Raw genomic sequence first — 282841 nt, 5'->3', positions numbered from 1 at the left:
CTGGGATTAGATATGGTGAAGAGGACAAGGGATGGATGGGATATGATGGTGGGAGGTGCTACTTTGAATTCAAAGGTGTTGCCTTTTGACTGTGTTTCCTGAAAGTTGAGTGGGATATTGACAACAGGTTCTGTATGTCCTCTCAGGACCAATTTTGATTCTCATTATGTTGCTATCTCATTCAATGTAATGGAACATAAGGTTGAATTTTTGGTCTATTTTGTGGGACCAGAGTGTATTCCACTGCTCAGAGACTAGTACTACATTCATGGACCTCATGGTATACCACCAACCTCCGTGCGATGAGCCGCCTCACCATGGTTGGGCGCTTGGGTTACATTTTTATTGTTTTCAAGCCAACCTTTAATTACCATCGAAGATTATTGTTTGAGATATATGAACCGGCATGTATAAATTTATTATGATTCAATGGTTGCATCAGATGTGGCAGTCATGGCCACCATTATTTGAATATAAAGGGGGTTGAAAATATGATATAAAGAATAGCAGCCAGGAGGAAGAAAGTTAAACACCCAGGACCCACTTCATGGGCAAATTGCCTTTTTTTGACTGAGGGGGAAGCCGTATCCAGTTGCTGGAGAAAGGCAAGCCAAGTCTGTCTTGAGGCTTAAAAGCAAGGGCCTCCTCCCCTATGTCCATAGAACCTGGTTATGCCTTTGGGAGAAAGAAAAAAAAGAAAGTGGAATTCTTAGGGTTGCTTCTTTATTATGCCTTTGCCAAGAGAAGCTGAATCCAAAGGCTGCTCTGGAAAAGCTAGCGGTCTTCTAAAAGTTCATGCATGATGATTAAACCCCAAAATCTCCCCCACTAACTTTTCTCAGACAAGGAAAAACAACCCAAAGATGAGAAAGAAAACTTGTTGAGATTTTAGTCCTGTTCGTCAACTCATGTTCATTTCATTTTTGCTCAGTCTCCGAATGAAATTTGTATTTGATTCCCCTTTCAAGCAAATTCCAAAATCTCCATCTGTTGAAGAAGGCATAAATGGCATCTCAAGATAACGTTTGATGGGGCAGTAGGTGCCACTGCCACACCTTTTGACCTTTTACACTCCACTAGAAAAGACATTCCCAGAAAAGTTTTATTCATTTGATCTTTAATAAAAAAAAGATGGCCTATAGCTGGCAAACCTCATTAATCTAATCTAATCTGAGAAGCAAACAAAATGGTGAAGAGGTCAATGCATTCGTCTTTCAAACATTGCTTTCTTTTTTTCTTGTGATAAATTAAAATAATTCATTTTTGTCCGGACAACACAGCAAAACCCCATCAACCAATGATCAACCCAAGGCACTATCATTAATTTTTGGAGCTCTTGGACTGTTTCTCGACGAGGATTCTCTATTCATTTGCATTAAAAAGATGGATTTCGATTTCCCCATTTTAAATATCTGTTCCCCTACTTGGCTTTGTTTATGGTTAAATTCATTTTCTAATGGAGCCCTTTGCCCCTCCTGGGCCTCCTTCCCCACCCCTAGTCCTAATCAAGCGGTCATCAGTGATGGAAACGAGGCTCACATGTGTCATCCCACACCTTAAACCATAAATTAATGAAATCCAATTTTGAATGATAATATCTTATTGATTTTCATTTTGAATCATGTTTACCTCAAGCCCATGTCATAATCGGAGCTGCCCAAGGCTTTTTCGCCCAGTGTCGCCCAATCATAGTTAAAATAAGATCACAAGCAAAAGCAACTGATGAGACACATGAGCTTTCATACTACAGTGCGTTTGAAAATTAAGAGGAGTTTTTAAAGAAGCCTGGATCAGGATTAACATCAAGTCACTTTAAAGCGCTGGTACGATAATGACCATAAAAATCAAAGGCTTTCACAATGGGCATGAGCCTTGAACATATTCAAATTTTAAAAGCCTAAAACCAGAATCATATGTACTACTCAGCAATTAAAAGGCAGGAAATGTAGGAATAAATAAAGAAAGAAACATGCATGCAGCATGCCTGCTTTGAAGTTTGATTCTTGAAAAGATGATGGGGTTCCCTACTTTCCATGACATTTATTTTCTGAATGGGTGCAGTTAACTGTACTAACACATACATCACTTCCCAAAAAGAAATGCACAAAGGAAACTTTTACCATGTACTGTCAAAAAAAAGGGCTTCCAAGTTCCATCAAAAGAACAACTCTCATAACTCCCCCCACAAACTCAGTCTAAATCTGAATCTTCAGCCCATCCACCACACCTTACCCTTCAAATCTTTCTGATTCTACTCACAGTCAGCATCAGTAGTACACGACTCTTTCTTCTGTCTTGTTTTCATCGAAGGAAAAGTTGTTACAGAGATTAGCGCTAATAAGCTGCTTAAACTCCTCAAGACCTAAGTCTAATGGAGGTTCTCCCAACATCCCATTTGGCCTCTGATCAGTCCACCCATGACTACCACTACCACCGCCACCTCCACTACTATTTGAAATCATGAACCTCTGGTTTTGATCATCAAGCCCAGTGTAGACATAATTCTGAAAACCCAGTTGCTCGTATCTACCACCAACAGCACCATACTGATCATACTCCGGCTCTTTGCCTTGACTGATTTGGTTGCTTCCGCTCCCATCATCAGAACTAGAACTAGCTTCAATGAGAAGATTGTCTTTCACTTGGTAATGATGTACAGGACTCGCAAAGCCCTCCTGGGGATGAATAGCAGCAGCAGCTGTGGAACCAGTGTTGATGTTCAAAAGGCTTGATGGGATTGATGAAATGGGTTCAAGACGTGCGAATGACGTTGGGGTCGGAGCTGCTGGAGTGTAATAAGGGTTGCTGCTGTTGCTTTCATATGATGATGAAGTTGCTGTTGTTGTTACCGCATGTGAAGGTGATGATAACGATGAATAGGTTTGAAGATGATGAGAGAAGGTAGCTTGATGGGGTTTTCTCTGAGATACAGGCACCATCCCCATGAGTTTCTTCTTCAGCTTGGTGTTCCAGTAGTTCTTGATATCGTTATCAGTCCTCCCCGGCAAGTAATTTGCTATTACTGACCACCTGCAGTTTTTTGGGAATAAGTTCCATTAGAAGAAACATGACTGGGATTCTTGGTGAAATTCTTACTCAGTATTACGGGAGATCTAAACTCGGCATGCATGCACTGCAACAAAAACTAATTAATATTGTCTGAAACTAGCAGAACTCTCAATACTTTCCTTCAAGAATCCTCTTCTTTTCTTTTTTGGTTCTCAAAGTGCTTGTGATAAACTTCATGGTGTGTGTAAAAGAAAGAATGATTGAAGAAAACCCAGAACAATTTGGGCAAGGAATGATGAAAAATATGAACCAGAAACAGAAAAGCCATGGAAAAAAAAAGGGGGGAAATGATGGAAAAGAAAGATGACCGTACTTGCTTCCAATGCTAGCAAAGACGCTGCAGATGATCCTATCTTCATCATCAGAGAATTCTCCATGTTTAATGTTGGGTCTGAGATAGTTCAACCATCTCAATCTGCAGCTTTTCCCACATCTCTTAAGACCTGATCATACAAACCAACAGTACCACTCAAGATCACAAACAAAACAGGAAAAAGGCAAGAAGAAACGCTACAAATCAAAGCCATTCTCATGGACAGAATGTTATTTTTCTGGAGAAGAACTTACCAGCTTTTTGTGGGAGAGCAATCCAATTTCCCCCAGTCCCATATTTCTCAATATACTCCTTAAGCTTTGAGTCTTCTTCAGGTGACCATGGGCCTTTCTTCACATTTGCCTTGTCACAGCAAGGAGCTCTTCCCATTTCTCTCCCTCCTCAGATCTTCAGTGCTCCCCTCCAAGATGGACTTGATGATTTGTTGATGGTGCCTTTGCTTGCTTGCATAGAAGACATTTGGGGTTTGGACACTTCTAAGGGTATATATATATATATATTCATAGAAGAAATATATTAGCAGAAAGAGATGCAGAAGTCAAAAGGACAGCCCCTAATTTCAATCATGAGTTTTCCAACTCCTCTGATTATTAAAAGGAACTTTCCATCGCAAACAAATGGGTAGAATAGGTAGCCCCACCAAGGTTTGCTTTAGTCACACAGATTAGTTTTATGATTTTAAAAGTTGCACCCATCTCTCTTATCATAATCTGTCTCTAACAGTATGAAGCAAAAAAAAAAAAAGACAACACCACCATTCACTTACTTGCATCTTCCATCTCATGGAATTAATCTCTCATCAAACCATTTAAAGGCAAAAAAAAAAAAAAAGAAGATGAATCTAAATGAAAGACAGAAGGAGAAAGTTTGGCTGATTTGAAATTAATTTGGGATGAGTTAACATTTGATGTGAGGATTAGGATTAATTGGAGTCCAAGATTTGATAAACAAATAAAAAAAATTGAATTAGGGTTTTTAATATGATATGGTGGGTGTGGTTAAAGCTACATCTGCAATTTTTTTAATGTAAGAATGATAAGATTTTCCCTAAATAAATCTACCCGACTCTTTCATTATCATACAAAGTTCCTTTCCCTTCTCTTTCCCTTCTTCTACAAAGAGACCAAGGTCTGCTCAGCTCATAAGATTCAATATCCAAGTTAGAAGGATGAACTATGGGATTTATTAACGTGGATTTTAGCATTCAATTATAATATTTATGCTATCTTTCTAGCATCTGTGTACAGACAGCCACAATTTGTCCTGTTAATCATGTGATTGACTTTTGATATCTCAACCCTTTTTTTCAAAAAAAAAAAAGAAAAAAAAAAGAAAAAACAAAAAGAAAAAACGAATTTCATCAATATCTCCAAAGGAATTACCCCACACTTTCCATGAAATGACTTGGATAGATTATATAAACAGCAGTCAACCCAAAAATTCATAGGATGATGGGTGATCATTTTCTCCGATACACAATTAATATTCTATTTGTGGGCGGTGTATAAGTCATAGTTAGGTGACCATTTCAATTTGTGAAAATTTTGAGGTACTGGTACAGGCTAAGAGACTTTAAGTCCCTCCATTGGAGTCATTGCCTTTCTACCGGCCACATATCAAAAGATAAGCCAGGCAGGATGATGGCCAAGCTGTTGAAATCCAATTAAGGAAAAAAAAAAAAAAAAAAGGATGTAACATCCTAACCATCCAATCATTTGACTTCTAAAGACTGTCAATTGTGATCTAAAATTGGGATGGTGATGGACCCTTTGAGCTTCTGATGGAATATGATCGATCCACAGAAACGTCTTCTAATTGGCCTCCTCTTGCTGTCTTTGGTCAAACTAATTTAAACCCGGTAGAAACCGACCCCCCGTCACCACTTTTCAATCTTGAATGTGTCAACTTGTTTAACGGTCATGATATGATCACTCGGTCAAGCCTGTGTTAATATCAAATGTACGGATGCTTGTTTTGATCAATTGTAGCCGTCAAGGGTATGAAATATTCTAACATTTATGGTTTGATCCAGCCCCGTTTCGTACAGAATTTCAACCAAAAATGCAATGTCCACCGACAAACCAACGATCAGTTATTGATGATCTTATGAAGCATCATGGGCTCATGCTTCCAATAAAATTTAATTAACAAGGGTCAATCAGAAAATAATTCTGATACTTGAAATCCAAATAGTACAATACGATCATGCCGTCACAGTTGTTTTGGTCAGAGGTGATTAACTTATGATCAGTGTGAAGCAGCCATAGTCTCCCTTTCATTCACTAAATGATTCTATTACCAAGTTAGACAAAACGCATTGCATTATTGATGTCTCATAAGATATGTTTATAAAAAGCAAAACATCATCAAGCTAATGCAGACGTGAGGGAGCTGCCATAGATGGGACTTGTAGCTCTACTAGGGTCTATCTGTTCTTTCAATTGTTTTTCTTTGCGATGCCTTCTGTGTGTAACCTTAACGTTACCCCTTTTTTCCCATCTACTGCGCCTTGGGGAAGGAGTTGTTGAAAGTATGCGCATACATATGGGCATTCATTACGAAGGCATCGTCTTGATTGTGGAAGAATTAAATGGAAGCATCCGGTCAAGTTCGTTTACTTGAGCCAATGAGAAAGATAGAAGATGAAGAAGAAGAAGAACACATCCTCATCAGTGAACACCATTAACTAGAATAGAACAGGACGTCCTTGACTTTCATAACACAAGCTTCCAATTTCAACAATTATCCGAAGAGGACCTGCTTCTGGAAACAAACCACAAAATCCCCAAGTCTAGTATGAAAAGAAAGCTCAAGGTTTGCGTGTATGCTTGTAGTGTTGTTATCTTACCTAACGACATGCATTGGCGAACCATTTCTCAGCCTTTGGTTACATCTCTAATCATTGTTTGCATTAAAAAATAAATAAATTTAATTAATATTTTCGGACGCCCTCTACTTTATAATTGTTTTTAATAAATTTCTTTTCACAATTCTAACTACCGAATCTTTTCTCCATGCATGCAAGTCAAAGCTCCTACCCCATGAATGTTTGTCATCAATCAATGAATGGATGCATGTAACAATCCCGGAGTGTGTCGCACCTAATTAGTATCTGCTAATCATTCATATACCATATACCGTAAACACTTGGATGACTGGGACAAACCCAGATGTACAAGTACCACTTCCTTTTTCTTTTTCTCCATAAAGTCTGTCAGAAATTACAGATATATACTTCACGCACCATTCGAAGGTACATTATTGCACAGCCGTTGGGTTATATTATATAGTTTTATTGCATAGCTAGTTAGGAATGATAATACTTAAAAAAAGCTCATGCATATACGTAAAGAATAAGGGTTCTACAGATGTACCTACGTGGGGAGCGTGGGAGGGATATTGTAGATAAATTGGACTTACAAAAAAAAATAAAGAGGGGGAGAATCAACAATTGACCCGCAACCACAACTTCTCAAGCACTGAGGCCATGTTATTATAAGGTTCTACGAATCAAACTCTCTTTCTGAGTTTTTCTTTTTTAATCTTTGCCGGCAGAATCTTAATTTGAAAAACCAGTACGGTAACATTTTTCTAGGGTTTTTATTAAAATTGAAAAAGAAAAGGGAAGAGGGGAGCCATGTTCACTGCATCAGCTACACAGAATCTGTCTATAATTTTCTCCGTTTTGTCTCCGTAGTTACTGTACAATCTCATCAATCAGTGTGGTGTTTGTCTAGTTTGAATGGGACATATGATGATGATGATGATCAGTAGGGTCGGGCAGTAATCAAATGGTCAGGATGACTCTGACTCGGACAAGCCACATGATTCCAAAAGTCAACGAAACGGGTGATTCAGATCCGTGGCCCCATCATTTGGCGTTACGTGATCATGACTGATCACATCATTAACCCTTCTGTGCAGTGCAGTGGCATTCTCGTTATTTACCCTCAAAACGAGCCCGTTTATCCAATAACTGAGATACGAAATGGACAAAAGATCTCGGCTGTCATGGTGACGTCACGCGATGCGTAGGCCACTCCACACCACGTGAGATACAATGCCGTGAAAAAAAAAATGATTGTGAGGACACGTGTGAGGCGTTTGTGGACGAAACGTGGCAAACTGAGTATGGGCTGATTTGATCTTAACTGTGGGGCATGATGAAGGCTTTGTGTTTGTTGACTCAATCAATCAATCATTTCGATGTACGGCCTTGATCTTGTCTTCGCAGGGACGTTGGCCCCACGATCGTCACAAGGGCCTCTCGCGGTTACTGCTTAGCGAGTGAGCCTCACGTACCAAAAGGAGTGTGTCCACACCATTTCCCCTTGACACGTGGGTGTGGCTCGTGTGGGGGGAAGTCATTCGTCGGGACTCACGCGTGGAACCTGCAGATCCCTATGAGACACTCAAACCCGGGTCTCCACCTCATGACGTACGGAAACAAATATTTGTAAATTATCATATATACCCATCCAGCTGGATGGATAAAAATTAAAAACCTAATATAAATCTTTCGGATTTTGGAAAATAAAAAAGGGTATGAATAAGATATTGACATGACTGTTTCCTGGTATGATATGTGAAATATTTTCGTAATGCATGAAGCCTTTTAAGGCAAGGCACAGTCCCCTAGCAGGGATGATGACATCATAGGATATGGGGAAAGGGCCCTTGTCCAAGGTCTCTGTGTGCGTGTTAAAGTATGGGCTTTCTAACCTGAATCTTATTTGGGCCAAATTCAGCCCAACAAGCCTATTTCCACAACCACCAAGGAGACGTAAAAGAAGGTTTTTATAATTAATTTGGATTTAGGAATAATTTAAGTAATTTGAAAAAGGTAATGTAAGGAGTATAAATATAAAAATACAATCAAAATTTTTAATCACTTTTAGTTGAAGTAGAAAACAAGAGGTTGGTCTTTTGGTCTTTTCGGGAAACTTTTGTTTGGAAATCATACGACAGAGAGCATCCTCAAATGATTTACATAACTAAGATGATGCGTAAAAAGGGGTTTGCTCACTTTTTCATCCTCACCTAACCACTCTGCTAAACCCAGTCTGCTAAAAATGGGTTTGCTCCACTTCTCTTCCATGGCAACCCACTCCCTCTACCCGCCCTTAACTTCATTCTCTCCCCCCAAGCCCTTCATTTTCCCTTGCCTCCCCCTTATCCGATACCCACTTCAAAGACGCTTCCCACTTTGTGCTTCTTCTATCAAGAAACCCAGGTTTTTTGTTTTTGTTTTTTTGTTTTTTGTTTTTGTTTTTGTTTTCTCAATGAAAGTTCTGTTTGGTTGCTGAAAAAATGGAGGAGGAAAGTAAGATAGGGTTAGATAGGGTTTTTTTTTCTTTCCTGCCAACGTATTTCTCGGCCACTAAAGGGTGCTTGTTCTCATTGGTGGTGGTGACTTCTTTTGGTAATGTAGGGCTAGGAGAAAGGTGAAGAGCGACCAAGAACTATGCAATGACATTCGGGAGTTCGTATCTGCTGTCGGCCTACCAGAGGGGCATCTCCCGTCGATGAAGGAGCTTTCGCAGCATGGGAGGTTTTTAATTATTACTCAGCTTTTTGTTGTGATTTAGTGTAACTTGGTTTGGATTGCATTGTTAGGGCTTCATTTGAGACTGCGGATTGTTCACAACTCGAAAAATTATAAATTTTGATGTAGATTAGAACATCAATGATGGTTTCTAATGTTATAGTGTTACTGAATTACAGTACCCAATTCAGAATGCAGGGTGCAAATCTTATGAGAAAATATGAAAAATGAAAATTCCATTGAGGGAGATAAAATGAAACAGAATCTAATAAAGTGTGGACCGGAATCTATTAAATCCAGGCTTGGATAGGAATGGTGGGAATTTCAAGACGGAGTATAAAGACTTGTTGCAATAATTTTGGTTATATTGTCTTGAGTTGGAGGTGTGTTTTTTCTGAAGAAAAATGCTACTATCACCACCCCTCTTACACCTAATTTTACCACCTTGTCAGGTGGCAGATGGTGACCGAGTGTCAAAATACTCTTTCATTTTCACATCCAATCGATACATATTGTAGTGGTAAAAATGGTAGTGCATGTAACACCGTGCATTTTTCTTAAATGTACACCATGCATTTTGCTTAAGTGTATACGTGAAATTACCACTAATCCTTACCTATTCGGGTGGGTGAACTAGTGTATTAATTGTTGCCATCTTGGACTTAGTGTATTTGTGAGTTCTTTATGCAAGTTATGGATTCTAGCCAATTGAAAGGATCTTCTTGTCAAACTAGAGATTTGATTCTATTAGTACCAAGGATTTGAAATATCTCATATTAATCAATCAAAGAGAGATTCTACAACTAAAAGAAGGTTTGATAAGTTAGGATCCTTCCTTTCTTCAAACGGAACAAACAGAGTTAGAATTAGCTGATTCCTGAAATAGCTTTCTGGATATTCTCCAATGTCTTGACTATTATGCTTCTGGTAGGCCCATGATTCTCTTACTCTCTTTTTCTTTTCTATAAAGTTCATAAATTTTTCTTGTCCATTTGAAAGAAGTAAATAATTAAATTTATATAAAATTAATAAATATATATAAAGCTAATATAACAAAAATATCTACAAGGCCAGGCTTTTGTTAGTTATGGTTATTAACCTGGTATGCATTGTGGGTCCATTTTCGGACAACTTAAGCTTGTAGATCAGTTGATGCTTGAACAATGATGTTAGAACTCTAGCTTCAAATTTCTCTTGCTGTCAACAACTAATGCAAATTGAAATTCTTACTTGCATACGGATAATATACTAATCCCCAATACAGGATTGCTTTCACTTATGTATAATATATAGAAAACATTAATTCATTTGTTATTATTTCTTTAACTTTTTCAGACAAACCTGATCGATCAACCAGGAACTGATCTATATCTAACCTCCTCCTTACATTATGTGGATTAGCTAGTTGTCTTATTTATTGAACATGTCTCCCTCAACCTATCAAATAGGCTAGTTTCAGTCAGTGACTTAAAACTCTCAAGTCATTTTAATGTTAGTAATCATCTTCACTTCCTAAAAACCATACAGATGAACATTGTAGAGTTGGGTGGTGATTGGAACAGAACTACTAACTTGTACACTAGTTATACATGTGACTCCTCGAATCTTTCAAGGAAGGTGGGGCAAAGTTTACTAACTAATAGATTAAGTTTGTGAACCACTTTGGAAAAGTGAGGGAAATCAATATTATAACCACCTAAGAAATGGGAGGATCACTCAACTTTATCATACTGTAGCTTATTATGCTAAAGTTTTTTTATGTAACTTTTCTTTTATAAGAAGCTTACTCAAAATGCTTGTTTTCCTTTCGATATCAACTTTCTTACCATGTATACTATGCTTTACCACCCTCCCTTGTGTGCAGCCCCTACAATGTGCAGAAAGAAATCACTAACTTCTATGATTGCAAATAAATGGGTGAATAAATGATAAACTTGAGACTTTCAAGCAATCAGAGCTCTAATACCACATTGAATTATCATCATTTCTAAAAGCTTAAGCTGTTAGGATTTAGGTCCACGGTGTGTACAATGTTCTAACACCTTTGATTAAAGAGTTTCATAAAGAGTGATCTTTTTATGCTAAAATGTAGCAAATGTTTTATTGAGCTGTAAAAATTTGTGGAATAGTTTCCTTGTCTGTAAATGATTTGCAAATTTGATCTTTGTAGTTACTTGCCTAAAAAAATTCTATAGGACAGATCTCGCAAATATTGTCAGGCGGAGAGGATATAAACACATTAAAGATCTTCTCTCAAGTGCAACAAAAACAGACACCAATGAATTTGATGTAGGGGAAAGCTTAACTGAAAATCAGGATGCAACCAGTGATTATGAAGATGAATCAACAGGTCAATATATGTTTCTTTGTAGTTATGCATGTATTTTCATTCTGAGATGATTCCAACTTCTATTGATAACCTCATGCACCTTTAAAAAGGTCAGGATGAGAAAGCGAAAGATCTGGTGGAAGATGTTCCATTGTCAAGCAAAGGTTCCATCATGGAAAGCGGTGTCACTAATGCAAATATCGATCCATCTTTCAACAATGATGAGCAAAGTTGCATTAGAGAATCTTCAACTCATTCATCCTTCCAGGAAAAGGTGGCAAAATTTATTCAGAATGGAGAATTGGATACAATTGAAGGTAAGTTTATGGATAAACAATGGTTGTGTTTTAAGAGAGATGGTTTCTGAGATAGTAATGAGGCTTAGCAACCATTTGAAAAGCAACATAACTTTGGTACAGTCATGAATTTTGAGTATTCAATCTGGATTATTGTGTGACACTGACAGAAACTACTACAACAACATAAATCCTCTTTTATTTACTGCTCCTGCATCTTCATCATGTTTCTTGTTTATGCCTTTAACCAATTAAATAGTTAGGGGCAATTAAAAGGTTGATTTTCTTCTGTGATTTTGTCATGATTTTCTTCAGCTGGTAATTAGATGGACTCACTATAGATATAAGAAATACCTTCCAGTTTTTTAAATTGAAAATCTGAAATATTCAACCATCTATCTACCGTCTTCATGTTCATCATTTGTATAATTAAGGTGATAGAGAACTCCTAGCTTCATTAAGTCACCATAGTAATGCATGCTTCTGTTGTATGGTCATATTATTTGTCATGGATAGTATAACAATCTTTTTTTCCATCTTTGCAAGCGCTTACTATCCTTAGGCCGAAAGCATTGACATAAAACTGCAAAGATTGACATTTTCGTATTCAATTAATTTGAAATTATAAGTTGAATGTTTGCAACTGCTTGATGCCAGATAATGACTATGGCATTCTAAGTGGGGCTGCTGCTGAAGAAGGCAAGGGAGTTATTGACTCAGAAAACACAATAGAACTTGAATCAAGGCCCCTTGCTGAGCTGCACGTTGAACATGCTTCTAGTGGAAGTAATGCGGCTAAAATATTGAATGGGAGTACATTGTTCTCTGATCAGATTGTCCCTCCTGTAACAAGAAACGACCCTCTTGGGTTAGTATTAGAACATTTGCTTATGGTGCCAATTGGTCTTTGATTTAAGCCATGGTTCTACTTGTTTTCCATTCAGAGAAATGTCAACATAATATCTGAACCATTGCATGGTGTATATGGAGAGAGACAATTCTGGAACTAGAGATTTGTTTCAAATTGCTTTTCCTCTCTCGTCAAAAGCATGTCTTTTGTTTAATCACCTAGAAGATAAAAACAAGGGAGAAGAAACATGTTTTTTCCTCCCTTTGTCTTTCTTGGCAGCCAATGACACATTGGTTGTGCGTTTGAGGAAAATAGGAGAATGTGTTTTATTCCTTTGTTATCTTTTTCTTTCTTTAACAGGTTAAGTTTCTATCCTTCATTTCATTTCTTTTGTTATTTGATAATTTGTAGGGATGACCGGTTCTCAAGTGAAGGACTTATTAGTGCTGATTTTGACAATTTGGGCATTGAGGTTGTCATTGTATTATGCATTATAGAAGTTCAACTTTTATTTGGCTTTTTGTTTTTGGCTTCTATATCTCAACGTCATTAAATTTTGCATTCAATCTATAAAAGAATTATTATATTCTGTATTATAAAAGTTCAACTTTCATTGGGCACTTGTTTTGACATCTATATATATTTTTCGTTGCTATGTGCCTCTTCTGATACAGACCAATGAAGGGGAGAATCAAGTTGAAGTTAATCATCTCAAATTGATGCTGGTATTTTTTGTTTTTTTGTTTTTTTGTTTTTAAAGTTTTGCAGCCCAATTTTCTTCAAGACTATCATATATATATATATATATATTTATAAACATTTGTTATATATAACTGTAGACTATTATAAACCAAATAATTGATTTTTTTTTCATTGTATCTTTGATGTGCTTAGCATCAGAAGGAATTGGAATTGTCTCAGTTGAAGAAGCAGATCGAGAAGGAAAAGGTATTCAAGCTATTGTTTTTCTGCTGCAAACATCATTTATGACTTCCCACTAGCAAAAATGCAAACCTGTTCCTTTTTATGGAGGAATTCTTACTAAAGACATTAGAATCATATGATGACTGACTCTCATATGAACTAAAATTCAAGTGTCTCACAATACTCTAATGGAATCATTTTGGGTCATCTTTGTGTTGCATGCAACTGATTGAAGTTGTTTGGTGGGTGATTGAAGGTGGTGGATTGTTATTTTCCATATAAGAGATTTTGGTGAGGGCAGTGGGATTTCTTTTCTAATGGTTTCTGATGAAAAATGATCAAAATAATAACACTGCTAAAAAAGAGAAAGTTAAAAAAGGATGAAACATGTCCCCATTATGCTACTTATAATGTCTCAAATAAGACTATTTGATGGGGGAAAGCCTTTTAAAGTTTATTCAAGGAAGAAAGGGAAGACCTAAGTAAACTTTAAGTAGGATTAATATAATTAGAATTTGAGTCATGATAGGTTATTAGAGTCCTAGTAGAATAGGTTATTAGAGTCCTAGTAGAATAGGTTATTAGAGTCCTAGTAGAATAGGTTATTAGAGTCCTAGTAGACTTTGGATTTCTTAGAGAAGCCTATAAATAGGCTAATCAATGTAAATCAAAGGAATGAATTTTTTATGAATAATATTATACTTTCTTTCATTGCAAGGTTGCAACCCTCAATGGTGAGACTCCCTTGATTTTCTTCTAGGTGAGACTCCCTTGATTTTCTTCTAGGTGAGACTCCTAGAAGGCCTTAGTGAGACTCTAAGGTTTTCCATCTTTTCTTTATTGTTTCTTCTTTCTCTCTATTTCTTATCTTATAATTTTCTCTACCATAAAGTTTATTCCTTGTTCCTCTCCTTACACCCTAAAAATAAAACCCTAGCCCACCTACCCTTGAGTGTAGGCAACCATCCTAGGGTTGTCCTACATCAATTTTGGTATCAGAACCAAAATTCTTGGCTTGAAGGCATATGCAATTAAGGAGCGGAGCAACTTATGCAAGCATGAGTTCCAAAAAAACTTCTAGCAATCAAGATGCCGATACAATACGCTTGGAGGAAATTTCAGCCACACAACAATCCCATCAAGGTGCTATAATACAACTAAATAGCAAACTTGATGAGATCATGAAGTTATTAGAAAAGAGCTAAGAAAAACGACCAATTGAAGAGGAGATCACAAGTCATCAATTTAGACAATCGCCAAATCGATCACGCGAAGAACAAGACAATTTTATGATGGGGAATCAAAGAAGGGCCAAACTTTTTGAGCTAGATGATGATGTGACAAAAAAGGTACGTCTTGAAGTTGCTGAATTTTATGGAAAACTAAATCCAACAACTTTTCTTGATTGGATTATGTTAATGGAAGATTACTTTGATTGGTATGCAATGCCTGAAAATAGAAAAGTTCGTTTTGTGAAGGCAAAGTTGAAAGGAGCAGCACGTCTATGGTGGCATAATATCGAGAATCAAGCTCATAGAACTGGCCAACCGCCTATTGACACATGAGACGAGATGAAGTTGAAGATGAAGGAGCACTTTCTCCCAACTGATTATGAACAACTTATGTATACAAAATTGTTTTCCCTTAAACAAGGTACCAAGTCCGTTGAAGAATATACAGAAGAATTCCATGAATTGAGCATTCGAAATCAAGTGCGGGAAAGTGATGCTCAACTTGCAGCCCGCTACAAAGCTGGACTTCGAATGGAGATTCAACTTGAGATGATAGCTGCACACACTTATACCGTAGATGACGTTTATCAACTAGCCCTCAAAATAGAAGAAGGCCTCAAATTCCGGGTTTCCAGGCGTCCAAGTTCACAAATTGAGAGCACTTTCTCCAACAGGACAGCAAGCAAACCTTTAAGCACGTCAAACTTCAGAACTCCTAATCATGTGAATGGTGGGGGCAACACTCAACAAACTTCGAATGTGGCTTACAAGAATGGTAATAAGGGTAAAAATTCAATGAGTAATGGAGATAGAAAAGTAGACGTGACTCCTTTATGCTTTAAGTGTGGTGGGCATGGTCATTATGCTGTTGTATGCCCAACCAAAAGTTTACACTTTTGTGTTGAAGAACCAGAATCTGAATTGGAAAGTTACCCAAAGGAAGAAGAGACCTACAATGAAGATGAAGTTAGTGAAGAATGTGACTACTATGATGGTATGACAGAAGGATATAGTCTTGTAGTACGACCTTTATTAACCGTTCCAAAAGTAAAAGGAGAAGAAGATTGGCGACGTACTAGCATTTTCCAAACACGTATTTCTTGCCAAGGGAGATTATGCACCATGATCATTGATGGAGGTAGCAGTTTGAACATAGCTTCACAAGAACTTGTTGAGAAGCTAAACCTTAAAACAGAGAGACATCCAAATCCATTCAGAGTAGCATGGGTTAATGACACCTCTATCCTGGTAAGTTTTTGTTGTTTAGTAACATTCCTTTTTGGTAAGGACTTTGAAGAGTCTGTATGGTGTGAGGTCTTACCCATTAAAGTAAGTCATATTTTACTTGGAAGACCTTAGCTCTTTGATAGAAAAGTTCAACATGACGGCTATGAAAATACATATGCTCTCATGCACAACGGACGTAAGAAGATCCTTTGTCCAATGAAAGAAGTCCCTCCAATTAATAAGTCGGATGAGAATGCACAACCAAAAAAGGTACTTACTATGTGTCAATTTGAAAATGAGAGCAAGGAAACTAAAGTTATTTTTGCTTTAATGGCTCGGAAAGTGGAAGAATTTAAAGAACAAGATAAGGAATATCCAGCAAACGCACGTAAAATCCTTGATGACTTTTCTGACTTGTGGCTTGCAGAGTTACCTAATGAACTCCCTCCTATGCGTGACATACAACATGCCATTGATTTGATTCCCGGTGCATCATTACCAAATTTACCAGCTTACAGAATGAATCCAACAGAGCATGCTGAATTGAAAAGGCAAGTTGATGAATTACTTACTAAAGGCTTTATTCGTGAAAGCCTAAGTCCTTGTGGAGTTCCTGCCCTACTAACACCAAAGAAGGATGGATCATGGCGGATGTGTGGATAGTCGTGCAATCAACAAAATCACAATCAAGTATCGATTTCCAATTCCAAGACTTGATGACATGCTAGATATGATGGTTGGATCAATAATCTTCTCAAAGATTGATCTAAGAAGTGGATATCATCAAATATGTATTAGACCAGGGGATGAATGGAAGACATCTTTCAAAACTAAGGATGGATTGTATGAGTGGTTAGTCATGCCGTTTGGACTAACCAATGCTCCAAGTACCTTCATGCGGATTATGACGCAGGTATTAAAACCTTTTATTAGACGGTTTGTTGTTGTCTATTTTGATGATATTCTTATCTATAGTCGATCTTGTGAAGATCATGAGGAACACTTGAAGCAAGTAATGCGCACTCTTAGGGCTGAAAAGTTTTACATTAATTTGAAAAAATGTACTTTCATGAGCCCTAGTGTTGTATTTCTTGGCTTTGTTGTGTCTTCTAAGGGTGTTGAAACAGATCCGGAGAAGATCAAAGCTATTGTTGATTGGCCAGTACCAACAAATATCCATGAGGTGTGAAGCTTCCATGGAATGGCTACATTCAATCAACGATTTATTCGAAATTTCAGCTCTATTATGGCCCCAATTACTGAATGCATGAAACCTGGTTTATTTATTTGGACCAAGGCGGCCAACAAGGCATTTGAAGAAATCAAATCCAAGATGGTGAACCCTCCTATCCTACGCCTACCAGACTTTGAGAAAGTATTTGAGGTGGCCTGTGATGCTTCCCATGTGGGAATTGGAGCAGTCCTTAGCCAAGAGGGACGTCCTGTGGCTTTCTTTAGTGAGAAGCTCAATGGGGCAAAGAAAAAATACTCCACGTATGATCTTGAATTCTATGCAGTGGTGCAAGCAATTAGGCATTGACAACATTATCTTAGTTACAAGGAATTTATTTTGTATTCAGATCATGAAGCCTTGCGATATCTTAATTCTCAAAAGAAGCTTAACTCTCGACATGCAAAATTGAGTAGTTTTCTTCAATTGTTTACCTTTAATTTAAAGCATTGTGCAGGAATTGAAAATAAAGTAGCTGATGCCCTTAGTAGGAAGACCCTTCTCTTAGTAAACATGTCAACCACTACAATTGGATTTGAAGAATTAAAGCATTGCTATGACAATGATGCTGATTTTGGAGATGTTTATTCCTCTCTTTTGAGTGGTTCAAAAGCAACATGTATTGATTTCCAGATTTTAGAAGGGTACTTGTTTTATAAAAATCATTTATGCTTACCAAGGACTTCTCTACGTGATCATGTCATATGGGAACTTCATGGAGGCGGAATGGGCAGACATTTTGGACGAGATAAGACCGTTGCTTTGGTGGAAGATCGCTTCTTTTGGCCTAGTTTAAAGAAGGATGTTTGGAAGGTTATCAAACAATGTCGAGCATGTCAAGTAGGAAAAGGTTCAAAGCAAAATATGGGGTTATATACGCCATTACCAGTTCCTTCCAAACCTTGGGAAGACTTGAGCATGGATTTTGTACTTGGATTACCAAGGACACAACGGGGCTTTGATTCTATATTTGTTGTGGTTGATAGATTTTCCAAAATGACACATTTTATCCCATGTAAGAAGGCTTCGAATGCTTCTTATGTTGCTGCCTTATTCTTTAAAGAAGTAGTTCGATTGCATGGATTACCACAATCCATTGTTTCTGATCGCGATGTCAAGTTTATGAGCTATTTTTGGAAAACCTTGTGGGCCAAGCTAGGTACTCAATTAAAATTTTCAAGTTCTTTCCATCCTCAAACTGATGGACAAATAGAAGTTGTCAATCGCAGTCTTGGTAATCTGTTGAGATGCATTGTGAGAGATCAGTTGAGAAAGTGGGATAATGTCTTACCACAAGCCGAATTTGCTTTCAATAGCTCCACTAATCGTACTACTGGGTACTCACCTTTTGAAGTGGCATATGGGCTAAAACCTAAGCAACCTGTTGATCTTATACCATTACCTACTTCTGTCCGCACCAGCCAAGATGGTGATGCATTTGCACGTCATATACGAGATATACATGAAAAGGTACGAGAAAAAATCAAAATCAGCAATGAAAACTATAAAGAGGCAGCAGATGCACATCGAAGATATATTCAGTTTCAAGAAAGTGATCTAGTGATGGTTCGTTTACGACCAGAAAGATTTCATCCGAGCACATATCAAAAGCTTCAAACTAAGAAAGCGGGTCCATTTCGGGTACTAAAGCGGTTGGGTGAGAATGCTTATTTGTTAGAGCTCCCTTCAAACTTGCATTTTAGTCCAATATTTAATGTGGAAGATTTACATATCTACCATGGCCATCACAACGATGTAAGTGAAGAGTTGGATCTTCAATTACCACCTACTCTTGGCCCACGTTCTGAGATCGAGTATGTTCTTGATGATCAACTTGTGTCTACTCGACAAGGTGGATACCAAAATTTTTTAGTGAAATGGCGAGGCAAACCACATTCTGAGAATACATGGATTACGACAACGAATTTTCAGAAGATTAACCCCGATCTCTATAAATTGTATCAAGCATCTAACTCGTCGGAGCCGAGTTCTTTCAAGCCGGGGAGAATTGATGGGGGAAAGCCTTTTAAAGTTTATTCAAGGAAGAAAGGGAAGACCTAAGTAAGCTTTAAGTAGGATTAATATAATTAGAATTTGAGTCATGATAGGTTATTAGAGTCCTAGTAGAATAGGTTATTAGAGTCCTAGTAGACTTTGGATTTCTTAAAGAAGCCTATAAATAGGCTAATCAATGTAAATCAAAGGAATGAATTTTTTATGAATAATATTATACTTTCTTTCATTGCAAGGTTGCAACCCTCAATGGTGAGACTCCCTTGATTTTCTTCTAGGTGAGACTCCCTTGATTTTCTTCTAGGTGAGACTCCTAGAAGGCCTTAGTGAGACTCTAAGGTTTTCCATCTTTTCTTCATTGTTTCTTCTTTCTCTCTATTTCTTATCTTATAATTTTCTCTACCATAAAGTTTATCCCTTGTTCCTTTCCTTACACCCTAAAAATAAAACCCTAGCCCACCTACCCTTGAGTGTAGGCAACCATCCTAGGGTTGTCCTACATCACTATTTTTTCTACCTGAATCATTTATAGGTGTAAAATTTTTCAATTTATTGGAAAACAATAAATAACTTACACTGATTATGTTTGGATTTTCCCATATCTTAGTGTTCTAATTTTTATGGAAACAAAGCAACACCTTGAATATATGATCCACACACAAAAAATATCAGTTAATAAATTTCTCCACATTTGCCTGGTCATGTTTATTTTGCAGTTATTTCATTTAAATATTTTCTAAATCATTATTTAAATAAATCAAAGAGCATTTTTTGCTTGTTATCAGATTGGGTTATAGGAGTCAGTTTATTTTATTCACTATTTTTTCTTTCTGCCTCCTGGCTTCAGCTTGCTTTGACTATTTTGCAAACTAAGGCAGAAACAGAAATCAGCAAAGCTCAAAAAATTGTCTTGGAAAAAGATGCAGAGCTAAATGCTGCTGAAGAAAGTCTTTCTGGACTGAAGGAGGTAATGCATATAGTCTTTCTGGACTAAAGGAGGTAATGCGTATGCATTTTTGTTTGGAACTTCTTGATGTTTGTGTTTAATCGGTGCTTTATAAGCATTTTGGAAGTTCCTAAAGGCTTACTTAATCAACTTTACCATTTGTTGCATACCTTTAACTGGAATCGAAGGGTGAACTGGTAAAGGTATTAAGTGAGATGTGATATTCAGAAGATCAATTCTCCAGAGTTGGTGGAAAACACTGGAATGTTGATTCTTTCCTTCCTTTTTGTGGGGGAGGGGGTTTACTGAAAGGATAACCAGAAGAAGGAAACTAGCATCTGTATGGATTTTGTGGTAGGGATGAATATGTGATATACCTTTTTTTATAAGCAAAGAATGCATATATATATTAAAAAGTGCCAAAAAGATGCACCAAAGTACACGGGATGTATACAAATAACACCTAAAAGCAATATTTGATATTACTTACTGATCAGCACAAATTTTGCCTGATTTTTTCAGGTTCAGATCCAGTACTCAGGAGATGGTGAAATCGTGGAGGTGGCAGGTAGTTTCAATGGTTGGCATCATCGAATTAAAATGGATCCACAGCCATCATCTAGTAGCAAAGAGCCTGTTGGATCAAGGTTTTAATATTCTCTCTTTACCAAACCAATGCCTGTGTATGGGCAATGTCATCATCTGGTTAAACATAGTGTGCATAGGTTCCAAACCCCATTCTTTTCTGGTATCAATAGGAGAAAATTGTATCTCTTATGAGTTTGTGACTCCCAAGTTTCCTTCTGGCATTTTAGAAAATGGACTAATTTTAACAAGGAATCTTTTGCAAGGTTTTCATTTTTTCATATTAATTGATTGCATCCATTTCTGAAGGCATTAAAGGAATTTGTACTGTAGGCAAGGTTTTTCATCTTTGTCAGATATTTATGTTCCATTCAACACTTCCTGTTTGGTTTCTCAATGCTTTCCAAGGGTTTTCTCAATTCACTTTTTCCCAAACCACTTTTTATACTTGTTGCACATTGATGGCAAGGAAATTAACTATTCACTTTCATGACATGTTTTCCCAGGAAATCCAGGCTTTGGTCGACAGTGCTTTGGCTTTATCCTGGGCTATATGAGGTGTGAGTCTTTCCAACTAATGGTCAATACTTACCAATTTCTTTATATTCATAAATTAACTCATTATCATTATCGTTATTATTGATAAAAGAAGAATATTATTAGTAAAGGCATCTAACAAAAGTGGGCTGCCACCCAAGTACATGAAAGGCATACAAAGGTGCCAAAAGGATAGACAAGAAAATGCAACATCACAAAAGCACTAACCCACTAACAAGACCCTAACCAATTTGTGAAATCTAGCAAAGACACAAGATCTACAATTATATTCTTTGCCAAACAGTCCATAACAAGCACAAAGGGGCAATTTTCTAAGCTATTACATGCATTTTCCCTGCAAAACACTGGTGGCATCATATAGAATTAAGGTGCACCTAAGAAATACCAAACGGAGAAAACAGTAGATTCCTGTTTCCTAGCTATAATCCATAGGATTATGATTGGGTGACTCATCTTCATGCATTTGCAAAGGCAGCAGCAGTTTGCCAGACCCACTCTTTTCTTTTGAGTTGATCCATAAGGTAAACCTTTATTGGAGCCCAAGAACACCAAACTTCCTTTGTAGGAAACGCATCTTCACTTGGCACTTACCAACTCCAAAACCAAATGGTAAGATTCAACTCAGAATTTCCTGTTCTCTACCCTCCACACCAACATATGATCTTCCTTTCTAAGCCTTGTCCTCTAATGAAAGCCTTCTTTGCAAATTTTCCACACTGTACATTTCCCACTATTGGAAATGTCTAATGAGGCTTGTGGTTCCAGCCCCCACCTTCAAAGGTGATTCCTTTCTGAAGCAAATCTATAACACCATTTTCCCTCCAAGGCTATGATACCAGGACTAGTTCTATAGTACCGGAACTCTACAATTCGCCCTCAGTGTACATGTATTAACATGACATGGTAAGGGTATGTGTGTGATCATTGTTGGATACTCCTATTTCGATTAGATGTTGACTATTTTGATAATTTGTTTTTAAATAGGGATAAAAGGGAAAGGAAGGGGAAAGGAGAGGTTTCTTATGAAGGACATGGTTTTTTCCTTGTAATTTACTTCTAATTGATTTTTTTCTTTTAAATGCCAGATTCTTTGCTAGTGGAGTCCTTGTATCCCAAAATTTGAAATATGAAGGATAGCACAGCCATGGTCTTCCCAAGTTCAGGTCTAAGCCCAGTATCTGGGCCAGTTGGCTCAGATACGCACCACCTAACATGGGAACCCATGTAACATAGCTGCAGCCCTTTATTAAAGGAAGATAAGACTAATACCAAGGTCCCCCTTGCTTCTCATCCAAATAGATGGTCAAGCATTTCACCAAATGGACATTATTCACTAAACATTACACCACTAGGGATTACACCCCTCACCTCTCTCGTCAGCCATTTCACCAAATGACGAGGGTGCAACAAATAGAACTCAAGGCTCCATTACAAGCCCATTTTGTTTTAACAATTAAATGCCCTGCTTACAATAATAATTTGTTATGATGGCAGATAAAATTCGTCATTGATGGCCAGTGGAGAATTGATCCTCAAAGTGAGACTGTTACCAGGGGTACCATAGATAACAACATTCTCCGAGTTGATAGATGACATGGCTTTTACCAGAAAGAATTTCTGATACCACTGAGGTAAATTGATTATTCATTCCCCACCTTTTTGCTAGTCTCAAAATGTCTCGGAACTCAAACATGGCCAGCTATTATACTTTCCTGAATATAGTAACGAGTCTCATATCCAAAATGTGGGATTGGAGGACTATAAAAATGACAGGAGAAGGTGGCTCCTCTACCTTCACCGGCAAAAATGTCAAGGGGGGAGCTTTGTGGGATGTCTACTATCTGGACTTACTCCTATAGTTTGGCTGAGCTATTTTATTAGCACAGTTTAATCTATAAAGTGTTAACTTGTACTCCATCTCTCTCTCTCTCTCTCACACACACACACACACATGTGCTCATGCTCACAAACAAAAAATAAAAGGTTGATGACTGTACATTGACATTATTTAGTGGAGGATTTTTATAATCTCTCCAACATATTTATTTCTCTATATCATCCGCATGGTTATTTTATCACCGTAATATCCAATCTGGGAAAACATAATGAGGTAACCATCCTCTTTTTATCATGATAGGTGAATTGCCCAGAGAGAGTCAAAGAGGCAAAGGATAATCAATTGGGTAACAAGCCTGTGCCATCTAATGGAGATGATGAAATTCCTTTACTGGTTAGGGATGAAGAGGGCACACTGATGGAAAAAGATCATGCAGATTTGAGTTAATGCAGGTATAGTCCATATTTTGAATCGGTTCTGGAATTGTGCAGTTGTAAATCCTGTAAATAGGGCCTTTATCCTTTCTCATTTCCTTTGGATGATTATTTTGTTTTTAAACTTGTACGTTAAATGTAACCATTCTATGATGGAGATGTGGATATGAAGTAATATAGCTATAGCCTATAACAATGTTTTTAGATCTCACCTATCTGTCTTTATCACCAGACACCAGTTACAGGTAAAAGATTGGCTAAAAACTTCGTTCCCAAAATATAAAGATCGTGAGCCCCTGTATTCAAATGCCTAGTAAGCAGGTCGTGACTCGGGGCATTTTAATTTGATGGGCAGGGTTTTGAATAGGCAATAGGAACTTTATTAAAACCCACTTGGTAATATTCATATCACATCTAGATTAGATGCTTCATCCTCGCGGCAAATTGGAGAGGATGACTATGGCTGACCATGGCGCCAGTGTTCCAAATTAACTTGCTATTATATGGTTGAGAGAGTTTAGTTCCAATGATGTTTTTGTATTTCTTTTGAGTAGAAATTAAGAGATAGAATTACGAATTCTTAGTTATAATAATATTACTTAAATATACATTTCCTATCATTTTCAGGAAATTATATTTACTTCAATTAAATTTCTCTTTATATTCATTTTATTTACATAATTTTAAAATAACAATTTTATTAATATATTCACCTATAATTTAAAAAATGCTTATTACACTCTTCTCGTATTCTTCTTTTTCTTACTTTTTCTTTCAATTTATTTTTTCTCAATTACACTCCCCTCTAATTACAAGTGCTCTTATTATTATTGTTAAGTGTTTGTCTTAAGGGGTGTTTTTTTTTTATTATTAAAGAAAAAAATTAAAATATTTGATTTTTTTTATTCAATTAAAAATAGTCTATTAATATTAATCAATTGGAATTAATGATAAATTTATTTTTATTATTTTTATTTAATATAAAAAATGAAATACTTTAACTTTTTTTTATTAAAACACACACGCGAAGGAACGGAGTACGCGCACAGTGTCTATATATTTTTATATAAGAAAAAGCCAAAAGCTGACTAGGGAGGACTTAGTAGAGAGTGGCGAGCACGTGGAAAGGTTGCAGCTTCCGATTATTGGAGAGGCGGCGTGTCTCTTTCCTCGCCTTTCCCACTCGTTCTACCTCTATCTCGAGACACCCATACGCCCATACCCACCGCTCCACCATTTTGTTGTCGAGTTTGTTCCTCTGCTTCTTGGTTTTTGGCTAATGGCAATGGTGAGTGCTTCTGCTACTCTTCCTCCAAAAACCTATCCTCTTCCGCCATTTTTCTCTTCATTTCCCAACTCCTCCAGTTTCTTCAAAATTCCCACTCACTCATTGGTGGCTACAAGTACAACATTGACAAGGCCTCTCTTCACTCCCTCTTTTGTGCTCAAGGACGATCATTGCGAAGTTATTGCGACATTCGACCAAGATAAAGTTGAAGATGAAGAAGAAGATATGAGAGAGGGCAGAGAGACTCTTTTGTACTCTTTCACTCCTTTGCCTTTACTCTTGGTGGCTGCTCTTCCTGGAGGTAATAGCATTCACTCACAAAATACATAAATACATATGTGGCTTGGATTTTCTGTTTTCTCCGTTTTTAATGGTAGGGTCAGAACTCAGAAGCCAGTTTTTCTGTGTCCGTCCAGTAAAAAACTTAGTGTTGGGTTTTCTCTGTTGTCGTATCTCTAGGATCAGAACCCTACTTTGACTTTTCTCCAATTGCTCAAATGGTGACTCAAATTCGAGAGATTTTGGTTTTTCTCCTTCCTCATAATTCTACACAGTACATTTGCAGCTTTGGGATTGTACCATTTGTGGGTCTCCAGCATTATTGTGTTTTCTCCATTCCTATGTGCTAGGATTGTAAACTCTCTTCATTTTCTTATCTCTATCATCAAATCCAGCATTTTTGTGGTTTTCCAGAAGCAGACAATTCTCTGTTTTTGTCTGTCAAAAGCCCAGACGTACTTCTCCACTTGGGCTGCTGCTTTGCTCCGAAGTGGGTTGTTTGGGAATACAAGTCACCATTCCTGGGCCAAATGAGCGCTTGGTTTTGCAATTAGTTTAGAAATGGGCTTTCCTCATTGGAGCCATCTTACTCATGCGTGGAGTTAGTTTCTAGGAACGCATTGTGTGTTTCTAGCATCCATGAATTCAAGTGGGACTCTCTTGTCAAGCAGCATTAGCTTTCCAATCGGGGCTTCCATGTTATAGGCAGGAGCTTTTCTGTGTTCTCAAGTTTCTTCTCCTTCAAATTTGATTTTAAATCTTTAGTTTCCATTTGTAAATGTCCATGGAAATGGCCCTATTTGAAACTATCAATGAAATTCTTATATTGTAACTTTATTTCCATTGTGTTTTTATTTCTTCTTGGTGCTTGCATGAGCTGCTTTTTCATGCATTTTTCCATATTGCTGTACGAATTACAAACTTTAGAAGGACAAAGTTTCTTTCTGAATGCATATATGCAGACATTATATGAGCCCTGGACATACTCCAACTTCATAGGAAGACTGCTTAGGACAATAATTTGAGCCAGTACTTGAATTCGAGCGACTTCATTATATTATCACTCATTTACAATGGATAAGTAGGAGTAGACATTTTTTTCCCTTTTCCCCATGGAAGTGATGATAAAGAGTGCAAGTTTCACGTTTTCTTCCTCACTACAACAACACTGAGGATACAGAGCCTCTCCCTCCAGAAAGTGCTTCAGTGCAAATGGGAATATTATAATCTTCATACCAAAACTCCAAAGATAAAAGCTATTTGACTCTCCATGGTTCTTCGAAAGCTGGTGTCCATACAACTTCTAGGTTACTTGAATTAGCACCTTGCATTGTTGGACCTGAATGAATTCTTTTCCATTTTAGCAACCTAAGTTTTGATTGTGCTAAAGTATTTACGGGCTCACTGCATGGAGCATGGATTGACCTCACATTGCATTAACCAAGACTCTACCTACTTATCCTCCAGCTTCACTATACATTGGCTCCTTACCCTTTTTTTCTTCTTCTTCATATTCATAACAAATTTGATATTTGATTAACAGCTGGGGCTGTGAGGTCGCTGTTTGGACCTTTTGTTGAGCTTGTGAAGTCATGGAATCTGCCGGACTGGCTTGTGCATTGGGGTCACCCTGGCAATATGGTGGGATTCATTCATGCTGCGTCCTTTCCCATTACATAAGCATGCAAATGTACCCATCAAGTTTCTCAATATAGCAGGCATTGCTGATTCCTTATAATTTTCCCACCTTGTAATCTTGTAGGCTGTTGTGCTCTTTGCCATGGGTGGTTATGGAACATACCTGGGTTTCCGAATACGTTTTTCTGAGGATGTGGTAAGAAAACAACTACAAAATATGTTATTGTAATTCAACAATGATGCCATTGCTCATTTCTCAAAATTAAGTTGATATTGTTATGAACATGTCAGGAGGAGAAGGCCAAGGCCAAAGACTTGCATCCAAAGCTTTTAGCTGGAATGTTTTTTTTCTTTGCACTTGGAGCAACCGGTGGAGTAACATCTCTGCTCACTTCTGATAGACCCATCTTTGAAAGGTCTTCTTCTGATATGTTTCTTTTGATTATTTTCCATTTTCCAGCTAATAGGTTGAGGATTGTATATGATTCTACAAAACCTTTCATAGGCTATGCTGTATTTCTCCTACAGTTGCAAGTTCCACAGCAGCAGTTTTTACTTGTATGTTGGCTGAGTCTCATGTATTTGTTTGCAGTCCTCATGCTGTTACAGGTTTCATTGGGCTCGCTCTCTTGACTATACAAACCATTTTACCATCTTTGTTTGAGGTAATATGGAAGTACTGATTCTTGAAAATTTTATAACTTAATTAATTTTTGTTGTTCTTTGCACCATACTTTACTCCTTCACTGTTAATCATATGTAGGGAAATCCTGGACTGCGAAACGTTCATGGGATATTGGGCAGTGGGATCATGACACTGTTTCTCTTCCACGCAGCCCTTGGGCTTCAACTCGGTCTTAGTTACTGATGGATACTTCGTGGAGTTCGTTTTTCTACCTATATTTACATTCTTTGTGGCACTGGAAGTTGCACCCAATCAGCTAAAAGATTGCAGCAGAACTTGAAGAGCTTGATCAATAGTATTTTCTAAAATTGTGTATGGCTCTATTTATAGGAATCAGACCATAGCTGGAAATTTTGTTTCAAACCTAGGGTAAAGGTATGCTCCAAATGACAGTGCCAATGTTTGAAATGTAAACCAATGTGCATCAACTAAAAGAAGTGCTCTGCTTTCCGATAATGTGTGACTGATGATAAGAGAATTGGTAGAGAGTTTACGCATTAATCTGTTTCTCTGTTTTTTTCTACATCTGGAGAAATAAAAGGAAGGAAGTTGAAGACTAGGTTTCTTATTCTTAACGAGGGGGTAGATGGATTGTAGGTAAACATCTCAGAACAAACCTACTTGGTTATAAACTATTGAGATGTTTTTGTTCGTGGAAATAGAAATGAGTCCTGATTTTCCTTACCAAACATCACCTAAGTCTACCTGCATTTAAGCATCTGATCATATCTAAAAACAGGAACTTTCTCTCTTTGGTTTCTATGGCACTGCAATTCCTGTTTTGATGAAATCCAATGGCCATTGTCAGTACCCAAAATTTTCAACTTGTTCAAGTAGGAAATTCATTTGGATCGCATGCTACTCTGATATGACACCCAACTTCCGTTTGGTTGTTGGCAAAATACGTGTTGAGAAAATATAATCGGAGGACACCCTTTTTCATTGACTGGAAAATTGAAAGGCAAGACAAAAACCTAACTCACCTAAGCTAAACACATTCACGCAAGCCTTTCGTTTGACACGACAGAGACACGTTTTCTCAGCAACCAAATACGATGACGATCCCCTTCGACATCCACACGGTTGGTGAAACCCAGGCCAGTATCCTCTGCAGTGAGCACAGGGAGTTGCATATGGCTTGCGTCGTGGATGAAGTGGGTCCCCCGAAATGGAGGAGGGAGATGAGAGGATGATTATAGGTTAGAGAAAGGTGAGAAAGGAGGCACCAGAAAGGTGGTTGGGGACAGAGACAGGAGAGGATGCGAAATGAGCGGGGAATCGGAGAGAGAGCGAGTCAGACTGGATATCGCCTATAAATACTCATTTCTGTCTTTCCATCCCCTGTATCTCTTCCTATTTTTCTTCTTTGTCTCAATCTCTCGCCTTCTTCCTCTTCTTCTTCACACCACATTTGTCACAGGTTTGATTTTTTTTTTTTCCTTTTCCTCGTTGATTTCAATGCTTCTCATTCTTCATTTCTTTAATCATATTAAATTAGAGAAACATCTTTGTTTGGCATGTGCCATCCTCTCATAACTAGTTGTTTCAACTTTCAAATCTAGCCTTTATTTTCAGGAAGCAGATCTGATAGAATTGGATCAGGATCTGTGTCCATACCCAAATATCTATTCAATTTCATCAATGTATGGATAAGGATCTGTGTCCATACATTATTCACAACATTTTATTTCTCTGTTTATTTTGTATTTGTTCATAAGAAACATACCTCATTCATCAAAAGAATACGTGTACTGCCTGCATTTGCATTTCCGGGACAATACTTAATATGAACACTGATATGCATTGGCACTTTGAAATCATGAAAAATGGATTGAGTACTTGTATATTACATGCTTCTCTTGCTGGGTCCTCTGAATTAATTGTTTAAATTTCAAAGTCTTGTTTAATGGAGGAAGACTAACAGAGTTTTCAATCATTTGCACTGGTATGTAGATGGACACCTTCCTTTTCACCTCAGAATCAGTGAATGAAGGCCACCCCGACAAGCTCTGCGACCAAGTCTCAGATGCCATCCTTGATGCTTGCCTAGAACAAGATCCAGAAAGCAAAGTTGCATGCGAGACTTGTTCTAAAACTAACATGGTCATGGTCTTTGGTGAGATCACGACCAAGGCTAAAGTAGACTACGAGAAAATTGTTCGAGACACTTGCAGAGGCATTGGGTTTGTTTCAGCTGACGTTGGTCTTGACGCTGATAACTGCAAGGTCCTAGTCAACATTGAGCAACAGAGCCCTGATATTGCTCAAGGAGTTCACGGCCACCTCTCCAAGAAGCCTGAGGAAATCGGAGCTGGTGATCAAGGCCACATGTTTGGCTATGCCACGGATGAGACACCCGAGCTCATGCCGCTAACTCATGTCCTAGCCACTAAGCTCGGCGCCAAGCTCACTGAGGTGAGAAAGAATAAAACATGCCCTTGGCTGAGACCTGATGGTAAGACCCAAGTGACTGTAGAGTACCGAAATGAAGGTGGAGCGATGGTTCCTATTAGGGTCCACACTGTTCTCATCTCAACCCAACATGATGAGACAGTCACGAACGATCAGATTGCCAAGGAGTTGAGAGAGCATGTGATCAAACCTGTTATCCCATCCAAGTTCATGGATGACAAGACCATTTTCCATCTCAACCCATCTGGTCGGTTCGTCATTGGGGGGCCTCACGGGGATGCAGGACTCACTGGCCGGAAGATCATTATTGACACCTACGGTGGGTGGGGTGCTCACGGTGGAGGTGCATTCTCAGGTAAGGACCCAACTAAGGTGGACAGAAGCGGCGCCTATATTGTTAGGCAGGCTGCAAAGAGTGTGGTAGCTTCAGGGCTTGCTAGGCGCTGCCTTGTGCAGGTTTCTTATGCAATCGGTGTTCCGGAACCACTGTCAGTTTTTGTGGACACGTACAAGACGGGGAAGATCCCGGACAAGGATATATTGGATTTGATAAAGGAGAATTTCGACTTCAGGCCAGGAATGATTGCTATTAATCTCGACCTGAAAAGAGGTGGCAACTTCAGGTTCCAGAAGACTGCTGCTTATGGCCATTTTGGTCGTGATGACCCAGACTTCACTTGGGAGACTGTTAAGCTCCTCAAGAAGGCTTAAGTCGGTGGGGAGCCGGACATTTCCTCTGCAGACGCCTTTATACAACCCATCACTTTGGTTGGGGAGAAAAATAAAAAAGCTTCAATGCATACATCTCATATTGAGGTTTACTTTTGGGACCCACGTATAAGGTGGGACCACAGGATGTGTGCGTATATTTTAGGAGATAAGTATTCACTGAATGTCAAGCGCCATTTTTGTTGTTTCTTTTTAGGGTTCCTATTTCTATCAATTAATGGGACTCTGTTATTACAATTTTCAAAATATGAATTGCTTTATTTGAAATGAATGATCGTGAATATTATAGTTAAACTTCTCACACGTCCGAGGGTCGGTCCCATGCAGTGGTCAGAAGAAAAGCAAGTTTAACACGCAGAATATTTAATCAGCAATATGAGCCAGGTATACATGCAAAGCATAGTCCTTACAGAAGGCAAATTGAGGAGAGGATGAAGGTCTTCAGGAGTGCAACCACAGGCGATCATGAAGCCGCTCTTCTCCAGCGCCAAGCATCTCATCTACCCTCTCACCATCGCGGTAGAAATGAAATGTGGGTGTGTAGCGAATGTGTTGGGTTGTTTCTGGGCATTCATCAATGTCTGCATATATGAAAGAAAGCTTTGGAAAATTGTTGCTCAGCTGGCAGAATGCAGGGAGGATCTGGTTACACACCCGACACCTGAAAATTACACACCAATTGCTTGGGAGTATGAAAATAAACAGAATTTAAAGCAGAAGAAGAAAACACCATAATAGAAAAGGCCCTTTGAGATACAAATGTTGGGAACTAATCCAGAAAGGGAATTCTAGTGCGATCCGCCTGCAGTTTTTCAAATCTATTTCTCAATATAATTGGGGACATTTATCAAACAGTTTGTGTTCATGTGTGTGTATATCTCCATATCAAAAGGAGGCCATACCAAGTTGACCCATAATTTATAACAGCCTGCAAAAAAATATAAAAAGGCGTCCGTTAATGAAATGATACAAAATCTTAAACCAGTTCAGAAAAAGAGAAAGAAAACCCAAATCCAAATTTTAGAAGGAAAAAACTGAAACACTTAAAATTTTAGATATCTGGGCATTTGGGAGCTGAGAAGAAGAGAGGCCTACACTCAACAAAGGCCAACAAGAAACAAATTTATTTTTATCGTCTTTTCCTTTCTTTAAAGTAACATCATCCAAGAAGAGAAAAAACAAGGAGGACAACAAGAAGCGGCTTACAGGGGATTTAGACGACTTGATTTGGTGAAGAACGTTAGTAAGGTCTTGATCGTTTGAAGCGCTTGTTAAGTTTCCATGGCGATTCACAGCGAGATTCAGACCTGTGCCCTCCAAGTCCGTCTCTGACATCTCTTGGTTAACGTTCGGCTTGTGCCCGCCTCCTGCTGCTTCTCTTTTTCTCCTCTTAAAAGGGAAAATTAAGGGTATAAAAAAGTGACGTAACTATTTACACCCAGTCCCTCGTCGTCTTTCCACCTTTCTGGATAGAAGTAGAACCAGCAATATTTTTGTTAATGGTAAGGGATATTCCCTTTTTATTAAATAAATAAAATATTTATTATTAATATTATATTAAATAATAGAAATTACCCATGAAAAATTACTCCAAAATATCAAGCATGTTGAAGTTGTTATACTTTTCTGTGCAAAATCGCATATAAGTTACACTAACAGAAAGACAGACCCGAAACTTTTTCAGCAGCTTCAGGAGTAAGGAGTAATAGGATTAAACAATACTCTAATTACATAGGGCACCGATCCAGCAGTTCAAACAATTCAAACGCAGCACTATCATCCATTGGATTCCATATCATGTAGAGTCAGAACACGAAGGATGATACTAATTCGGAAAGCTCATGTACAAGTACAATACATAAGTGAAGACCGATTTCTTAATTGAGGAATGATATAATTTGAGCAAATTAGCAACTGAAATGAGAGAATGCCAGGGGTTACAGCTCTTGCTATATTGAGTTAGTAACATAAAGCTAATGGTTCAAATATGAACCCAAAGAGGCCTTTCAAGTATTTAAAAAGACTAAAATTACTATTTTTTTTTTTTCTTCTTATACCAGCCTGTTCGTCAGGACTACATAAATAAGAGCTGCCCAATTATGGGCCATTTATACTTTCTTTATTTTCTTTTCTGACTCCTTTATTTTTCCCTTCCCAATTGCAATTCCATTTAACACTTCATACTGTCTCAACTCTGAATAGGAGGTCCTCACACCATAGATTCAGGAGCCAAAGTAGTCAAATGCAGCTATCTTATAAGCTGTTCGGGTTCCTGAAGCTTTGCAGACAATCCTTCAATGATCCCATCAGTCTTCATTCAGTTTGCCTCAGAGATTTGCCCTGCTGGGAACTTCTTGGACAATGCTTCCACGGCTGATTCTAGTCTTGTTTGGTCCTGCAATAAGATTGAATATTTATTTTCATTGATGCAACTTATTTTAGGTTTAATAAACCGTGCCATAACTTAGTGGTATCTTTCTTATACCTTTCCTTCAAAGCTAATTATGAGAGGTGCGAGTCTGGATTTGCGATAACACCCTTGATGTTGCCAAAAAAAAAAAAAATCACAATTACATGTTGCAAAAAACCATATCACAATTAGAAGATATAAAATATGATCTTTTTTTTTTTTTTCTTTTTACTGCAGTTCAAACTAGTTTTAAGAGCTACTACCAATGTAAAGATCTGGGAACTCAAAGCACAATTTAGATAGCGCTTGAGCAGCTTCCACCTGCATAAATGGAATACTGATAACAATGAGACAGTGCCACAAACATCATAATCACTCACATGCATATCAAAGCCAACTCCCATTCTAGCATTACTTTAAAGATAATCCTAATAAAAAATATTTTCCAGATTTCTAAAATATGTTCTGTTGGTATTGTTCAAACATATTCTTCTCTACGGCATATCTTATAGAAAATAAGTTGAAGTTATGGTCAACCTTCTCAAAATGCCTAGTCCTAAAATCCCAGGTCCAACGTTTTGTTGTTTCTTCTCCAGATAAAAGTTTGACCACATACAGGGATAGAGAGCAAAAGGTACATGCAGGGATAGAATGTGAAAAGGAATTTGAACAAAGCAACTGCATGTTTCCCACTTCCCTACATGGAGGCTCACTCCATTACCACTATGATACCAGACTTTTAGTCATCATATCTACAGGTTATCCCATTTAACTTTTCAACACTGTCTCTAACTTCCTTGATTTTCTCCTATCCAGGCACTCATAAATGATACCTATGAATGGGCCAGTAAATTTTGCAGACATACATGGCCATAAAACAACTCATATAACCAAACCTAACTCAATCCCGGATGGTATGAGTTGAGACAGAAAACAAATGACTCTTTAACTTCATACATGCCTAAAATTTTATGTGCAGAGGAGTAGAAAGAATTCTCTCCAAATGAAGTAGAGAAGAAACTAAAAGAAAAATGGAAAAAGGAAAAGCTTCCATAAATTCATGTTAGGTGTACCTAAGCACACATGAGGTAGGTTGAATATTAAATATATGGTCAAACAAAAAGATTTTTATTTTTAGCAGAATAGTAGTAAAATCACATATCACAAATTAAAAGAGGTAATGCATGACAGCAGTATGAAATGGTAAGGTTGGTGCATACGTCTGAAAGATTTGTTGTCATGCGCTTCGATAGGAATGGTTCCATCAATACCAGCAGGCCACTAGACCTTGTTAATTCAATCAGACAGTCCCACTCCTTGTCCAGTTCAGTAACATTTGTTGCGGTAAGAATGAATACGTTTTGACACTTGATCTACAAGAGACAACCATTGCATAGATAGTGATTCTAATTATCACTTAATGAATCACATCATAACCAAAGATACTATAGATTACATATGATAATGAAAGTAAATTGATATCCTAAGATTACCCTTGAAATGGACATACAAAGGGCAGCAACTTGAGTTGAAAGTTGTGAAAAAACAAAAAAGATTACAAAAATAAAAATAAATAAAAGAACCACACAATGTTGTTCATTATTGCAGTTGCTGCCTCAGTATGTTGCAGAAAGCTCAAGGGAACCTAACAAATTCACCAAAAAATTGAAAAGGTTATATGTGGCAGCTTCTAACACATACCAAAGGCACAGACAGCTTTTCATGATGCAGTAATTCAGTAATACCCTCAGGCAATTGAGCCATCTGCAAAGGAAATGCTAAAGGATCATATCAACTTCCTGCTGCAAGATTCTAACAATGTGCATTGCGAGGATAAATTAAAAAATTTAAGCTTTGTAGATTTCAATCAAACAAGCAACTTAAGTGGCAATCCACTAGAAATTGTGTCATAAGGAAGAAGTGCTTTTTTTACTTAAAGATTGTTTCAGCAAGATAATTATAAGTTATCCCTTGCATTATAATGGATGCAGTAAAAATAACAATAAGATGTGGTTCCATGAGAACAAATTACCTCATTCCGGTCACCAGTGCAATGGTCACCTATAAGATGCCTAAGATATTCTTCAAATTCTTCATCAGGGGCCTAAATTTAAGACAATTGACCAAATCAAACATAGTTAGTGCATCCAATTGATATGCCTATGTAGCAAAGCAGAAGCTTGACTAGTTTTGAATCTCTTTTTTCAAGAAAAAACCTAGTAAGGTTTGCCAGAAAACTAGAAATGCAATACATGTAGCTAAGTCCAAGGCCATGATTTGCATTAGAAAATTTTGTGCTTAAATAATCTGACGTACCAGACGAACACCAAAAGCCTTTGCTACACCAGCTAATGTAACATCTGAATGCAATGGACCAACCCCTCCATAGATAAATAGCTGCAAGGATCAACTCAGACATAGGAAAATAAGACCCTTATTCATTCCATCACAAAGGAAACTATCGGTGCACATTAAAGTAAATTTAAGCCTTTACCACATCATTAGTGGACTTCCATCGTTCTACTTCTTCAGCTACAGAGTCTACCTGAATTAAAAAGAACATGACAAGAACAATTTGTAAAATGAGACCAATAAACACAAATTTTAGAGTTCAAAGAAAGTATTCCAACAAAAATAAAGCTTATAAATAGTGGGCAGGAAATTTTGGCCCCATTTTTGAAACAAATGCAGATGAATGTTCACACCTTTATATGTTGAAACTTTCAAATGATCGATGGTTTCAGTAAAAGGAATTTCACTAACATAACAAATTGATCTGGCGAGAAGGAATAGAGAAATATGCTGAATTATAACAAAAAATCAACTTAACAGACTCATCCCAATTCACACCTATAGGAATCACATGAATTCAGTTTTGCCATCCTCCCCAATAGTATCTATGTTTAACTACTATTCCAAAACAAAATTCACAATCACAAAAGCTGGTTTGATGCTCTTAATCATGCTGCAGTAACTTACATCATTTCGAAGGACAGCAGTTTGTGACACTGACCAACCTATAGAATGGAGCTTTCTACACAATGAAGGTCCCAATTCATCCTCAACAGTGCCAAACCTGAGCTATGGAATAGATAGAAAAATATCAGAAATTTCACTAATAAAAATTCTCAAAAAGAATTTTTTTGAAACACACAAATGATGGTAAAATTGAACAGACTGCATTTCATTTTCTCATTTTTTTTAGGTCACCATGTCAAAGACTCAAATACCTTATCTATGATGTGCATTGGCACCTACTTCTGCATCCTAGTTACAAAAGTGAAATGGTGAATGACATAAACTAAAGAGCACTTCACCCCAACACTTTAAAATGGATCCAAAAGTCCCCACAGAGAAGAGAGAGGTATCATTGTAACAGAAAAATGCAAAGCAGTCACATCTGTAGCACATTACCAAAATTGGGGCAGACTAGTCAAAAAAGAAAATACAAGGAGTCGTGTTGGTATCACAGGAACCCATCCTATCAATTTTTCATACAGCATGTCAACACAAGGGATATTAGTGACATAGGTAAACATTTAGGGAGGTATTGGGCACTTTTAAAGTTCAAAGGAGCAGGTTGAAAGCAAGCAATAATTAAGGAGACAAAAATGTCATTTTCTCTAACTGAAAACATTTGAAGAAAACCACCATAACGAACTTACTAAAAAAGCTAGTATGCAAATGTCATTAAGAGACAAAATTAGCAAATGGTAGGTTGAGGGCTAGCATAAAAAAATGCAAGATAGAAAAATGATGGCTTATGGTAATTGTGTATTCAGGTCCACTATTGCTAAGTATTATGATACCACACAAAAACAAGAATATATTGATAATAGCAAACAAGAGAAGGCAAAGTTAAAACAGCAGAAAAAAAAAAATGCATGTACTCATTTAATCAGAGGTGCCCATAGCATAACCCAAACAATATCAAGAGAACAATAAAAGAACCTCAGAAATATGTATGGGCATAAAGGACATCTCTAATAAAACCCCTATAATATGAACAAGGGACTTACAAGATCTCATCCCCCACACCAATGACAGTGGCAGTAAGCGTGCTGTTTTTATTTGAATCCACACTGATCATGCCATTGCTAACAGCAGGATATGCAGGTCTACAAACTGGCAAAGAAAACTTTTTTGCTCTCCCTGCTCTTTCTAATCTACCATCTGAAAGCAGATATGCAGGTCTAAACTTTTCTTTGCTACTGGAAGAATTGTTGACGCACAACAAGGCATTTGGAACCGTGTCATGTATGCTCCCAATTGAAGTATAACTATAAAATAAAGAAATATTAACAATAAAAAAATATTTTAATACGAATGCAAAAGTAGAAATCCAGTTTTATTTCTAAAGGAACATGTCATATATTTGCATCATACACCAAACTAATAAAACTAAAAACCATTGCTGGTACCAACAAAATTTGAGTAATAAATTCCAAGCCAGACAGAAAGGATTACCCTCGATCATAAAGACTGCAGTATGGAATCTTGCAAGCTAAAAGAAAGGCCCACACATCCCTGGAAAAGAAATGTTAGCCAGTCAAACCCTCAAGTTTATCTAAAGCTGAAACCAGGTAGAATGAAATCACAAATTCCAAAAAAAGAATTAAAGGAAAGAAAAACCATCACAGATACACATCTTTGTGCAATTTAAATCTCCATTTAACATGCCTACTGTAAATATTAGTCATTTTTCCTTTTATTCCTCAGCTTCTTAGGCAACCAACATGCAACTTTGCTCTCAGACAGCCTTTCATTTGCTAAGAAGAACTAGTTTGATATATATGTTAGTATAAGCAGCCTTTATAACCTGTAAGACCAATCCAAGATTGGGTTCACTCTCATAAAAGGTGGCCATCCAGGTGAACTAGGAGAGAATTGTTCTTGACCTACCTGCAAGATAATGTTAAAAATATAAATATACTAACACTTATCACTTTGAATCTTCTAATGCAATCTTACAGAAATCTGGAAGATAATCTAGTATGAGGCAAAATATGTAGCAGACATATAGCTTTTTGAGGTAGAGCATCAAATATACCGCAGTAGGATCGCCGATTCGGACACCAAGAAAAATAGCTCTGATTGGTTTAGCCTCTAATAGGGCCTCCAAACCAGACTTGAAATCTAGACGAATGATGTCCATTTGCAAACCATAGCTGCTCAACAAGGAATAAGTCAAATCATAACCAGATGCCTGGAGATATGGCAGGCCTAGAAGCCAAGACTTATTTATCATCTTGCGTTAAAGAAAAATCTGCAGATCAAAAAATAATATCTGAAAAAGGAAAGGGGACTTTTCTCACGTAGTGGCTGTTTCATAAGTAAATGAATTGATTTCAGGGAAAGCAGAAGGGCTCTCAAAATATATTGTTCGAATTGGAAATGCAACTTCATGATCTGTTAAAACCCCATTTGAATGACTTTGTTCCCTTTTATGCAAAAAATAGCCAGCCCTAAGTAGGTGCAGCAAGACCTGCAAAACCCCAGTTCATTGGCAGAAAAACAATCAATAAGGCAAAAGATAAGCATTGAGAGATATGCAATGAGATATTGAAGAAAACAAATATAAGAACTCACAGTTGAATCCTTTCCTCCATTGAAGCTTAAGGCAACCTCTTCAACACTGTTGAGGAAGCCAAATGGTTGCTCAGTAAACACACTTTTCCCAATAGATAACAATAAAACCATCATTATTGCATCTCAAAAGAGCAAGAATCCAAACAGAATACATCTTTTGCATTTTTTTCTCTTATTTGTGTAGTATGATGTTGAAACCAATATGAAACATGTACTATGATAAGAAATTAGAATTGTAAATACTATACCACACTTGCTAACTTGGATAAGGTAAAAGCTCATTTTCTGTGGCTGCCTAAGGAGCAATAAGTGCTCCACATAGACAGAGAGAGCACGGTCAAGAAAAGATCCCCACACTGACATCTATCCACTTAATCATTTAAAAAATTGAGTTCTCACCAATACCTTCTTAACTAAAATACTGTTATGCCTTCATAAAGGAAAATTTTTTACCCTTCATACTAAAATAATGACCTACTGGCCTACTTTAGACAGAAGATAGAGAACATAGAACATGCATTATGTGTCTTGATGGAAATATTTTCCTTATCAATTCTAGACAGTCTGTAGAAAGGGAGGTCACAACACAGAGATTGGAGCTCCAAAACTTGTAGAGTGGAAGCTAGGAGATCTAGATTATAGACTATTTAATTGGTATAGAAGGTGAGTCCACTAGTTTTATTGAGTTTGTGAAGGTGCACCAGGCCAGCTGGTTTAGGGAAATCGTGGAGATTTTGCATCACGACAGAATGTTGTCTTGCTTCGAGTTCAAGATATGACAAATCCAAAGAAAGATTCACACTGCTCAGACGCTCAGACACTCAGACATTAGAGATTTTCTTGGAGGATGAAAAGCATAGCTGGAGCCCTAACCCTTGTAATCTTGTTGCATCCTTTACTTTTCCTTTTATCTTTCCTTTTCCTCTGGAGGACAACAAACACATGAAAACTTTTGAAAATTAAATGTGTCATTCTAAGTTCAATGAGGGATGATAACCTAAATCTCAATTTCTAAGGACAGTGCTAAGTTCATGATACTAAGTATACAATGATGCTCTTAGGCCCCACCCAGTGTATATAATTTCTAACATCAAAAAGTTTTATAAAATTTCTACTGCATCTTCAGTATCAAGTTGATGAAAATTATTAAAAACATAGTCCAGAAGTAATTAGTATATTGTCCCTTCTATTAAATCCCATCGTAATTCTTCCCAAAAAACTTAACCCATTTGATTATGCTGGGAGATTCTATTCCATAAGAGCAAGCTACAGATCTTAAAAAAACCCTTCATTGCTAATTGGAGCCATTTCATTAAACTGCCAAGACCACTTATACTAATTCTAGAACAGAACATACACAACCCGATCTACTTTCCAATGCCTTAACCCCAACAACACAAAATGATCTGTTTTCTGTTAAATAACATGCCAAATCACCACCTGTTCAGATTAATAACAAACATTTGAAATACTTCCCAATCTCCTTTTTTGCCTTTTTTTTTTCAATGATATCAAGCGATTAAACCACCAGCAGACAAGAAATCATTTGTGAAAAATGAACAAAATCTCGGACAAAAGAGTTTACATGTTTTTGAATAATAATACACGGTAAACAAAACCTAAACAAGAACTATAAAACGAAATCGAATCAATCGTAATCAACCAAAGGGAATTGCGTTGACACAGTAAACCTGCGAGCATTCATTTGAAGTCAAAACCCATCCCTTTTACCCGCCAAGAAAAAACATAATTGACAATAAATTAAAACTCAAGATTCTTCAATTGAGCTGAGAAAACAACCCTAGTATAAAACCAAAATTTCATCCCTTTTTTCAGTCCTAAACTCAGCGACGGAGTAATGAAATAAGACAAATCAGGAACTTACGAGTACAAAGCGAGAGCTCTCCGAACAACATAGATGGCGTTGTTGTACTTGGTCTTCAGCCTTCGATCATCGCTCTCTCTGATTGCTTCATCGATCTCCATTTTCTGCAAATCAAAAAAACTAAATGAAGCTTCCTCAACTCCAAATGTTCAGCAGCTTTCGGCGAATTAGAACACGCAACTCACCCCGTTCTCAAAATGTATCAGAAATTTGATTTCAAATCGATCGTTAATTGAAGAAGAAAAGAAGGTGTGGCGTATATGCCACAGATTCTTTATCTCGGAAAAGCCAGAATTAGTTTTATTCTATGACTCTATTCCTCAGACGCAACATCGAAGCTGTTAAAATAGAGAGTTAGAGGGACCCAAACGGATGAATCCGGGTCGGATTCTCGTGGACGAACCAGAAACAAAATATAACGTACTTGACCCGGTAGCCGGTAGGTTTTTTGGATAACAATTTAATTAAATATGTCTTCACTTTTAGGCTTTAGAATTTGGAAAGGGAGAGGGTCAGATGGGAAATAAATGGTTACATAATTGGTGACTTTTGAATTCCATGAATGAATCCTACAATTACGCTACCATTCCTCGAATTTCTGAAATAAGCTAATCATAATCATTTCAAATATGAGGCCTATGATTTTCACGTTCAACACAGTCATCAACCTTCCTTTAAGAAAACATTTTTTTCTAAGAACCGTCGTTTGGATATATTTTTCAATGCGTCTTAATTTGACTGAAAAAATTAAAATAAAAGACTTACGACTTAAAAGTCACAGAAAAAGGTGAATTTGAGGCATAAATGATAAATATGACAACTGGACATTCCAGGTCGTCAGTGAGAATAAGAAAATGAAAGAGACAAAGATGCTAAGAAAATTCAAAGACTACGACCGGCAGCTTTCTCTCGTAGTCGTTATGTTCTCAGGTCAAGTCATGTTTTCCGTGATGATGTTTCTCTCAACACGTTCGTAGAAAAAAGACCCAGGGAAAAAACTTTCTGAATTTTGCTGCCTTTGTCTTTCACGGCTCTGCACTTCTTTTTTTTTTTTTTCACCAAAAATCCATACAAGAGCAAGATCCATTCCTAAAATGGTGGAATCTCATGGTATCCCTCACTGTTATCTCTCTTCCGTATATCTCAGACACAAGTTTAAATGCTTTGTGGCAGTCTGCACAGATTCTAAGGTTCTTCACTATTCTTATGGTATCTGTAGGACTGCAGTACATCAACCCAAATGCCAAAGCCAATTTCTCACTGTGATAAGATACAACCGATTCCTTCTCTTCCTCATCTATATCAAACATTACTTGTGCTGTATTGGGAACATAGCCAGCAGATTTTAGTCTCATGGCCATGTCTTTGAGCATCAGCTCAATTTCCTTGCCTTGGGGGTGTGACTTGTCGCTTGCTACAAACCGATGAATAGCTCCTCCCAGCTCTATATAGCTCCATCCTGGTGGCTTTCGGATGCCATGATCTTCCATCACTTTCCTCACTTGTCTAGCTTCTTCCCATTGGTTTGCATCAGCAAGTATGTTAGATAATAGAACGTAACGAGCTCCATGCTGGGCCTCCATTTCAAGAAGCTTCTGCCCTGCAATCTCGCCTATTTTGACATTTCCATGGGTTCTGCAAGCACTCAGTAGAGCCCTCCATATCACAGAGTTGGCCTCAAACGGCATTTTCTGAACCAAGTCATAAGCCTCCTCCAAACATCCATACCGTCCAAGAAGATCAACCATGCAACCGTAATGTTCCATCTGTGGTTTGATTCCATACGCATTAAACATGGACTCAAATAGCTTCTTACCCTCTTCGATGAGCCCACTGTGACCGCAGGCACACAAAACCCCCACAAATGTTACTTCATCTGGCTTTAATCCTGTTGATATCAGTTCTCTGAAAACCGTTATAGCGGTTTCACCAAGCCCATGCTGGGCCAGACCAGCGATCATGGAATTGAAGACAAACCCGGTCTTCATATTCTTCCCAACTCTACGAAAAATTTCCAGAGCAGAATCTATGCTTCCGCATTTTGCATACATATCCATAACAGCTGCTGTAAGAATCGTATTTTGATTAAAAACCCCATTTTCTATGTACTGATGATAAAGCCTTTTGCCAAGATCAAAAGCACCAAGCCTAGCACAAGCTGAGAGAACAGCCACCAGTGTTACTTCATCTGGTTTTATGCCCAATGCCTCCATCTCTTTGAAAAGCTCCAAAGCTTCACTGCACTGCCCTGCTTGAGAGTAGCCACTAATCATGGCTGTCCAAGAAATTACATCTCTTTCATGCATATGATTAAACAATTTCCTTGCAACATTGATTTCTCCACATCGAGCATAACCACACACCATAGAACTCCAAGCTGCAGCACTTTTGCTAGTTCCCATTGTACTAAATACTCGCTCAGCTATGTTTATCAACCCACATTTTGCATACATATCAACAATAGCACTCTTGAGCAATATATTAGAATCAATGGACCTCAAGTTCTTATAAACCTGGGCATGTATCTGCTTTCCTACATTGGGTTCATTTAGAACAGAACAAACAGAAAATAAAGCAACAAAAGTAAACTCATCAGGCAGAATACCCGAATTCTGCATTTCTCCAAAGAGGCACAGAGCAGATTCAGGTTGATTTACTTCGGCATACCCTTTTATCATGGTATTGTATGAAACAAGATCTCTAACAAGGCTTTCATCAAATAGAGTGCGTGCAAGGTTTAAATTTCCAAAAACAGAATAAAGATGAATTAGGGCATTCCTAACGAATAGATCTGATTCAAAACCATGTTTTATTATGTGAGAATGAACCTCGTGCCCTGGCTCTAGGCTGGACAACCTTGCACAAGAATTGAGTAGGAATGGGAAGGTGAAATTATTGGGTGGTGCAATACCTTTAGCTATCATAGACATGTACAGGACAATTGCTTCTCGAGGGTTATCACTGCGTGAGTAGCCCCGGATCATGGTATTCCACATGAACAAATTTGGACAATCAATTTGTGAGAAAAGAAGGCGAGAATGATCGAGACCATCTTTGGAACCCAAAAGGGAAAAGAACGAAATGAGTCTGCTTATGGAGAAGATTTGGTGGTGGAGACCATTAACAATGGTTTGAGCATGAATCTGGAGTCCTTGCTTGAAGGATTTGCATGATTCTAAGAGGCATAATGATGATGGGTTTTCCAAAAGAAACCTTTTCCACATCATGCGAACCACTCATGAAGGAGACACAGAGCCATCAAATTGCCCCAGGATAATAAAATCAAATCCACCCATAGAGGGATACCTTAAGTTTCACAGCACTTATCTCCAAGGGGGCAAGAGGATAGAGATTGAACATTCAAACTCTGTCAAAGTTTGACAGCACATCTAAATTGATGCTCTCAGCTCCACCATTCAAATTGATATTAATGACTGAGCTGTCCCAGTACTGCTTGCTCTTTCTGTTGTTGTCCTATCTGATCCTCAAGAGCGTGAGCACTTCTGCTGCAACCAAACACAACCCAAAATGTAGCTTCATTAATTTGAATTCAATACATGTTTTCATCTGTTTGAAGAGATCAATCAACTATCAAACTAGAGTTTAGCTTCAATTGCTCCCAAAGAGAAGAACACAAATTACAAGATGTGGACTCCTTACAAATTTCAGAATCATTTATAACAAGTTTTAGGAAAGCAATCTCCAGATGCTAAATTAGCAATACATCCTTACTTCAGAAAATGATGAGTAAAAACACATAAGTAAGTAGGTGTCAGGTGGAACTGTGCTAACCATATGAACCACCCTAAACTCTAAACCAAGTTTTCTGTTAAATATCTCAGACAGAAACAACTGTATCATTCATTCAGTATGAGGCGTAATAGGGTGTATAATATATGAGTTTGCTACTTTGCTTCATCTTCACTAATTTTCATAAACAAAACTTTGCAACACTCTTCACTGTCCACTAAAGAAAACCTCCCCTCTTGTCTAGTCATAGAGACCTTCCTCATGCCATATATCAACTAAAAAATCCACCATTTCCTGCAGCATCCAACAAATAACAATGTGCACATCAACAATGTGCCAAAGTTGAGTACACAGAAAAGAAGGCGATCGACAAAACTTACAGCTAATGGGATTGGCTGATGAAAACGATCAGTGGATAAGAGCAGGTCCTCATAGGTTGTGGTCCAGCTGCAAAAGAAATCATGGTGAATTGTTTGCAACTTTCATTTCAACTCAATAGGTAACTAAAAGATGCACATCCATGGTAAGGGTAAATATTCTGATCTCTTCCAATGGTATCAGTGACCTCCCTGAAATTATGATGTAAGCATCCATGGTCTCAATTCTACCAAAGAAAATAAAATAAAATAAAAGACCACTTCAAGTAAATTAAGCAACGTTCAATTTAAGGAAAACAACAAAGTAGGAGGTTAGTAATATTGTCAGAACCTCAGGTGTGATTTAGGATAACCAATATTTAGCACAAAAAATGTGCAATAGCACACTTTTTTTAACACAACTCCTTGAAAAGAAACCAAGAATCCATAAATTAGTTCAAATCATTGACCAAAGGAAACGTAGACATGCAAAACAAGATCACAAGACAGCTCTGATATGAGGTAGAGAGCATCTATGGGCGCTTGAAATTCATCTTTAGGAAATGCTACCATGATAGTACATGACAATAAATTTTTTTGTCCATAACAAAAATTTACTGGCATAGTTTTTAGCCATCTTTTATTCCAACAAGGCTATAAGTTCTTTGACAAGACAATTAGAACATTTAATAACGTAAAAATAGAGTTCAATGCAAGAAGAAAATCTGAAGTAGACTAATTTTTGTCATGGCTGATTGAAGGTATTATAAGTGATCATTTAGCTTCAGCTAGAGGGAGTGACCAACCAATTTCATCTCACATCATGATGCCAATCATAATATCAGGTTTGAATTTGCTTCAAGCAACCATATCCATCTCAAAAAAAACCTACATAAACAAATTCACAGTTACTGCAATGGTTTTGTATGCACACAAGCATGCATACAAAAACACATACTTCGGTTTCCTGCTAGATATTTGATTATACACAAATATAGGGAAGCACAAAATAAAAAATGAATATTTTAGCTTTTAGTTATGTAGTTCTTCGATTATAATAAAGAGAAGTGAGATTTTGACCATGGGCCAAGAGAACTAATGGCAATCAATATCAAAACCAAAAGGCTAAAAGGACAAATTCTGAAAACTTAATAAGAAAGAGTATACCTCATAACTGGTTCTTTATGCACTCTCTTTGGCTTCTGGGATTCATCACCAACCCACTCTTTTCTTCTTTGATGCCAAGCTATCTCAGCTGCATAGTAATATCATCGACATTATTCTCAAGAGCAAGACCCTTTTTCAAATATAAAAAAAATTGAAAAATTCGATAACAGAGGGCAAGAAAAGATTCTTATGAAGAATGTAGCATTATGGAAAGTAGGTCCAAGAAGCTGGTTTCAGAAAATTCAGCCATCTGAGAGCATAATCTTGACACTCCATTGAAGTTATGACACTCGACAAATCAAGGAAAATAATTTATTTTATTTTTTGGGGAATATTTTGCACATCTCAGATAATGCAAGACATCACAAAAGTCTAATAAGCGACTACGTTATAACACATAAACCTCCCACTACAACTTATATTACCCCATCTCCTTTCCTAATTACATTTTCAGCCACAAAATGAATGGATACTGACACAGGTGGAACCCAAGATCTAACAAGAAAGCTATAGAAAAAATTAAGCATGATCACATAACGAACACGAGATTTATCTAATTTGGCAAGCATGATCAAATTAATTATCAAACAATGACTTCAGGTTACAAACTCCATCTTCCAACTCCCAATCTGTAACAACCAAGAATATATTGCAACCCCAATCTCGTTTTAAGAGAGATTTTGTTTCTTTATTTTTGACAGGCTGCTTCAAGAGAGCATTTGCACCCAGGCCAATGGCAAGAATTCCCAAAATTCACCTTCAGGCACTTGCTCCACAACCCCAAATAGCTATAAAAAAACTGAGTACCATACCTCTAACCCAGCAGATACTTAACCTACACTTCATGAAACTAAAGAATTAGTTTCAATGCCTTATTGGCTTTGAATTACTTTCCTGCCCAAAAAAATTTTTGCCCACAGATCAGTTTCAGTATTTTATAGGCTCTAGAACACTTGCAATGGCCATTGCCGCATATATAGGAGGGAAAGTTTCAAAAATAACATTTGACACTATTTGAGTGAACAAAAAACGTTTGGGAATAGCCAAATCTAAGTGTTGGCTATGCATTCCGGTACTCCAGAAGAGTGGTTATGAACCCTATGGATCATTTTTTTTTGATAGGAATGAACCCTATGGATCATTCCCATGGGGTTGCTGAGGAGAAGGCCTCAATTGGTAGAAGAAAACCCTGACCCCTTGGGTTGATCCATACTCAAAGTTTCCAAACTGGCCTAAAATCTTTCAAGCATGATTCTTAGTTTATCAATGTTCATGTGATTCAAGCATTGGTTATAACAAAGATAGATTTGGTGGGTTTCAGTGCAATTTCATGAACATCACCAGATGAATTTCCTATGGGAACTAAATTAAAGCTCCTACAAAGGACATACCATGGTTGATAAAGACAGAATCACAAACTTCTTTCTCGATGGAATTTCTTTCCTCATTAACATTCTTCGAACCCTCTGAGGGCAACTTTTCATTGGAACAAGGATTACCACCATTAATTTCCATATTCTCCATACTGAATAACCATCGCCCTCGCCTGCAGTGAAGCTACCTCTGCACATGAATGAAAATATAGAGTTAATTCATCTGCAACATAAAAACAGTATTATTATCTCAGCATCAAGATGGCAGGAAAGATAGAAATCTTTCTTAATAGATTTACTCATGGGTCAAAACTAAATTCTAAACAACAAAACATAAAATCAATAATGTTCTCAAACATGAAACACATAGTTTCTAGAATTTCTGGTGGTAAGCAACAGAACTTTAGTCAACTCCTAACCCTATTACGGATTTTCTGCCTTTCTATCACTTAAAAAGTCCCCTACATTTTCCTAGAATCAAGATATCATATTCTACATAAGTCCAATCTCTTGGTCTTGGAAGATCCTCTGCTCAGAAGAACGACTAGGAAAGCTGACTTTTCTCTATTGCTATTAACTCGTATTTATTTGTTCTTTTTGTTAATCCGTATACAACCTACATCACCCAGACTCGATAAGAATCAACACACCAGTAGAACATGAGATATGAAATATATGAGCTATATCACCATTAACACCAAACAAAACCCACACCCATCTCTTTAAAGATATACCCAAACAAAATCTAAGAACACACCATCGTTCTTTTCCATCAAGCACTCAAAACTGTCACTGAAATCGAAACGCAGATAACAAATATATATATATATATATATTTATCACAGAAGAACAAATCGTATGGAAGTAAAGCTAAAAGGGGGGTGTGGGTTTGAAGTCAGACCTTCGTTTACGCTTTCGACAGTGTTGAATGTGAAAGAGGCCTCAGTCCACAGGACACGGAGATTTCTTTCTAAGACTCGAGATTTTGGGAGGAATAGAGATATAATCTAGGCATGGAAGGAGAAGGGGAGTATTTACGATTCTTCACGTGGAATGGAATCTTCTTTTGTTGACCCTCTGCCGCCAGATTTTGGACACGTCTCTCGGACTTTTCTGATTGAGAAACCAGGGCAGAAGGGGGTCCTAGATCTTCTCTGATATTCATAGATCATACGATGATCAGGCGACACGTGTCCAGTGGATATGCTCTGAGATATGAGGATCATATGAAAGTTATTTCCCATCTTTCTGCTTCAATATGGTTGGCGGATAAAACTGTCTTTTTCCCGTGCCTTCATTGCTGGAATTTCTCTGCTTGGGGGATTTTCCCTTTCAAGTGCTCACGCGCGTGCTTATCACGCTGCTTTCAGAATATTAATATATTTTTCATCCCTTTTTTAAGCATCTTTTATTTTAAAAAATAAAATAACAAAAATAGATATCATTTATTATTCTTATTCTAACCTATCTTAATAAAATATGCTATGTTATATTTATATTTAATTTATAAAATAAAAAATAAAAAAATATATTATTTGATGTTTGTTTAAAATAAAAATTATATTATATTTTAATATTTACTATTTAAAAAAATATAAAAAATTATTCAATAATATTTATTATTAAAATATTAAAAATATATAAATAAAATTTTTTATATTATGTTATTCAATATATAAAAATAATTTATATACTAATATTATTTTACAATATATTTTATAAATATTTTTTACTTGCTTTTAAAATTTAAACCACAAATTTAATTTTTTAAATCAAAATTTTTAATTTTTTAAAATAAAAATTATAAACAAAAAAAAATTAAATTTATGATAGATAAGCAATATTAAAGTAATATTAACAACATAATGTATTATTATTTTATTTTTTCTGAAATTTTTCAGGGTTGGAGAATGAATCATTGACGCATGACAAGTAGACAAGTGCTGCTCTAATGGGCTGTAGTAAGTCAGCCCACGGATTTCTGGTCTGTACTGGTTATGGACCATAGGCAAGGTGATTGGGCCTCCATTTTGACATCCAGAAACTTGGACCAAGCCCAATGGGTTGAATTCATTAATACCAAACTAGCCTAGAATGCCCTCCAATTAAGACCAAAAGTGCTCTCCTGCCCCCTTCAAACCGTGAATATGAATTTACGCAACATGCTCTGATCCGTCTCAGAAGATACGGCCTGTGGAACAGTGCCAACCGCTCGTTGTTAAAAGATAAAAGGGAAATCGGAAGTATGAGATTCTTTGCCAAAATTTTCTTAGATTTAACCATCTTCTTTCCCGAATAGATTTGAGCCGACTATAGAAGGTACAAAATCCAATACGGTACACCAACAGACCAGTTGGCATCAGCCAAGACCTGCCACGGGACACGGCACAAAGCCTCTTAGTCCGAGTGCCCAATGAGGGGCTTGGGGAAAACAAAGTCTGAAAATGGACCCACCAGTGATTAATTTCAACATACGGATTCCTTCACAATGTTTTTCCCTTCAAAACAGTTCATTTGTATCCCATTTAGTGTCGGCAGAGCAACTCTGTTTTGGAGCAGGAGGGATTAGTCTCCCTTTTTTTTTTTTTTTTTCTTTCATACTTTCCATTCAATCATTTCCATCCAAGTCTTAAGTCGTACAGAGCATCCGAAGTGTTTTCTAATCATATCTTAACGCCCACTACAGACAAATTACCCATATTTTAACTTGATCCAATCAAAAAACATCAAATATGAGTAGTACAATTTGGACGATTTTCTCTACGACAAAATTAAATTTTGTATGTAGCATTTAGTAATCTTAATAATATTTTGTCTATCCGTCAATCAATCGAATCACCTACTATACTTCGCAAAATAATAAATGTAAGTGGAGGCTCTGATTCGCGTCTTGCACCATAAGTTGTCCATCTCTAGCGTCTCATTAGTCATTGGAAGTCATTGTCACCTTTTTAATCAAAGTTACGATACGATAATGATATATTTTTAGGCTATTAGGCTCTATATAGATTGGCTGGGAACAATAGTCAATGACAGTATTAAGGGGTTGGCAATTTTTCTTTTCATTGTAAAGGGAGGTAGAAACATCATGATTTGGGAGAAGATCTTGGAGCATAACATATCACAAGGGCACATGATTTGAGGCATGGGATTATGACTGGTAAATCTGCCTCCTTTGATGCAAATAATGAAGTACCCCTTCTGTACTCCTAATGAGTTAATGTCTTGGAAGCCCAGAAAAGATGGGGCTCACAATGCAAAATAATCGCATCACTTCTTCTATCTGCATCTTAGTCATCTTCCAAGGTTACTGTTTTATTAGTATTTTCTGTGCTCCCAAACACTTTTTGTGTTACAATTGAAAAAACAAAAAAGTTCATCTATTGAAAAGGATATCCGTGATTTTCATTGTCATTCCTCTAGATCCCTATGACCTGCATATACGTTGAAGAGTTTAGCTATGTTTTTTTTCAATTATAAGGGCGCCGGTTGGAGTCGCTTTTCTTGTCCCCGTCTTTCGAGCTTTTCCTGGTATTGGAACATCATATAGAATATGAACTGAGCCCAAAAGAATTGCTTATTATTTTAAACAGTGCTATATATTTTACGAAAAAGATAATGGTAGGTGTTGGGAAAATAAAAATGAATGGTTTGGAGACGTGACACGAGTATATGTTTGATGATGTGGGGGGACAGGAAGAAAAATGGGACGCTGAAATTGAGTATGGCCTTTCAGAGCAAACCTTATTATGAAGAGCGATGATGAAATTGATGTCACATTTGAGGGCTCAAGGATATAAAACATTATGGAGGAATCAAGCAATCATAGCAAAGCCATTAGCTTATCATTGTTAAGGGTTAGGGACACTGTAATGAATATGATGGATTTCTACCTTTGTTTTCTTCTTTTCTTCTCTGAATATGGGGACATTTTTTCAGACAGTGAAATGGAAAGCTAAGGACAAAGTTTTATTGGAGAACAGCGGAGGCCAGCCAGTCTGGAGATTTTTAGTTACCAAGTGTCCTGTGATTTTCTCTGATTTGTCGGCCAAACATGACTCAATTCCACCCCCATCTCTCCCTGTCAAAAGCTTTGAAACTATGGCCGACACTAAAGTTCCAACCCCCATCTGGCATGCTCCCCATTTTCCATTCTACACTGAGCATATTGATTACTGTACACTATTGGCCACACACATGGGGGCGGAAAAACTTGCAGTGAAGTCAAGAAAAATCAAATGGTCCTGAGTCCTGACTCCTCTAAATTGTCCAAATGAGCCTAAAGTCAAAAAATGATGACACATTTGGGATGATTTGATTCTCAAAATGTCAAGGTTTTCAGTCCAAAATGCGTTGCTTGTAGATTTCAGGCATGTGTAGGGGGATTGTAGGTGGGGAACCCCTGGTTTTAGTTGTGCGTTAATGCACATTGAAGAGCCTTAATCAGTATCATTGTGCTTGTGCAGGGGAGGCAGGACCCTCTGTCTAATGAGATGGCCCTCTTCTGTCTCACTGCCCTTCAGTAAAAGTGATTCCATCCAACCATGAAATGATGCAATGAACCAAAACAAAAACAAAATGTTTGAAATCAATTTTTTGATATTAGCATAATTCTGCAGACCCATCTTTGCTTGGTAGCAGAAAATGGAGTGGCATGCATGTGAGAGAAGAAGCTCTAATTGGAAAACAACACTAAAGTTACAATGATCACAGAATTGAATTACATGGAAAGCCGCCCAAAAACAATGATTTATGACCCCTCTTGGGTACAAACCATCCACGTGCATATGGCAGCACATCCAGAATAGGCCAATAAGAGTCAGTTGAAAGTTTCACCTTTCTCAATGAACCCAACCTAGGTTATCCATGTACAGTACTTCTGGCCATTCATCTTTCATCTATATTTTAAACTTTACCTATTCATGTTAGAAGTTAACTGAATTCTAATAGTGAAGCAGTTGGGTGTGGCGGCCAGTCGGCCACTGGCCACACACCAACAACGGTAGAAATGGGAAAGGGTGAGGGGGCAGCAAATCTTAAACATGTCCTCAAATCAATGTATGTACAGTAGCATTTAAAGTTAGGTCCATACATAGAAATATTCATGTCATATAATTTTGTAATGTTTATTAATAAAATTTATCAAAATTTGTTTTATTTTATTTTATTTTTCCTGTCATATGTAAACAATAAAAACAAAATTGAGTGTAAAAGACCTGTTGTTGATTAGATTTCTGGAGAGGAAAAGCCTAAATATAAGCCTTTTGCTTTATGCCTTTTCAAAGCAACTCTGGAAGTTTTGGAAGGGGGAGTGTAATTTGATTGGGTGGAAACTTAATCACCAAAAAAAAAAAAAAATTGTTGTAATCAAGGCAATGGTCCATTTCATGATGTCAATCAATCAGACGTATGCCCTTCAGATAAAATCAAATATGGGGTCCATTGAGGATACCTATTGACCCACCCCATTAATGAACTTCACAGGTTCAAATATAACATTGCTCGTAATTTGATTCTATGAAATTGAGTCTTCAGGATGTGGCCCATAATGACGTCCTATGGGGACTGGTTAAATGGAAATTGAATATTGGATACGCACACAATTAGGCTAAATTCCAATAATTGTTTGGCTTTAAAGGCTTGAAAGCCTAGCTAGGTAGGCAGAAATATATATTGATCTCAATGGAGATAAAGTGGGGATGATGTGGCACTAGCCAGAAGCTGGTGAGGGGTGAGGGGTGAGGGGTGAGGGATGAGGGATGAGGGGTGAAGACTTACAGTACATTTAAGAGAGACCCATCTAAGCAGTACCACTCCTCTGCTGCACCTCTACCTTCCCTGGCTTTTTTTTTTTTTTCTTTTCTGGCCTTTTCCTCCTGTGCAACCATAGCAAACTGGTATTTATAAAAGGGGAAAGAAAGTAGTTGGCCGAAAGGAAAAATTAAAAGAAAAAAAATTATAGTACTTTCTATTTCTTACTTTTGTCTACAATTATGTTACCAAGACCCTAGATCCTCCCATATTTATCACCAATTTGTTTGGTTATGGCTGCTCATTGCCTTCCTATTTTGTAGGACCCATTAATCTTCTTATTTATATCGACACTACTGCCATTGGCTTTCTTTCACCGAGTCTTCAACTCTTTCTCTCCCTCTCTCCCTAGCTCTCTCTCTGTCTCATCTCTGCATTTCTTGCACTCACAACAATCATTCTGCCTTCTCTACACACTCACCCTCTCCTCTCTCCTCCCTCCTCAGCTTTCTTCCACCCTTGATCATGGCTTTCTTTATCTTCCTGGTTCTCGTCCTCATGGTTCCTTCAAGTAATGCCCAGTGGCCACCTTCACCTGGCTACTACCCCAGCAGAAAATTTAGGTCTATGAGCTTTTATCAAGGGTTTAGAAATCTCTGGGGTCCTCAGCACCAAAGAGTAGACCAAAATGCATTGACAATATGGCTTGACAGTACCTCAGGTCTCACTGACTTTCAACTTGATTTTCATTTCTCTTCAAATTCATTGGTGGGTGTTTGAGATTTTTACCTTTTCCTCACTTTCATAACAGGTAGCGGATTCAAGTCCGTTCGCCCCTTCCGATCGGGCTACTTTGGTGCGTCCATCAAGCTCCAACCTGGTTACACTGCAGGCGTGATCACAGCTTTTTATGTGAGAATTGGACTAGTCTATAATCGTAGTACTATTTTTATTACTGCACTTTCTGCATTTTTATGCTTTTAAAACACTTTACTCCCTCTTCCATATATAGTACGAAATTTAGAGTTACTATGGAGATCAGTAACTGGGGCATGTTTGCAGTATTGCAAATATTTTAATCAATACAAACAATCTTTATTCATGGATGCTTGATGGATTGGATTTGGATGATGGCAGCTCTCCAACAACGAAGCCCATCCGGGGTTTCATGATGAAGTGGATATCGAGTTCCTTGGAACCACATTCGGGAAGCCTTATACCTTACAAACCAATGTTTACATCAGAGGAAGTGGTGATGGCCGCATCATAGGCAGAGAGATGAAATTTCATCTATGGTTTGATCCCACCAAAGATTTCCATCACTATGCTATTCTCTGGAGTCCAAAGGATATCATGTAAGTTCCATCTTCTCCCCACAAATTCCCTAGTCAAATATTCATAATTTATAATCACGTCGATACATTTTTCTTTTCCTTTCTTTTTTTTTTTACCCCTTTTCTGCTTCAGATTTTTCGTGGATGATGTGCCCGTAAGGAGGTACCCGAGGAAGAGCGCCACCACATTTCCCCTAAGGCCAATGTGGCTGTATGGTTCCATATGGGACGCCTCATCATGGGCCACCGAAGATGGAAAATACAAAGCCGATTACCGGTACCAGCCCTTTGTTGGGCAGTACAGTAACTTCAAAGCCAGCGGGTGCTCTGCCTATTCTCCGGCGTCGTGCCGACCGGTATCGGCGTCTCCGTACCGGTCGGGGCGGCTGACCGGGCAACAGTACAGAGCTATGCAATGGGTCCAAAGTCGCCACATGGTCTACAACTACTGCTCGGACAACAAGAGGGACCATTCCCTCACACCTGAGTGTTGGGGTTAAATGCCGTACTGCCCACAATAATTACATCGCATACCCTATAGGATCTCACTCAAATTTGCTTCTCTTATCAACTCTTTGATTCTTCTTTTTTGGGGTGTCTTGAGATGGGTCCTACTCCCCATACCTATATTTATGCAAAGAGTAATTGAGCGTCCAAGACTCCGTGAAAAAGGGAAAAAAACCCCCAAAAAATTATAAATGAAAAAAAAAATGGTTTGAAAGTCGGTGTGGTTTTCATTTTTTGGGCGTGGGTATTTTTGTTGTACATTATTGATTTAAACAAATACAATATTGTATGAAAATGAGAGAGGAATAAAGAAAGAGAAGGAAGATGGGGATGGAGAAGCTAAAGGAGATGGGGTTATGGGGAATGAGTGAGACTTTCAGATTTCAGATGTCATTTCTAAATAAAGCAAAGTGTTCATTATATATATATATTTATAATTATAATAATGTGTTATTATTTTTTTTGATATATTGAATGGTGGGTGTGTATGGGGTGATGGCATAGAAGTTGGTGCAATTGTATGATTGGTCATGGTTTGAAGTTCATATGGCATGGATTTCTTTCTAAATTAAATTTTTTCTTTTGGGGTGTTGTGAATCTCGAGGACTATCCAAAGGATTGTGTCATCTAAAACCTACACGATATTTTTTCAGAACAATAATTTCATATTGGGAAGGTATTAAAAGCTTGTGAATGAACAGTGAGGAGTTATGATTTCCAGTACAATTATATGGAATATGTCTCATCATTTATTTCTCCCCACTTGCACTTGGCCATTCCCACTTTTCTCTTCAAAATTGTCCTCACCCCATTAGCCCAAAAGCATTTTTTCCTATTCCATCTTTTGTGTCCCCTACCATCTTTTCCTTTTATTTTAAAATTTAAATATTTTTTTTAATATCAAGGGCTTATTTATACCTTCATTATTATTAATGCTAATTTTATCAAAAAAATAGTTTTAGAAATAATCACTTTTTTTTTAGATATCAAATAGCATTAATAATATAATTAATTAGATAAAATGGATGAAATAATAATCCCTCAATTTCCAAATCTAATCTTTTTTGTGTGTTTTATTTGAAAAATAACTCATTTTGGATATAAATACTCTTTACCTTTTCAAGTATTTATATATAGATTTAAAAAATATATATTTTTATAAAAGAATAATAAAAATATTTTTGTCCAAATAAGATGGAAATAGGATGAAGGGTTAAATTTCAAATTTTGGGTTTTTAATTAACCCTTTTAATCAAATGACCCGAAGCTTCTTGATTTGAAATTTTGTGTATGGATCATAATCAACTTTTAGTCACTGACAGAATTTCAAAATAAATCCCTATTGCCCCCTAATTCCTATAATTATATAGGAAAAAAAGTATATATTCTAGTTACTATACAGGTGATAACCAAAATCAAAAAGGTAAATGGACTTGAAATCAGCATTTAATTCAATTCAACAAAAGTCTCCATCCCAACTTATATCTGTACTAAGGGTTTAAGACAGTGAATAGGTTAAGCAGTCAACATTAGTTAGAACAACTCTAATCAAGATTCAGAGGCTGCATTGGCTTCTGGACCCATGTGTTGATCCATAATCACAGAGTGGGCCAACCCACTTAGCAAAGAATTGGAAACAATAAGTGAGGAGAAGAGGATGTTTCGCTCTACCTATCAAAAAGATTTTTGGATGTGAATAGAGATGCTTCGGCAATCAATAATGCAAAGCTTAAAGGCTGCAATGCACAAATACAACAAATGGGGTCGTTGGTGGGGGGCTTTTGGGCTTTTAATGAACTGAAAGATAGAATGTTTCCAAACAAATGGATGTGGCTTTGCTCAATCTCACTTCTTCTGGCAGTCTCTTCACTTTTTCTTCTCTTGGCACTTTATGATGGTGTTTATTAATCAAAAAAATATTTTATTTGAACAGTTTGACGGGGGATTTTTTTTAATAACAGAATGTTACGTAGAGCAACTTCAAATGCCTATATAAGAATCTTAATTTTATTTCAGATGCAATTATTATTGCAAATTTTTTTCCGTCTTTCGGTTTTTTATTCTCAAGCTTAGCTTCAATGGAAGATGAAACAATATGATGATTCCGATCTTGTTGTGCAGTATATGTATATGAGATTAGGAGCCAAGTTTTTGGATGTTGGCATAGGATATCGATAACCTTTTAAATTCAGTTGATAAGCAGAAGGGATGGCAAAAACAAATGAGAATGATAAGAAGCTGCTGCATTAACAATGACGGGGCAGCAGGAAGATCACCCCTCCATCGTCACTCTGCCATGTCATGTCGAGATTGAGTTGTTACATCCATTGCATGGGTGACCCATCTCTCAAGGACCCAGACAAGCCAGTAAGAAGAACAAGAGTGCCAATGCCATGGATAGCTCCAACTTATGCATGTGGTCTGCTTTCTGTTGTTTTGTGTTAATAATTCAGACTATCTTGAAAGAAGCCAAATAATTATGGGGAAAATATAATAATAGGAGAAAGAAAGAAGGAAAGAAAACAACCTTTTTTGTAAATTAAGGCATACCTTAAGGGCACGTATTTCTTTTTCTAGTATTGCAGGGCCAAACGTCTAAGCATATCCAGCCCGTCATATAAACCAATTGTCTTCTCAAGAAGGTGACTAACCTAGATTGGTAGCAAACACAACACATCCTAAGTATGTATCCAAGGAATATGAGTTTTGCTAAAAGTTAGACCTTGTCTTAGATAACTTCTTATTTTTGGTTTTAGTTAGAAGGTGAAATTACAACCAAAATCATAATTTTTGAACAACAATATTGACATTGCATAAGCCAAAATAAAGCTTTTATATAAGTGATATTTTTTTAACTTTCATATTAAACTCTTTTTTAAGTCATCAGTTTTTTAATTAAAATTAATCCAACAAAGATGGAAGTTTATATTGAGCTTTAAAAAAGAGTTTTTACATTTCTGAAGTTGATCTAAAACACAATAGGTTAACCTAGATTCACACATTTGTTCTTCAATAAAACCAATTTATTAAGAAATGGCTCCTCTCTTTCTCTACTCTCTCACCAGCTCTTGAAGGCAGTTGCTAAGAGGACGCCTTTAGGATTACTCTCTCTCTCTCTCTCTCTTCCTTTAGGATTACTCTCTCTTGCTCTCTTTTTTGCTTTAGGACTACAATCTCTCCATCTCTCTCTTGGACTACTCTCTTTCTCTTTAGGCTATAATCTCTCTCTCTCTCTCTAAGACTTCTTTATCTCTAAGATTATTCTCTCTTTCTTGGAGGCAGTTACCAAGAAAACCTCTAAGACTACCTTCTCTCTCTCTCTCTCTTTGTGGTAGTTGCCAAGGAAAAACCTTTAGGACTATTGTTATTGCATGGTTAGCAAGAAAAAGCTTACTAGGATCAAGTAGAGTCAAATTTTGACACCGTTTGCGAGAATTTAATGGAAAAGTAATTGCACTTATATCACACCTTTGGCCCTAAACTTTCAATCCTATCAACATGGGAGATTCATAACTCTTCTCTCTCTCTCTCTATCTCTCCATCTATCTAGGAATACTCACTTTTTCTCTCTCTTTAGGACCATTCTCTCTTTCTCTCTCTTTTTGGCTCTTTCTATCTCTCACAAAGGCAATTGTCGAGAGGAAGCCTTTACGAGTATTATTATTGCAAGGTTAGCAAAAAAAACTTACTAAGATCAAGTAAAGTCATAAATTTTGGCACCATTTGTGGGAAAGGAATAGAATAGTCTAGCGCATTTTGTTATTTCATTTTGCACTTATTTTACCCCTTTGCTACCAACCTTTCAATCCCATTAATTTGAGAGATTCACAACTTTGCCTCTCTCAAAGGCAATTGCCAAAAGGAAACCTTAAGGACTATTGTTATACTACTTTTGACACCATTTGTGGGAATGAAATAGAAAAACCTAGCATTTTGTTTTGCTACCAACCTTTCAATCCCATCAACATTGGAGATTCACAACTAAACACGATCAATTGTAAGTGCAATAAGTTGAGCATCATTGACAAATAGAGGTTTTAATGGAAGCCTTTACGCAACTTTGGAGGAAAAACAAATAACTTTGTGTTGTTGTCGCTACTTATACAACACAATACACATGAATGCCTAATCAACCTGTTGAACCTCAACTGTGTTATGTTCGACACCAATAGCACCTCGAGCCCTAGCCTTATTTATTGCTTGCATGTCACTTCTCTAACACTCTCGACTAATAATTTTCTATCAATCATGTTTTATCTTTGTATGATATTAATCTTGGTTAAGCATGGTTTCTATCCTATATATATATATATATATATGAGCAATGCCTCATGGTGAGCACAAGGCACCCATAACCCAATCATAAAGTAATGATAGACTCCAAACCTAAAGAATCACCTGTCCACACCTCCCTAACACAACACATGATACCGTCTCCACCCATGAATCTTTTAAATATATCCATTGTTTTTTCCCCCTACCCATGGCTCTTATGCTTTTGAGCCAGTGAATGAAAAAAGTGGAGATGTAGGGCCCAACCATCTATGCATATCGAGTTCTTCATATAAACTAGTTATACTCTTAGAAATGCAACTAACCATGATTGGTGGTGAACACGACACATCCCAAGTACATAGTGAACACATATTATCCCAAATGGTCAACAAATATGGTGTGTGCCTTATTCATCAAAGATAAGGCATGACATTAGCCACAATGATCCTCTAAACTAAGTTTAACCTAGATTCACACTTGTATCCCCCATTGTATAAAGTAAAGATGAAGTCAATAAGAAGAGAAACTACTATTGTTGTAGGGTTTGCAAGAAAAAGCCTAGTAGTATAAGGCAGAGCCACAACATGGTGCATTCATCATAGAGCCCATGACACTCTCTTCTTCCATTTCCATCCCTACATAGAATGGCCATGGTCCCACCCCACTCTTCTCCTTTTCTTAAAAATTTCCATTTGTTCTTCTTTTGGGAGATTACAAAACCTAGTTGGAATATCTCTCATCTCACCAACAAAATAATCAAAAGCTAAACCCCTTAAGCAACCTCATAAAAATTAATGTGAAAAATCCAGCCAATCAATCTTTAGCTCAAAAAGGCTAATGGCGCACAGTATGCAACAGACCCCGAAAGTTTTCACTTGACAAGTCAAGAATTAAATAGTAAAACCCTGCTTATAGTGTTTCACCAGGCCACACAAGGTTAGAACTTAGGTGGGGCAGCCAAATGACTTCGGGTCTCCCTCAGCTGAAAAGAACAAAAAGAAAAAAACAAGACTAAAGTTTGGATAAAATCTGTAACTCCTGGCTGCCCCAAAGAACTCTATTAACAGTTGAAGTCGACCTGCTAATTTAAAATAACTAAAATGAATAGGCTGGTCGAAATCCGTCTGATAAGCATGTTGGAATTTAAAGTAGCGCCCTAGGGTATCTAAGATCCAAAGGCAGATAACATCCAGACGGTATGCCTTCCATTCATCAGGCAAGATATCCTCGCAGATGTTGGAACTGGCAATCCGCCACCAAGGTGGACCCACCCAATATATCCATTTAGACCCGTTGCAGTGAGACTTTTTTGCAAAAAACATCCTTCGGGTGAATTGACAACATCCATTCCATTTTCTTCCAAAACCCCAAAGCCTCCACGCTCAAATGCCTTTCGAACAAACTTGTTTTCCTTCATTTCTTAATGAAACTCACGGTCCCATCTCTTCATCCTCCAAGCTTGCTTTCTAATGAAATTATAAAAAATTTAATGCCAAAATAAACCTTAAATCACTTATCAGTTATCAGTGATTTATAAAAAATATCTAAATGTCCGCAAAAATATGACAGAAGAGAGAAAATATCTGAAAGGGAATGACGGAAATGAGAGAAAAATAATGTGTTTCAGATAAGAAAGATGGGAAGAGAAGTTGGGTTCTATGGGTATTTCAAAAAATGAAGTTGTATATAAAGATGATGTCTGAGTTTGGTGGGATGGATAAAAAGATTGGGGTGTAAATGGATAAATCAATGATGCAAGAATACCCCTGTTTTACTCTCATGCTCTATTCACATGCCGAGGTCACCTTGTGGTGTGATCCCATTGAATTTTATTTTAGTTGGGAGAATGCATTCACTTCTGAAGTAGCTCAACTCTTTCCCACTTTGACTAACAACAATCTGGCCTCCCCTCATTACAAATTTATCACAGACATCTGACTTCCAGCAATCCAATTCATCCTCAAATATTAACTTTAAAAAAGGGAAAAAAAATGCCAAAAACTATCTAGTTACACTAACAGAAAGAAATATAGGAGAGCAATTATGTACCTGGGTTAGCTCAGATGATGCTCAACACCCATCTGTGCAGTACTTTTACTGTTCTGGAACATTAGGAAGTTTGTGCAGAGGTGATGGGTAATATCCGAAAGTAAGGTAAAATGCACGAGCATATATAATAGATATGAACCTTCTTAATTTCACAAATTTAGCTAGGAATATGTCATATGAATCTCCACTGCACCTCGTATTATCACCTCTGACATATTTAAAGATAAGGATTCGATACCTTGGATCGTGGAGCAAGAAGAAGGCATCTCCTACATTGCTACCTGCCATTGCACTGCACAACACACAGGGCTCCCCTGGCATGGCCAAAGATGAGCTATAATTTCTTTAAAGCTGGGGATGCTGATTCGTGAAAAATCTTCCATAGACATCATCACCATGCCATGTGTTCATAAAACATGCAGTAAAAAAATCAGAATACTAGTGTTCATAAAACAAATGCTAAATAAGTATCCGGGAGCATCATTTCATCATCAAAAAAAGTTAGGGAACCTTCTCATCATATCTATATCACAATACAACAACCAATGTCAAGTCATGAAATGCCAATTAATCTTGAATTGAACAACAAAGTAAGTATAATGCAAAATTTCCAGCATGTTATTCGAAAAAGGAACCTTCAGAAATAAATCCTAAAAAAATATCAAAAATGTGAATTTAATTACAAAAAAAATTCAGGGGACATCTACTATGTGTCTAATTTATCATCCAAGTGGTCAAACAATCATTCAGGACTCAAATTAAATCCAGATTAATTCCAAAAGGTCCAGATCAGGTTAGAATGCAAAGGCATGCATAAAACGATTTTTAAAACTAACTCAAAGGCATCATAAAATCACACAAGTTATTCAGAGTGTCTAGTTTACATAAAAAATAATAAGAAAACCAGAGAACACACAAATCAAATTTTAAATCATACAAACATATCTTCTGTCTAGAATTAGACAAGCATAGTGAATGCATCTTAGAAAAAATATATATTTCCCATATCTCAGTATTTTATATGACAAAACTCAAGTTTAGGAAGTCTAGGATTTAGAAAAAATATCAAATTAAATTAAACAGGCCAAAAAATAATTTTTATTTGCAAAACACACTCAATTATACAATATTAAATGAATGCAAAACCTACTGAAAGAAATAACCACAACTCTCAACAAAAAAAAAAAACTTTTTAATTCAAACAAAATCCCAAAATCAATTTCAAGAACTTAATAATATCATACTACCATTAGAAAAAATTTTAAGACACTCCAAAATGCTCAAATCGAATTTTATTTCTACGGATACGGTAGCTGGGCTAATGGGGCAGCAGAGAAGTTTTGAAATTCTTTTTATGTTGGGATTCCACTAAGTCCCCATTCAATTTACATAAGTTGAACTTGTACATCCACAACCTCAAATGAATGTTTGCTAATTCAATAAGGCCAAGAAATTTTCCATTAACTTGGGATCACAAGTTTAAACTCAAGTGCTAAAAATAAAAATTTTTAGAAAACCAAAGAAGAATGCATTCTAAGTAAAAAAATGAATCACATACCTTTTAAAGAAAATGAAATTTTTACCCATAGGACCTAGAATGAATTTTCAAGAGACATTTGTGATTTAAACTCTCCTTTAGAAAATGGTTTTTTTAAAAAAAAGAACAAGAGACAACTGGTTTTCAAGCAATAAACATACCAAGCAACCCTAAATACTAGAAAGACACAAGACAAGAGATTTTCAACTAACAACCAAGTACTAACTAAAAGAATAAAATCAAATACAAAGAAAATACTAATTAGATATCCCTAGGTAACCTCTCATTTGTTCAAGAAATCATGCCTTAAGCGAAAACATCCCCACAAGGAAAGAGGTTAGCTTTAATCTTTTTGAAAGGAACCAACATGTGATTGTCAAAAGCTAACATCCCATGATTTTCTAGAGAAATAATTAACACCAATATTTATCAAAACTAACATCCAAAGAATTTAAGAAAAAATAAATAACATCAATTTTCATCCAAAATAGAAACTAAAGAATTTTCTAAAAATACCTAACTTAAATATTTATCCAAAGCTGCATCCAAAGATTTTTTAAAAAAACCAAACATCAATATTTATCCAAACTAGAAACTAAAGAATTTTTAAAAAAACCTAACATCGATATTTATACAATCTTGTACCTAAAGAAATTTTAAAAAAAATCTAAGATCATTTTTTATTAAAACTAACATCCAAAGAATTTTAGTAAATAATTAACATTAATTTTCATCAAAACATCCAAAGAATTCTAAAAAATAACTAACATCAATTTTTATTAAAACATCCAAAGAATTTAATAAATATATATATATATATATATATATATACCATCAATTTTTATTAAAACTAGCATCCAAAATTTTTTTTTAAATAATTAAGATCAAATTTCATCAAAATTAACATCCAAATAATTTTTAAAAGAATCCTAACATCAATCTATATCAAAATAACATCTAAAGAATTTTTAAGAAAATGACTAACATTGAGTTTTATCAAAAAAAAACATCTAAGGAATTAAAAAAAAAAAAAAAAACTAACATCAGTCTTTATCAAAATAACATTCAAAAAAATTTTAAGACAATGACTAAAATTGATTTTTATTGAAAAACATCCAAAGAATTTAAAAAAAAAAAACCTAACATCAATCTTCATCAAAATAACATTCAAAGAATTTTTAAGAAACTAACTAACATTGATTTTTATCGAAATAACATTCAAACAATTTTTAAAAGAAACTTAACATCAACTTTTATCATAATAACATCCAAAGAATTTTTAAAAGAAACCTAACATCAATATTTACCAAAATGACATCCAAAGAATTTTTAAGAAAATGACTAACATTAATCTTTATCAAAATAACATCTGAAGAATTATTTAAAAGAAACCTAACATCAATCTTTATGAAAATAACATCCAAAGAATTTTAAAAGAAACCTAACATCAACCTTTATCAAAATAACATCCAAAGAATTTTTGAAAAGAAACCTAACATCAATGTTCATCAAAATAAAACTAATGACTTCAGAAAAATGACAAACTAACATGGATTATCAAGTATCAAAAACTAAAAAAACTTAAAGAAAGTGATGAACTAACATAGATTATCAAAGAATAAAGAAAAACCAAAGACTTCAAGAAGACTATATATGTATATAAATGAACCATTAAGGATTATAAATGATAAGAAAGATCAAGATAGAATTAATGGAAATCCAAAAAACGAAGCTTACCTTCAATCCCTTTTGTTCAGAATAGTGAAACAGGATAGAAAATTCACTTGTATATTCCATAGGTTACATCCTAGCTGATATATATGTGTACAAGAGTCCTATATTAGGAAGTTAACTATACAAAGATAATTACTATAAATCAGCTTATAAAGTAGGCACTAATACTGCAATCCTAACTTATCCTAATATAGAATTAGTTAAGCTCTAGAATACATTACTAATACTCCCCTCAAGCCGGAGCATAAATGTCCATCATGTGAAGCCACTCAATCTAGTGAAGTCATCTTTCTTAAGGGCTTTGGCAAACATATCAGCAACCTGGTCCTTTGATGGTGTAAATGGTGTACAAATCTTTTTACTGGTGACAACATTTCTCACAAAGTGACAATCAACTTCAACATGCTTTGTTCATTCGTGGAAGACAGGATTGCTTGCAATATGAATTGTTACTTTATTATCACAATGCATAGGAATAGGATTTGTACATGTGATACCGAAACCTTCAAGAAGTAACTTGCTCTTCCAAGTTACTAGATTACCTCTTACAAAAGTACAATAACCTGATGTGGATTTTCTATCCTATTTGTCACCAGCGTAATTGGCATTTGAAAAACCAACTAATTCATATGTTTGTTCTTTTTAAGACACAGGCCTTTTCCTGGAGATTTTTTAATATATCTCAAAATATTACAAGCAGTTTCCCACTGACACTTCTTATGTTTTTCCATAAACTGGCTAATTAGTCCCACGGCATGCATAATACCTGGTCTAGTCACTGTTAGATAAATAAGCTTCCCAACAAGCCGTCTATACTGTGCACTGTCCTCAAAGTCTTCATCCTCCTTCCACAAGTCTAGGTTAGGTTCCATCAGAACATCTGTTGGTTTTACCCCTAATAGGCTTATTTCTTGTAGAAGATCAGTTGCTTACTTTCTTTGAGATAGCACTATACCTTGTTTACCATGAGCAACCTCAATACCAAGAACATACCTCAAATTACCAAGGTCTTTTGTAACAAATTGTTGCTGCAAGTATTTCTTAGTTTCTTCAATAACAGTCGCATCACTATCTGACAAGAGTATATCATCAACATATACAATAAGTACCACAATGCCAAATGAACTATGTCACACAAAGACTGAATGATCAACTTGACTTCACCAAAATCCTGCAGCAAAAACTACTTGGCTGAATTTGTCAAACCAAGCTCTAGGACTCTGCTTCAAACCATAAATAGCCTTCTTTAGTTTACACACCAAATGAGTCTCTGTCTTAGCAACAAATCCAAGTGGTTGCTCCATACAAACCTCCTCAGTCAGATCTCCATAAAGAAATGCATTTTTTATATCTAGTTGATACATCAGCCAATCTTTATTGACCACTACAAATAATAAGTACACAAATAGAATTAGCCGAGTACAGGCGAGAGTTTCAAAAAAAGTCAATACCTTGTGTTTTTGTGTACCCTTTGGCAACTAGTCGTGCTTTACACCTCTCTCAATAGAACCATTGAGACGATACTTTACAGTAAAAACTCATCTACATGCAACTGGACGAACCCTCTCAGGTAACAATACCAAATCCCATGTACCTCTAGTAAGAAGAGCTAACGTCTCCTCATCCATAGCCTTTTTCCAATTATAATAGCTTCTTGGTAATCCTTAGGAATAGATACAGATAACAAAGACAAAGCAAAACGATAGAAAAAAAAAAAACCAAGATGATCAAAAGAAACAACACTAACAATGGAATGTTACAAGAACGTTTACCTTTTCAGAGAGCAGTTGGCAAATTACTAGAATCACCAGCAGAATCCATTGGAGTAGGAAATGGCTCTGGAGCACAAGGGGTTTGCAAAGCTTTTAGCCCAGTGTAAACCTGCAAGGGTTTTGAAGGTGGAATAGATGTATACACGGAGTAGGAAGAGGAACAGACAGTTTGTCAGTAGAAACTTTGAAAAACGATTTAGACTCAAAAAAGGTGACATTTGCATAAACAAATTTCTTTTAGCCACCGGATCATAACACTTGTACCCTTTTTTGAGTTCGAGAATATCCCAAGAAAATACAACGAACAGCTCTAAGAGAAAGCTTATCCATTCCGGCGTCAAAAAGATGAACAAAGCACACACACCAAAAAATACTAGATAGAGGAAAAAACGGAGAGTCAGGAAAAAGACATTTAAAATGAATGTCACCTCCAAAAGCAGAAGATGGTATCCTATTAATAAGAAATCCTACGGTAAGTACAACATCATGCCAAAAAGATTTTGGCACAGTCATTTGAAGCATAATGGTGTGAGCAACCTCAAGAAAATGTTTGTTTTTATGCTCTACCACACCATTCTGCTGTAGGGTATAAGCACAGAATGTTTGATGAATAATTCCATTAGAAGAACAAAAATTGGAAAAATCAAATTTCATATATTTTAAAGCATTATTAGATCTTAACACATGAATATTAGAAGAAAATAGTCTTTATTTCACTATGAAAGGTTTGAAATACATCAAGAACAGATGATCTATCTTTTAATAAGTAAATCCATGTCATCCTAAAATGATCATCCACAAAGGTTATAAAATGCCTATAACCTGACACAATAGAATAACGATAAGGACCCCACACATCTAATTGCACTAAATCAAAAGGACGTAAACTTTGACTTTCTTTAGAAAGAAAATACACTCTGTGATGTTTTCCTAATTGACACGCATCACAATTTATTTCAAAAACAGACTCACTAAAAGATGCAACTTTTTTTAATTGAGAAAGGTTAGGATGACCTAACCGACAATGCCAATAATAAGGAGACACACCTCCAGCAATAGCAACAAACGAAGAATCATGAGTAAGATAGTAGACTCCTTGTTGAAAAAAATAGGATCGGCTAAGATAATTAGCAAGATATTAGGAGATTTATTTTTTTGTAATCTATTAGATAGTTGTATATTGTTAGGTTGTTAAGTTGTTTCCTATTTTTATGTTGAGAAAAATCCTCTATAAAGAGGATGCCATGTATACAGTTTTAAATATAGAATAGAATTAAAAAAATATATTCATTTCATATTTTGTTTAAATGGTATCAGGCCACCCTAATTCACCCAAAAAACCATTGCGATTTTTTTTTTCTTATACATATTTCTTTTCCTAACCAGTAGCCATGTCTGACGTTTCTTCTAAGTCAAACCCACTTGTTTCCTCTTCCAGCCTAGCAACTAAACCCATAATACTTGTTGAATATAATGTATGTATAGTATACTATCTTTCCTTGTTAATATAGGTCACATGTATGGTAGTTAGGACTCCTAGCCTTGTATATATATATCTCTCAATTGTAAGTAGAGATTACAATAAATGTGAATAAGGTTTTTCTCCTTTCTCTCTCTCTCTCTCAACATGATATCAGAGCCAAGGAAGAAAACCAGACCTCAGATTCATCTCCTGCAGTTTGCATTTCCACTGATGCTCCTCTCCTCATTCACAATCGTCTGGGCCACCCTAGTCTCTCCAAGTTCCAGAAGATGGTTCCTCGTTTTTCCACTTTGTCGTCGCTTCCGTGTGAGTCATGTCAGCTTGGGAAACATACTCGTGTCTCGTTCCCAAAGCGTTTGAATAATCGGGCAAAGTCTCCTTTTGAGCTTGTCCACATTGATGTTTGGGGTCCTTGTCGGACTGCGTCTACTTTAGGATTTCAGTATTTTGTCACTTTCATTGATGACTATTCTCGATGTACTTGGTTATTCTTAATGAAAAATCGAGCTGAGTTATTCTCTATTTTCCAGAAATTTTATACTGAAATCCAAACCCAGTTCAATATTTCTATTCGTGTGTTACGCAGTGACAATGCCAGAGAATATTTTTCAGCCCAATTTACTTCGTTTATGTCTCATCATGGGATTCTTCATCAGTCTTCTTGTGCTCATACTCCTCAACAAAATGGGGTAGCTGAACGCAAGAATCGACATCTTGTTGAGACAGCTCGTACTCTCCTCCTCCATAATCATGTTCCTTTTCGTTTTTGGGGGGACGTTGTTCTTACCGCTTGTTATTTGATTAATCGTATGCCCTCCTCTGTCTTACACGATCAGATTCCTCACTCCCTTCTTTTCCCTGACCAACCACTTTATTTCCTTCCTCCTCGTGTCTTTGGTTGTACTTGCTTTGTTCATATTCTCACTCCTGGACAGGACAAGCTTTCCGCCAAAGCCATGAAGTGCCTCTTCTTGGGATATTCCAGACTTCAAAAGGGTTATCGTTGTTATTCCCTTGAGACTCATCGGTACTTTATCTCCGCTGATGTCACCTTCTTTGAGGACTCACCATTCTTTTCCACCACTTCTGAGTCTCTTCCTGTTTCTGAAGTCTTGCCCATTCCCATTGTCTCCCCACCTGATGCTATGCCCCCTCGACCACTTCAGGTTTATCATCGTCGCCCTCGTGTCGTTGCTCCTCTCCCTTTTCCTGAGGCACCTGCTGACTCACTTCCTATCCCTTCGGCTTCACCTGCCCCGGCTCTGCCTTCTCCTAATGACTTACCCATTGCTGTTCGGAAAGGTACTCGCTCTACTCGTAATCCTCATCCTATTTACAATTTTTTGAGTTATCATCGATTATCTTCACCCTATTCTGCTTTTGTTTCTGCTATATCCTCTGTTTCTCTTCCAAAGAGCACCCATGAAGCTCTTTCCCATCCAGGCTGGCGACAGGCAATGGTGGATGAAATGGCTGCTCTGCACTCTAATGGCACTTGGGATCTTGTTGTTTTACCCTCTGGTAAATCTACAGTTGGTTGTCGTTGGGTCTATGCAGTTAAGGTTGGTCCTGATGGTCAGGTTGATCGCCTTAAGGCTCGCTTAGTTGCTAAAGGCTATACTCAAGTTTATGGTTCTGATTATGGTGACACATTCTCCCCTGTTGCCAAGATTGCTTCTGTCCGCTTGCTTCTGTCCATGGCTGCTATGTGTTCTTGGCCTCTTTATCAGTTGGATATTAAAAATGTCTTCCTTCATGGTGATCTTGCTGAGGAAGTTTATATGGAGCAACCTCCTGGTTTTGTTGCTCAGGGGGAGTCTGGTTTAGTGTGCAGGTTACGCTGCTCTCTATATGGCTTGAAACAATCTCCTCGAGCATGGTTTAGCCGTTTTAGTTCTGTTGTTCAAGAGCTTGGCATGCTTCGCAGTACAGCAGACCATTCAGTTTTTTATCATCATAACTCCTTGGGGCAGTGTATTTATCTGGTTGTTTATGTGGACGACATCGTCATTACAGGCAGTGATCAGGATGGTATTCAGAAACTAAAGCAACATCTTTTTACCCACTTTCAGACCAAAGACTTGGGGAAACTCAAGTATTTCTTGGGAATTGAGATAGCTCAATCCAGTTCTGGTGTGGTCCTTTCCCAAAGGAAGTATGCTTTAGATATCCTGGAAGAAACCGGTATGTTAGACTGTAAACCGGTAGACACACCTATGGATCCGAATGTCAAACTTGTACCAGGACAGGGGGAGCCTTTAGGAGACCCCGGGAGATATCGACGGCTCGTAGGTAAATTGAACTATCTCACCATTACTCGTCCAGACATTTCTTTTCCTGTGAGTGTTGTTAGTCAATTCCTACAGTCACCATGTGATAGCCATTGGGATGCCGTAATCCATATTCTTCGATATATCAAAAGTACACCAGGCCAAGGTGTATTGTACGAGAACAGAGGTCATACTCAAGTTGTTGGTTACACAGATGCAGATTGGGCTGGCTCACCCACAGATAGACGTTCCACTTCAGGGTACTGTGTTTTTATTGGAGGTAATCTAATATCTTGGAAGAGTAAGAAACAAGATGTAGTGGCCAGATCTAGCGCTGAAGCCGAGTATCGAGCTATGGCTTTGGCAACATGTGAACTCATATGGTTGAGACATCTTCTTCAGGAGTTGAGATTTGGAAAGGATGAACAGATGAAACTCATCTGTGATAACCAGGCCGCATTACATATTGTATCCAATCCAGTCTTTCATGAAAGGACCAAGCATATTGAAGTTGACTGTCATTTCATTAGAGAGAAGATCGCATCAGGATGTGTTGCTACAAGTTTTGTCAATTCAAATGATCAACTAGCAGACATCTTCACTAAATCTCTCAGAGGTCCTAGGATTAAATATATTTGTAACAAGCTTGGTGCATATGACGTATATGCTCCAGCTTGAGGGGGAGTGTTGAATATAATGTATGTATAGTATACTATCTTTCCTTGTTAATATAGGTCACATGTATGGTAGTTAGGACTCCTAGCCTTGTATATATATATCTCTCAATTGTAAGTAGAGATTACAATAAATGTGAATAAGGTTTTTCTCCTTTCTCTCTCTCTCTCTCAACAATACTGAATCCCATCCTGTTCAGATTACCACCATTCGCCTCAATGGTGACAATTTTTTAAGATGATCTCAATCAGTTCACATGTATCTTAGAGGGAGAGGGAAGATCAGGTACTTGACTGGAGACAAGGTGGCACCGGCATCGGAGGATCCTCTATACACAACCTAGGATGCAGAAAATTCAATGGTGATGACATGGCTCATGAACTCCATGAATGAGGAGATTGGCTCCAATTATATGTGTTACTCCACAGCCAAAGAATTGTGGGACAATGTGAATCAGATGTACTCTGATTTGGGTAATCAATCCCAAGTGTATGAACTGACCCTTAAACTTGATGAGATTCGGCAGAAAGAAGAATCTATCACCAAGTACTTCAGTTCGTTGGAGCTTCTTTGGCAGGATTTGGATTTGTTCAACGACTACGAATAAAAGTCCACTGATGATACTAATCATTACAAACAGACTGTGGAGGCTCATAGGATTTATAAGTTTCTTATTGGACTCAATGTAGAGTTTGATGAGGTTAGAGGAGGAATTATTGGCAGAGTTCCTCTTCCTAAAATCAGCGAAGTCTTTGTTGAAGTTCGAAGGGAAGAAAGTCGCCGACATGTAATGTTGGGAAAGAAATCTAATAGCGGAGCTGTTGAAAGTTCTGCTCTTAGTGTTGCTGAAGGTTCTGCCAATAAAACAGCCAGTTTTCAGCAAGGGCCTGGAGAAAGGCCACGGGTCTAGTGCGATTATTGTAACAAACCGCGCCACACTCGAGAAACCTAATGAAAAATCCATGGAAAACTAGCAAATTGGCATAACAACAAGCCCGAAGAGAGAAGCAATCGTTCAAATCCCAAGGCCAATGCTACTGTCAATGAATCAGAGTCAAGTCCCTTCAGTAAGGAGCAGATGGATCACCTTTTGAAACTGCTAAAATCCAATTCTCCATCGAGTATTCCTAGTGTTTCTCTAGCACAAACAGGTAGTGCACCTAATGCCTTTTCATGTTGTTTCAATTCTACTACATAAATAATTGATTCTGGAGCTTCGGACCATATGACTAGTTTTTCAAATTTGTTCAACACTTATTCACCATGTTTTGACAGTGAAAAAATTAGGATTGCAGATGGTAGTTTCTCACCTATAGCCAAAAAAGGCTTGGTAAAATTATCCGAGAATATAGATCTTAAATCTATTCTCCATGTTCCAAAACAAGCATGTAATCTTTTGTCTGTGAGTAAACTTACCAAAAACTCTAATTGACGTGTTTTTTTCTATGATTCTCACTGTGAATTTCAGGACTAGAACTCAGGGAAGAAGATTGGCAGTGCTAAGTTGATAGATGGCCTTTACTACTTTGATGGTGTTTTCTCCAATAAACGGGCTCAAGGCCTTAGTAGTGTTAGTTCTCTTTCTGTTTATGAACAAATAATGTTTTGGCACTTAAGACTAGGATACCCTGATTTTCTATATCTTAAACATTTGTTTCCTACTTTGTTTAAAGGATTGGATTGTTCATCTTTTTATTGTGAAAGTTGCTATTTATCTAAGAGTCATCGTACTACTTATTATCCAAAACCTTATGTTCCCTCAAAACCATTTAATTTAATACATAGTGATGTGTGGGGACCTTCAAAAATTACAACTATTTTTGGAAAACAATGGTTTGTTACCTTCGTAGATGATCATACACGTTTATGTTGGGTTTATTTGATGAAAGAAAAATCAGAAATTGGAAAACTTTTCCAAACATTTTATAACATGATTGAAACTCAGTTCCAAGTAAAAATTGTCATTTTTCACACTGATAACGGAATTGAATATTTTAATGAATTTTTGGGTAGTTTTTTGAAAGAAAAAGGTATCCACCATCAATCTACTTGTGTAAATATCCCTCAACAAAATGGAATTGCTGAAAGAAAAAATAAACATTTACTTGAAGTGGCTCGTGCTATTATGTTTTCCATGAATGTTCCAAGATACTTTTGGGGGAAAGCTGTTTTGACAGCCTCCTATCTCATTAACCAAATGTCTACCAAAATTCTTAAGTATAGCACATTACTAGAATGTTTTCAAAAAATATTTCCTTTATCTAGAATGTACTCGACTTACCCCTAAAAGTTTTTGACTGCATTGTTTTCGTTCACCTACCTAATCATGATCGGTCTAAACTTGATCCAAGGGCAGAAAAATGTGTTTTCATTGGGTATGCCTCTAATAAAAAAGGGTATAAATGCTATAATCCCCAAACCAAAAAAATGTATGTGAGTATGGATGTCTCTTTCATTGAAGATAAATATTTTTTTAACAAAAATTCTCTTCAGGGAAAGAATAATGTAATGGAAGAAAATTTTTGGGATTTATCTCCCACTCCATTACCAAATACAATTTTAACTACTCCTCCACCTCTTATTTATAATCCTAAGGAACAATGTGATAAGACTGACAAAAATTCTAGTCATATAGTGCCAAACATTACTGTATCTGAAACAAAGAGAGAATCAGTACAACCAAATACTGAGCGTCTGGTTTATACTCGGAGAAAGACTCATCAAAAAAGTCAAAGTCAACCTGTTCCTCTTGGTAATGACCAATCTCGATCTTCGGGAACTAAAGTTCCCAATATCACAGGTAGTCCTACTCCTAACTTACCTTCAATTCCTTTCATTTCTTCTTTAGACCTTGATATTCCTATAGCCCTTAGAAAAGGTACACGAACCTGCACTAAATATCCCATTGCCAAATATCTATCCTATAAAAAACTCTCTGAAACTCATAAAGCCTTTACCTCAAAAATCTCACACATGTTGGTTCCAAGAAACATTCATGAAGCCCTTGATGATCCAAATTGGAAAGTAGCAGTGATGGAGGAGATGAATGCTCTTAAAAGAAGTGGTACTTGGGAGTTAGTGGATTTACCTAAAGAGAAAAGAACTATAGGTTGTAAGTGGGTCTTTATTGTGAAATGTAAAACTGGTGGGAGCATAAAAAGATACAAGGCGAGACTAGTAGCAAAAGGATTTACTCAAACCTATGGTATTGATTACCAGGAAACTTTTGCTCCTGTAGCCAAGATAAATTCAATCAAAATTTTGTTATCTTTGGCTGTAAATTTCAACTGGCCTTTACACCGATTAGACGTAAAAAAATGTCTTCCTAAATGGAAATCTGGAGAATGAAGTATTTATGAACCTACCACCTGGATTCGAGGAGAAGCTTGGATCAAATAAAGTTTGCAAATTAAAAAAATCCCTATATGGTCTCAAACAATCTCTTAAAGCTTGGTTTGAGAGATTTTGAAAAGTTGTAAAGAATTGTTGCTATAGTTAGAGCCAAGTTGACCATACTATGTTCTACAAACACAGTAAAGATGGTAAGATTGCTATTCTGATTGTTTATGTGGATGATATAGTTTTGATTGGCAGTGACAAAGAAGAGTTGGAGCGATTGAAAAGAAAACTTGCAGTAGAATTTGAAATCAAGGATTTGGAAGCCTCAAAGTACTGCCTTGGAATGGAGTTTGCTAGATCCAAAGAAGGTATATTTGTAAACCAATGTAAATATGTCCTTGATTTACTTGGTGAAACAGGACAACTAGGTTGTAAACCAGCCAAGACACCTATTAAACCCAACATAAAATTGCTGCCCTCCAAAGATGATGAAGTGGAGGATAAAGAACAGTATCAAAGGCTAGTTGGGAGGCTGATTTACTTGTCACATACGCGTCCGGATATTGCTTTTGCAATAAGCATGGAAAGCTAGTTCATGCATGCACCTGGATAACAACACTTTGATGTTGTTTATAGAATCCTCAGATATCTAAAAGGGTCAACTAAAAGGGGTTTTGATATAGGACAACCCTAGGATGGTTGTCTACACTCAAAGGTAGGTGGGCTAGGATTTTATTTTTAGCGTGTAAGGAGAGGAACAAGAAATAAATTTTATGGTAGAGAAAATTATAAGATAAGAAATAGAGAGAAAGAAAAAACAAAGAAGAAAAGATGGAAAACCTTAGAGTCTCACTAACGCCTTCTAGGAGTCTCACCTAGAAGAAAATCAATGAAATCTCACCATTGAGGGTTGCAACCTTGCACTGAAAGAAAATATAATATTATTCATCAATTCATTCCTTTCATTTACATTGATTAGCCTATTTATAGGTTTCTCTAAGAAATCCAAAGTCTACTAGGACTCTAATAACCTATTATGATTTTAATTTTAATTATAACATTCAAAGTCTACTAAGACTCTAATAGCCTATCATGACTCAAATTCTAATTATATTATAACTCAACTAACTAATCCTAATTAGAATCCAACAAATACCAATCCCAATTCAATTCTAATTAATATTAATCTTACTTAAAGTTTACTTAGGTCTTCACTTTCTTCCTTGAGTAAACTTTAAAAGGCTTTCCTCCATCAATTCTCCCCGGCTTGAAAGAACTCAGCTTCGACGAGTTAGATGTTTGATACAATTCATAGAGATCAGGGTTAAGCTTCTAAAAATCCGTTGTCGTAATCCATGTATTTTTAGAGTGTGGTTTGCCTCGCCATTTCACCAAAAAAATTTGGTATCCATCTTGTCGAGTAGACACAAGTTGATCATCAAAAACATACTCGATCTCAGGACGTGGGCTAAGAGTAGGTGGTAATTGAAGATCCAACTTTTCACTTGCATCGTTGTGATAGCCATGATAGATATACAAATCTTCCACATTAAATATTGGACTAAAATGCACATTTGAAGGGAGCTCTAGCAAATAAGCATTCTCACCCAACCGCTTTAGTACCCGAAAGGACCCGCTTTCTTAGCTTGAAGCTTTTGATATGTGATCAGATGAAATCTTTCTGGTCGTAGACGAACCATCACTAGATCACCTTCTTGAAACTGAATATATCTTCGATGTGCATCTACTGCCTCTTTATAGTTCTCATTGCTGATTTTGATTTTTTTCTCGTATTTTTTCATGTATATCTCATATACGATGTGCAAATGCATCACTATCTTGGCTGGTGCGGACAGAAGTAGGTAATGGTATAAGATCAATAGGTTGCTTAGGTTTCAGCCCATATGCCACTTCAAAAGGTGAGTACCCAGTAGTACGATTAGTAGAGCTATTGAAAGCAAATTCGACTTGTGATAAGACATTATCCCAATTTTTCAACTGATCTCTCACAATGCATCTCAAAAGATTACCAAGGTTGCGATTGACAACTTCTATTTGTTCATCAGTTTAAGAAAGAAAAGAACTTGAAAATTTTAATTGAGGACCTAGCTTGGCCCACAAGGTTTTCAAAAAATAGCTCATAAACTTGACATCGCGATCAGAAACAATGGATTGTGGTAATCCATGCAATCGAACTACTTCTTTAAAGAACAAGGTAGAAACATAAGAAACATTCAAAGCCTTCTTACATGGGATAAAATGCGTCATTTTGGAAAATCTGTCAACCACAACAAATATAGAATGAAAGCCCTGTTGTGTCCTTGGTAATCCAAGTACAAAATCCATGCTTAAGTCTTCCCAAGGTTTGGATGGAATTGGTAATGACGTATATAACCCTATATTTTGCTTTGAACCTTTTCCTACTTGACATGCTCGACATTGTTTGATAACCTTCCAAACGTCCTTCTTTAAACTAGGCCAAAAGAAGTGATCTCCCACCAAAGCAATGGTCTTATCTCGTCCAAAATGTCCACCCATTCCACCTCCATGAAGTTCCCATATGACATGATCACGTAGGGAAGTCCTTGGTAAGCATAAACGATTTTTATAAAACAAGTACCCTTCTAAAATTTGAAAATCAATATGTGTTGCTTTTGAACCACTCAAAAGAGATGAATAAACATCTCCAAAATCAACATCATTGTCATAACAATGCTTTAATTCTTCAAATCCAATTGTAGTGGCTGACATGTTTACTAAGAGAAGGGTCTTCCTACTAAGGGCATCAACTACTTTATTTTCAATTCCTGCACAATGCTTTAAATTAAAGGTAAACAGCTGAAGAAAACTACTCCATTTTGCATGTCGAGAGTTAAGCTTCTTTTGAGAATTAAGATATCGCAAGGCTTCATGATCCGAATACAAAACAAATTCCTTCTAACTGAGATAATGTTGTCAATGTCTAATTGCTTGCACCACAGCATTGAATTCAAGATCATATGTGGAGTATTTTTTCTTTGCCCCATTGAGCTTCTCACTAAAGAAAGTCACAGGATGTCCCTCTTGGCTAAGAACTGCTCCAATTCCCACATGGGAAGCATCATAGGCCACCTCAAATACTTTCTCAAAGTCTGGTAGATGTAGGATAAAAGGGTTCAACATCTTGGATTTGATTTCTTCAAATACCTTGTTGGCCACCTTGGTCCAAATAAATAAACCAGGTTTCATGCATTCAGTAATTAGGGCCATAATAGAGCTGAAATTTCGAATAAATCGTCGATAGAATGTAGCCATTCCATGGAAGCTTCACACCTCATGGATATTTGTTGGTACTGGTCAATCAACAATAGCTTTGATCTTCTCTAAATCTGTTTCAACACCCTTAGAAGACACAACAAAGCCAAGAAATACAACACTAGGGATCATGAAAGAACATTTTTTCAAATTAATGTAAAATTTTTCAGCCTTAACAGTGCGCATTACTTGCTTCAAGTGTTCCTCATGATCTTCACAAGATCGACTATAGATAAGAATATCATCAAAATAGACAACAACAAACCGTCCAATAAAAGGTTTCAATACCTGCATCATAACCCGCATGAAGGTACTTGGAGCATTGGTTAGTCCAAACGGCATGACTAACCACTCATACAATCCATCCTTAGTTTTGAAAGATGTCTTCCATTCATCCCCTGGTCTAATACGTATTTGATGATATCCACTTCTTAGATCAATCTTTGAGAAGATTACTGATCCAACCATCATATCTAGCATGTCATCAAGTCTTGGAATTGGAAATCGATACTTGATTGTGATTTTGTTGATTGCACGACTATCCACACACATCCGCCATGATCCATCCTTCTTTGGTGTTAGTAGGGCAGGAACTCCTCAAGGACTTAGGCTTTCATAAATAAAGTATTTAGTAAGTAATTCATCAACTTGCCTTTTCAATTCAATATGCTCTGTTGGATTCATTCTGTAGGCTGGTAAATTTGGTAATGATACACCGGGAATCAAATCAATGGCATGTTGTACATCACGCAGAGGAGGGAGTTGATTAGGTAACTCAGTAGGCCACAAGTCAGAAAAGTCATCAAGGATTTTACGTACATTTGCTAGATATTCCTTATCTTGTTCTTTAAATTCTTCCACTTTCCGAGCCATTAAAGCAAAAATAACTTTAGTTTCCTTGCTCTCATTTTCAAATTGACACATAGTAAGTACCTTTTTGGTTGTGTCTCCTCCTATGACTTCTTAATTGGAGGGACTTCTTTCATCGGACGGAGGATCTTCTTACGTCCGTTGTGTATGAGAGCATATGTATTTTCATAGCCATCATGTTGAACTCTTCTATCAAAGAGTCAAGGTCTTCCAAGTAAAATATGACTTACTTTTATGGGTAAGACCTCACACCATACAGACTCTTCAAAGTCCTTACCAAAAAGGAATGTTACTAAGCAGCGAAAACTTACCGGGATAGAGGTGTCATTAACCCATGCTACTCTAAATGGATTTAGATGTTTCCCCGTTTTAAGGTTTAGTTTCTCAATAAGTTCTTGCGAAGCTATGTTCAAACTGCTACCTCCATCAATGATCATGGTGTATAATCTCCCTTGGCAAGAAATACGTGTCAAGAAAATGATAGTACGTCATTAATCTTCTTCTTCTTTTACCTTTGGGACAGCTAATAAAGGTCGTACTACCAGACTATGTCCTTCCATCATACAATCATAGTAGTCACATTCTTCACTAACTTCATCTTCATTGTAGGTATTTTCTTCCTTTGGGTAACTCTCCAATTCAGATTTTGGTTCTTCAACACAAAAGTGTAAACCTTTGGTTGGGCACACAACAGCATAATGACCAAGCCCACCACACTTAAAGCATAAAGGAGTCACGTCTACTTTTCTACTTCCAATACTCATTGAAGTTTTACCCTTATTACCATTCTTATGAGCCACATTCGAAGTCTGTTGAGTGTTGCCCCCACCATTCACATGATTAGAAGTTCTCAAGCTTGATGTGCTTAAAGGTTTGCTTGTTGTCCTGTTGGAGAAAGTGCTCCCAAATTGTGAACTTGGACGCCTGGAAACCCAAAATTTGAGGCCTTCTTCTATTTTGAGGGCTAGTTGATAAATATCATCTACGGTATAAGTGTGTGCAGCTATCACTCAAGTTGAATCTTCATTCGAAGTCCAACTTTGTAGCAGGCTACAAGTTGAGCATCACTTTCCCACACTTGATTTCGAATGCTCAACTCATGGAATTCTTCTATATATTCTTCAACGGACTTGGTACCTTGTTTAAGAGAAAACAATTTTGTATACATAAGTTGTTCATAATCAGTTGGGAGAAAGTGCTCCTTCATCTTCAACTTTATCTCGTCTCATGTGTTAATAGGTGGTTGGCCAATTCTATGAACTTGATTCTTAATATTGTGACACCATAGACGTGTTGCTCCTTTCAACTTTGCCTTCACAAAACGAACTTTTCTATTTTCGAGCATTGCATACCAATCAAAGTAATCTTCCATTGATATAATCCAATCAAGAAAAGTTGTTGGATTTAGTTTTCCATAAAATTCAGCAACTTCAAGATGTACCTTTTTAGTCACATCATCATCTAGCTCAAAAAGTCTGGCCCTTCTTTGAGTCCCCATCATAAAATTGTCTTGTTCTTCGCGTGATTGACTTGGCGATTGTCTAAATTGATGACTTGCAATCTCCTCTTCAATTGGTCGTTTTTCTTGACTCTTTTCTAATAACTTCATGATCTCATCAAGTTTGCTATTTAGTTGTATTATAGCATCTTGATGGGATTGTTGTGTGGCTGAAATTTCCTTCAAGCGTATTGTAATGGCATCTTGATTGTTAGAAGTGTTTTTGGAACTCATGCTTGCATAAGTTACTCCGCTCCTTAATTGCATATGCCTTCAAGCCAAGAACTACTCTGATACCAAAATTGATGTAGGACAACCCTAGGATGGTTGCCTACACTCAAGAGTAAGTGGGATAGGGTTTTATTTTTAGGGCGTAAGGAGAGGAACAAGGAATAAATTTTATAGTAGAGAAAATTATAAGATAAGAAACAGAGAGAAAGAAGAAACAATGAAGAAAAGATGGAAAACCTTAGAGTCTCACTAAGGCCTTCTAGGAGTCTCACCTAGAAGAAAATCAATAGAGTCTCATCAATGAAAGAAAATTTAATATTATTCATCAATTCATTCCTTTGATTTACATTGATTAGCCTATTTATAGGCTTCTCTAAGAAATCCAAAGTCCACTAGGACTCTAATAACCTATTATGATTCTAATTCTAATTATAACATCCAAAATCTACTAGGACTCTAATAACCTATCATGACTCAAATTCTAATTATATTATAACTCAACTAGCTAATCCTAATTAGACTCCAACAAATATCAATCCCAATTCAATTCTAATTAATATTAATCCTACTTAAAGTTTACTTAGGTCTTCCCTTTCTTCCTTGAATAAACTTTAAAAGGCTTTCCCTCATCAGGTTTACTATTTAAAGGTTGTGGGCACCTACAGGTTGAAGCATTTACTAATGCAGATTGAGCTACCTCTAGTTACTGCACCTTTGTTGGAGGTAACCTTGTCACTTGGTGAAGCAAAAAACCATATGTGGTGGCTAGGAGTAGTGTAGAGGTTGAGTTCAGATCAGTTGCTCTTGGAATTTGTGAGGTGTTGTGGATTAGACGACTATTGGAAGAATTGAAGATCTCAAGTACCCTACCAGTGAAACTGTACTGTGACAACAAAGCAGCTATTTTAATAGCTCATAATCCAGTACTTCACGATCGAATAAAGCATGTGGAGGTAGACAAGTACTTTATTAAGGAAAAACTCGAGAATGGACTTATATGTATGCTGTATATTCCTACTACTAAGCAAGTGGCTGATGTGCTTACAAAAGGAATTCCTACAAAGCAATTTGATAGACTAATTGGCAAGTTGGCTATGAAAGATATCTTTAAGTAAGCTTGAGGGAGAGTGTTGAAAAAGATAGGATCGGCTGAGATAATTAGCAAGATATTAGGAGATTTAAATGTACAAGATATTAGGAGATTTATTTTTTTGTAATCTGTTAGACAGTTGTATATTGTTAGGTTGTTAAGTTGTTTCCTATTTTTGTGTTGAGAAAAATCCTCTATAAAGAGGATGCCGTGTATACAGTTTTAAATATAGAATAGAATAAAAAATATATATTCATTTCCTATTCTATTTGCACTCCTCCTAACTCAAAGTCGGATCCACTCACTGTATTGGTTTGGAAATCATGAAAAATACAATGAGTAGGAAAGAAAGTCACAGAACAATTCAAAGATTTTGTAATTTGATTAACAGAAAAAAAGATTAAATGACAATTTTGGGACATGTAAGACTGGGTTGAGCTCAAGAGAGGAAGTATGAATAGTATCAAAACCACACACATTAGAAACAAAACCATCAGCAACAGTAATAAGTTAAAGAGACTGACAAGGTGTGAAGTTGTTCAATTGATGCTGGTCACCAGTCATATGATTTGATGCACCTAAATCTATTAACCAAGAATTACAAGATAAGGCACCAAGTGCCCCAGTACCTGACTAGAGGGCATGGGAGGCAATAGAACTTGGTTAAGAATGAAGCAACCTACCATACTCCTCCTTAGAGATCTGAATAACATCCTTAGGAACAGTTGAAAAAGAAGTAGATCCATTAAAAGCAAGTGTAACATTTGCTACTTTAGGGATGTTGGAAATTGGACAACTTAGCACCTTTGGTAGCCCAATCGGGCTTACCATGCTTATCCCAACATCAATCCACAATGTGCCCTCGTTTACCACAAAACTCACATAACCCATCATGATTTTTGCTCTTTCTAGTGTCACGCACACAGCCACATGCAACCATGGCAAAATACTTAAGATCCACACCAAGGGAGGACAAGGTTAGAAAAGCAAATTGTAGGCGAGAGAAAGCAGACTAAAGCGTAGGCATGGCACTGTCCCCAAGCAATTGACTCCTAAGAGTGTTATACTATTCATTTAGATTCATTAAAAAACCACATACAAATAGGTTTTCCCCTTGACACTTCTGAGTCTAAATCTGTAGAAAGGGGTAGAAGCTCACGTAATTCATTGATAATCCCTCTATAGGCAGCAAAGAATTCTGGAAGGGACCTTTCACCTTCTTTATTATCTACCAGTTGTTGAAACAAAGAGAATATACGAGAATTATTACCATCATTAGAAAACATCTCTTTGATGTCATCCCACATCTTTTTAGCAGTTGATGTCAGACCAACAGAAGCAGCAATCTCAGGTTCCAAGGAATTCAACATCCATGTCTTCACTAGACCATCATACTGACACCATGCTGCATACTCGGAATCCTTAGGATCCAACATTTTATCAGCTAAGATAATGGTCACAACCTTGTGAACCCAGGAAAGTACAAAAACTTGGGACCAAAGAGTATAATTTCTTCCATTAAACTTCACTGTTGTACCAACAGAAACACGTAGATCTGAAGTAAAAATGTTATCCCTCATCTTGAATCACAAATACAATTACCACAAGGCACACATCCTCAAACACAAAGGCACAAAGTGATCAATCACACAAGAGGGGATTGATCTACCCTCACAACAAACAAACTAGGACTGAAAAAGGAAAAAAAAGGATCACCAAGACTAAAAGGTGGCTAGGGTTAGAGTTGAACCTGCTCTGATACCATGTTCAGAATAGTGAAACAAGACATAAAATTCATTCATATATTCTGTAGGTTATTTTTTTAGGGTTACATCCTAGCTGATATATATATATATATATATATATATATATAGAGTCTTATATTAGGAAGTTAACTATACAAAGATAATTACTATAAATCAGCCTATAAAGTAGGCACTAATAGTGCAATCCTAACTTATCCTAATATAGAATTAATTAAGCTCTAGAATACATTACTAAACACCTTTCAAGATGCAGCCATGGTATTCTCAGATGCTTCGAAGATTTGCAGCAAGTCTTCTCAAAAATCTGGTGAAGCTCTCTTCAAAAAGTAAAAACACTTAAAGAAAGCGATGAACTAGCATGGATTATCAAAGAACAAAGTAAAACTTGATAGACCACACCTGCACTAGCAACAGAAGGTTGTTGCAACAACAGAACTGAATAGAACCAAGATCACTCAAGAACTATGCAAGTAGTTAAGAATCTGGTAGTGTAGTTTGTTACTGCTGAAACTATAAATTGCAGAGTAGAGAACGTCTCCTGTGCATGTAATTTTTTCTCAATATACAGAAACTAAATTTGCATTCTCCTGATACAAACTTTCAAAACCAAATATTTCAAGAAGACTATATATATATATATATATATATAAATGAACCATCAAGGATTATAAACGATAAGAAAGATCGAGATAGAATTAATGGAAATCCAAAAAAACAAAACTTACCTTCAATCCCTTTCAAGATGCAGCCATGATATTCTCTGATTTTTCTTCAGCCATGATGCTTTGAAGATCCGCTGTGAGTCCTCTCAAAAATCTGGTGAAGCTCCTCTTCAAAAAGCTGTGTTGCCCCCCACAAAAATCTGGTCATGCTTCTCTTCAAAAAGTCATGTAGCCTCCCCTCAAAAATCTGGCCAAGCTCCTCTTCAAAAAACCATGTTTCCTCTCCTCAAAAATCTGGTCATACTCCTTTTCAAAAAGCCGCATTGCCCCCTTTTTAAAAAAAATAAAAATCTCCTTTCCTCTTACCTTCAGCCGTGATCTGCCCACCCCCTATATGCAGCCCGGATTCCTTCTTAAAGCCATGATCTTACCTCCCTTAATGAGGACTCTTCCCAAAACAAGATTCCTCTTGCCATGGACTCCCAATGCCTCTTCCATGTGCGTGAAAAAAATTTCCCATGATCTCTATCCTTCCCTTAGGTTTCCTGGGTCAAATTTCCTTATTAAGATTTTCTCTCAAAATAAATCCCCTTTTTTCCATCCAAGTCTGTCTCATGTGTGTAAATCCTTTTTTCAAACTAAACCTTGTCGTGTAGGTCTCCTTCCCATATCCAAACATCAATGCCACACCTTCCATAAGACTCCACTCAACTTCAAATTCCTTTTCATATCCAAAAGTCAATATAACAGTGTATTCTTCTTTTTTTACCATGGTAGCCGCACCACTCATGGGGAGTCCTTTCTAATATTTCCACTTAAATCTGAACCTCCCATATTGAGTGAATGATACCTCCTCCTACCTTATGGGCAGCCATGGACTTCCCAAAAGATCCTCATGTGCGTGTGAATCCTCAAAAGATGTGGCAGCCAGTGTATATCCATAAATGGGTCCCTTTGATTTTCAAAATCTCTAATTTCCCTATCAAAACAAAATTCACCATGTGGCCGTGGACTCTCAAGTCCACCTTTTCCTTATCTCTTTGCCGTCCATCACCATGAGAGCCTTTTTTTTCTACAAATTCCTTGCATGTCATGAATCTTCTGTTTTCCATATGGCAATGCTGCAAGTCCACTCTTTCCTTATTCAAAAACTCTCCATGTAGCTATGTAATACATCCAAATGTGGCCCCTTCATTTTAAAAAAACAAACTCAATCTCCAGGAAAAATCCAAACAAGGTAAATGCAATGTTGTCTTAAAACATACCTAAAAGGAATCCTAAAAAGTGACTAGATAAAATACCTAAACAAGAACTAGAAAAACTAACTTAGTGTCCTTAAATGGAATGAACTAATGTGAAACTAAGATGAACCTATCCTAAAGTGCATCTAAACTAAAGTGAACTAAATATGCATCTAAATTAACTACCCCAAAATGCACATAAACTAAAGTGAACTAGAAAAAATCCTAAAATGCAACTAAGTGAACTAAATCAAGTGAGATAAGCTAATGTGCAACTCAATGAGCTGAAATGAGCTAAACTAACTTAGAGTGTCCCTAAATGGAATGAACTAATGTGCAACTAAGATGAACTATCCTAAAGTGCATCTAAATTAGAGTGAACTAAATATGCATCTAAATTAACTATTATAAAGTGCACCTAAACTAAAGTGAACTAGAAAAAATCGTAAAATGCAACTATGTGAACTAAATCAAGTGAGTTAAGCTAATGTGCAACTCAATGAGTTGAGATGAGCTAAGGTGCCACCTAGTGAGCTGAACATGAACTCAAGTACTAAGTAATTTGATGTTAGCTCGAGTGAGCTTAGGTGAGCTTAGGTGAGCTTAAGTGAGCTTAGGTGGTCTAGGGAGTGCCTGGTTGAGCTAAGATGTGCCTAGATGAACTAGAATGTACCTAAGTAGCCTAAAAGGTGTCTAGGTGTGTTAGGATGTGCCCAAGTGGCCTAAAAAGTGTCTAGGTAAGCCTAGGTGAGCCAGGGTGTGCCTGGGTGAAGTGTCCTAAAATGTGATTCAATGGCGTGTTTCCTAAATGGGCTATCCTTAAAATAAAAAAATAAAAATAAATAAAAATAAAAATAAAAATCCTAAATCTAACTAGGAGCTACTAAGGTCACAATAAGGGATCAAATTAATCCTTCAACAAAAGTCTCCAAGGTGGCTTGGAAAAGGTAGGCATGCAGTAGCAATGGGCCACCAGGGGAAGACTACAGGATAGAGGAGAACTTGGAGAGCACCTAAAAGGGAATGTGCTAGGGGAGAAAATGGAGGGTCTACAATAGCTTTATGCTCCTCCACTCTCCTTTGGGTCATGGAAACACCAAGACTTCTTAGCTTGCTAGACAGGATTTTCCATCCCCCTACAAATCCCCTTCCTTCAAGAAACACCAATGAAAACCACTTTCCTTCCACATCCTAAACAGAACAAAGCAAGAACCGCCCTGTTCTATTGCTACGCAAATCCAGCAAGTAACGTCTTCCCTCCTCCACCTAACTTTCTAAAAAACTCCCCATCTTTGAGAGCATTGCAGGTCTCAGCCTCTTCTACCAACCCCATCTTTAGGATCTCATTCCCTTCTACTCCTCCTTTTAGGTCTCTTACTCCACAACATTTAAGGGCATTCCTCTCAATATGATCCAAATTGATTATTAATTGGTGTGTAATCAAATATTATTTTTTTATTATTATTTGGTGTGTGGATTGAAAGGTTTGAGGTAGCAAGAGAGGAGCATTCCTCTCATTGAGTTATTTTTTGTATATTCCCAGGTGGTACTATACTAATGTATAGGTGTCTATTTAGCATTTTAGAGGTTTTAAACATACTATTTTATTAGTTCATTGTATCATGGGAGGATTCTTCATCCTTCTTTCATATTTCTTTATCCATATTTTTAATACATGTTTTTTTTCTAATGAAAATAAATAAATAAAAGTGTATCACACAATCAATATTCAAAGGTAATGCATGATGCTACCAACAACTAAATACTATGTAAACATATATAAATTCGTATGTAAACATCCAATGACAATTCTTCACCAAAAAAATATACCGACCTTCCCAAGGCTAGCACATTAAGCTTCAAGGAAATTTTCTGCAAAAAAAAAAAAAAAAAAGGAAATAGGCACACTCAACTATGTTTCAATATTTCTTTTAAACACCATCTACAATTAGACTATACACAACCTTTTTGTAGATCTTCATTGACAGCAACTTGCATGAAGTGTTCTAACATGCCTCAACATAAATTTCATCTTACATAGTGTACACCAAAAAGGAAAAAGGAAATAATTGTGAACTGGAATGGAGAAATGGGTCTCTTGATCTTGCTGCCAACTACAACATAATAACACGCAAGCATAGGAGACAGAAAAAGATGTATGTAGAAAGAAGAGAGGTTAAATGGAAAAGGGTCCTGACACAATTGCTCTTTTTATTTAGCAATTCTTGGATGAATTGCAATGCTAAAGAAGAGATAATGTCAAAAGGTGCCATCACAGATTTGTAAGTGATATCATTAGGACACTATAGCTACTTACAGTAATAGGCTTGTTGGATTGAATCAAGAAATCTGAAATTTGTTGATCTAGAGAGAGGTTCATCGATTTCCCAGGTAATTAGAAGGTACGCATCATGCCCATGTTTTTGTTCTCTTCCATCCAATATGGAAATTAACTTTTGTCTGATTACCTGTGAATGTAGCTGTATTGTGCCTATGAAGAAAGGCTGCATTCAGTTTACACCTGGCACAAAGTACCTTGCTTTTTCCCATGTCACCAAAATCAAGAAGCTAGGTTAGTTACACATGATTTCAGCAGCCAGAATCAACTCACAGCACCATTTCATCCCAAGTAGCAACACAATCCATGCATGTAATGCTAAAAAGAACATTTCAAACATAATACAAGGCAAAGATCATGCTTTCACACACAAACACATCAAGAAACTACTGAAACCAACAATAACACAGATAGAAAAAGTAACTATTTGTACCACAAATCATGCTCACCTCTGCTGGTTCAAGTTCACACAAACAGGACAAAACAAACCATCAATTTCACTCTGAACCCACATTTGATGGCAAGCAAACCATTAGCAAAGGCGCTTCACCTCCATCTTCTCTGCTCCTCTCATCTCCCCAATCTCAACACCATCCAAGGAAACCTGATGAACCAATGCCTCCCCTTTAACAACCAGATATTGAAGCACCTTCTGTTTCCTTCTTCCTCTATGATTCATTACCCAGAGAATTTGTTATCAGGTTAGGTTTTTGATAGATATGAAAGATCTCCTGAATAAAACCGCTCTTTTGATCACCCCAGAAATTCCTCAAGGAGATACACAAGCCTCTGGCCTTGGGTTTTCCTGAGATCTCAGCAGCAATTATGATTTCATCTCAGACAGCAATTGGTTGTTCAATTTAGATGATCTTCAATGCTACAGTGAATATACCAGAATTTCATAACACCTTTATTGCAGTTGCACACTATTTCATTGGCATTTATGGAGGCCCAGGAAATCTTCACCTGTAACTTTTTGTGTTTAAGTGCATCTTGTACACAGAAACACTATTAAGTTCTATTGCCATAGAACATTTTATCCTAGTAATTTCTCAAAAGAAAAAACAAAATGCACTTCTTACCAAATAAGGAGTAAACTTTACATTCATCACCTCTACAAATAATTTCAAAATGTAACTGGTCCCCTATTGAAACTATTACAATATGCCATAATCTACAAAATTTGTAAATATGTGAACATTCTAGATGATTGGTAACATGACCCATTTGATGAAAAGAATGAACCAAAGCAAGTGAGGCAAGGATATCACCACCGAAACGAAGTTACCTTTTTCATGAAAATTTGGCAGAAAAAAACTGCAAGGTGTCCTCACTTAAACAACAAAGCAAGCTTGGGCTTAGATCATGTGAGTACTTAACATCACGGAGAGGATGTTTCTGAGACTTGAGGCGTTGAGAAACTCTTAAAGATGGCAATTCTTGCAATACTAATTCATGTGTTATTTCATCCCCAGATACAAACAGTGGGTGGTGGCTCTGTAAATCTATAATTGCAGATCTCTGCAGGCGAATATCATTTACATTTGCACATGAAGATCCCAACTTTTGATAGCAATTGCCACCCACTCTCTTGAGAAGAACATGGGAACCCTGCATCCCTTGCCCCATAACAGATGGAGTAAGTGAATATTGAGAAACAGCAATCTCATTAGACATCTCAACTTTGGGACGAAAAGTAGAAACAATGTTATCACTGCTCGGACAATGAGCAAGGGATATGCAAACTCCGTGATTCTTAGTTTCAGGAACCAGAAATGGCCTGCAATGCACATTAATTAGAAATTGGTCAAAGCAAGGCCTCATAAAGAAATAAATAGAATTGCATGAGAATTTTCCAAGTAATTGCTTTCCAGGTACGCAAGGAATTTTTTTTTGATAGATAAGCGCTGAATATATTGAAAAGAGGCCAAAAAGCCACAAAGTATACAGGGAGTATACAAACTAGCTAAGCCTCACAACCAAAAGGAAAGCAAAAAAAAACCCCACCAGCCCTTATCTGGAGGCTATCCACTCCAAGAAGCCTATAAGAGACAACTCTCTCCACTATACAATCTCGCCCAACACCATAAATTACAGACAAAAGAATTTTTTAATTTCTGAATTGCTAATCACTTAAAACAAGCTACACTGGAATAGGATGACCATTTAAATTCGGTGAATTTCTATCCTCACGAAAAACAAAATATTATAAGAATTCCAATCCAGTATCACCATTGATTTCCCTAAGAATGCCAAAATAAATACAAGGAGAGAAAAATTATTAGTGAAGGTGAAACACTTGCGCTTGTTTGCGTCAGTAACATTACAATTACTAGATGGACATAGAAACACAAAATGAGACTTCCAAACAAATGAATAATTTTTCAATGCATCATTAAGTTACCAAATTATCTAAATTGATGAAAAATTCAAAGAACAAGAAAAAGTCAAACAAGGAACGAGAATTTGGAAGGAAATCTCATTCTTCTAGTGGCTGTAAAAGCATGTGATCAATTCCTTTTTCTTTGCAACGCATTACTGGTTCCCCAAGAAAATTTTGGTGAAAGCCTACCTCTCTTCACTTCCACCAAAGTTCCACTGGCACAAACCAACTGAAGAAGCAGATAGAAGGGTGCTAACACCTGATGGGAGGGTTGAGTTGTGTAGAACAGATTGTATAGTATGAATGGGATTGCTTGTGGGCCCACTAATTTCTGCCATTGGCCTTGCAGTTTGGCGCATATCAAACACCATAAGCATGCCATTCTGCACAAGTTTAAAATGGGGGGTGGAAAAACAACAAACAAACAAAAAAAAGACCACTGAATTCAATTGTCTCATGAAGCTAAATAAAACACAGTTAAGTACCTGTAATCCAGCATACATATAATGCGAACTGTTCAGATCCCATGAACATGACCAAGCAGCCGTCTGGAAGACATTGTTAATTATGAGAATATTCATCTCAATGAAAAACGTCAAACCCTTCCCTACACACACAACAACTAAAAAAAAATCCTTTGCCACCTGAGCCGGGCCTCAAGGTCCAACACAATCTATGAAATATTTCACTGTTTTATCAAAATTGGTACTAATTAAAGAAATTGAAAAGAAGATGTTTCTTTTAAAAAAAAATATTTTTCCAGAAGCAGGAAAATGGAGAAAGCAAGCAAACATCCACCTCTTTGATTTATAACCAACATCACAACAAATCAGAGGGGATAAAAAACTGACTTACTGGCAAATCATATGTGAGAATAACATTGTTGCTTTCCATACTGGAAAAAAAATAGAAATAAAAAACAGGAACAACAAAGTAAGATACTTTCACAGAAAATCATGGTGTACAAAGTAGAAGCCTCAACATTGGAAACAAAGATTAAATAGCAAAAAGTAGCTTCACCTAAGAACTGATAATTTCTTCCCCAGTGAAGCCAAAAGTGCAAGTCTACACTTAGCAGGGGAAACACGCAAGTCCTTAACAGCTTTTGTACCAGAAGGAAGTAGAATATCTTCAATTTCATGTGGAGATATCAAGCTCATCTGCAAAAACCACGTTTAAAAGAAACTTGAGGAGGAGTTTTAAAGTGTGCATGCAGTTGGTAGGAAAGTGTTGAATTTATTTTTTTTTTATTTTTTTTTTTGGATTTGAAACGATACATATACATATATTGATAATAATAAAGTTCAAGAGAAGAATGAGAGGTCCTTCCCACAAAATATAAAACCTGAAACTAAAGTGTTGATTACTAATGTGAATTTTCATTTCCAGACCAAACAACCATACTTTGGTAAGTACATGTGTTCCTCCCGTCCCAGAAAGCCTTCTAGCGATCACCAAAATTTCACCAGAAGCATCTATATCAAAATATCGCGCACCATCTACCTGCAACTCTTTCTACAAAGATTCTGACTGTTAAGCACAATTAACATTATAAAGGTGAGAGTGAACAGCAATTACAATCAAATAAGAATAGCTAAGAGAAGCTAATCTAGAATAAGCTGTCATAAAAAAGGAAAAGAAGAAAACTAATTTTAGACCAGGAAGCACCAACACTATGCCATTTGATGATTAACATTCACCAAACAGAGAATTTAGAAAAGGGCCCAAAGCCTACAAGCACCATAAAGGGATTACAAGGCTATGATAATGAAATCACTACCATCAATGGTGATCATTGATGAAAATATCAGTAATCATGGATATATCGGTACTTTGATTTTACTAATATATTGACGGATATTTTGGAAAAAAAAAAATTTGGTAGCCTAAAATTAATAAAAAATTATGAAATTGAGAAAAACTCTAAAAATAACATAATAAACAATAATAGATATTTTAAAGTTATTTTATAAAAAAAAATAATATATGTATATGATATAATCAATCATATTTGATAATAATATCGTATGCATCTATAAAAAGATATAAATTTATTAAATCACATCAAATGTCATTCGATAATAATATTGTGATATTTGATTACAATATATCTTATTTTAAAATTATAATTCATTTAACTTTAATTGTATTAAATGATAAAAAATAAATGATGATATATGTATAAATTTTTTTAATATTTACATTTTTTTATATTTAATTAACATATAAATGATATAAAAAACTGTTAAGAAAATTATAATGATAGGTTTCATATTTTTAGTGATTAATTATATGAAATTTAAAAATAAAATAATTAGAATTAATTTGTTTATTAAAATTATTTTTTAACATTTTGTTTTGTGATAGTTTTACTATATATATATTTGGTGCCTATTGTTTAACAAGTGGGCAAGCAGCCCAGTGGCGGGCCAAGGTAAGGACACACGATTGTTTTGGGTTTGGGCGGGGGTTCGAGTCCAGGAACCCACGTGCACAATTTCATATTTTTGAGGGTTTTACCGCACATTGACCGGACCAAAAAATTGCCAACATTGCCGATAAATAAGTAAAAAATCAATTTTTCGGTGAAATTAGCCGAAATTTTCCGAAAAATCGCCTCACCGATTTTTCGCCTACCTATTTCGTATCGCCGATCATCGATACATGAAATTTCAGCGAAATTTTCATCCATGATGGTGATAAACTTAGCTATTTTTCTCCCCATTTTGTCCATAGTATTCAGCTCAAACAATCTCCTGCACTCAACTCGATATTCCATTAACGCATATGTAATTGACCCCACCCACCTTTCTCCTAATCAGCAACATCTTAAAAGACATCCAAAAACCTTATTGACATTGGCAGTTTAACACTTACACCATAAACAAAGACATAGTTGACCCAACCACCTTTCCCCTACCCAGCTACATCCTACAAGTCAACCAAAAACCATATCGACATTGACAGTTACTCTATGTTCCTAATCCTTCGCAAGAATCTACCTTAAACAAACACCATGTAAACACAAAGCAACCACCCATGAAAGCCAATCCATAACTTCATCTGGGTCCAATTGAATTGAGTTTCATGCATTCAGTTTTTATCTAAAAAAATGGATTGCTGAATTGAAATTTTCTGGCGAAACTAGCAAGTATGCTAACCATTGGCCAAACCTATCTTAGAATAGCAAGAACACAGTTGACCAAGTTAGTGATGATTGTGATGAGGGGTATGAAATTGGAATTTTTGGCATTACATAGGTACTTTTTTCTTTGGTTTCATGGAAGTCAATGAAGAGGTGTAGGTGGAAGTGGAGGGAGATTTGTAGATGGAGATTTTGTGCAGTGGAATAACAGTGCAAGGGTTTGTGCTCATGATGTGGCACACAGGATGACAATGATTATAGTGTGATGGCAGAAACGATTATTTCCTAGCATTGGTTAGGTGGTAATGGGGTTGTGTAGTGGTAGTGTGGGAGCCCAAGGTGGCAGTAGTGGTTCAGTGACAGTAATGAGTTGGTGCCAAAAAATGGAAGTGATATGGAGATGGTGGAGTTAACTCAATGATATGGATTCTGCTTCCTAACTCATTATAAATGCTTAATGACTACCTCAGGCCCCATAATCATCACAAGGATCCCTCCCTCAAGGATATCCTTCTACTATTAAATTGATATGCTAGTGCTCTCAGTTTCCTTCTCAATCCTGCAGTACAATATTTATGAACCACTAGAGGTCACACAGCACATGAAACACGTGAGAAAGATGTTCAGAACTGACCATCATTCATACATGAAGGTCAACAAAAACTTTAAACTGGTTTTACACATAATCTTTAAAAAGAGTTCTAATCCACCTGAGTGTTATAGGAGGCATGACGAGTGTGTAAAAAAACTTGAGAGACAAAAGAGACGAATTTTAAGAATTCTTGTTTGACCTCTTCTTACTCAGATAAGTTCCATAAGGAGACTTTTATATACTTCATGTCTACTAGAGGAAACACTTTTAATAATAATTCTCATTTATCTATAAAAATATAATTAAAAAAATTTAAGAATTCCAATTTATATTTTCCATTTTTTTTTTAACAAAACTACCCTATCATTTCTAACTTATTTGTAAACTTGGAATGGGCTAAAGAAAAACCAAATTATATAAACAAGGAGTTTGGTACACTTTAATAATGTATAGATTAGTCATGCAATAAGGATTCATTATTTACTGATTTCCTCATAGTGAAATGGATGGTGTGGAACAATAGTGGACAAGCTATGTCTAACATGATTATATTCCCTACTTTCTAAAGTTCCATTTTTTTCATTTATATTTGTTTTTTCTTCACATGCCCCAGTTCAATCTTCATTTTTGCTTGTCAAGAATAGAAGATTTTGGTGCAATCTTATCCAACACTCGAAGGGACTGAATAAAAAGGAAAATTGAGGACATTAGAGCAGCCCTATCATCCAATGATCACTCTCCAGGCACCAAACACTTCTTCTCAGGCATTTATTAAAAACAGAAAAAAAAAAACAAACAAACAAAAAGAGCCAAAAAAGCAAAATCCAAAAAACAAACAAACAAAAAAAATATAACTTTCCTCGTAATTGGGTGTTTCCACCCAGAAAGGAAAACCCTGCCATAAGAAAAACCAAGTGCCACACCTGTAATACAAAGTTGCAAGAGGAACCCCGTCTGCCAAAATTTTCAGCAAAGTTATGTCCTACAAGAATAGTTAAAAATAAATAAATTGTTCTAAATCAAAATAGAAGGGATAACATGATCTTGACACCTGATGCTATAGTAAATTTGGTTTTTTTTCTCAGGAAATCATAAAATGATGGGCAAAATGAGCAAAATGTGTAAAATATTAAAAGAAAAAGAAAAAGAAATCTTTCACAAAGAAAGAATGAAGACAACCCCTTGCAGCAACTAATCCTGACCCTCTGCCATGCATTTCACTTGACAAGCGCTCCAAATAAGTTGTCCTCTACAAAGCCAAAGTTTAAACCCAACGTAAGAAAAAGAAGATCAAAAATAAATTTAAACAAAGATGTTTTCTTCTACCAACATAATCTAATCTAGTGAGTTTAACAAGAACTTAGAACTTTTTCTCACTAGAGAAAGACTAAAGAAAGCTAAACAAACTTCCCCAAGTTAAGATCTTTTTATACCAAGGCCTAAGCCAGTGAGTTTAACAAACTTCTACCACACAAATATCCCCATAAATGAATGCTGCCAGAAAGTGTGGAAAAAATATTGTACACATGCCTACCATCAATTCAAAGCAAACAGGAGATACATCATTTGCTACGCAAGAAATGTCTACCAAATGTGTGCTACCACCAGTGATAAGGATAAAGGAAATCTTTATAGGATTTTTGATACATAGCATCCAAATTTCCTTGATCTATTTTCCCTTGCCTGGCTTCCCTAATGATTTGTTTCTATGCCCTCACCTTGTTTCAGCCTTTTGGCACCATTGTATACATCGTGTATGCTTCTGTGCACCTTTTAGTTAACCACTATTATTATATTTGATCTTTGCATATCAAAAAAAGAAAAGAAAAGATTTGTCTCCATATCATTCTTTCCTGGATGAGAGGCATTGGGCATTGGGATCTAGCAGTCTCTTTATTTTAAATTCCTTTTTCGTGCATTTTCAAATGTTAATACTTTTGTCTCTTTCTCCAAGAAATTTTATTTGGAAAATTGAAGTTGCTTTAAAACCTTAAAGCTTTTGAATGGTTGATGTGCCATTTTATGAGCTTAATGTACAAATAATTTTCTTCAACTCAATAGGCTTGATGATCCTGATTACTGTGTTTTGTTCTAAAGAAGTGCGGAATCGCTGAACCATCTTCTCCATTTTTGTTCCAAAGCCATAGCAAAAACTATTTTCTATAGCTGGGATTCCATAGGCCTCCCAGCATTGCTGACACATAGTTCATTATTCATCTCCTTTCAGGTGTAGGAGGTACTGAATCATCCTAGCTCTCATGTGGGTTGTTTGGTTGAGGAGGAATGCAAGGATATTTGAGGACATAACAATTTGTGGTTAACATGTGGAACTGTAGAAGAATATTATGCTATAGCCTGATTGTCAGTGCTAGTGATCAAGAAGTTTTATGGGGTCTGCTTTAGTATATTAGATTCAAGTTCAATATGTTATTCATGTTGGAGTGTTGTGGCTGTAAATGTTGATTGGGTTCTTCACCTAATGATAGACTGAAGCTCAATTTTGATGGTTTCCCTTTACGTAGGTCAGACAAGGTTTGAAGGTCTTTATGGAATCATAAGAGGTAGATTCATGAGGGCCCTTCCCAAAAACAGTTCAATTTTGGCTGGCTATCAAGACAAAAATGTTGTCCTTAACAGAAGGTATAGTAAAGATGAAAGAATATGGGGGCCTAGATATTATGGTGGCAGGAGTTTTAGTTACAGGACAGTCCTAGAGATATGATCATTGGATGTGCAGCATTGCAGACCTGTCTATAGATGGATGTTTTCTTGGAAGTCTGGATTGACAAATTAAAGACTTCTTGGTATGGCTAAAAGAAGTGTCATATCCTCTTCAAACTTTTTCAGTGACTTTAAGGCCCCTTGAGTTATTTGGATTCAATCCCCTCCCATAGAAAATCTGGATTAGTATGGGTGTTTGCTGTGTTCATTCTTGATATGAATCATATTTGAAGGATTCCTCATCCTTCCTTGTGAATTTCCCTTCCATAACACATGCTCATAGAAATAGGAATGAGTATTAGTCTTTGTTAAATTTCATTGATGAATAGGGTAAGAAGTCAATAAACCTGTTTTTACATCAAAAAGGAAAGATCTCCTCAAGAACAAAAACAAAAAAATAAAAATAAAAATAAAATGTATATGTCCATCACAAGGTTATACCTCTATAAGTTGTTGTACTTGTAAATGTAAATCAGCCTCTCTCTTGTGCCAGTCAGATTCTTTCATACACCAATCAGCATTCTGCAATTACAAATATCAAGATATCACATTTGCTCCCCTAGCTAATAATAGTCCCCAGAAAGTATGATACCACTGAAGTGAGGAAAAGGCATCATCAACTGTACATGTTATATACAACTCTGCTTTGTGAAACCCTTTTCATAAACAGAAAACATCAAAATGCAAGGAGTGCAACAGAAATGGAACACTTCAACAGAATGACTACTTAAATGCTAGAGAAAATTTCTGACCATGTATGGGTTTCAAATAATGTAAACTAGGGCTACATATCATGAAAAAAGAACAACATTGATGTGATTCTTAAGGCAGCTAATAGGATAGGAAAAAATCCTATAGTTTGTGTCATCTTTGTAGAGAAGTGTTAAATTTTCCTAGTAGGGGCGGCTATTCATTGTATCCTGACAAATGGCATCTCAATAGTAGATACCTACAGCTAAGAAGGACGCTTTTGCCTTCATTACCCTTTTTAGGCCTCTCTTTTTCTTTTGCTGCGCCGTCTTAATTTTCTTCTTCTGTAAGGAAAACTCCTCATTTCATGGATTATCAAGTATCAAAAACTAAAAAAACTTAAAGAAAGTGATGAACTAACATAGATTATCAAAGAATAAAGAAAAACCAAAGACTTCAAGAAGACTATATATGTATATAAATGAACCATTAAGGATTATAAATGATAAGAAAGATCAAGATAGAATTAATGGAAATCCAAAAAACGAAGCTTACCTTCAATCCCTTTTGTTCAGAATAGTGAAACAGGATAGAAAATTCACTTGTATATTCCATAGGTTACATCCTAGCTGATATATATGTGTACAAGAGTCCTATATTAGGAAGTTAACTATACAAAGATAATTACTATAAATCAGCTTATAAAGTAGGCACTAATACTGCAATCCTAACTTATCCTAATATAGAATTAGTTAAGCTCTAGAATACATTACTAATACTCCCCTCAAGCCGGAGCATAAATGTCCATCATGTGAAGCCACTCAATCTAGTGAAGTCATCTTTCTTAAGGGCTTTGGCAAACATATCAGCAACCTGGTCCTTTGATGGTGTAAATGGTGTACAAATCTTTTTACTGGTGACAACATTTCTCACAAAGTGACAATCAACTTCAACATGCTTTGTTCATTCGTGGAAGACAGGATTGCTTGCAATATGAATTGTTACTTTATTATCACAATGCATAGGAATAGGATTTGTACATGTGATACCGAAACCTTCAAGAAGTAACTTGCTCTTCCAAGTTACTAGATTACCTCTTACAAAAGTACAATAACCTGATGTGGATTTTCTATCCTATTTGTCACCAGCGTAATTGGCATTTGAAAAACCAACTAATTCATATGTTTGTTCTTTTTAAGACACAGGCCTTTTCCTGGAGATTTTTTAATATATCTCAAAATATTACAAGCAGTTTCCCACTGACACTTCTTATGTTTTTCCATAAACTGGCTAATTAGTCCCACGGCATGCATAATACCTGGTCTAGTCACTGTTAGATAAATAAGCTTCCCAACAAGCCGTCTATACTGTGCACTGTCCTCAAAGTCTTCATCCTCCTTCCACAAGTCTAGGTTAGGTTCCATCAGAACATCTGTTGGTTTTACCCCTAATAGGCTTATTTCTTGTAGAAGATCAGTTGCTTACTTTCTTTGAGATAGCACTATACCTTGTTTACCATGAGCAACCTCAATACCAAGAACATACCTCAAATTACCAAGGTCTTTTGTAACAAATTGTTGCTGCAAGTATTTCTTAGTTTCTTCAATAACAGTCGCATCACTATCTGACAAGAGTATATCATCAACATATACAATAAGTACCACAATGCCAAATGAACTATGTCACACAAAGACTGAATGATCAACTTGACTTCACCAAAATCCTGCAGCAAAAACTACTTGGCTGAATTTGTCAAACCAAGCTCTAGGACTCTGCTTCAAACCATAAATAGCCTTCTTTAGTTTACACACCAAATGAGTCTCTGTCTTAGCAACAAATCCAAGTGGTTGCTCCATACAAACCTCCTCAGTCAGATCTCCATAAAGAAATGCATTTTTTATATCTAGTTGATACATCAGCCAATCTTTATTGACCACTACAAATAATAAGTACACAAATAGAATTAGCCGAGTACAGGCGAGAGTTTCAAAAAAAGTCAATACCTTGTGTTTTTGTGTACCCTTTGGCAACTAGTCGTGCTTTACACCTCTCTCAATAGAACCATTGAGACGATACTTTACAGTAAAAACTCATCTACATGCAACTGGACGAACCCTCTCAGGTAACAATACCAAATCCCATGTACCTCTAGTAAGAAGAGCTAACGTCTCCTCATCCATAGCCTTTTTCCAATTATAATAGCTTCTTGGTAATCCTTAGGAATAGATACAGATAACAAAGACAAAGCAAAACGATAGAAAAAAAAAAAACCAAGATGATCAAAAGAAACAACACTAACAATGGAATGTTACAAGAACGTTTACCTTTTCAGAGAGCAGTTGGCAAATTACTAGAATCACCAGCAGAATCCATTGGAGTAGGAAATGGCTCTGGAGCACAAGGGGTTTGCAAAGCTTTTAGCCCAGTGTAAACCTGCAAGGGTTTTGAAGGTGGAATAGATGTATACACGGAGTAGGAAGAGGAACAGACAGTTTGTCAGTAGAAACTTTGAAAAACGATTTAGACTCAAAAAAGGTGACATTTGCATAAACAAATTTCTTTTAGCCACCGGATCATAACACTTGTACCCTTTTTTGAGTTCGAGAATATCCCAAGAAAATACAACGAACAGCTCTAAGAGAAAGCTTATCCATTCCGGCGTCAAAAAGATGAACAAAGCACACACACCAAAAAATACTAGATAGAGGAAAAAACGGAGAGTCAGGAAAAAGACATTTAAAATGAATGTCACCTCCAAAAGCAGAAGATGGTATCCTATTAATAAGAAATCCTACGGTAAGTACAACATCATGCCAAAAAGATTTTGGCACAGTCATTTGAAGCATAATGGTGTGAGCAACCTCAAGAAAATGTTTGTTTTTATGCTCTACCACACCATTCTGCTGTAGGGTATAAGCACAGAATGTTTGATGAATAATTCCATTAGAAGAACAAAAATTGGAAAAATCAAATTTCATATATTTTAAAGCATTATTAGATCTTAACACATGAATATTAGAAGAAAATAGTCTTTATTTCACTATGAAAGGTTTGAAATACATCAAGAACAGATGATCTATCTTTTAATAAGTAAATCCATGTCATCCTAAAATGATCATCCACAAAGGTTATAAAATGCCTATAACCTGACACAATAGAATAACGATAAGGACCCCACACATCTAATTGCACTAAATCAAAAGGACGTAAACTTTGACTTTCTTTAGAAAGAAAATACACTCTGTGATGTTTTCCTAATTGACACGCATCACAATTTATTTCAAAAACAGACTCACTAAAAGATGCAACTTTTTTTAATTGAGAAAGGTTAGGATGACCTAACCGACAATGCCAATAATAAGGAGACACACCTCCAGCAATAGCAACAAACGAAGAATCATGAGTAAGATAGTAGACTCCTTGTTGAAAAAAATAGGATCGGCTAAGATAATTAGCAAGATATTAGGAGATTTATATTTTTTGTTGTATATTGTTAGGTTGTTAAGTTGTTTCCTATTTTTATGTTGAGAAAAATCCTCTATAAAGAGGATGCCATGTATACAGTTTTAAATATAGAATAGAATTAAAAAAATATATTCATTTCATATTTTGTTTAAATGGTATCAGGCCACCCTAATTCACCCAAAAAACCATTGCGATTTTTTTTTTCTTATACATATTTCTTTTCCTAACCAGTAGCCATGTCTGACGTTTCTTCTAAGTCAAACCCACTTGTTTCCTCTTCCAGCCTAGCAACTAAACCCATAATACTTGTTGAATATAATGTATGTATAGTATACTATCTTTCCTTGTTAATATAGGTCACATGTATGGTAGTTAGGACTCCTAGCCTTGTATATATATATCTCTCAATTGTAAGTAGAGATTACAATAAATGTGAATAAGGTTTTTCTCCTTTCTCTCTCTCTCTCTCAACATGATATCAGAGCCAAGGAAGAAAACCAGACCTCAGATTCATCTCCTGCAGTTTGCATTTCCACTGATGCTCCTCTCCTCATTCACAATCGTCTGGGCCACCCTAGTCTCTCCAAGTTCCAGAAGATGGTTCCTCGTTTTTCCACTTTGTCGTCGCTTCCGTGTGAGTCATGTCAGCTTGGGAAACATACTCGTGTCTCGTTCCCAAAGCGTTTGAATAATCGGGCAAAGTCTCCTTTTGAGCTTGTCCACATTGATGTTTGGGGTCCTTGTCGGACTGCGTCTACTTTAGGATTTCAGTATTTTGTCACTTTCATTGATGACTATTCTCGATGTACTTGGTTATTCTTAATGAAAAATCGAGCTGAGTTATTCTCTATTTTCCAGAAATTTTATACTGAAATCCAAACCCAGTTCAATATTTCTATTCGTGTGTTACGCAGTGACAATGCCAGAGAATATTTTTCAGCCCAATTTACTTCGTTTATGTCTCATCATGGGATTCTTCATCAGTCTTCTTGTGCTCATACTCCTCAACAAAATGGGGTAGCTGAACGCAAGAATCGACATCTTGTTGAGACAGCTCGTACTCTCCTCCTCCATAATCATGTTCCTTTTCGTTTTTGGGGGGACGTTGTTCTTACCGCTTGTTATTTGATTAATCGTATGCCCTCCTCTGTCTTACACGATCAGATTCCTCACTCCCTTCTTTTCCCTGACCAACCACTTTATTTCCTTCCTCCTCGTGTCTTTGGTTGTACTTGCTTTGTTCATATTCTCACTCCTGGACAGGACAAGCTTTCCGCCAAAGCCATGAAGTGCCTCTTCTTGGGATATTCCAGACTTCAAAAGGGTTATCGTTGTTATTCCCTTGAGACTCATCGGTACTTTATCTCCGCTGATGTCACCTTCTTTGAGGACTCACCATTCTTTTCCACCACTTCTGAGTCTCTTCCTGTTTCTGAAGTCTTGCCCATTCCCATTGTCTCCCCACCTGATGCTATGCCCCCTCGACCACTTCAGGTTTATCATCGTCGCCCTCGTGTCGTTGCTCCTCTCCCTTTTCCTGAGGCACCTGCTGACTCACTTCCTATCCCTTCGGCTTCACCTGCCCCGGCTCTGCCTTCTCCTAATGACTTACCCATTGCTGTTCGGAAAGGTACTCGCTCTACTCGTAATCCTCATCCTATTTACAATTTTTTGAGTTATCATCGATTATCTTCACCCTATTCTGCTTTTGTTTCTGCTATATCCTCTGTTTCTCTTCCAAAGAGCACCCATGAAGCTCTTTCCCATCCAGGCTGGCGACAGGCAATGGTGGATGAAATGGCTGCTCTGCACTCTAATGGCACTTGGGATCTTGTTGTTTTACCCTCTGGTAAATCTACAGTTGGTTGTCGTTGGGTCTATGCAGTTAAGGTTGGTCCTGATGGTCAGGTTGATCGCCTTAAGGCTCGCTTAGTTGCTAAAGGCTATACTCAAGTTTATGGTTCTGATTATGGTGACACATTCTCCCCTGTTGCCAAGATTGCTTCTGTCCGCTTGCTTCTGTCCATGGCTGCTATGTGTTCTTGGCCTCTTTATCAGTTGGATATTAAAAATGTCTTCCTTCATGGTGATCTTGCTGAGGAAGTTTATATGGAGCAACCTCCTGGTTTTGTTGCTCAGGGGGAGTCTGGTTTAGTGTGCAGGTTACGCTGCTCTCTATATGGCTTGAAACAATCTCCTCGAGCATGGTTTAGCCGTTTTAGTTCTGTTGTTCAAGAGCTTGGCATGCTTCGCAGTACAGCAGACCATTCAGTTTTTTATCATCATAACTCCTTGGGGCAGTGTATTTATCTGGTTGTTTATGTGGACGACATCGTCATTACAGGCAGTGATCAGGATGGTATTCAGAAACTAAAGCAACATCTTTTTACCCACTTTCAGACCAAAGACTTGGGGAAACTCAAGTATTTCTTGGGAATTGAGATAGCTCAATCCAGTTCTGGTGTGGTCCTTTCCCAAAGGAAGTATGCTTTAGATATCCTGGAAGAAACCGGTATGTTAGACTGTAAACCGGTAGACACACCTATGGATCCGAATGTCAAACTTGTACCAGGACAGGGGGAGCCTTTAGGAGACCCCGGGAGATATCGACGGCTCGTAGGTAAATTGAACTATCTCACCATTACTCGTCCAGACATTTCTTTTCCTGTGAGTGTTGTTAGTCAATTCCTACAGTCACCATGTGATAGCCATTGGGATGCCGTAATCCATATTCTTCGATATATCAAAAGTACACCAGGCCAAGGTGTATTGTACGAGAACAGAGGTCATACTCAAGTTGTTGGTTACACAGATGCAGATTGGGCTGGCTCACCCACAGATAGACGTTCCACTTCAGGGTACTGTGTTTTTATTGGAGGTAATCTAATATCTTGGAAGAGTAAGAAACAAGATGTAGTGGCCAGATCTAGCGCTGAAGCCGAGTATCGAGCTATGGCTTTGGCAACATGTGAACTCATATGGTTGAGACATCTTCTTCAGGAGTTGAGATTTGGAAAGGATGAACAGATGAAACTCATCTGTGATAACCAGGCCGCATTACATATTGTATCCAATCCAGTCTTTCATGAAAGGACCAAGCATATTGAAGTTGACTGTCATTTCATTAGAGAGAAGATCGCATCAGGATGTGTTGCTACAAGTTTTGTCAATTCAAATGATCAACTAGCAGACATCTTCACTAAATCTCTCAGAGGTCCTAGGATTAAATATATTTGTAACAAGCTTGGTGCATATGACGTATATGCTCCAGCTTGAGGGGGAGTGTTGAATATAATGTATGTATAGTATACTATCTTTCCTTGTTAATATAGGTCACATGTATGGTAGTTAGGACTCCTAGCCTTGTATATATATATCTCTCAATTGTAAGTAGAGATTACAATAAATGTGAATAAGGTTTTTCTCCTTTCTCTCTCTCTCTCTCAACAATACTGAATCCCATCCTGTTCAGATTACCACCATTCGCCTCAATGGTGACAATTTTTTAAGATGATCTCAATCAGTTCACATGTATCTTAGAGGGAGAGGGAAGATCAGGTACTTGACTGGAGACAAGGTGGCACCGGCATCGGAGGATCCTCTATACACAACCTAGGATGCAGAAAATTCAATGGTGATGACATGGCTCATGAACTCCATGAATGAGGAGATTGGCTCCAATTATATGTGTTACTCCACAGCCAAAGAATTGTGGGACAATGTGAATCAGATGTACTCTGATTTGGGTAATCAATCCCAAGTGTATGAACTGACCCTTAAACTTGATGAGATTCGGCAGAAAGAAGAATCTATCACCAAGTACTTCAGTTCGTTGGAGCTTCTTTGGCAGGATTTGGATTTGTTCAACGACTACGAATAAAAGTCCACTGATGATACTAATCATTACAAACAGACTGTGGAGGCTCATAGGATTTATAAGTTTCTTATTGGACTCAATGTAGAGTTTGATGAGGTTAGAGGAGGAATTATTGGCAGAGTTCCTCTTCCTAAAATCAGCGAAGTCTTTGTTGAAGTTCGAAGGGAAGAAAGTCGCCGACATGTAATGTTGGGAAAGAAATCTAATAGCGGAGCTGTTGAAAGTTCTGCTCTTAGTGTTGCTGAAGGTTCTGCCAATAAAACAGCCAGTTTTCAGCAAGGGCCTGGAGAAAGGCCACGGGTCTAGTGCGATTATTGTAACAAACCGCGCCACACTCGAGAAACCTAATGAAAAATCCATGGAAAACTAGCAAATTGGCATAACAACAAGCCCGAAGAGAGAAGCAATCGTTCAAATCCCAAGGCCAATGCTACTGTCAATGAATCAGAGTCAAGTCCCTTCAGTAAGGAGCAGATGGATCACCTTTTGAAACTGCTAAAATCCAATTCTCCATCGAGTATTCCTAGTGTTTCTCTAGCACAAACAGGTAGTGCACCTAATGCCTTTTCATGTTGTTTCAATTCTACTACATAAATAATTGATTCTGGAGCTTCGGACCATATGACTAGTTTTTCAAATTTGTTCAACACTTATTCACCATGTTTTGACAGTGAAAAAATTAGGATTGCAGATGGTAGTTTCTCACCTATAGCCAAAAAAGGCTTGGTAAAATTATCCGAGAATATAGATCTTAAATCTATTCTCCATGTTCCAAAACAAGCATGTAATCTTTTGTCTGTGAGTAAACTTACCAAAAACTCTAATTGACGTGTTTTTTTCTATGATTCTCACTGTGAATTTCAGGACTAGAACTCAGGGAAGAAGATTGGCAGTGCTAAGTTGATAGATGGCCTTTACTACTTTGATGGTGTTTTCTCCAATAAACGGGCTCAAGGCCTTAGTAGTGTTAGTTCTCTTTCTGTTTATGAACAAATAATGTTTTGGCACTTAAGACTAGGATACCCTGATTTTCTATATCTTAAACATTTGTTTCCTACTTTGTTTAAAGGATTGGATTGTTCATCTTTTTATTGTGAAAGTTGCTATTTATCTAAGAGTCATCGTACTACTTATTATCCAAAACCTTATGTTCCCTCAAAACCATTTAATTTAATACATAGTGATGTGTGGGGACCTTCAAAAATTACAACTATTTTTGGAAAACAATGGTTTGTTACCTTCGTAGATGATCATACACGTTTATGTTGGGTTTATTTGATGAAAGAAAAATCAGAAATTGGAAAACTTTTCCAAACATTTTATAACATGATTGAAACTCAGTTCCAAGTAAAAATTGTCATTTTTCACACTGATAACGGAATTGAATATTTTAATGAATTTTTGGGTAGTTTTTTGAAAGAAAAAGGTATCCACCATCAATCTACTTGTGTAAATATCCCTCAACAAAATGGAATTGCTGAAAGAAAAAATAAACATTTACTTGAAGTGGCTCGTGCTATTATGTTTTCCATGAATGTTCCAAGATACTTTTGGGGGAAAGCTGTTTTGACAGCCTCCTATCTCATTAACCAAATGTCTACCAAAATTCTTAAGTATAGCACATTACTAGAATGTTTTCAAAAAATATTTCCTTTATCTAGAATGTACTCGACTTACCCCTAAAAGTTTTTGACTGCATTGTTTTCGTTCACCTACCTAATCATGATCGGTCTAAACTTGATCCAAGGGCAGAAAAATGTGTTTTCATTGGGTATGCCTCTAATAAAAAAGGGTATAAATGCTATAATCCCCAAACCAAAAAAATGTATGTGAGTATGGATGTCTCTTTCATTGAAGATAAATATTTTTTTAACAAAAATTCTCTTCAGGGAAAGAATAATGTAATGGAAGAAAATTTTTGGGATTTATCTCCCACTCCATTACCAAATACAATTTTAACTACTCCTCCACCTCTTATTTATAATCCTAAGGAACAATGTGATAAGACTGACAAAAATTCTAGTCATATAGTGCCAAACATTACTGTATCTGAAACAAAGAGAGAATCAGTACAACCAAATACTGAGCGTCTGGTTTATACTCGGAGAAAGACTCATCAAAAAAGTCAAAGTCAACCTGTTCCTCTTGGTAATGACCAATCTCGATCTTCGGGAACTAAAGTTCCCAATATCACAGGTAGTCCTACTCCTAACTTACCTTCAATTCCTTTCATTTCTTCTTTAGACCTTGATATTCCTATAGCCCTTAGAAAAGGTACACGAACCTGCACTAAATATCCCATTGCCAAATATCTATCCTATAAAAAACTCTCTGAAACTCATAAAGCCTTTACCTCAAAAATCTCACACATGTTGGTTCCAAGAAACATTCATGAAGCCCTTGATGATCCAAATTGGAAAGTAGCAGTGATGGAGGAGATGAATGCTCTTAAAAGAAGTGGTACTTGGGAGTTAGTGGATTTACCTAAAGAGAAAAGAACTATAGGTTGTAAGTGGGTCTTTATTGTGAAATGTAAAACTGGTGGGAGCATAAAAAGATACAAGGCGAGACTAGTAGCAAAAGGATTTACTCAAACCTATGGTATTGATTACCAGGAAACTTTTGCTCCTGTAGCCAAGATAAATTCAATCAAAATTTTGTTATCTTTGGCTGTAAATTTCAACTGGCCTTTACACCGATTAGACGTAAAAAAATGTCTTCCTAAATGGAAATCTGGAGAATGAAGTATTTATGAACCTACCACCTGGATTCGAGGAGAAGCTTGGATCAAATAAAGTTTGCAAATTAAAAAAATCCCTATATGGTCTCAAACAATCTCTTAAAGCTTGGTTTGAGAGATTTTGAAAAGTTGTAAAGAATTGTTGCTATAGTTAGAGCCAAGTTGACCATACTATGTTCTACAAACACAGTAAAGATGGTAAGATTGCTATTCTGATTGTTTATGTGGATGATATAGTTTTGATTGGCAGTGACAAAGAAGAGTTGGAGCGATTGAAAAGAAAACTTGCAGTAGAATTTGAAATCAAGGATTTGGAAGCCTCAAAGTACTGCCTTGGAATGGAGTTTGCTAGATCCAAAGAAGGTATATTTGTAAACCAATGTAAATATGTCCTTGATTTACTTGGTGAAACAGGACAACTAGGTTGTAAACCAGCCAAGACACCTATTAAACCCAACATAAAATTGCTGCCCTCCAAAGATGATGAAGTGGAGGATAAAGAACAGTATCAAAGGCTAGTTGGGAGGCTGATTTACTTGTCACATACGCGTCCGGATATTGCTTTTGCAATAAGCATGGAAAGCTAGTTCATGCATGCACCTGGATAACAACACTTTGATGTTGTTTATAGAATCCTCAGATATCTAAAAGGGTCAACTAAAAGGGGTTTTGATATAGGACAACCCTAGGATGGTTGTCTACACTCAAAGGTAGGTGGGCTAGGATTTTATTTTTAGCGTGTAAGGAGAGGAACAAGAAATAAATTTTATGGTAGAGAAAATTATAAGATAAGAAATAGAGAGAAAGAAAAAACAAAGAAGAAAAGATGGAAAACCTTAGAGTCTCACTAACGCCTTCTAGGAGTCTCACCTAGAAGAAAATCAATGAAGTCTCACCATTGAGGGTTGCAACCTTGCACTGAAAGAAAATATAATATTATTCATCAATTCATTCCTTTCATTTACATTGATTAGCCTATTTATAGGTTTCTCTAAGAAATCCAAAGTCTACTAGGACTCTAATAACCTATTATGATTTTAATTTTAATTATAACATTCAAAGTCTACTAAGACTCTAATAGCCTATCATGACTCAAATTCTAATTATATTATAACTCAACTAACTAATCCTAATTAGAATCCAACAAATACCAATCCCAATTCAATTCTAATTAATATTAATCTTACTTAAAGTTTACTTAGGTCTTCACTTTCTTCCTTGAGTAAACTTTAAAAGGCTTTCCTCCATCAATTCTCCCCGGCTTGAAAGAACTCAGCTTCGACGAGTTAGATGTTTGATACAATTCATAGAGATCAGGGTTAAGCTTCTAAAAATCCGTTGTCGTAATCCATGTATTTTTAGAGTGTGGTTTGCCTCGCCATTTCACCAAAAAAATTTGGTATCCATCTTGTCGAGTAGACACAAGTTGATCATCAAAAACATACTCGATCTCAGGACGTGGGCTAAGAGTAGGTGGTAATTGAAGATCCAACTTTTCACTTGCATCGTTGTGATAGCCATGATAGATATACAAATCTTCCACATTAAATATTGGACTAAAATGCACATTTGAAGGGAGCTCTAGCAAATAAGCATTCTCACCCAACCGCTTTAGTACCCGAAAGGACCCGCTTTCTTAGCTTGAAGCTTTTGATATGTGATCAGATGAAATCTTTCTGGTCGTAGACGAACCATCACTAGATCACCTTCTTGAAACTGAATATATCTTCGATGTGCATCTACTGCCTCTTTATAGTTCTCATTGCTGATTTTGATTTTTTTCTCGTATTTTTTCATGTATATCTCATATACGATGTGCAAATGCATCACTATCTTGGCTGGTGCGAACAGAAGTAGGTAATGGTATAAGATCAATAGGTTGCTTAGGTTTCAGCCCATATGCCACTTCAAAAGGTGAGTACCCAGTAGTACGATTAGTAGAGCTATTGAAAGCAAATTCGACTTGTGATAAGACATTATCCCAATTTTTCAACTGATCTCTCACAATGCATCTCAAAAGATTACCAAGGTTGCGATTGACAACTTCTATTTGTTCATCAGTTTAAGAAAGAAAAGAACTTGAAAATTTTAATTGAGGACCTAGCTTGGCCCACAAGGTTTTCAAAAAATAGCTCATAAACTTGACATCGCGATCAGAAACAATGGATTGTGGTAATCCATGCAATCGAACTACTTCTTTAAAGAACAAGGTAGAAACATAAGAAACATTCAAAGCCTTCTTACATGGGATAAAATGCGTCATTTTGGAAAATCTGTCAACCACAACAAATATAGAATGAAAGCCCTGTTGTGTCCTTGGTAATCCAAGTACAAAATCCATGCTTAAGTCTTCCCAAGGTTTGGATGGAATTGGTAATGACGTATATAACCCTATATTTTGCTTTGAACCTTTTCCTACTTGACATGCTCGACATTGTTTGATAACCTTCCAAACGTCCTTCTTTAAACTAGGCCAAAAGAAGTGATCTCCCACCAAAGCAATGGTCTTATCTCGTCCAAAATGTCCACCCATTCCACCTCCATGAAGTTCCCATATGACATGATCACGTAGGGAAGTCCTTGGTAAGCATAAACGATTTTTATAAAACAAGTACCCTTCTAAAATTTGAAAATCAATATGTGTTGCTTTTGAACCACTCAAAAGAGATGAATAAACATCTCCAAAATCAACATCATTGTCATAACAATGCTTTAATTCTTCAAATCCAATTGTAGTGGCTGACATGTTTACTAAGAGAAGGGTCTTCCTACTAAGGGCATCAACTACTTTATTTTCAATTCCTGCACAATGCTTTAAATTAAAGGTAAACAGCTGAAGAAAACTACTCCATTTTGCATGTCGAGAGTTAAGCTTCTTTTGAGAATTAAGATATCGCAAGGCTTCATGATCCGAATACAAAACAAATTCCTTCTAACTGAGATAATGTTGTCAATGTCTAATTGCTTGCACCACAGCATTGAATTCAAGATCATATGTGGAGTATTTTTTCTTTGCCCCATTGAGCTTCTCACTAAAGAAAGTCACAGGATGTCCCTCTTGGCTAAGAACTGCTCCAATTCCCACATGGGAAGCATCATAGGCCACCTCAAATACTTTCTCAAAGTCTGGTAGATGTAGGATAAAAGGGTTCAACATCTTGGATTTGATTTCTTCAAATACCTTGTTGGCCACCTTGGTCCAAATAAATAAACCAGGTTTCATGCATTCAGTAATTAGGGCCATAATAGAGCTGAAATTTCGAATAAATCGTCGATAGAATGTAGCCATTCCATGGAAGCTTCACACCTCATGGATATTTGTTGGTACTGGTCAATCAACAATAGCTTTGATCTTCTCTAAATCTGTTTCAACACCCTTAGAAGACACAACAAAGCCAAGAAATACAACACTAGGGATCATGAAAGAACATTTTTTCAAATTAATGTAAAATTTTTCAGCCTTAACAGTGCGCATTACTTGCTTCAAGTGTTCCTCATGATCTTCACAAGATCGACTATAGATAAGAATATCATCAAAATAGACAACAACAAACCGTCCAATAAAAGGTTTCAATACCTGCATCATAACCCGCATGAAGGTACTTGGAGCATTGGTTAGTCCAAACGGCATGACTAACCACTCATACAATCCATCCTTAGTTTTGAAAGATGTCTTCCATTCATCCCCTGGTCTAATACGTATTTGATGATATCCACTTCTTAGATCAATCTTTGAGAAGATTACTGATCCAACCATCATATCTAGCATGTCATCAAGTCTTGGAATTGGAAATCGATACTTGATTGTGATTTTGTTGATTGCACGACTATCCACACACATCCGCCATGATCCATCCTTCTTTGGTGTTAGTAGGGCAGGAACTCCTCAAGGACTTAGGCTTTCATAAATAAAGTATTTAGTAAGTAATTCATCAACTTGCCTTTTCAATTCAATATGCTCTGTTGGATTCATTCTGTAGGCTGGTAAATTTGGTAATGATACACCGGGAATCAAATCAATGGCATGTTGTACATCACGCAGAGGAGGGAGTTGATTAGGTAACTCAGTAGGCCACAAGTCAGAAAAGTCATCAAGGATTTTACGTACATTTGCTAGATATTCCTTATCTTGTTCTTTAAATTCTTCCACTTTCCGAGCCATTAAAGCAAAAATAACTTTAGTTTCCTTGCTCTCATTTTCAAATTGACACATAGTAAGTACCTTTTTGGTTGTGTCTCCTCCTATGACTTCTTAATTGGAGGGACTTCTTTCATCGGACGGAGGATCTTCTTACGTCCGTTGTGTATGAGAGCATATGTATTTTCATAGCCATCATGTTGAACTCTTCTATCAAAGAGTCAAGGTCTTCCAAGTAAAATATGACTTACTTTTATGGGTAAGACCTCACACCATACAGACTCTTCAAAGTCCTTACCAAAAAGGAATGTTACTAAGCAGCGAAAACTTACCGGGATAGAGGTGTCATTAACCCATGCTACTCTAAATGGATTTAGATGTTTCCCCGTTTTAAGGTTTAGTTTCTCAATAAGTTCTTGCGAAGCTATGTTCAAACTGCTACCTCCATCAATGATCATGGTGTATAATCTCCCTTGGCAAGAAATACGTGTCAAGAAAATGATAGTACGTCATTAATCTTCTTCTTCTTTTACCTTTGGGACAGCTAATAAAGGTCGTACTACCAGACTATGTCCTTCCATCATACAATCATAGTAGTCACATTCTTCACTAACTTCATCTTCATTGTAGGTATTTTCTTCCTTTGGGTAACTCTCCAATTCAGATTTTGGTTCTTCAACACAAAAGTGTAAACCTTTGGTTGGGCACACAACAGCATAATGACCAAGCCCACCACACTTAAAGCATAAAGGAGTCACGTCTACTTTTCTACTTCCAATACTCATTGAAGTTTTACCCTTATTACCATTCTTATGAGCCACATTCGAAGTCTGTTGAGTGTTGCCCCCACCATTCACATGATTAGAAGTTCTCAAGCTTGATGTGCTTAAAGGTTTGCTTGTTGTCCTGTTGGAGAAAGTGCTCCCAAATTGTGAACTTGGACGCCTGGAAACCCAAAATTTGAGGCCTTCTTCTATTTTGAGGGCTAGTTGATAAATATCATCTACGGTATAAGTGTGTGCAGCTATCACTCAAGTTGAATCTTCATTCGAAGTCCAACTTTGTAGCAGGCTACAAGTTGAGCATCACTTTCCCACACTTGATTTCGAATGCTCAACTCATGGAATTCTTCTATATATTCTTCAACGGACTTGGTACCTTGTTTAAGAGAAAACAATTTTGTATACATAAGTTGTTCATAATCAGTTGGGAGAAAGTGCTCCTTCATCTTCAACTTTATCTCGTCTCATGTGTTAATAGGTGGTTGGCCAATTCTATGAACTTGATTCTTAATATTGTGACACCATAGACGTGTTGCTCCTTTCAACTTTGCCTTCACAAAACGAACTTTTCTATTTTCGAGCATTGCATACCAATCAAAGTAATCTTCCATTGATATAATCCAATCAAGAAAAGTTGTTGGATTTAGTTTTCCATAAAATTCAGCAACTTCAAGATGTACCTTTTTAGTCACATCATCATCTAGCTCAAAAAGTCTGGCCCTTCTTTGAGTCCCCATCATAAAATTGTCTTGTTCTTCGCGTGATTGACTTGGCGATTGTCTAAATTGATGACTTGCAATCTCCTCTTCAATTGGTCGTTTTTCTTGACTCTTTTCTAATAACTTCATGATCTCATCAAGTTTGCTATTTAGTTGTATTATAGCATCTTGATGGGATTGTTGTGTGGCTGAAATTTCCTTCAAGCGTATTGTAATGGCATCTTGATTGTTAGAAGTGTTTTTGGAACTCATGCTTGCATAAGTTACTCCGCTCCTTAATTGCATATGCCTTCAAGCCAAGAACTACTCTGATACCAAAATTGATGTAGGACAACCCTAGGATGGTTGCCTACACTCAAGAGTAAGTGGGATAGGGTTTTATTTTTAGGGCGTAAGGAGAGGAACAAGGAATAAATTTTATAGTAGAGAAAATTATAAGATAAGAAACAGAGAGAAAGAAGAAACAATGAAGAAAAGATGGAAAACCTTAGAGTCTCACTAAGGCCTTCTAGGAGTCTCACCTAGAAGAAAATCAATAGAGTCTCATCAATGAAAGAAAATTTAATATTATTCATCAATTCATTCCTTTGATTTACATTGATTAGCCTATTTATAGGCTTCTCTAAGAAATCCAAAGTCCACTAGGACTCTAATAACCTATTATGATTCTAATTCTAATTATAACATCCAAAATCTACTAGGACTCTAATAACCTATCATGACTCAAATTCTAATTATATTATAACTCAACTAGCTAATCCTAATTAGACTCCAACAAATATCAATCCCAATTCAATTCTAATTAATATTAATCCTACTTAAAGTTTACTTAGGTCTTCCCTTTCTTCCTTGAATAAACTTTAAAAGGCTTTCCCTCATCAGGTTTACTATTTAAAGGTTGTGGGCACCTACAGGTTGAAGCATTTACTAATGCAGATTGAGCTACCTCTAGTTACTGCACCTTTGTTGGAGGTAACCTTGTCACTTGGTGAAGCAAAAAACCATATGTGGTGGCTAGGAGTAGTGTAGAGGTTGAGTTCAGATCAGTTGCTCTTGGAATTTGTGAGGTGTTGTGGATTAGACGACTATTGGAAGAATTGAAGATCTCAAGTACCCTACCAGTGAAACTGTACTGTGACAACAAAGCAGCTATTTTAATAGCTCATAATCCAGTACTTCACGATCGAATAAAGCATGTGGAGGTAGACAAGTACTTTATTAAGGAAAAACTCGAGAATGGACTTATATGTATGCTGTATATTCCTACTACTAAGCAAGTGGCTGATGTGCTTACAAAAGGAATTCCTACAAAGCAATTTGATAGACTAATTGGCAAGTTGGCTATGAAAGATATCTTTAAGTAAGCTTGAGGGAGAGTGTTGAAAAAGATAGGATCGGCTGAGATAATTAGCAAGATATTAGGAGATTTAAATGTACAAGATATTAGGAGATTTATTTTTTTGTAATCTGTTAGACAGTTGTATATTGTTAGGTTGTTAAGTTGTTTCCTATTTTTGTGTTGAGAAAAATCCTCTATAAAGAGGATGCCGTGTATACAGTTTTAAATATAGAATAGAATAAAAAATATATATTCATTTCCTATTCTATTTGCACTCCTCCTAACTCAAAGTCGGATCCACTCACTGTATTGGTTTGGAAATCATGAAAAATACAATGAGTAGGAAAGAAAGTCACAGAACAATTCAAAGATTTTGTAATTTGATTAACAGAAAAAAAGATTAAATGACAATTTTGGGACATGTAAGACTGGGTTGAGCTCAAGAGAGGAAGTATGAATAGTATCAAAACCACACACATTAGAAACAAAACCATCAGCAACAGTAATAAGTTAAAGAGACTGACAAGGTGTGAAGTTGTTCAATTGATGCTGGTCACCAGTCATATGATTTGATGCACCTAAATCTATTAACCAAGAATTACAAGATAAGGCACCAAGTGCCCCAGTACCTGACTAGAGGGCATGGGAGGCAATAGAACTTGGTTAAGAATGAAGCAACCTACCATACTCCTCCTTAGAGATCTGAATAACATCCTTAGGAACAGTTGAAAAAGAAGTAGATCCATTAAAAGCAAGTGTAACATTTGCTACTTTAGGGATGTTGGAAATTGGACAACTTAGCACCTTTGGTAGCCCAATCGGGCTTACCATGCTTATCCCAACATCAATCCACAATGTGCCCTCGTTTACCACAAAACTCACATAACCCATCATGATTTTTGCTCTTTCTAGTGTCACGCACACAGCCACATGCAACCATGGCAAAATACTTAAGATCCACACCAAGGGAGGACAAGGTTAGAAAAGCAAATTGTAGGCGAGAGAAAGCAGACTAAAGCGTAGGCATGGCACTGTCCCCAAGCAATTGACTCCTAAGAGTGTTATACTATTCATTTAGATTCATTAAAAAACCACATACAAATAGGTTTTCCCCTTGACACTTCTGAGTCTAAATCTGTAGAAAGGGGTAGAAGCTCACGTAATTCATTGATAATCCCTCTATAGGCAGCAAAGAATTCTGGAAGGGACCTTTCACCTTCTTTATTATCTACCAGTTGTTGAAACAAAGAGAATATACGAGAATTATTACCATCATTAGAAAACATCTCTTTGATGTCATCCCACATCTTTTTAGCAGTTGATGTCAGACCAACAGAAGCAGCAATCTCAGGTTCCAAGGAATTCAACATCCATGTCTTCACTAGACCATCATACTGACACCATGCTGCATACTCGGAATCCTTAGGATCCAACATTTTATCAGCTAAGATAATGGTCACAACCTTGTGAACCCAGGAAAGTACAAAAACTTGGGACCAAAGAGTATAATTTCTTCCATTAAACTTCACTGTTGTACCAACAGAAACACGTAGATCTGAAGTAAAAATGTTATCCCTCATCTTGAATCACAAATACAATTACCACAAGGCACACATCCTCAAACACAAAGGCACAAAGTGATCAATCACACAAGAGGGGATTGATCTACCCTCACAACAAACAAACTAGGACTGAAAAAGGAAAAAAAAGGATCACCAAGACTAAAAGGTGGCTAGGGTTAGAGTTGAACCTGCTCTGATACCATGTTCAGAATAGTGAAACAAGACATAAAATTCATTCATATATTCTGTAGGTTATTTTTTTAGGGTTACATCCTAGCTGATATATATATATATATATATATATATATATAGAGTCTTATATTAGGAAGTTAACTATACAAAGATAATTACTATAAATCAGCCTATAAAGTAGGCACTAATAGTGCAATCCTAACTTATCCTAATATAGAATTAATTAAGCTCTAGAATACATTACTAAACACCTTTCAAGATGCAGCCATGGTATTCTCAGATGCTTCGAAGATTTGCAGCAAGTCTTCTCAAAAATCTGGTGAAGCTCTCTTCAAAAAGTAAAAACACTTAAAGAAAGCGATGAACTAGCATGGATTATCAAAGAACAAAGTAAAACTTGATAGACCACACCTGCACTAGCAACAGAAGGTTGTTGCAACAACAGAACTGAATAGAACCAAGATCACTCAAGAACTATGCAAGTAGTTAAGAATCTGGTAGTGTAGTTTGTTACTGCTGAAACTATAAATTGCAGAGTAGAGAACGTCTCCTGTGCATGTAATTTTTTCTCAATATACAGAAACTAAATTTGCATTCTCCTGATACAAACTTTCAAAACCAAATATTTCAAGAAGACTATATATATATATATATATATATAAATGAACCATCAAGGATTATAAACGATAAGAAAGATCGAGATAGAATTAATGGAAATCCAAAAAAACAAAACTTACCTTCAATCCCTTTCAAGATGCAGCCATGATATTCTCTGATTTTTCTTCAGCCATGATGCTTTGAAGATCCGCTGTGAGTCCTCTCAAAAATCTGGTGAAGCTCCTCTTCAAAAAGCTGTGTTGCCCCCCACAAAAATCTGGTCATGCTTCTCTTCAAAAAGTCATGTAGCCTCCCCTCAAAAATCTGGCCAAGCTCCTCTTCAAAAAACCATGTTTCCTCTCCTCAAAAATCTGGTCATACTCCTTTTCAAAAAGCCGCATTGCCCCCTTTTTAAAAAAAATAAAAATCTCCTTTCCTCTTACCTTCAGCCGTGATCTGCCCACCCCCTATATGCAGCCCGGATTCCTTCTTAAAGCCATGATCTTACCTCCCTTAATGAGGACTCTTCCCAAAACAAGATTCCTCTTGCCATGGACTCCCAATGCCTCTTCCATGTGCGTGAAAAAAATTTCCCATGATCTCTATCCTTCCCTTAGGTTTCCTGGGTCAAATTTCCTTATTAAGATTTTCTCTCAAAATAAATCCCCTTTTTTCCATCCAAGTCTGTCTCATGTGTGTAAATCCTTTTTTCAAACTAAACCTTGTCGTGTAGGTCTCCTTCCCATATCCAAACATCAATGCCACACCTTCCATAAGACTCCACTCAACTTCAAATTCCTTTTCATATCCAAAAGTCAATATAACAGTGTATTCTTCTTTTTTTACCATGGTAGCCGCACCACTCATGGGGAGTCCTTTCTAATATTTCCACTTAAATCTGAACCTCCCATATTGAGTGAATGATACCTCCTCCTACCTTATGGGCAGCCATGGACTTCCCAAAAGATCCTCATGTGCGTGTGAATCCTCAAAAGATGTGGCAGCCAGTGTATATCCATAAATGGGTCCCTTTGATTTTCAAAATCTCTAATTTCCCTATCAAAACAAAATTCACCATGTGGCCGTGGACTCTCAAGTCCACCTTTTCCTTATCTCTTTGCCGTCCATCACCATGAGAGCCTTTTTTTTCTACAAATTCCTTGCATGTCATGAATCTTCTGTTTTCCATATGGCAATGCTGCAAGTCCACTCTTTCCTTATTCAAAAACTCTCCATGTAGCTATGTAATACATCCAAATGTGGCCCCTTCATTTTAAAAAAACAAACTCAATCTCCAGGAAAAATCCAAACAAGGTAAATGCAATGTTGTCTTAAAACATACCTAAAAGGAATCCTAAAAAGTGACTAGATAAAATACCTAAACAAGAACTAGAAAAACTAACTTAGTGTCCTTAAATGGAATGAACTAATGTGAAACTAAGATGAACCTATCCTAAAGTGCATCTAAACTAAAGTGAACTAAATATGCATCTAAATTAACTACCCCAAAATGCACATAAACTAAAGTGAACTAGAAAAAATCCTAAAATGCAACTAAGTGAACTAAATCAAGTGAGATAAGCTAATGTGCAACTCAATGAGCTGAAATGAGCTAAACTAACTTAGAGTGTCCCTAAATGGAATGAACTAATGTGCAACTAAGATGAACTATCCTAAAGTGCATCTAAATTAGAGTGAACTAAATATGCATCTAAATTAACTATTATAAAGTGCACCTAAACTAAAGTGAACTAGAAAAAATCGTAAAATGCAACTATGTGAACTAAATCAAGTGAGTTAAGCTAATGTGCAACTCAATGAGTTGAGATGAGCTAAGGTGCCACCTAGTGAGCTGAACATGAACTCAAGTACTAAGTAATTTGATGTTAGCTCGAGTGAGCTTAGGTGAGCTTAGGTGAGCTTAAGTGAGCTTAGGTGGTCTAGGGAGTGCCTGGTTGAGCTAAGATGTGCCTAGATGAACTAGAATGTACCTAAGTAGCCTAAAAGGTGTCTAGGTGTGTTAGGATGTGCCCAAGTGGCCTAAAAAGTGTCTAGGTAAGCCTAGGTGAGCCAGGGTGTGCCTGGGTGAAGTGTCCTAAAATGTGATTCAATGGCGTGTTTCCTAAATGGGCTATCCTTAAAATAAAAAAATAAAAATAAATAAAAATAAAAATAAAAATCCTAAATCTAACTAGGAGCTACTAAGGTCACAATAAGGGATCAAATTAATCCTTCAACAAAAGTCTCCAAGGTGGCTTGGAAAAGGTAGGCATGCAGTAGCAATGGGCCACCAGGGGAAGACTACAGGATAGAGGAGAACTTGGAGAGCACCTAAAAGGGAATGTGCTAGGGGAGAAAATGGAGGGTCTACAATAGCTTTATGCTCCTCCACTCTCCTTTGGGTCATGGAAACACCAAGACTTCTTAGCTTGCTAGACAGGATTTTCCATCCCCCTACAAATCCCCTTCCTTCAAGAAACACCAATGAAAACCACTTTCCTTCCACATCCTAAACAGAACAAAGCAAGAACCGCCCTGTTCTATTGCTACGCAAATCCAGCAAGTAACGTCTTCCCTCCTCCACCTAACTTTCTAAAAAACTCCCCATCTTTGAGAGCATTGCAGGTCTCAGCCTCTTCTACCAACCCCATCTTTAGGATCTCATTCCCTTCTACTCCTCCTTTTAGGTCTCTTACTCCACAACATTTAAGGGCATTCCTCTCAATATGATCCAAATTGATTATTAATTGGTGTGTAATCAAATATTATTTTTTTATTATTATTTGGTGTGTGGATTGAAAGGTTTGAGGTAGCAAGAGAGGAGCATTCCTCTCATTGAGTTATTTTTTGTATATTCCCAGGTGGTACTATACTAATGTATAGGTGTCTATTTAGCATTTTAGAGGTTTTAAACATACTATTTTATTAGTTCATTGTATCATGGGAGGATTCTTCATCCTTCTTTCATATTTCTTTATCCATATTTTTAATACATGTTTTTTTTCTAATGAAAATAAATAAATAAAAGTGTATCACACAATCAATATTCAAAGGTAATGCATGATGCTACCAACAACTAAATACTATGTAAACATATATAAATTCGTATGTAAACATCCAATGACAATTCTTCACCAAAAAAATATACCGACCTTCCCAAGGCTAGCACATTAAGCTTCAAGGAAATTTTCTGCAAAAAAAAAAAAAAAAAAGGAAATAGGCACACTCAACTATGTTTCAATATTTCTTTTAAACACCATCTACAATTAGACTATACACAACCTTTTTGTAGATCTTCATTGACAGCAACTTGCATGAAGTGTTCTAACATGCCTCAACATAAATTTCATCTTACATAGTGTACACCAAAAAGGAAAAAGGAAATAATTGTGAACTGGAATGGAGAAATGGGTCTCTTGATCTTGCTGCCAACTACAACATAATAACACGCAAGCATAGGAGACAGAAAAAGATGTATGTAGAAAGAAGAGAGGTTAAATGGAAAAGGGTCCTGACACAATTGCTCTTTTTATTTAGCAATTCTTGGATGAATTGCAATGCTAAAGAAGAGATAATGTCAAAAGGTGCCATCACAGATTTGTAAGTGATATCATTAGGACACTATAGCTACTTACAGTAATAGGCTTGTTGGATTGAATCAAGAAATCTGAAATTTGTTGATCTAGAGAGAGGTTCATCGATTTCCCAGGTAATTAGAAGGTACGCATCATGCCCATGTTTTTGTTCTCTTCCATCCAATATGGAAATTAACTTTTGTCTGATTACCTGTGAATGTAGCTGTATTGTGCCTATGAAGAAAGGCTGCATTCAGTTTACACCTGGCACAAAGTACCTTGCTTTTTCCCATGTCACCAAAATCAAGAAGCTAGGTTAGTTACACATGATTTCAGCAGCCAGAATCAACTCACAGCACCATTTCATCCCAAGTAGCAACACAATCCATGCATGTAATGCTAAAAAGAACATTTCAAACATAATACAAGGCAAAGATCATGCTTTCACACACAAACACATCAAGAAACTACTGAAACCAACAATAACACAGATAGAAAAAGTAACTATTTGTACCACAAATCATGCTCACCTCTGCTGGTTCAAGTTCACACAAACAGGACAAAACAAACCATCAATTTCACTCTGAACCCACATTTGATGGCAAGCAAACCATTAGCAAAGGCGCTTCACCTCCATCTTCTCTGCTCCTCTCATCTCCCCAATCTCAACACCATCCAAGGAAACCTGATGAACCAATGCCTCCCCTTTAACAACCAGATATTGAAGCACCTTCTGTTTCCTTCTTCCTCTATGATTCATTACCCAGAGAATTTGTTATCAGGTTAGGTTTTTGATAGATATGAAAGATCTCCTGAATAAAACCGCTCTTTTGATCACCCCAGAAATTCCTCAAGGAGATACACAAGCCTCTGGCCTTGGGTTTTCCTGAGATCTCAGCAGCAATTATGATTTCATCTCAGACAGCAATTGGTTGTTCAATTTAGATGATCTTCAATGCTACAGTGAATATACCAGAATTTCATAACACCTTTATTGCAGTTGCACACTATTTCATTGGCATTTATGGAGGCCCAGGAAATCTTCACCTGTAACTTTTTGTGTTTAAGTGCATCTTGTACACAGAAACACTATTAAGTTCTATTGCCATAGAACATTTTATCCTAGTAATTTCTCAAAAGAAAAAACAAAATGCACTTCTTACCAAATAAGGAGTAAACTTTACATTCATCACCTCTACAAATAATTTCAAAATGTAACTGGTCCCCTATTGAAACTATTACAATATGCCATAATCTACAAAATTTGTAAATATGTGAACATTCTAGATGATTGGTAACATGACCCATTTGATGAAAAGAATGAACCAAAGCAAGTGAGGCAAGGATATCACCACCGAAACGAAGTTACCTTTTTCATGAAAATTTGGCAGAAAAAAACTGCAAGGTGTCCTCACTTAAACAACAAAGCAAGCTTGGGCTTAGATCATGTGAGTACTTAACATCACGGAGAGGATGTTTCTGAGACTTGAGGCGTTGAGAAACTCTTAAAGATGGCAATTCTTGCAATACTAATTCATGTGTTATTTCATCCCCAGATACAAACAGTGGGTGGTGGCTCTGTAAATCTATAATTGCAGATCTCTGCAGGCGAATATCATTTACATTTGCACATGAAGATCCCAACTTTTGATAGCAATTGCCACCCACTCTCTTGAGAAGAACATGGGAACCCTGCATCCCTTGCCCCATAACAGATGGAGTAAGTGAATATTGAGAAACAGCAATCTCATTAGACATCTCAACTTTGGGACGAAAAGTAGAAACAATGTTATCACTGCTCGGACAATGAGCAAGGGATATGCAAACTCCGTGATTCTTAGTTTCAGGAACCAGAAATGGCCTGCAATGCACATTAATTAGAAATTGGTCAAAGCAAGGCCTCATAAAGAAATAAATAGAATTGCATGAGAATTTTCCAAGTAATTGCTTTCCAGGTACGCAAGGAATTTTTTTTTGATAGATAAGCGCTGAATATATTGAAAAGAGGCCAAAAAGCCACAAAGTATACAGGGAGTATACAAACTAGCTAAGCCTCACAACCAAAAGGAAAGCAAAAAAAAACCCCACCAGCCCTTATCTGGAGGCTATCCACTCCAAGAAGCCTATAAGAGACAACTCTCTCCACTATACAATCTCGCCCAACACCATAAATTACAGACAAAAGAATTTTTTAATTTCTGAATTGCTAATCACTTAAAACAAGCTACACTGGAATAGGATGACCATTTAAATTCGGTGAATTTCTATCCTCACGAAAAACAAAATATTATAAGAATTCCAATCCAGTATCACCATTGATTTCCCTAAGAATGCCAAAATAAATACAAGGAGAGAAAAATTATTAGTGAAGGTGAAACACTTGCGCTTGTTTGCGTCAGTAACATTACAATTACTAGATGGACATAGAAACACAAAATGAGACTTCCAAACAAATGAATAATTTTTCAATGCATCATTAAGTTACCAAATTATCTAAATTGATGAAAAATTCAAAGAACAAGAAAAAGTCAAACAAGGAACGAGAATTTGGAAGGAAATCTCATTCTTCTAGTGGCTGTAAAAGCATGTGATCAATTCCTTTTTCTTTGCAACGCATTACTGGTTCCCCAAGAAAATTTTGGTGAAAGCCTACCTCTCTTCACTTCCACCAAAGTTCCACTGGCACAAACCAACTGAAGAAGCAGATAGAAGGGTGCTAACACCTGATGGGAGGGTTGAGTTGTGTAGAACAGATTGTATAGTATGAATGGGATTGCTTGTGGGCCCACTAATTTCTGCCATTGGCCTTGCAGTTTGGCGCATATCAAACACCATAAGCATGCCATTCTGCACAAGTTTAAAATGGGGGGTGGAAAAACAACAAACAAACAAAAAAAAGACCACTGAATTCAATTGTCTCATGAAGCTAAATAAAACACAGTTAAGTACCTGTAATCCAGCATACATATAATGCGAACTGTTCAGATCCCATGAACATGACCAAGCAGCCGTCTGGAAGACATTGTTAATTATGAGAATATTCATCTCAATGAAAAACGTCAAACCCTTCCCTACACACACAACAACTAAAAAAAAATCCTTTGCCACCTGAGCCGGGCCTCAAGGTCCAACACAATCTATGAAATATTTCACTGTTTTATCAAAATTGGTACTAATTAAAGAAATTGAAAAGAAGATGTTTCTTTTAAAAAAAAATATTTTTCCAGAAGCAGGAAAATGGAGAAAGCAAGCAAACATCCACCTCTTTGATTTATAACCAACATCACAACAAATCAGAGGGGATAAAAAACTGACTTACTGGCAAATCATATGTGAGAATAACATTGTTGCTTTCCATACTGGAAAAAAAATAGAAATAAAAAACAGGAACAACAAAGTAAGATACTTTCACAGAAAATCATGGTGTACAAAGTAGAAGCCTCAACATTGGAAACAAAGATTAAATAGCAAAAAGTAGCTTCACCTAAGAACTGATAATTTCTTCCCCAGTGAAGCCAAAAGTGCAAGTCTACACTTAGCAGGGGAAACACGCAAGTCCTTAACAGCTTTTGTACCAGAAGGAAGTAGAATATCTTCAATTTCATGTGGAGATATCAAGCTCATCTGCAAAAACCACGTTTAAAAGAAACTTGAGGAGGAGTTTTAAAGTGTGCATGCAGTTGGTAGGAAAGTGTTGAATTTATTTTTTTTTTATTTTTTTTTTTGGATTTGAAACGATACATATACATATATTGATAATAATAAAGTTCAAGAGAAGAATGAGAGGTCCTTCCCACAAAATATAAAACCTGAAACTAAAGTGTTGATTACTAATGTGAATTTTCATTTCCAGACCAAACAACCATACTTTGGTAAGTACATGTGTTCCTCCCGTCCCAGAAAGCCTTCTAGCGATCACCAAAATTTCACCAGAAGCATCTATATCAAAATATCGCGCACCATCTACCTGCAACTCTTTCTACAAAGATTCTGACTGTTAAGCACAATTAACATTATAAAGGTGAGAGTGAACAGCAATTACAATCAAATAAGAATAGCTAAGAGAAGCTAATCTAGAATAAGCTGTCATAAAAAAGGAAAAGAAGAAAACTAATTTTAGACCAGGAAGCACCAACACTATGCCATTTGATGATTAACATTCACCAAACAGAGAATTTAGAAAAGGGCCCAAAGCCTACAAGCACCATAAAGGGATTACAAGGCTATGATAATGAAATCACTACCATCAATGGTGATCATTGATGAAAATATCAGTAATCATGGATATATCGGTACTTTGATTTTACTAATATATTGACGGATATTTTGGAAAAAAAAAAATTTGGTAGCCTAAAATTAATAAAAAATTATGAAATTGAGAAAAACTCTAAAAATAACATAATAAACAATAATAGATATTTTAAAGTTATTTTATAAAAAAAAATAATATATGTATATGATATAATCAATCATATTTGATAATAATATCGTATGCATCTATAAAAAGATATAAATTTATTAAATCACATCAAATGTCATTCGATAATAATATTGTGATATTTGATTACAATATATCTTATTTTAAAATTATAATTCATTTAACTTTAATTGTATTAAATGATAAAAAATAAATGATGATATATGTATAAATTTTTTTAATATTTACATTTTTTTATATTTAATTAACATATAAATGATATAAAAAACTGTTAAGAAAATTATAATGATAGGTTTCATATTTTTAGTGATTAATTATATGAAATTTAAAAATAAAATAATTAGAATTAATTTGTTTATTAAAATTATTTTTTAACATTTTGTTTTGTGATAGTTTTACTATATATATATTTGGTGCCTATTGTTTAACAAGTGGGCAAGCAGCCCAGTGGCGGGCCAAGGTAAGGACACACGATTGTTTTGGGTTTGGGCGGGGGTTCGAGTCCAGGAACCCACGTGCACAATTTCATATTTTTGAGGGTTTTACCGCACATTGACCGGACCAAAAAATTGCCAACATTGCCGATAAATAAGTAAAAAATCAATTTTTCGGTGAAATTAGCCGAAATTTTCCGAAAAATCGCCTCACCGATTTTTCGCCTACCTATTTCGTATCGCCGATCATCGATACATGAAATTTCAGCGAAATTTTCATCCATGATGGTGATAAACTTAGCTATTTTTCTCCCCATTTTGTCCATAGTATTCAGCTCAAACAATCTCCTGCACTCAACTCGATATTCCATTAACGCATATGTAATTGACCCCACCCACCTTTCTCCTAATCAGCAACATCTTAAAAGACATCCAAAAACCTTATTGACATTGGCAGTTTAACACTTACACCATAAACAAAGACATAGTTGACCCAACCACCTTTCCCCTACCCAGCTACATCCTACAAGTCAACCAAAAACCATATCGACATTGACAGTTACTCTATGTTCCTAATCCTTCGCAAGAATCTACCTTAAACAAACACCATGTAAACACAAAGCAACCACCCATGAAAGCCAATCCATAACTTCATCTGGGTCCAATTGAATTGAGTTTCATGCATTCAGTTTTTATCTAAAAAAATGGATTGCTGAATTGAAATTTTCTGGCGAAACTAGCAAGTATGCTAACCATTGGCCAAACCTATCTTAGAATAGCAAGAACACAGTTGACCAAGTTAGTGATGATTGTGATGAGGGGTATGAAATTGGAATTTTTGGCATTACATAGGTACTTTTTTCTTTGGTTTCATGGAAGTCAATGAAGAGGTGTAGGTGGAAGTGGAGGGAGATTTGTAGATGGAGATTTTGTGCAGTGGAATAACAGTGCAAGGGTTTGTGCTCATGATGTGGCACACAGGATGACAATGATTATAGTGTGATGGCAGAAACGATTATTTCCTAGCATTGGTTAGGTGGTAATGGGGTTGTGTAGTGGTAGTGTGGGAGCCCAAGGTGGCAGTAGTGGTTCAGTGACAGTAATGAGTTGGTGCCAAAAAATGGAAGTGATATGGAGATGGTGGAGTTAACTCAATGATATGGATTCTGCTTCCTAACTCATTATAAATGCTTAATGACTACCTCAGGCCCCATAATCATCACAAGGATCCCTCCCTCAAGGATATCCTTCTACTATTAAATTGATATGCTAGTGCTCTCAGTTTCCTTCTCAATCCTGCAGTACAATATTTATGAACCACTAGAGGTCACACAGCACATGAAACACGTGAGAAAGATGTTCAGAACTGACCATCATTCATACATGAAGGTCAACAAAAACTTTAAACTGGTTTTACACATAATCTTTAAAAAGAGTTCTAATCCACCTGAGTGTTATAGGAGGCATGACGAGTGTGTAAAAAAACTTGAGAGACAAAAGAGACGAATTTTAAGAATTCTTGTTTGACCTCTTCTTACTCAGATAAGTTCCATAAGGAGACTTTTATATACTTCATGTCTACTAGAGGAAACACTTTTAATAATAATTCTCATTTATCTATAAAAATATAATTAAAAAAATTTAAGAATTCCAATTTATATTTTCCATTTTTTTTTTAACAAAACTACCCTATCATTTCTAACTTATTTGTAAACTTGGAATGGGCTAAAGAAAAACCAAATTATATAAACAAGGAGTTTGGTACACTTTAATAATGTATAGATTAGTCATGCAATAAGGATTCATTATTTACTGATTTCCTCATAGTGAAATGGATGGTGTGGAACAATAGTGGACAAGCTATGTCTAACATGATTATATTCCCTACTTTCTAAAGTTCCATTTTTTTCATTTATATTTGTTTTTTCTTCACATGCCCCAGTTCAATCTTCATTTTTGCTTGTCAAGAATAGAAGATTTTGGTGCAATCTTATCCAACACTCGAAGGGACTGAATAAAAAGGAAAATTGAGGACATTAGAGCAGCCCTATCATCCAATGATCACTCTCCAGGCACCAAACACTTCTTCTCAGGCATTTATTAAAAACAGAAAAAAAAAAACAAACAAACAAAAAGAGCCAAAAAAGCAAAATCCAAAAAACAAACAAACAAAAAAAATATAACTTTCCTCGTAATTGGGTGTTTCCACCCAGAAAGGAAAACCCTGCCATAAGAAAAACCAAGTGCCACACCTGTAATACAAAGTTGCAAGAGGAACCCCGTCTGCCAAAATTTTCAGCAAAGTTATGTCCTACAAGAATAGTTAAAAATAAATAAATTGTTCTAAATCAAAATAGAAGGGATAACATGATCTTGACACCTGATGCTATAGTAAATTTGGTTTTTTTTCTCAGGAAATCATAAAATGATGGGCAAAATGAGCAAAATGTGTAAAATATTAAAAGAAAAAGAAAAAGAAATCTTTCACAAAGAAAGAATGAAGACAACCCCTTGCAGCAACTAATCCTGACCCTCTGCCATGCATTTCACTTGACAAGCGCTCCAAATAAGTTGTCCTCTACAAAGCCAAAGTTTAAACCCAACGTAAGAAAAAGAAGATCAAAAATAAATTTAAACAAAGATGTTTTCTTCTACCAACATAATCTAATCTAGTGAGTTTAACAAGAACTTAGAACTTTTTCTCACTAGAGAAAGACTAAAGAAAGCTAAACAAACTTCCCCAAGTTAAGATCTTTTTATACCAAGGCCTAAGCCAGTGAGTTTAACAAACTTCTACCACACAAATATCCCCATAAATGAATGCTGCCAGAAAGTGTGGAAAAAATATTGTACACATGCCTACCATCAATTCAAAGCAAACAGGAGATACATCATTTGCTACGCAAGAAATGTCTACCAAATGTGTGCTACCACCAGTGATAAGGATAAAGGAAATCTTTATAGGATTTTTGATACATAGCATCCAAATTTCCTTGATCTATTTTCCCTTGCCTGGCTTCCCTAATGATTTGTTTCTATGCCCTCACCTTGTTTCAGCCTTTTGGCACCATTGTATACATCGTGTATGCTTCTGTGCACCTTTTAGTTAACCACTATTATTATATTTGATCTTTGCATATCAAAAAAAGAAAAGAAAAGATTTGTCTCCATATCATTCTTTCCTGGATGAGAGGCATTGGGCATTGGGATCTAGCAGTCTCTTTATTTTAAATTCCTTTTTCGTGCATTTTCAAATGTTAATACTTTTGTCTCTTTCTCCAAGAAATTTTATTTGGAAAATTGAAGTTGCTTTAAAACCTTAAAGCTTTTGAATGGTTGATGTGCCATTTTATGAGCTTAATGTACAAATAATTTTCTTCAACTCAATAGGCTTGATGATCCTGATTACTGTGTTTTGTTCTAAAGAAGTGCGGAATCGCTGAACCATCTTCTCCATTTTTGTTCCAAAGCCATAGCAAAAACTATTTTCTATAGCTGGGATTCCATAGGCCTCCCAGCATTGCTGACACATAGTTCATTATTCATCTCCTTTCAGGTGTAGGAGGTACTGAATCATCCTAGCTCTCATGTGGGTTGTTTGGTTGAGGAGGAATGCAAGGATATTTGAGGACATAACAATTTGTGGTTAACATGTGGAACTGTAGAAGAATATTATGCTATAGCCTGATTGTCAGTGCTAGTGATCAAGAAGTTTTATGGGGTCTGCTTTAGTATATTAGATTCAAGTTCAATATGTTATTCATGTTGGAGTGTTGTGGCTGTAAATGTTGATTGGGTTCTTCACCTAATGATAGACTGAAGCTCAATTTTGATGGTTTCCCTTTACGTAGGTCAGACAAGGTTTGAAGGTCTTTATGGAATCATAAGAGGTAGATTCATGAGGGCCCTTCCCAAAAACAGTTCAATTTTGGCTGGCTATCAAGACAAAAATGTTGTCCTTAACAGAAGGTATAGTAAAGATGAAAGAATATGGGGGCCTAGATATTATGGTGGCAGGAGTTTTAGTTACAGGACAGTCCTAGAGATATGATCATTGGATGTGCAGCATTGCAGACCTGTCTATAGATGGATGTTTTCTTGGAAGTCTGGATTGACAAATTAAAGACTTCTTGGTATGGCTAAAAGAAGTGTCATATCCTCTTCAAACTTTTTCAGTGACTTTAAGGCCCCTTGAGTTATTTGGATTCAATCCCCTCCCATAGAAAATCTGGATTAGTATGGGTGTTTGCTGTGTTCATTCTTGATATGAATCATATTTGAAGGATTCCTCATCCTTCCTTGTGAATTTCCCTTCCATAACACATGCTCATAGAAATAGGAATGAGTATTAGTCTTTGTTAAATTTCATTGATGAATAGGGTAAGAAGTCAATAAACCTGTTTTTACATCAAAAAGGAAAGATCTCCTCAAGAACAAAAACAAAAAAATAAAAATAAAAATAAAATGTATATGTCCATCACAAGGTTATACCTCTATAAGTTGTTGTACTTGTAAATGTAAATCAGCCTCTCTCTTGTGCCAGTCAGATTCTTTCATACACCAATCAGCATTCTGCAATTACAAATATCAAGATATCACATTTGCTCCCCTAGCTAATAATAGTCCCCAGAAAGTATGATACCACTGAAGTGAGGAAAAGGCATCATCAACTGTACATGTTATATACAACTCTGCTTTGTGAAACCCTTTTCATAAACAGAAAACATCAAAATGCAAGGAGTGCAACAGAAATGGAACACTTCAACAGAATGACTACTTAAATGCTAGAGAAAATTTCTGACCATGTATGGGTTTCAAATAATGTAAACTAGGGCTACATATCATGAAAAAAGAACAACATTGATGTGATTCTTAAGGCAGCTAATAGGATAGGAAAAAATCCTATAGTTTGTGTCATCTTTGTAGAGAAGTGTTAAATTTTCCTAGTAGGGGCGGCTATTCATTGTATCCTGACAAATGGCATCTCAATAGTAGATACCTACAGCTAAGAAGGACGCTTTTGCCTTCATTACCCTTTTTAGGCCTCTCTTTTTCTTTTGCTGCGCCGTCTTAATTTTCTTCTTCTGTAAGGAAAACTCCTCATTTCATCCTCTGTTTAAATTCCCTAGTATCCTTTTAATAAAGTCCTCTGGTCATCAAAAAGGAAGAAATTTCACGAATTGCAAAACTTAGATGTCTCATCCGAATACCCTTTTTCTTTCTTTAGAAAACACAAACACAAATAGTATATATATATATGCAAATAGGATAGGGTCTTTCTTTTGTTTCCTTATACTTTAAAAGGATAGCTACCAGATTTTAAAACTAAAAGGCAAAAATGCAATAACCAACAAGTTGTTCAAAAGGATTTTAAATTTTTATATTTTAAAAAAAATTTTAAAAATGGGAGGAAGCATATCCAAGTGGCATCATGGCATCCATAAAAAATTCTACAATATATCAAATCATACAATCCAAATAAAAGATAACTAGGTTTATAGGTATAAAAAAAAAAAGCTATTGTATTAAAAAGAGAAGAGTATACACAATGTATACAAGCAACCAAAAAATAAAAAGGTGCGGAAAAACAAAAATAAGCATCCACACCCTACTGAGTTCCTAACCAATCCATAAAATCAAGCATCGACATGGAGTCATCCCCAATATACAATCTTACCCAATCCCAAAATAGATAATTAGGTTTATAGGTTATGGTAACGCTTGCACCAGGATGGCTGCACCTATTACAACTATTGTGCCTCCTCAATCTAATTTACCAGAAAATCTCATCAGTAACAAAGACAGATATATCTTATTTATCCAAAAAGGAGGGAAGTAGTTTACTGATGTTGGCATAGAAGAATGCTGAAGCATTAAAATATTTATTAGAATGGCATGATACAGCTAATTTATGCTATTTTCCTACTCAAATGAACATTTTTTTTTCTTGACAATAATTGAGCATAGAAGAGCATCAGGAAAGTTTTATAAAAGTTGTTCTATATGTATCCACTGCCTCATGAACCAGACCATCTAGAATAAAACAAGTATTATTTGATACCTGCGCTGTTAGGGGGCATGTTATCATAAAAAGTCAGAAAGATGAACAGAGAGAAGTATATAGTGATGTATGTTGAACACTAAAAGGCAGCGGCTGATGGTTGTGATGCTACCTACAACCAAACATTATACAATTCTCTTTACAGGCAAACATAAATTACACCGCAAGCACTTAATGGCGGTTCTCCTTTTGCCTAGTAAGTATCTTTTACCTTCTTCTCAAGACTAGCACATTTTGCTTCAAGAGATCGAATTTTCTGCAAACAAGAAATGGCCACATTCGATTAAGAGTTGTCAAAACTATAATCTCCATTAATCTATCATCTCCATTGGATTATGCATAAAATGTACAACCTTTCGTAGATCTTCGTCCACAGCAACAACCCGTGATGCATAAAGTGTTCTAACATTTCTCAATGTGCATTTCCTTTTGCATTGAGGACACTAAAAAGGAACAGAGAAATAATAGTAAGTCAGGATACAGAAACAGGTGCCCTAACTCAAAAGAAAAATACCTTCCCAGAACTTCTTCCACATTGTTGAAACCATTTCTTGATGCAAGAGATGCCATATATGTGCCCACAAGGAAGACAACTGCAATCCTTAAAAGAAGCAATTACATTAGTGGATGTTGTTGAAGTAGGAGATTGTTAAAATCACCAGCATTCAAGAAGGCATTTGCAAAATAAAACCACCAACACAATTCAAGTTACACAAGTATAGTAGACAGAGAACGGTGCCAAGAGAGAGGAGACTTGACCCTTTAAAAGGAAAAGTAATTCACACTCTGCTCTGTTTAACTCTTTTTCTTTTTTCTTTTCTTTTCCATCCTTTTCCCTTCCCTCCTCTTTTTTCTCCCCGCTTTCCAACATCCAAACAAAATCTAAAAGAACTGGAGAATGCGCCTTCGAGTGCCTGGAGTTTGCCAAACTCCGTTTCTTGGATTTTTTAAGAACAAATTGAATCCATAAACAAACAAAATTCACAATTGATCTACCGAAACGAGGGAAAAAAATGAGACCTATAATATGGTACATTCCCCACGTACTTAGCTGCCTTGCCTACTCCTATTCATCTAACTCAAGCTTTTTTTGTCTGTTTCTTCTTTTTCTTCCCCATCCTTTTTCTTCCCTTCCCTCCCCTTTTTTCTCTCGCTTTCCAACGTCCAGACAAAATCAAAACGAACCGGAGAATGAGCCTTCGAGTTCCTAGCTGGACTCCGTTTCTTGGATTTTCTAAGAATAAATTAAATCCAAAAACAAACAAAATTCACAATTGATCTACCAAAACGAGGGAAAAAACGAAACCTATAATATGGAGCACTCCCCACTTATTTAGCTGTCTCGCCTGCGCCTATTGGTTGAAAATGGTACAAAAATTTGAATCTCTTAATTTTGCTTCATTCACGCGGGATATATCTGAAGAATATAAAGTGAACAGAAGTAAGTAAACCAACCAGACTTGATGCTCGCCGCCACTGGTCCAAGCTTCCATGCAAATAGGGCAACACAAACCATCGATTTGATCCTGAACCCACCCGTCTGACCCCTCCTGGGTCTCACCCCCATTGGATGACGACGAAGACCCCATCGCCGAAATTTCTCCTCCTTCCACTCTTCTCATCTCACCTCCCCCTTCTTGGAACCCCTCGTCGGAAACCCGAAGTGCCAACACCTCACCGCTGCCTCCATTAACGCTTATCGCTTGGTCGGACGTAACGGCACCGTTTTGGGAAACCCTAGTCGACCCCTCCACGGGAATATAGTCTTCGGCTTCGCCTTCTGTCTCTTCGTCATCTTCCGTCTCTTCGTCTACGGTGAATGGATCCATTCGTTGCTTTGCTAAAGCTCTCCCCTGAAAGGAGTGGAGTGATCGTGGAAACGAAGGTGAGCTGAGTCGAAAGTATTTAAAGGGGGAAAAAAAGGCGGTGCAAAAAAGATGTTGCTTTCTTGGAGCCTTAAGTTGCAAGTATCCGTTGTAAGTTCTTTCTTTTTTACGATTTTGCCCCTGGCCAAATCTAATTTGAGACGCTTCGTTGCATCCTTTTGAGTTACTTTTTTCAGCAATTTTAGTTTATACCATTTTTATCAATAAAAACCGTTTTTAAGCTTTGGTTTTTATATAGATTTAAAATTCGTTTATACATATATATATATATGATTTATTTTAAACGTTTATTATCATGGCGAAACATGGGTTTCATTTTTTTCTAAAAAAATTCCATATAAACATATAAGAAAAAAAGTTTTATAAAAATTCTTACTCAAGCTAATTTTTGAACCATATCAACCTATCAATTCAATTCATACCAGCAATTTCTAAAAATAAGGTTGGATCATATTTGAATTAAAAGCCCGATACTATTTCTAATAGGAGTGTTTTTATTGAAAATGTTTTTGTCTACGTCACTTTTATGAAAAAATATTTTATAAAAAACTAGAAAAGTAACTCTAATGGTGTTTATAATATATGGTATAGTATAAAAACACTTTTAATAATAATAATTTACTAAAAATGAAATTTATTATAAAAAATATATTATAATAAACTAAAAACTTTTTATTATAAAATATATATATATATATATATATATATATATATATATATATATATATGTTTATATTGTTAAAAAAAAAACTCACAAAATTATGTTTATGAAAAGGAAAAAGAAAGCTATAAAGAAGTAGAAAATGAAATACAAATGGACGATAGCAATAAAATTGTATTTTATGAATATATGAAAATTTTTGAAGTGATTTTATAAAAAAACACCTTCCAAATACTCGTCTGAAAAACACTTTAAGTGTTTTCTAAATTTTCAAAAGCGTTTCTCAAAATATTATCAAACATCTATTTTTTTACCTTAAAAATGTTTTTAAGTATTTTTAAGGATATAAACACTTTTAAAAAGTATTATTCAATGGACTTTAAAAGTACGTTTGATAATAATTTTAAAAAATATTTTTAGTATTACTAATAATACTTAAAAAGATAAAAAATTTCAAGTGTTATAAATATTAAAAACGTTTTATAAAATACATTACTAAACGCAGTTGTTTATCAATGTTTTTAGATAGTTGTTGTAGTGTAAAATATATTTTTATTTTTTAAAAGAAAAATCACGAGTTTAACAATATTTAGAAAATATTTTTAAATTTTTGAAAAATAACTTATAATGTTTTTTAGAAAAATTATTCCAATATATGATTATTTAGAAAACACATCTAGATAAAATATTTTTATTAAAAAACCGTAAAATAAATATAATATCATATATATTCAATGTTTTCAAAACCGAACCCATCATTTAACTAAAAAAATTACTGGTTCACTGGTTGGACCAGCGATCGAATCGGTGACATCATAAATATATATATTTTATTATTTTATAAAAATTTTAAAAATTAATAAATTCGTAAATTTTGACAACATGTACCAACGATAGGGAGGGGTACTAGCCAGAGCCGCCTTCCAATGTCGGCTTTGCCGGTTAACAACAGCAAGGAGCTTTGCCAACTTTCAACACTGCGTGGAACTAAGAAGAGCTTCGCCGACTTCCAACACCACAAGTTGTCGCCTTGTAACAACTGTCAATGGACACCGTCTGGGTGTCACGGGCGGTGGCATGTCGGGGGTAGGCGGAGCGACACGCTAACAGTTGTTGCGGGGGGAGGACCGAGGCGACAAGGGTTTCTAATTTCTAGACTTCCAGGCAGCTTATATACCCTCCAAAATAATGTCGTTTTGATGTTGTATAAAAATAAATAAATAAATAAAAATTAATTGAACCAGACAGTTCAAGCAGTCCAACCCCGGTTCGAAGTCAATCAAATTGGTCAGATCGGATCGGAACCGTGATCGGTCAGTGGTCCAATCCGATTTTCAAACCATTGTATATATTTGTATAGTTCGTTTGATAGTCGTTTATAATAATTTTTTGATCTTTATAACACTTGAAAACAACCTTTTGATGAAAAGTTAAAAATGTTAAAAAAATTTAGAAATGCCACATAGATCAGAATCCATTTGATACTAATTTTATGAAATACTTTTAAAAAATATGAAAAATCACAAATATTATATATATATATATAAAACACTTCATATGTCGTAAAAAAACACTTTCACTCCAAACATTTTAAGTAAAAATATTATAAAATACGGTATTAGAATCTGTTTGACAATATTTTATAAAATATTTTAATTTAAAATATTTGATAAAATTTAAAAAAATACTTTTAAAATTCTAAAAAATTCACTTATAACATTTTATGAAGAGACACTTGATATCCTACCCGCATAAAAATAATTTTATAAAAAAACACCTCTAATAAAAGAACTGACAAACACATTTTTACTAAGAGACTGATTCTAAAAGTTTATTAATTACTGGGTTTTAATTAGTCGCTATCCAGACCCAATTCTAAATGTTTATTACTTTTCGGGTTTCAATTAGTTACTAACCCGATCCAATCGGAAAAATTTACATCCTAGCAGTATCTATATAACCCTGTGTCTAACAGTCTAAGCTACGGAGTCTTTCTCGCTCTCGACTTCCTATTGGGTCTACTGTCCAGACAGGAAACGAGAGGAGAAAGATGGCTCGGAGTATTTCTTACATAACTGGTTCGCAGCTTCTAGCCCTCAAACGTCGCCCTAATATTGCTATTGTCGATGTCCGGTAGTTAGTCTTATTTTCTTCCTTTTACGTATTTGCTTTTCACGATTTTCGATTAATTTATATTTCCTTCTTGATTGTGATTTTGGCTGAATAAATTGGGGAGAAATTGAGGGTTTGTGTGGTGGGGTTGCAGGGACGATGAGAGGAGTTACGATGGACACATAGCCGGGTCTCTGCACTATGCGAGCGACACCTTTTCTGATAAGATCTCTAATCTGGTTCAAGAGGTCAAAGGGAAGGACACCCTGGTCTTCCATTGCGCCTTAAGTCAGGTGGGTGGATTCATTATTAGGTTTGTTTTGGGTGTTCATTTCGACCAGGTTTTCGCATTCCATTTTAATTTTAACCAGTTCGAGGAAAATTGTGGAAACATCTACCGGGTTGATATATCATGACATTGAGTATTGCAGAATTTTGTTTGATTCACTGCAGATTTATGGCGGTGTTAAACTAATTAATGGTTCACATATAGTCTGCAATTTCTTATTTCCATTAAAAGGAAATCTGAAAATTCCGCAAAATTGCTGATCTACTGAAATTTACGGGATTTTCATCGCTCTGGGATTGTGTCACATCATTCCCCCCCCATGCCTTTCATAAAGTTTGTGAATTGCCCATTTGTTTTAGTCTTTAACTTATCTGATTTTATTAACATTTGGCTCGCTCTAGAACATAACTAGAAGCACTTTAATGTCGTGATGAATGTGTATCAGTAATGATCTTTTGTTCGTTCCTTTGATATTTTGTTCGTTTTTTACGTTGCAAATGAACGTTGCAAATGACTGATATGTGGTATGCTTAGGATCCCTTTAGCTCCTTCTTACTGTAAGATTAGCAATTGAAAATTCAGTTTGATCAGAAGTAATTATCAAAATACTAATGCTTATAGATTAAGGATCTGGGACAAAGATACCGTGACTGTAGTCATCTAACCCACAATTGAGTCTTGTCGGGTGCTTTAGTTTTGCTCGGTTGCATTGGTGTGTATGAATAGTTTATGTAAGCAACTAATCTGATGTAAACTCAAACAATAAAGCACCATGTCGGTCAAACCAGGGCTTTCTTGCATATTTTTATGGTGGTCAAGTTGCAGCCATTTGACCTTTCCTGTTGTTCAAATGGTGAGTAAAAGAATTGGGAAGTATAATTTCAAACATTCATAATGATATCTCAAAGTAGGATTCCTTCGACAACTACATAAAATAAATTCTCTAAGATTCTTCTCTCTAGTCCCATCCTGTGTCCATAGGAAACTGAAATTGCATATAATAGATCCTGTCATCTGGCATATTGAAACTGCCTTGACGCTTATATCATTTTCTGCGCTGACCAGCACCCACTGTTCTGCAGTTCTGCTATTGTGAGATAATGGGATTTCTATGCTGAATGTGCAGATTATCCTTCTTTTATTTGTTATTGCCTTGTTATTGTTGCCTACCAGAAGAGTTCTATGAAAGTCTTTTATACAATGTCGCAAAACAAATAATCTTACGGTGGATGCTTTTGTTTGTCAATGCCAGAAACTTATTATTGTCACCTACCAGAAGAGAGTTATATGAAAGTCATTTATATAATGTCGCAAAACCAATAATCTTACAGTGGATGCTTTTGTAGGTTCGTGGTCCAACTTGTGCACGAAGGCTTGCAACCTATCTCACAGGGGTGGAGAATGAGGAAATAAAGAACATTCTTGTCTTGGAACGTGGCTTCAATGGTTGGGAAGCTTCTGGTAGACCTGTTTGTCGTTGCACTGGCATCCCCTGTAAGGGCGACAATGCACAGTGATTGTTAGAATACATCCTGGATGAGAAGGAAGCACGTTCTCACTGCTGTAACAGAAAACGGAAGCATATTATTACGATGTAACAATTTAAACGTTCATAATGGATATCATGTTTAAACAGTATTGTTTATTTCTCACGTGATAGACAACATGGTTTTTGCAGCCTGCTTGGCTGATTGTATGGGTTCCATTTTTAAATGAACTTTGGTATATTTGCTGTACATGACCAGAAGATAATTGACCTTTGACTGCCGATGGGAGGCTGTTATTCAGTGGTTGTAAATGGCGTTAATAGGTGTTTCGGGTTTATCATTTCGCTGAGATGGCTGAGCCGCTGAGGTACTATGAGGAAAGGAGTACTCGTCCCCTTGCTTCTTCCTTCCATGCCACGGTCGATATACAAAAGGAAATTTCACACGCGGGCTGACTAAATTCATCAACATTATTAGAAAATTAGTAGGGTTAATTTCATTTATTTCCCTTGAGGGGAATGAATGAGTGTGAACTAAGAAGACATCATGGTATAAGGGAAATGAATTGTTGTAAATTGAGATGACATTATCAGGTATATAAATTTGTTAGTAGGATTTTTTGGATAAAAAGTGTCTTGAAGGGGTCATACTTTTATACATAGTATAAATATAAATATAGAAACGATACAAATTAAATAAGTTGAATATAAGCCTCGGAAAAAGTAAGGGCCTATTTGATTGTTGTTTTTGAAAACTATTATGCAAAACAGTTTTTTACGTTTTCAGAAGAAAAAAAAATTGTTTGGGAATTGAATTATGGAAAACAGTTTTTGCTCTAAAAAAAAGAAAAATGTTTTGTTGAGTTAATAAATTTTTTTTTAGAATAAGTAAGATAAAAAACATGTTTGAAAGTTATTTTTTTAATTAATAAAGTGTTGTCTTCCATTAACTTGATATTATAAATATATAAATAATTCTCATATGCACAATTCATTTAATTTTTTTTTAAAAATTATTTTGAAAATTTTAAACTAGTTATAATTTTTTTAAACAAATGATGATTTTGTCATCATGTATAAGTATATTAATTTTAATAATTTAAGCAAAAAGAAAGGGTTTGCGGGTGGGGGTGTGGTGGGTGGGTGGGTGAAACTCACTTTTTGTGAAAACACAAAAAACAGCTAAGAAAACATAAAAAAAAAAGAAAAGAAAACAAGAAAAACAAGAAAAAAACAATGAAATTTTTTTTTTATTGTTATCAAAAAAGCAGTTTTTGAGAACACAAAAAATAAAAACACACCCCATTTTCCAAATAAATTTTTTATGTTTTTTGTTTTAAATAACATAAAACAGTTATTCAAAACAGGAACAAAAGCCCTAAAGAAAAAGAGGAAAAGTAGGCAAAAAGAAGTCTGCTTCTCTTCGGCATTTGAATTTGGGCTGGGCTAGCAAGACATTCAGAAGTTAAATTGGGCTTTGATTCTGCTATTTACCCGATCAACCCGCCTGATGCGTTGAAGACTATAAAATTAGGCGGAGGTAAGAAAGCATCGCGACTTTGGGAGGCATCATCTAGTGCATCGTCACCCGCTAGAGTCTTCGCTTTTGCGTTTCACACAGAGCAAGAGGCGATCGAAGATGGTAATTCCCGGAAGGGCGTTCTTTGTTTTCTGAATGTGGTTTTGATGCTATACCTACTTCCGATTATGGTTGATCTGAATTATATAATATTTGGTAGGTATGTCTGGCGTGTTTGTTACCGCTGTTTCTGGTTCCAATAGTCAACTTATTGCCCTTACTCTTCAATCTCATCATGGTGAGATAATCCTCTCCCCTTATAATCCCTCTTTGCGATATAGATTTCCCTTCTTTCATATTTAATTTTCTCGATTTATTATTTTTGTGGGTTTGTTCTTATCGTGTTTTGCCATTTTCTTTAATTATCGAAAGTGGGTTTGATTTTTAATAATTTTCCCTTTTGCAGGCAAAGGTTTATGGGCTTTTCGGATGGGAGTATAGGAAGCCAGAAAGGGTTCCAGCTGCATGTCCGTACAAGCCTGCGGCCAATAATAATAGCAAGGTAAGTAAATGCCCTAATGCCTTTTCATTTGTGGGAATTCGGTGTTTCTTTATGATTACTTGCTAGCCACTTTGTTGAGTAGATTGGGAAATTGGGTTCGGAAACTTAGTTCACTGTTCACCGGTGTTGTTTAGAATATTTTATTTTATTGTTCAAATTTAATTTTAATTTTTATTTATCTTAATAACATTGAGATGAGAGGAATTGGAATGGGCAAAATCCTCAGTACACTATGAGATAAGTATCATAAATATATGATATTTTCCAAGGCTACAGACATGATTTTACTAAGAGGGTGGGGGGAAAAGTTTGATATGAACGACCTGAAATGTGTGAAGAAAATCCAATTAAATATTAGGATGATTTTGGTGTTGGTTATTGCAGCTGTATTTTCTGTTTTTACCTTTTCCTGCACACTTCTTTAGCATATTCTTTGTTTTGAATATGGTGGTGCTCTTTTATTAATAATATAAAAATGATTATCTATTTAATAGTTGTGACATCTGAACAGAATTGAGCTGAGTTTTGAGGGTTATAGTGTTGATGTCCTGTTATCAAGATCCCATAAGCAAACCTGATTTTGTTCTTAAGCATAACTTGAACCTCTGTTTCCTTTTTCCTTTTAATTTTGAGGTTGGAATGGACTGTTATACATTTTTCTTCAGATTTAAATATCTCAAGAAGTCTTTATTTGTAAAACCATATGCTGGTGATTGGAACTGATTGGTAATCTACTTGGGTAGAGGTCCGGCAGTGTAGTTTTTACTGCAGTTAACATGATATCTAAGTCATTACAGCATTGTGCATGCTTGGTCGAATTGATCGATCTTTTTACAAACTACCTGGGGATAGCTGCACGGATTTTTCTTCCTCTTCTTCTTCTTCTTCTTCTTCATCTTCTTCTTTGTGGTCGTCATCCTTGTCCCCTTCTTTTAATCCGGTTTTTCTGTGATTGAGGTTATATATATATATATATATATATATATATATATATATATATTTTCAAACATAAGCAGTGTCTTTTCCTACAACTTCTTCCTCATGTGTTGTAATATGTTCAGATGAATCAAATCAATCATTAGGTTTTAGTCAAACTATCTTTGGCTAAATCAATTTGTTTCCTCTCATCTTTTCCTTAATTGTTTCTTCTCATAGCTCCTTAAGGCCTATTTGTATCCCTTCTTGCTTGTGACAAATGACAGATCCATCTCAACTTCCTTATTTTAGTCATGTGTTATAAACTTCTTTTTTCTTGCATATTCAACACTATATACCATAAAGCACTAGCAGCTATCAATGGATGATTTTAGGCTCTGTTTGGGATTTGATTTTACGTCCCTCAGAATCACTTTTGCAATAACTTTTTGCAATTATTTTGTTTGATAAAGTAAATAAGAAGTGTTTGTAAAAGAATCTTTTAAGAAGCAAGTAAATGGTAGCTTTTCAAAAGCGAGTTATTAAGAATTTGAATCTTTTATATAAAATTGCTTATTAGATCTTCTAATAATTTACTTCCACAATTTCTTTACACATTTTTTTCCCTCTCTTATCATCCCCTCTCATAGAGCCTTTTTCTTTTGGGATTTCCATTTTGCACTACTCATTGTAAAATCTCTCTCTCTCTCTCTCTCTCTCTCTCTCTCTCTCTTTCTCTCTCTCACTATGTATATAGATATATTATAGATCTATTTACTTGAATTCTATTAAAATAGAAAAATTGGATTGTTCTTTTGAAAATGAGAATGAAAATATTAAAAATTGGTTAATAATACAATGATTTATTTAATTCTGATTTAATTATTTAATTCAAATACTAAAGAATTAGTTTTTAGAACTTGTTTACATTTTTTACAACCCCATTTTGATCATTACACGCTTTCACTGCAATTTAATAATGTGGTTTGTCAAACTCTTAAACATTACTTTTGAAACTTACTAAACTTTTAGTTACAACTGATTTTTTTTTTCCAGCACGACTAGAAGTGATTTTTTCACAGCAATGTCAAATTGGCCTTTAGAAAATGTTCCCTTAAGATGTGGTGGGTGTTGGTCAAGTCACACACAATCATAATCAGTTCTCCATTCATATTAATTTTTTGTCCCTTTGTATTTCTATGTCCACTTTAATTCATCAGCTCCTCTATGTGGGTGAGTAATCAATGATAACAAAAATGATTTGTATGTTTTCTGGTCCTCAATCTTAGTATTTTCTCATTTTTGCTAGTACTTTGATCAAAATGTTTTTCATTTGCATTATCTTTGAATCATATCATGGAAAATTATATTGAGATGATGGGTGAGAAATTACTTTCCAGACATAGAAAATGATATATTTAATTTTTTGGTGCAAAGTCATTTTTTTGGAAAATAAACTATGACCTTGGTTGGATCAACTTCTAAGAAGCCAAAAGCTCTTTTTAAGCTTAATAAGAGCTATGTCTGTTTGGCTAACTTTGTTCAAAGAGCTTATGACTTAAAAAGGAGCATAATAAGGAATCCAAGAAAGTGCTATTTCTTGTAAAAGCTCTATTTTAGCTCATGCAAGAAGTTTTTTCATGTTTAATAAATTTTTTATAATACTAATATTACTTTTTTGTGACTTGGTCTTTAGGTTAATTTATAGGCTAAAGCCAAAAACAGAGTTATCCCAAACAAGGCCTGTATAGACACCACTTATGCATGTCCTATACACAGTCCTTCAATCATAATTAGCGTATGATCATATTATTATCTAATCTTCCAGCATACTTTATGTTTAGATAGATATTCCTTTTATGACTTTTTTAGCATCATGGTTGGGTCGTGTTGTTGTTCATATTAGGCATGATTTTAAGGTTATTAATCAATAACTGTAGTTGGGTCTACAAATTCAGAAAATATATTAAAAAAGGAAGGTGGTTGACTGAAATGTTTGATTTTTTTTTTTGGGGGAAAAAAACCCTTCTCTAAATCATTTTGTGCATGGGAAACCCTGATTGTAATGATTCCCATTTTAAATCTAGTTGCGTGAAACTGACGGAGATTTGCCTTGAATATGGGGAAGTTCAGTACTTTAGTTGAGATGATGAAAAAGCATTTTCATCTTTTCAGGTGAGCTAGGAAAAGAGCTTATCAATAAGGGAAGGTGAAAAGACAATAAATAAGCCAGCCTTAAAACCAAAACAATTAAGGAGCACAGACAGGCCTATATTTTTTGGTTTCAATTGGACTACTTTGATAGCGGGTCAGATTTCTGCTCATTGCACTCACCTCTTCTAAAAGCTGGCCAATTCCAGGTCCATGCTTGTTGGAGAAAGTTGTTATAAAATTGATAGAACCTTCATCTTGACCAAAAGAAAAGTAGGATGCCAGTCCCGTTCACATCATGCAGTGAGTGCGAATGTGAAGTCTGATCTCATCTACTGAGTAGTTCCTGCGCTATTAATTGCTTTCATTATTATAATTGGAATAAAAGTTGCTAGTCGTGTCAAATCAACCACCACTTGTTTCACTTCGTGGTTGCTTTCATGATTTTGGCTGTCATTACTTCTTAATACTTGATCTTGACTTTTTGGTTGCTATTCCATAGCTGCACCACCAGCAACTACTACCATCCAAACATGCAGATCTGGTTTGGTTTTAGTGAAACTATTTATGAATCATGCCTGATTTTAAAATTACTGCTGTTTCTTTAAAGCAAATCTGACCCTCAATAGTAATGTCTGCAGACGATAAGGTTGTTGTTTTGGTGTTCTAACCCTAGGATGGTAAATTAACTGAGTTGTCTCATGTTTTAACAGGTGGGGGTAGAAACTGAACCTGGTGCACCAGAGCCTGTTCTGAAACCAGTGGGAGTAGAGAATAGCAAGTGCGACTAAAGTTGGACCACCTCTCCTAACATACATGTCACTTATAAAGTACAAGGTTTTTCCTCAGGATAAAAAGCTTATTTAATTGCTTGATCGGTAGCAAGTCTTGCTATAAAGATGATTCGTCTATTTACAGGTTGTTGAGCAATGGAGTTTGAATCTTTGAACTTCGATTGTATAAAACTGATTTGGCAATTCTTGAAGTCGGTTTACTATCCTTATTTTTGTTGATGAAGAATGGTACTCTGGACAAAGGCGATTCCAACTAGAACATTGGGGATGACAATTTTATAATTCTAGAAAATTTCACTTGAGGATTTGTGTTGGAGCTTCTTGATCTGATTAATATGTCATCTTAGTTTGCATATTGCAGACTATGCTTTAGAGCCACTGCTATCTTCACTAAAATTTGGACACGATGATGAATATGTAGTTTTACTTTCAAATGTACGGAACATCCAATGGAGTTGTCCAATGTGCAAGAGACAGCCAAGCAGGCTTTGAAACGGACTAGGACCTCAAAAGAGGAAGATTTGGCTACTTTTTAGAAACTTAGAAGTTAGTTTAGTATGTTACTGATATATTGGCTTATGTTTCATGCCTTTTCATGAGCATCTCATTCACACCCACTGAGGTTCATGGGCCTCCACTGAACGTGAGTGGAGACCCAGAGGGAATTCAGCCTCAGCCTATGTTGAGTTTGGGTTTTAGAATGAAAACAATGTAAAACTCGAGATCATAATTCCAGTTTTTATTGTTTTCTTTTATTCTCTTGGCAACCCAAAAGGGGATTGTGCGAAACCTCTTTATACCCGGGCCTCACCCAATCATTTGAACAAAAATCTCACCTAAGGTAAATTTTATTTGACATTTGGGCTGATTTTCCACAGGAAGTCCTACCTGTGTTCAACTAAGTTTTGTCAAATTTGTCACTGAGGCGATGCTTTGTGGACCTAAGAGAACCCAATGATCTAGTGGAGGGCCGAAGCCCAGCACTATCGATTGTCCAACCCAAGCCCTTTTCTTCAAGTGTAAGGTGCCATATTCATTTAAAACTATAATTGGGGTTCCGAATGATAGGAGAATAGTGTAATTCGTGTAGCACGCCATTAGACGAAACAAGACGTGGAAAGCGCAAAATGTGTGTGTTTTCCACCACCTCAAAAAATGTTTTTTGACTTGGACTTGGAAAGTTGGGCCCATCTCATGTCGCTGTGCCTCCTTAAATTTTAATGATGTAGGGACCCTTCACTTGGTCTCTTTTGGGATGTTTCCATGGAATCTCACTATGTGTCGCCCTTTTCATTACCTGGCAAATCTACTGCAGCGATTCGGTGGGGACCTCGTTCCCTGTTCAGATAGTGAACCTTCCACCACTCACCACTACCATGTACTCGAAAATGACATTAACAATTTTCACATCAGGATTTACCCTTTCTCTTTGATATTTCACCAACACTTCATACCCTCCCAAATATCCAACTGAATCTTTGGGATACCTAGTGGATGATCCCACTTTCTGATTGGAATCTGTGTGTGGATCCTCATCCACCCACACCCATGAGGCTCCAGAGCCCAACCCTTCCCCATTCACAATCACTTTCTCACAATTATTTTCCAACTCGGTCCCCCTTTTTTGTCTTTCTCTCTTTAGTTTCTCCCTCCCACCCATTTCCAACTTGACCACAATCATTTCTATAATCTTCTTTCTTATCATTAACTCAATTCTAATCCTTCCCGTAACCCCAGTTTAGCCTTTATAAGCCACAGGGGCTGCACTAGTCCACATCTGCCCCACTTGTCAGACCCAGGACCCACACACTACGACCCGACAAAGCAATCGGCCGTGGACAGCCCGTCGCCCATATACTACTTGAATATGACACAAAAATATAAATACATGGCTGCTAGGTTAAGACCATCCTTGGTGCAAAATTATGCCCCTTTCTCCCCATATATATCATACGTGTGAATGGCTGGGAAGGGGTGCCAATCAAAGGGGCCCTTTTCTCACATGCCCTTTGCCTTCACACATAGAAAATGAGGGTTAGCTGATATACATTAATTTCTTCTGTCTTTTAAGTAATTGGATTATCATGCGCTTGTGGGGGGCATGAATTAAAAAACATCTTCAACGCTAGTGATGAGACGTGAGCAATTAGGACTTAATAAACTTGTATTCCTTCGCCGGTTTGAGGTGTGTTTGGTGGTGGCCTTCTTGAATTAAAAAGACTTAAAATACGACACCAATTTGATCGTCCTGAAAGGAAAGAAAACTGAACTAGGGTATTTTTTTATTTTCTATTTTCTATTCTGGGTTCTGGCAGCACATCAAAGGGACATTTTGAAAATCAACGACACCTAGGAACCCAAAATAAATAAATGAATAAATAATTGGTCATGACATTTTGTAATGGCTTAATCATCTAGTCCATTAGTGTCATGTGACATGGTCCTGAGCTTTGACATGTGAGATGACTAACCCCGACTTAGTTAATGGTGTTTGCATAAACATTGAACTAGATTCTATTTATAATATTATACAATTTTTCTTAGCCAATTTACTAAAAGCATGTCGTCAGAGCTAGGCGTCACATGATAATGAGGGGCATTATTATTGTAGTGGTCATCAAAGTCGGGTGGCCTTGTCCTAATCTCTGTCCCTTGAATCCAGCTCACCACTGGCCACTTTTATTTTATAATACAGATGATGAGCACGTGGTTTCAGTCAGTCTTCACCCCTCCTTTTATATTTCTTGTATCGACTCACCTCCATAATATTTCATTCTGATCGTTTGATGTAGTACCTAGAATCGTGGTCGTTGGTTCTGTTGTCTCAGGCCCATTCTTGGGCTTTCAAAGCCCAAATTCCTCCATTTATATTGGGCTCCCATCGAAAAGGGCCTCCGTGCCAAGAAAATTTAATTTTTATTTTAAGGCCCAAATTCCACAAACCTATTCCATGGAGTTGATTTCCATTCAGTGATGAATTATGTAGTTTTTCAGAAGTACTTTGCTTAAAACTTAAAAAAGAGATACCGTTGTTTAAATAGTGGGCATTACCCACTTGGGTACTGTAGAATTTCCCTTGCAATAAACTAAGACAGGGTGATTGAAGTACTCCCCATTATTGGGAGCTTTCTTTTATGATGCAGATTGCAGGCCATCCCATCCGTCGGATCTTGTAGTGGACGACCCAATTCGTAGAGTCCACGTAGACCTCGATCCTCTTGCAACATATTATATTATAAAAACGGGCAATGAGCTTAAACAAGTTTAAATTAGACAGAGGGAGGGTGAAGATTAGGTGAGAGGGAGGTCCACCCCAGCAAAATTTGAAAGGACATGCCAACATTTTTTGAAGCCTCGGTTCAACGAAATAAGACACGTGATGGCGGCTGGTGCCTTCTGGAATAGGTGGGCGGCACGAGAACCAACTGACTCGCGCCATATTCAATCTTCCAACTTCTCCGTAAATGATAAGATAAAGAGACGGTGAGTGAATTTCAAGGTCTAGTGCTTGGGGCCCCCTGCTTCTCACTCCCTCCATGTGATTTTGAATGTGTGATTTTTTGGCTTGGCTTTCTCATTTTTGTCTACCACCAGGGGGGTTTTTCTGGGGTTAATGGAGAAATTTTCTGATGTGTTAGGCCAAAAGCTCTTCACCCAACTCTCGTGGGTCCTGCAATTTTCAACCTCCACATGTCTCGTCTACGATATATTCCAGGATCCTTCTCACAGTCATAAGATTTTTAAATAAAATAACAATAACAATGAAATGATATCTGGTGAATTAATTAATTGATTAATAGTAAGAGGACAGAGAAAGAACAACAACAAGAAGAACAAGTGGGAGGGAAGAAAGGCAGAGAGACCAAACTGTGATGGTGTTGTATTTTTTTATTTTTGTTTTTGTCTCTCGGGTTGTTAACTACCCTTCTTCTTTGTGGAGAGAAAAGCTTTCAGCTTTCGGCTTCCAGTGCTCCACACAGTAGAACGACAATCCGCAGCAGCTGGGTTTGAGTTTGAATCTGTGTATTGAAAGATTGAAGAGGGAAAAAGAAGCGATGGGGATACTATACGACGACGTAGTGATCATAAGGCCATCAGAGAAGGAAGGCGAACCCAGAGTTCTTACTGTGAACTGCCCTGACAAGACGGGCTTGGGATGTGATCTCTGTCGCATCATTCTCTTTTTTGGTTTGAGCATTGTCAGAGTCGGTAAGCTTACTCATGCTTTTCTTGGTTTTCTGAAAAGGAGAAACCTCGATTCAAGATTTTGTTTTTCTTTTCCGTTTCCTTCCTTTCCTACCATCGTAACCAACCGAACAGAGAGTATTATGGCTTATGGGTTCTGCCGTCTTCCCCTTCCCTTTTGGTCGGTCTGTTGTCTCTAATCCCCTGTTTGGTTTTCCTGAAAACCCAGGAAAATTAAGGAAAACGAAAATGTGAAATATTACTTGGCTACGGAGTGCGAAGAATTAAATTCAGATTACACAAAAGGCTGTATGGGGAATTGGATTTTTATTTTTGTCGGGTCCCAATTAAGAAATTTTCAATTTCATTTTCTTTTCTTTTTCCTACCATGCTTCTGCAAGCATAAAATTTTGGGGAACAAAGTAATGCGTATTTGAGCTTTTTTCCTTTTACTTGGATTGTGTGATGCAGATGTATCCACAGACGGCAAATGGTGCTACATAGTGTTCTGGATTATCGGAAAATCGACAACGAGATGGAGTTTGTTGCAGGATAGGCTGTCTGAGGCTTGCCCTTCTTGTTCTTCGGCTTCTGGGTTTTCGTATTTTCAATTGCAGCCACCGAAGCCTCCTGATGTATTCTTGTTGAAGTTCTGTTGCTATGACCGGAAAGGACTTTTACATGGTACTTCTATGTTTGGTCTTGCCAATTCGCTTGTTTTTTGAAATTTGAAATTGTTTTCCTGGGTTTGAATTGACGAGTGTTTGTTTTAGATAGCCATTACTACTTCTTGATTTTTTCTTTCTTTTCCTTTCCATAGTTTATTTCCCATTTTTTTTTTCCTCTCTGCGTTTGCTGCAATCCCCTTAAGGAATTGTACAACAGTCTCCCCTTTTCTGTTATTTTGGTATGAAGTTTATCTTGTTTTCCCAATTTCTGAGTAGAATTCAGATTCCATGAATGTAATAGACCTGCTTTTATGTGGAATTTCTTTTGGCAGATGTGACGGAGGTTCTTTGTGAACTCGAGCTTACAATAAAGAAAGTGAAGGTATCCACGACCCCTGATGGAAGAGTGATGGACCTCTTCTTCATCACAGACACAAGGTTATAACAGAAACCCCTAACCTAAACAAGTTTGCTACGCATCTGTTTTGGACCAATTTTTTTCCTAGTTATCTCTATCTATGAAAACAACACCCATACGAAGTGGGGAATTTGGTGGCTGACTCAGAGTCCAATCTATTGATAATTTCCATACTTGGGGAATACCAATTTAAGACCAACCGGAGATCCTTCCTAGCCAAGTGGGGTTTTTGGAAAAGTCAAGAATTCTTCGGTACTGTTAGTGAAAAATGGGCTTATGTTTATTATGTTGTTCTGGTTCCAAATTTAATGTTTTTTTTTTTTTATCTTGTCAGAGAACTTCTACATACAAAGAAGAGACAGGAGGATACACATAACCATTTAAAAACTGTTCTGGGAGATGCCATGATAAGTTGTGACATAAGTATGGTTGGCTCTGAAATTACTGCATGTTCTCAGACATCAACGCTCCTCCCTTCTGCAATTACCAGAGAGATTTTCGGCTCGAAATTTGAGGATGAGCCCCCAAGTGGATTGCCACAGGTATCTGGCAATATATCCGTCACAATGGATAATTCCCTCAGTCCCGCTCACACTCTTGTCCAAATTGTCTGCCAAGATCACAAAGGTCTCCTTTACGACATGATGAGAACTCTAAAGGATTACAATATCAAGGTACATTACGTCTATAATCCAATTTGAGAAAAGATATAATGAAATACTGCAAGTGTCAGTTATTCATCCATGAAATAATAATATTTGAATACACTTACCCCTTATGCTTCTTCTATAGGAAATTGCAGTTTTCAATATGTTCAACCCATAACAATTGTGTCAGCATGGCACAGCATGGATTCTCATGTTTCATGTCTTCCATACTGCATTGTGACTACCCTTGGATTGCATATCACTCAAGTCTTTATGCAACCACCCAGACAATTGTATAGCCCCAGTGTTTAAGATCCTTTATGAGTTGCCACCGTTAGCCTGATAACTGCATCAGTGATAGGAAGGATTGTGTTTAAGTACTGAATGCTTCTTCCTATGATGCGTTGCCTTACATGCTCATTTGGCATGCATGCTGGCCAGATGCTAAAATTCTTGATCATTTTATAATTTGCATTGCTAAATCATTCTTTGACTGTTTACCTGATGGTATTGTATGATATCAATACATAAATCTTGATAATGTGTTTCAGATTTCCTATGGGCGCTTGACCACAAAACCAAGGAGAAACTGTGAGGTGGACTTGTTCATCATGCAAGCAGATGGGAAGAAAGTAGTGGATCCCTACAAGCAGAATGCGTTGTGCTCTCGTCTGCAGATGGAGCTACTTCGTCCTCTAAGAGTGGCTGTGGTGAGCCGTGGTCCTGATACAGAGCTGCTGGTTGCAAATCCAGTGGAGCTATCAGGAAAGGGCCGGCCTCTCGTATTCTTTGACATCACTCATGCTCTGAAGATGCTTAATGTTTGCATCTTTTCGGTACTTCTCTATGCTCCTATTATACGTGTTCGTTGGGTTAAACTTGCAAATGCATTAATTGCCCCTTAGTAACCCTAAGAGCCTGTTGTGCATTTTGGAAGTGCTTGTTGGAATTATGCGTCTGACAATGTTTATGGGCTAAGGAAGCCATTTGATTTTACAATTTACATTACCATATCCAGTTTTATTGGATGAAGTCCCAAGTCCAAGTTGACTAATGTGATTGCTTTTCCAGGCTGAAATTGGGAGGCAGATGATCGCCGACCGGGAATGGGAAGTTTACCGAATCCTACTTGATGAAGGAGATGGTTTGTTGGTCCCCAGGAACAAGATTGAGGAAGGAGTTTGGAAAATGTTGATGGGTTGGGAGTGATAATCATCGAAATATCTTCACATGGAAATCTACGGTCTTCTGGAACCTTTGTACAGTGTACTAAGGCTGTTTCAGTGTCTACTAGATGTAAATTATGGCAAATATGTTATTAAAAGGCTGAGCAGTTTCGCATCTTAATTTACAGCTTTGTGAGACTAACTTTGTTGTATAAAAAATGAGAAGAAGTTGGTAGTGAGGGGATAAAGAGGAGGGTAAACCTCTGATGGCTTTGTATACCTGAAATAAAAGAAGATGAGGAGCTATAATTGTCTCGTAGAAATGTTCCTTTGTGTGAGTCTATTAGTGTTCGTTACTTGGGAATAAACCGTGCTCTCCAGCAGTGCCTTTCTAATTTTTAGTTGGCTATTTTTATCCTCTTTTGTACACAAGCACTGCATCTAGAGCATGTTGCAGAAGAGTTGGGTTTTGTGGTAAAATATTTTTAGAGAAATGGGAAAAGATGGAGCTGTAGATGAATCTAAACACAGAGCTTGTTACAAAATAAAATTAATGGTTGCCCTGCATGTTTGTAATATGGGTGCTTCTTCCTCCAAAGGCAGGATTAGAAGTATTAGTTGGCAGGGTCATACAGCCTTTCTTTTCAGATGATGCATCAAACCCAATAATTTTTATCCCCTAAAGCTGGAGTTATCATTGTGTACAAGATGTTTCTCTAAAAATAGACACATGCAGATTTTTCCCATGCTATAATCCAGTCTCAATAATATCGAAATTTTGTTGGCAAAAAAAATAAAAATAAAAAAAATAAAAAAGAAGAAAGAATTCCACATACTTTTTGAGGAGGTTGTATTTTGACAGGATGTTTCTGGGTTCATATCTCTTTCCTCTTGTGCCCTTGTAGACCTTAGATCATTTACCTTGGGGGCTGTCCTTCTCATTCTACTTAAGTAAAGTTACACAAACTCAAGTCCTTATAGAGAGGAGCCTGTTCTCTTCAGTTTTTCTCTTGCTTCTTGGTTCTTATCTATATCAAACAAGACCAGGTGTCTATAACAAAAGATGAGTTGAATCGCATCAAAAGCCTCTATCATTGAATAATTTGCAGATGTGAGATGTCCTTACACGTGGGTTTTGTGTTTCCCGATATGGATCGATGTTCCCATCATCATTCTTATTATCCGTTTCTGCATGTATAATTGAGCAAATTTAACCATCGGGTTGGGTCCCCTATCCCCAATTTCAAATCCTTCATTCAACCAAAGTTGATAATAGCGATTCTATTTCTACTCATCCGTTGATTTCATTATGCTCCAAATGATGGTTTTATGTCATTTAGCTGACTACTAAAATGACTCACGATTCTTGTGTTCCCACTGTCATCCAAAGACCTATATTTGTCTGTACCAGTAGCTTCATCGTGACAGTCCCCATATATTATCAAATTCCAGAGACGTCCTTGTTTATTTTATGGGGCACGTTCCTTTTATTTCTCAATCCTGAATAGTTCCAGGCTCTCCATAATTTCCATGTCCTGGGTCTGTTGTCGTCATGGTCAAGCATCACAAAAGGCTTGCCTTGCATCATGGTATTTCCATAATAGAATGAACGTATCCTTCTTTTTCACCGCCTTTTTTGACATTGAGGAGACTTTATACCCGAAACAGAGTTCCTAAGTTTTTATGGCATTCCCTTTCTTCAAAGGGCATGATTCAGCCTATACGCAACCAATTTGATTTAAGCGTCCAATTAACTTAGTGTTTTCTGTGTTCCTTCAATTTTAAAGATACCTTTATGGAGAACCCACTATTCCTTGGACCAAACTGATCACTAGGGAATACTTAGCCAAGGAGATTGAAAGATGTAGTTTCAAATTAAAGGAAACATATATTACATCTGCATTAACCAAAAAAAGAAACAACATACAAACAGACAAGTCAATGAGAAAGGAACCACCGAAGGTCTAAAGTATACATGTGATTGTTGCAAGTAAAAGCAAATCTCCAAATCCTCCCTTTATCTTCTCATAATTTTTGGCTTCTAGAGCTTCCAGTATATATGCAATTTATGCAAGATGCCCGAGACCACGGCCCAGAATGTGATCTCAGCAAATATCACATATAAGAGAGTCCCCAACCTCTCTGAGTGCCAAACGTCAATAAAAACATGTCTTTGGATCCAATGAACCTGACCACAACAGTAGTTTTTCTTATGCCATTAAGTAATATTCAAAATAATCAGGATTCTCTGAAAATGATCATATACAAGAAGATTTCCCAATGAATAGACAATACTACTTACCAGTGAGTTATCCGAACTTTCAAAATACCATCCATTTATGAATGCGGCGAAGATACCCTGAGCTGCCATCACAAACACTAGCATTGCATTCATTCCAATCCACTCTAGGAATAAGAATGGTGTCCGAAATCCCCAAACATCAATCTGTTTACTCATGAAGAGGAAGAACACAATGGGAAAAAAAACAAATTATTCTCCTGGGATTCTATAATTAATTATCTTTGAAACCAGAAAAAAATGTCAATATTTCATCTGGATTGAACTGTTTTACCACTAAATAGAATGCAGAGAGTACAATTCCAGCTGCACCCGCTGTGAAACAAACATAGCTGAAGCTATAGAGCTGTTTGTTGATGGGAATAGCTGCAAACCAGTGGAGAAATGGAACTTTCTGAATTAATTAATACTCTCCAACTAATATATGGTTGAGATTTTGTGTTAAAGATACATCCTACTCAGGGCCAGGACAAAGGCAGGGGAGCTTACCATCTGTAAAATGAAGAATGATGGCTACAATAAGCAAGACAATTCCCATTGAAACCCATTGCTTGAGCCTTTCAGCGTGACCCTGCAAAAGAACCCACTTCTATTATCCCTCACGAGCTCAATGTTTAATGCTCAACAGGCACTGTTATTCGTAATCTGAAGTTTATAACCTTAAAATGAATCAAAACATGTCCGTAATGGATGCCGATGGTGCCTGAGAGGATAGCTGAAATTGTACTAAGAAAAACCAGTAGCAAATTAAATCCAAATCAGTTCATAGTGCCTTTTTTTCTTCTGTTTTCTAGTATGAAGTTGTTTACTACAAATCAACACACCTCAACAGGCCTTCAGGCTCAAATGGAGCATAGCACCAACTTGGAGCGTCCTCACGAAAAGGGCCAGAGTTTGGAGAACTAAGAGTGCAAGCCTATATGTCAAGGAGAAAACACCCAATGAGTAGTTATTAATGCTTGATTGGTATGTGAAAAAAGTGGTTTTTCCCCACTCTATCCAGTTTATCCAACCTTCAAGCGCGTCCAAACAGGCTGCGAGTAGAGATGATTAATGCCCCATACTTGTCTATCGACGTAACCAACTGCATTGCATGCAGGTCCCAAGTGTCCTCTCATCCCACATTTTACCTGAAAATTAAAACAGTCAGTTTCACTAGCTACAAGTATAATAGAAATGGTAGCAAAAAGCCAGTTAATAGTTAATACATACTGTGTATCTCTTTGCTTCGTGATCCTGGTCTATCACAAAACTCCAGTCTGGAACATATAGTGCATACGTTGTGATCATGTAAATAAGAAATGCCACAAATCCCCCAATCCTGTGCCATGAATTCACCAATTATTATTGCAAACTAAATAATTTCGAACCCCCGGAGACGGTCACAGTCTTAATATTGATTGGAATAGAAGTGCTTATTTACCATTGCCATTTATATGCTGACAAAATGGAGAAATGTCCAGAGTCTATGACAGTTGGTCTGCGCTTGGTGGTTAGTGTCTCTATGAGAGCCACAACAAAGTACACTACTGCAATTCTCTGCATATACACACAAGAAAAATGGTGAGTACTGTATGAATGCTATGGCTTAAGAACATTCCACTACCTGAAGGAATCCAGATAAACTTGAACTTGGGATGGACTTTCCAGTAAACAAAGGTAAAGGGAAGACCTGGAGGATGCCGAACCATCGGATATGCTTCATGTCAACTCCATAAGACAGATCATCAGGGGCATGAGAGTATCCTCCTACATTATGTTAATGACATACAACTTAGCCCAGAGAGAGAGAGAGAGAGAGTGAAAGAAGAAAAAGGGAAAGTCATTAAAAATGGATAAATATAGTAATGATAACACTATGGATACCTTGCAAAAGAATTCCCCAGAAAAGAAGCTTCAGTGTCCTTAGGGAAATCTTCTTGACTGCTAGACTTATCCTCGGAATTTTCTGAAACATCAATCTCAAAGGTTATTATTGGACTAATTGCATCATGATAGGCTTATTTGTTAATCTCCGATTTTCCAGAATAAAACCAAATATAAGAAAATTATTTACTTTTTGCGAAACCAACATATCCTATGTTATACTTGATAGTTAATAGTTTAAAATTTCTCATTGCTCATCTTGGATTTTTTTGTTAAATCAAAACCATATTAATGTGATCATTCATAAAAAAAATGATGCATTTTTTTCCTATGAAAATTCCCCTATGGCTATGTTTGGTTTTAAAAAAATTTGAGGAAAAAATAAATAGAAAAGAAAAATAGAAGGAAGAAAAAAAAAATTTTAAGTCAATAAATTATTTTTATATATTTCTTCAAACTCATATACTTTATTTTTTTTATAGTATAAAAATTTAAATAATTTAAAATTATATAAAATTTTAACTAATTTGAATTATATTTTATTTTCTTTAATATTTTTTATACTAAAATTAGATATAAGAAAACTATTTTTTATATCAATTTTTTTTTCATTTCTTAGTACTATTAGATAACCAAACATAATTTTAATCGATACATAGACGTGACAATCGCATGTTAATAATTGTTTAGAACTTATTTGATAGTGATTTTAAAAAACGTTTTTCGTATTTTCAACATTTGAAAATTTTTATAATTCTAAGTATTAGAAATATTAGAATCATTTTATAGAATTACTACTAAAGACTCTTAGATTTAGAGTGAAAGAGAAAGAAGTATTTTTAATGCATTGATCCGTGATCCGGGAGTATCTTTTGTGTGCTGGAGGGTTGCATTCCTAGGCTATAACGTTTTGTTTGGAAGTGGCATCAGGTGTTGTAAGAAATTGTAAACCTTGAGAGCAAGGGCGACTGCGACCCCTACAATGAAGAGAAAAAATGGCATCACAAAGTCTGCCAGTGTGCACCCATTCCACGGTGAGTGATCAATACGCGCATATGATCCCCCAGCATCGTCCACCAATATCATCAGCTGCACACATCCTCATTCTTATTACAACAACGAAACCTAAACCATATCTTTGATAATTCGTTTTTCTACTGTATAATACTTACGGCTTATGCTTACCACTATGGTGAGGCCTCTGAACGCATCCAAGGTTGCCACCCTCTTGCTTTTCTGCTTTATAAGAGGCTGCTCCTCCCCCTTCTGTTCCACCGACTGGGCTGGTGTTGCGCTACTCTCATCTTTCTCGATCTTATCTGCTTTCTCGCTGATATCTTCTTTGTGAACATGGCCCAAGCCTTCTTCCACTCTCTTGGCATCGTAGTCCATGGCTGATATTGGAACCTTAATTTTCTCAGCCCCCGGAGTGAATTTTCAGCCAATTCAGTGGGATGGAAGTGCTTATAACAGCTAGCCTAGCTAGATAATAAGAACAAGAGAAGGCAAGGATGTCAAGGGCCGGCAGTAGTTGGAGACTAAATTACTTGGATGGATAGGACCCAGTTGGTCACATTGAGAAGACAATTAAAGAAATGGATGAAGATGCATGGGTTGGACAAACCAAAGGCTCCATCGAGTAAGACAGAATAGAAATCCAGATTCGAAGTTGGTGGCGTGGAACTGTCATATAACTGTTCCCTGTGAATGAGAAACCAGAGCGTGGAACAATCAAGGTTGTATGTTAACTATTTTTTGAATGGGCTGGTGTTAGGCTGAGGAACAAACTTTAATATTAAAACTCGTCCAATTAGTAAAAATGTAAGACAGGTCAAATTGCAGGATTGTTTTTTAATGTACTCTCACTAGAAATTCAAAGGTTTGAATGTTAAAGTAATGGAGAAACAAGTTTTGAGTCTTTTGCTTTATAGATTATGATAAATTAGGTTTGAATCCTAGATTGTCTTTTGCTTTATATGAAATATTTTTCTATACTATAAATGAAGTGACTTATGCTACCTTTGAAGTACTGTTCAGGAACAAGCTCATGAATTCTAGGCTTCAGCTTTGAGCCTATTAATCAAGGAGCGCAGATTTATCTTAGTTTGAATGATTGAAAATTAATTTTCAAGTTGTTGAATGGGGATATTTGCCTGTTAGACTGTTAGATTTCAGTACAAACTGGAGATCTGATACCATTTGTCCATCTCATCAAATATACAGAATTGCATTAGCTGAGCATATAGATGTAGCCGGCTGCACCATAAGTATGATAAACGTTGCAGACTGGTTTTTTTATCTAAAACGGGTCCTAATACACTATGATCTCGACCGTCCATGCACTTGATTGCATCACAAAGAGGTCATCCAGACTCTTTAATACTGCCGGCTAGCTTATTTTTCTGGGCCTGCAAATATTTTCTGAATCATTACCTACATTTTCGTGATTTAAAATTTATAATTTTTAGAGAATATTTGATCCTTGAGAGCCTCCGAATAAAATCACTGCGTGGGTTTGTGCACACTGGATCTCCGTAAAGCGTGCAGTGAGTTTTTGAACCGTCGGATTCTCGTGATGATCTGCATTGATACCCCTTTTGTCCTGTTAGCCACTTCAGCTAATGAAGTTATGTTTGGGGTTGGGGTCGAACTGGCACAAGAAGAAAGTAAGTGTCTAGAAGATATAAATGAGTCCCACATCGCTTCCAAGTGAGAAAACCAAACATGAAAGCTTCCTATATAAGCCATTTCATTTTCCAAAGTAAATCACGCAGCCGCGCGGTGAGCACAAAGCGAACTATTCTTTCGCCTTTTACTAAAGAATACCGTGTGCGCGCCGCAAGCAGCGGCATACGCCTATTTTTGGAGGGTGCATCCTCATTGGATGACCCCTACAATTTTATAGTTCAAACTTTGAGATGTTTCCTATTATATCCCAATTTTGAGTGCCCCAAGTATGTGGGGTCAAGAGGGGTCGGGCTATTTCCCGAAATCTAAGTTCAAAAGCCTTTTTAAAATTTGTAGGATTTTTTAAAAAATGATTTGTAAAATATAATAATGGAGAGAATATTTATAAAACTATAATAATTTTAATCATCTATACACAGTAAGATTGCCATGTAAGACCCTGACTTCTATAAAAAATCTTTTGAAAAAAAAATACTTACTTTAAAAAAAATAAATTTTAAGAAAAAATAATTTGATTCAATCAATTTTCTTTAAAAAAAAAACTTTTTTTTTTAATTGTTATAATATATAAAAATAGGGCCGGATGGTTTATGCTGTCGAAAAATTGGGCTTGAGGTTGGGCTGGGCCAGAGTTTGAGTAGTGGGCTTGATAAAATCGGGTGGAGAGGCCAACCGGGTGGGAACTTTACTGACAAATATAAATAAAATAGAGCAGAATTAGAAACAAGGGTCTAGGGTTTTTCGTCGTTTCAGAAGCCCTAGAGCAAGAACTGCTGCTCCCGCTACATCTCAGTGATAAGAAAGAGAGACTCTCAGGTATTATCTCCAAATCCCACCTTCCTTTTTTTCTTTTTTCTCTCTAGTTTTTCCTTTTTGCAAATTTTGAATTACAAACACCATAAATCTCTTTCCACTAGGGTTTGTGAAGATGGGCGGTAGAGAAGAGAATCGCATATTCGTGGGAGGATTGGGTTGGAACACTTCGGAGAGGCATCTTGAAGATGCCTTCAGTCGATACGGAAAAATTCTCGAGTCCCTGGTATGATGTTTCTTTCATCAGTCCCCCATCTTGTTTGGTTTCCTAGAAAAGTAAAGACTAAGACTTGTATGTTTTTCTGGCATTTTTTCATGTTAATTGATTAGGTCAATTTGTTAATCTGCTCGTTTCTTGTAAAAATTTGGATGACTTTGTGCATTATTTTATCATCACGGAGCCCAATGCCTGTGGCATATATATTTTTTGGCAATGTTTTCCTTTTGTGTGATGTTAACGATTGTAGCTCAGTCATGTGTCCTTTTTGTGGGTTTGAGGATTGCCCCATTAATGCAATAAAAAAGGAAATATTTCCTTGCATTGTCCCATAAATATGTACTTACCTTATGTTCTTAAAAATTGATTTTACAAATTTTAAAATTTGAGTTAGTATGGGCTCGTATGGGCAAGTTTGGCCATGTTTTCTGAAATTTGTTTTAAATAAAATAGAGTTTTTAAAAATAAGTTTGAGAAAACATGGCCAAACAAGTTCATGTTTTCCTTTTGTTTTTAAAAACTAAAGAAAACGACTCCTATTTGTTTTCTAAAAATTGTTCTCTATTTACTTTGTTATTAAAAATTGTTTCTAGAGAATAACAGCAAATAGTGTTAGAAATTTTTAAAAACAATTTATTGTTTTGAAAGACAGAAAACTGTTTTTAAATTGCATGGCCAAAAAAGCTCTAAAATTTTTGATACCTTTGATTTTTTTTTAAACAGTTCTTGAAAATTATCTTTTTATGATAAGTCTATAAGAGTTCTTAAATTTGATATTGGAATTGTTACTATATTTTGTTTTCAAAACAGAAAACAAGAAGTGTGTGCAAATTACACCTTAGTTTGCAATTTTGGCTGCACAAGAAGTGTGTGTGTACATATATGCAGGCTGAGGAATAATTTAATAAACCAATGACATGTAGTCTGTAATGTGTTGAGTCTGCAGACTGTTGTATGGTTAGATGCTCGGTTTTCCATTTTGTATATTATGTTTGCTATTGTTGGAGTGATCCTTATTCGCAATAATAACTATGCTTTGAGGTCTATTAGGAATTCTCACACTGTTCCAGATTTTATTTAATGATGTGGCTGAGAACTGATTAACCAATTCTTAAGCTGTTGCTTGCTAGATGGCTGTCCTTTTCCATAATACCAACTATTTATATGTCAAAATTGGGGCTTTTGTATTTTTTGAAAAAGAAAAGTGAAGTATTACACTAGTGGGTACTTGGCCTGCCTTCAGATGTTGCCTTGAGGACTGTCATTTATATCAATTTAATGAAAAAGATTCTGATTGTTATTTCAAATGGGATGCACAGTCATGTTTGAACACGAAAGTAAGTTGGTTTCTATAGATGTCAAGCAAATAACGTTTGACTACATTGTCTCTGATCATAGAGTCCAAAAGATTTATTTTTAATGCTTTTCAGGATTTTTTTTTTTGGTTTCAGATACTTCACAATAAGCCTTCTCAGGGATCACTTATTTTTAAATGTGAAACTTGCTTATCATTAGTTGTGCCCATTAGAAGAGTAGCATGAGTGTGGTCTGTACTTTGATTTACCTAACTTTAAATGTTTAAGAGGAGTTTAAGATGCGTCATAAACTGGGTGCTAGTGATTGCAAGATGCTAACTACTTATCCACCAGAGAAAGGAAGCAAAATACTTCCTTGGAATGAGTCACCTATAGAAACCCCATCTTCTGATGCAGCTTGTTTGTGATAAATCATGAATGCCCTGCTCAGTTCACATGCTGGATTTTGTTTGAATATTATGTCTGTTCAAGTGCTTCTCTAGGGAACAACTGTTACTATTGTGTTAATAATATTGAGTGATTGTGAGCAATATGATGATAAAGAGGATTTATTATGGCAGAAAGTATTATGCTACTATTGTGCATATCCTTCCACATAATTACCAGTAACAATGGCAGTTCACATGTACATGCTATTAGTTCTTTTTTCCCCCTTTCCATTGATTGACATCTAATCTCTCTTCGTGGTATTATATCTTGAATATTTTTCATAGTCAGGCTTCCTGGTGGCAGTGCAGCACCTGAATCATTCTTTAATTATCTTTCCATTCCTTCTAGATGAAGGATTCGGTGTTTGCTATTAAAGTTCTATTTTGTGAGACTACACGAGATTCTGTTCAAACAAAGTAGATTTTTCTGGACTGCAATTTGAAGTGGCGTTATATTTCTGTCTTGGCTGCAATGAGTATGATGATGTGCTGCAGTTTACAGGATGGTCTTATTGGAGGCCAGAGTTGAATTTCAAATTTGTGAAAAGGGTTCCTGATTGCATATTTTCTTATGGCCTACCGTATCTGAGCCTGCTAGTTTCTAGTGTCATGTCCCATTGTTCCTGTGATTGATTTGGATGGAGAGAACCTGCAATGGTGCTTTTTGATAAAACTGTAAACCGATATGAATATAGATTCATCCATAAAATGCATTTTTTGAGTTGTGGTATGTAGGTGGCTTGTTCTTGCATTGTCGATCAGTTTTGCACACATGAGGTGTAACAATTTAATTGTTGGTCTTCCTAGCTGATTATTCTGGTTGCCATCTGAAATGCAATAGAGGAGCTGCAGCAAAGTCACCAATAGTCCCTCGAAATGTCTATTTGTTGATGATTTAAACTGTGGAAGCATATCTGCTACACTGAAATGTTTTAGGCCCTCTTTATTTGGGAAAGGAGTAGTTTCATTTCAAAATAAACAGGGTCCATGATATTTGTTGGTTCACTACTCCTGCAAGAAAATGCCCCCTTTGACTTCACAATATGTTTGGTGTTTGCGTAGGTCATGATGGAAAGAGATACTGGTCGTCCTCGCGGGTTTGGATTTATAACCTTTGCAGATCATCGAGCTATGGAAGATGCAATTCGGGAGATGCATGGCCGGGAGTTGGATGGCAGGGTAATATCTGTAAACAAGGCACAGCCAAAAATGGGCAGTGAAGATTCAGGATATGGCTATGGTAGGGACCATATGCCAAGTGGCAGGGATCATGCTCCTGGTGGCAGAGACCACGCGACAAGTGGCAGAGACCGCATATCTGGTGGACGGGACCATATGCCAGGTGGCAGGGATCATTTCCCTGGTGGCAGGGATCATTTTCCAGGTGGCAGGGATCGTATGCTGGGTGGTAGGGACAGCTACAGGGGAGTTGATAAGCCAGTTGGCCGATCTGATGATTGCTTTAAGTGCGGCCGTCCAGGACATTGGGCGCGGGATTGTCCTTCTGGTGATGGTGTTGGCAGTGGTGGTGGCCGATTCTCTTCACATTCCAAGTTTGGTGGAGGTGGAGGTGGGGGTGGAGGTGGTCGTGGCGATCGCTTTGGAGGAGACCGATATGATGATCATTTTGATGGGGGACGCTATGGAGGAGATAGGGAGCGCACTGATAGCAGAGACAACAGGTATGGCCGTGATCGTTACAACAATGACAGGTACCAGCCTGGTGGTGATCGCTTTGGAGGGGATAGATATATGGACCGGGACACTCAAAATGGGTACAACGGCAAGGATAAGGGTTACAATAGGGAAGGAGGACCCAGAGGTGGTGGCGACAAGTATGGAAGTGGAGGAGGGCCAGCCCGTTTCGACAGGGGAAGCTACAGGGACAGACCCGGTCCTTATGATCGCTCTAGAAAAGCAGGTCGACCATCTTCCTATGACCGGTACTGAGATGCTGAGATGCTGAGATATGGTTTGTCTATTTCATGTTAAGACTGATAGATATCTGATTCACACAGTTACTCTGTTGAGTTCTGATTGATGAGGAGAACAGCTTATTATTAGCTTCTGCATGGATGGATTCAGCCTAGTTTGTAGGTCTCTTACTTCTGTTCTTTAAAACTAACTCAGGATGTGGAATTAATGAATGCTTGGAAGTCATCGTGGTTATTATTTAATAGCCTTGATTCTGTCTTGAGTCACAGCAATGAAGCACTTGGTGGTCTGGGTAAGTGACAGAAAAGGAGACGATTCAGAGCCATAATGTTTCTCTGAAAGCAATGTGTTTGGGTTTTATTGAGTTGCTCATAAACTTGTCATCCTGTTTGTTCCACTGCTCCGGCTTTGAGGATTGTTGTTGGGAATTTTGTGCTTTAACAGGAGTTTCTGACTTCGATTTTGCTGTTGACAATCATCTCAAGGAAAGTGCATAGTTGGGAGTGCCCCTTTTTCGTGTGGTAAGGTTGTATTGGGCTTTTTTCTTGCTAATGATTTTGCTATTCTCATTATCAACAATTCCACATCTGGGAATATGGAGGATTTGGTTGATTTTGGATTGCATATCTGGCTCCACATTTCGCTTTGGCAGTGAAGACGACAACTCCACCGCTCACTAACTAGATAGATGGCTGACAGCTACTGTTGGGGTTCGGGAAAAGTGAAAACAGAGGAAGCTTTTGTCAAGAAAAGCAATTTTCACATTGACATTATCCTTAAAAAAAAAAAAAAACACACCAAAGAAAGACAACAGCCCATTCATGTCTTAATAACAAATTTGGATAATTGAACGTTCTTCCAACATCATTTAAACAAATTACCTGAAATCATGTAACACTTTCCATTTTTATATTTTTGTTTTATTTGGACAACGTTATTGTTGTTTAAAAAATGTGTTAAAATTAAATTACACACAGATTACAAAATTCTTCCCATTAACTCAAGCTGATCATGTCACAATTTCTTATATGATTTAGATTTAATTGCTAGTATGATGCCTTTCTTCATTCCTCTTCATGCTTGTTCCCATTAACTGTTGGTTCTTATATTCTTTTTATTGGACATTTAGAGGATGTTTGGTAAATTAAATAATGATTTCAATTGACTTAATAACTTAAATTAAGTCATTAAGTAGATTAATGTGATATTTGTTTTTTTTTTTTTTAATTTAACATTGAATGCAATTTCCTTTTAGATTTTAAATGATTTGTTTTTTTAATTTTTTTTATTTATTACTTATTTTTTAAAAAAATATATCCCAAAGGAAAAAACTAAAATATTTAGCTCTCTAGCTTTGTGTAGAATGTTAAAAATAATTTTTTGAAACAATTAAGGCACAATCTCAACCTAACTTTCATCTTATTAATACTTCATACTTAATAATAAAAATAAATAATTTAATGCTTAATACTATTAAGTTATAGTTTAAAAGAAAAAAAAAATTACTTTTGATAAAGTAATTTGGAGCATAATTTAAAGTAAAAAATAACTTTAAGTATTAAGTTAAAATAATTAATTCATTTTTAATCTTTAATAAAAATATTTTTTACAACTATAACTCTATATTCATAATTCTCTTTTACCATAAATATTTTTTATATTTATAATTTTTTCTTATATATATATATTTAGTTATCTTCTATATCTGCAATTTTTTAAATATAAATGTTTGATAAATAAATTTATTGCTTATTATTAGTGAAAATATAAATATTAGTTAGAATTAAAGAGGATATATATGTCAATTTGATAATTTAGAATAAATTTAAATTTATAAAAAAATTTAATATTTAAAGCAAAAAATAAATAATAAATTTTAAGTTAATAAATTAAGAATAATTTAATTTAAAATCAATTTAATTAAGTAATAAATATTAAATTTTATTAAATAATCCATTTTTTTCCTTTTTCTTTTCTGCTCTTGTTTGATTAAGTGTGGCCTTAAGGACATTATAAAAACTGAAATATCGGTGACTCAGAACTTTTTTATAACTATAAATTATTCAGTTGGGATGGAAATGCCCAAAGCCCACCTCATTTTTAATATTGGTTAATTAATTGTCCATGAGATTTATATGTTAATGAATGTGTAATTTAAATAGAATTGATTATTCATGTACTTTTAAGCATTTGACAAAACTGTTAAATTCAAGTTTTGGATTAAGCTTTTGGTTAACGGCTTCAATGGTTGCCATGTTGAATTAAACCAGCCTAATCTACTTCAGTCTTAAGCTATGTTTGGTTCTTGGAAAATGTGAGGGAAAGAAAATAGAAAGGAAAAATCAAAGGAAATAAAAGTTAAGAAAAATAAAAAATAGATTTAAGTCAATAAATTATTTTATATTTTATTTCAAACTCATTTAACTTATTTTCTACTTTTATATAAAGATTAGATAATTTTAAAATGTACAAGAGGGTGTTTGTTTTTTTGGCTTTTTACTAAAAGTAATTTGTTTTCAGAATTTAGGTTGTTTGTTTTTCTAATTTTTTTCATGACTTATTATAAATAAAAAAATTAGTTTTTTTTAAATAGAAAAAATAACATATTAGTTTTTTTTTTTAATACTTAATAGAAATAAAATATTATAAAAACAAACAACCTGATATTTAACACTATTAAACATTAAGTTTTTATTTAGAATTAAGTAAAAAAAAAACAAACACCGCCTAAGTTTTTAACTAATTTTAATTATATTTGATTTAAACAAAATATGAAAAAAATTATTTTTCTTAACATTTTTTTTCTTTCCTTAATACTTTTTGGGAATCAAACATAGTCTTAGGTGATGTTTTTTTTTTTTTAACTTAATTCTAAATAGATCTTTAATGCTTAATAGTGTTAAGTATTAAATTGTTTGTTTTTATAGTATTTTATTTCTATTAAACATTAAAAGTAAAGAAAAACCATGATTTTAAAAACCAGACCAAACTAATTGATTCTAGTTCAATTCGACTAATTAAGTTGGTCAAGGGTTGAACCGGAATCAATCCAGCGAACGAGATAGTTCAACCTTTTTTTTTTTTTTTTTCTTTTTTTAAGCCAAAAAAATATTTTGATGCATTTTGCACCAAAATGACAATGTTTCCTAAGTGAACCAAATCAATCTATGAGGAGCTCATATAGCCCATTTGTCATCAAGCCCACTAAGTTTTTAGTTTTACAAGTTATTGATTCTTGTATGTCTTTTATAACCCACAATCCCTACATATATTTTTTTTTATCCATTTTCAATGTGGGATTAGTTAGCGAGAAATTTTTTTTTAAAAGTTAGAGAGCTTGAGCTGGGACCTTCAAGTGTAAAAATTGAAGCTTAACCATTAAGTTATGAAGGTCGACTGTCGGTCGGTCACGATTCTGATTCGATCCGATTAATTAAACTGACTAAGGGTTGAACTAGAATCGAATTACCGAATCGGACAATTCAATATATATATATATATATATATAAATAAGCCAAAAAAACTTTTTTCTTTCTTTTTTTAATCCAAAAAAACATTTTGATGAATTTTGCACCAAAATAACCCCATTTCCTAAGGGAACCAGATCACTATGTGAGGAGATCATCCAACCCATTTGTCATCAAACCCAATAAGTTTTTAGTCTCATAAGTCAATAATTCTTGCATACCTTTTATACCCAGAATCCATTCATATTTTTTATTCATTTTCGATATGGGATTAGTTAGTTGCTGGGACCTTCAAGTGTAAAAATTGAAGTTTAACCATTAAGTTATGAAACATTTTCATTGTATTATATTTGTAAATAAAAATATATAACAAAATTATTTTTTTTTCAATTTTTTATTGTATAAAAGTATAAAACACTTTCACATTTATTTTTATAATAATTATATAATGTAATTAAAAAATAATATAAATTAATTAATATAATAATTTCAAAATATACAAAATACATGCAAATAAAATTAAATATTATATATTTTTTCATTTTAAATATATCTTTATATTTAAATATTATAAATGTTTTATTTAATAAAATTTAAAATATTAATATATTTATATTTCTCTTTATCATTTAATTTGATATGTCAAATATAAAAATGAAATATTATGAAAATTTTGAATTATTTAAAATTTTATATAATATATAAATTATTATTTATGAAGTCACCAATTCTACAGTCGTAACTTTTCTGGTTCAATTACTGGTTTGGTTATGAAAACATTGAAAAAAACTGACATGTTATTTTTTTTCATTTAAAAAAATTCAAATATTTTGGTTTTTTCTATTCAATAAAAAGTTTATAATAAGTATAAAAAGATAGAGAAACAAATAACTTAAAATTTGAAAATAAATTGCTTTCAATAAAAAGTTAAAAAAATAAATACCCTTGGGTTAAAAAAAATGTAGGCCTCATGGGAAGCTCTTTCTTTTTGGCTCATTTAACTTGCTTATGCAAAAAGATGGGTGTTGATGCCCAAACTCCACGGTTAGCGTTTCACATTCTCTTGAAATTAGACATTGTAGTTTCCATTTCTCAAAACAACCTTGATCTTTTTTTGTTTCTTTCCTATTTTCAAATATTTTTGTCAACCCTTTTTATAAATTTCTTCTTAAAAATCATGTGTAGATAGATTATTATTATGTCATATTCCTTTCTTTTATTTTTTATTGGAGTGGGGTTTAGGTGTCCAAATAAGTCAATTCGACTTGATTTAATAAATAAAAACTACAGAAATAGTTTTCCGGAATTTTAAAACTGCTAAGAAATTATCACTATTAAAATAAATATGTTTTTATTTTTTTATTTTATGGGGGAGAAGATTCCCTCTCTAAACATGTGGTGGTGCATGACTTGAAACAATCAATCGAAATTTTGGGTGACGCACAATAGACACCATCAAATACGACGCCAGCTTTCTTTATTCCTATGCAATAAATATATCATTCAAAGTTGGGCAGTGTTTCAATTCATTAGAATGCTGTCCATTTCTACTTATAAAAAAAAAAAAAAACTTCCATAACAAGGTGGAAGTTCTCCAAATCGGAAGTCCGAGTCTGCCCAAACCATTGTATTCAAACTTGTCCAAAGATTTGGGTTGCACACATAGCATATGCCAGCCTAATATTCAAAGAGATTGATGCCAAGACTTTCCCTCCCTCCAAATCAACTTGACTAGGTGATGCCAGCTTGCCGACCACAAGATCTGCTTACTTGTATGAGGAAATGGCCGACATACTTTTATCAGCATGTCTTTGGATGAGATACGCAACAGTACATTCATATTGGATATAAGGGCATATCAGTTTCGGTAGGTGGTTCCCAACAAAATGAAATCCCAAAAAAAGCACTTTACCCGATAATTAATCTTATTCAGAAAAAGTGGATTTTTACTTACTAATTTAAAAATATATGAAAAAATATTTCAATTTTTTTAAATCAATATTATCTTTATTTATTTATAAATAATTTAAAATATTTTTTTTTTAATGAATGATTTAATTATTCCTTAAAATGTTTTTTTTACTTGTTATGTCATTAACATCAATTGATAATTAAACTCATCTAAATAAATTATTTATTTATTTATTTAGATTTACATATATATATATATATATATATTTCATTTGTGATTTTTTTTCCTCCAAAATAAGTGTCCTATAAGAAAAGTTGAGACTTTATTTTTTCTCTATATATAAACATTATGTAACAAAAGTGAGGTAGTTTGAAGAGTGTGAATATTAAAAGCAATGAAACTTGGTGAATTGTACATGAATTTGAGTTTTACTGGGAATAAAGTTTATGGTTTTTTTTCACTGTTTCTTTAGGATTTTTCTCCAATAAAGTAACCCACTTTTCTTATGAAATGTTTGTTGATAGAGAGAAGGAATAAAAAAGTCAGGCGCTTTTGAGAAAAAAAAATTCTTAAATAATAATAATAAAAAATATGTATATGTATCTTAAAAGAAATGAAAATTTACGTAGAGAAGTTTAGTTATCAAATGATATTAATGACATGACAAGTAAAATTGTATTTTAAGGAATAATGAGACGATTCATTAAAAAGTACATATATTTCAAATTATTTTTAAATAAATAAAAATAATATTGATTTTAAAAAATTTAGATTTTTTTATTATATATTTTTATATTAATGAGTCAAACTTACTTTTCCTTATAATATTAGCTAATCAATTAACATAAGATGGTACTATATGCATATTAGTATCTTAAATAGACATTAAAATTAGTCAATAACTTAGCAATTCAAGTATCTCATTATCAAAATGGACACTTTGTTCTCTAGGAGCCTGTACCAAAATAAATGATAGTTCTTTAGAATTTGGCAACAAAGACGGCCTAAACAGAGGAGCATAAAGCTAAAACGAAGGGTCCAATAAAGCTGGCTTCCTATTCAACTCTCTTGGGCACACTTTAGCCGGAGATTATCATGCATGCAATTTCCTCGCGAATAAATTATTGGTGGGGAATCATGTTGACCACGTCTAAAATACATCTCTATTTCAACATGTGGTTTAGCAGAGAAATAGCATAAATGATCAAAAAGAAGATGATTTAGAAGAAGAGGAATCATAAATACTTAGTCAATTGGTGCGTGTATTTTGATTAAACTTGTGGCCTTGGGCTAACAAGACGAAAGGGGCTCTGCTTATTAGAAGAGTATGATGCGTGAACGGAAACAATATATAGAGGAAATGGGAGTGATTATGGAACCAGAAATTTAAAACAGTATGACGCAAATGATTTGAATTTTATTTGTTCATGTACTAGTTGAAGACCATCATGTATGGTATGCTCTGATACTTTTCACACTTAAAACCATGGTATCGGTTTTCTTGCTCATTAATCTCTAAGTCTCAGATCGATCCATGAAGTTGATTGCTTGTATGCTTAGAAACAATTATTGGAAAAATTGTACGAGGGTATCCAAACCAAAAAAGTGATTCAAATTAAGAATAATGTGGTCACGGGTATCAAAACCAAAAAAGTACAGTCCACGGAGCATGATACAAGAGTTTGATAATGGTGGAATTTCTATTTTTCACTTTTAATAATTTTGTCAATTTTGGTGATTCAAAAAATTGAGCCATTGTCTGGGAAATGAGTTCTATAAATTGCCTTTTTGGAGTGTAAAAAACCCAGTTTCTGGGAGTGCTTTGTGAGTGTCAGTGTCAATTCCATAGAGCACAGCACGTGGTTGGAAGCTTTGAATCATTGTTCTTACTTGGAATCTCTCCGCCCAATCCTGGAACCATCCCGTTTACCAGTCAACTATCAAGTCAAGATGAAACTCGTGGTTAATTCACACGCGTGTAAGGTCATATTTAACATCTGTTTACTATAAATATGAGGCCACTGTGAACCTCAATAATCATCATCACTGATCAGCTCCAGCATATTTATCGACACCCGAGGTGGGAAAAACATGGGGATGGCTGAGTTCAGTGGTGGTGGTGGGGGGAGAGGGATGAGGAGATTCGGTTTGCAAGTGCTTGTGGGGCGATGGTTCATGGTCTTTGCTTCACTCCTGATCATGTCTGTTGCAGGTGCAACTTACATGTTCAGTCTGTACTCGGGTGAAATAAAAACGTCACTGGGTTATGATCAGACCACCCTTAATTTGCTGAGCTTCTTCAAGGACCTGGGTGGCAATGTTGGGGTTCTCTCGGGCCTCATCAACGAGGTCACGCCACCTTGGGTGGTTCTCTGTATTGGCGCTGTTATGAACTTTTTTGGGTATTTCATGATCTGGCTCGCCGTCACCGACCGCATTGCCAAACCCCAGATATGGCAGATGTGTCTTTACATATGCATCGGCGCCAATTCCCAATCATTCGCCAATACCGGAGCGTTGGTTACTTGTGTTAGGAACTTCCCTGAAAGCAGAGGTATTGTTTTGGGCCTTCTGAAGGGATTTGTTGGTCTGAGTGGTGCTATCATCACACAACTCTACCGTGCTTTCTACGGAGATGATTCCAAATCTCTTATTCTATTCATTGCTTGGCTTCCGGCTGCAGTCTCCTTCGTGTTTCTTCGGACAATCAGGATCATGAAAGTAGGTCGGCAAGCAAACGAGCTCAAGGTTTTCTATGATCTTCTCTATATGTCTCTCGGCCTCGCCGGGTTTCTCATGGTTATAATCATAATACAAAACAAGTTTACCTTCTCCAGAATCGAGTATAGTGGAAGTGCTGCTGTCGTTCTTATCCTACTCTTTCTTCCGCTTGCTGTAGTCATCAAAGAGGAAATCAACATCTGGAAGGGTAAGAAACAAGCCTTGGACGCCGCCCAGGTGAAAGTAATTACTGAAAATCCACCTGCGGTTGAGCTAGCATCATCCCCTGTGGTGTCACTGGATCAGCTTCCACCACCCACTGCAGCTCCAGAAAATGCAGAGAAATCAGTTTCTTGTTTCAAAACCATGTTCAAGCCACCAGACAGAGGCGAGGACTACACCATTCTACAAGCGCTGTTCAGCATTGATATGTTGATTCTGTTCATTGTCACCACATGTGGAGTCGGAGGAACACTAACTGCTATCGACAATTTGGGGCAGATTGGCAGTTCACAGGGCTACACGGCCCACAGCACCACCACCTTCGTATCCCTCGTCAGCATATGGAATTATCTGGGTCGAGTCGTGTCTGGCTTCGCTTCCGAAATATTCTTGACAAGATACAAATTCCCCCGTCCGCTGATGCTAACTTTTGTTCTTCTTTTCTCTTGTGTTGGCCATCTTCTCATCGCCTTCGCCGTCCCCAACTCTCTTTACTTCGCCTCAGTGATCATCGGCTTCTGCTTTGGAGCCCAGTGGCCACTAGTGTTCGCCATCATATCAGAATTATTTGGCCTTAAATACTACTCCACTTTGTACAATTTCGGAGCCGTGGCAAGTCCGGTCGGGTCGTATATCCTCAACGTCAAAGTAGCCGGGCATCTCTACGACAAGGAAGCTTTGAAGCAACTGGAAGCTTCAGGTGTTACTAGGGTTGCTGGGCAGGACTTGACTTGCACAGGCGCTGCGTGTTACAAACTGTCTTTTATCATAATCACAGCAGCCACACTATTTGGGTGCATTATTTCCTTCATTTTAGTGATCCGGACCAAAAAGTTTTACCAAGGCGATATCTACAAGAAGTTCAGACAAGAAGCCAATAAAGCTGAGATTAACATGGCTTCCTCCGGAAACGGCATTCTACAATTGGGAGAAACAGAATCCAAGGCTACTGTCACTGCCACCGCCACAGCCACAGAAGACACCACCACTACCATGGACCAGCCAACACAAATTTGTAGAGATGGTTTAGAGAGAAGCAACAGCAAGCACATTAATGTAAACTAGATTTACAGTGCTTCTTGCTATTGTCTGTATTGTAATAATGTAATCGTGAACTTTCTGCTTTTCTATTTTGCTGTCAATATTGTAGTACCCCAAAGTAAGTAACAAAAATACTTCCCATATTTATTGAACAGTGGAACAAAGATTCTCTGACTATTAGTATGTTTCTCTTATGCCCTATGCAGCAAAGCCAATTGGAGAGGCTTCCTATGGTGACATCCAATCTGTTTACAGCTCTTGCTTCACCTCCAACCCGTTGGCAGTAAGTGACACCGAAATCTGGAATCATCTCTGACAACAAAACATTACCGCAAGTCTGCAAGGGGATAGGCCGCGTTAGGGCCGCAGAAATTGGTGCTGTCCACGCTTAGAATTCAGAAACAACAAATCGTAAAATTTAAAAGGTCTTTATGGATGTTGACGACAATGGACCCGCCTTCAACAAAAAGAGACTGATGCTTTCGCACTGATTTTGAAGACATCGGCGTGGAAGTGCTTTATTTATTCGAAACATGGGCCCAAATTATATGCCAACACACTGTACACACAAACATTGAACCTCCCACTTTCACTTGTTTCTAGATGGTCTTGACAAAAACCGCAAAAGATGATCATCTCCGTCCTAACATCTTTCACCTGTAATGAAATTACAGGACAATAAAAAGAGAATCAGTCACATGGTTCATGATAGGTGATCCCCACAAGGCCAAAGAGCCAATTGTTAAGAAGTTGATCCAGTGGCTGACCTCATCTTCTTTCCTACACACCTCTTTTTGTTGGTGGACTTTAAGTTTCAAGTGTCGGCGTAAGTGTAGCCACTCCTTCCACACCTCTTATCTTTTCGGTTCACGCAATTTCCTCTGTCACTCGATTAATTGCGAGGATATGGCCTTTCTCTTTCTTCAACCTAATAACTAACTGTCTTTTTCCCATATTAAGACAGTCTTTCCCGTTTTTAAGGAGCATGGTATTTAATACGTTTAACAATCAATTTTGTACACCCTTCCTGCACAAATTGGGGTAAAGAGATAGCAAAGAATCGTGAAGGGGAGAAAACAAACATGCAAATTGGAGAGAGATGATTCGAATCCATAATTTCCCGTCAAAGCAAGCTCTAATATCATGTTCAACAATCGATTGTCCTAAAAACTTAATTGAAAGATGATGAACGAACAGTTTTATAACTCTTTTAATAATCTTAACTTGCTTCTTCTCCAAGTGAAATCCTGTAAATCTCCCACAAAAATTATCAAACAGACATAATGCAGCCTTGAATTGTGTGTAAATAAACAAGCTTGTTGTTGGGTTAGGAAAAGATATGGAACCAACCAACACGAATTAATAAAGCTAAAAACCCCCCCATTGTTTATAGGATATACCAATCCTCTCGTCATTGTTGCGGCCCAAACAGACCCAGAAATGGTTGGCTTGCTAATTAATGAGTCACACTAATCCTTTTCACATTCTTTTCAAATTGAACAATGCCAAATTTTTAGTAGATTGTATAATTGGTCATTGGCAAGACAAGTGCGCTGACCCTGATTAGTTTAAACTGGGCTTAATCTAGTTTAACAGATCTCTTAAACCGCCTTTTCAGACCTGATTTCTCAATTCCCACGACTTTGGTCCTAATTTTCAATGTTGTGATCAGCATCTGACAATAGTTCATTCTTAAAGGGAAAATGCTGTGTCATTCTCGCCGGATTCACATGGGCACCAAAACGATCATGCTAAGGTGGGTTTGGTCCAATTTTATATACACTTAGGCCTAGGCCTGGGCCTGGGCCTCGGCCCAAACTTGGGGTTGCAGATGAGGGCACTTTAGATTTGTATAAAGTATTTTATTTTCGTGTATTATTCTTTATCTCTGCAGTCTATTGATTTTTTAAAACCATACCTTTTTTTCTCCGAAACTAATTCAATTTTTTTGACTTGGACCTAGACCTGCACAAATATGAATTATCCTACTAGAGTCGCTTTGATTGAGGGTACCACTTTAAAGAGCCCAGCAAACAAGCAGATACTTGACGGCAGAGCCTGATGGGCCTACTGGCCCATTCTATAAACTGCTGAACCTGTATTTCTGGTCTCTCTCTTTTTTCAGTCATCCTTTATTTCTTTTTTTGCTTGGTGGGAAAATGAGTCAAGTACCAAATCATTTGGTAGAACCGTAGAAAGAGGCTTCTACTTTCCAGAACTCCTGCCATTTTTAGACGACTTCATCCCCAGGGACAAATTTGTGTAATACATTTGGAAAAAAAGGAAAAAATTGATTGTCCTTGAGAAATTTTTTGAGGGGTCTTTTAACTTTATTAGGCTGAAATTATTACTTTTGGTGGAACTTTAAAAGTTGGACCCACTAATGTCAACAATTGAGCAATCTAGCTGAGACATTAAATTCACGAGTGGCTAATTACTAGGAGAGTATGAATTACTAGTAGCTGGTTTCGATTTTAGACAAACATGCCATCATTCTTCTTCAATCTGAGTAGAAGATGATTGGATGATGGGAGTAGTCGGTAGGGGTTTGATCTCTCATGTCCGTCCGTGTAAATGATGTTTGACTTATAGTGTGTAAGACAACCCCTTTCAAATCATCCCAATCCCATTACAAAGGAGGCTTGTGGGACACGCAAAATCATCCCATCTTGGATTCTTACAGGGTCTATATGCTTAACAGTCAAACTCTATTTCCCACATTCAAATTAGCAAAATGGATGCAGCCTCTGCTATTTAAACCTTTGAAAATAATAACAATGACTCAGTTACTGAATGACGGAGGGGACGAAGTCGGCTAACAAGGATAAGTGCAGGCAATAAATATAAAAGTAAGGCAATCACTTTCAACCCCGTGATCCGGGCAACATCGACTCACAAGATGGAGACCTCCTGGAAGGAGAAAAGAAAAGTTCAAGGGACTGGACCCGATCTTGGTGTCTATACCGTGTGCACCCAGAAGGACTGTGATGACGTGTAGCAAGCTTTCGGTGAGGTTTAGGGTGTTTAGCATTTTTGTATTACTAGATCAATAGATTGGACCAATCCTTTTGGGAAGTACATTAAATCAATGAGTTGGCCTTATCTCTTAACACCAGATATTTCAAAGCCCCATCCAATAGGATTGTACCACTTGGGTCCCGCCAATTTATGGTAGATAATAAGGAGATCATATCATGATTAAGATTTTAGTAGTGGGAAACAGTCCAAGTCAAGTCGATGCGAACATAGAGGGCAGTCAATGATTCTTGATTCCATCATGCCGTGTTGTGGCCTCTTTCAAATTCGGCTTTGTCAGCTTGACCGCGTCTCGTTACTCGAAAAAATGATATCTAAAATCTGCACTCTTGCGTATTCGCTCCATGAGAGGACACAGACAAATGGACAACATTTTAGTGGTTTATTATGCTATATTTTGTTGTGGAGTAAATTTTATATATGCACATGTCTATGTTACGTAGGAATGTATACAAAGCGTGACCAACCATGTTGCATTCTAAACAGGGTTGTTACGACTGAATCATCCTTCCGTCTCAAAGTATAAATTATTATATATACGCGGAGTTACAATCCCAAATTACTAGGAGTAAGATTATAAATATACTTATGCATGATGACCTCTCACAAACATGAAAAGGCATTTGAGAAACGTAGAGTATACGAAAAAAAATAAGCAAATTGGTGGAAAACATGCATGAGATGTAATTTATCGTCTTATTGAGTGTCTGAAACTCCTTGGTATATGTATATATATATATAAACTTAATATACTTAAAGTTATTAATCTAGTTTTTTTTTTAAACTTAGTTTTCTATATTAGGTTGTGTTTGGTTCCTATAAAATATTATGAAAAGAAAAAAATTATGAAGAAAAATGATTTTCTCGTGTTTGATTATCTTATAAAAAATATTTAAAAAAATCAAATATAAATTAAAACTAATTAAAAACTTATATATTTTTAAAATTATTTCATTTTTATATCGATAAATTAAAATAAGTAAAATGAGTTTGAAATAAAAAATAAAAATAATTTATCGAGTTTTAACCTATTTTTTATTTTTCATTACTTTTTATTTTATTCTACTTTTATTTTATATTTTCTTTTCCTGATATTTTCCCCCAAATTTTCTGAAACCAAAACATAACTTTTAGCATTGTGACAAGAAAATTAGAAAAAGAAAATAACAATTGAAAAAAAAATTGAAGTTTTTATATACAAGTTTAAAAATTCTTAAATGTTTGATGCATTGATTATGGATGAGATGTCAACTACTTTTTCTAAAGATAAAAAATATTAAACAACTAAATAACTTGTTTTATACTAAACAGGCTCTTGTGGTGAAGTTTGAATCACATTATGATATAACTAAATTATTATAAGAAATACATTATTATAGGATAGATGATCATTTCAGTCATATTATTAGAGAGATGTGAAACATTACTATTGTCACAAAAAAATAAAAAATAACATATCATGAAGCGCAATGAAGAATTGACAAAGCACCTAAAAGTGAAAAAAAAAAAAAAAAAAAAAAAAGAAGAAAACTTGAATCCTAAGAGTTTCAATATCTATGGGGTATTATTGATGAAAAGTTTGATGAGGAGCATAATGTTTTCTATTATAGTTAATGAAAATTTTGTTGACTCTTAAATTTTGGATTTTAAACGTTCATTTCATATGTGCTCTTATAAAAAATGGTTTGAAACTTATAAGGAATGTGATGTTAGTATTATTTAAATGAACAATGCTAATACTATGAAGGTAAATATGTTTGATAATGTTGTAAAGACATTGACTAATGATAAATGCATTTATAAGTTGGGGGGAATTTAATCTCTTTTGAGACTCTGGATACTTTGGGCTACGATTTTTTTTTTCACAAAACTATATTATAAATATTAACAAAAGATGCTTTAGTAGCTATGAATGGAAAAATTGTAAATATGTATATATATATATGTTACTTAATTGAGAAATTTTTAGAAGAAACTACAATGATAAATGTATTACATGACATGATATTGACATTAGATAAAAATAAAACAAAGGCAAAATGATCAAGACTCCGCTTTTAGTTAAGAGTACCAATTGATAAAGGATGAAACTAACTACAAAAGGAATAAAGTTATAAAAATAGAAAAACGATTTCATGACTCAATGAGGATGGGTTTGAGACACATCCCCTTATCTCAATCTCATCTCATTTATTTATATCTATTCTTATCTCCATCCAAAAAAAATTAAATGGGACGGGTGGAATGAACATAGGAATTTGCCATACCTTGTTTCATTTAATGTTTTAATTTTTTATAATTTATTTTAATTTTATTTATGTTAAAAAAGTTTAAAATGATAAAAACTGAAAATAAAATCAACTGAAATGATCTTTTATTTAAAATCATATATAATCAAGATGAGGTGAGACAAAATCACATTTGAACTTGTCTAGAACCTATTTTGAAGTTTTAAAAACTTTTATAATCCATCTCAAACCTATTTATGTTCATCCCAAAACCTTTCCCGAATGGGATAGTACCTGGAAATTGTTTGCATATATATAAACTCATGAAAAAATTTAAACATATATTATAACATTAAGCTAATGAAAATAAGTACACATCCTCTAGAAGCAGACAATTTGAACATAATATTAGAATAAGGTAATATAAAAGCAAGTACATACCCTCTACAAGAAAATTCTAAATTTTATATTTACATAGAGAAACCTCTCGCATTTACAAGGCTACAACTCATGTTAGACAATGGCCCATATTTTATTGATAAATTGCTAACAATACAAATATGACCAAATAATTTGGACATATGTTTATTTAGGGTGATGTGGAGATGTTATTAGGACACAAAATAAACTGTTGCCTTTTAACCTTTGCCAGCTGCAAAGAAATTCTAAATTCTAGAGAATCAAGCCACTTGGACGAAACCTTAAGGTGGGGCAGAGGGGACCAGATTTTGTTGATAAGCCACGTGTACAACAAACATGGCCAATTTATCTGGATACATGTTTATGATCCTTAAGTTGTCATAAAAAGCGTTTTCTGCAATCATATATTCTCATTTTCTCCTCCATTTAATTATCTCCACTTTCTTCACTAGCTTTTCTCCAACTCCTCCTCCAATTGCAGAAATCACTCTCGATCACTTCGCCGGTTTCCGGCGACATGCTACAACGCTCACCTTCGCCTTTGCAGTATATGAACGGCTCAACATATCTTGAATTCAGATTGCGATTACGGTACCTTTCTGCCCTGATTCGCATCCCAGATCCGTTTTCTTTTGATTTATGAAAAACCATGTGAAGTGATTGTAACCGATGAAAATATAGGATTGCTGTTGCTTTCATGATCGGCTTTCACTTGTAACCATCGTTCGTTTTGTTGCTCATTCATGATTTGATCCATATATCTCCGTAGTTCACAGTTTTGGGGTTAGGGGTTACTAATTGAGATGTTCAACAAAATTATAAAGCGCGGCCATCGGAAGCCGTCCAAGGCCGATGCGATAGATTCGGGATTGTATGGATTTGGACCGGCTGGGAATCGCAATTCTGGGATGGTATCGACGTCGAATGTGGTTGTAAACCATGCGTCTCGGACTGCCCCAGCTCTATCAGTGGTCAATTCGGCGCCACAGCCCGGTGGGGCTGTGATTGATCCAACGGCTCTGCCTTCCGGCAATATTGATCCCCTTCCTCCGTTTCGGGATGTTGCTGTGTCGGATCGACAACTTTTGTTTCTTAGGAAACTACAAATTTGCTGTTTCCAGTTTGATTTCACGGACACTTTGAAATCAGTACGGGAAAAGGAAATTAAGAGGCAGACCCTATTGGAGCTTATTGACTTTATACAATCCGGTTCTGGGAAAATTACAGAGAACAATCAAGAAGAGATGATTAAGATGATTTCTGTAAATATTTTCCGATGTTTTCCTCCAGCTCCCCATGAAAATTCCGGCTCAGAAATGCTGGAGATAGAAGAGGAGCCCTATGCGGAACCAGCGTGGCCTCATCTTCATCTTGTGTATGAGCTACTTTTAAGGTATGTTGTTTCATCGGACACCGACACGAAGATTGCCAAGCGGTATATTGATCATTCGTTTGTTCTAAAACTGCTTGATTTGTTTGATGCTGATGACCCACGAGAGCGGGAGTATTTGAAAACCATATTACATCGCATATATGGGAAGTTCATGGTGCACCGGCCCTTTATTAGAAAGGCCATTAATAATATATTTTATCGGTTTATATATGAGACAGAACGGCACAGTGGTATTGGTGAGCTTCTGGAGATTCTTGGGAGTATAATAAATGGGTTTGCGTTGCCCATGAAAGAGGAGCATAAGTTGTTCCTTGTTCGGGCTCTTATACCATTGCATAAGCCTAAGGCACTTGCACTGTATCATCAGCAGCTGTCTTACTGCATCACTCAATTTGTTGAGAAAGATTACAAGTTAGCAGATACGGTTATTAGGGGTTTGCTAAAATATTGGCCTATCACTAATTGTACGAAGGAACTTCTTTTCCTTGGGGAATTAGAAGAAGTGTTGGAGGCAACACAGTCTGCTGAATTTCAACGCTGCATGGTTCCTCTTTTCAGACAGATAGGCCGCTGCCTGAATAGCTCTCAATCTCAGGTTTGGGAAATGTCTTAAAATTTTAAAGTCTTTTTGATGTAGCTTTTAACCATCTTTTATAAGTATAATTACATGATTAGTGGTGGATTATTATGTGAGTAATCTTGAAATTTTGGATTGTATTGGCAGGAAAAGAGGTTTATGCCTTACATATTTTTCAAGGTTTAAACTTTCTGGATATAAAATTGTTTGACATAGATTATTGTGCTGACATTTCTTGCAATTTTTTTTTTTGTTGGTAGGAATATTACAAATTTTCTTGACATTTTTCTACTTTTCTGTTTATGTAAAGTGAATGTTGACAATGATTTTCTTTAGTTGTTTTCTTTGTGAGTGTATTTATACCTTTAGAGTTTTGTACTTGTTGACTAATTTAGATTTGATTAGTTACAAGGTTTACTTCTTTACATTGCCTATCTTGCTTTCCTTCACATTTGTTGTATATTTAATTATTTTCTTTGGAGTCTTCCATGTTTCCAAATGAATATTATACTGGAATTCTCTGAAGAGCATCACAGCAATAACTACTAGTAGCCTGAGGCATCTTTTATCTCCTATCATACCGTCCTCCTTGTCTCCTTACATAAGAATCCAAAGGTGTCTTGTGTGACAAATGTGCCAGAATGTCCTATATATGTTATATTTCTCTGTTTCTAGTACATGCTTTGTAATTCGTTAGGAGCAAAACCCCCTACCCAAGTTTACTTCCGCGATTTCAGGAGAATAACTGCCTATGAAAAGCAAATGGTTTTTAGGAGAATAATGCCCTTTGCCGTGTGTGGTAGAAAGAAGAAAAGAGTGATAAATACCAGTCCATTTTGGTCCCCCTTCTCCATCAACAAAAGGGTGCATTGATTGGTTAAGGTTCATTTTAGATGCATAATCCTTGTTCTAATCTTTTATTTATGATATTGTCATTTCAATGTTTGTGTCAATGATGTTAACTTCAATTATGAATCATATGCCTATCAAGAGAAAAAACTTTGATTATAAAACATCAAACTTTCATATTTTATCTGTTCTCGCAGAGTGGAAACCTTGTATTATTTAATCGTGTCTGCTTGTAGCTGTGGTTTCTTCTTTGACTTAAATGTGTATGCAGGCTTTTTTGGTCATTATTTCATCCCATATTCTAGTTTAATCTAGAGGGATTCAGAATGAGCCTTAAAATTCAATAAATATTGGTTATGAGGCTTGCAGGCAACCATTGAAAGACCTTATCCTGCTTGTGTGGAGACTATAAATCACAAACATGTTGGTATCTTACAGTCACTAAAGTGTCCAAGCAACCTGATGGGCTGAGGGGGAATACATATACTCCCTGTGTATATATATGTATCTCCCTCCCCCACTTGGCTAAGCCTTTTGGTGGTCAGTGTATACTTCCTGTATATTTTGGGATGCAACCTGATGGGCTGAGGGAATATTATAACTCCCTGTGTATGTATATGTATCTCCCTCCCCCACTTGGCTTAGCCTTTTGGCAGCCAGTGTATACTTCCTGCATACTTTGGGATGCTGTTTGGGCATTTCCTTTTAATATATACTCCCTGTTTTACCTATCAAAATATATTTATATATATAGGGTGTATTGTATTTAGTCTTTGCTGTCCTATCACTAGCTATCTTTGATCCATTTTTAGAATTTCTAGTAGAGTTGCCTCTTGGAGGGATTTCCTGTGTTCAAGATATGAGGACTATAAAAGCAGTTGCCTCATAAAAGAAAGGCTACATGCAAGCCGAAGTTTAGGGGTGGATTTGGGAAGGAGAAAGGGAGGTTAATATCAGCATGGGTCTAAGTAACAATGCTTGTATTGGCAAATAACTATGGACAAATAATTTTGAAGATTGCCCCAAGAGCTAAGATATCATTTTCAATGAGATGTCCATATTCTAAGAAATTTGGATATCTTAATATTTCATTTCCAATGAAATATGATATTCTTAGATATTAAATCCCATGAATATATTATGCATTCTTGTATGTGGTTTGTATAACGAATAAAAAAATATCAAGACAAAATGGAAAACATATCGTACTTCAATATTTAATATTTATTTAAAACAAAAAATATATTGTATCCCAATATTTCCTATTAAAAATATATAAAATATCTTTCATATTTAATATTATTTGAAAATTGTTTGTTCTATAATCTTTCATTTAGTAAGTAATTTTTTTATATTTTATTAATAATATTCATAATTAAAAAGATTTATAATTTATATATAAAAATGTTATATTATGTTGTTAAATGTATAAAATACGACATAAAATAATTTTAATATTTAATACATACAAAAATATTATTTTATGTTGTATTTTATACATATTTTTCATTTTTTTTCTTTTTCAAACTATAATGTTAATTTCTTAATGATTTTTTATTTTATTTTTATTTTGTAAAATGATTAATATAAAGAATTAAAAATTTCGAAGAAAATGAATGAGAAGAATAAGTTTATAACTCATGGGATATGTATATATCATATCTCAACTTAAAATTATCATATTCTATATATAAGGGATATTAAATAAGAGATTAAATAATATATCTCACCATTTATTTTAATCCCATATTTGGTTGAACATGGATTATAATAAGTGTTGAGATAACTTATCTTATCTTATCATCAATCGAACATGAAATCTATATATGTATATAATCCCATCTCTTTTTCTATTATATCTGACCAACCAAACATGTTCTTAGGCTACGTTTGGTTGGCAAGATAAAATAGAGTAGGATATGTATATTTAGGATATTATTTCCTATTGGATGTGAAATACATATCCTATGATATGATTTCTAATGGGATATGACATCCTTGAATATTATATTCAATGGATATGATATCTTAAGGTAACATATTCAATGAGATATGCTATATTATGGTTATATTTAGTTTGTAAAATGAATAAATATTTGAACTTTATAAATAAAATTTTTTGTTTTATGTTATTCAATATATAAAAATGACACACACACACATATATACATACATAATAATAATAATAATAATAATAATAATAATAATAATAATAATAATACATATATTAATATTAGTATACTATATATTTTATAGATATCTTTTTAGTTCTTGTTTTTTAACAATAAATTTAATTTTATAATAAAAAAAAATTATTTTACAAAATAAATAATATAAAAAAAGATAAAAAAACAAATAAATTTATGATTCATGAGATATGTATATTCTATCTCTTAGCTTAGGGTTAACATATCTCATATCGAAGGAATATAAAAAAGAAGGTGGATGATATACCCATTACTTAGTCTAATATGATTGAATATAGGATATAATAAGTGATGAGATAACTTATCATATCTTACCTCCAACCAAACATGGGATAAAATATGTTATCATTTCTCTTATTCTATCACATGCTATATCCAATCAACCAAACATAGCCTTAGGGTAATGGTAGTTAAAATACCAATGGATCTTATTGTGTCTATTCAGAAGATTTTTTTTTTTTTTTTTAGATAATCTATTCAGTTAGATGTAGAACAAATATCTAAGTATGTCTATGATTTACCTTCTTTTTCTATAGAGAATTTCTTGGAAACATTTGTCATGAAAGAAAATGGTATCTATTTGATGAAGTTGCATCACAAATAAGATGGTGATTACCAGTCTGTTAGCAAGTTGGGAGAGTTGGGATTTGGCCAGAAAGGGCATGGAGGAGACATATTTCACGAGTACAGATGTAAGATTAACTTTTCATGTACGTGCTATCTTGCATAACATGCATAGGTATGTGCTAATAAGCATTAGTTCTTGTCTTTATGGATATTTGTAAATTAACCAAGGGTTATGACACATCCTATTTGTATAATTATGATGTATTTTGGTCTTATTCTTTTCAATAGTTTCTTGTTTATTAAACAACTTGTTAGATCTAATTAAGGAAGTTAAGCAAGGGAGAAAAGCTTGAGCTTTCACCTTTTAGGAACTGTTTCTTTGAGATAGAATAAACACATTGTGAATTTTGTTGAAATCTTTTGATGTTAAGATTTTGTAGTTGTTTTGGGATTGGATTCCCATGTGATTGTATCCCTTTCAACAGTTTTTGCTTAGCCAATCTGCATTGCAGGTTGCCGAAAGAGCCTTCTTTTTGTGGAAAAATGACCACATTGTGAGCTTAATTGCCCAGAATCGCAATGTCATTCTCCCAATCATTTTTGAGCCATTGGAAAAGAACGTTCGGTCTCATTGGAACCAGGCAGTCCATGGTCTCACCATTAATATTCGGAAAATGTTCTTGGAAATGGATTTTGATTTGTTTGAAGAATGCCAGAAGCAGCATGAAGAGATGGAGGCCAGGGCGAGAGAGTTGGAAGAGCAACGGGAATTGACATGGAAGAGACTGGCAGAAGCAGCAGAACAAAGAAAAGGAGAGGATGGGATTACAGTCTAACAGATTTTTTGTGGTGGAAGGCACCACTAAAAAAAAAAGAATTGATGATGGTAGATGGGACGGAGAATGCTCCTTTCAGTCCTTTGTCCATTTTGGTGCTATTGTGTTAATTTTTTTTTTCCTCAATATATATTATATAATTTTTTTTTAACCTTCTCTTATTTTTTATTGTTTATTAAATATCATTCCGATCCTACCAATGAAAATATCAGGAGAGCAGCGAGCTTTGTAATTTAGAATGTATGAAAAATTGTGAGTAATGCGCTGCTGCCGAGGAAGAATGATTCTGTATTTTCTTTCCCTCTTCTCTTCTATGAAGAGAAGCGTAGATATCTTCTCTTCAATATAGTTTATACTTGCTCAAAATGGACTAGGGAAATTGTGAGAATTGGGGGTGGTTAATTTTGTATCACAATCGTATCAGCACATGTGACTTCTTTAATGAATGGATCGCGCTGGATTTGATTGTTCAGACTCTTTAATTTAATTTAATTTGTATAAGTTTATTAATTTATATATATATATTTAAAAATATATATAAATTTAAAATGTTTTGTTAATTATAAATGTCACATTGTAAAAAATTATATAATTAAATAAAATTTTATATATTTCATTATAAAAATAAAAATATTTTATAATTAAAATGCTAAATAAAACAATAAATACATATAAAATTAAAATATTAATTTATTTTCTTATATTATAATTAAAATTAAATAACTAAATTAATCAAGATTAAAAATTTAAAGTGAAATTAAAATTTAAGTTAGGATAAAGGGTTACACCGTTACAATGACGTGGGTGGTATTGAAAAGTTATTTATGTTCAATTTAACTCATTTATTAAATGAATTAAACGAATTGCATAAATCTTTTCTAGCCTTTGTTTTTTTCCTCTAATAATAATTATTTTCATGATGTGGTAGGAAAAATGCACCCATATCCAATGGGCCATGGAGCGGCACGGGTGTGGGTCGAATGGTAATGCATGACGTGGCAGGCCTATCTTTTGGTAAGAAGACCTCAACCCTCTAACAAACATATAATCATTCTCCCCAAATATTCATCATTGAAATATCCGGTACAGTTGGCATCCTCCTCTCCCTCCCACTCTCTCTCAATTCTAATCCCTTCACTCCTTCCTCTTACTGTGTGTCAATACATATATACAGATATCAATACCAGTCACCCATGTCGAAAAGAGGCGGTGGTGCAGCACTCCAGAAGGATGTCCCATGGCGGGCATCCCCTTCCGGAAAACCCATCCCCAAAATCCACCATTCCCCTATTCTTCGCGTCTCCCAAACCCCTTCTTCCCATTATGCTCTCTCCATCATGAAGGTTTCTACCTCTCTTTATTCTCGTTTATTTGTTTTATTCATTCATCACTGGTTTTAATGTTTTATCCTTCGTGCTGGGCAAAATTTGAAATTTGCAGCACCCAAATCCAATAGGGGATGGGCTAGCAACGGAAGCCATCGTGGAAGCAGCAGGCCCTGATTGCATTGTTCCTGGACAGGTTACTCCCGTTAGATTGCTTGGTCTCAAGGTACTTCCTTCTTCTTTCTCTCTTTTGCACGCATTCGACCGAGAGCCGTCGCCTTTCTTCTCTATGTTAATGGAGGGCCGGAGGTAACCGACGGTTCCGACTTTTTTCCGGTCTCCGCCTTGAATTTTGCACATGTCACAATCATCTAAATGGGTTATTTTGAATTTCGTGGTTTATTTCACCATTCCACATTTTGATGCTTCTTTGGTTAGCAATTAGTACTGCCCCTTAACCATTGTAACACTCTTATTAGGAGTCATATTGATCAGTTATTTGGTGCAAATATCACATGATGAGTCTTGAAACCTATCTTGGTTGAATTTGTTGTAATAAATTGGAAGTTTTATTATGTTTCCCAAAAAAGACCAACAACAACAAATTGTGTGTTTCTTTCTGTTATGATAATTTTATTATCACTTGTGTTAACTTGGTAGATTTATGCTAGAGGTTTGAAGAATTCCAGGGTTGCATATGATGCCAATAATTTTCTGAATTTAACTCTCTTGTCTGTCAGGTGTAGTCTAGTTTGATGTCCTGATTGTGCAGCCCTACAGATTTTCAGGGCCTTGCTTATTGGTGGGCATGTAGAATTTATAGAAGGACAAACACAAAAATTTAAACTATCAAAATTCTTTTTTCTTTTTGTATTATTCTTATCTACGCAATCCTCATGACTCTTAGGTTTCATGTCATTGAAATTTGTTGGTGGTCTTATCTGGAATCCCTGCTAGAACAGAGAAAATATAAGAACGGAGGGTATACCAATTTAATATTTATGTCAATTAAATAAAGATTTGTAGCATCCTACTTTAATGCATTTCACAAGATTATATCCAATTGTGTGAATAAATATCTCCTACTTTATTTTCTGAAAAAAGGACCGGTGCTGCTAAAGGGGATGTGATGTGATTTAATCTACAACAGGCAATAACTGGGGATGGTTATTCTGAGAGTTAAATGATTTCTAGTTGTTGATTTCACAGAAAGCAATTATTCTAAAAGGATAAAAAGAGATGAATAGAGTGTACCTACTTCACATGAATGCCTCTTTGGATCTACAAATGGTTCTTTTAAATTGCTTACACTATATTTGGTTCTTGGAAAATTTGAGGGAGAATGTTAGGGAAAGAAAATAGAGAGGAAAATTAAAAGGAAAGAAAAAGTGATGAAAAATAAAAAAATAGATTTAAAGTCAATAAATTATTTTTATATATTACTTCAAACTCATTTAACTTATTTTTAACTCTTCTATGTAAAAATTAAATAATTTAAAATTTCATAAGTTTCCCACTAATTTTAATTATTTTTTCTTTTCTTTTGTATTTTTCATGATGAAACCAAACATAAGAAAATCATTTTCCTTGATATTTTTTTCTTTCTTTGGTACTTTCCTAGAACTAAACATAGCCTTAAATATAATGCAAAGATTCTAGAAAGAGAGAGAAATACATTTGAGGGAAAATCTTTTATAGCAGAACACAATTTACCATATAAGCTATGATCTTCAACTCCAGGAGATTCTGTGGGGGAGACTTGTGATAAGTGAACAACCTGCTATATTTTATGTAATAGAAAATGAAAGGAATTTAAACTTACTTATGATCACCCAAGTTCAAGATGCGAGTCTAATCTAGTATCAGGGAAACTAGATAGACCTCTATAATTCCTTCTCTGTGAGGATCTTTCATCATTGTTTTTTTACTCTTTCTTAGTAATAAAATCTTCAATTTTCCTTGGAAAGAAACCTATATGTATATATAACCTCTATCAAACTAAGATAAAGGAGTTACTATTGTGAATGGCCCCAGAAACACAGGTGATTGGGTTATTATTTTCACATGGTAGAGTAAAAGTATAGGAGCAGAATAACCTCAAGAAAGATTCTTGAGCCTTTATGTGGATCTTCTTTTGTCAGAGCTATATTGGCAGAGCATCATTCAGAATTCTGATGCAGAAAGCAGGCAAAGAAGGACTTGTGTGAATTAAGAGGGAAAAAAAAAATGTTTGGAGAATTGAAAGTCAAACTTTAAATGCCAAAAGATGGTGGTGAAGTTCCAGACTCAGAGAAAAGAGGCTCTAATTCATAATATGTCAAATGCATATGGAAAGGGGAACATGAAATTAGGCAAATTTGCCAAGAATGAGATTCTGTAGTACAAAGTAGCATGTTCAGCCAAATATTTGGCATTTAATGACCCATGCTGTAATTGACTAGAAGCTTTTTTTTTTTAAAAAAAAAAGTTATCAACTTCTAAGATTACAAAAATGAAAGCTGGAGATTTGATTCTTTTAGTTGAAATAGTTTTAATTCGTACCTGATAGAAAATAAGTTTCTTAAAGCATTGCTCATAAATGATTAAATTCATTCAAGTATAGCATCTTCTGTATTTGAATTTTCTTACAGCTTCTTTGCTCTTGTTTTATTTTCATGGAGTCTCTTTTTCTTTACTAGTTAATATTTTTAAGAGTGAGTTCCTAAGTTATCTGCTCAAGTAAAAAGCCTTTTTCTGGTGTCAGTATACTCGATATACATAATCTGACCTTTTTTGGTACATAAACATGACATGGTGAGCCTTGTTCTCTGTTCTGGAATCATAGAGTAAAGCTAAACATGTCAAGTTTTTTGTGTTTTCTCAGAGTTGTATACTGCCTCATTTTAATTTTATGATATTTAACTTTGCATTATTTTTTATTGAGATTCACTACTATCAGATTTTCTCTATTAAAAAAAAGCCTCACAATCAATTTTCTTGTTGCTTTCTTGATCTAGATAATAATCCATTGAAAACTTCCAAGGGGGGAATATACAGCTAACTATCCTATATGTGTTTCTTTGGAAAACTACATGGTTGCCTCTGTTCTCATATTCTAGGTGATGCAATTTTGGACTAGTATGTTGTGATTTCTGATATATACGGTAGTACGAATTGGGAGACACTAACTAATCATCTAGCAGGGTTTGTTTCATAAATTTTTTGTTGGCTCTAGGACTTGGCAAACATTATACTTTATCAACTTTTATTTATTTATTTTTGGCACATTATATTTGTCCTAGAGATTTATGGGACTGCTTTCGTGGCATCACTCTTGCCTTTGTATGATCTTGGCATCAAATTTCTATTTCTGCATATGCACAGGTATGGCCTATCCATATTGACATGAAATTTATGGAACCAGTTGGACGGGAGCTTAAGCTGCTTGGGAAGGTAAAATTCTAGTTTCCAAGTCTTAGAAATATTTTATAAAATCCTTTTGTAAGAGGAATGCTCTCAAGGGAAAAAGTATCTCTTCTATAGTCTATCTGCTTGATTTTGTGATGTATACATAGAAGTCAAAATTCCTATCCAGTTTATGGAGGATAAATATACACCCTTGAAGTAAATATACCTGGTTTATGATGATAGATTCTTTTTCTTTTTCTTACACCCCTTAAAATAAATTATTATTCTTGGCCCCCACTAAACTTATTTTCTAGCTCCGCCATTGTTTATGGGGAATAGAATATACACTTAAAGTGGATATGGAATTATCATGATAGATTCTTTTGTTCTAGTTTCAAAATTTTATGATGATTCTTTTGTCCTAGTTTCAAAATTTTATTTTATAATTCTTTTTGCTGGAGGAAAGTTTTCAAAGGAAAAAATACAACTTTTGTGTTTGATTTTGTGAATCTAGTATGTGGGGAATAAAGGGGTACACTCTTAAAAAGAGGGATGTGCTTGGTTTATCATCCCTTGTGATGATGGATTCCTTTCTTCTTTTATTTATTTATTTATTTTTATCAGATTGTTTCTTTTTCTTTATTATTGTTGCCTCATTTTGGAAACAATTTTTCTTCCACATGGTTTTGCTTGGTTTGACTTGTCTTCTCAGATCTTTTCTGTAAAATGTTGACTGAAATTCCTATTTGTTGTTGTATTGATGGCAGCTAGGAAAATAAGGTTAAGAAAATACCCTATAAATAACATCCATGATCGTCTCTCTAATGCTCACTATTAATTTTATGTCCATTGTCAATTCTTTAATTTAATTAAATTTAAAGTTTTCTTGTTTGGTATGTGGTCCTAAAGCACATTGCACTTTCACATGCAAAACCTGAAAGTCTGCTTTTTGTTTGAGTTTCCTGTCTAATAGATGTTTCTAATTCTTTTTTGGCTGTATGCAGTTCATGGATTCAGCTGTCGATCTCATGAACAAATCCTTTATAGACCGTTAGCAATTTTGGGTTTTTGGTTTATCAAAGAGGGTGGCCAGAAGCAGGCAGCTTGCCAGCCATATGTATGATCCTACGTTTTTTGGAACTTGCAGAAGCCTAGCCAAGCTGAGTTGCTGTAGAGCTGGTCATCATCAGCATTTTATGCCCATGTTTAAAACTAATTTCTAGATCATAAGCTAGAATTTTTTATGTTGATAGTTAAGAGAAAATGAGGTTCCTTATCCCAAAATGCTATTTCGGCTATAATAGAATTCTAGCATGGATTTTCCTCCATGAAATACTACTTGGATGTTTTATAATTTTCCATGTTACACTACCTACTGGTGAACCAATGGATTGAACTTGTTTCCTGTGACTTTGGCAGCCATCGCAAAAGAACACTATTGATTCATTCTGTCCAGTTCCATTGTTGAGCAGGGCAAAACCGTTATAGAAAAAAGAAAAAAATGCACATGTACTACTTGGAGTCCTGAAAAATCCCAAAGATGAAGGTGAGGACAATGACAGGCACAATTCAATTGAGAACATGATTAAATGCAGGTCCTATAAAACGAATGAGTGGGATGGTAGTGCATGCGCTCACCTCCAATTGACAGCACTTTGTAAGGTGTCTGGCACAAATCCATATTCGTGTTTGCTCTGTGTATGTCTAAATAAATACTGGAGAGGATTTAGGTTGAGATTATTGAGATTCGCATATTGGTCTGTGCTACCTTCCAAAACTCCATCCCTATCCTTTCGCCTTTTTATCTAATCATCTACTTAATTAATACTACACTTGCCACCTTCTATAATTGGCAGATGCAAAACCTATCTGCAAACTGCAATACTGGTAGTAGTTGTTGTACAAGTAACGAACAGCCCTTAGCAAATAAAACCAGAACTGGTGATGCAAAAAGGGCGGAAGAACTCAATGCAATCTCAAGAAATAACAATAGAATAATCCATGGATGGCCTAATTTAACCTTCTGAACATCAAGTCATGTAAGCCAATGGTGGAGTTCCCACAAAACTAGTGTTATCCACCTATCATCCTATGTAAGATTTTCTGGTCACTCCCTTTTCCGCTTTTCCCCTGCCCTTTGCCACCTCATTTCTTATATAAGAAGGGTAAACCCCTCTTGAGCTCAGTGGGAAAAGCAGCCATGCAAGGGGAAAATTTGCGTAAAGGGTCTTGGCTTGAAGAGGAAGATGAGCGACTGACTGCCTTTGTTGGACTGTTGGGGGAACGGCGCTGGGACTCTATTGCAAGAGCATCAGGTATGATTCACAAGAATGAATAGAAAAGATGCTCACTGTTGTGCTCTGCAATCTGAGTTTCAAGTAGTAAGCTTTTCCCCAGCTGAAGAAGTTTTGCTTGCAGGTCTAAAAAGGAGCGGTAAGAGTTGCAGGTTGCGGTGGTTGAACTATCTTCGCCCTGACCTTAAACGTTGTCAGATAAGCGCTGAAGAAGAGCAAATCATCCTTCAACTTCACAAACGATGGGGTAACAAGTAATGTTCTTTCCTCTTGTGGTCTGCCTGGATGCCTCATACTTAAATCTTACTGACCAAAACTTTGGGAAGGATTTTTCTAATTCTAATCTCTTGTAGGTGGTCGTGGATTGCAAGAAGCTTGCCAGGAAGAACCGATAATGAGATAAAGAATTACTGGAGAACTCATTTGAGGAAGAGGACAGAAATTGAAGAACAAGGTATACTGCAATTTTCTGCTTCTTGATTCCTCTTCTATTAGTTATATCCACTTTCCATAACATCAAGTCCCCCTACAGATAGCTTTCAAAGTGAAATAGACAATGCCAAACAAGATTTCTTGATTCAAAGCAATGCAAGCACACAGAAAAGTAACTATGAAGACTGTGGATCTGTTGAGGATGTTTTGGGAGCCACAGATGATTCCTTTGATGCTCTTGCATTGTCAAACTTTGCTTTCACAAGTTCTCCCTATGAAAACAGATTTTCAGATTGGATGTCAGGGCTGTCCAGTGATTTGAATGAAATGAAATATCATGGGGAATGGAATAGTTTAGACTCTTCCTTCGGTTATCCGGCAGGGATCTTTGAGGATCGTGATACTAGTGTTTGGGATGGTTCAGGCTCTCTTTGGGTCATGGACTAACTCACACAGCTTATGAGCTTCATGTAGTGAATCTAAATAAGTCTTAGGTGGTGTTTGTTTTTTTACTTAATTCTAAATAGAACCTTAATGATTAGTAGTGTTAAATATTAAGTTGTTTGTTTTGTAGTATTTTATTTCTCTTAAGTATTAAAAAAGTAAAAACAAAAATCAATATATTATTTTTTTTATAGAAAAAATTATATATTTGAGTTTTTTTTTATTTAGTAAAAAAGTTTATAACAAGATACGAAAAAGTAAAAAAAATAAACTACCTAAATTGTGAAAACAAATTCCTTTCAACAAAAAGTAAAAAAAATAAACATCATCTTAAATTGTATAATATCCTGTAAAAATATCTGCTTATGCTCAAGTGATGACTCTCTATTGAGCCCTTTCCTTTGCCTTTTTCTCTTGGATGGAATTTAAGGGTTAAAATACCACAACAGGACAGAAGAGGAGAGGTGAGGACTAAGCTTCCTAGCCATGTTCTTTAGTAATGGGCTTGATCAGTTGGATAAGTTTAAAAAAATTTCAACTTTAAATGCCACAGGATCAAGTGCCACTAACCACGTAAGCCATAACCAAACAAAATGCATGACGCAAAGCAATGTGCCTAGTCCCTTGAGGACATGGGAATGGTGACAAAAGCTTCTTTTAAAATGATTTACTCTTCATCAAGTGTGGAGCAAATATTCTTGAAGGCCCATTCACATAAATCAAGAAAGTAAGAGTCAATTTGACAATATTTTTATAAAGTACTTTTAACATAATAAAATATTTTAAACATAAAATATGTTTTTGAAAAAAATCAGATGTCAGAAAAAACTTAAAAAAAACTTTTAAAAAATCAAAAAATTAATTGTAAAGTTTATTGAAAAAACATTTGATAGATAATTTTTCTAAAAATACTTTTATTAAAAGTACTACAAATAAAAACACTATTAAATGTGGTATATGATTTTTTTTTCAACCTTCGTGATAATAGACTTAGAACAAGACGTAGTTTAGGGTGAATGTAAAATTGAAGGTGTAAGTGATTCTAATACTACTACCATCGTAACTTTAGAAGCCAAAGAATAAATCCAGACAGATTATACAAATGAAGTTCCCTCAATGTCCTCTACAATGGACCAAACTGGTTTAGTAGCGTCCAGTTGCAAACAAGTTGGATACCTAGTGGAAGATTTTTTAAATTATTGTCCAAATCAACAACTTAACATTCAAAGTATGAGACCCCCAAGTGTCATTGCTTTTGTCGAGTCAGAGAGAGTTTCTGACTAAGAAATCCTGTAATAAATATGTTCCTTACAGTCTCTATGGGCCACAAAGTTGGTCAGCGTAATCACAAGATAGAAGATAATGTTTTCCAATTGGCAACCATGGCTGACTACTTGGCCTATAACTGAAGAAGCCCCAACAAGATCTGAACAGGTCATTGTAGATGACATATACTAGTAATATAAGATCAACCCATGAGTCCATCACCCTTACCCTTTTTTAAATAAGACAAAAGGGTCACCCATATGAACTGATCAGTAGTTCTTACTACATGTCATATGCCTTCTGCACTAGCAAAGAAAATTTCTCCCCAAAACCATTTCCCTTTTCTAAAAAGACAAGATGGATCCGACGTGAATTGAACAAGCCTTGGTAGATGTCATTGGCTGGTTCAAAAAAAAGAGACAAATCTATCCAAAAAAAGGACCCATACATTCCATAACAAAACCTAGGTCTTCCGGAACCATATAGCTAGCTTCTATCTTCCATGCATGCACTAGTTTTCAAGCCTGGTGGTCACTCACAAACATGTTGTTCAGTATTAAAGAAAAAAGGTAAATAAAATTGAACCAAATTTTGTAAAATCCAAATTTAATACACTTATATAAAAATAATGCATTTTTTTATTATTAAAAATATTATCTTTTAATAGTATATAGGAACTATTTTTTATCATTTCGGTACTATCTTTACTCTAGAGTCTATGAAATTCAAATTATTTATAGAGATTTTATATTTTATTTTTTTGTTTTCCTCTCAAATGTATGACTAGAAACACACTTCTCCCTGTTCTCTATGCTTTAGATTTGAAAAGAGAGATAAAAGAAAGCATAGGTATTCCCACAGTCGCAAACAAGTTGTTCAATATTTGAAAGGAAAGTTTCCTTTGTGGGTGGAGACAAGGTTATCTCAGCCCATGTAACAAAATAATGTGAATATAATACAATATCTTTCTCAATTAAAATACATGCTATGTATCAGTTGTGGTCACTGTTCACCCTGTTGCCCTGCTTTTCAACCTCTGTTCTCTGAGTAAACCATTATCGGATACGGGTAGGTTCTACATCATATTAGGGTATTGGGCAATAGAAAACAGATTGCTTTGCGGCAAATGTTAAGAACTTGATCCGATTACGTGTACAAGTATCTGGTTTTCAGTTAAAGTTAAGAGAGTGCGACATATCTGGTTATATCCCAGCAGAAAAGAGAAAACAACATCTCAATTGTCCTCTTTCTTTCTTTTTGTTTTAGTTTAAGAAGAATGAGTAAAGAGAGAGGAGTCGGATGGATTGGTATGACATGCATAGTTAAGACTTAAAAGAGTCAATGCAAATAACAGTACAGAAAAATGATTCATTATCACAAGAAGATGGGGTTAGAGGTACAAGAGTAGAAAGGAAGATAAGAGAAATAAAGGAGGAAGGAGAGTGGAAGAAAGGGCAAAGGAGGATGGTGAGCCGCTCAACATATTCTCGGAGTAGTCATCACCAAAACCATATCCCCCACCACTTCGTTCTGTCCTCCACGTTCCAAGGTTGTTGCCGCTGCACATCCATGAACATACCATTTCAACTTCTTTGTCGTTTGTTTATTCAGCAATCAAGTCAATCACATAAAATTATTATCGTTAAAAAGTTAAAACATGCCAACTAGGCTAGGCTTAAACCAACCCAACTTTCCAAAATTCGGTCCAATGGGAAGGTTTGGGTTAGGCCCAGCCCACAGACTTTTCGGGTTGGGTACGAAAGTTAAAGGGGAGAGAGTTAATGAGATGTGAAAAGGTTAAGGGGATTTGACTCATTTGAGTGATATTTAGTGGAAACTGGAAAGTAAAAGAAAGAGGAAAAGAGACCTGCCACCGAGGACACCGGCGTTAGTGGTAAGTTGATCAATGAGGGCAGCAGATTTGGGCTCCACGCTGTAGGCTTTTTCGTAGAGAACCTCAACGGTTTCACCTGATGCAATGAAGAAGGCTCCGTTCACCAATATGTCCCCCTCGCTCCTCCAATTCCAGTCCCTCCACTTCTTCTCATCCGTATCCACGCGCTTCGTCACCTATGCCACGTTCATTCAAACCCCCCATCATTACTACCCCATCTCCACTCACCATTCACCCCACTCCCATTTCTTCCCCAATAAACACATATGCATCTTCAAGAAATCATATTTTTCTAAACAAATGGCTTTAGTGCTCACTTGAGAAAAAAATAATTTAAATATAAAAGATTGAAAACTCTTTCCCTAATCTCAAACTTTTTTGAATTTCCAAACATTGAATTGAAGAATGTACCTCCTTGGCGTTGCGATTGGAAGGCGCGGTATAGCGATTCCCCTGGCTGTTGATGGTGGGGCTACCGCTACCCCCAATAGCATACATCTCCCAACGAGTAAAATCATTGTTGACCACGTGTATATAGCCGCGTCTGCACCTAGGCATCCGCTGCACCAGCTGCTCACCAAAGTGATTAAATGCTATAGTGACCTGCATCCCTGAATCGGGCACATACGAATCGCTGTGACCTAACAGCATCACCTCATCGTGATGCGAGAAAAAGTTGTTGGATATTGTTATGCCTGTGGAACCCATCACTGCATCGATCAAACCGTCTTTACAATGGGACAACGAACAGTGGTCGATCCATATGTCTCGTGATCCGAATATCGATATTCCATCACCGTCCGACAGTGTGCGCCACCCGTAGTGTGTGGGGCTCGACCGCACGTTAGCCTCGCCCGACTGCACGCAATGGTGGATGTGGATGTTGTGGATGATGACGTTACTGATGTACTGGAGAGTGATGCAACCGCCTCCGACGATGTGGACGTTGGCGCCACGGCCGTCTAGGGTTTTGTAGCTGTTGAAGATGAGCTCCTGGGAGAGTTTGATGAGCATGTTGGTGGCAAAGACGATCCAGAGAGGGTCGGACTGGATGACGGCGTAGCGGAGTGTGCCGGGGCGAGGGGTGACGGCGTCGTGGTCGGAGGAGTCGGTGACGACGTAGATCTGACCGCCTTTGCCGCCGAGGGCGTACTGGCCGAATCCAATGGCGCAGTCGGCGAGGCGTTGGCGGTCGGCTTCCCAGTTGGGGTCGCACCTCCAGCAGTCGTCTATGGGGTTTCCCGTGACGCATGAGGAGGACTGGTCGCTTTGGGACACTTCTAGTGTTTGTCTTCTTGACACCGACACATTTACTCTTCTGCTCTCGGAAACGAATGCAAATGTAGATAGAATTGACAAAGTTCAAATTATCTACCAATAATTGTAAAAGATCAAACGGAATGAAGAACAAATGATTGAAAAAAATATGTGAAAAATGTAGGAAATGCGGACAGGGGCAATGTCGAAGCGACCGGCTACCCTTTAACTTTCAAATTATTTTTTTGGGAAAAAAATGTAGCATTTCACATTGGAAACTAAGGAATAAAAAAAAAAAAAAAAAAAAAAAGGAAAAAACCTTTGAAAAAATGATGCAAAATGAAACCCAAAATGCAGGGTCGTCGAGATGAAAAACCCTGACCAACACAGTGGAAGAGGAGAAAAGGAGCAAAAGCCTTAGCGCAGAGAGATGAAGATGGTTTGTTCAATACCTTTGAACTTCTTGGACAACAGCTTCGGGGTCTGGATGTTGACCGAGGAGGGTGAGGTTCTGCATTGGCGTAGCAAGTGCAGAAAGTGAGCTTAGAAGAGAGATTAGGACAATGCAGGTCCTGCGAAGCATGGCTGATGCAGAAGGATGAGTCTGGGTTGGTTTTCTCCGAGAATGATCTACATCTAACATCGCTGAACGCTGCTAGCGAATAGTAATATGTATTACTGAGAAAAGCAAGTATAGTTATTAGAATAACACATGGTAATGAGGGTGTTGAATTGAGTAGGCTAGACCATTAGCTCTGTTTCTCTAGTGGGGTCTTCGTCTATAATCATTTTAAGAGACTTTTGGGATTCATTGTAAGAGAGGGGAAAGGGAAAACAACAGGAGAAAGTGAGAAAAACCAGAGACTCAGTGCCTCTGCTCTCACTTTCTTAGTAGGAGGAGGAGAAGAGTGCTGAGAGTTTACTTCATGGCTCAAGTAGTAAGTAGTTCCCTAGTTACCTGGTATAAAAAGAGAATGTCTAAATAAAATATTTAGAAACCGATAACGTTTGGAATAGACGCTAAAGTTAAATTTAACTATATTTCAGCCTAAACAGAAGCCCTTTTCATACACCCTTCTCTCACCAATCATGGACCTCGTTTGTTGAAAATACAATGGTGAAGAGCTAGAATTGAAGTGCAACGCCGGGAAGTGGGGGAGCAGTGTCCATAAAATCAAAAAAGCAATTGAGAGGAGTGGGAGATTGGTCCTAGGGATCCCAGTAAGCCACTCTTTCATCTTCTCCTTTGTGGACATGTGGGCCACTAAAGTCAAAAGAACTGGGTCTCTTTCATTTTTGTTTTACCCCTTTTTTTCTGCATTGAGTCAAGACCCTGAATCAATGGGTCTCCAAATTCAATGGGCTCTAGCCCTACCTCTCTGCCTGCATTCGTTTTTCAAATTCCTCTATTTTTTTCTTTGCTTCACGTGAAATTCTAGGCAATTCCAGTCCCCCAAAATTCCTCAAATTCTTGGTTTAGCTCAAGTTTGAAAGCGGCATTCTTTCAAATACTTGTTTACTTGATGTTTTTTTCACTTGGTCTTCCCACTCATCCTACTTGAAGAATTTCACTAGTAAGAATATTAAAATTCTAGATTCTTAACTTCTTTCAAAAGAATGTATGAAAAGCATACCACGCATAAAAATTTTAATGAAGACCCTTAAAATTATTGGAATATTAAAAGACATTAATTTTAAAGCAGATGCCAAAAAATATGGATTCCAATGAGAAATCAATCAATCATGAAGAATATCTGTTGTACTTGATTTAAGAGGATTGAGATACTTTAAAGGGGAATATTTATTGCCCAGTCAAATTAGAAAAGGGCAAAGAAAAGAAAAGTGTGAATATTTGTAGTTCTAAAGATCATCCAGTTACCACTATCAATAAATAGGATTTCTTTCTCAAAGTTGATTCCATATGTAACCTAAGGTCTTAGGATAGTCAGATGCTCAGAATCTGCATCAGGCGAAAGAGAGGTGCATCGGGGTCTCCAAATTAAGTGCCTTCTCATTCCTTTCTTCTCCAGCTGATAAAGGAAGTGGGCCTCTATCTCCCTTTCTAACTGAAATTGACCCCAGCCCATTAATCAATTTTGGCAAAACTCATTCCACCTAAAATTTTAAATTATAATAAAGATTTGAAAATTCTAACTTAGGCGAGTAATCCATGTAATGATTGTAAGTAAATTAACTTCCAATTGCCTTTTCCTTATATGCTCTTTAATATTTATAATTATTAAAAGTTCATGTGTCATTCTCTAATTAGAACTAGCAATAACCTCTTATAATAAAAATGAATTTATTTATATTATAAGTTATAACAAAAATAATTCTCTTTCAATTACATGTGATTGTATTCTTAAAAACATGACATTTAGTTCATATTCTTACGAACACAACTATTATTTCGTTTTTCTTAAGAACAATGTTTAGTTCATATTCTTATGAACATAACTTGATTCGTGTCCTCAAATGACTTCTAGATGTTGTTTTATATGATCATAACAGGGCTTATTAATAATCTTTTGAATAACAAATATTTCAAGCATTAAAAATGGGGAAAAAATTTGTGGATTCAAAGAAGAGTTGATTTTGATAACAAAGGGAAAATAACGTGAGTCATGAAAGTAACAGCATAATAAAGCTAACAGTAAAAGTGATATTCTCCAAATTATGATTTCAAAAGTCAAAACTGAGGTGATTGAGAATATGTGGCAAGTTTCATATGAGCTTAATAATTCATTCAAAGATCATAATTTTTAAGAAAAATAAATTTAAAATTTTGTAGTGACAAAAAACGATAAATGACAGACAGGGACGAGGCTTGTTCTTTTAGCATAGAGAGTAGTTAGTAAGTATTTAAGTGTGAGCAGAGTACAGGGATGATGTATTTTCAGACAATTAAGTGGTCACATGCGCCCTCCTTTGTCCCTAGCAGATTTTTGACTCTTGGGCATCTGTAATTATTGGCCTTACACAACTGGTTGTGGACCCCTTCTATATTTGCGTATGGGCTGGAATCCTCTCTACTCTGCAATCACTCCAAATCTTCTAATACTTTTTGAAAGTTCTTTCAAATAGGATATCAAGATCCCATATCCCACTTATTATTTTCAATCGACACAAAAATAAAATTTCCTTCAATAAAAGTCTTTAAATTGAAAAAAAAAAAAAAGAAGAAGAAGAAGAAGAGAGAGGGTGAAGAAGAAGAAGGCAAGTGAATAACACTTCAACAATAGAGATGCGGCGGGGTGAGGGTGACCGGCCGTGAGGATAGAGGAGCATCATTTTTGAGGGGGGAGAAGGGGAATCCAATGATGAAGTGAGCCGGCGTAATTTTCTTGGTAAGGGTCCACAAAGAATTTTTGTATACTTTTTAGGTATTAAATTTGAAAATTGTAAAACCAAAAGTAAAAGCAGTGAAAATCAGTAATTATTTGTAACATAAATTCCGGGATCTTTTTTTATCAAAGATGCGACCAAACTTGGTAAAGGAGCTCCTTTTTCAAAGTTTGGTGACATTTGTCCGCCATTAGCGGTTTGCCCAAACTGCGGAGCCTTTTCCAAAGCCTGAGCACCACGCCCTCTAACTCAATTATTTTCCCTCTATCTGAAAATTTTCACGTGTCATGTTTAATTGATTATAGATAACTTCTAGGAAGCAAGTCTCAAACCTCGCCAAAGCTAAATGGTTGGACATATAATTTCCTCTATCTCAAACAAAAGAGAATATATTTTCCATCTGAAGGTCAGATTTTGTTTAATATAATCCTATGAAAGTTAAACATCCAATCTATGTATCCTGTTGAATATTGTTAGGTGCCAAAGTGGGATATCCACCATTCAAGCCTACAAAAGAAACCTCATTTTATTATTGTAGGACAGTTTAGTTGTCTTTTAATGGATTGAACATCATCCATTAGTTAATTTTTTGACATAAAAATTAATTAGAAGAAGATATTTATAAGCTTATTGATTATTGAGTCTTTAAAATATTACTTATTAGCATCTATCATTCCTATCTTATTATAATCAACAATCGACTTCCTTAAATGAGAGTTGTTCTCTCCTATCCATAAATATTATCCGTTGTTCTTTACTTGTTTAACGACATTTATTTGATGGTATTTGAAATTGTCTATTTTAATATTCACTCTTATATATGAACGCAAAAGTCCATCTGTTCACAAATATGGTTTCCTTCTTTTATTTAATATCTCGTTTATTTATTTAGTAAATATTTTTTATGCTTGATTAATCAATATCTTCCTACGTTATTTCATCGATCGAAGTATATGTGCTTTGGTTAGTATTCTTTTTGTAACTTTTGATTTAGAGCAACACGAAAATTCTAATTTTTTTCTTTTGATCGGATAGGAATGTATAAATACTTTTCAAGTGATAGGTTTTTGTTGAACTATGTGGATATTGTGGTTCTAAGGTAATTACTTTTATTTGAGGTAAATCAAATTTTTAACCTTACAGGAAATATGGTATGATTTTGAACCGTACCAACTAATTCTCAAATTCGTTGGGAATGGTACAGATTTCCGAGATTTAATAAAAACCAGAAACAGGGGAAGAAAATTGAAGTAAAAATAGTAATCCAACAATAGTGGCATGAGGCCGTGACATATGTGGACTAAGTGAAAATCGTCAGCAAAAATCAAATCATTTTTGCTAGATATGACAGGTACGTATAATCTAATAATGAGAGAAAGTTGGATGATCCAGGTTTCCACTTTCTATGATTCCACCTAATCAATCACATCCTTGTCTTAATTATGACTCGTGCATGAATTGGGTAGAGTGGATGATGCCGATGAATGGTTCAACTGGGCTTAATGTCCATGACCCAGACGTAACTCAACCTGTCTCAGGTTCATGTGGGCTTCTAACTCACTCAATTCAGAAGCCTATATCTACCTCTCTCTCTCTCTAGCGAGTATTGTGATCCCGGGTCCAAATTAATACTCAAATCTCATCGTCTCCAACCTCGGCCAGGCCCAGATTAGGTTCCGACTGGTATGAACTTGTTCAACCTAGCTAGTCAAATCCGAAGCCCAAAAAAGACCAAATGTTGAATTGGGTCAACCAGGTCTGCCCAGCTTGATATTTCAATTGCTTTTAAGTAAACGCCTGATAAAGAAGATACTTCGACCTGTGTCCTTCTATTAGCAGGATTCAAAGTTCGGCTATTGTCAAGCGTTCCAATCGAGCTGCTGCTCCTCCTTTTGATTATATCCATATTGGTATTAAAACTTTTAGTTTGTACCATTCTATAATGACTTATATTTGAATGCAATTATAAGCAGTCTGCCAAAATTTAATTTTGCAGGCGTTAGTGAGATTATTTATCTCAAATCATACTCATCTTAGCGCTAGCCGGTTAATTCTTATATATTACATTCAAACTTGGGAATAACATGAAAAGGTTACATATATACTAATTGCACCACATCATCCACACACGGGCCATGGCTCTAATCTTAGCTATACACTTGTAACGTAACATAAGTCTATAGCTAAGCTTAGGGCTACTTTTATTATACAAACTTGTAGCAAGATCAGACATTCACGTTGTCCTTGGAAAGAAAGAATATGAGAAGATTTTAAGTATGGTTATCAACCGCGTTACCATCCTTAGTTTGAGCGTTGTTGGATGGTCCAGGATTATTTTCCCAACCGCTAAACTTCTGCCTGGGAATGCTATGGTGGTTATTTACATCAGGCTGGTCACCTGTCTCTGAATTCTCCGTTTCGTTTCTCGGCTGCTCAGTGGCGGTCTCGGTGTTGATGTTGCCTTCAATCATCAGCATCCTCCTATTCATGGCACAGGCGAAGTTTGCCATCACGAGTAGCAAAAGCAATGAGATTACTAATCTCTTCTTCTTCATGGCCATGGAGTTGGGAGGGAGTACTACAAGCGCTTTTGGAAAAAGATTATTTCGTGGATATTTTTTTTGAAGGTAAAACAGCTACTTATAATGGAAGAACAAGAGAGAGAGAAGCAGACATTGATTACAGAAGTGGGTGAAAAGCTTAGAAAAATCTGATTGTGGGATATCCACCAAGGTCAGATCAGTAGTTGGTTAAGTGAGTGCTATCAGTAATGCTCCATTTTCTGCCTTCCCCTATAGATAATTTTGTATGAGCTAGTCACGATGATGGGCTTTTATCCCCAAATAGGAAAGAGCCACCTCGGCATGACAAAGGGGGCCACTATCATTCATCATCAATGTGCAGTTCTGATTAAATGTACAAGAAAGGGCAGTGGATAAAATCGAAAATTTTGTCGATAAGGCAGAAGCTTCGAGATAGTGAACACGGCTGACATTACTGTTCGGTTAATTAGGAATTTAGGACAAGTTTCTAACACCAAAAAAAAGTCTCGACTTTATCTTAAACATTTTGGCTTATATATACATTGAAGAAGTAAATTGGACAAGCACTTCCTTTTTGGGATAATTGTGTTTTGCATCTAATTAGGTTCAAAAATTAAGATTTGATTCATAAAAATTACATAATTAATGAAAATAATATAAAATATGAAAAAACGAATATACATTTCATCACTGTTTTATGTATTTTCTATCACAATATTTGATAAACTTTTTTATCTTAATTCTTTTTAATAATTATTTTAAAATTTTAATATTTTTAGAAAACTAATTTTTTAAAAAAAATATATCATTTAAAAATAATAATTTTGATATATTTTTTATATACATAATTTTAAAAATATATATTTTCTAAGATGTTTGATTTTTAAATAATAATAATAATAATTTATTTTTATTTTTTTGAAAAATGATGTATTTTTTTCCAAACCACTAAATTAAATTAAATTTTATTGAGGTTTACAAAAAGAATAAATTTTAAATAAATATTTTTCTACTTTTTTTTTTTCATAATCAATAATGATCATTTTTGGAAAGATAAAAAATTTATATCATTCTTCTTAATATTCACACTTTCTCTAAGTCTTGAGCTTAAATAATAAAATTATATGGATCAAAGCTTAATTTTTAGGTTTAATTAAGTCCAAAGGGAGAATTACCTTTTGAGGGTAGATGGGCCCCCAAATTAACAAAAGGTCCATATAACTCTTCAAATTGAGTTGAATGACATGAAATAGTAACAAACAAATATACCCTTTAAGAACATATATAAAATATTTTATAAAATTAAGTTAAATAAATTTTTTTCAATAATTTTTTTAAAAAAAATACTAAATTAAATAAAAATAGTTTTCAAAAATATTAAATTAAATGAATTTTTTTTCAAAAATATTAAATTAAATTTTTTTTTTCAAAAATATTAAATTAAATTAAAGTATTTAAAAAAAATATTAAATTAAATATTTTTTTAAATATTAAATTAAATAAATTTATTTTAAAAAAATATTAAATTAAATAAATTTATTTTAAAAAAATATTAAATTAAATAAAATTATTTTAAAAAATATTAAATTACATAAAAATATTTTTTAAAAATATTAAATTAAATAAAAAATATTAAATTAAATAAAAATATTTTTCAAAAATATTAATTTTTTTTTCTCAAAATCAACAAAAGACATTTTTGAAAATACTGAAGGATGATATCCTTCAACTCAATTTTCATACTTTCATTGGGTTTTGGGCTCAATTTGAATAGTTACATGAACCTTTTGTTAATTTGGGGCCCATCTACCCCCAAAACATAATTCTCCCGAGTCCAAAACACAATTATCTCTAAAAACCAGCAGGATTGACACCCAGCGTTTTGATCTTATTCCTAAAAACCAGTAGGATTGACACCCAGCGTTTTTGATATGGAATTGGGGCAAGTCTTTTAGCTGGGCCATTGAAAAACCCCAGACCAGTTACTTGGTTTCATGCTTAATTAGTGAAGAGAAGTTCGGAATGCCTAATTCAGAGCTGCATGCCCATTTCATTTTTGTACCAAGGTACCGCCACCAACTTCCGACACGACACCAGTAGTTAAAGATGGGCACGACACATTCCTCCTGTGTGGGGTGTCCAGAAGGTTCTAATTATTATAAAGCGTAGGCATAGATCTTTCCTGGAGGCTCACATTTGGCGCCCAGCTATTTCCTTCTCATCCCTGGTGGCTGATTCCCCCAACCCCTATAAAAGCCTTTTCTTGGCCTCGGCGGGTCTCCATAAAATATTCTATTCACAGTAATTCAACTTCAAAATGAATTATTAACTCAACATTGCTTAGTTGAAGGGCATGAATGATGCATACGACAGCAAAATAAAATTCCCTTTTTTTTACGAGGTCAAATCTTCAGATTGTTGGTCATTTTTATCTTTCGCATTGTTTCGAATTCGAACTTATATATGGCTCATAAATATTTTCATCTATAAGGATCATAGGATATAGATCTGAATGCCTCTGGCCTGGAAGCTCACGTCTCAAAAATTCTCACTAGTACTCCGGGTATTAATGATAGAAGAGTACGAAATAAAGCTTATGAAGTTGACTTTAATTTAAAACTAAAAGCATGATTCAAGCAGCCATTAAATGTGAAAATTTGAAGGTTTCTTGTCAACCAAACAAAGCCGAGATGTAGATGTAGAAGTTGAACTGCACGTTCCACTCCAAGAAGTCAATCCAATTGCCGTTACCATTTACGAATTGATTCGTCCGTACTTACAAAGTTCGCCATTTGGAGAACCCTTCCTCAATATCAAAGTCAGATCTGATTTTCCAAGTAAAAAAATATCATAGTTTCCTCACCACTTTCAGAGCCGCCATCCCATTAAACTACCTACTCCCTCGTTTTCTTTCGTGTTCTAAAGCATTTGGAGTCTTGTAGATGGAGCTATGCGTCACAAACTTTAGGAGGTGGTTTGATTTTTCAATCAAATGATAGCCTTCATACAATTATTATTTGTGCAATCTCCAATAGCTAACAAAGCAGCTTGGTCATCAAGCATCGCGTAATAGTCGAGCAAAATTTTATATGATTAGGTGAATAGAACCCTCTCTATATGGTCGTTGTCATTCTCCTTTCTTTGATTATTAACCAAAGCTTGGCAGTTGAAGGGAGTGGTTGTAATGCAGAGGATTTGACGCGTTACAAAAACACTTAAAATACGTGTGAAAAATGTGGCATGATTAGATGAAGAGAGCCATCTGATGATATGAAGCTCAGCTCTGACGTCAATCAAAATTGGTGCAGTGAATTTGGCAAATCAAAGGCCACAACTCTAAACCAGCTGGACTTCAATTGTAATCCCATCGTTTAATTGAGCAGAGCGGCTCCAGAGAAATCAGCATTACCGCAATTGGAATGAGAGATAAAGCATCTGACATTTCTCAGAGGAGGTTTTGCAAAAACTTGCGCGATTGATAAATCAAAGCATGTAGGTATGAAGGGTTTGAATGTTTGAAAAAGGAATTAATGAAGGTTCAAAACTTACTAAATTGAGATAGATGGTTTTTCAAATCGGTAGGAATCACCGCGTGATGAGATTTGGTTTTTGCCAAAATAATGGAGTTGGCACAAAAGAGCCAATAGCACATGAACGCGCACTCGTCCGCTGTAACACAGCTGGGAATGCCGTTGGTACTTGGTACGACCCATATGGACACCGTGACTCATTTACTTGTTTCTGTGTACCAACATTGAAATACCAACTATTTTGAGTATTATCTACCATAATATTTAATAAATTTTTTTATCTTAATTTTTTTAATAATTATTTTAAAATTTTATTATTTTTAGAAAACTAATTTAAAAAAATTCTAAAAATATGTCATTTAAAAAAATTTATTTTTTACATATTTTTAGTTATTTTTTATATAAATAATTTTAAATATATATATATTTTAAGATGTTTGATTTTTAAATAATAATAATAATAATAATTTATTTTTATTTTTTTTGAAAAATGATGTTTTTTTTTTTAAATCACTAAATTAAATTAAATTTTATTAAGATTTACAAAAGAAATAAAATTTAAATTAATGTTTTTTTACTTTTTTTTTGTTTTCATAAAGGTCATTTTTAAAAAGATAAAAAATTCACATATTTTTTCTTAATTTTCATATTTTTTTAAGGTGATAGACTTAAATAATAAATTTATACGGATAAAAAGCTTAATTTTTATATCTAAATAGGTCTAAAACATAATTTTCCTCGGAACGCGTAAGTGTTTGTTGTTGGGAGTTGGGATTTTGCTTCCTTTTATTCTTATATTCACACTTGAATTAATCCAAGAACCTCCTCGAAGGAAATTCACCTCTCGGTCGTCATATTCCCACACCCTCCCAACGCTGCCCCATTCTGTTTATAAAAAGCCCCCACCGCCCCCTCTGATATATCACCAACCTCTGAGAACTGAATTTGAGTATCTGATATCCTACCATTTGCTTCATCTTCCAACCACTGTTTGGCTATAAACCATGAAGAAACAAAGCAACCCAACCTTCAGCTTTGGGCTTCTTCTCTTCCTGCTTCTTTTCGTGCATTCAACACGGATCATAGCTCAAGAAGTTGGTACGCAATGCTTCCCTATACATATACATATGCAATTTCCCTTCTTTTCTTTTCTGCCTTTTAAGACGTGTGTTTCTGGGGAGATGGATTATAGGAGTTTAATTAGATGCATGCCTTTCTGTCTTTTTGGGCGCTCGATTTCATGAGTGAATTACATGCAGAGGACGAGAGAGAGTTCGAATATATTGAAGGAAGCGAGAAAGGGCCTAAACATTGGGGGGAGCTGAAGGAAGAATGGGCAGCATGTAACAACGGCGATCTGCAGTCTCCCATAGATTTGTCTAATCAGAGAGTAAAAGTAATCCCAAAGTTAGGCGATCTGAAGAGGAATTACAAGCTCTGCAATGCAACTGTTAAGAATAGAGGCCACGATATCTCGGTAAGGAAATTCACTCCCTATCAATTTTGTTCTACCTTTCAGCACACGTCATAATATTGTTGGGGAGTGGAAAATAATTTTTAAAATACTATTGGAAAATAATTGCACTTTAACTTTGTATGATGTTGGATTCCGGAGAAATCTTAAAATTACGAAAAGTGTCTATAATTTTATTTTATAGAATTATAAAAGATACCTCTTGAATAAATATGTTAATCTAAATTCGATTTTTTTTTATTTGACACATCAAAATTGGGATGATATATATATATATATATATATATATATATATATTTATATTTTTTAATATAAATTGAATTTTTTGTTTAATATGTAATTAATATAAAAATTATGAAAAGTGTGACACCTTCGAAAAGGACAAACATTATCATAAATTTCTTAATAATTTGATAAGTACCCTTTTTGAAGAATTTTTTTGTAATTAATTTTTTCAATATATCCTCTATCTTAGAGATGACGTACCCACCTAAAAATGCCTTCCTTTCGGGAAAAAGATGCCAAAGAAAGTCATGAAACGACTGATTTCAATTTTGACCCCCTTTAATTGTTCTCATTAAAGCCATAGCTTTTATTAATGTTGGGTACAGACGTGGGCCATTCCAGCAGAGCATGGAAGGGCACGTTTGTCTCGTGAAAATGAACCATGATGGTCAAGTCTAGAGTGACAAGTATGCCCTTCACTTAAGAGTAGTGTATATAGTAATATAGTATACACGTACCACCAGATATGACATATGGTGAATCAGTATAAAATAACTTTACACGATGTTTTAATTCAGACAACGATATGAATTAAAATAAAGTTAAAGTAGTGACATATTTTATACCATTTGACCCTCCTCAGATATCCTCCCTCACTGTCTCATTTATGAGCCGTAATTTATGGATAGGGTTACCTATATCTCTATCACCCAAATAGAAATACATATTATATGTGGGTACGTGAATATATTGACAAATACACATGAGTAGGTCTGGGTAAACCTAATCCCGGGATTCCAGAAATGGTGTGATTTTTTGTATATGAGTCATGCGTCGCATCTTCTCGTACGGATCTCTTCTCCAACAGCTGGCATGGCAGTACCCTTAAGAAAGTATAGGTCAGGAAAATATCATTAGGTAAGACTTCTTATCATTCAACATTGAAATAATTGATATGCTCGAAATTATTTTGTTGTGGGTCCAGTCACTTTTCTTTAGTTTGGCATCAACATTATTACGTTGAACATGAGCCAAATCACGAATCTGTCCTACCAAAGTTGGGTTTTAAGGTACATAGTTTAATATATATTACACCAATAAGGTAGAAGAAAGATGCTGATCATAAAAATTTAAGGGAAGGAAGGACACGCTCTTTAACGAGAAAAGTTGTATCTTATTTTGTTAGAAAGACGAGCACTTCTGTATTGATATTGTACAAGGGTTGGCGAACAAAAAATACCGATGTTTAATTGATGGTGTGTGTGATGGGTGCAGCTTCAATGGGTGGGTGATGCTGGATCTATTCGGATAAATGGCACCGAGTATAAGCTCCAACAAGGCCACTGGCACGCACCTTCTGAGCATTCTATTAATGGCAGGAGGTCTGCTTCTCCCTCTTTCCTCTACTTCCATTCCTCTGTTTCACGTACACAACTGGTCCAACGACCTCATCTACTGTGTTTTTTTAATGTTAGGTATGACTTAGAGCTGCACATGGTCCACGTAAGCCCAGACAACAATATAGCCGTTGTTGGACTCATCTACAAGACTGGTCAACCTGATAAGTTTCTTTCAAAGGTAAAGTTGCCCTCAACCGCGGCGGAAAAGCACTATTGTCAAAGCGTTCTAATTGACTACTCGTTAATTTAATTGACAGTTTTTTTCATATTACAAAATTCTAATGAAAATGGAAGAACAATTGCCAAGAAGCACCGGGTTCTTTACAAAATTAAAATTACCTTTTCAATTTTCAGATGATGAGCAACATAACGTCTATGGCTGACAAAATGGAACAGAGAAAGATGGGAGTGATTCATCCCGGAGATATCAAGATGGGTGGCAGGAAATATTACAAATACATGGGCTCACTCACTGTTCCGCCTTGTACCGAAGGTGTTACTTGGATCATCAATAAAAAGGTATCCACTCTTTTCCCGTTACTTCTATATCCTCCCCTGTTCCTCATTCTCCACCCTAAAAAAATTAGTAATTTTGGCTGATAAACTTTAAATGCTCACAGATAAGGACTGTTTCAAGAGAACAGGTGAAGCAGCTGAGATTGGCTGTTCATGACGTGAGTGTCAAACTTTCGTGAGCAACTCTATTGCTAACTGATTTCGCTTTGTAATACTGTGTCTCAACCACAATATATCTAATATTTTGGTAATTGATTTTGTTGCAGTATGCAGAGATGAATGCAAGACCAGTACAACCGCTTAACCTGAGAGAGGTGCAACTTTATGGGCCAAAGTAAGCGTGATTGACAAAGAGGACAGCGAAATATACTGAGAGCAGGGCTGGAAAGTTGTTTTTTCTCTTTGTAAACTCAATAATGTGGTATTGATTGCTCATGTATATAGAGAGGAATGCCAATTTTAGGCTCATCGTTCAAAAATTAATATGGACTCAAATCCCTCAATTGGCCTTAATTTACATTTTGAATTTCCCCTTGTCGATCCACCAAAAACCTTAGAATGATGCAGGCCAATGTTAATGAGTTTTACATTCTAAAAGAGGAAAGAGTGACAAGAGTTTTGGGAATAACTACAAAAGAAAAATAAAAATTGACATTTAATTTAAAGTTTAAATAAAAGGGCACACTTGAGCTGGGACTGCAGCCCATGTTGGGAAAAAGGTTTCCAGGGATTGGCATTTGATGAGTTCACAGGCTTTTGTATGTAATTCAAACTCGCTAGAAATTGTGTTGCCAACTTAAAATTTGTGTAAATGCAGACAAGTTTGGTTGTGAGGATCTGCCTTAGAGCATCACTTAATTTTCTTTTCTGGACCTACAAGGTAATATGAGCCAAAATAATTATCAGCTTATGTAATGGATGTACACAACTCAACAAAACATTCAATATCGACACTTCAAAAAGAGCAGTTATTTCCAGAGGAAACCTAAATCTATATTTTGGACAAACATGAAGCTTCAATTTTGTAGTGAAAAATAGATTTCAATACATTCAATATTTCCCCAGTACACAATATCACATCTTCCCAAAAAAAAGAAAAGAAAATGAGGGCTTGGCGCATCTGGTGATACACATCAGCTTGAAATGGCCACATTTTCCACAACAAGAGAACTTCTAGGGAAACAATTGGCAAAGAATAAAGGAATTAACAACAGTTGTTGCCTTCCATGTTTCAAGTAACTAGGCTGTTCTGCAGAACTAGTTGGATTGACCCCTGAAGGACTAGTGACACAAAAGTTCTGAATCAATGATTATCTCATCATCTCCTCAATCCTCGATGAGCATGAAGCAGGGCCTCCTCGTGTCTGCCTTGTATTGTAGGAGTTGCATTTTAGGCACTTATGAGCCACAATATGGAAATTTACCTCTGATGTTTCCCCACAGTCATTGCAGAGTATCCAAACCTAATAATTTCCAACACCAAACTGTGGTCAATTCAAATGGCATATTTACCTTAGTTATGAGAGGCAATACAAGTACACATTTTTATCATTCCTTTGCTTACCATCTTATTTTCGAACATAGATGGCATGGGAGTCAAAGCAACCTGAATTTGGGTTTGGAAACAAATTGGTAAGAAAAACATTGGATAGCTAGACATAAGGGTATGAGAATATGTTATGTCCTAAAGCAATAAAATCAGGCTATTATATTGGTATACCTCTTGATCGAGCTTTTCCCAAACATGGGACATATCACAATATGACTTTGAGCAGACAGGGCATGAGTACCTGAAAGATCATGGGGTTATTATGTGAACCTACAGCTTGGAGTAGTATCAAAAGAAACAAACATTTATTTACAAATGATAGACTAACAAAACAGGACTGTCCTTAGTTCTCTGTAAAAACTTACTGGAAATGACGTTCCATCTCTTTCAAACATTCCAAATGTATGGTATGTCCGCAATGCAAGACAGTAATGTCTGTGGTAGTATCAAAAAGATACTGCAAAAAGAAATGGTACCATTCAGTTATTATGAAACCCAAACACTCCTTTTCCCATACTTCTCCAAAGACTCTCATTCTTCTTAGGTGGTGTTTGTTTTTTTACTTAATTCTAAATAGAACTTTAATACTTAATAGTGTTAAATATTAGATTGTTTGTTTTTGTAGTATTTTATTTTTATTAAGTATTAAAAAGTAAAGAAAAACCAATATGTTATTTTTTCTATTTAGAAAAAGTTACATATTTTGGTCTTTTATATTTAGTAAAAAATTTATAATAAGTTATGAAAAAGTAAAAAAACAAACAACCTAAATTCTGAAAACAAATTGTTTTCAACAAAAAGCCAAAAAAACAAACACCAATTAGTTTACCTCGAAGCAAACAGGGCAATTGTGGTGCATTGCTCTTTCCACACAATTGTGTGAATCCTTCAAAGCTGTTGAATAGCAACATCCTACAAAAAAGATAATGAAACACCTGAAAATTAAATTACTGACCATGAAAACAATAAAAGGACTTCTCAAGTATTGAATCAAGAAAGCTTAGAAATTAGAATCTCACCACACTTATCACAGTGGAAAAAGTTCTCCTCTCCTCCAGTTCTGCAACAATAAACGCAAACTTAATACAACAAAGTGCACTAAGAAAATCATATAAGCTATACAAAAAAAAAAAGTAAGGAGATGAAGAAATGAAAAAACCACGGAAAAGATTTTAACCTGCAGATTCCACACTTGTTGCAATGGTATATTTGCTTTGAAACCTAAAAGGGAAAAACAGGAATTGATCATGTAAATAAAATCATAACAACCAAAGCTCAGATTTTCAAGAAATTTAGAAAGACGAAGGCTTACATCATCGTCGAAGAACTTGCATTTTGAACAGAAGTACTGTCCCATGCATACCCCACAGTGGATGCAATTCTGCTGAACCTGAAAGGATTAAAGAAAGATCAAAACATGTTCACAGATTATAATTGTTCTTATTAGGCTTCTGAGAATCAAACTTACATCTTGTTCTGTGCCACACAAAGAGCAGATAACCTGAAAGACAAATACCGAAATAGCAATAATATTATGTAGTGTTTAATATGATTTTATAATAATTAAAAAGTATTCAAAATGAAAAAGACAGGAAAAAGAAAAGTATAAAAGGAAAGGAAAGAAAAAGATAACTCAAGATTGCAGAATATGTCCAAATTGCTAGCGCACACAGAAACAAAACGTAGATGCCAAACCTTATCCGCAGAGTCTGCATCTTTTATCCCTTGATAAAACCCATAACTTTTCCCAGACACCAAACATTCAAACAACATTTCCAGACAAAAAGCAAAAGGTAATCTAAGGGAATCCATGTGACCCCAAATCAGCCCCAAAATAAGATTCCTATTTTCCAATTTCATCTCTCATTTCTATTCTCCTTTCGATATCAAAACCCAAACAACACAGAATGAAGAAAAAAAAAAGAGATTGAAAAATACCGACCCTTTTTATTTCATGGCGAGGAACGTCGTGCCGAGTGAGAGGATCAACTTCTAATGCATTCTGTTATTTAAAAGAAAAAAAAAAATCATTCAAGAATCAGAAGATTCAGAACCTTTTATTTTCAATTTAAATAAGCAGAAATTAAATTTATGATCCAATCAAACAAAGGCAAGACCTTTGCTTCGTTATGGCAATGCCTGCAATCGAATATCTCATCGCAACAAGGAGCTCTGATCTTGCATCTCCTTCTGTAATGCGAACACCTGAAAATAATAATAATAATAATAATAACAAAACAATTTTGAGAAAGCAAAATTAGAAATGATTTTGCAAGACAAAAAAAATAAACGAGATTGAAAAATACCCAAAACGCCCAGATCCCATCTCCATTAAAGACTCATCTTCCTCATGCCTATGAGTCGACATCTGGCCCTCCAAACCGCTCTCCATACTTAATCTTCCTCTGTATCTTCAAAATTTACCTGAAACTCACAATCAAAATTGATGTAACATACGCTGCAAAACCAAATTCAATTAAGCTAAAGGTAATATGATAAGGAAAAAGAAAAAAGAAAAAAAAAAAAAAAAAGGAAAGAGAAAAGAAAGAAATCACACCCCGGGAAGAGGGTAAAATGGGATATTCAAAGAGAGGTGGGGAGGTCGAAATGCAGCAATTCGCTTTATATATATATACATATGGCCATATGGGGAATTGAAGGACAATCCCAAATGTCAAGTCACCCATTGCGGGGAGGAAACTAGATTCATAATTTTATTGAATTACCCACATTAACCCTCACCGTTTGCTCTTTTTTCATTCAACACCTCACCGTGCAATCAGCCACCGTCTCTAATTTTAGGCTTGGCAATATTGATGTTTACCACACCGCCACTTCATTCATTTCCTTCACCCGTCAGCTTATAGCTTTTATTATACTTTATCATTACTTTCGCCCTTTTCAGACATGGCGTCGACACAGCCAAATGACTTGGCGTAAAAATTGATAAATAAAATAAAATAAAACAGGAGTAGAAGTAAATAAATTAATTTTGTGATGTGAAGAGAAAAATAAAAGAAGCATATAGAAACGTGGGAGGTAATTTACCTAGAAGAATTGAGGAACTGTGAACAGGGTGTTTCAGCCTTTTGATTTCTGGTTTTGGAATGTGTGTTCCTGAGTTTGAACAGTGAAGGTCCTGCCTCTGCCTGTTGCCGGCCTTTATAAAATCATATACGATTCCGCGTCCGTGTTGGGCGGCTGGAGTATTGCTTTCAAAACATTGTCAAATTACGGTTTGGCACTTTGTATTCAAAGGTTTGTTTGGGACGTTTTGTACTTTTACGACATTTTCTGGGGGTAATTTGTGGTGAAAATTTGTTTTGTGTGAGTTGGGAACAGAGCACCAAGTTGGACTAATGGATAGGGTTCCACCTTGTCCACTCTGAGCCAGGCTGCTAGCTAAGATCACGCCAAGTTTTGAATTGGTTAGGACTCCTACAGACAGTGACTGGAGTTATCACGTGAATGATGTGGCGTGTTACGTTTTGAAGGTTAGCTACTTTTGACCTATCAAACCCATGTGCCAGGGAACGGTGGGCGGGATTCCAATTTTACGTGTTAATCATATTGTTGCCGTCAAATTCTGGACTTTCGGTCTCTAGTTTCCACCGACTGCCGACTGCACACACTTAACATATTCTTCCCCTCAGGCTTTTTTTTTTTTTTTTTGGCCTTTTTGATCTTTGGGTCTCCTGAGAAAATGGTCGAATGAATTGATATGCATGACATACTATACTCTTAACAAAGTGCTTTATATATTATTAGCCAGCATAATCTAACTATGGCTGACAAAAGCCAGCTCTGTTACTAGAATTGAAAGCTTGGGGCCCAAATTGGATGGTCCTTGGACTCGTGGCCCATTTAAATTCATTAAACCTGAACTTCAAGGAGCAGGCTTGTGGTTGTGCCCACAGACCTAGGCCCATGATGTCTTTTCCTATTGGACACCAATCCACCAAAACCCCTTTTAAACTTCATCCATTCAACTCACCATTTTTCACACTCTTTTACCCAAAAGTCTGGATCTCCAGTTTAGTAGCTTGGATTCTGCAAAATATTTTGTGACTACAGTATTTACTAGTTGTCTAATTGATCCAACTTAAATAATTTTTTTTTAAAAAAAAAAAAATTGCTACGAGAATAAGCAACAAAAAAATTAAGAACAAAGATTTTCGTGGAAAAATCTAGATGCAAAAAACTATAGATAGAAGAGAAGAAAAAATCCATTAGGTCAAAAATTGATATAAAATAAGAGAGAATTAAGTGACTACTATATATATGAGTCCATACCCGCTATAAACCCCCAAAAAATCTAATAATTTTTCTTTAACATATATGTCATACATCAAATTTTCAGGTCATATCAAATAGAATTCAGTTACCAAACTCTAACAAAAATCATAAAAAATATATCTTGATGATGTATCGAGCCTACGATGATAATAATATAATTTGCGTACAACTTATCAAAGAAAAGAAAGACCTAAAAAATATATATATATATACAGTTGATGCAGGTCAATGGTCAATAGGCTATAACAATATGGTCAGCCCCACGTGGCAGGGATAAAAAGTCACTTTCCAAACGAAGCAATCCTATCCGAAGCCCCCGTAATTAATGACATTCATTGAAACCGTCTACACATTGGAAGTGGTCGGACCCAACCTCCACTTTTGGTGATCCTCATTAGATGCGCAGATGGGGACGCTCTCTCCTTTCTACTGCTTTTATTTCCCTGTTTGCATCAATGCATCAAGGAATCATCCCTCTTTCTCCCTCATTCCAAAAGAGCCTGTTGAGGTAAAACTCTGATTGCTAAGGCTCCAAAACAGCGTTGATTCATCTTCCAAGTAGTTAACAGAAATATTTGGATCCATGGTAAAGACAAGCACTTGTTGGAGGGCATAATTATGCATTCCTCAAAATTTCAAAAAAAGTTGTTGCTTTTTTCTTTTTTCCTTGCTTTCCAAACGGCTAGGACATAACATATGCCCCAATATAAACAGAAATGATGCATATATATAAAGTAGTGATAATAGTAGCATGGAGCGTAGTGTCTGGACCAGTCATCAACCTATCCAAAGTGGAGAGGATTAATGAAAAGGAGGGACAAGGAGTGAAACGCTTCAGCTTTCCCTGACAACTGATGGACGCAAAAACAAGTTCATTTTTTTGAAAAATAAAAAAAAGGGAAAAGAAAGGACAAAGGAAAGAGCCCGGTCCTGGAAAGTATGGTGCCATGGGTTCTGAACCTAACACTGATAAAGCTTCACATGTCTGGCCTGCTTCTCCATATTCATGATTGATAGGAATCTCTACATGTTATATATTACCCATGCACAGGGTTAGTTCCCTCATGTGCCTTTGTAGTTTGTAATATATATAAACCAAGAAAAGACGACCAAAAAGCCAATTTACCAAAAAAGGAGAAAGAAAACAAGTAAATGGTACACAATGCTTAGATTCTTTTTGGAGATTAACGAAAGTTGGTTTAGTGTTAAATCAGTAATAATGTCACTCATTGCTCCATGATCACAGCTGTATGGCAAGAAATCAAGCACCCAGCTGGTTTTTTTTTTTTCTTTCTTTTGGCCTTCTGAGTGATAATAGGCATGCTCATCACGGGGTTCATAGTGACTGACGCCATAAATTTACTCCATTATTTTGCACACCCAACCTCATAACAGCAACCCCACGTCCGGGTCACCGCGTCCAATGAACTATGAGTGGGTCAACTCTAAAGACCAATTACTGGTTACCAGATTAGAAGGTTTTAAGAAAGAAGATCGAAAATTGAAAATGCAAGGAACTGAAACATGGAAAAACTAAATAGGAGCCGATCGAATAAGACAACCACACCTAGCGTTGCTGGGCAACAACGATGATGATGATGGAAAGATCAGCGATCACGAAATAAACACATGAACAAGCCTGTAAAGAAATAAATACATCAAACAAAAGCCTCGGAACTGTTCATGGATTGATGAGCTCAGTAGTCTGTGGAGGGGAGCTGCTCGTGAGTGTGGCTGATGAAGAAGACCTCGTACACAAGTCCAGCAAGCCCTCCTCCGATCAGAGGCCCGGCCCAGTAGACCCAGTGGTTGGTCCAGGTCCAGCTCACCAAGGCAGGCCCAAATGATACTGCTGGGTTCATTGAGGCACCGTCGAAGGCCCCACCTGCCAGAATGTTAGCACCCACGATAAAACCGATGGCAATCGGTGCAATAATTCCCAAATTGCCCTTCTTTGGATCAATGGCTGTGGCGTAGACTGTGTACACCAGCCCGAAGGTCATCACGATCTCGAAAACAAACGCGTTCCACACTGTCACTCCTGAAGACAGAGAGAAGGCGCTGGTGGTCTGCGAAACAGTGGAACCCAACCCAATAAATCTTTGTTAACAACTCTCAACTGTCAAAGTAACGGAAATAACGAACCTCTTAGAGGAATGCTAAGCTTACCATGCCGTTGGTGGAAAACTTAAGTAGCAAGCAAGCTACGGTGGACCCAAGAAGCTGAGCAATCCAGTATAGGATGCCCCGGAGGAGGGTGATGTTACCGCCGACGAAGGCACCGAAGGTGACTGCGGGGTTGACGTGCCCACCGGAGATGTTGGCTCCTACAGAGACGGCAACAAAGAGAGCGAATGCGTGAGCCAGAGAGGCGGCAACGAGGCCAGCGGGAGTGGTGGAACCGTTGTCAGTGAGTTTGTTAAAGGCCATGCCGGAACCTTCGCCGGCGAACACGAAAATCAAGGTACATATAAACTCAGCAAACGCCGCTTTAAGAGCGTCGGGTCGAGTCGCCTCCTCGGGCCTTCCAAAGGCGATGTTGCGGATCGGCATGGTCGTTTGATCAAAGATCAAATCAACGGCGGAGAACTAGAATCCCTGCTGCTAAGGGCTACTACCGTGTATCCACAACTGGTCTCCACTCCTCACTCCGGCTCTCACTTATATCGGAAGTCTCATGAGCCTAACAACTGGTTATAGCCGGTTTCCCTGTAAACAAAAACAATAAAATAAATATTTATTTGAACAATGATTGGTGGACGGTTTGCAAAATATTTAATATTGAATTTTATTTCAATTAAAAGTTTTCATAATTAGCCCACGAATAGGCCATCACTGTTCACACAACAAAGCAAGTTCACCACTAAACGGCCATGTGATTTACACGTGTGCCGGATATAGAAGAGACACGTAACGTGATTGAGGAGTGGGCTTCGTCATCTTGGGTCAGTCTCTGGAAAGATCCATCTATTAAAATGATGATCATGTGGTTACTGTTGACACGTGGGTTACAGTATACAATCGATGGCAATGATGTGTTGGCCGCGGCCAGCACTCTCTACATCGCCAATACGCACGAACCTGAAATGAAAAGAATTTTTTTTTTCCCTATCCACGTTTTATGCGATAAAGGGGAATCTTGGATTAGAACACATAAACAGCTCATGTTATCAATTGAATGTAATTATTGATTGGGTCATTTGACATTAAGGCAAACACTATCAGAATATATGTCACACTAATTAATTTGGAAACAATAGTGGTTGTAGTGCAATGAGTGTGAACATAGCCTTTGTACTTTTCTACCACTTCTTCTCCATTTTACTGAAAGTGACCGATTTTGTTTTGTGTTCATTACTGAAGGGATATGCACCCACTGCCCCACATATGTCTTTCTAGTTTCAAAATTCCTATGTAACACTGAAAATCCTAATATTTGGAGTTGATAAGTAGTTGAAGGATGAGCATCATGAGAAAGAGCTGCGAAGAGGGCCCATTTTCATAAAATAATGTATCCTAGCAAGCATCGGATTAGAATATTATTAGGGATGTACAATTGTTTGTGGGTTTTAGAGAACAACCCGGGGGGCCATCGTGCTGCTGTAGCTTCTTATACTAAAATAATGTGTGGCGTCCAAGGATTGTGTTCCCAGTCATATCCTCTGCAGTAATCACTCGTAATATTCAAATTATATTACTATTTGTACGGTTGTTTTTGGTTAAGATGCTGATGTAAACATTGTAAAGAGTCCCCAAGGGGAAGACGTTGTCCAAAATAATAGTAAAATAGTAAGAGTTTTGTCTGACATTCACTAAGGTTCATCATGCCCCTACCACAAATTCTTGCCATTCAATCACTCCCATTTTGTCCCTATATGTTAGGCAAAAGCTAAGACGCAGTTTTGAATCATTATCATGATGTGGTGCCTTTTTCAAAAAGGGAAAAAAATAAAGAAAGAAAGAAAATTCAACCTTTTGAGTAATAGCAACTCCAATTAGTCGATTGTTTTTGGGCGTACTAGTGATTCTATAGCGAAGCCATAAACAGAAGAAGTGTTTGACAAGTTTTTCAATTCAGAGTAAACCTGAAGCTTGAAAGGAGAGATTGATGGAGATATATATATGGCCTAATTAACAAGAAAACCAACAAAAAAGAATAGAGACATGTGAGGCAATTGATTTAGAAAAAGAGGGAAGCATTGATGATGGGTGTGTGAGGAAAATAGCGTAATTGTAGGATGGAGAGATGGGGCTTGCAGAGTGGCAAGAATCTCGTGCATGGAGAAGGTGGGGGCAATAGGAAAGCAAAGACCAGGCTGGCTCTCTGATTGGTCAGACACAATCAGTAATTCACAGCTGGAACCAATCCACTTTGAGTAGTGGTGAGGGACCATCCCCGTCACAAGCTCACCACCTTCACTTTTTGACCCATCATTCTCATTTTCATTTATATCAAGTATCAACCCAATTCTCTACTCGATCTACGGATTAGGATCCTTTCAACTCTCTAAGTGTATGAGTTACTCAAGTCTCTTTTTGGATGAGCACCACTTGGACACATGCCTTAAAAAAGAACTGATGTTACAATATGGATAGAGATTACCATTAATTATGATTTATTTGGTGATGATAATTCGAAGTATAAGGTAGAAACGTTTTGAATTTTATAGAACCTTAGAGAAATGTGACTGAATTTATTGGAAGAAGGATTCAATTTGATCATGATGATATTGTCGTATTTCTAGAGTGTTTTGGAAAAACAAGAGGGATCGGCTTACACCGCTCACATGACTGAATCTCAGTCTATCAATCTTGGGTATCTCCCATATAATATCTAGCATTGTATGGAGAAAAGCCAAGGTTTCTTCATGTGCATCAGTACGAAAGAAGGTAAAAAAATTTCAAATCATCAGAGGCAATAGAACCAAAGCTAGTTTGTACCAACGCCTAGTTCCATCAATACATCAAGAGATGCAACCCAATCTTTTTCAAAGCTGAGTTTTCCACATGAGACAGAAATGTGGGACAGCACCACGATATCCTTCCTATGTTCATAAGTAAACACAGCTTAATTAAAGCGTGGCATCTACAATTTGGTAAGCAAAAAAAAAATAAAAAACCTATATACCACAACAGGAGCCTTAAATATGATCTTGGCTGGGGATATTTTAAGCTTTCAACCAAGTATGCGAGCGATGTTCACCAGTTAACAAGGAGGAATCGCACAAGATATCCATACAAAAATGATTGCATTCTGATAAGGTTTGATTTTAAATTTTTAAGCTTTACAAAGTATGAAGGAGGTCTTTTCTAACTTCAATAATTGAATTTTTGAACTGTTTTGTTTCCAAATTTTAGTGCAGGGGGGGAAGTTTTCACTCTAGGTAAATATGAATTTCACTGTATGAAGTTTGAATTTGGCACTTACAGTCTCTCGGGAATGATTAATCTTATGAGCTGGAAGAGTTCAATTAGTTAAGCTTCCAGTCATGTATACGGTCAGTCTGGCATGAACTAATTACTATGTTGCTTAAAAGAGCAGAAACGACAGTGAGTACATTACGTATATGGTTTGATGTTGTGCATAATGACAGTTAAAAACCAGAACACAAGGCTTCAATCTAAAAATTAGGATGACCAGATCCATTTCATATCTTATTACACAAGATTGTCCAAACTGCTTTTGTGAATTGACCCACGGGTCCTCTACAAATATAATCTAAATTCATGGCTAAGTTGGCAGCATGGAGCCCATCTAGGTGACATGTGATGCGTTTGGGACTAGTCAACACGTTGGAAAAGGCCTCTAGAGAGACCACATTTTTAGGAACAGATTTGAAAATTTTTCTAAACCAAATGAATTATACCCATTGGCTATAACTGTGTCAACCTCCAGTTGTGAACTTGGAACCCATCCATGTGCACTACTTTGTGGCGCACAACATTATGGCACTTGTCCATCTCAAGACACTCCCAACTTCGCTCTTATCTGTAACAAACCTGTATTTGATTATGGTTAGCAATTTAACAATAGAAACTCTCAGACCAATGTTATATGGAGGAAGGAAACAAAGGCTTGCTTTCCATTTTATTTGGTATTCTCACTCTTAAAAACACTTGACAGGATCAACCATTCATTATACCTATGAATATAACTCTTAAAGGATTATACCATTCATTAATGTTATGAACCTTCTGGAGGAATCAGGATTTACTAGTACAGGCCCACCTCCACTGCTTGGGCTTCTCTCCAAACAATTCAAATCCAGCCTTAACAGTTTGGGCCTCTGTGTCCAAAACCCACTTCAATTATTCCCTCTAAACAAACAAAATTCATAATCAAAAGGTAGAATTGTGAAAACTCTTTATTCAATTATTCTGGTTCAATGGGTCGTTCCCAATTGTGAGCCCACCTTTTTCATCCTCTCCGTGTCTTTCTCGCAATCCTAGCTCGGTGAAAGTTTTTTTATTTTGGTTCATATTATAAATAAGATTAAAAGTACATTTGATTTGACAGTGATTTTAAGAAATATTTAATATTTAAATATTAAAAAATTATAAGTATTAAAAAACTAAGAACACTTTCTAAAATCAATATTAAAAGTATTTTAAAAAAATCTAAAAAAAAAATAAAAATCGTCTAATCATTCCAGAACAATGTTTGAAACCATAAAAAAACATTTCTTACAAGTCCACACAAGTAACTTTGAGGATACATGACATTCCACCCATAACTCATTCTATGACTACAAACAAAACCTACAAATTACAAGGCAATTGGCAATGAATAGAACGTTTTTTTTTTCAAGATCTTATTGCATTTTAACGAGAAAAATGCTTAAACTAGTAGTATCTATGAAATAAAATATTTAGACGGTTAAATATGTATGGTAAGATCTAAATCATCGAATGAGGATACAAAAAAATAAAATTATGATATAAAAGTATAAATAAATGGGATTATGAAACAAATAATTGAGTCTAAAAACATATACATGATACCACTTCTTTGATGATGCATTTTTCATAAATACTAAAACAAAAAAAAAAAGATATATTTCTATAATGTAGTTAAACCCTTTAACAAAATCAAATTCTTTGGTTATTAATCTCAAAGACACGGAAAAAAAAAATTCTTATCCAAATTCCAGATAAAATTATCTAAATTTGTATAAATTGAAGCTGGATTGGTACCCCAGCAGACTCTTTGGGAGGTGCAACTTTCATGTCCCATAAAAGACTGGTAACCTGGAGCTTTCGCCTCATTATCCCAATACCCAGTACCCACTAAAAAAAGCTAGCAAAGATGTTTAGAAAGCAACACTAAAGGTTGGTGCCTTGCCTTACACTTTGTCTATAAACTAAATCAAACATAATAAAAGCATATTTTGTCATATGGAAAGGAAAATGGGAATAAATATTTTGTTTTCTATGATAAAAATAAATAAATTAATATATATTTACAAAAAATAATGGACAAAAGCTAATACATATGACTCATAAATTTATTGTTCTTTTATACATATAATTATATTTTTTGAATTTTATCAAATAATAAATAAATTTTAAATTAAGTGGAATATGATTAATACTTTGAATAATTTAGAATTAAAAAAGTAATTAATTATCTATAGACTAAATAAAAAATTTTATAATACATTATCTGGAAATGATTGCTAAATGTACATATTGACTCATTTATACCTAAATTTCATTTGTTTTTATATTCATTTCAATTAAAATAGTATTATTCTTGTTTTTATCAAAATAAATCAATTATGTTTTTATGAGAGTGTTAATATACATATTTTTGTAATATATTTATAAAAAAATATAATTTATGAGTTTATTATAATATTGCTATTAATATTTTATTAAAAATGCATAATTTATTTTTAAATTTATTTATAATTACAAAATTGATTTTAATACTATTGTAATTAATTTAGTTTATATTGTACAAATTAAATTTGTAACTTTTTTTTTTATAAAATCAAAAATCAATTGAAAATTTTTATTTTATGTGGACTAAATTTCTATTTTATTTCTTATGATCACTTGAAGGGGAATTATCCAAGTACGAGAATAGATGAAAAAATGATTAATAAATCCATTCCCACATATCAAACATCTAAAATGACATCCTAACAACCTTCATCTTCAACTTTCCACCTTGCATTGCCCCTGGCATAAAAAAAATATGAAAGAGAAAGAAAAAATAAAATTTGGTTGGACATAATTATTGAACTAAGGTACCATTCCAATTTTCCAAACTCATGGGGAAGGAAATCAACCAAACAATGGTTTTGTAAATGGAAGTTGGAATTCTACCCAAATAAAAATCCCTACTAAAGCCTTTGTTTGCTTGCCAAAAATGGCGGAGAAACTAAGAAATTCGAATATTTCCAGACCTATTTACAAAATCTTATCTGTAAGATTCAAGATATATAAAATATCTCCCTTGCATAGTAGCTATCTGCTGCTGGCTGTGCGGATTGGCCGAACCCTCCCACGGTCCCACCACCTGAAATGCTGTGAACGGGCTGGATTTTTTAGTTTTTATTATGGGTTTAGTTGGTGTTGCTGCCACAAGCATTGTATATCCACGGCCTGGTGGGGACCCATCCATTTGGTCAGACGGATATGACGACTTAAGTTAAAGATCTTCAAGTAGTTATAGTTTGGGATTTGACATATGATCGTAGTGTTAGCGTTGAGCATTAATTATTAGTCCTCGAGGTACATGCCTGGCTCAAATTTTCACTCACCTTTTTTCTTCTTAAAAGCTTTATTTCTGCTGTATGTCACGGACTTAGTCGTTCACTAAGCTCGTGCGGCACTTAGACAAGCCAAGACGCTTGATCTTGCTAAGTCAGTCTTGCTCCCCAATGCTTAGCTTGCTAGGCTAAGACACTTGCAACTCAAAAACTTAAGAAGCTTGGTAGGCAACTCTTGAAAGAATGGAAGCTTTCACTAACTCAAGGAAACCTTTACAAGTGTTTGGATGCTCACTTGCTTGGTGCCTTGGCCAAATGAGGCCCTCACCTATTTATAGGCACCAATGGAACTCTCTGGAACCTTGGAGGGTTCCTTACATCTCAAGACTATTCTAGAATGTCCTACATCTTTCTAGTTACAAGCCTATATACAAGTATATACAAGAGTCTTCTAGACTTCTCTAGAAAGCCCCGGACTCCTCTTGTGCCTTCCACCATAGTGTAGAATTGTGTGGACTCCTCCAGACTTCTCTAGAACCTTCCACACTCTTCCCATTCTAGGAGTCTCCAGAAGCTTCCTGGCCCTATATAAGGCCATGGGGAGGCTCATTTGGATCAACTTGTGACATGTAGCTACCTTTTGTATTTTTGTTCGCTTCAGTTTTAGCTTAATATATCAAATCCATTTAGTTTCTATTTGTGTTCATTAGATTCCGAATTATAATTTGATAATCATGATTAGGCCTTGACCTTTGACAGGCAACTTGGCTGTGAATGAGATGTAACACACTGGGCTCATTCATTCTCCAAGGATAGATATATACCACGTAACCGTCCGGACACGACACTTTCAAATATGGAATGCATCACTGGACTCAGCTGGAAACACCCCTTCTTTTTTTTTGGCACATATCGGTCTTCTTAGCGAACCCACCATTTTTTTTTCCCGATAATCGTGATTAGCACGAAAATGGGTTGTACAGAGGATGCCATCAAGAACCTCCACGCTTGTAGTATGATCTCATTAATTTGAAGCCTGACTTTATTGGGTATGCAAATGTGGTGTCCAGGGAATGGCCATAGCTCCATCCAAATCATTATTTATGAAGTTTGCACCGATTTCTAACTGTACATTTTACTTTTTCTGTGGGGGAGGATGCCAATGTGTAGCTGCATGGACAATTTATTGGTCATGCTTCAACTCATGCTCCCCATGCTTCCTTTTTTACATAGATCATTTGCATCCCATCTCCCAAATATCATCTTACAATTTCTTACCATAACTAATGTAAACAATTTTTTAGGGTTTTAATTTTTGAATTAATGAAACCTGCATTTTTCAACATATTAATTTTGTTTTATAGAAAAATGCAAGTTCATGGATATATTTATTAAAAACTAAAATCAATTCATTTCAAGACCATAATTCGGCCACATATTCAAGCAGTAGCTCCCTCAGCACAACTTTTGGACTCCTCTGTGGCCTTCCTCATCTGATATGAAGGAAGCCCCACTTCTCCACATATGCAGTGCCCTCTATTGACCCTTTTGTTTCTTCCTCTCTTTTTTTTTCTCTGGAATTAACATAAACAAAGCCCCAGACTGTTGACCCAAGTGGAGTACTAGAGTGAATGAAGAGTATAAGATGAGATGTAAAGGTGAATGGACTCAACCAAAATATTTGGTGGAGTAGGCTCAAGGTCGTTATCCTTTGTAGGTTCAAGCTGATGGCAATTTGTCTTTGTTATGTGCCCCATGTGTGTGTATTAGTTGTAACTTCCAAAGTGGTTACTCAAAAACATCACTACTGCCACTGCTACCCATACCACCATTACCACTAGTTTTTTCAACTGAAAGATGACTTCTTGTACCATTTCCCTTTTTATTGTGTCATATTTTTGTTTACTGTGACACTTCACGCATGCTTGTATATACATTTTGCTCATATTCTTGGCATCACTTATACTCTCTTCCAAGGACACCTTTTATTTTACTCCAAGCCAGCGCACCTTCCTCTTAATCCACATGACAACCAAAAATAAAGTTTTATTTATTATTTATTTATTGAAATTTCCAAAATTTCTTTGATCATGAGGCTAGCTCATATCCTTCTTAGGTTCGTCTCCTCAAAAACTTCTCCCTTTTCCCATTCATATCTTGTTATTGGAAGGTTTGGAACTGGTTAGAATATAAATATAAGTTGGTAATTTCTTTTTGTTTGCCCTAGTATCTCACTGCTGGCATGCTTGATCTCCATGATCTTTCAAGCTCACCTAACAAACTATATTTTCAAAGCATTACTAATCATATAATAAATTTTAAGATGGGGTCGCCCGGATGGTGGAGAAGTAGTGAAGTTGTAGAGGAAGATATTAGAAAATTAATTAGAAAGAAATGAGAAAACATGGAAGCTCCTAATCCAAGCCCACCAACCAAACCCCAGAACAAAAATGAGAGAACGAATTTTGAGAAAAGGCAATTGAAAGGATGCTTTGCTTATGCAATCTATCTACAGACATTGCCTTGCCTAGCTAGCTTGCCCATTGCGTGCCTCTCACAACCTCCTCTCCTACATATTTCCTTACGCTAAGAATCTCCACTGCATTACACCTCACCTAGACACATATACAGTTTATATGGTTTACTCAATCATTCATTAGCTTGCAGCTCAACTGGCACAAAAGGTTTCCAAATTAATGCACCCTTTGCTTGAGAATTAGGCTACTTTAATTAGTGACACTTAATAAATTCGCCATTAGCCTTGACATAAATAGAGAATGGAAACAGTCAACTTAAATTTTTGAATGAGTAAACTCTATAAAACTCTAGTTTAATTCAAGCCAACATGACTAATCAGTCAGTTACGAGAAGAATTGGCTGTTTCAGTGCTAAAGGGGATGTTGTGTTTATGAAAGGAGGCAGTTGACCTCCATGTAGCAACATGTTCGGCTGCTCTTGAGTTTATCATAATAACATGTTCAAAGAGGCATGTCGCTGCCTGGTTTGTATTAGTCAACTTGTGTATATATAACTGGACAACATATGGTTTATGGTATCTAATCACATTGTCTCGAAGAGAGAAATTAAAGCTTCTCTCTTTGAATAAATTCTCTAAATTGGATTCTCAAAAACAACGTTACAGAAAGTTATAATCAAATAACGAGTTAAAAAGGTATATTAAATTTAAGGGACTCATATTTACGTAATTAAGGAGATATAATGCTACCAAGTAATTAGGTTAAATATTAAAAAGTTGACTTGGATTGGTACATATTTGATGGAGTGATCGTAGCCGACGTCATGCCGTTGATTCCAATGGATGAAAGAACGAGGTAGTGTGAACATGTGAGGCAAAGGTAAATGACTAATGAAGTTGTTGTACTTCCCCATGTGGGAATTTATTAATTTAATACATAAGAAAAGTAGAAAACAAATTGGAATAGTGTTGTTAATAATGCAGACACTAGGGCTAGGAATGTGGCACTGCTACAAGTAATTCCAAGTATATGTCACAAGGCAAAGGGTATAAATAATACACTTAATTGCACTGCACCCCTTAACGAGAATTTGATTCTTTTTACATAAGGAATTCACTCTAGTCGACTGTCGACTGTCGACAAGCTTAATGGAAAAATCCAATTTCAGGTGTGATGGGGATGGTGGGATTATTTTGTGGCTTTACCGAACCCAATGATTGGGTAGGCAATAAGATAGTAATCAAATAATTGGATCATGTATGGAAGCGGCGTGATTTCTGGGTTATGGCACATCCCACAAGTGACCAAGGGGTTGAGTGGGTCAACTGCACATGAACAGGTTGAGTAAGCGTCTAATACAATACCTATTAGCGAAAAGCTGGATGCTATTGTAACTAAACCTTTGATTTTAAAGGCGTATTTAATTGAACATTGAATTAAAAGTGTGACAGTGTAAGAAAGAAAATAAAGGGGAGAGGAAAAAATAATGACGAAAGGGAAGAAAATAAAGGGGAAAAAAAGGGGGGTGAAGCGCAAATTCTGTGGTTCCAGGCTTGCATTCCAATCCTTCATAAGGAATCGTTGGAAAAAAGTAATGGGTTTGCTTGAAAGCCAACCGAATCTCACTCGTTCCCTGACCTCCTCATACTTACAATGCATCTCTCTCTCTCTAAATACCCATCTGTACTTTTTGGCTATATATAACTTCCGAGGTGGGAAATGCAAGGAAAATTCACGGTTACTGTTCACTGGGGCGGCTCCTTGGTTCTACTCCAACCCTCTTACCCTTCACTGCCTCTCCCTATATAATAACGCCCACTCTCTTACCTTGCTTTCTCCATCACCATTTCTTCTCTCCCTTTCTCTCTCTCTCTCTCTGTATCTCTCCCTCTCCCTTTCTCTCTTTCTCAAGTTGTTTTTTTTTCCCTGGCGGTAGTGGTGGTAGAGGATGGAAGTTCAAGAGGAAGTGATGGGGTCTAATGATCAGACGCATGTCATCAAGGGCAAGCGCACCAAGCGTCAAAGGCTGTCGTCCCCACTTGCCTTAACTATGGCATCCAGTTCATCTAGCGGAGAAGAAGGTGATGGTGGTGGAAGAGTCAGTGATAATTCTGGTGGGGTTGATCGAGCGACTACCTCACCTACCACCTCCACTGATCATGAATTCGCCGAAAGCACGGAAGAGGAGGAAGACATGGCCAATTGTTTGATTCTGTTGGCTCAAGGCCAAAGCCGGAAAGTGGCCGTGCCAGCTGCCGCTGCAACTAGTAGCAAGGCCACAGGCTTCTACGTTTATCAGTGCAAGACGTGTTACAGATGCTTCCCTTCATTCCAAGCTCTGGGAGGGCACAGAGCCAGTCATAAGAGACCTAAGGCGGTCACAGAAGAGAAGCGGACTTGGGCTTTAATGGAGGATGAATATGATCAATTCAACCACAACAGCACTGCCCTTTCTCTGCAAATACCAAATAGGGGTTTATACAGTAATAACAAATCCAAGGTTCACGAGTGCTCCATTTGCGGTGCTGAATTCTCATCCGGTCAAGCCTTGGGAGGTCATATGAGGCGGCACAGAACGTTTACAGGCCCGCCCCCTACCATGCCTATGGCAACCAGCAGTCCTGAGTCCCAAGAAGCCAAGAAACCCAGAAACATACTGCAATTGGATCTTAATCTTCCAGCCCCAGAAGACGATCACCGCGAGTCCAAATTCCCCTTTGCTACAAAAGAACAAGCTCTCGTGTTCTCCGCCTCTCCTTTGGTTGATTGCCATTACTAAGCTGCAACAACCCCCCATCTTCCATGAATTTGTCTCAATCGAAACAAATGTGAATTATTGACATTATTATATTTCACTTATACAGTTTCATGATTATCCATTCTTTATTTTTTTTTTACAACTTTGTTCAGTTGATCAATTTCTTTCAGCAAGTGGCTTGTGTTCATGGTTCCATTTGATTCACAAAAAAGTTGATGATACATTTATTCCTTGTTTTTGTCTTTGTTGCTTCTCTCTAGTCTGAGGCAGAGAGAGAAAAGGGTGTCAGGAGAGCGAAGCCAAGGGCTTGGAATGAGTTTGCCACCACCACAACCCAAGGATTAGGTGTCCCTGTTGTTTCATTTGCAAGAAAGCTAAAGCTCCATTCCATCTGTGTCTGTCTGTTTCGTTAAAATGACAAAAATAAATAAATAAATAAAAATAAACGGACAGCCAGCCAGCCAGTACTCAGTAGATAACTGCCCTTCTTTTATGGATCCAACCTGTACTTTCCTATCATATGCTCTTCCATTTTGGAGGAAGTCACGTACTCACCCCGTCACACGCCCTTGGATCCCAATCCCATAACCCAAACAAAGTACGTGCGCGTGCGTGCCCCTCAATCACTACTTTAGTATAGCCATGGTGCCACACCTTTGCGCGTGAGGTTACCCATTAGAGCAATCACTGGGCGGCTGTGGTTGAAAACTCACAAGATTTTTATCAATGTGAGATGTAGATTTATTTACTAATTGCAACTCTTTTTTCACATTACACGTTTCTAGGGTTGTTAGGGTTTGTTATGGAAAGGGCTCACAAATTTGGTCTAGCTCTGTAATTTTGTCTGAATTTATCATTTCATACCAGTCTTACAAGATAATAGCAATTCAATCCACATGGTATGATTCTCACCAATTTTTTATGCCTACAGAACTTTGAATTTTCAATTCATGCCTAATGATTTAGGAGAAAAGGCATATGCGGAAATCCACCATACGCGGAGTTAAATGCTTTTTACTATTTAGAACCGTGTCAGACTCAAGATACGCTTGACTGCACAATACCAGGCAATGAAACAAGTCCGAAGAAATCCTCAACCAGAGTAGTAAGTCACATGTTTTTGTCTCCTTCAAGGTAAATTTGAACTTTTATTATAAACGAGACCGAGAGGAGAAGGAGGGACATGCGCATGAGCACAACCATGACTTGTCAAAAACATGTCAAACAGTGAATGCCATTTTTAGGTCTCCCTATGGGCAATCACAGCCTAGCATGTGAATACCAATTTGGGCTTTTTATATGCCATCCGACCTTACTCTTTTAAGATTGGGCAAAAATCAACATCTTGTCTATGACTCTCATTCCATTCACCGATTGTGTCACTTTTCTAAAATAACCTTCTCGTAACATAAATATCAAAGCTAATGAATCTTCAAGTTGCATGCCAAAAATGCTCTGTGAGACGAGATCCATGACTATGCACATTTCTTATACACACTGCACATCTTGAATTGCGAAAATTAAGCAAAATTGAACATGTGTGAACCCATCGTTGATGGAAGAATCTACAAGCACCTAATGATAGTGCCCATGGTATCCTTTGTCTGGCATTACTGGTTATAGATAATTAGATTGTGGGTAGGCAGATTTCCAAAATTGAAAATCATTTCTAACTTCTGTGGTTTTACCACTTGTGATTTTGGTGAACTTCACCTTGACTAGCATAGCTTAACGCATTTTTCACATGTCTTGAAGTGAAGAAACTAACATGCTGATGCCGCATAAAGTAGAAGATAATGCCAGCATTAAAGGGTGTATCGAAGGTGGTACAGGAACCTATACCTGGTTGCCTTTTGTGTTGTTGCTAGCTAGCTAGCTAGCTAGCTTCACCTTCTAAGCAATTAATGCGGGTTTACTCTGATGGAAAACTCAGATTAAAGGAAGAATAGCGAGGACATTTGGTGGTATTGAAAAGCCATGCATGTGACCACCTAATCAATTTCGTGAGACACCTAACTAGATGAGAGATGGGGTCATTGACAATGGCACATGTATGGTGGTTACATGTCCTAAAGCACCTCGGCCCCCTGAATTCTTATTCATGCCTCATTGGAGAAAGTTACACCTTTAATGTTGCCGTTACTAGTTTGAGCAGGACGTTTCATACTTGCTATCCCCCTCTCAAGTCTCGACTGATTAAAAGTAGTACTGCTCAATGCGTGCAAGTTTCTTCAATATATAACTTTAGGATTTGCACATTAAGGTTGATATGCGTTACGTCCGCAATGGCATTCAGGTCAGTTGCATGTGGCTTCATCTTAGCCTTGGGTAATTTCCTAATTAAATGCTTATTATAAGTGGCATGATGTTGTTACTTTCATTTCATTTCATCTTAGCCTTGGTTCATGTTGTATGTCAGTGGCTTTACTCGATCAACTATGTTTATATCCATAAATTAGTGAGAATCAACTTTTGAATTTGAAATATTTCATGTTTCTAGTTTTTCTATTTCTTATATCCATGCCTGGAACCGTAAATCTCCACTTCGCCCATGTTTCAAATTTATTTTTACATCTTTATCTATTATGCATAGTTCTTAATAGTCCATCTTCATCCTTTCATGATACATGTTTTTCATCACACGTGACTTTTTTTAATATGTTTTCATTGATGCACACTACTCTACAAAATGATTAAATCTACCTTTAACTATAATTCTTTTTGCAATCATGTTGTATATTTCTCACTCCTTGAGTTTTTTAAATTCTCGACAAGACTCTAATGCCAAAGTTGAATATTATGAGTTATTTGCAAAGAGAGTCGTGTGGTTTACTCTCTTCAGAATCATGGAGAATATATAGATAATAGAAAAAATAATATAATTATTAGACCTTAAAATAAATCAAATTCCATGATTGTAAGTCTTTATTCATAACATTTTTCCTCTTAACATAAAAAATATTTTTCAAGTGATCATTCTATGTTATTCCATAAATAAACTAATTTTGAAAGAAAATATCAATATATAAAATACTCTAAAAATATTGCACTTTTTAACATAAAACATTTTGAGGATATAATTTACATTAGTAAGAAAATTATGCATTTTCAAAATTGTTTACCTATGTTTGACTCCAAGAAAACACTAAGGAAAGAAAAGAATATTGAAGAAAATGATTTTTTAATATATAGTCAAAATATGAATATATATATATATAATTAATTAATTAATTAAAATTAGTAAGAAAATTATGCATTTCTAAATCATTTAATCTTTATATAAAATAGTTAAAGATAAGTAAAACAGGTTTGAATTGATATATAAAAAGTAATTTATTAATTTTAAATTTTATTTTTTTTATTTTTATTTATTTTTTTATTTTCTTCTACTTTTCCTTTATATTTTTTTAAACATTTTTCTAAGACCAAACATAATCTTAATATATAAATTCTCTTAATTTTATTAAAATAATGTTTTAATATGATTGATTTCAACAAGAAAAAGTATTTTAAAAAGAAAATAAAAACTAATTCATTTTAATTCCTATAATATTAATTTTGATTTAGTAAATATCATGGATTCGTGATCCAAGAAAATGTACTCTTAGCCGCACTACAATTATAAATTTCAGCCAATAAAATAATTTTAAGGAACATTTACAAAACAATGTTAAAATTGGGAAATTAAGAATTCATATAAGATTTTGGTGTTGGTGTCAACCATAGCTTAATCATTCTATACATGTGTGTGAAGTAATGGACACGATCTTTATCACATAAAGTATTAAGTAGAAGAAGGAACTCATACCTAGTTTTCTTTGTAAGCAAATTTGGTGTGTGAGAGAGAACTCGTGCTACAAGACATTTTCTATCTAATTCTTCCGGTAAAGTACAAATCTAAAGATAAATGGGTCTGCATTATTGGGCACTCACAACATGTGTTTTATAATCGTGGCTATCATTTTAGAATTAGATTATGTTTAATAGTAATTCTAGAAAACGCTTTTAATATTTTTAATACTTAAAAATTTTTATCATTCAAGTATTAGAAATGTTATAACTACTTTCTAGAATCACTCTCAAATGCATTTTTAGAGCTCGTTTTGTAGTGATTTTAGAAAACGTTTTTAATATTTATAATACTTGAAAATTTAAGTACCTCGGGTTAGAGGATATGTAAAGTTAAGCTTCGATTGATTGTTTCTTACTTTGAGTTTAGCTTAGGTTAGCCATTAACTCGACCAACCCACCAAGTTACAATCCTAATCAAGGAATAAAAATATGTTTTACCATTTTTCAAAATAACAAATAATCTTATTTTAATAATTAAACAAATTGCATCAATTTTTATTTATTATATTTTATTCTATGTTTTATTTAATTGAAATGAAAGATTTTAAATTTTTTTTCCTTTGTTTCAAAAGAATATTTTTTTAATTCATTTCAATTGCTTTATTATTTATCAAAGAAAATTAAAAAAAAAATACATTAATCATTAAATAGTTTAAGTATTGGGATCCTTTAATTCAAATACATATTTTTAAATTATAAAACACTCACCCAATATTTTAAGAAGTTAATTTTTTATATCGGTGTTGGGTACTGATAATGTGATAAAAAATAATTAATCTAATAGATGAATGTGGTTCCTTTTTATTTATTGAAACTAAAAAATTTTAATCATTTGAGAGAGCAAAAATACGCTAATCCACCATTTCTTCGTTTTGGATCAATTTTAATAATAATAATCTTTTTTTATTTTGTATTTCCCAAAAAAAAAAATAAAAGGTTTGTTTGAAACTAATTTTTAAAATAGTTTTATGTTCTCCAATAAAAAAATATGTTAGACAAAAAAAAACTATTTTCTATTTTTTATTTTTAAAAGTAAAAAATAAGATGTTTTCTAAAAATGTCTTTTAATTATTTTTTATTATTTTTATTTATTTTCTCATAATTGTTTAAAAAAATAATTATATAAATATATAGAATGATTAAAAATAAAATATTAGTTATAAAAATTACTTTTAAAATATATTTAAAAATAGGTTAAAATAATATTTTTCAAAAACTATTTTTAAAAATCATTTTTTAAAATTGTTTTTAAAACAGTCATCAAGTTGCCAAAGATTTCATCATTTTCATATATATATATATATATATATATATATAGAGAGAGAGAGAGAGAGAGAGAGAGAGACGGGCGTGTGGCTAACGGGATGACAGTTCCAGGGCGGTGCAATGGTCTGATGGAGGAAGACGACGACAATAAAAAGTTTGTTCGAAACTATTTTTTAGAATAGTTTTCTGTTCTCCAAACAAAAATATGTTAGACAACAAAAAAACTATTTTCTATTTTTTATTTTTAATAGTAAAAAAAATATTTTTTAAAAATATCTTATAATTATTTTTTATTGTTTTTATTTATTTTCTTATAATTATTTAAAAAAATAATTATATAAATATATAGAATGATTAAAAATAAAATATTAGATATAAAAATTATATTTAAAATATATTTAAAAATATTAAAAATAGGTTAAAATAATAATTTTCAAAAATTATTTTTTAAAATTGTTTTTAAAACAGTCATCAAGCTGCCAAAGATTTCATCATTTTCATATATGTATATATAGAGACGGGCGCATTAACCCCTTTTTAAGTTTTTCTTCAGCGTGAGCTAACGGGGATGGCAGTTCCAGGGCGGCGCAATGGTCTGATGGAGGAAGACGACGACAACGATGAAGCTGTATTCGGGGAGTTAATCGAGGACGAAGTCGAAGCACCTGCCCACCTCCGCAACCTCGCCGCAGCCGCCCAGCTCGGCGATGTGGACGCCCTTCGCCTCGCGCTAGGTTTGCTCTTCTTCTTCTTCTTTTTTCTTTTTCCCTTCTCTTTCCCCAATTCATGTGATGCATTTTTAATGTTATTTGTTGAGATTATATGAATTAAACCCTAGGGTTTCCTTCATCATGTGTCGGAAACCGTACTTTCCTGGAAAAGAATGTGGCAAAGATTAAAAGAAAATTGTTCTGAATGTTTGAGTGTGATATGACCATCGATAGCAGTAAGAGAGTGATTGCATGTAACTAGGAGATGCTTAAGGCTATATTTGGTTTTCGAAAATTTTGAGGAAAATAAAGAGGAAAATGAGAAAGGAAGGAAAAGTGAAAGACAATAACAAATACATCAACTTTTAACTAAGTTGAATTATATTTGATTTTATTTCCAGCATTTTATAGTGAATTCAAACATGATAAAATCATTTTCCTTTACAATTTTTCTAGGTAGAAAGATTGAGATAGATGTCAGCCATGGGATTAAGGATCATTTATGCATAGTTCTATGTTTGAGAGATATTACATTTTTTAGACAATGTTAGGCAGCAAAGAAGAAACATATCCATAAAAGTAGGCTAGAGGGAAGAGAGGAAGAGCTTGGCTGTTATGGGTCTAGATAAAAGCTGAATGAGGGAAGATTTGTTACAAGTCCCAATGTGACATTTCTGGTGTTGGTTCCAAAGAAAGGGGGGCAAAAGATCTTAAAGATTTTATGCCTATTAGTTTGGTGGTTAGTCTTTATAAGTTATTGGTCAAAGTGTTAGCTTATAGGCTTAAAAAGGTGATGAATAAAGTGGTTTCCAAGTTCTACAATGCCTTTGTGCAAGGAAGGCAAATCTTAGATGTTGTGCTTATAGCCAATGAAGCCATTGACTCTATGTTGAGAAGCAACAATTGCAAGGTGTTGTGTAAGCTTGGCATTGAGAAGACCTATGATTATGTAAATTGAGAGTTTTTGCTTTTGGTTTTGGAAATTATGGGGTTTGGGTAGAAGTGGATCGATTGGATTAGATTGGGTATTTTGATAGCAAGTTTCTCTGTCTTTGGTTAATGACACTCCTTTTGGCTTTTTTCAAAGTTCTAAGGGGTTGAGGCAGGGGGACCCACTTTCACTATATTTGTTTGTGCTAGCCATGGAAGTGCTCAGTTGCTTCCTTTGGAGGGCTAAGCTGGTGGTTATCTATCTAACTTCAAGGTGAATGACAGAGATGGTAAAGGTTTGAAGATTTCCCATTTGTTGTTTGTCAATGATATTTTAGTTTTTTGTGAGGCCACCCACACTTAAATGAACCATTTAAGTTAGTTTTTTATGTGGTTTGAGGCCATTTCTGGCTTGAAGATAAATCTAGGCAAGAGCAACTTCATTTTAGTTGGGAGGGTGGAAAACTTGGAAGATTTGGCTTCTATTATAGGTTGTAAGGTAGGAGATCTTCCAACCACTTATTTGGGTCTTCCCCTTGGCGCCCCTTCCAATTATTTGACGATATGGGATGGGATGGAAGAAGGGTTTCACAAAAGAGACAATGTAGAAAAGATAGTATATTTCCAAAGGGGGGAGGCTTACACTGATTTAGAGCACGTTTTCTAGGATGCCCATCTTCTTTATGTCACTTTTCCAAATGCTGAGGAAAGTGAGGATGAGGTCAGAATAGATTCAAAGAGATTTCCCTTAAGGTGAAGGGAATTTAGAGAAAAAACCTCGTTTAGTGAAGTGGGCTATTGTATGCTCAGATAAAAAAATAGATGGGGTTGGGAGTTAGGTGCCTTGATTTGCTCAACAAGGCTTTTCTTAGCAAGTGGATTTGGCGACATGCAATAAAAAGGGAGTCTTTCTAGAAACATTTTATAAAGGGAAAATATGGGGAAGTTAAAGGGGAATGGTGTTCTAATGAAGTGAGAGATAGGTGCACGGTTGGGCTATGGAAAACCATTTGGAAATTGTGGGTGATTGTTAATGCTAAAGTCTCATTTTCTATGGGCAATGGAAGGATAGGTGGTGTGATAATGAGTTGTTATGTGCTTCATTCCCCTCCTTATATGCCTTAGCTAGCTCAAAGGAGGTGTGAGTGGCGGATCTGTGGAATCAATCTAATATTAGTAGCTTTTGGACTCCTAGCTTCTTTAGGAATCTAAACGATTGGGAGATTGATATCTTGGAGCGTTTTCTTTCGAGGTTTCAAGATGAGACAGTGAATAGGGAAGTAGAAGATAAGGTTATTTGGTTGTAGACAAAAAACGATTCTCTCTGTGAAGTTTCTTTACGCTTGCCTGGAGCTTAGGAGTTTAAACCCTTTCTCAAAAGCTACTATTTGGAACTCTTGAATTTCACCTAAGTCGAGTTTCTTTATTTAGGAGGCTTCATGGGGTAAAGTTCTGACTTAAGATTGACTCCAGAGGAGAGGGTGGTCCTTTGCTAACAGATGTATTCTTTGTCATACCTAGAAGGAGTCAATTGACCATACTCTGCTTCATTGTGGTATAGCAAAAGTTTAGCAGCAGCTTTTGTTCTCTCTCTTCAATGTATCTTTTGTGTTGTCTCCCTCTATAAAAGAGATTATATTGAGTTGGCATGGGTCTATGTTAGAAGGAGACGGAAAAAAGTATGGGGAGCAACTCCTTTGTGTCTCTTTTGGACAATTGGAATGAGATAAATAGAAGATCGTTCAAAAAACGAGCTCTCTGTCCTAAGACTAAAAAACTTGTTCCTCTGTAACCTGTTTTCTTGGACCAAGTTGCACATAGCTGGAGGCCCAATGTCCTTATATGATTTTATTGATTAGTTGGGTTCTTACTAAGAGAGGGAGTAGTTTTTTATTTTCCCATTCCCTATTTTTTGACCATCTTTTGACAGTCGTTATATACATCCTGTATACTTTGGTGCGCTTTTTTGGTGCTTTTTATGCATTTCTTGTTTACCTATAAAAAAAAAATGAAGTAGCAAGTTTAGATGACCTAAATAATTTGCATTTTGTACTTGGATATGATAACAAAACTGTATTGATTTTCAGCCTTAGGATCTGTTATTGATCTTATTGGTATTTTCTAGACCATTATTTATTAAGTTAGATAAGGGGATTGTTTTTTGTTTATCCCTTGGCCTTGATTGGTTTTTAGGAGCCTTTATATACACTGTATACTTTTATACACCATTTTGTTTGGTGCTTTTAATATATTTGATATCTGTCTATAAAAAAAGAACAAAAACTTTGTTGTAGATGTGCACTACTTAATGTGACCTATCCGCTTCTGCTCAAAGCTTATCTTGTTAAGAATCACTATAAAAAAATCCCTAGTTCACATAATCATGCGCCTTTTCAATATCAAGCTTTCTAACCTATCCACTCTCACCAACAGTTTCCTTGCATGCACACCTCTCTGAAAACATCCAACCTCAAGATCCCACCTATCTAAATGCAAGAACTTGTGTTCAAACCTCCTTGGACCTTTGACAAGGACCGATTCCACATCAAAGACTTCTTCAAAATCAAATAAGAAAAGAACAGCCCCAACAAGAAAATCTTCACTTGTTTCAAAAACCAGTTTTGAGCAGCTCATCTCCTCAGTGAATGCAAATCAGGGACCGGATCTGAGAACTCCCCCCACCTCCCCACTAAGCTACACTTCAAAAGCTACTCCCTAGACTGCTCCTCTTTATCAGCTAACTAATTCACACTGTATCACCCATTACACCCTGGGCCTTCTTAACCACTTGTACGAAGGACTCTTTCTCAGGACAAGCTATGTTGTTACACCCGTCTGAAGACCTCCTAGCCATGGGACTAGGAATGCACTTTGGACCTTGGGGAGAGGGGACCACTCCCAAACGTCTAAGTTTTTAAACTTCCTGTAATCTCTCCTCAGTAAAAAAATCAACGGATTTTGAGTTCACAACAAACCAACACCTCCTCTCATCCTTTCTTCAAGTGAACCCTAAGCTAGTTAGAAACTGTCATAGTTGCAAATTATTTAATTTTTATAAAGAAAAGGAAACATATGTGAAATGAGTTTTAAGAAGCATGTAAAAATATTTAATCAAGTTAAAATTTATTTTTTATTTTTTGTTGCCTTTTCTTCTATTTTTCCTCTTTATTTATTTTTTTTCCTTATGTTTTCCTTCAAATTTCCCAAAAACCAAACATAGGATGAATGCTATGGAAAACAAAATTAGTTCATTTTTGAAGGCATATATCATTTTGTTGCTGATGCGACCCCTATTATGTGTGCACAGATACATTGAACGGCAGCATTGATGAACCAGTGGAAGATGGGGATACTGCTCTCCATCTGACCTGTTTGTATGGTTTTCTGCCTTGTGTCCAGGTTGCCTTATATTTAGATATTATTATTAATTTATTGTTATGATTATATGAAATTGAGATGAAATTATGAAGAATCTTTTTTAGTGTAGCTACTATTGGAAAGAGGAGCTTCATTAGAGGCCAAGGATGAAGATGGGGCTATTCCTCTACATGATGCTTGTGCAGGGGGTTTCACCGAGATAGTTGAACTTCTAATGAACAGTACAAATAACACTGAATGCGTGAAGAGAATGCTGGAATCAGTTGATGTAGAAGGTGATACTGTAAGTTTCTAAGTAAACACCAAAACATATATGCTTTGAGTTTTAAAGCCTTCTTGGTAGAGTCCAATTTCAAACTCATGGCTCTAAATGAGCTGGAACCATCACTTCAAACCCAACCCCAACTACAAAAAGGGTGACTGTTAATGACTCACGGTTTTCTCGTTTTTGTTTACATGTGTAGCCTCTCCATCATGCCGCCAGGGGTGAACACGTAGGGGTTATTAGGTTGTTGCTGGCGCATGGAGCTTCTCCTACAAAGGGAAACATTTATGGGAAGGTTAGTCTTTGAAGTGATTTTATTGTTTGGTTATATATATATATGCATATTAATTTTTAAGCTAAAGTATAATTTTCACAGATTCCTAGTGAGTTAGCTGATATGGACACAGAAGCTAAAAGAATCTTGGAAGCTGCTGCTGTTGAGCACAGAAGCTAAAAAGAGCCTTGGGATGCCAATAGACTTTGATTGGTATTTTGCTGAAAATGTTAGATTATTTTCATTGTGGTCTAAAAGTGTTTGACGTTTAGAATCGATAGGATCAAATCCATTTTCGTTATGTTGAATTCATGGTTGAGGATAAAAATAATATATAGTTTTTCCATGATTGCTTTGCAGTTGTGTTTGGTGTAGTATGCTAACAATTGGCTTTCCATGTCCTTCATTCTTTTATACCTACTTATATTTCTGCAAGAAGCATGGCTTGGCACCAGTATGATCTGGCTCAAGGTCAAGAATCACTCTTTTGTGTTTGCCACCAGTTTGACGTACGGGATTGGCTCAAGAACACCCTTTTGTTGTCGTGGTGGCTTGGCCTCAAGTATTAAAACTGATGTTAATATTTGGTCATCAACCCAGAACAATTCTCCTTGATACTACCACAATGACTCAGTGAAGAGTATAGATTCAAGAGTGATATGCACCTTATGGTTATGTTTGGCTTTAAGAAAATTTAAGAGAAAATATCTTCTTCTTTTTTTAAAAAAAAAAAGCAAAAATAAAGAAAAATAAAAAATAAATTTAAAAGAAATAAATTTATTTTTACATGTTTTTTTTAAATTATTTTTTTTCTATAAAATAATATAGAAAATATAGAAAATATTAATTAATTTTAATTAGATTTGATTTTTATATTTGAAAAAAAAAATTCTTAATTTTTTTTTATTTCCTTCGAATTTGGTCTCATTGACTCACTTCTTAGGAAGAGTTTAAGGTCAAAATAGCCTTTTTGAAGAAAAAATAACCAAAATAGATCTTCCTTCAAAATATTTTCCATTCTAATATTTGTTATGACATGTTTATTCAGGTAACTCTTTTTATTTTTATTTTTTATTTTGAGTGTGTAAAACCACATGTTCATTCTATTTTTTTTAAATCATTATTAGTAATTGTGATTTGAAAATATTTTTCAATGTACTATAATTTTAAAAAATAATTTTATATTCATTATATAATTATCAAAAATCATAAGTGTATGGTCTTATCGTGTCCACTTCAATCATCCAAGAATGGAATGAAATTATTATTTTTATAAATATATTGATAACTCAATTTTATGGGTATAATGAGATATATTGAAAAATATTTTATATAAAATATCAATTAGATGAAAATTAATTAAAACTCGTAAAGACATTGAAAAAAAATTGTAAAAAATAATATAAGAAGTAATAATGAACATTTTAAAATTGTTCTGTTAAAGAAATTTATATAAGTATAAAATAATCTGTAATATCCAATAATAGTATTTAGAATTTAAAAGTAAATTTTATAGAGATTTATTTAATTTAAAAATATTTAACAAAATAAAAGTAATTATGATAGATGTATAAGTATTTTTTATTTACAAATATTGATAATTTTATTTATAAATTTATATTTAATTATTATACACTATATGTGATAATTAAAATTAAATTTTTATGATAATTTTATTTTAATTAATTTATAATATATATTAATTTATATATAAATTTAGCGTATATTTTTATATATAATAATATTTATAATAGTTTATTTTGGTTGATGCTTTTAAGTATAGTCTTGAGCCTCAAATAAAATAATTTTTTTAATTAAATATGGAATTTTTTTACAAAAATCTAATATTTTTCATATTTTCATATTAAATTTTTTTAGCTTATGCGTTATTTGAACAAAATTAGCGAAACAAACATAAAAACTTGATTTTTTTTTAAAAAAATCCATCCTCTTAAATACAACACGAGATAGCTATTTAAATACTTGTTAACATTGTAAATTATTTACAAATCCAATTTTCTTCAACATCGAGTTTTTATTCTTTTAGTACTCAAAATCCTTGTTTTTTTCAAAGTAATAATATATTTTAAATGCTAGAATATAATATAATAAAAAAAATAAATCAAACTATATATTAATTATTTACTTAGTTGTCGTCAAACAACAATCAACTAGAAAGTTCAATAAGTTTAGAAATATATTTTCATATTTTTTATTTAATAAATAGGAAATTTTTTTTATTAAACCTAAATAGATGATAACCGTAAAGACGGTGGGAACGAAAATATCTAAATATTTCTTACAGATAAAATTCTTCCGACGTGGCACAGTCATGAACTGGGCGAAGACTACTGCCAACCCCGTCCAGTCCATCACCGGCCCTCAGGATGCCAACTCATCAGATTCAGGCGGTTCCGTTGCTTCCAAGGTAGCGGATTCCTCCCCCTAATACACGTGTGTATTTAACTCTGGTCAAATAATAATAAACTCTAGTTATACAGCGTAACAAGAGAGAGGATTGTTTCTTCTTTGATTCTGACGGCTCGGCTTCTGCCTTTTCTCTTTTATCAATCTCAGCGCCGGCGCGAATCATACATACAAATCACAATAAAGGTTCTGACCATTCGGGCAAGTTAACACGCCTTTATAATGGCCGCTGCGCCGGCTCGAGCTCGCGCCGATTACGATTATCTGGTCAAGCTCCTTCTCATCGGCGATAGCGGTAAGTCTCTGAATCAAAATTAAGGCCCGGTGTGTAAAACTGACGTGTAATTCTCAATTGATAAGTTAGGGTTTTGTTCTTTTAGTTATTTGTTTCATGGTGTGTGTTTGTGTGCTTTTTCTCCCCATAATTCAGTTTCATTCGTATTTGATTTTATTCTGTTTCGTATTTGATTCCACTGTCTTAATTAAGTGGGACTAGATAAGTTTGGGAACACTTTCTAGATTTTCTTAGCTTATGATGATAAGGGTCAGAATTAATTATCGGGAGAAAGAGGAATTTGAATCTCTTATGCCCAAATCATGAAAACATAATTTTCAAAACTTTAATTCTTTCTTCCTTGATTCCTTCTGCAACAAAGTGGGGCATATATTGCAATCCCCAAAAGTTCTAAATAAATACAGATGGGGCCACTACCTAGTGTGGTTGTGATGCAGCTCTTCTAGCGTTATGTAGAACCTAGTCTAAATAACACTTTTGCGTGAAGAGCCCCCATGTAAACCCAAACCCAAAAATTAGCTGAAGCTGCAGTCACAACACTGAAGTTTTAGGTTTTTAGCTGGACATTTTGTGTAATGCATGCAATACCCAGTGTGGATGCAACAAGCTTTGATGGGTTAATTGAATTTATTTAGGCACGTTCTTTACCTTTAGGATTGAATTTAATTGCCTTCGGTTCATATCTCATCTGCACCAAAGCTAATTATTTGATTTTGGTGTGTGCCTATGATACTGATATATATTTCTGGTCTCCTTTCCTCTGTAATTTACAATGCTACTTCAATTTTTATTTGCAGGGGTTGGCAAGAGTTGCCTGTTATTGCGTTTCTCAGATGATTCTTTTACAACAAGTTTCATTACCACTATTGGGTGTGTGTTTAGAACCTTAATTTAAAAATTTTACCATTTCATAACTGTTGCATCTTAATCAAGTATTAATATCTCTATCAGGATTGACTTTAAGATTCGGACCATTGAGCTTGATGGCAAGCGCATCAAACTGCAAATATGGGATACTGCTGGCCAAGAACGTTTTCGGACAATCACAACAGGTACCTCATTCTTTGATGAAGTATACTTTTTTGAGCTCTAATAGTAGATCTGTACTATAGTTTATCAAAAAAAAAAAAAAAAAAAGATCTGTATTATCCTGTTTAGTCCCTTTGAATGGCCTAAAATTGCACATATAGCATGTTGAATGAGCAGGGATTGGACCCTCCATCAACTAGCCTACTGAAGAATACCTTGGGCAAATATTGTTTTATTGGGTGATTATTGCCTATACCATTACTTTCTATTGGGGAGAAAGGGAATGCTGCTAAGACTTGGAGTGTCCAACCTCAGTCGAAATCCTTTCATGCCATTGAACTTTCGTTTCGGAATCCTTTCATGCCATTAAACTTTTGTTTTGGTGATCGCTGCTGAATTCTGGATCCCAAATGCATGTCTCAAGATGTGCCTGTATGCTTTTAACACCTAAGGTGGGGTTCAGTGCCTTACAAAAACCACCAGCCATCTTAGGGTCTAGGTGGAGTGACACTTTCAGCTTACTGAGTAATGATTGATTATTAAGTTTTGTCTTAATAAAGTAGTCAGGGAGTGAAATGGAGTTCAAACTCTTTGAAAGAGTTAAATCCTGTTCTGGTGTATGACCTCCAAACTTTCTCAACAAACCAGCTGGGATATTTAGCAATGGTTTAATGATTGATCTCAACAGTTAGGTCATTTCCATAGCTTCAATTTTCTTTCTTCCATTTGTCTTTTAATCTTATTTATTATTTCTTATGTAGCTTATTACAGGGGAGCCATGGGTATATTGCTGGTCTATGATGTCACAGATGAGTCGTCATTCAACAGTATGCGTATTCCTTTTTCCCCCTTGTTGTGCTCCTATTAAGCTAATTTGTTGCTTAAATTGTATCATTGATCGGTATTAACAATAACAAGGAATATCTATTTTGAAGTTTTTCATATTTATGATCCTTGGCCCAACATTCATGTAGACATTAGGAACTGGATCCGGAACATTGAACAGCATGCCTCTGATAATGTCAACAAAATATTGGTGGGAAACAAAGCTGACATGGATGAGAGCAAAAGGGTAATCTGTAAACTCATCTACAAACATTTCTTAACCTCTATTTTTCTCTCATGGCTAATGCTTCTCTTTTTATAGGCTGTGCCAACATCACAGGGCCAAGCACTAGCTGATGAATATGGGATCAAATTTTTTGAGACGGTAAGTTTGTGACAGTGGCATGTGGTGAGCACTGAGAGGCCTTTCTTTGATTTTTCAGAGTTTGAAACTCGTTAAGGGCACTAATGACACTGGTAGGGTGGTGCCCAGTCAATGCAATGATGGTGGGTTGGTTCAGGGTTGGCTTGTTTTTGTTGGTATATGACATGGAGTAGTAATTGCATTCAATTGAGTTAAAAGAGGACGACATATTCCCAAGGGATACCCTTTCCCTCCTTGGGATGAGGTGGTTGTTTCTCAATGCCCTGTGAATCCTGGCAAAATCACTCTTTTTACACTGATACTATTGAAACCCTTTGAGCAGAGTGCCAAAACAAACTTCAACGTGGAGCAGGTCTTCTTTTCAATTGCCAGAGACATAAAGCAAAGAATAGCAGAGAGTGACTCAAAGGCAGAGGTACATATTTCTCTCCTGAAATTTCTTGTGACGTTAAACGGGTTTATTGATTTTTGACCGCCCTTGTTTTTATGTAGCCCCTAACCATCAAGATTAGTAAACCTGACCCAGCTATCGGTTCGGCTACTGCCCAAGAGAAATCAGCATGCTGTGGTTCTTGAGGTCTTGCAGATAACAGGATTGCTCCCTATTTCCCATACACGTCTCATATGGTCTTAAAAGACTGGGTAGTTGTTTCTAGTTTGCCGTGGCAAACTGGTAGCACACACTCTTACTTTCTTGTTTCTAAAACTATAGGTGTTGTAATTTCTCCCTCAATTTGTAAGAGTTGAATGCTATATATATACAAGGTCCGAGATACTCACCCTGGTTCCTAATTAACTTTTTAACAAATTCTATGCAGGTGCTTGTCCTTGTTTGTTTCTCAATACTCCTACCCATCATTCAGTATACCTCGGTATGGATCATTCAAACTAATTTTGGTTTGGGGTAATGATGAACAAGTCTTGTAAAATACAGAGTTATCTGTTTTCTCCAACAGTATCTTAACAGAAGCAAAAGGTAAATAAAATAAAGAGGGAAATCCAATTTACACAAAGCTAGTAGATGTTAATTGAATGCAAGTATTCCCAGAATGGTGGTATAACTAAGGCAACCAATGAAAACAACAATAACAAGCAGTGAGGAACAAGAAAAAGAAGCATCATTTACATAATCAAATCATGACATGTTAAATACAAGCTCAGTGTATGTGACATTAGTAGCACTGATTAGGCCTTTAATCAACATTCAACTCATGCTTTCATCGGCTTCATTCTTGCATCATTTTAAGAGCAACAACCACCAGTAGGTGGTGGTTGGTTTTCTGGTTTCGGTTTCAAGATGTTTCTCTTCCCTACAGTCGATCCCTCTTCTAAAAGGCTAGGAACCTCCATTATCTGCAAGTAAACATAACAGCATGAATCAGTAATATATAATTCCATATAATTTCTAATAGATGCCCTTTATACAGGTCCTTTATCAATATGACCAAATTTTGAATAAAATCATTATATTCATGTGAGACCACCAAATTTAGAGATTTGTATTTCATTCCATCGTCAAGGTGAATTGAATTCTGAAGATTACTACTAAAGTACCTTAGAGATCCTACAAGGCAGTTGAAGAGCACAAATATTACTTATGGGGGTACCTTTAACGCAAGCTCTTCAAAGCATTTCTCCACATTTTCTCGAGTTTTAGCACTACATTCAAAAAATAAGCATCCATGCTCTTTTGCAAGAGCAATACCCTCTTCTCTGCTTACAACCCTTTCAGATTCCTGAAATCATAAAGAGACTGAATTTAGATTAATAAAATGAGAATTAAAAAGCAGAAGGCTTAAATTTTCCCCCCTGATAAATTTAGTGCATCAAATACAGAACATAGAATCATTACAACTAACTTTTTTATTGGGAATAACAGGAGAAGGATCATGTAGTGCCAGGAAAATTGTAGGTCCCATTCAATTTGAATCACTATTGGCTAAGAGAGCAATATCAATTACCAGCTCACAGAAAGATAAAGAGAAATAAGACAAAAGGCTCAAACTGAGAACTGAGATATTCAGTTAATGCGCACACAGCTAAAATAAAAAAAGAAACAAACCCAAACTAGCTTCAAAAGGCTGGAAGTTAGATTCTAGCATTCATTTAGACATGGAAAAATTAGCACTTTATCAAATCCAAGCTCCAAGACAAGTACATGAGTTCTCAGTTGGAATTTGATATGGTTTATGAACCAATTTCTATGCCAGTGCAAATGCCAAGCTTGGCTGAAACCCGGTGCTTCACAAAAGATGTGGGGATGACCAGTTGAAAAAAATGATCAAGTAACACAGTTTTCGTTGTTTTCCTGTAGTTCAAGAAAAAGTTAGGTATCGAAAGAGAGTGCTAGAAGCATAGTCACCATCAACTCTTTGAATAACTCCATAAGTTGGCACATCCTATTACTATAAGATTTCTTAGCATTTTCTGACTCATTCTAAGGAGGTCAACGAATGGAGTCAAAGAAAATTGTAGTTAACACTAGAGCCTCTTGTCCGCAATTTTATGCAAGGAAAAACACAAGTTTTGGTAGCAGTAGTGGCAGGTTCCAAACAAAGGGGTGGCTGCATGGATAGACAGAGTCTATGATTCAGTTTGTGCAAGTTAACTGAGATGAAAGTGAGGTTTCAGTACAATATAGTTTCCTGGCTCCAAGGAAAACCCTGCATAAAATCCTTTGTTATTCTCTTTCATCTGGGTGCATCATAAAGTCTTAAATGCATATCCATCATAAAAAAGTTGGTTAAATTTTCAAAAGGAAAGACCAGAATAAATTTTAAGAAAAAATAATAAAAATCTCTCATGAACATTGTTCACTCTAAAAACTCAAGAAAAAATTGGTGCCTTCAAAAAACCTGATAAATGAGACCATCAATGCAAAAGCTCAGCCATTAGCTTTCCAGAAGACCGCCATCTTAAACAACAGACATCTGGTTAAAAGAATGTTATCCCATGTTGATGAGTATATGACTAAAGTATCCTTAAAAGAAAATGATGTATTTGCCACTCATCAAAACCTCTTCCTCAATACTCATGACTGTTGAATGTTGAATGAACTAACCAAATCAAGTTTGTAGAAGACCTCCCCCCCTTCCTCCAAATCAAACTTCCAATGGATTGAAAGTCTGAATTCAATAGGCCAAACAAGAAAATTGATGGAAGTATTCCCTCCTTACATATGTTCATAATATAATCACCTTGCATTCATCTTTCAACCATTTCTCTGTTTTTTAGTTTCTACAATTAAACCTTCCAAACTTAAAATCATAAGAAAATATAGGGTCTGTTTGTTTAGTGTTTTCAAGAACTGTTTTCTGTTCTTGAAAACAAAAAACACCAAAAACTCGTTTGGTTAAGAGAGTCGTTTTTGTTTTTGTTGTTCCCCGTGTTCTCAAAATGACACTGTTTAGAGAACAACAAAATGTTGTTTTCCCCGTTTTTTTACTGTTTACAGAACAAAATTAAACAAAAAAAAACCATATGTTCTCCGTGTTTTTTTTTTTTCTTCTCGTTTTCATCTCTTCTCCAGCACAGTCGCGTCGCCTCTTCTTGATTTTTCCCGTTTCTCAGTTTTGATTCAAGGTTCATGAAATTTAAATCCAATGGCACAATAGCAAAGAGACCCCTAAAACGGATCCAGAAAACACAGGGAGCAAAAGAAAATCCATTTTTTTGGTTTTCCTTGGGGTGTTTGCTTGGATTTTCTCGGAAATCAAACGAGGATGAATTTTCCCGGAAATCGAATGGGGGATGGATTTTCTTGGGAATCAAATGGGGGTTGCAAAAAAAATAATAATAATAATAATAACATGATTAGATTAGTACCTGCGAGGATTGAGAGTGGCAGAGGAAAATAGGGCCTTTTAGGGATTCTCTCGGCTGGAGGGCAACTTCAGAAAAGGGCTTCCTTCAGAAAAGGGCTTCTTGATGCCCGATGAGAGAAGTGGGTGGCATTTTGAATTTTATATTTAGTAGAGATAAAAAAAAATTAACAAATCATGAGAACAATTTTATCTCAACTTAATAAAATATGCTATAATTTTTAATAAAGTTAAAAATTAAATAAAAAAATATTAATAAAAATGATTTTATTATGTTTGATTTATTTTAAAAAAATATAAAAAATATTTTTATTTTTAAATTAATAAAATAAATAATTTTTTTAATTTAAATGAACTATATATCTAAAAATTATTTATAAATTTATAATATAAAATTACTTGAAGAAAATATTTTATTAATTAGAAAAGAAAAAAAAAATCTTTCAAACGTGTTTTTTATTTTATTTGTTCTAAATTTTTTTTTATTAACTCAACCAAACATGTTTTTTTGTTTTTGAGAACAAAAACTGTTTTTCAAAATTTAGTTCCCAAACACAATTTTAAAAAAAAAACACCAAAAACTGTTCTTAAAAACTGTTCTCAAAAACTGTTTTTCAGAACAGTTTTAAAAAACAGTAACCAAACAAGCCCATAGCTTCTTCTTTAGGACACAATACCAAGGAAACTAATCTATGCAAATTTTATCCAAAATAATGGTCTGATTCATCTGCTCCATCTCATCATCTTCACACTTTGAAATCGTTCTCACCCTTCCTATCTTAAAACAGAATCAGACATTTCCTGTTAATATCCTGAACTAAAAAAAATAGGAGTTCCAGTAAGAGTTCTGAATAAGATGATCCTGAATCATAACTTACAGGCAACTAAGGTTGAAGGTCAACAGGCTATTTTCATGTTCCTCCAGACTACATTCAGTTGTGAAGGTCTACTTGGGCAGAAGAGTAAACACATGGGTTGTGTTATAAATAGCTCCAACCAAAAATGATGCACCAAAGCATTCAGGGAGTATATAGATGGTGCCAAACTCTATTTTTCAGCATCATGACTAATTTTCCTTTTCTTTCATCATCTAAGCCTAATTAAATTGTTGCAAGTTTACTTCTTTATAAATTCCAAATACTTTTTTTAGAGGGGACATTCTTTTGGCTTTCAGTTTTTAGTTGTTTTTCCTAATTGCTTGGTTCTTCTTATCAAGACAGAGCAATGAACATGGGAACAATATAACCTATGAACTTCATACCTTGGCAGCCGTGAAATGCTGAAGCCTATCTGCCTTACTACATGAAAAACTAAAAAATATGATAGGGGGAAAAATAAAGGCAATAAAATTCATTAGTTGTAACAAACTATGACCCAGATGACATAAAGCAGGCATGTACACCCATAACCATAAACCATTTAATAATTCTTCTTCTGGGATCCAGTTTTTAAGCATGGAAGCAGAGATCACAAAACTTACTCTATCAACTTTATTTCCAACAAGCATCTTCACACAGTCCTGATTAGTCGAGTAAAGCTCTACTTCTTTAGCCCACACATCGGACAAGTTTGTAAAGCTCTCTCTCCGTGTCACATCATATACTAAAACAAAAAACAAAATATATGCATCAGCTAAGACTTCCCACCAAAGAAAAGCCTTAATCAAATCTTTTAAAACCATTGCAAAAATGCAGTAAAAAATACCAAAAATGTGCTTAGAAATCCAATAAGAATGGATAGAGTAAATGCTTGACCATATATATGCATACATGCATGATCTAGGCAAGAACACAAGTTTCATACTAGTGGGCAATGCAGTAAACTACCATGGAGTACTGCCATGCAAAGGTCAAAAAGTCAGATGCTTATGTCACAGATGAAAATTGAGTGAAAACATACAAATACTATGATCTACCGGGGTACAAAATTCCCTGAGGTATGCACGAAACGCATGGCACCATCAAATATGAAAAACTTTGACAAATGCGTCAATTTTGCACCTTCATGACAAAACAAGGATGCAAAAGAAATATCCATGCAAACAGATTAACCATATATTAAGACAACAAATTGTTTAAATAATTTTATTATTTATAGATGGGGAAAAGATGGAATGCATGCGCATGGTTGTCTTAAGTTTACAACAAGGACTAGCTTTACACATTTTTGTATCCATATGTATTAATCATTCCGATGTCAAGTATAGAATGATGATAGCCATTTCAACTTGTCAAAATATATATCTTTAGTTAAAGAATGGAGTATGTAAATCTGCCCACTACTTTGTATTCTGCTCCACCTTTCCCTTTCCCCCTTTTCATGGCACACCAACTCTTACCCATCTCTCAAATCTCCATAACTGATCAACATTGAAATTGCCAGATGGGACTAATTTTCATCCAGAATGATTTCCAAGGAAACAAACAAAGACTTCAAGAAACCTTTTCCTCCATCTATTTCAAAAAGGATAAATGTTCAGAGAGAAATTTTGCAGATAAAAGCTGTCCAAATTGAATTGGGTTGGAATTTTGCTTTGTTTGGTCCTTCCCTTTTTATTCTGGTGATCTGGGATGACATAGAAATAGAAATTGCTTATTCATGTCCATAGAAGTTTCAGGTGCAAAAACTGAAAGAATTTATGTTTTGTTTGGAGGAATAGATACATGGTTGAAAGCCAATGATGAAATATAACTCTAAAGTGAATAAGATATCTGGAAACATAAAACTGGAATTGAGAATGCATAGCATCAACTGTAACAATACAATGAAGCAATAATCACCAAATCAACATATATTATATTATATGTAATGTGATAAATACATCCCAAGGTTGAAACAGATAATCTACGAAACAGACAGTCTACATAGAAGAAACTCAGTATTGCAGGTGGAATCAACTAATAAGATTGTTATAACATTTGCAAAATTCCAGGACCTTTAGTACTCAAACAGAGATGAAATCCAATTTCTAGTTCCTTTATCTGACATGCCAATGCTTATGGAAGGAATAGGCTGTCCTAATTTATAATTTGCAGCCAATCTCACAAAGCTACAGCTTCCAACGCATAATTTTAAAGAAATAAATGATTTTATGTATTGATAGTATACCAAGAATAATCCCTTGGGCACCTCTATAGTAAGAGCTTGTCAATGTTCTGAACCTCTCCTGTCCAGCTGCATCAGCCATAATGAGTTAAGACTAATGAGAATCCATCCACATTGCTCTAGAAAAGCAAAAGAGACAAGCATGAAATGACAACATAACTAGTAACATGTGAACCAAGCAATATCTAACAATGTAAAATGGAGTAAAAACTTTAAGTAGTGGCAGAGGTCAATTTCATGTAAGCAAGAAACATCTTCAAGGTGCAGAGAGAACAGAAATTATCTAAGAGAACTTATATAACCTAGTACTTACAAGAAAAGAAAAATGTCAGTACATGCTAGGATAGTTACAGAATCATAAGGATCTCAGTTGTTACATCAGAACTTGAAGTCACCCATCTGCAACAAAATTCCTACTTAGCAATGCCAGCTGAAACAGGCACCCCAGCTCTACTGAAAATTGTTGGAAAGGATGACTTTCATGCTAAAAGAGGGTTCTGTCTCAGTTAGAAATTTCCAGTGGGATGGTCCTCCCTTAGCTGTTTTTTTGTTAAGAGCAGTGTGGCATTTTATTATTCTTGAACTTTTCTCTTAATGGTTCTATTTGTGCTTTGGTTTTCCACTACATGAAATATTCATTCCTTATCTAAAATTATTAAGAGAATGAGGAAAAAAGAGAGTATTATTAATTAAGATCAAGAATATAGCACTAAAGAGATCTTTTGTTAATCCAATAGAACCACTACAGATCAACAAGACACTACAAGGGGAATAAAGGTTAAAGAAATACACCAATGCAAATCCTACATGATAGCTACAGTGTAAATGTTAAATAGGAAAATGTAAAATAAAAGATTTGACTACAGCCACATATTACCAGTGTCCCAGATTGTAAGCTTCAATCTCTTCCCACCAACAGTTAGCTGCTTGATTTTAAAATCCACACCTGCAAATCATTGAGGCAAGGCAAAAAAAAAAAAACAAAGTGTACACATCAGAAAACTCAAATCATCAAATCTAAAAAAAGAGGTCACCTGACTTTATGGGAGAGTTTTTAGGACTCCAAATTTAAAAGTGCTTTAGGTATAACCAAGCAAGCTGAAAAGCTAATTGAACATCCAAAAGAACTTTTGCCAAAACGCTGTGAGAAATAGTTCTTAGTCAATTGATGAATTATAGAGGAGATGACTCTGAAAAGGATAAAGTTTCAACAAAGTCAAGCACCTTATTTTATTGCCGATAAATCTGGGATGGGTAACAGATTGCCCAATTTAGACAGTACTGTCACCCCCCATCCAAACAATAAGAGCAAGCAATTGGTAATATTAGCAAAGATCATCCGAAACCTTTGCTTTTTTTGGCTGCATATGTTCTACATCTAATAATGTGGTCAAAAAGGTATTCGTACAGTAATCAAAAGCTACCAAAAGAACAAACATCACATGACCTTCAAGCATACCAGAATTCAAAGTAATGTCTTGTCTTCTGTTTATTTCTGTTCACGAGTGTGCATTACACTAAATCCACCCGCCGGACAAGGCAGTTGGTCAGTTGGGTGGACTACTTCTTTATTTTTTATTTTGTTTCTCCTTATTACGCTGATAGGCCTAATTAGACACCAAAATATAAGCGAGGGTTTATCGAATTATTGCGCCCTTCCTCACGGCCTATAGGGTGGGGAAAAAAATTGCCATCAGCCTCCTTCCAACATTTAATGAAAGATCTAATGCCATAAGGAAGAAAACTATTATGAATCTTGAGCTTTTCAGCAGTTAGGATCCAAATAAATCTCGAAGCCCCAGTTCAACTGCTGCCCCATGTAACCATCTTTCTCAGTTTAAATGATTCTGTTTCATTCTTTTAAAACCCAGAGCAGCACACGAAACTCAACTGTTTGTTTATTTATTTATTTCTTTCTTTCTTTTCCTCCATTTTCTCAACAACAGAACCGACAATAATTTTTTTAAGAAGGAAAATTTTTCAAAACCAAAACAGCACAAAATCATTTTTTTTTTCTCTTTTTTATTCCCTCCATTTTCACGATCCCTTATAAACCAAAATAGCAAAAACCACTAGATTTTATTTTATTTACTCTATTTTCTGTTCCTCCAAACATAGCATTAAATAAGAAAAAACAGAGGACGAAGTACCAATAGTAGGAGCGAGATCTTCAACGGAGCTGGAGATGAAACTGACGAGAAGACTACTTTTGCCGACGGCGGAGTCGCCGATCAGCAAGATCTTGAATGAGAGATCGTAGCTGCTACTCTGTCCCGACGACGATCCCATTAATAAATCGAACCGAACTTCTAAATCTCTCTCACTCTTTCCCTCTCTCTTTCTAGTGTCTGAGATGATAATGATGGCTGTGCGCTCGCTCTCTCTCTACAATACCAGTGGGAAATGTGAATGAGGAGAGAGAATAACCAAAAAGAAGAAGAGGAAAGCAAATCAAAGCAAATCGCATCTACGTGTCTTAATATAAGAGAATGTAAATAAAACGGCTACCTCTCAGCAGTCAGCACCCAACCCAACAAACAAACGTATTCTCTTTTTTTCGTTTCTTTTTCTTTTCTTTTCTTTTCCTTTCCTTTCCCTTCCTCTCCTTCAGATGCTATTCCGTTTTTTCGCGAATCGCATTCCTTTCCTTCGGACGCTACTCCGTTTTTTCCCGAATCGCACGACTCGTGTCGTCAGCCACCTGAGCCTGAGCGCGCGTGGGACTCCGGACGACTCCTCTTGCATGATCTGCGAAATACGTAAAACGACGGGCCACATGTGAAATACACTGCTAATACATTTTAATTTAATTAGTATCTGGGCTATGATTAAAAGTAGGCGTTAAATTTAACTAATGTCACGAGAATGGGGAGGCTTTGATGAAGTGGGCTCATCACAATTTAGTGCATTTTCAACCGCACCTTCCAGCATTTGGGCCTACGTGTTGTCAGTAGGAGTATGATAAAGCATTGGTTCGAAAATAAAAATACATGCCATCATGATTATCCATGAGTTCACATTTTATGGCTGCCTCTGTTTCGCTTTTGAAAAGCCTTTCAAACAAATATAAAATTAAAGAAATCTTAATATATACCACCTCACACGTTTGGCAACTAGTAGGCGGCAGGATGTAGCCGTGTTGAAGGTTTGGATAACGTGTTTAGCGGAAAAACTTCCTCATAAAATTTCAACGAAACCTCCAAAGATGGTGGAAAAAGGTCTTCCTTAGCCCATTCCTAGCTATAGACATGGATAGGCTTTACTTCTGTAATGCTCTTGGGGTAAGCCTATGACATCTGATGTTTCAATTATTCTAAAATAAAAACGAATTTCCAGTCCCATGTTGCCCCGCTATAACTGTGATTTTTAAGGGAAACCACCTACTTTGGTGTTAGGTCCCTTTCTTTAGAATCAAAGGGAGCTCCTCACCACAGTGACAGCAACCGTGGGTGTCGCCATCGCACCCGATTATTAGACATTCCACCTGATCTCTCTTTTTTTCTCTGTAAAACAAATTGCGCTGTGGTCTCCTTATTGTGGCACTTTATTGGAGGCTATTGGTTGGGTGAGTCGGCTACCTCAAATGCTGTGCTTTTTCCCATCTATGGATGCTGTCTGCTGTTCTCTAATGCTCTTTGTTTGGTGTTTTAATATGAAGAAATAATTGTCACTAAAATGAGGTGGGTCAAATAAATGTTAAGCCCAAGCCAGGCCAAGCCAAGCCATGATCTATTGGGCTCATGCAGTAGAGAAAATGGGATCCAGTATTTATCGCCACTTGTTTGTGTGGGCTGGGTTCGGCACCTGATCCAAGTAAACTCCACCGCCATAATCATGGTGAGGGAAATGTGATCTGCGAGACAGCGGAGAGGGACACCACCCGGCCCTCCCCCAGAATGAAGCCATCGACCGGAAGGATTTTATTAATCATTAATGTCATGTTTGCGGAAGGTTATTTAGACACCGCTTCCAACTTTACGATTTTAACTATAAGAATTCAATTTGGAAAGGAGATTAGAATTTTGGCTCTAAAATATCATCACTAAAATACTTGCAAGAAAGAATAGCGCCAATAACTTTTATCAAAATTTATCATAATTAATATTATATTTTCATCACCAAGGGTTTTGCCAAAACAAGATTAGTTTTAAATAATGAAATGTGATTTTGTTCCCAAAATTTTATACCTATATATCAAATTACTTATGACCCCACCAGCTTGTTACCATCCAATAAAGAAGAATACCCTGATTTCATATATACTGGAATAGTCTTATTAAAATCAACCAAATATGAATACCCTGATTTCATATATACTGGAATAGTTAACTGGGTGAATACCCTAACTACATATGTACTGGAATATTTAATAGGGTGAATACCCTAACTACATATGTACTGGAATATTTAACAGGGTGAATACCCTAACTACATATGTACTGAAATATTTAACAAGGTGAATACCCTAATTTCATATATACACTGGAATCTCCTGATTAAAAAAAATGAGTAGAAAAATAATAGCGGAAGCATACCTGAATCCATTAAAGGAGAAACCTTATAGGAAGAAAAACCCTTTGAGATGGTCTTCCAATTCTAGCCACTAGATTCTGTGTTAATTTCTCTCTGAGAGGATTTTCAGAAATTGGAATGCGTAGTCGTAGAATGGGGACCATAACCCTATTTATAAACTGCTAGGGCAGTTTTAATTTTATCACAATTATATTTCTGCCCCTCATAGAAATAATAATTGTCTAATGGTATCTACACAATAATCTCATGACAATTATACCCTTAAGCCAATTAATCAATTATTAATTAGATCACTATATTTAGGCTTAATTAAATGATAGCACACACATTTTAATTATTTACATGTGTGGCCCAAATTATAGATTAATTACAAAAATTAATCTAACAATCTCCCACTGGGCCACATGCATATGTAATCAAATAAATGTGCTTAACCTTATGAGCTCAAAATTTGCTATCATGTCCTTAGGGTATATCCGAACAATCTCGTCCATTAACTATACTGACATAGGATCAAGGTGGTCTATGTTACATCAATCGTTACTAGACCAATCAATGGTCACATATATCTGCATAGCTAAATGACATAGATCAATCATGAGTGCATAGCATGGAAATTACATGCAATGTGATCTATTCATGCCTATTTCCAACTGGTCCTACTTAACTTTATTGAGATAAAATCTTTAGCATAATTTAACAGAGTGCAATGAAATGAATACTTTATTTCTGCAGAACACAATCCAAATGTATAGATAAAGTCTAAACATAACATAGAGCAATATACAATGAATAATATAAACTCCCACTAAATTTGGATATCCTCAAATGAGACAACACCCATATGAGCAGTGTGCTCATGAAAGACCTTGGGTGGTAATCCCTTTGTAAGCGGATCCGCTATCATGGAGTTTGTTCCAATATGCTCTATGGATATCTGTCCACTCTGTACTTTTTCTTTTACAACTAGGAACTTGATATCAATGTATTTTGATTTTGTAGAGCTCCTGTTGTTATTGGAATATAAAACTGCTGATTTATTGTCACAAAATATCTTCAATGGTCTTTCAATACCATCCAGAACACGCAGCCCAGTGACAAAATTTCGTAGCCATATTCCTTGATTGGATGCCTCATAACATACTACAAACTCTGCTTCCATGGTGGATGAAGTTACGAGTGTCTGTTTGGCAGACCTCCATGAAATTGCTCCACCAGCCAACAGATAAATATAGCCTGATGTGGATCTTCTGCTGTCTTGGCATCCAGCAAAGTCGGAGTCGGAATACCCAATCAACTCTAATTGATCCAATCTCCTATATGTAAGCATGTACTCTTTTGTTCTCTGTAAATATCTCATAACCCTCTTGGCTGCTCTCCAATGATCCATTCCAGGGTTACTTAGATATCTGCCTAACATGCCAACAATGTACGCAATATCCGGACGTGTACATACTTGAGCATACATTAGACTCCCCACAGCCGAAGCGTAAGGAATCTTTTGCATTTCTTGACTTTCTAAACTATTTTTAGGGCATTGATTAAGACTGAATTTGTCTCCTTTAGCGACAGGGGTATCACCTGGTTTGCTATTTTGCATGCCATACCTTTGGAGGACTTTATCAATATAGGTCCTTTGTGACAATCCTAAAATACCCCTAGAACGATCTCGGTGTATCTGGATTCCTAAGACAAAAGAGGCATCACCAAGATCTTTCATCTCAAAATGTTTTGATAAAAATCTCTTGGTGTCGTGCAATATGCCAATATCATTTGTGGCTAGCAATATGTCATCGACATATAAAACCAGGAAAATATACTTACTCCCACTGAATTTGTGATACACACATTCATCCATAAGATTTGCCTCAAAACCATATGAGACAATAATTTGATGAAACTTGAAGTACCACTGACGAGAAGCTTACTTGAGCCCATAAATGAATTTAGTTAATTTACAAACCATATTCTTTGAGTCTTCGGACACAAAATTTTCTGGTTGTACCATATAAATTGTTTCATCAATGTCACCATTGAGAAACGCTGTTTTAACATCCATTTGATGTAACTCAAGATCATAATGTGCAACTAGTGCCATGATTATCCTGAAAGAGTCCTTCGTAGAAACTGGAGAGAAGGTCTCTTTGAAGTCAATTCCTTCTTTTTGAGTAAAGCCTTTAGCTACAAGACGTGCTTTATATCTTTCTACATTACCATTTGAATCCCGCTTGGTTTTAAATATCCATTTACAACCAATGGGCTTCGTACCAACTGGTAATGGGACAAGTTCCCAAACTTTATTGTCTTGCATAGATTTGTACTCTTCATTCATGGCTTTAATCCATTTATGAGAGTTGGAACTTTTCACGGCTTGCTGGAAGTTGATTGGATCATCTTCCATCATTCCACTTTCTACCTCACGTTCCTGGAGATATACGATATAATCGTCCGAAATTGCATTTCTCCTCTCTCTAATGGATCTCCTTAATGGCATATTTTCTTGAGGTTGTTGAGTTTGTTCTTCAGAAGTAATGTCCTCATTTGCAATTAAGGGTTGAACAATATTGTATGTTGGTTGAGGATCCAAATTTACTTCTTGATCAATGATAGGTAGTGAAACCTGTACATTATCAATAGCAATAGTAGATCCCTCTTCCTCCTCAAATTGTTAGATTAATTTTTGTAATTAATCTATAATTTGGGCCACACATGTAAATAATTAAAATGTGTGTGCTATCATTTAATTAAGCCTAAATATAGTGATCTAATTAATAATTGATTAATTGGCTTAAGGGTATAATTGTCATGAGATTATTGTGTAGATACCATTAGACAATTATTATTTCTATGAGGGGCAGAAATATAATTGTGATAAAATTAAAATTGCCCTAGCAGTTTATAAATAGGGTTATGGTCCCCATTCTACGACTACGCATTCCAATTTCTAAAAATCCTCTCAGAGAGAAATTGACACAGAATCTAGTGGCTAGAATTGGAAGACCATCTCAAAGGGTTTTTCTTCCTATAAGGTTTCTCCTTCAATGGATTCAGGTATGCTTCCGCTATTATTTTTCTACTCATTGTTTTTAATCAGGAGATTCCAGTGTATATATGAAATTAGGGTATTCACCCTGTTAAATATTCCAGTACATATGTAGTTAGGGTATTCACCCTATTAAATATTCCAGTACATATGTAGTTAGGGTATTCACCCAGTTAACTATTCCAGTATATATGAAATCAGGGTATTCATATTTGGTTGATTTTAACAAGACTATTCCAGTATATATGAAATCAGGGTATTCTTCTTTATTGGATGGTAACAAGTGGTATCAGAGCCTACTCCTTGATTAATTCTTTGAGTTATTATTTTAATATATATATATGTCAATGGATTAAGATTTATGAAATATTGAGTTGATAAATTTTTTTTTTATTTTTTATTATTACTATTATTATTATTATTATTATTATTATTATTATTGTTATTTAATAGCATTTTATGATATTAATATTTAAGTTATTGATCTAGCATTTTTAAATAGGCTAATTAAAGCGGAAAATCACCAAAGTGACATTTTTCGTGTAGATTAGTCTGTTCGGGGTGTTAGATATTTGTGTGTATGTGATTCATGCGGGTATTAACTGGCACAAAGGAAAGTTAATATTTGGTCAAATTGCATACATACCTGTGGTGATAAATATGTGATGATTATAAAGGTAACTTAATGTGAATAATAAATCAATCCAAAGATAGATTTATTATTTGACATAACTTATCATCAATGTTTGATCACTACAACAAGAGTACCACTTACAGTTAATATTACTGTCCAAAGACTTGATATTAATGTTGTGCTAGGTATCTTGAAATGTCATAATTGCTTTTAAATTTAAAGATTATGTGTTTAATTGCTTATTTTATGTGAGCATGATGGTTTATTTGATTCATTTTATTTTGTTCTGGATTCAGCTTTTATATCAACCACTTCTATATTTGCCAACATCAATAATGTCCCTATGTTAAATGGGACTAATTTTAAGGACTGGAAAGAGAATATGATGATTCTCTTAGGCTGCATGGATATAGACTTAGCCTTGAGAATGCCCAAACCCGATGAACTCAATGAGCAAAGTACTCAAGAGGATGAGGTTTATTGGGGTAAGTGGGAACGTTCAAATAGGCTAAGTCTTATGATCATGAAGCGCGGCATTCCAGAAGCTTTCAGGGGTGCGGTAACCGATGAGGTTACTAATGCCAGTGACTTCCTTGCGAAAATTCAGAAGCGTTTTGCCAAAAACGATAAGGCTGAAACGAGCACGCTTTTAGCAAGCTTGATTTCAATGAAGTATAAAGGCAAGGGTAATGTTCGGGAGTACATCATGGAGATGTCTCATCTTGCTTCAAAACTTAAGGCTTTGAAACTCGAGTTATCTGATGATTTACTCGTGCATTTGGTTCTCATCTCTCTTCCTGCACAATTTAATCAATTCAAGGTCAGTTATAACTGTCAAAAGGATAAATGGACTCTTAATGAGCTCATTTCATTCTGTGTGCAAGAGGAAGAGAGATTGAAGCAAGACAAGACCGAAAGTGCTCATCTGGCTAGCACTTCAAAGGATAAGGGCAAACGAAAGAATAAGGATAATAAGGTCGCTGCTTCTAATGGTCCAGAACAAAAGAAACAGAAAGTTGAGGTAACATGTTTCTTCTGTAATAAGCCTGGACATACTAAGAAGGAATGTACCAAGTATGCTGCTTGGCGTGTTAAGAAAGGGTTGCCTGAGTTACCGAAAACCAAGTGATGCTGAAAGATGCATCTATGTCGGAGACGGTCAGTCGGTAGAAGTAGAGGCAATAAGGCACTTTAGATTATTATTGAAATCTGGTTATTTTTTGGATTTAATAGATATTTTTATTGTACCGTCTTTCAGACGGAATTTAATTTCAGTTTCTGTTTTGGACAAATCAGGTTATTGTTGTTCATTTGGAAACAATAAATTTACATTATCTATTAATTCAAATGCTGTAGGAACCGGTTTACTTAATGTTTATGATAATCTATATTTGTTGGAAATTGTTCCGTCCTATAATGAAACCTTGCATGTGGAATCACGAGGTACAAAACGTAAATTGAATAAAGATAATTCGGCCTCATTGTGGCACAAACGCTTAGGTCATATCTCTAAATCCAGAGTTGAGCGACTTGTGTCCGATGGGATTTTGGATTCACTTGACTTTTCAGATTTTGATATTTGTGTTGAGTGTATTAAAGGAAAACAGACCAAAACAAAGAAATTGGGTGCCAATAGAGCTACAAACGTCTTAGAATTAATTCATACAGATATTTGTGGACCATACCCTACGGCATCTTGGAATGGTCAACAGTACTTTATAACATTCATAGACGACTATTCAAGATATGGCTACCTATTTCTTATACATGAGAAATCACAATCATTGGACGTGTTCAAAACATTTAAAGCAGAAGTTGAGTTGCAACTCAACAAAAGAATAAAGAGTGTCAGATCTGACCGTGGTGGTGAATACTATGGTAGATATGACGGATCAGGTGAACAACGTCCAGGACCATTTGCTAAATACCTAGAGGAATGTGGGATCGTCCCTCAATACACCATGCCAGGATCACCTAGCATGAATGGTGTAGCAGAAAGACGAAACCGAACCCTTAAGGACATGGTAAGGAGTATGATTAGTCATTCTACTTTACCCGAAAAACTCTGGGGTGAAGCACTCAAAACGGCAGCTTATATCCTAAATCGGGTGCCAACTAAAGCAGCTACTAAAACGCCTTATGAGCTTTGGACGGGTCGAAAGCCCAGTTTAAAGCATTTTCATATTTGGGGATGTCCAGCTGAAGCGAGACCTTATAAGCCTCATGAAAAGAAATTGGACTCTAAAACAGTTAGCAGCTACTTTATTGGCTATGCAGAGCGATCAAGGGGTTTTAAATTTTATGATCCTGCTATTAGGTCAATTTTTGAGACGGGAACTGCAACATTTTTTGAGGATGTTGAGTTTGGGGGGAGAAATCAGGCTAGGAATATTGTCTTTGAGGAGGAAGAGGGATCTACTATTGCTATTGATAATGTACAGGTTTCACTACCTATCATTGATCAAGAAGTAAATTTGGATCCTCAACCAACATACAATATTGTTCAACCCTTAATTGCAAATGAGGACATTACTTCTGAAGAACAAACTCAACAACCTCAAGAAAATATGCCATTAAGGAGATCCACTAGAGAGAGGAGAAATGCAATTTCGGACGATTATATCGTATATCTCCAGGAACGTGAGGTAGATTAACTAAATCCATTTACAACCAATGGGCTTCGTACCAACTGGTAATGGGACAAGTTCCCAAACTTTATTGTCTTGCATAGATTTGTACTCTTCATTCATGGCTTCAATCCATTTCTGAGAGTTGGAACTTTTCATGGCTTGCTGGAAGTTGATTGGATCATCTTCCATCATTCCACTTTCTACCTCACGTTCCTGGAGATATACGATATAATCGTCCGAAATTGCATTTCTCCTCTCTCTAGTGGATCTCCTTAATGGCATATTTTCTTGAGGTTGTTGAGTTTGTTCTTCAGAAGTAATGTCCTCATTTGCAATTAAGGGTTGAACAATATTGTATGTTGGTTGAGGATCCAAATTTACTTCTTGATCAATGATAGGTAGTGAAACCTGTACATTATCAATAGCAATAGTAGATCCCTCTTCCTCCTCAAAGACAATATTCCTAGCCTGATTTCTCCCCCCAAACTCAACATCCTCAAAAAATGTTGCAGTTCCCGTCTCAAAAATTGACCTAATAGCAGGATCATAAAATTTAAAACCCCTTGATCGCTCTGCATAGCCAATAAAGTAGCTGCTAACTGTTTTAGAGTCCAATTTTTTTTCATGAGGCTTATAAGGTCTCGCTTCAGCTGGACATTCCCAAATATGAAAATGCTTTAAACTGGGCTTTCAACCCGTCCAAAGCTCATAAGGCGTTTTAGCAGCTGCTTTAGTTGGCACCCGATTTAGGATATAAGCTGCCGTTTTGAGTGCTTCACCCCAGAGTTTTTCGGGTAAAGTAGAATGACTAATCATACTCCTTACCATGTCCTTAAGGGTTCGGTTTCGTCTTTCTGCTACACCATTCATGCTAGGTGATCCTGGCATGGTGTATTGAGGGACGATCCCACATTCCTCTAGGTATTTAGCAAATGGTCCTGGACGTTGTTCACCTGATCCGTCATATCTACCATAGTATTCACCACCACGGTCAGATCTGACACTCTTTATTCTTTTGTTGAGTTGCAACTCAACTTCTGCTTTAAATGTTTTGAACACGTCCAATGATTGTGATTTCTCATGTATAAGAAATAGGTAGCCATATCTTGAATAGTCGTCTATGAATGTTATAAAGTACTGTTGACCATTCCAAGATGCCTTAGGGTATGGTCCACAAATATCTGTATGAATTAATTCTAAGACGTCTGTAGCTCTATTGGCACCCAATTTCTTTGTTTTGGTCTGTTTTCCTTTAATACACTCAACACAAATATCAAAATCTGAAAAGTCAAGTGAATCCAAAATCCCATCGGACACAAGTCGCTCAACTCTGGATTTAGAGATATGACCTAAGCGTTTGTGCCACAATGAGGCCGAATTATCTTTATTCAATTTACGTTTTGTACCTCGTGATTCCACATGCAAGGTTTCATTATAGGACGGAACAATTTCCAACAAATATAGATTATCATAAACATTAAGTAAACCGGTTCCTACAGCATTTGAATTAATAGATAATGTAAATTTATTGTTTCCAAATGAACAACAATAACCTGATTTGTCCAAAACAGAAACTGAAATTAAATTCCGTCTGAAAGACGGTACAATAAAAATATCTATTAAATCCAAAAAATAACCAGATTTCAATAATAATCTAAAGTGCCCTATTGCCTCTACTTCTACCGACTGACCGTCTCCGACATAGATGCATCTTTCAGCATCACTTGGTTTTCGGTAACTCAGGCAACCCTGCATAGAAACACAAATGTGAGTAGTAGCACCAGAATCTAACCACCATGTGTTTCTAGATACTGAAGCTAAATTAACTTCAGAACAGACCAAAGTAAGAAACATACCTTTCTTAACACGCCAAGCAGCATACTTGGTACATTCCTTCTTAGTATGTCCAGGCTTATTACAGAAGAAACATGTTACCTCAACTTTCTGTTTCTTTTGTTCTAGACCATTAGAAGCAGCAACCTTATTATCCTTATTCTTTCGTTTGCCCTTATCCTTCGAAGTGCTAGCCAGATGAGCACTTTCGGTCTTGTCTTGCTTCAATCTCTCTTCCTCTTGCACACAGAATGAAATGAGCTCATTAAGAGTCCATTTATCCTTTTGACAGTTATAACTGACCTTGAATTGATTAAATTGTGCAGGAAGAGAGATGAGAACCAAATGCACGAGTAAATCATCAGATAACTCGAGTTTCAAAGCCTTAAGTTTTGAAGCAAGATGAGACATCTCCATGATGTACTCCCGAACATTACCCTTGCCTTTATACTTCATTGAAATCAAGCTTGCTAAAAGCGTGCTCGTTTTAGCCTTATCGTTTTTGGCAAAATGCTTCTGAATTTCCGCAAGGAAGTCACTGGCATTAGTAACCTCATCGGTTACCGCACCCCTGAAAGCTTCTGGAATGCCGCGTTTCATGATCATAAGACTTAGCCTATTTGAACGTTCCCACTTACCCCAATAAACCTCATCCTCTTGAGTACTTTGCTCATTGAGTTCATCGGGTTTGGGCATTCTCAAGGCTAAGTCTATATCCATGCAGCCTAAGAGAATCATCATATTCTCTTTCCAGTCCTTAAAATTAGTCCCATTTAACATAGGGACATTATTGATGTTGGCAGATATAGAAGTGGTTGATATAAAAGCTGAATCCAGAACAAAATAAAATGAATCAAATAAACCATCATGCTCACATAAAATAAGCAATTAAACACATAATCTTTAAATTTAAAAGCAATTATGACATTTCAAGATACCTAGCACAACATTAATATCAAGTCTTTGGACAGTAATATTAACTGTAAGTGGTACTCTTGTTGTAGTGATCAAACATTGATGATAAGTTATGTCAAATAATAAATCTATCTTTGGATTGATTTATTATTCACATTAAGTTACCTTTATAATCATCACATATTTATCACCACAGGTATGTATGCAATTTGACCAAATATTAACTTTCCTTTGGGCCAATTAATACCCGTATGAATCACATACACACAAATATCTAACACCCCGAACAGACTAATCTACACGAAAGATGTCACTTTGGTGATTTTCCGCTTTAATTAGCCTATTTAAAAATGCTAGATCAATAACTTAAATATTAATATCATAAAATGCTATTAAATAACAATAATAATAATAATAATAATAATAATAATAATAGTAATAATAATAAAAAAAAAATTTATCAACTCAATATTTCATAAATCTTAATCCATTGACATATATATATTAAAATAATAACTCAAAGAATTAATCAAGGAGTAGGCTCTGATACCACTTGTTACCATCCAATAAAGAAGAATACCCTGATTTCATATATACTGGAATAGTCTTGTTAAAATCAACCAAATATGAATACCCTGATTTCATATATACTGGAATAGTTAACTGGGTGAATACCCTAACTACATATGTACTGGAATATTTAATAGGGTGAATACCCTAACTACATATGTACTGGAATATTTAACAGGGTGAATACCCTAACTACATATGTACTGAAATATTTAACAAGGTGAATACCCTAATTTCATATATACACTGGAATCTCCTGATTAAAAAAAATGAGTAGAAAAATAATAGCGGAAGCATACCTGAATCCATTAAAGGAGAAACCTTATAGGAAGAAAAACCCTTTGAGATGGTCTTCCAATTCTAGCCACTAGATTCTGTGTCAATTTCTCTCTGAGAGGATTTTCAGAAATTGGAATGCGTAGTCGTAGAATGGGGACCATAACCCTATTTATAAACTGCTAGGGCAATTTTAATTTTATCACAATTATATTTCTGCCCCTCATAGAAATAATAATTGTCTAATGGTATCTACACAATAATCTCATGACAATTATACCCTTAAGCCAATTAATCAATTATTAATTAGATCACTATATTTAGGCTTAATTAAATGATAGCACACACATTTTAATTATTTACATGTGTGGCCCAAATTATAGATTAATTACAAAAATTAATCTAACACCAGCTATGACAAACACCAGCACTACCATTACTGTAGTTGTTGTTAGTTGTTACCACTTGCCTTTGATGATCTCGCTAGCCATGAGTTTCAAATTACGAATACGGAGGAATTATTTAATCCTCAAATACTTCAAACCATGTCCTATATTTAATATGATGTCAATTCATAGTTTATTAAATAATTCCTTCGTATTTAAGTTGATTTTATATACATATATATCGAAAAAATATCAATAGATATTCTAACACAAAACATCATTAAGCGAAAATTGATTAAAATTCATAAAAATATTAAAAAATAAAATAATATAAAAAGTAATAATAAACATTTTAATATTATTATTTTAAATAAATTGATTTAATTTGTGACATTCAATAATAATATTCAAATTTAAAAATTACATTTTACAAATATTTATATCATTTTAATATATTCTATGATATAAAAAAAATTGATGATACATATATAAGTATTTTTTATATTAAAATATTGATGACTTTATTTATAAATTTATATTTAATAATTGTACAAAATACAAGATATTCAAAAATAATTTATTTAAATTAATTTATAATACATATCATAAATAGGATATTTGCATTTATGAATTCATGGTTCATGATTTAAATATACGTGTATGTATAAAAAAAAAATCATTCATACTATTATAAACAACATAGTTGGCCAATAGCACAACTATTACATCGATCAGGAACAATACACAAAACCAATATTTAATTCAAAGTGCAACCCACCTTATGTCAAACACAATGCGTTGGGCTTCAAAGAGATAAGTCATGCTAGGAGTGTAGTTGGGCTAAAAGCCTAAAACTCAAGAGGCCATTTCAAAATTTTGAAAGTCAAACTTTTAAAAATCAATAATATTGTTGAAAATTCGATAAAAAGAAAATGAAAAATATCGACATGTTACTAAATAAATCAGCGAAAGACCATGAATAAACATAAATATCGGACAATTGAGATTTTAGAGGGAGTTATTATGTCGTTGACCCTCAATACACAATATTTTGGTGATTTATCTCAATATTATAAACTTTTGTCGCTACTCCCAATACACCACCATTGATTATCTTCCTTCATCATCGCATGGCTACACCATCGACATCTATGACAAGCTCGTTATCGCTGCCATTATTGTACGGTTCGTGTTTTTCTTATGGGATTTCAAAATAAAGAATAGGTAAAGTGCATTTAATCTCTTCAAAGTCAACTCGTTATTTTTTTATTTGTTTTTTGGTTTTTATCATAATTTGATACGAGCTTATATGATTTGGGTTTAATCAATTTGGGCTTGGGCTTGAGTTTGGGTTGGTGTGTTTGGTATTTGGATTTTAACTTTAAATCTCGAGTTTAGGCTTGATTTCTAATATGGATGATAGTTGAATTGCTTTAGTTTGGGTCGATTTTGTCAGATGGGCTTCGCGACCCATAGGCCCATTTGGGCTTCTTTCTTTCTTTCTTTTTTTCTTTTTAATTTGATTTGGTTATGGGTTAAGCTATGGATATTTACCGATGAGATTTGTAGAAAAATAGAATGTTTGAGAATACGATATTTAATGGCATTAAACCATATGTAGTAAAAAAGAGGACGACTCAAATGCTCTTTTTTTTTTTTCCTCTTATTATATGATTTTTGTGTTGTTGGCGATGAAAAGTTTTTTATATCGTTTCTTAATTTGGAGGTATGTATATGGATTTGGAAGTGCTCACGAGGGTGTCATAGGGCATTAGAGTTGTTTATACTCATATTTCACTACTTACACTCTTTCTCTATTTCTATTTAATTTATACTATACTTTCTATACGTACGCATGCCATAAAAAACATGATTTAAATCAAAACATTCTACTATATTATTTGTGAAACTTCGTTTACTTTTTTTCCCTTATTATCTCACTATAAGCATCAGATTATAATTTCATTTAATTAATTTGTATATTGATTTTATTTTTTTTCAGTAACACCCTAAAAATTATTTTAGATCATGTTTCTTTTTTACAAAATTATCATAATTTAATTAAAATAATTTTAATATGAAAAATAAAATATTTTTTTAACTTAAGTTAAATTTATTTTCAAACATTTTAATTCTAATATAATACCAAACACTTTTCGGTTTTACTCATTCAACATTTAAAATTTAAACATAATTTTTGTTTCAATATGAAATTTCAATTTTGTCAAATAATATTTAAGATATCAAATTTATAGCTTCAAATTTAAATATTTATAATTTAAACATTTATTATAGTATTAAAATGTTTATATTATATATATATATAATTTATGATTTTATTATAGTATTAAAATTCATATTTTATTAAAAAATTATTTATTTTCTAATCTATTTATAACTATAAAATTATTTTTATTTTTAATAAGACTTGAATTATATAATAAATATTATATAAATTATATAAATTATATTTACAATATTTTTACAAACTCGATTATGTTTTTATTTTTAAATCATATTTAAAATAATTTATCCAAATAAATTTTTAAAAAAATTATCAATCACCGTTATTCTTATAAAATAATTTTTGATTCTTTAACTTAAAAAAACGTTTTTTTACAAACATAAAGTAAATAAATATTGGCTTGTATTGAATCAAGACAATGATATTATAATACTTTCATTATTAAAGTAAATGAAACAAAAAATTTGAATAAAATGATTTTATTAAAAAATCTTATGATCATGTTTTTAAATTTAATTTATGATTTATTTGAAAATAAAAACTGAAAAAGTATAAACAAATAAGGTGAAAAAAATTAAAATATTTTTTCTTAAACTTGGGTTTTCTGAGTAGAGATTGGAGGAAGGGTGGGTGTGTTTTTTAATCATAAATGAAATTAAATTGTAATTAGATTTGATTTATAAAAGTTACAAAATTAATGAGGAGAATATAAAATATGAAGAGACCAATATATCTTTTAAAACTATTTTATATCATAATGTTTCAAAAACCATTTTATCTTAAATTTTTTTAATAATTATTCTGAAAATTCATTATTTTTAGAATTTTTTTTAAATATATTATAAAAAAGATCATTTAAAAAAAATAAATTTGACATATTTTTAATTATTTTTTATATACATAATTTAAAATATATATATATTTTAAAATATTTGATTTTTAAATAATAATAATTTATTTATTTATTTTTTTTTAAAATGGTGTATTTTTTTTTTAAATCACTGAATTATATTGAATTTGATAGAGGTTTGTAAAAGGAATAAAATTTAAATTAATGTTTTTTTTTTTTGTTTTAAAGAGTGAACTTATACGTAACAAAGCTTAGTTTTTGGTCAATTAGTTCCCAAACACAATTTCCCGTTAGACTCATCTCTTCCGTGTGGCTGAGTGAGTTGGGGAAGTCGGCATGTACAAGACCTGGCGGAAAGTCAGGAACATACCCAAGGCGTTTTATCAGGTTCTCTCAGGTTCCATGGCGATTTTTCATTTTAGATCCATATTTTCCCATTCTACTTTTCAGATGCAAATCATAGTTACTATTCATTCACGATCGGTCGATGTTTGCCCTGGCTTGCGTTCTCCCTTCAACCGCAAGGTCAGTTATTTATTTATTTATTTTAATCTACTCATTATATCAAATAAGTGGGAAAATGTTAGATCCAGAAAGATACATCCTTTGGTTTCTAAAGATATTGCTTTTTTTCCTCTCGGCTGTGACTTCTTAGGGAGGTTTTGATGATTCTGTCTTTCGAAGGGCGTCAGAATTGAAACAATTGAAGGGTTGGAGCCGTTCTCTCGCTTAAAGCTTGGATTTTTTTATTCATCTCTCTCTCTTTTTTTTCCTATCTCAAGGACTGGCTTCCCCTCTCTTTAAAGTTTCATCTTTGCTTGATCCACTGCTTTCTTTCTTTCTTTAACACCCACAAATTAACCATATTTCGCAGTTCGGTTGACTAGTTTTTTGCTTCACAACAATTTTTTTTTCTAATTAGCTTGAATTTTTGCCAGATCTGTAAATCTATCATCTTCCAAGCCCAAATATTTTACTCAGTCGTAATTCAAGCATTTAGCCCTCGTCTGGCTTGAATTTTGTCCTATCAGGAATGGCGGTGGCAATTCTTTTCGATTGTCTAATGGAACGTTATTCCATTCCCATGATGTTTGGTGGAAAACTCATTCCTTTCCCTTAATGCTTGTTTTTCTCTTTTTCCCTTTTTTTTTTTTCCTATCTCAAGAACTGGCTTCCCCTCTCTTAAAAAGTTTCATCTTTGCTTGATCCACTGCTTTCTTTCTTTCTTTAACACCCAGAAATTAACCATATTTCGCAGTTCGGTTGACTAGTTTTTTTGCTTCACACAACATTTTTTTTTTCTAATTAGTTTGAATTTTTGCCAGATCTGTAAATTTACCATCTTCCAAACCCAAGTATTTTACTCAGTCGTAATTCAAGCATTTAGCCCTCGTCTGGCTTGAATTTTGTCCTATCAGGAATGGCGGTGGCAATTCTTTTCCATTCCCATGATGTTTGGTGGAAAACCCATTCCTTTCCCTTAATGCTTGTTTTTCTCTTTTTCTTTTTCGTTTTAATAATTTTTAAAGAGGGTCTGTTATCAATGCTAATGCATATACATGATCGGAATATGGTTTAAGACTACTATCTGAAAAATTATTTCTTGTAACACAGGATTATTTTTAATGTTATGGGTATGTCATTGATTTTTAGGCTATATTTGGTTGCCGGGAAGTATGAAGGAAAGAAAAAAAATGTTAAAAGGAAAATGGTTTTCCCATGTTTGGTTTCATCGTGAGAAATATGGAAGAAAATGAAATATAATTAAAATTAGTTAGAAATTTATGTTTTTTTAAAATTATTTAATCTTTACATAAGGGAGGAAAATAAGTTAAACGAATTTGAAGAAACATATAAAAATAATTTATTGACTTTGGATCTATTTTTTCTTTTCCTCACATTTTCCTTCAAATTTTCCAAGAACCAAACATAGCCTTAATGTTTTCACCATAATTTTTTTTTTTTGTCAGTAGAAAAATGCATAAATCTTTTCATTATAGTTTAGGATATTGCATGACTTTTTCATGATGTATGATCAGCATGTCTTTATTAGATTTAGTCATATTTTGTACGTTGATTTTTCTAATTCCATCTTTTGCCTGTTTGGTGTAGGTATGTAAACATTAAAGACACTAATGAAGCAGGTTACAACATCCATCCATTTTGGGCTTTTTTTCCCCTTTTCGGGTAAATACTATTCCCAATATATCATCCTTTCATTTTGATAGTGTATGGGCACAGTCAGCATGGTTTAAAAAAGTTGAATTACAATTAAGGGTAGACTTTCTGAAGAAGTGCTAATAGGTTTGGTTTGTATAAGGTATAGCTCTTATTTCTTATGGACAAAAGTGCCAAATATTTCAAAAGGCCAAGAGAGTGTAATCTATGAAGGACTAATGGAATTACAGCTATAGGTCTCAAGTTTTTCTCTTCACCGAGATCTCTAATTCCGAGAAATATGGCCTCGTGAGAAAGGAAAACTAATCCTTTTAACTTATCTTTGGTAGTTTAGAAACTATTCTTGAAAACAGTATCTATTTTTTAGTTCTAATTTAGAAAACACATTTGACAAAGTTTTGATTGAAAGCAAAATTTTGAGAATTTGTTTTGAAAACAGGTTGTTCTTTTGAGAATCAAAAGGCTTTTCCTATTGTTCCTTTTTGAGTGTTTTGATAAATAATTGAAAAAATGGAAAATATTTTGGGAACTTTTGCATTGTACGTTAATATGCAATACCTTCAAGGAGAATAAATTGAAAAAATTGGTTTTCATATTTGTGTGTTTAAACAGAATTATATTCCTAAAAATAATTGTAATTGAGAACTGTTTTTTGTAAAAACCTATTTTTTAAAATTTTGACTCGTGAAGCCTAATTAAACATGAAAAATGCTTACCAGCCTAGGACACAAAAATTATAATTTACTTGAACTACATTAGAAAACTACCCAAAATATTAGAAAACTACACCTCTTTGAACTACATTAGCACCAAAATATTAGTTAGTTGAGAATATGGGCATATATATTTGAGGGAGAGGGGCACCATGTTATACTTTGGAAGGGCAACAAGAGGTAGTAAGCCCAATGGGTTTGGCTCCCAGCATGTCCTTAAATGCTCAAAGACCCCAAAACACCCATGGTATCTCCTCTGATCCCACAACCCTACATTACAGGGCTTCTCCCTCAATTCTCCGCATAAATACCCCTACACAACCTTTTAATCCACCCACACCACCTTCACCTCTTCTATCTCACGCCTCTTATTGTTGCTTACCTCTTTCCCTCCTGTTCATCAGCTTGTCACCCAAAGAAAATGTCTCACAGGAAACCAAATAAACTATCTCAAACAACAGTTCTCAAGCCAATTCTCTAAAGGTGCTCCAGCATTGGAAAGAAACAAGGTTATGACCAAGAAAGCCTTCTGGTTGACATGCCAAAAGGCCATTTTGCAGTATAAGTTGGTGAAAACAGAACATGATGCATTGTCCCAATCTGCTTCTTGACCCATCCTGAGTTTCAAAGCTCACTTCAACAAGCCAAAGACGAGTTTGGTTTCCATCATGAGACGGGCATCAGAATTCCATGCTAAGAGGTTGTTTTTCAGTCTTTAATGTCCATGGCTTAGATGAAATGAAGTTTGGGGATGGGATGGGGCTTGTCTGGAAAATTGGGTTAAAGATGAATCCGCTTCATTGCTTCTCTTTGCTTTTTACACCTCTTTATCTCTCTTTTTATTTTATTTTATTTTCTTTTCTTGGGATTCTTTTACAGTAACTCTAATCCAGAAACCATGAGCATTTTAGGGTTTATATTTGTACATCTAAAGTTTGATGTTTTCCTCATGGTGGGATGGGGATGTACCCTGTGAGAGAAATGAACTAATATTGAGGATATTTTGTGTTGTTGATCCTTTCTTTCAAGCTTTTTATTGGCTGCTTCTTTTATTTTTGTTTTATTCAAGAGCTGAACAGGGAATTCAGTCCATCCAACGATAACATACAGCTGAGTGGAATGATGTTTCTGAAATGAGAGAAAATAATAGGACTGTGCTTGATCACAGAATTTTATGTCCCTTTTCATTCCTTGAAAGCATCAAATACTTATTCATGTTCAGTACTTTCCACTGGATCAAAGTGGGTTTCTCCTAGTCCTAGGTCATAAAAGGAGCTTTGTCTCATAGAATCATCTAATTGTCATGTTCGCACGGGCTGTTAGTTTTGATGGCCCCAAAACTCAATTGTCTACGTTATTTTTCTATTCTACTGTATGACCTTTGATTAGATTTTGAGCAGATGCTAATCCAATCGCTAAATACTATATAATCTTTGATTTGACCTTGAGTCGATGTTAATCCACTTTCTAAATCATTGTCATCTATTTCAGGTTTGTATTTTATGGATCCATTGAGCAAATCTTGTATACCTGACATATTTGGGCTGGATTATAGAAATGGGGTACTGGTCCACTGTTGTTGCAAGATCAAATGGTGGTCCGCCTAATGGATGGTGCAGAGTTTCCAAACTGACTTGCTGTCTCTGGTGAATTTTGATCATCTTACTGTGGGGGATCAGGTATTCAATGTGCAATGGCTATACCATTATGATACCATGATCCTAAATTATCTTATTGTTTGGCACATGTATTAAATGATGGTTGCGATACACAATCTTTGTTTAACCCAGTATCTTTTGGTGAATGTGGTCCATTGATGCCCCATAGATTCTAGCCAACCTTTGGTCCACAAAATTGTATTGATATGACAATCCTAGAATCCTAGATATGCATGAAGTTTTTACTCTCAAGCATTAGGTGTTAGTATTTGATAGTCAAGGCACAATGATAAAGGCATCTTGAGTGGTATGGAGTTCAATAAGAAGTTTTTTTTTTCAATAAGCAAAGAAAAGATATATTAAAAAAGCTAGGCACCAGAGTACATAGGATGTATACTAAGTAAAGCAACAAACATGGTCAGGAAAGAGAAGATACAAAATACTCTACCTCCCTCATCTACACCTCACCCAATCTACAAAATTGAACCTCATATAGATCCCACCTAATCTACAAAATTAAATAAAAGCATTAATCTCTCTACTATGTACATCCTAACCCATATCGACAAATGTTTAACAAAAGAGTTATTCAATGATAGAATTGATTGTTCCACATTTTCAATGGTTTTTCAGTTTCTTTCCTTCTACAAAGTCCAAAAAATACACAATGGAGTGGGTCTCTAGACCTTCTTGCGTTTTCTACACACAAAGGAGCTATTCCAACTTAAGGATCTCCACAACCAAATAAGGACTGAAACAACAGTGAATAAAAAAAATGGCAAGTGCCATAAACCCCTAGCTTTAGGGCAACAAAGGAGTATGTGATCAATAGGTTCCACCTCGCTTTTACAAAGATGGCAAGTGTCATAAACCCCTAGCTTAAGGGCAACGAAGAAGTATGTGATCAATAAATTCCACCTTGCTTTTACAAAGATGACTATTTGCCTAAGTGCATCCTATCTATTGTAGTTAATCTAATGTCAAAGCCTTTCCTCGACAATCTTCCCAAGCAAGCAAGCTCACTTTAGATAGGGACGGAACTCACAAATTCCATATTGGGAAGGGATCATGCACCTTGGCTCTAGCAAAAATATAGAGTTTTGACCAATAAATCACCATTCCCTAAACCTAACCACACCACCCTTGCACTTCTTACTTTTCACAAATTTCTCTTGCAACCTTAAAAAAAGACACCACAAATTTCCAACTTCCAATTGTTCAAGACATGGAGTCCAATGTCCCCCTTCCCCATGCTCTACCCATATATCAATTACCTAACCTTATTGGAATCCCTCTTGGAATCCCTCCTAGAAATGACAACATCAACCAATGAATTGCCTAACCCTTTCTCAAGAAACCCAACTATTGAGGATTCTCCCTTGCACAGTCGTGGAAGACTCCCCTCTCCAAAGATGCCATATCTTGAAACTAACAACCTTCATATGACCACCAAAATGAGCTTCCTCTAAGGACAAAAGGCTATTGAATTCCTCATTGCTTGATGATGCTTGGCTTGCAGCCCCTGGGCAATGTGATTGGCTTGGCCCAGTCCAAGACAACCTTGGCCATAAAAAAATAGATCCTTGAACGATCCGCCTTAGGCCACTCTAGCCCCTACCCATGATAGTGATCTCAACTCTCTCTCTATGGTCCTCCTTTGCTACAAGGCCCAACCCACCAAGCCAACTGCCTTTGTCAAATGGTCTAGAAAGCATTGGCTTATGAGAGCCAACAACTTTCCCCATGTTTTAAGGGTCCTTTAAACTCTAGAAACTATCAAAAAAAGGGAAAAAGGGGGAGGGGAGGGGGGTGATGTCATCACGCTCTCTCTCCACCTTATTCCTTAACCTCCCACCATTGACCAATTCTCTTGGTTACAACCTTCGGTATCCATGGTGGGATCTCCCACCATAACTAAATTGAACAACATAATGGCCCCACCACCACCGGAAGAGAATAAAAAACATTTGTGTTGTCTGATCTCACAAGAATCATGGCTCATTGAAGATTTTGCTTCTTTGTAGTGTCTTCGTCCAATGCAACAAACCCACCACAACAATCTCCTAGATACTTGAATTAGTCCTTGTCATAGAAGTGCATTGGTAGCCCTACTAGTCGAAACTACCTTTTGCTTGGATGTTTCTTGGAAATCAACCCTCCTTTGGCGTCTATGTATCTAAGAAGAGGCATTTGTTAGCGAACCTCCTTAGACCTCTAAGCAGCACTTCCTCTGCATCTTTCATTACGCCAGATTCAAATAGGACGAGGGCTCCTCCTAGCAAGGACAGGTTGACTCCCCTTTTTAGACACTAGTTATGAACTGCTCACCTCTACAATGCCTGCAACTCTGGTACCAAACATGAAGATTTTCCCCACTGGCCCACTAGACAATGTTTCTTGGACTCTTCCTTGTCCTCCATATGAAACCAAACTGGTTCTCCTAAAGCTCCTTTTCCTTTCATCCACCTTATCCATGAAGGACTTAATATGAAAAATCAGCTTTGCTTCTCTTCTCTAGGGGACTTTAGTTACCAAAGCATTTTTTAAAGTCTAAGAGGTAAAAGCCACTCCCAGATTGTGTAGTTCTGGAGCCAAACAACCCACCCCCAAGAAGACTTTTACCTTTGGGGAACACAAGAACAAACCTCTTAGACCCCCATGGATCACACTGGTCAGAGGATGAACCTTCCTCTCTCATTACTGCAGTACTCCAAACTGAAAACTCTCCCACCTTCCAACCATTCCTTGCATAAAGGCATCCTCCTTTATCGTGACAACACAACTCCACTCCTTCCAAGAGACGAGACAAACTCAGCTCACCAAATCTTATCCAACTAAAAGTGATAAACATCATCCAAGTCAATAACATTTTCTTTCTTTCTTGGTCCACAACTCTTTTACAAGGAGAGTTCAAGTTTGCAATTGCTTCTGGAGTTCTTTTGTTTCTTCTGACTCGCCTACTGCATGATTTATTTCTGAGGCCCCATAAAAATGTCTTCTGGTAAGGCTACTTTTTCTGAGGGAATCCTTTCTCCTGTTTCCCCTATTTATTTGTTTTCTTTGTTTGTCTCCATTAGAGTTTCAAAGATGCATATGTGGTAACGTGGTTGGTTCCCTATTTTTCAAGTACTAACCTAACTAGGCGTATAGATAACATGAGATGACAACTCATGTGATGTTTGTCGTAAATGTTGGGACGTCATTTGTATTATCCGGGATTGGACCGGAGTATTTTTGGCTCTGGTGCCAAAGCGACCCAGAGTGGCCTCCCCAGGATTCGAACTTGGGTGGCAAGGCTCTTACCCCAGTGCGTTGCCCTCCTGGTACCATCTGAGTTTAATTTTTAGATTTCTCTCTTAATACTTCAATGAATTGCAGATATCCTCTACAATATGCTTCTTCACTGAATTTTGTCCATACCCGAGTTGTAACTGGTTTTACAATAAAGCAAAAACCACAATCATCAACTCCTTCTTCGAAGATTACACATGCGCTTAATTGGTTGGTATATTTACCATTGAAACGAAATTGGGGAATAAACAGAACATTTTCAAGAGTAAGATGATTAGACAAATGAACAGACCTTATTCAAGCTACAGAAACTGTAATTCCATTTGGTACGGTAACTACAAAATCGATAGACTGATTCGAGGATTGAAAGAAGGTTAGAGAGTAACAAACATGGTGTGTGACACCTGTATCCAAAATCCAAACAGTGAATGAAATGGAAGAGGAGCAAAACGGAGAAGAAAATATACCACTGAAGTTGGAGACAAAAGGTCCAACTGGTTGTGGATCCGAAGTGCTAGGAGTGGTTTACTAAAGTTTTGAGCTCAATAGATCAATTAGCTGTTGGCATTGATTTGCAGTGAGCAAGTTCAATGAAGAAATATCTGGTGAGGCAATGCATGTCTCCTTAGCAACACTAGTAGAAATTTGATTTGCTTGGGCTTTAGGTTATGAGGTCTTGGATTTGGGCTTGTAACCAGGAGGATAACCATGGAGCTTGTAGCATTTTTCAATGGTGTACCACCCTTGTAATCCATAGTGAGAGCAGAGGGAGCGCTCGAGTGACTTCAGTTGAGGCGAGAAATTAGTTTTTGTAGCATTTGCCAAAGGAAGATTAGAAGCAACCAAAGTGAGTGGTTCCATTGATGGTGAAAGACCAAGATTAACGGCCCTTTGTCGTTTTTCTTGAACCACTAATGTAAATACCTTACTGAGGGAAGGAAGAGAATCCATCATCAAATTTCCCGTACAGGTTTGAGCATACGAATCATTTAAACCCATCAAAAATTTCATGGCGTATTGTTGTTGCTGAAAATCCATCCAAGTCTTCATTCCTCCGTAGTGATAAACAGGTATGGGTTGAAAATCCTTGAGCTCATCCCAAAGAATTTTCAGACGGGTGTAGTAGGTATTGACATCAAGAGATCCTTGATTCAAGGCTAGTAAATGCCTTTGAATTTGAAAAATCCTTGGTGTATTGCTCTGATGGAATTTCTCACGCAAATTGTTCCAAATCTCAGCAGTAGAATCAATGTATAGTAGGCTATCGGTGACTTCGCAGTTCACAGAGTTGAGAATCCAGGAGGTAACCATGCTATTGCAGCATTTCCATGCCCCAAACAGTAGATCGTCACGATTTGGTCGAGAAACACTTCCATCGATGAACCCAATCTTACACTCTTATATCAAGAAGCCACTGTTAGAAGTTTGTTTTGAAGGGTGAGTATGCTTGTAAAAATACACTTTTTCGGTACCCTAATCCATTATCGATTGAACATACACATAGTGAGATTGTGATGTGAACATGGGTATATAAAGATAATTAAAGTTACACTTCCATCGATGAACCCAATCTTACACTCTTATATCAAGAAGCCACTGTTAGAAGTTTGTTTTGAAGGGTGAGTATGCTTGTAAAAATACACTTTTTCGGTACCCTAATCCATTATCAATTGAACATACACATAGTGAGATTGTGATGTGAACATGTGTATATAAAGATAATTAAAGTTAAAGGTAGTATGAAAAATATGATCAAGATACCGAAGAAAGAAGAACATTAAAAAGAGAATTTTATTTTGTTCTTTTTGTAATAGTGTGTAGTGTATTAATAGTGTATTGATAGTATATTTTGATTAAGTTGTGCTATGTTTTAGTGGGGAGTTTGGGATAAAAGGTCTCTATGAAACTTGATCGAAACTTCGATAATTTGGTTATCTATGACGATTACTAATGCTTTCCGACCATTGCAAATGATGTTGTACCAGTAATAAAATTTAACGTGTTGTATTTTCATTCCACCATGTTTTGTTTGGCACCTTTAATCATATTCTACTTGCATATGTAAAAATAAGAAAATAAAACCCCAATCTCAATATATACACACGGGTTTGACTATATTTTAGAAAAAGGCACCGCCAAGGATGTCATTTGCTCACGCCTTAATGGTCTAATCTCCATCCGATATTAATTATTCTTTCAATTTGTTGTTGTTCTGTTGTAGATCCTATATGCATATTAAGAAATTAAGAAGTTGATTATTTTTAAAAACAACCTATCCCAGCAAGTATTTTGTTTTTTGCTTTCAAATATTATTTTAAAAATAACTTGCTAAACACCCTAATTTTTATAAAAACACTAATGAGTTTTTTCTACTTACTGGACAGTTCCATACAGAACCTTGAAAATGGCCCCCAATCAGAGAGTTTGGTTTTCTTATTTTCTTGATGCGTCTTGTATTTTCATTCCACCATGTTTTGTTTGGCACCTTTAATCATATTCTACTTGCATATGTAAAAATAAGAAAATAAAACCCCAATCTCAATATATACACACGGGTTTGACTATATTTTAGAAAAAGGCACCGCCAAGGATGTCATTTGCTCACGCCTTAATGGTCTAATCTCCATTCGATATTAATTATTCTTTCAATTTGTTGTTGTTCTGTTGTAGATCCTATATGCATATTAAGAAATTAAGAAGTTGATTATTTTTAAAAACAACCTATCCCAGCAAGTATTTTGTTTTTTGCTTTCAAATATTATTTTAAAAATAACTTGCTAAACACCCTAATTTTTATAAAAACACTAATGAGTTTTTTCTACTTACTGGACAGTTCCATACAGAACCTTGAAAATGGCCCCCAATCAGAGAGTTTGGTTTTCTTATTTTCTTGATGCGTCTTGTATTTTCATTCCACCATGTTTTGTTTGGCACCTTTAATCATATTCTACTTGCATATGTAAAAATAAGAAAATAAAACCCCAATCTCAATATATACACACGGGTTTGACTATATTTTAGAAAAAGGCACCGCCAAGGATGTCATTTGCTCACGCCTTAATGGTCTAATCTCCATTCGATATTAATTATTCTTTCAATTTGTTGTTGTTCTGTTGTAGATCCTATATGCATATTAAGAAATTAAGAAGTTGATTATTTTAAAAAACAACCTATCCCAGCAAGTATTTTGTTTTTTACTTTCAAATATTATTTTAAAAATAACTTGTTAAACACCCTAATTTTTATAAAAACACTAATGAGTTTTTTCTACTTACTGGACAGTTCCATACAGAACCTTGAAAATGACCCCCAATCAGAGAGTTTGGTTTTCTTATTTTCTTGATGCGTCTTGTATTTTCATTCCACCATGTTTTGTTTGGCACCTTTAATCATATTCTACTTGCATATGTAAAAATAAGAAAATAAAACCCCAATCTCAATATATACACACGGGTTTGACTATATTTTAGAAAAAGGCACCGCCAAGGATGTCATTTGCTCACGCCTTAATGGTCTAATCTCCATCCGAAATTAATTATTCTTTCAATTTGTTGTTGTTCCGTTGTAGATCCTATATTCATATTAAGAAATTAAGAAGTTGATTATTTTTAAAAACAACCTATCCCAACAAGTATTTTGTTTTTTTACTTTCAAATATTATTTTTAAAAATAACTTGCTAAACACCCTAATTTTTATAAAAACACTAATGAGTTTTTTCTACTTACTGGATAGTTCCATACAAAACCTTGAAAATGGTCCCCAATCAGATCAACACTCCAAAAAACAAAAAAAATAATGGACGAGGTGCTATATCCTCTTGTGCTACCAAGTGTAGCAAATGTGGTGTTGACCTTGGTAAAATCACTGTCCAACAACTTACGGAGCATCGCTGTAAGGTAACTAAGTACTTTGATTTGATATACATTGATTTCATTTGAATTATGGTTTTCAAACACCTCTAACGTCCACTCCATGCTATGCTAACACAGCCAACAATAACACAGCCAAGAAACTCTGGAGGTGGGAAGCCAAATAAGGGTGTGGGTGCACGCAAAACTCCGAAAGCATGAGTTGCATGTGCTGGTAGCTCCTCATGCATAGTAAAATCTGTCATTTTGAGTTTTGTTGATAAAAGTTTGTCTGTTATATGGTCTTTGACTAGTTTGGTTTCTATTGATATATACTACTCTACTCCAACTTCTTTTTCTGTTACATGGTCTTTGAAGACTCCTAAGGAAAATACTACACCTTGCAACCCCCGCTTATGATGTAAGGTCGACCAATCATATTCATCTACATCATAAGCGGGGGTTGCAAGGTGTAGTATTTTCCTTAGGAGTCTTCAAAGACCATGTAACAGAAAAAGAAGTTGAAGTGTGTAGAGTAGTCTATATCAACAGAAACCAAACTAGTCAAAGACCATATAACAGACAAACTTTTATCAACAAAACTCAAAATGGCATATTTTACTATGCATGAGGAGCTACCAGCACATGCTTTCGGAGTTTTGCGTGCACCCACACCCTTATTTGGCTTCCCACCTCCAGAGTTTCTTAGTTGTGTTATTGTTGGTTGTGTTCGCATAGTATGGAGTGGACGTTAGAGGTGTTTGAAAACCATAATTCAAATGAAATCAATGTATATCAAATCAAAGTACTTAGTTACCTTACAACGATGCTCCGTAAGTTGTTGGACAGTGATTTTACCAAGGTCAACACCACATTTGCTACACTTGGTAGCACAAGAGGATGTAGCACCTCGTCCATTATTTTTTTTGTTTTTTGGAGTGTTGATCTGATTGGGGGCCATTTTCAAAGTTTTGTATGGAACTGTCCAATAAGTAGAAAAAACTCATTAGTGTTTTTATAAAAATTAGGGTGTTTAGCAAGTTATTTTTAAAAATAATATTTGAAAGTAAAAAACAAAATACTTGCTGGGATAGGTTGTTTTTAAAAATAATCAACTTCTTAATTTCTTAATATGCATATAGGATCTACAACGGAACAACAACAAATTGAAAGAATAATTAATTTCGGATGGAGATTAGACCATTAAGGCGTGAGCAAATGACATCCTTGGCGGTGCCTTTTTCTAAAATATAGTCAAACCCGTGTGTATATATTGAGATTGGGGTTTTATTTTCTTATTTTTACATATGCAAGTAGAATATGATTAAAGGTGCCAAACAAAACATGGTGGAATGAAAATACAACACGTTAAATTTTATTACTGGTACAACATCATTTGCAATGGTCGGAAAGCATTAGTAATCGTCATAGATAACCAAATTATCGAAGTTTCGATCAAGTTTCATAGAGACCTTTTATCCCAAACTCCCCACTAAAACATAGCACAACTTAATCAAAATATACTATCAATACACTACACACTATTACAAAAAGAACAAAATAAAATTCTCTTTTTAATGTTCATCTTTTTTCGATATCTTGATCATATTTTTCATACTACCTTTAACTTTAATTATCTTTATATACCCATGTTCACATCACAATCTCACTATGTGTATGTTCAATTGATAATGGATTAGGGTACCGAAAAAGTGTATTTTTACAAGCATACTCACCCTTCAAAACAAACTTCTAACAATGGCTTCTTGATATAAGAGTGTAAGATTGGGTTCATCGATGGAAGTGTTTCTCGACCAAATCGTGACGATCTACTGTTTGGGGCATGGAAATGCTGCAATAGCATGGTTACCTCCTGGATTCTCAACTCTGTGAACTGCGAAGTCACCGATAGCCTACTATACATTGATTCTACTGCTGAGATTTGGAACAATTTGCGTGAGAAATTCCATTAAAGCAATACACCAAGGATTTTTCAAATTCAAAGGCATTTACTAGCCTTGAATCAAGGATCTCTTGATGTCAATACCTACTACACCCGTCTGAAAATTCTTTGGGATGAGCTCAAGGATTTTCAACTCATACCTGTTTATCACTACGGAGGAATGAAGACTTGGATGGATTTTCAGCAACAACAATACGCCATGAAATTTTTGATGGGTTTAAATGATTCGTATGCTCAAACCCGTACGGGAAATTTGATGATGGATTCTCTTCCTTCCCTCAGTAAGGTATTTACATTAGTGGTTCAAGAAGAACGACAAAGGGCCGTTAATCTTGGTCTTTCACCATCAATGGAACCACTCACTTTGGTTGCTTCTAATCTTCCTTTGGCAAATGCTACAAAAACTAATTTCTTGCCTCAACCGAAGTCACTCGAACGCCCCCTCTGCTCTCACTATGGATTACAAGGGTGGTACACCATTGAAAAATGCTACAAGCTCCATGGTTATCCTCCTGGTTACAAGCCCAAATCTAAGACCTCATAACCTAAAGCCCAAGCAAATCAAATTTCTACTAGTGTTGCTAAGGAGACATGCATTGCCTCACCAGATATTTCTTCACTGAACTTGCTCACTGCAAATCAATGCCAACAGCTAATTGATCTATTGAGCTCAAAACTTCAGTAAACCACTCCTAGCACTTCGGATCCACAACCAGTTGGACCTTTGGTCTCCAATTTCAGTGGTATATTTTCTTCTCCGTTTTGCTCCTCTTCCATTTCATTCACTGTTTGGATTTTGGATACAGGTGTCACGCACCATGTTTGTTACTCTCTAACCTTCTTTCAATCCTCGAATCTGTCTATCGATTCTGTAGTTACCGTACCAAATGGAATTACAGTTTCTGTAGCTTGAATAAGGTCTGTTCATTTGTCTAATCATCTTACTCTT

At 35.6% G+C, this 282841-nt stretch overlaps 29 protein-coding genes and 1 non-coding gene across 46 annotated transcripts; 18 read left to right on the top strand and 12 right to left on the bottom strand.

The window, feature by feature from the left end:
• Positions 1-1793: 1793 nt before the first annotated feature.
• On the bottom strand, positions 1794-3914 carry LOC100267549 (transcription factor RAX2). The gene is made up of 3 exons (XM_002270323.5): positions 3637-3914; positions 3383-3512; positions 1794-3030 (listed from the first exon to the last, which is right to left on the bottom strand). The coding sequence occupies exons 1-3, from the start codon at positions 3770-3772 to the stop codon at positions 2268-2270; spliced, it is 1029 nt and encodes a 342-aa protein (XP_002270359.1). The 5' UTR covers positions 3773-3914; the 3' UTR covers positions 1794-2267.
• Positions 3915-8384: 4470 nt separating this feature from the next.
• LOC100250241 (protein PTST homolog 3, chloroplastic) lies at positions 8385-23621 on the top strand. Of its 4 annotated transcripts, XM_010655678.3 has the most exons (13): positions 8393-8636; positions 8835-8954; positions 11144-11298; positions 11388-11594; positions 12231-12441; positions 12835-12895; positions 13098-13148; positions 13318-13371; positions 19898-20017; positions 20519-20643; positions 21088-21139; positions 22634-22770; positions 23277-23621. In XM_010655678.3, exons 1-12 carry the CDS (start codon positions 8476-8478, stop codon positions 22730-22732), a joined length of 1416 nt encoding a protein of 471 aa, XP_010653980.1. In that variant the 5' UTR covers positions 8393-8475; the 3' UTR covers positions 22733-22770; positions 23277-23621. The 4 variants fall into 4 exon arrangements, with proteins under 4 accessions (XP_010653982.1, XP_010653980.1, XP_010653981.1 ...); XM_010655679.2 differs by lacking the exon at positions 8393-8636 and having other exon boundaries at positions 8840-8954; positions 11119-11298; XM_010655681.3 differs by lacking the exon at positions 8393-8636 and having other exon boundaries at positions 8861-8954; positions 11149-11298.
• LOC132254188 (uncharacterized) lies at positions 13385-17748 on the top strand. The gene is made up of 2 exons (XM_059739223.1): positions 13385-13900; positions 13949-17748. The coding sequence occupies exon 2, from the start codon at positions 14919-14921 to the stop codon at positions 15936-15938; it is 1020 nt and encodes a 339-aa protein (XP_059595206.1). The 5' UTR covers positions 13385-13900; positions 13949-14918; the 3' UTR covers positions 15939-17748.
• An 899-nt stretch (positions 23622-24520) lies between the features above and the next one.
• Positions 24521-27801, top strand: LOC100255653 (uncharacterized). Its single transcript, XM_002266330.5, has 6 exons — positions 24521-24999; positions 26521-26618; positions 26740-26811; positions 26907-27031; positions 27208-27280; positions 27379-27801. The coding sequence occupies exons 1-6, from the start codon at positions 24690-24692 to the stop codon at positions 27481-27483; spliced, it is 783 nt and encodes a 260-aa protein (XP_002266366.1). The 5' UTR covers positions 24521-24689; the 3' UTR covers positions 27484-27801.
• A 723-nt stretch (positions 27802-28524) lies between these two features.
• Positions 28525-30727, top strand: METK3 (S-adenosylmethionine synthetase 3). 2 transcript variants are annotated; one of them, NM_001397914.1, is made up of 2 exons: positions 28525-28720; positions 29254-30727. In NM_001397914.1, exon 2 carries the CDS (start codon positions 29254-29256, stop codon positions 30421-30423), a length of 1170 nt encoding a protein of 389 aa, NP_001384843.1. In that variant the 5' UTR covers positions 28525-28720; the 3' UTR covers positions 30424-30727. The 2 variants fall into 2 exon arrangements, with proteins under 2 accessions (NP_001384843.1, XP_010653984.1); XM_010655682.3 differs by lacking the exon at positions 28525-28720 and adding an exon at positions 28732-28943 and having other exon boundaries at positions 29254-30708.
• Positions 30728-30787: 60 nt separating this feature from the next.
• LOC100265932 (thioredoxin-like 3-3) lies at positions 30788-32185 on the bottom strand. Its single transcript, XM_002266245.5, has 3 exons — positions 31648-32185; positions 31344-31369; positions 30788-31102 (listed from the first exon to the last, which is right to left on the bottom strand). The coding sequence occupies exons 1-3, from the start codon at positions 31774-31776 to the stop codon at positions 30883-30885; spliced, it is 375 nt and encodes a 124-aa protein (XP_002266281.2). The 5' UTR covers positions 31777-32185; the 3' UTR covers positions 30788-30882.
• Positions 32186-32300: 115 nt separating this feature from the next.
• On the bottom strand, positions 32301-43741 carry LOC100250368 (uncharacterized). 2 transcript variants are annotated; one of them, XM_019221565.2, is made up of 17 exons: positions 43632-43741; positions 40326-40429; positions 38441-38486; positions 38167-38336; positions 37902-38019; positions 37671-37753; positions 37319-37378; positions 36871-37131; positions 35831-35927; positions 35346-35396; positions 35168-35248; positions 34884-34955; positions 34553-34615; positions 34072-34224; positions 33115-33172; positions 32927-32979; positions 32301-32836 (listed from the first exon to the last, which is right to left on the bottom strand). In XM_019221565.2, the coding sequence occupies exons 1-17, from the start codon at positions 43683-43685 to the stop codon at positions 32759-32761; spliced, it is 1602 nt and encodes a 533-aa protein (XP_019077110.1). In that variant the 5' UTR covers positions 43686-43741; the 3' UTR covers positions 32301-32758. The 2 variants fall into 2 exon arrangements, with proteins under 2 accessions (XP_019077110.1, XP_002269812.1); XM_002269776.5 differs by lacking the exon at positions 43632-43741 and adding an exon at positions 40511-40670.
• LOC100854479 (uncharacterized) lies at positions 42974-48101 on the bottom strand. 3 transcript variants are annotated; one of them, XM_059739221.1, is made up of 5 exons: positions 47873-48067; positions 46990-47161; positions 45599-45686; positions 44456-44522; positions 42974-43831 (listed from the first exon to the last, which is right to left on the bottom strand). In XM_059739221.1, the coding sequence occupies exons 2-5, from the start codon at positions 47120-47122 to the stop codon at positions 43811-43813; spliced, it is 309 nt and encodes a 102-aa protein (XP_059595204.1). In that variant the 5' UTR covers positions 47123-47161; positions 47873-48067; the 3' UTR covers positions 42974-43810. The 3 variants fall into 3 exon arrangements, with proteins under 3 accessions (XP_059595204.1, XP_059595205.1, XP_019077113.1); XM_059739222.1 differs by having other exon boundaries at positions 42974-43828; XM_019221568.2 differs by lacking the exon at positions 42974-43831 and adding an exon at positions 43912-44369 and having other exon boundaries at positions 47873-48101.
• Positions 48102-53082: 4981 nt separating this feature from the next.
• Positions 53083-55166, top strand: LOC100255547 (probable xyloglucan endotransglucosylase/hydrolase protein 32). The gene is made up of 4 exons (XM_002269249.4): positions 53083-53443; positions 53534-53634; positions 53860-54077; positions 54190-55166. Exons 1-4 carry the CDS (start codon positions 53248-53250, stop codon positions 54554-54556), a joined length of 882 nt encoding a protein of 293 aa, XP_002269285.1. The 5' UTR covers positions 53083-53247; the 3' UTR covers positions 54557-55166.
• A 32569-nt stretch (positions 55167-87735) lies between these two features.
• Positions 87736-117721, bottom strand: LOC109123052 (uncharacterized). Of its 3 annotated transcripts, XM_059739218.1 has the most exons (11): positions 115770-117721; positions 98543-98651; positions 95970-96050; positions 93987-94056; positions 93731-93789; positions 90475-90585; positions 90091-90230; positions 89926-89965; positions 89556-89618; positions 89260-89453; positions 87736-88467 (listed from the first exon to the last, which is right to left on the bottom strand). In XM_059739218.1, the coding sequence occupies exons 3-11, from the start codon at positions 96033-96035 to the stop codon at positions 87981-87983; spliced, it is 1230 nt and encodes a 409-aa protein (XP_059595201.1). In that variant the 5' UTR covers positions 96036-96050; positions 98543-98651; positions 115770-117721; the 3' UTR covers positions 87736-87980. The 3 variants fall into 3 exon arrangements, with proteins under 3 accessions (XP_059595201.1, XP_059595202.1, XP_059595203.1); XM_059739219.1 differs by lacking the exon at positions 98543-98651; XM_059739220.1 differs by lacking the exons at positions 98543-98651; positions 115770-117721 and adding an exon at positions 98222-98490.
• Positions 117722-120333: 2612 nt separating this feature from the next.
• On the bottom strand, positions 120334-132087 carry LOC100241876 (uncharacterized). The gene is made up of 13 exons (XM_010655685.3): positions 131593-132087; positions 130652-130730; positions 130491-130580; positions 130349-130393; positions 128568-128648; positions 126585-126654; positions 126329-126387; positions 123073-123183; positions 122689-122828; positions 122524-122563; positions 122154-122216; positions 121858-122051; positions 120334-121065 (listed from the first exon to the last, which is right to left on the bottom strand). The coding sequence occupies exons 1-13, from the start codon at positions 131964-131966 to the stop codon at positions 120579-120581; spliced, it is 1833 nt and encodes a 610-aa protein (XP_010653987.1). The 5' UTR covers positions 131967-132087; the 3' UTR covers positions 120334-120578.
• Positions 132088-134582: 2495 nt separating this feature from the next.
• On the top strand, positions 134583-136821 carry LOC100260619 (dual specificity phosphatase Cdc25). Its single transcript, XM_002269094.4, has 3 exons — positions 134583-134817; positions 134951-135089; positions 136432-136821. The coding sequence occupies exons 1-3, from the start codon at positions 134735-134737 to the stop codon at positions 136600-136602; spliced, it is 393 nt and encodes a 130-aa protein (XP_002269130.1). The 5' UTR covers positions 134583-134734; the 3' UTR covers positions 136603-136821.
• Positions 136822-137918: 1097 nt separating this feature from the next.
• Positions 137919-142814, top strand: LOC100247006 (uncharacterized). Of its 2 annotated transcripts, XM_002268951.5 has the most exons (5): positions 137946-138213; positions 138311-138388; positions 138557-138652; positions 142432-142555; positions 142637-142814. In XM_002268951.5, the coding sequence occupies exons 1-4, from the start codon at positions 138211-138213 to the stop codon at positions 142507-142509; spliced, it is 255 nt and encodes an 84-aa protein (XP_002268987.1). In that variant the 5' UTR covers positions 137946-138210; the 3' UTR covers positions 142510-142555; positions 142637-142814. The 2 variants fall into 2 exon arrangements, with proteins under 2 accessions (XP_010653988.1, XP_002268987.1); XM_010655686.3 differs by having other exon boundaries at positions 137919-138213; positions 142432-142814.
• Positions 142815-145777: 2963 nt separating this feature from the next.
• LOC100265834 (ACT domain-containing protein ACR10) lies at positions 145778-149991 on the top strand. Its single transcript, XM_002268913.5, has 7 exons — positions 145778-145995; positions 146151-146721; positions 147169-147381; positions 147698-147803; positions 148118-148457; positions 148982-149266; positions 149502-149991. The coding sequence occupies exons 2-7, from the start codon at positions 146568-146570 to the stop codon at positions 149637-149639; spliced, it is 1236 nt and encodes a 411-aa protein (XP_002268949.1). The 5' UTR covers positions 145778-145995; positions 146151-146567; the 3' UTR covers positions 149640-149991.
• Positions 149992-151487: 1496 nt separating this feature from the next.
• Positions 151488-155153, bottom strand: LOC100243512 (uncharacterized). The gene is made up of 13 exons (XM_019221547.1): positions 154947-155153; positions 154713-154850; positions 153762-153843; positions 153502-153644; positions 153319-153434; positions 153108-153216; positions 152909-153025; positions 152720-152811; positions 152528-152621; positions 152385-152466; positions 152170-152261; positions 151899-152042; positions 151488-151493 (listed from the first exon to the last, which is right to left on the bottom strand). Exons 1-13 carry the CDS (start codon positions 155151-155153, stop codon positions 151488-151490), a joined length of 1422 nt encoding a protein of 473 aa, XP_019077092.1.
• A 1380-nt stretch (positions 155154-156533) lies between these two features.
• Positions 156534-156650, top strand: LOC132254239 (U5 spliceosomal RNA). Its single transcript, XR_009466515.1, has one exon. It is a non-coding gene; the product is annotated as a U5 spliceosomal RNA (small nuclear RNA).
• A 480-nt stretch (positions 156651-157130) lies between these two features.
• On the top strand, positions 157131-161400 carry LOC100257264 (glycine-rich RNA-binding protein RZ1C). Its single transcript, XM_002265894.5, has 3 exons — positions 157131-157265; positions 157367-157488; positions 160286-161400. Exons 2-3 carry the CDS (start codon positions 157378-157380, stop codon positions 161171-161173), a joined length of 999 nt encoding a protein of 332 aa, XP_002265930.1. The 5' UTR covers positions 157131-157265; positions 157367-157377; the 3' UTR covers positions 161174-161400.
• Positions 161401-168305: 6905 nt separating this feature from the next.
• Positions 168306-170696, top strand: LOC100248651 (protein NUCLEAR FUSION DEFECTIVE 4). The gene has a single exon (XM_002268627.5). It carries the CDS (start codon positions 168629-168631, stop codon positions 170543-170545), a length of 1917 nt encoding a protein of 638 aa, XP_002268663.2. The 5' UTR covers positions 168306-168628; the 3' UTR covers positions 170546-170696.
• A 5882-nt stretch (positions 170697-176578) lies between these two features.
• On the top strand, positions 176579-182925 carry LOC100253747 (serine/threonine protein phosphatase 2A 57 kDa regulatory subunit B'). Of its 2 annotated transcripts, none has more exons than XM_010655688.3 (2): positions 176579-178193; positions 181768-182925. In XM_010655688.3, the coding sequence occupies exons 1-2, from the start codon at positions 177009-177011 to the stop codon at positions 181792-181794; spliced, it is 1212 nt and encodes a 403-aa protein (XP_010653990.1). In that variant the 5' UTR covers positions 176579-177008; the 3' UTR covers positions 181795-182925. The 2 variants fall into 2 exon arrangements, with proteins under 2 accessions (XP_010653990.1, XP_002268629.1); XM_002268593.4 differs by having other exon boundaries at positions 176582-178193; positions 182311-182925.
• A 682-nt stretch (positions 182926-183607) lies between these two features.
• Positions 183608-188756, top strand: LOC100258894 (uncharacterized). The gene is made up of 5 exons (XM_059739217.1): positions 183608-183717; positions 183809-183977; positions 184075-184185; positions 187323-187391; positions 188351-188756. The coding sequence occupies exons 2-5, from the start codon at positions 183828-183830 to the stop codon at positions 188399-188401; spliced, it is 381 nt and encodes a 126-aa protein (XP_059595200.1). The 5' UTR covers positions 183608-183717; positions 183809-183827; the 3' UTR covers positions 188402-188756.
• Positions 188757-188862: 106 nt separating this feature from the next.
• LOC100262377 (transcription factor MYB27) lies at positions 188863-190624 on the top strand. Its single transcript, XM_002265857.5, has 4 exons — positions 188863-189661; positions 189765-189894; positions 189994-190094; positions 190173-190624. The coding sequence occupies exons 1-4, from the start codon at positions 189547-189549 to the stop codon at positions 190517-190519; spliced, it is 693 nt and encodes a 230-aa protein (XP_002265893.2). The 5' UTR covers positions 188863-189546; the 3' UTR covers positions 190520-190624.
• A 2545-nt stretch (positions 190625-193169) lies between these two features.
• On the bottom strand, positions 193170-195583 carry LOC100267540 (pectate lyase-like protein 3). Its single transcript, NM_001303072.1, has 4 exons — positions 195386-195583; positions 194088-194994; positions 193650-193852; positions 193170-193341 (listed from the first exon to the last, which is right to left on the bottom strand). Exons 1-4 carry the CDS (start codon positions 195574-195576, stop codon positions 193173-193175), a joined length of 1470 nt encoding a protein of 489 aa, NP_001290001.1. The 5' UTR covers positions 195577-195583; the 3' UTR covers positions 193170-193172.
• Positions 195584-205071: 9488 nt separating this feature from the next.
• Positions 205072-208479, top strand: LOC100264066 (alpha carbonic anhydrase 7). Its single transcript, XM_002268197.4, has 7 exons — positions 205072-205449; positions 205611-205828; positions 207326-207432; positions 207526-207628; positions 207805-207969; positions 208071-208124; positions 208233-208479. Exons 1-7 carry the CDS (start codon positions 205356-205358, stop codon positions 208302-208304), a joined length of 813 nt encoding a protein of 270 aa, XP_002268233.1. The 5' UTR covers positions 205072-205355; the 3' UTR covers positions 208305-208479.
• Positions 208480-208986: 507 nt separating this feature from the next.
• LOC100241783 (E3 ubiquitin-protein ligase RZFP34) lies at positions 208987-212902 on the bottom strand. Of its 4 annotated transcripts, none has more exons than XM_010655690.3 (13): positions 212564-212902; positions 211822-211939; positions 211633-211720; positions 211458-211517; positions 210984-211016; positions 210828-210905; positions 210693-210736; positions 210535-210575; positions 210345-210427; positions 209881-209972; positions 209687-209756; positions 209531-209572; positions 208987-209429 (listed from the first exon to the last, which is right to left on the bottom strand). In XM_010655690.3, exons 2-13 carry the CDS (start codon positions 211905-211907, stop codon positions 209277-209279), a joined length of 870 nt encoding a protein of 289 aa, XP_010653992.1. In that variant the 5' UTR covers positions 211908-211939; positions 212564-212902; the 3' UTR covers positions 208987-209276. The 4 variants fall into 4 exon arrangements, with proteins under 4 accessions (XP_010653992.1, XP_010653993.1, XP_059595199.1 ...); XM_010655691.3 differs by lacking the exon at positions 212564-212902 and adding an exon at positions 212258-212378; XM_059739216.1 differs by lacking the exon at positions 212564-212902 and adding an exon at positions 212288-212373.
• Positions 212903-215327: 2425 nt separating this feature from the next.
• TIP1;2 (aquaporin-like) lies at positions 215328-216889 on the bottom strand. 3 transcript variants are annotated; one of them, XM_059738817.1, is made up of 3 exons: positions 216727-216889; positions 215981-216520; positions 215330-215880 (listed from the first exon to the last, which is right to left on the bottom strand). In XM_059738817.1, exons 2-3 carry the CDS (start codon positions 216362-216364, stop codon positions 215509-215511), a joined length of 756 nt encoding a protein of 251 aa, XP_059594800.1. In that variant the 5' UTR covers positions 216365-216520; positions 216727-216889; the 3' UTR covers positions 215330-215508.
• Positions 216890-226622: 9733 nt separating this feature from the next.
• On the top strand, positions 226623-227880 carry LOC100252049 (zinc finger protein ZAT5-like). Its single transcript, XM_002267609.5, has one exon. The coding sequence runs from the start codon at positions 226954-226956 to the stop codon at positions 227782-227784; it is 831 nt and encodes a 276-aa protein (XP_002267645.1). The 5' UTR covers positions 226623-226953; the 3' UTR covers positions 227785-227880.
• A 5450-nt stretch (positions 227881-233330) lies between these two features.
• On the top strand, positions 233331-238797 carry LOC100262282 (uncharacterized). The gene is made up of 5 exons (XM_002267360.4): positions 233331-233615; positions 237829-237920; positions 238009-238182; positions 238364-238459; positions 238541-238797. The coding sequence occupies exons 1-5, from the start codon at positions 233450-233452 to the stop codon at positions 238616-238618; spliced, it is 606 nt and encodes a 201-aa protein (XP_002267396.1). The 5' UTR covers positions 233331-233449; the 3' UTR covers positions 238619-238797.
• A 1915-nt stretch (positions 238798-240712) lies between these two features.
• LOC100257177 (ras-related protein RABE1c) lies at positions 240713-244242 on the top strand. Its single transcript, XM_010655692.3, has 9 exons — positions 240713-240866; positions 241016-241160; positions 241958-242030; positions 242112-242212; positions 242951-243016; positions 243164-243261; positions 243337-243399; positions 243722-243814; positions 243892-244242. Exons 2-9 carry the CDS (start codon positions 241088-241090, stop codon positions 243973-243975), a joined length of 651 nt encoding a protein of 216 aa, XP_010653994.1. The 5' UTR covers positions 240713-240866; positions 241016-241087; the 3' UTR covers positions 243976-244242.
• A 160-nt stretch (positions 244243-244402) lies between these two features.
• On the bottom strand, positions 244403-252934 carry LOC100267442 (ras-related protein RABC2a). The gene is made up of 7 exons (XM_010655693.3): positions 252834-252934; positions 252476-252710; positions 251203-251271; positions 250329-250394; positions 248701-248822; positions 245007-245135; positions 244403-244752 (listed from the first exon to the last, which is right to left on the bottom strand). Exons 2-7 carry the CDS (start codon positions 252612-252614, stop codon positions 244642-244644), a joined length of 636 nt encoding a protein of 211 aa, XP_010653995.1. The 5' UTR covers positions 252615-252710; positions 252834-252934; the 3' UTR covers positions 244403-244641.
• Positions 252935-262780: 9846 nt separating this feature from the next.
• Positions 262781-264137, bottom strand: LOC109123001 (uncharacterized). Its single transcript, XM_059739215.1, has 2 exons — positions 263022-264137; positions 262781-262914 (listed from the first exon to the last, which is right to left on the bottom strand). Exons 1-2 carry the CDS (start codon positions 263776-263778, stop codon positions 262886-262888), a joined length of 786 nt encoding a protein of 261 aa, XP_059595198.1. The 5' UTR covers positions 263779-264137; the 3' UTR covers positions 262781-262885.
• Positions 264138-282841: the final 18704 nt, after the last annotated feature.

Source organism: Vitis vinifera, chromosome 8, assembly GCF_030704535.1.
Source record: "Vitis vinifera cultivar Pinot Noir 40024 chromosome 8, ASM3070453v1".
Classification (NCBI taxonomy): Eukaryota; Viridiplantae; Streptophyta; class Magnoliopsida; order Vitales; family Vitaceae; genus Vitis; species Vitis vinifera.
Note: the sequence above shows the minus strand (reverse complement) of the source record. Positions and strands in the feature narration are given on the sequence as shown.

What these genes read in the sequence shown, in the direction of transcription:
- LOC100267549 (XM_002270323.5), bottom strand. Translation starts at nt 3,772, where the DNA reads ATGGGAAGAGCTCCTTGCTGTGACAAGGCAAATGTGAAGAAAGGCCCA. An exon ending in TGCTCTCCCACAAAAAGCTG is followed by an intron (nt 3,513 to 3,636) that starts GTAAGTTCTTCT and finishes TTGTATGATCAG; the next exon opens with GTCTTAAGAGATGTGGGAAA. An exon ending in TTTGCTAGCATTGGAAGCAA is followed by an intron (nt 3,031 to 3,382) that starts GTACGGTCATCT and finishes AAAAAACTGCAG; the next exon opens with GTGGTCAGTAATAGCAAATT.
- LOC100250241 (XM_010655678.3), top strand. Translation starts at nt 8,476, where the DNA reads ATGGGTTTGCTCCACTTCTCTTCCATGGCAACCCACTCCCTCTACCCG. An exon ending in AGCAGATCGAGAAGGAAAAG is followed by an intron (nt 13,372 to 19,897) that starts GTATTCAAGCTA and finishes TCCTGGCTTCAG; the next exon opens with CTTGCTTTGACTATTTTGCA. An exon ending in GTCTTTCTGGACTGAAGGAG is followed by an intron (nt 20,018 to 20,518) that starts GTAATGCATATA and finishes TGATTTTTTCAG; the next exon opens with GTTCAGATCCAGTACTCAGG.
- LOC132254188 (XM_059739223.1), top strand. Translation starts at nt 14,919, where the DNA reads ATGAAGTTGAAGATGAAGGAGCACTTTCTCCCAACTGATTATGAACAA.
- LOC100255653 (XM_002266330.5), top strand. Translation starts at nt 24,690, where the DNA reads ATGGCAATGGTGAGTGCTTCTGCTACTCTTCCTCCAAAAACCTATCCT. An exon ending in GATAGACCCATCTTTGAAAG is followed by an intron (nt 27,032 to 27,207) that starts GTCTTCTTCTGA and finishes ATTTGTTTGCAG; the next exon opens with TCCTCATGCTGTTACAGGTT. An exon ending in TTTTACCATCTTTGTTTGAG is followed by an intron (nt 27,281 to 27,378) that starts GTAATATGGAAG and finishes AATCATATGTAG; the next exon opens with GGAAATCCTGGACTGCGAAA.
- METK3 (NM_001397914.1), top strand. Translation starts at nt 29,254, where the DNA reads ATGGACACCTTCCTTTTCACCTCAGAATCAGTGAATGAAGGCCACCCC.
- LOC100265932 (XM_002266245.5), bottom strand. Translation starts at nt 31,776, where the DNA reads ATGTCAGAGACGGACTTGGAGGGCACAGGTCTGAATCTCGCTGTGAAT. An exon ending in TCAAGTCGTCTAAATCCCCT is followed by an intron (nt 31,370 to 31,647) that starts GTAAGCCGCTTC and finishes ATTTTTTTGCAG; the next exon opens with GCTGTTATAAATTATGGGTC. An exon ending in ATAAATTATGGGTCAACTTG is followed by an intron (nt 31,103 to 31,343) that starts GTATGGCCTCCT and finishes TGTAATTTTCAG; the next exon opens with GTGTCGGGTGTGTAACCAGA.
- LOC100250368 (XM_019221565.2), bottom strand. Translation starts at nt 43,685, where the DNA reads ATGTTCAATCTCTATCCTCTTGCCCCCTTGGAGATAAGTGCTGTGAAA. An exon ending in ACTTATGAAACAGCCACTAC is followed by an intron (nt 38,020 to 38,166) that starts GTGAGAAAAGTC and finishes CTTGTTGAGCAG; the next exon opens with CTATGGTTTGCAAATGGACA. An exon ending in TAATTAGCTTTGAAGGAAAG is followed by an intron (nt 32,837 to 32,926) that starts GTATAAGAAAGA and finishes ATCTTATTGCAG; the next exon opens with GACCAAACAAGACTAGAATC.
- LOC100854479 (XM_019221568.2), bottom strand. Translation starts at nt 47,122, where the DNA reads ATGGAGAATATGGAAATTAATGGTGGTAATCCTTGTTCCAATGAAAAG. An exon ending in TTCTGTCTTTATCAACCATG is followed by an intron (nt 45,687 to 46,989) that starts GTATGTCCTTTG and finishes ATTACTATGCAG; the next exon opens with CTGAGATAGCTTGGCATCAA. An exon ending in ATCAGCCAATCCCATTAGCT is followed by an intron (nt 44,370 to 44,455) that starts GTAAGTTTTGTC and finishes TGGATGCTGCAG; the next exon opens with GAAATGGTGGATTTTTTAGT.
- LOC100255547 (XM_002269249.4), top strand. Translation starts at nt 53,248, where the DNA reads ATGGCTTTCTTTATCTTCCTGGTTCTCGTCCTCATGGTTCCTTCAAGT. An exon ending in GCGTGATCACAGCTTTTTAT is followed by an intron (nt 53,635 to 53,859) that starts GTGAGAATTGGA and finishes GGATGATGGCAG; the next exon opens with CTCTCCAACAACGAAGCCCA. An exon ending in TGGAGTCCAAAGGATATCAT is followed by an intron (nt 54,078 to 54,189) that starts GTAAGTTCCATC and finishes TTTCTGCTTCAG; the next exon opens with ATTTTTCGTGGATGATGTGC.
- LOC109123052 (XM_059739218.1), bottom strand. Translation starts at nt 96,035, where the DNA reads ATGAAAGAATCTGACTGGCACAAGAGAGAGGCTGATTTACATTTACAA. An exon ending in AGGATTAGTTGCTGCAAGGG is followed by an intron (nt 93,790 to 93,986) that starts GTTGTCTTCATT and finishes CTATTCTTGTAG; the next exon opens with GACATAACTTTGCTGAAAAT. An exon ending in TTCTCACATATGATTTGCCA is followed by an intron (nt 89,619 to 89,925) that starts GTAAGTCAGTTT and finishes AATGTCTTCCAG; the next exon opens with ACGGCTGCTTGGTCATGTTC.
- LOC100241876 (XM_010655685.3), bottom strand. Translation starts at nt 131,966, where the DNA reads ATGGATCCATTCACCGTAGACGAAGAGACGGAAGATGACGAAGAGACA. An exon ending in GGCGGCGAGCATCAAGTCTG is followed by an intron (nt 130,731 to 131,592) that starts GTTGGTTTACTT and finishes TAAGGATTGCAG; the next exon opens with TTGTCTTCCTTGTGGGCACA. An exon ending in GTGGAAGAAGTTCTGGGAAG is followed by an intron (nt 130,581 to 130,651) that starts GTATTTTTCTTT and finishes GTTCCTTTTTAG; the next exon opens with TGTCCTCAATGCAAAAGGAA.
- LOC100260619 (XM_002269094.4), top strand. Translation starts at nt 134,735, where the DNA reads ATGGCTCGGAGTATTTCTTACATAACTGGTTCGCAGCTTCTAGCCCTC. An exon ending in ATTGCTATTGTCGATGTCCG is followed by an intron (nt 134,818 to 134,950) that starts GTAGTTAGTCTT and finishes GTGGGGTTGCAG; the next exon opens with GGACGATGAGAGGAGTTACG. An exon ending in TCCATTGCGCCTTAAGTCAG is followed by an intron (nt 135,090 to 136,431) that starts GTGGGTGGATTC and finishes ATGCTTTTGTAG; the next exon opens with GTTCGTGGTCCAACTTGTGC.
- LOC100247006 (XM_010655686.3), top strand. An exon ending in TACTCTTCAATCTCATCATG is followed by an intron (nt 138,389 to 138,556) that starts GTGAGATAATCC and finishes TCCCTTTTGCAG; the next exon opens with GCAAAGGTTTATGGGCTTTT. An exon ending in CGGCCAATAATAATAGCAAG is followed by an intron (nt 138,653 to 142,431) that starts GTAAGTAAATGC and finishes ATGTTTTAACAG; the next exon opens with GTGGGGGTAGAAACTGAACC.
- LOC100265834 (XM_002268913.5), top strand. Translation starts at nt 146,568, where the DNA reads ATGGGGATACTATACGACGACGTAGTGATCATAAGGCCATCAGAGAAG. An exon ending in TTTGAGCATTGTCAGAGTCG is followed by an intron (nt 146,722 to 147,168) that starts GTAAGCTTACTC and finishes TGTGTGATGCAG; the next exon opens with ATGTATCCACAGACGGCAAA. An exon ending in TAAAGGATTACAATATCAAG is followed by an intron (nt 148,458 to 148,981) that starts GTACATTACGTC and finishes AATGTGTTTCAG; the next exon opens with ATTTCCTATGGGCGCTTGAC.
- LOC100243512 (XM_019221547.1), bottom strand. Translation starts at nt 155,153, where the DNA reads ATGGACTACGATGCCAAGAGAGTGGAAGAAGGCTTGGGCCATGTTCAC. An exon ending in TCAGCATATAAATGGCAATG is followed by an intron (nt 153,217 to 153,318) that starts GTAAATAAGCAC and finishes TTCATGGCACAG; the next exon opens with GATTGGGGGATTTGTGGCAT. An exon ending in CATTCTTCATTTTACAGATG is followed by an intron (nt 152,262 to 152,384) that starts GTAAGCTCCCCT and finishes ACTGGTTTGCAG; the next exon opens with CTATTCCCATCAACAAACAG.
- LOC100257264 (XM_002265894.5), top strand. Translation starts at nt 157,378, where the DNA reads ATGGGCGGTAGAGAAGAGAATCGCATATTCGTGGGAGGATTGGGTTGG. An exon ending in GAAAAATTCTCGAGTCCCTG is followed by an intron (nt 157,489 to 160,285) that starts GTATGATGTTTC and finishes GTGTTTGCGTAG; the next exon opens with GTCATGATGGAAAGAGATAC.
- LOC100248651 (XM_002268627.5), top strand. Translation starts at nt 168,629, where the DNA reads ATGGGGATGGCTGAGTTCAGTGGTGGTGGTGGGGGGAGAGGGATGAGG.
- LOC100253747 (XM_002268593.4), top strand. Translation starts at nt 177,009, where the DNA reads ATGTTCAACAAAATTATAAAGCGCGGCCATCGGAAGCCGTCCAAGGCC. An exon ending in TGAATAGCTCTCAATCTCAG is followed by an intron (nt 178,194 to 182,310) that starts GTTTGGGAAATG and finishes TCTGCATTGCAG; the next exon opens with GTTGCCGAAAGAGCCTTCTT.
- LOC100258894 (XM_059739217.1), top strand. Translation starts at nt 183,828, where the DNA reads ATGTCGAAAAGAGGCGGTGGTGCAGCACTCCAGAAGGATGTCCCATGG. An exon ending in ATGCTCTCTCCATCATGAAG is followed by an intron (nt 183,978 to 184,074) that starts GTTTCTACCTCT and finishes TGAAATTTGCAG; the next exon opens with CACCCAAATCCAATAGGGGA. An exon ending in TTAGATTGCTTGGTCTCAAG is followed by an intron (nt 184,186 to 187,322) that starts GTACTTCCTTCT and finishes GCATATGCACAG; the next exon opens with GTATGGCCTATCCATATTGA.
- LOC100262377 (XM_002265857.5), top strand. Translation starts at nt 189,547, where the DNA reads ATGCAAGGGGAAAATTTGCGTAAAGGGTCTTGGCTTGAAGAGGAAGAT. An exon ending in CTCTATTGCAAGAGCATCAG is followed by an intron (nt 189,662 to 189,764) that starts GTATGATTCACA and finishes TTTTGCTTGCAG; the next exon opens with GTCTAAAAAGGAGCGGTAAG. An exon ending in CACAAACGATGGGGTAACAA is followed by an intron (nt 189,895 to 189,993) that starts GTAATGTTCTTT and finishes AATCTCTTGTAG; the next exon opens with GTGGTCGTGGATTGCAAGAA.
- LOC100267540 (NM_001303072.1), bottom strand. Translation starts at nt 195,576, where the DNA reads ATGTTAGATGTAGATCATTCTCGGAGAAAACCAACCCAGACTCATCCT. An exon ending in GTTGTCCAAGAAGTTCAAAG is followed by an intron (nt 194,995 to 195,385) that starts GTATTGAACAAA and finishes TTCCGAGAGCAG; the next exon opens with AAGAGTAAATGTGTCGGTGT. An exon ending in CCAATCGCAACGCCAAGGAG is followed by an intron (nt 193,853 to 194,087) that starts GTACATTCTTCA and finishes AACGTGGCATAG; the next exon opens with GTGACGAAGCGCGTGGATAC.
- LOC100264066 (XM_002268197.4), top strand. Translation starts at nt 205,356, where the DNA reads ATGAAGAAACAAAGCAACCCAACCTTCAGCTTTGGGCTTCTTCTCTTC. An exon ending in GATCATAGCTCAAGAAGTTG is followed by an intron (nt 205,450 to 205,610) that starts GTACGCAATGCT and finishes AATTACATGCAG; the next exon opens with AGGACGAGAGAGAGTTCGAA. An exon ending in ATAGAGGCCACGATATCTCG is followed by an intron (nt 205,829 to 207,325) that starts GTAAGGAAATTC and finishes TGATGGGTGCAG; the next exon opens with CTTCAATGGGTGGGTGATGC.
- LOC100241783 (XM_010655690.3), bottom strand. Translation starts at nt 211,907, where the DNA reads ATGGAGAGCGGTTTGGAGGGCCAGATGTCGACTCATAGGCATGAGGAA. An exon ending in TTTCCACTGTGATAAGTGTG is followed by an intron (nt 210,428 to 210,534) that starts GTGAGATTCTAA and finishes TCTTTTTTGTAG; the next exon opens with GATGTTGCTATTCAACAGCT. An exon ending in GGGAAAAGCTCGATCAAGAG is followed by an intron (nt 209,573 to 209,686) that starts GTATACCAATAT and finishes ACCCAAATTCAG; the next exon opens with GTTGCTTTGACTCCCATGCC.
- LOC100252049 (XM_002267609.5), top strand. Translation starts at nt 226,954, where the DNA reads ATGGAAGTTCAAGAGGAAGTGATGGGGTCTAATGATCAGACGCATGTC.
- LOC100262282 (XM_002267360.4), top strand. Translation starts at nt 233,450, where the DNA reads ATGGCAGTTCCAGGGCGGCGCAATGGTCTGATGGAGGAAGACGACGAC. An exon ending in CGCCCTTCGCCTCGCGCTAG is followed by an intron (nt 233,616 to 237,828) that starts GTTTGCTCTTCT and finishes ATGTGTGCACAG; the next exon opens with ATACATTGAACGGCAGCATT. An exon ending in TTGATGTAGAAGGTGATACT is followed by an intron (nt 238,183 to 238,363) that starts GTAAGTTTCTAA and finishes TTACATGTGTAG; the next exon opens with CCTCTCCATCATGCCGCCAG.
- LOC100257177 (XM_010655692.3), top strand. Translation starts at nt 241,088, where the DNA reads ATGGCCGCTGCGCCGGCTCGAGCTCGCGCCGATTACGATTATCTGGTC. An exon ending in CCTTCTCATCGGCGATAGCG is followed by an intron (nt 241,161 to 241,957) that starts GTAAGTCTCTGA and finishes TTTTATTTGCAG; the next exon opens with GGGTTGGCAAGAGTTGCCTG. An exon ending in AGTTTCATTACCACTATTGG is followed by an intron (nt 242,031 to 242,111) that starts GTGTGTGTTTAG and finishes TATCTCTATCAG; the next exon opens with GATTGACTTTAAGATTCGGA.
- LOC100267442 (XM_010655693.3), bottom strand. Translation starts at nt 252,614, where the DNA reads ATGGGATCGTCGTCGGGACAGAGTAGCAGCTACGATCTCTCATTCAAG. An exon ending in GCTTACAATCTGGGACACTG is followed by an intron (nt 250,395 to 251,202) that starts GTAATATGTGGC and finishes TGGCTGATGCAG; the next exon opens with CTGGACAGGAGAGGTTCAGA. An exon ending in TTGGAAATAAAGTTGATAGA is followed by an intron (nt 245,136 to 248,700) that starts GTAAGTTTTGTG and finishes TTATGATTTCAG; the next exon opens with GAATCTGAAAGGGTTGTAAG.
- LOC109123001 (XM_059739215.1), bottom strand. Translation starts at nt 263,778, where the DNA reads ATGTTAAATGGGACTAATTTTAAGGACTGGAAAGAGAATATGATGATT. An exon ending in TGCTTGGCGTGTTAAGAAAG is followed by an intron (nt 262,915 to 263,021) that starts GTATGTTTCTTA and finishes GTTTCTATGCAG; the next exon opens with GGTTGCCTGAGTTACCGAAA.